Source organism: Anolis carolinensis, chromosome 3, assembly GCF_035594765.1.
Source record: "Anolis carolinensis isolate JA03-04 chromosome 3, rAnoCar3.1.pri, whole genome shotgun sequence".
Lineage (NCBI taxonomy): Eukaryota > Metazoa > Chordata > Lepidosauria > Squamata > Dactyloidae > Anolis > Anolis carolinensis.
In genome coordinates, this window is record NC_085843.1 from 23556338 (window position 1) to 23835534 (window position 279197).

Consider the following 279197-nt stretch of genomic DNA (forward strand, 5'->3'; position numbering starts at 1 on the left):
CCCCAAGAATCGTTGCACCTCTTTTTTGTTGGTTGGCGCCCGCCATTCCAATACTGCTGAAACTTTTGCCGGGTCCATGGAGAGCCCTAGTGGCGAGACGCGGTACCCCAGGAAATCTACCTCCTGTAGATCAAAAGCACATTTTTCCAGCTTGGCATAAAGTCCATGATCCCGCAATCGTTGTAACACCATTCTGACGTGGTTCTCATGTTCTGATTGTGATCTAGAAAACACCAAAAAATCGTCCAGGTAGATGATCAAGAACCGATCTAGATAATCCTGAAAGATGTCATTGACAAAATGCTGGAACGTTGCGGGAGCTCCACATAATCCATAATTCATAACTCGGGACTCGAATAATCCGAATTTAGTCTGGAAGGCGGTCTTCCACTCGTCCCCTTCTCTGATGCGAACTAGATTATATGCTCCCCGAAGATCCAGCTTGGTGTAGACCTTGGCTCCTCGAAGTCGGTCTAGTAGGTCCGAGATTAAGGGCAGGGGATAGCTGTTCCGCTTAGTGATATTGTTCAATGCTCTATAGTCCACCACCAAGCGTAATTCCCCTGACTTCTTTTTCACAAACATCACTGGAGAAGCGGCTGGGGATTGAGAGGGTCTGATGAATCCCTTGCGAAGGTTTGACTCTATGAACTCCCTGAGAGCTTCTTGCTCCGGTTCAGTCAGGGAGTAGAGATGTCCTCGCGGGATCGGGGCCCCCTCCACCAAGTCAATGGCACAGTCATAAGGTCTATGTGGGGGTAATCTCTCGGCCTCTTTTTCATTGAATACATCCCAATATTCTGAGTACTTCTTGGGCAAGGTGATAATGGGTTCAGTGTCTGTGGCATGGCAGATCTTAGCTACAAGGCAATGGTTTTGGCAATATTTTGAAGCAAACTGCAGTTCTCTGTTGGACCAGGAGATGCTTGGGTCGTGAAGTGTCAGCCATGGAATACCCAAAATCACAGGGAAATGGGGAACCTCGGTAACAAAGAAGGAAATCTCTTCCATATGTTCCCTTATCCACATTCTGGTGGGTTCCGACCACTGACTTACGGGACCCGTCTTGAGGGGGCGGCCATCGATGGCTTGCACCACACGGGCATTCTTGAAATCATGATATTGTAATCCCAGAGAGTCGGCATACTCTCTATCAATGAAATTGTTGGTGGCTCCGGAGTCTATCATGGCATGGACCATGACGGGTCCTTTTTTTGCTGACCACAAGGTGACCACTAGAAGAAACAGGACCCCGGTTGGCGGCTCTTGAGTGGGTTTTTTGACCGGGTTGGCGAGCCTCTCTACGCCCGGTCGCTGGCTTCCCCCGCCGGCTGTGCGCCAGCCGCCTCAGACGTCTTCGTCTCCGTGGAGGACGCCGCCGCCAGACGGGCGGCGGGCTTCCCTTTGGCTGGGCATTCTCTGGCGAAGTGGCCCCCGTTTCCGCAGTACCAACAGAGATTTAGGCGTTGGCGGCGGGCCTTCTCGGCGGCATCTAATCTGGGACGCACGTTGCCCAACTGCATCGGCACCTCCTCGCTCCCTCTGGGGTATGGGGCTGGTGGCGGGGGTCTCCATACTGGGCGCGGCTGGACGCCGGTGGGAGCGGGAGGTTTCACCCCAGCTCTACCGCTCTGGCCTCGGACCCATTGTTTTCTGTTGGCAAGCATGACTTCAGCTCGTAAACATTGATCAATGAGTGCTTCAAGAGAGTGGGGAGGATCCACCTTGGAGATTTCTTCCAGCATCTCAATGTTGAGGCCCTCCCGAAATTGTCCTCTAAGGGCTACATCGTTCCATCCAGTGTTGTGGGCCAGCACTCGGAACTCGGCTATGTACTGGGACAAGGGTCTGTCCCCTTGGGAGAGGCGCCGGAGTTTGTGGCCGGCTGCCTCCAAATTGTCCTCGATTCCCCAGGTCTCCTTAAGGTGGTCCAAGAAGTGTTGCGCTGACCTTAGATGTGGGGAGGCTTGGTCGAACAGTGCCGTCGCCCAGTTGGCCGCTGGCCCGTCTAGGAGACTGTAAACCCACGCCACCTTGATGTCTTCTTGGGGAAACTCGGCAGCACGGGCCTCTAGATAAGCCTGGCATTGACGACGGAAAACATGAACCTTAGAAGCTTCTCCAGAAAACTTGGTTGGCAACGCCATGGCCGGGAGACGGATTCCGCGTTCCTTCAAACCCTTTATTTCCCCATCCTGCGCATTGAGCTTATCACGGATCCGGTCCACCTCATCCTTGTCGATGGTGTAGCTGATCGGTTGGCCACCCGGCCCGGCTCCGGTAGACATTCTGGCCTAGGTTAATTGGTGCTTAGGGTGGCGGAGTCAAACTGTCAGGACCCAGGCAGCAGAGCACCAATAACCATACACAGAGGCCAGAATCTATCTAATATCTTTATTAAGGAAATATGTAAAGTTAATAAAAGCAAACGTATGAATTAGTCCAGGAGTAGACCTTTCAGGAAAGGTCAAAATTAGTCCAAAGAAGCAATGTCCAATATGAAATATTAAGGTCCAAAGTTGTAATCCAATAACCGAAACACTCACTTTGCCAGGCAAAGTGAGGGGAGATGACAAGGTCTTTTAGTCCATGAACTTGAACGAGGCTAGGAAGTAACTTGATTCTTGGAAAAACAAGGCTTGGATACAAGGCAGCAAGGAACGAGGAGCAAGGACAAGATCCGTGGTATTTACTTGGCAAAATCCGGGAAACAAGGCAAGGCTGGGTCTTGGAAAGCAAGGCAAAATCCGTGGAAGAACAAGGCTGGAAAACGAAGGCTTGAATCAGGAACAAAGGCTTGGAAGCGGAGTAGCTGTCCACACACACTACTCCAGTTGCTGACGAAATTGACTCCGCAAGATCCCTCCGGGAGCAAGGAACCTAAATAGGCCTTGTTTTCCCCACCAGAGAACACTTCTCTGGGGAACCAGAAACGAAAGTCAATCTCTGTGTCCAGATGTATGACTCCCTAAAATTTCTCATGGGAACAGGCTTTAATCATCTGAATGCTTTGCTGCTATTCTCAAACTCCTGCGATTAGCCTGTTGCACTCCTTTCTGCTGGAGAATGTAATTACGGCGCGAAAAAGGGGGAGAACTCGACTCCGGGCTTGTTTGGGAGATTTCTGGAAGACAAGCCTCCTGCAGGTGCAAAGGCTCAATTTCTGGCTGAAATGGTTCCCTTTCTGGCTGAAATGGAGGAAAACCCAAGTTCTCCTCTTCGTCAGTCACAACAGCACTAGGAATGGGACTACATGGCCCATGAGTCATCACACTTCCTGGGAGCAAGGTCTAATAATAATAATAATAATAATAATAATAATAATAATAATAATAATAATAATAATAAATCCCTTACAATATCCAAGATGGCTCACTGCTACAGAATCTTGGGAGGTTTAGTTTGGTATGGTACCATTATTGGCAGAGAAAGCTAAGCTGTAGGAGTTGAAATCCAATCATTTATCCTCCCTATAGAATCAATTTTATATGCATTTTTAGCTACAGAAAAGCTAAAATCAGGACAGTAAAAGAACAACACCCAGAAAATGGGAATTCCAGACAGGAAACAATCAGGGCCAGCTAATACCTCCCAACAAAGGATTCCCCCAGGTAGGAAGCAGCCAGGCTTTGAAGCTGCAAGCCTATTCAATGCTAATCAAGGTGACCAATTGCAACATTCACACTTGCCTCCCACAGACAAGAGTTCTTTCTCCCACCCTGGACCTTCCACAGATATAAACCCCACTTGCCTAGCTTCGCACAGACGTCAAAACCTCTGAGTATGTCTGCCACAGATGTGGGTGAAACGTCAGGAGAGAATGCTTCTGGCACATGGCCATAGAGCCCGGAATACATACCACAACAGTGTGATCCTGGCCATGAAAGCTTTCGACAACACAACCACAGTATCCATTCAAGTTCATGTAGCGTCGTATGGAGATCTGTATTGGGGGGAGGGAGGGTGCGAATCTGGGCCCCTGGGAGTCGTAGTCCTCCCTCCCTCCCTCCCCGGGAGCAGCCGAGGACGGGCCTGGCCCACACCCCCTCACATCCCGGGTCTCTTCCTCCTCACCGCAGGGCCCCATGCCAGCCTCCATCTCTGCGTGTCTCTGTCTCTCTCGGTCTCTCCATTCCCAGCTCCATCCACCGCCTTCCCGCCTCACAGAGAGACACCAGGCCTGAGCTGAGGCGAGGCGGCGGCGGCGGCCATTTCCCCCCTCCGTCTTCCTCCTCCTCCTCGGCCTCCTTCCCCCTCGCCCCCTCCCATTGGCTGAGCCCGTGACGCCCCTTTTGCTGAGGGGCAAAAGGAAAGGGCCTGAATGGTGGGAGTTAGGAAAAAAAGCTTTTGCAAATCACCCAAACAAAAAAAACGACAACATAACAAAAAACGGCCTCTCGCGGTTCGAAACCGCGATATCCAGACGTGTGGACAATCAAGGCCGTATATTGCTTCAAAACTAACGAAAGTAACAAATTAATAATGGGTAACGGGGAAATCGAATTATTTGAGCAAGCCTACTAGACAAGGGAAAATCACTCTCTACTGTTTTATCTGCATGTTGTTGAAAAACGGCGACAACAACATAAGTCTAGAATCTGGATGAGTTATAATCATTGTTCTAGTAACCTTGTTCACAAGCAATGGAAAGTGCAAGGCAACCTTGTTAGTCTCTAGTTTCTTTTGTGAAGGGCAGCACTGAAAAAGACAGTTGTAGTTCATTTGGGGAAATGAGAAACCAGGTGGTCGATTAGCAATCTGAAAGCTGAGAGCCAAGACATCAGTCACAAGCCAAGGAAACAAAACTGACAGGGTGTATGTGCAGAAGTTTGGATTTAGGCACAGGGCCAAGTTTCTGAACTGGCTTGAATGTCTCTCACAAAGTGGTCAGCTGGCATTTCCAGCAGCCAGAAGTCAGTCCAAGGCATAAATCCAAGACGTACAACAGCAGGGTTCAGTGAGCATAAGATGGACTGAAGTTACTTTAAGTGGCTAGCCAGGAAGATACTGGCCTGCTTTTAATGAGACTCAGCTCAGCCCATGCCCATGCACCTGATAGTATTTAGACAGTGCGACCTACAGCTGTGGGCACATAACTTTTCCCTGCATCTGAGGACCTGTGTCAAATGCTTAATTGACTTTCTTGCATGAGGATTCTGAGGTTTGTCTTCCAGCTTCCCTTCTTGCTGAACTGGAGAGTGACTTGGCTGTTTACTAGCCTCGACTACTTAAGGAGAACTTGGCTGTTGTAAACTTTTATCTTTTGAGAAAGGTGAACACTCTGGGGAGTGAGCATGACAGAAGTGGTCAAAAAACATAAAGCTGGATGAGCCGCAAAGGCATTTAGTCCAATCCCTTGCCTTGTAGGAATACACAATTAAAGCACTCTTGAATGTGCTGGTTTTGACCTATAAAGCCTTAAACGGTTCTGGTCCAACTTACCTGTCCAAATGTATCTCCTGCTATGAGCCATCAACAACCTTAGATCATCTGGGGTGGCCCTGTTCTTGGTCCCACCTGCCTCGCAAGCGCAGCTGGTGGGAACGAGGGACAGGGCCTTCTCAGTGGTGGCTCCTTGTCTGTGGAACAACCTCCCTAGCAGCATTCGGCAGGCCCTGACTCTTCTGGGCTTTAGGAAAAATCTAAAGACATGTCTATGTGTGCAAGCATTCAATGAATAAGCACTATGATTTGACATGGTCTGAACTAAGGTTTATGTACGAGGTTTCCGGACGAATGGATTTAAGTATATGTTTTTAAGTTTTGTATAATCTTTTTTATTAAGTACTGTTAATTGATCTAAACGTGTTGCTTGATTTTATTGAATTTAGTTCTGGGAATTGAATTTTGCCAATTTCTGTAAGCTGCCTTGAGTCTCCTCAGGTGAGAAAGGCGGGGTAGAAATTTTGCAAATAAATAAATGAATAAATAAATGTCCAACCTCTGTTGTTGTTGTTGTTGTTGTTATATTTATTTATATCACGCTTTATCTGCCCCGAAGGTGACTCAAAGCAACTTAACATAAAAATATCAGCATAACCATTTAAAATATACAAATACACAAACATTAAAACAGGATTAAATATAAACCGTATTTTTAAAATCCCAGTTAAAAATCATTAAAACAAATTCAAAGTTAAAAACCACAGCACCTCCTGAATTGATCTTAAGAACCTTCATCTATAAAAACCTGTCTAAATAAAAAGGTTTTAACTGCTGCCAGAAGGACAGCAAGGAAGGGGCCGTTTTGGCTTCTCTGGGCAGGGAGTTCCTGAAAAGGCCCGCTCTCTCGTTCCCACCAATCGTCCTTGAGATGGAGGAGGTACTGAGAGAAGGGCCTCTCCTGAAGATCTCAGGGCACAGACAGGTTCGTACAAGGGGATGTGGTCAGCCAAATAGCCTGGACCTGAATCGTCTATGGCTTTAAAGGTTATAACCAGCACTTTGAATTATGCCCAGAAATAGACTGGCAGTCAGTGGAGCTGCTGAGGCAGGGGCTCCCTGTAGCCAGCCATAGTTAGTAACCTGGCTGCAGCTTTTTGGACCAGCTGAGGTTTCCATGCACTCTTCAGAGGCAGCCCCACATAAAGCGTGTTACAGTACTCCAGACAGGATGTATCTAGGGAATGTACCACCGTGGCCACTGCCAGATCTGGCTTCTGTAGGAATGGGCATAGCTGGAGCACACATTTTAATTGTGTAAAGGCTCTCCTTGCCATTGCCGATACCTGGGCCTTCAGGTTCAATGCTGAGTCCAGGAGGAATCCCAAACTGCGAACCAGTGTCTTCAGGGGGAGTGTAACCCCATCCAATACAGGCTGAATTCCTATTTCCTGGTCTGCCTTCCAAATGACCAGGAGTTTAAGTTTCAATGTGTTTGCCCTCAACCATTAGAATGACCCTCCCCCTCATGCCACCCCCCTCAAAGGGCATCCTCCTTTTATGCCCCAGCCTTTGGAGGCAGCAGGTGTTTCTCCTGGGTCTTGCTTCAGCCAGGCAGTTAGGTCCTGAGTCTGCAAGGAGTCAGTCACCAGGAGCTGATGTCAAAAGCAGCCTGCAGCAAACAAACGTTGCCTCTTCCTTCAAGCTCCCTGTTTAATGACCTCAAAATTAAGACAGACTTATCACCCTCACAGGTAGTCCATTGTAGTTGAAGGGTCCTTCCTCACATTAAAGTAAAAATCTCTTTTCTTGCAGTTAGAGTTTTGTTAGAACTCAGCTTGGAGAGATCATCAGGAGTTTTGGAGTATGGTGTCATTTGTACACAGATGATGTCCAACTCTGTCACTCCTTTCCACCTATCACTAAGGAGGCTGTCCAGGTCCTGAACTGGAGCTTGGCAGCTGTGTTGAACTGGATAAGGGCCAACAAATTGAAATTGAATCCAGACAAGACAGAGGTCCTCCTGGTCAGTCATAAGGCCAAACAGGGTATAGGGTTACAGCCTGTGCTGGATGAGGTCATACTCGCCCTGAAGGCGCAGGGTTGCAGCTTAGGGGTGATCCTAGACTCATTGTTGAGCCTGGAACCCCAAGTCTCAGCAGTGGCTAGGAGAGCCTTTCCACAGTTAAAACTTGTGCGCCAGTTGCACTCATACCTTGGGAAGCCTGACTTGGCCACGGCGGTCCATGCTCTTGTTATATCCCGAATAGATTACTGCAATGCACTCTAAGTGGGGCTGCCTTTGAAGACTGTTTGGAAGCTCCAATTAGTTTAACGGGTGGTAGCCAGGCTGCTAACTGGAGCAGTGTAGAGGGAGCACACCACTCCTCTTTTATGTCAGCTCCACTGGCTGCCAATAGGCTACTGATCACAATTCAAAGTGCTGGCTTTAGTCTATAAAGTGCTAAATGGTTCCGGTCCATTTTACATATCCAAACATATCTCCCACTATGACCCACCACATAGTTTACGATTTTTAGGGGAGGGCCTGCTCTCGATCCAGCCAGCCTCACAAGTGTGGCTGGCAGGAATGAGAGACAGGGCCTTTTCAGTGGTGGCCCCCCATCTATGGCATGCCCTCCCAAATGAGATCAGACAGGCTCCATCTCTCCTATCTTTTCACAAAAAAGTGAAAACTTGGTTGTGGGACCAGGCTTTTGAACAATAGAAGCAGCATCAATTACAACTATAATGAACTTATTATATAGTGACAGACCTGGATTGGACTCGGAATGCGCCTTGAATGTATATTTATGTCACGCCTGTGGCAACGGAGCACCAAGAACCGGACACGGAGGCCAATATCTATCTAATATCTTTATTAAGAAAATATATAAGAATAATAAAAACAAGTAGAGAATATAGTCCAGAAGCAGACCTATCAAATGAGGTCAAATATAGTCCAGAAATATTTTGTCCAATAAATGATATTAGAGTCCAAAGATAAAATCCAATAAACCAAAACACACACTATTGCCAAGCAATAGTGTGGGGAATTGTCCAGGGTCTTTCAAGGTCCAAGGTAAAACCACAAGAAGGCTGGAAACAAAGCTTGAATCTAGGATCAAGGTCCGTGACTAGGAACGAGGCAAGGCAATTCTTGAATACTTGAATAGGCAAGGCAAGGAAACTGGATTTGCAGACTTAGCGAAGTCCACACTACACTGGGAACACGAAATCACTCCTGGAGCTGATCTGTTGTCTCCGCACGGAATCAACCGTGCCAGGTACCTTTAACTGGGTCTCGTTTTCCCGCCAAACAGGTGTCCAGCGTTCTCCTTCCCTAGAGAACAGGAAACGAAACCCAACTTTCCAGATGTGAGACTCCCTGAATTTTCCCAGGGGAAACATGGCTAATCAGTGTCTTGTTTGGCTGCAATTCTCAAACTCCTGCGAACCCGCTCTTTCACTCCCCGGTCTGCAGCAAAGGATTGTCTCCTAGCGAAGGGAGGTGAGAGCTGCTCAAGGTCTGTTTTAATGGGTTCTTGGGCAAGAACATCAACATCAGGCATCTGGAAGGATTCCAGCTGTTGTTGATCCGGAGAAAACCCCATGTTTTCATCCTCATCAGCCACAGTGACACTAGGAGCGGGACTACAAGGCCCATGAGGCATCACAATTTATATGAATATTTTAACCTAATTAATTTAAGTATTACCATTGTTGTTCATAACTGTAATTGTTTTATACATATGTTTTATATTTGTAAGCCGTCCTGAGTCCCCCCTTGGGGATGAGAAGGGCAGGATAGAAATGTTGTAATACATACATACATACATACATACATACATACATACATACATAACATTATTAATAAACAGCCCTATGCCTTTTATCAGTTGCTAAATGACAAAATGGTACATCTACCACCCTTTTAAAAATGGGTTGTAAATATCATTTTTTAAAAAGACAATGAAAGTTTATTTTATTCTTTGTTTGGTTAAATCTGTTCTCCAAACTCTGCTTTCTATTTTACACTATATAGATCATAAATTGCTACCAAGTGAAGTGTCTTAGTGACTGAAAGTAGCTGCTGAGTTTGATATGTGATCCATGGACTCACAGCTGGGCTCTCTAATGGCACACATCTTCTAAGCAGCATGTGTCTCATGGCCAATACGGTAAGTATTTAAGTGGAAGATGGCTGGACCTAAAGTAACTAGATATAAGCTATTTAGCAGTTGCAGGAGTTCAGTCCTTTGCAGCTGGCTACCATTTTTTGGAGTTCAGCTTCATATCCTTTGACATCAATAAAGGAAACCCTTAAGGATTTAGGCACACCTTCCCAGCCTCTGTGTAGAGTGTAATGGCAATTGCCTGCCAATTGCCTCGTAGCAGCTGAGCTTGAAAGTGTTTCTCTTTTAAACCACAATTATCAGATTGTGGGCATGCCAGATGTGAAATTCTGTGAAGCTGTAAACCAAACAAATAATGTTTCCAATCACCGTAGAAGAGCATCTCATAATGGTTTAATCAGTTGGAGCTGTGTGCTCAGTTAAGATCAAATTTGTTTTAGGAGAGTATGATAATAAAGGTTTTGAAATTGTTTGTTACAATGGTCGAACCCAACCACCGACCACCAGTTACATCACGATATAACTTTGGTGCCACCAATCTAATTGTATTGGGCTATGACCACACCATTCACTCTTCCCTGCACCACGAGCCCACCGACCACCAGAGTCAGTTCACAGAGCCACTCAAAAATGAAGGGAAACTCCGATTTTAAGAGTGATGGCTATTATGCAGACAGGCTCCCTTCCTATATCGATGCACAGAAAGACACACTGAAATCTTGTGGTGAAGTATAAACAGATTGTGCAGTTTGATCTAGAACAAGAAGGTTGCTCAGATATTAGGAAAGGTTTGGGCATGTATTAATAATAATTATCAAGCTGTTTCCTTAAAAGAAAATGGTTCCCTAACTTGTCTTACACAGAACTATGTTCATTCACAGGAGAACTAATCAGGCTTTTCAAAACCCTTCAGTCCTCCCTTCCAGAGGCTCCTAATATTAGCCCTCTGTCCCTTAGAGGCTCTCTAAAAATGTAGCACTTCTCCCCTGAAGGCTATTTTTAATTCACCCTCAAAGAGGTTCTTTTCTCTGAGCTCCAAACATTTCCTTTTTTCTCCTCAGACTCCTCTCTACGAAATCCCTCTCTCTCCCTGGTGCCCTCTACCTTCTGTAGCTCGGCTACACTTTCTAACTCCCTTACCACTCAGGCACCACTACTATATAAGGAGTGGGCTTTAGCTTGGATTGGTCCTTTTCTCCCAGGGCCTAGAACTCCTACACACTGGCCTTGCAAGGTAGGCTCATTCCGTTACACTTGCCCACCATTATAATTTGGATGGGAGACTGAGGCCCCTTCTATACTGCCATATAAAATCCAGATTATCTGCTTTGAACTGGATTATATGGAAGTGTAGACTCAGATAATTCAGTTCAAAGATTATAATGTGGATTATTTGCTTTGATAATCTGGATTATATAACAGTGTAGAAGGGGTCTGAGGAGGCAAATGGATCATCTGCTTACAGTCTCCCTAGTATGCTGAAATACACCATACTGCTATTTAAATTATAGTAGTGATTTCCATCTCTCTTCCTCCTTCTCTGGTGTATGAGAGGTCACCCTAGCTGACGTGCAGTGCTATCATATGGGCTCCTGACTTAACAGAAGAATAGAAAACCTCTACAACTAAACTATATTACCTTCCTTGTGGTAGTGTACCACCCACCCCACTGCACTACAGTCTCCCCAACTGAGCTCACTGGGGTGGTCTCAAGCCTGGCGTTGGAGTCCCAATAGCTTATTGTGCTGGGGAACTTCAACATCAATGCCCAGGCAGCCAGGTGGCTCAGGATTTCATGGCAGCCATAACAACCATTGGGATGTCTCAAAGAGTATCTGGCCCCAGCTGGACACACTTTGGACTTAGTTTTCTGTAAGAGATGGGAGGAAGGTGACAGTGTGTGGGAATTGTCTACAGTCCCATTGTCATGGACCGATCGATAACTGATCAGGTTTATACTCATCGCTCCTGACAGCTCTTGGGGATTGTCCTGCCACGGCAATAGATGTGAGAGGTCATCTGGAGTTTTGGAGTTCTGTGCCATCTGTACACAGATGACGCCCAATTCTACTACTCTTTTCCATCAAACGCCAAGGATGCTGTCCTGACCTTGAACCGGTATCTGTCAGCTGTGATGGCCTGGATGAGGATGAACTAATTGAAACTGAATCCTGAGAAGACAGAGGTACTCCTGGTCAGTCGTAGGGCCGATCAGGGTATAGGGTTGCAACCTGTGCTGGATGGGGTCATACACCCCCCGAAGTCACAGGTCCACAGTTTGGGGATCTTCCTGGACTTGGCATTGGAGGCCCAGGTATCAGCAGTGGTCAAGAGGGTCTTTGCACAATTAAAACTAGTGTGCCAACTGTGCCTGTACCTTGAAAAGCCTGATATGATCATTGTGGTACATGTCTTAGTCACATCCAGTCTAGACTACTGTAACGCACTCTACGTGGGACTGCCCCAGAAGAGCATTCAGAAACTTCAACTGGTTCAAAGGTCAGCTGCCAGATTGCTCGCAGGAACTGGGTATAGGGAAAGAAACACTCCTCTACTAAAACAACTGCACTGGCTAACAGTATGTTTCCAAATGCAATTCAAGGTGCTGGATTTAGCCTATAAAGCCCTAAACAGTTTGGGCCCAGCCTACTTATCAGACCACATCTCCTCCTATGAACCCACATGAGCTCTGAGGGCATCAGGAGAGGCTTTTCTCTCGGTCCCATCATCATCACAAGCGCGTTTGGTGGGAATGAGAGAAAGGGCCTTCTCAGTGGTGGCCCTGTGGCTCTGGAACTCCCTCCCTAAAGAGGTTAGAACGACTCCCTCTCTGCTTTCATTTTGGAATCAAGTTAAAACCATCCTTTGGAAGCAGGCCTTTCCTGAAAAAGAACAGGAACCTGTGATGTGCAATGTGTGAACCATATACCAAAACCTTTGGCAATGGCATTGTTTACGGCCTAAAGGAGTGGCTATTACTGACGCTTTACCTGAAAGTCTAATTTATTTTCTGTGTTAGTTGCTTTATGGGTTTTATGGGTGTCGGGTTTTTATTATGTTGTAAGTTGCTAATTTTATGCATCTTGTGCTTTGTGGTTGTGTTTTTATCTTATGCAAGTGCCTTCTGATTTTATATGCTTTATGCGAATAATAATAATAATAATAATAATAATAATAATAATAATAATAGTAATTCCCAGCTTCTTCCCTTTTGCTCTTAGAAAGTGATCACAAGTCTTGGAGAGAATGGAGAAATAATAGAAAAGTTACTTTTGGGGACTACAAGCCCCAATATCCCCCATGCTGATTGGAGTTCTGCGTGATGTAGCATAAAAATGAATTTTTCAAAGCTCTGGGAAGGGAGTGAAGACCATTCAGTTTGGGGATGGACCATCTATTCATCAATAAAGTAATGTGAGAGGTAATATGTAACAGCTACAATAACCTATTAATATCTGGGTATTCTACTTCAAAGCAACACTATAGCTGAGATCCTACGTATGTGTAATCCAATATACAATGTTTTTACACATTGGTTATGTTAAATCAACATTCTGCTGAACACTGATATTATACAATTGGAAACTGATATGATATACTTAATTGCATATAGGTTTGGTGACTGAAAACTAAAGAGAGCCTTTTTACCTTTAAACATGTTGTTAAAGGGAATATCTGCAAGTGTTGTCAAAGGCTTTCATGGCCGGAATCACTGGGTTACTGTGAGTCTTTCAGGTTGTATGGCCATGTTGCAGAAGCTTTCTCTCCTGATGATTCACCCATATTTGTGGCAGGCATCCTCAGAGGTTGTGAGATGCCTGCCACAGATGTGGGCGAACTGTCACCTATGAGGATGCCTGCCACAGATGTGGGTGAAACATCAGGAGAGAAAGCCTCTGGAACATGACCATACAGCCCGAAAGACTCACAGCAACCCTTTGCAAGTGTTGTTTGCCACCTGGTTTTGTGACAAGCAACACCTGCTAAAATTCTTATTATTGTGTGGGGAAGCATTCTCAGGTTCCAGCTTGACCACCTTAATTGTGCATGTTCCAAAAAGCCTACTTATAATACCCTTTTTGTAAATTGAGAATACACTGTGGCTGTTTCTGCAACCAACTGGACTAATTGAAGGCATTGACAAATAGCTGAAGGCAGGTATACTTGCTCTCCATCCATGGCTAGAATCCTGTTGGTTAGTCTTAACTAAAGCAGACTCTGTTTAATCACTCAATGAATTGTGGGCCAATATAGAGGTATATCAAACTGATTCATTGGTTTTACTCTAACTGGGGCTAACAAGAGGATTTAAGCCTATGTGAAATTGTTATACTTCTTGAATAATTTTCCCTTTCTTCCTTTTCTATTGCAACTGTGTGGTTGCAGTGGTCTCACGAGACCTTCCTCTGTTTTGTAGTGTTGGGATTGCAACAGAAGGACATTATCATACGAGGAAGAGTAACAGAAGAATGGGGATTTTTGAAAGCCCTGGGTTTTTTCCCTATCAATTAAAAGAGACTATCCTATCATGATTTAGGCAGAATGTTACTATGGGAGAGACATGACACCATGTGGTTGCAACTGCACTTTATCAGCCTATGTTCTAGGTCACCCTGAAGTGTAACAACCTAAATTAAAGTCAATTTGTATTCCCGTTAGTGCTCTTGTTTGTCCTTAGCTAACAGAAATTGATGGAAAGGGAAAGGCATAAGAATAACTTGGGCTAGAAGACAATCCTTCAAATGAAAGGCTGTCCTCTGCAAGTCAGGATGTATGTCCACCCTAATCCAGATTCTGTGTTGAAGATACACATGTAGAAGGGACAAAATAGAAGAGGCATTAGTAACCCGAGTTTGAGGAAGTATAATATATAAAGAATAGAGAGCAGGCATGTAAAATAAAGTGGCAACTTTAGCTTGATTTTAGGGCAAATGTCAGGAAATAGAACAATTAAAAACAATATTATATCCCAATAGGGACCTAGAAAAATGAGTCATATACTGTGATTTAGACGTCTTATATAACTATAAACGTAAAACTCATTATATCAGAGGAATATTACTTACTCTTCCTTTAATGTGATATATGCCATCCTATGCCAAGGGACCAGTATCTGCAGTTTCATTTATTCTTGTCTGCCAAAATGTCCTCTCTAGGCATTTTAGGTTCTCCAACATGGCCCTATGGAATTGTTGGGCCAGAAGTCTTTCATTTCAAGAGTGTTTAGTATTATCTGTGGTTTCACATATCCACGAAAAGTCTGAATATGAGGTGCACACTAATGTCAAAATGTAATGCAATTTCATTATTTGAAAGAGAGATTAAATATGAGAACCTGGTTATTTGTATCAAGTGACTTTCAAACTTAGAGCTAAGTTTTAAGTGCAGTCAATCTTCCTCTCCTCTCTTTTATTGGGGCCAAATCTGTGACCGTATTTCATTTCCTTTTCTCTTCTATTAGGTGAATTGGACTTCAAGGCTTAGTAAATTGCAAACGCAGATGCTATTCCACAGGCAGAGAGTCTCTTTTAGAGAATGAAGAGGGTCAGCTATTGTATGTTCTCTTGCCTTGTGTCCTCTGAATGACAGAAGTTGTGATGATTGAGTGTATATCTCGTACTGTGATAAATGGCTATAGAGGAAGGATAATGCCAAAGAAGAGCTCTCTTGAAGGTCAGGAGCCCAGATAACCTGAGAATTGACAATGACCAAGAGACAGTAAGTGTGTCACAGAGATGGCGTTGGGGAAAATGTTTTGTTAAATTATAACTCACTTAGACTGGAAACTCTGGGGGTTGTAATTCAAAAATACTATTGCCTGGTGCTGATTAATGATATATTTCTGATAGGCAAGTTCAACCTAGGAATTTAGCTAAATTCATAAATTGTATGCATACAGTTGGAAGGACCAACTAGTTCAACTCCTTGCCATTGCAGGAACATATTTCCAAAGCATCAAATTGGTCATATCACCTTTAAAAAAATTATATGGAAGTATTTATACAAAGGTTGTATGTCCTTCCCTTGGGAGTGCTCTGTTCATGTATCCTTTCATGGCTGGTGGTTGACTTGGATGGCCCTAGTAGTCCTTTCCAGCTCTGTTGTTTTTATTGTTCTATTCCACTGGTGAACAGTGCTTACCACATAAAAACTTAACCTAATGTTTAATCAAAATCCAGTTTGACGTAATTTGAATGGTTGAGTTTTTGTATTATCCTCTGAAGTAGCAGAAAATCATTTTGTTCCATCTTCTATCTGACATGTCTTCAGACTACCTGCCATCCTTCTTCCATGCTCAATATACCAAGCTCCTTCAACTGTTCTTCAGATAGTTTGATTTTTAGATCATTAACCTACACTGGATGCATTCAAGCTTAGGGATATATTTAAATTCTGGTGCCTGGAATGAGACACAATGTTTCAAGTGATGTCTGACCGGAGCAGAACAAAGCAGTGCTATTACATCCTTTAATCTGGCCATTATAGTTCTGTTACAATTCAAATACTTCTTTCCATCTTAATCACCATATTCAAGCCTAAACTACCTCAGGCCTTTCTTTTGTTTCAAATGACTACTGAGATAAGAAAAGATGAAATGCTTCACATACTGTGCTGTGTCATGGAAATACTAACAACCTGTATATACAGGGGATATGTTCCCTGACTTTTCATGGAAACATGAAACCATAGATAATACTGAAGCCTATTGAAATGAAAGACTTCCAGCAAAAGAACATGATAGAATTGTGCTGGAGGACCTAGAAAATGTCTAGAGAGGACATATTTTGTTGGATGTGGATACATGAAACTGCAGATACCGTTCCCATGGAAAAAGGGATTTTACTGTATTCTTAGTTTAGAGGTTAAGATTTGATGGTGTCTAATATGATCTGTATAAACCCTGCCATCTGCACTAAGTCCCCATTCCTATCCTCTGTAATGAAAGGTGATCACACAAAAGGCAACCACCTCCTCTTTGCTCAGGTGATTCCTAGTGTCTCTCTCCATGTGGCTGATAATCCTGAAACTTATTAGTGATAATATTTTGAAGAGCTACAGATAAAAGTCAGAACCCTGTTGCTGTGACACATCTTTGTAAATTCCCTTACACACATTATTTTATTTCTTTGACCTACTTAGGCAATCCCTCGTTGTCTGAGTATGATGACCTTCCAAGTGTAGTATCTTGGCGGTGGATACGTTGGTGACTGTAGAGTCCTATTCCTGACTCACATGTTCTTCCACAGTGAGGACATATGTTTTTAGGTGGAAGGCGGTCCCGATGAGGGTTGGCTTGACGCACCTTCCTCTTGGCACGTTTCTCCCTTTTGTCCTTCGTTTGTGCCTCTTCAAATTCCACTGCACTGCTGGTCACAGCTGACCTCCAGTTCTTAGTGTTTATACCACAGTTTTTAAGGTTATTTATTTATTTATTTATTTAATTTATATACCGCTCTTCTCCCCCAGGGGGACCCAGAGCAGTCTTACATAATGGCAAGATTAATGCCACATATAATACAAAATATAGTAAAACAAACGATCGTAAAAACACACTTAAAAACCAATATCATACCCCATTTAAAACAGTAAAACACTGTGTGACTATTACAACAGGGCCAGTAGCAATGGGCCAAAAGTCAGAGCCAGTCTGTATTCAATTTCACATTAATCCAACAAATACCTCAGATTATATCAACCGTATCTTAGGATGGGCCAAAAGCTTGGTCCCACATCCAGGTCTTCAGCTGCTTCCTAAAAGACATGAGTGAGGGGGCTTCCCTAATCTCCCTTGGCAAGGAGTTCCACAGCCACGGAGCCACCACCGAAAAAGCCCTGTCTCTCGTCCCAGCCAAGGTTGGCTTTAAGGAAATAATCACTTCATAATTGTATAAGTTGAGTTCCACAAATGTAACCATTTCTTATGAGATCAGTCCTATCATTAGTTCCAATTGGAGTAAAACTATTGAAAACATTGGAAATATCTCTAAGTTGACTCATCACGGAACAATGAGTTGAATGGATCCACTCTAATTTGGACTAACCCATGGGATTCCAGCTATGAAGCTGCACATGCTTTGATGGTGCAAAACTATTTGTCAGTGCCTTCCATGTGCACTGGATTTCTTTGGTTTACAGAGACAGTTACTATGCCTTCCCCACAATGGGAAAATAAGCAGGATCATTATGCACTAAGTCCCTATTTCTATAAGTCTCCACTCTATATCTGCCAATGCTGATATTCAGCAGAAAGGTGGTATGCAGTGCAAACAATTTGTAACTAGTGAAGTGTAAATATATCTTCTATATGTGCAATCGGGGTCTGATTACCAAAAAATGAGAATTGTGTGGCCATCCAACCACAGTTGAACTATGGTTGCCAGTAGCGCTAATAAATGTTAAGGAATGTTAAAAATTGCCATTCAAAATGATACGGAAGGCTATCTGATTCCTACCCTGATAATAAGCAATGTCCAAGTCACTCTTTAAAGAAAAACAAAATAATGACTTTGACATTTATATATGTGCAAGCTTCAAAGGTCAAAGTTGGATATTTATTTATTCAATGTGTATTTATTAAATATTAAATATTTATAAAATGATACATATTGATAACATGTTATTTATTAACTATTTATAAAATATTATTTATTTAGTAGTTGAACTGTAATATTTTGCACTGCAAGTTCAGCTTTGATGGTAACCTAATGTACATCCATTTGGGGCCAGGGCTCACAAAACTCAGTGAGACTTACATCTGAGTAAACACAAGCACCTTTACATGTTCTCGGGTGATTTACCAGTACAATGACTAATATCCATCACAAGAATAACAATGTTGTGATAGCATGAAAGTGATTGCTGCTGATTTATGCAGATAATGAACACAGGATATTCAACAAAGGAGTAGAATCACAAAACAAGAAGACTGGTTCTGAACAAACTTTAATTTCCAAGTTACTTTTCAGGTTCAATAGAGTTTTAGCTGTGCATGCATGGTTTATATCCTATTATAACTAGTATATCTACTTTAGTTCTTCCAACTAAAGTAGATATACTGGAGCAGTTGTGGAATGGTTTGTCAACACTTATGTAAATCTTATTGATTTAATAGGTCTTCTCCAGTTGGGACCACCTATACAATTTAGGTCATTGTCCAATGTAATGCATTATACTGTGCAGCCCAGTACAATCCACCCTTGTCAGCAAGCAACCATGCATCATCAATTGGATGAAGACAGCATCTTTCTGATCATTTTATTTCAGCATCAGAAGAAAAGGGAGGGAGGAAAGGATGTCATATTAAAGAGGCAACCAGCTTGTTTTCTGCTCCTCCAGGGATGAGAACATGGTGTGAAGGATTCAAACTATAGAAAAAGAAATTCTACCTAAACATTAGGAAGAAAGTCCTGATGGTAAGACTTGCATGACAGTAGAATATGTTGCTTCAGAATGTGGTAGAGTCCCCATCTTTGGAGGTTTTTATAGCACGCATCTGACAGGGGTGCTTTGAATCATACATGGCAGGTGGGTTGGACTGGGTAGTTATTGAAGTAGCTTCCAACTCTGCTTCGATGGGCCTTTCTATACATGCTGTAAAATCTGGAAATAACCAGGTCAAAAGGGCAGCTAAACGATGTTTAGCCAAAGTGTGGGAGGAATCAGGTTAAGAGGTAAAAACATGTGCACTTTGCCTGGGTTCTATGAATTAGTCTCCAGTGTTAATATTGTATGTTTTATGTTGATTTTAACGATTGTTTTTACTGTAATTGATGTTTTTATTGGATAACTGTTTTATTGCTGTGTTTTGATATTTGATTGTTTTATTGGCAAGGCCCATGTAAGCCATGCCGAGTCCCTTCGGGGAGATGGGGTGGGGTATAAAAATAAAGTTGTTGTTATTATTATTATTATTATTATTATTATTATTATTATTATTATTATTATTATTAAAAAGACGCACTTATAACCCAATTCTGGCTGAAAAAGTGCACTTTTGCATGATTGTATATCTCTACAGTAATGCTAAACACATGCTTTCCTTCCCTCCCCCGTGTAGATTGTTCCAGCACACTTGCGCTTTTAGAAAGGCCAAAACAGCTGGTCAGACTGTCAGACAGACACATAGGTGGTTCAAGGGCAGCACAAAATGGAAAGCAATTAGAACTCTCTGAAACGCTTTCTTTTACACGTTACTAATCTTAAACAGAGGTTGAATTGTTAACAAATGGGGGTAGAGAGAGCTCCGACACAAGTTTTTAAAATTCCCTCCATTATGTGCAGGACCTCATAGACGCACTTATAAACATAAGCACATTTGCATGTGTGCATATACGGTCCAGCGCATAATGGAGGGAATAAAAAAACTTTCACCGGATGTCCTCTGTCGGCCCTCCATCTTGATCCGCTTCAAAAGAAGAATGTGAAAATGGCAGGGGACCATCACTGACAGCTGTGTGTGTGGACCTGCTGCCAATTTTAAACCCACTTTTAAAACACAGATTTTAGCACTGTCTGGAAGTGACCTATGATTCTAAGAAAGGAGACTTTTGACATCTTTAAGACATATTTATTTTAGCATGAACTTCTGTAGATTTTAATCCAATTCTTCAGATACACCAATGGAGTCCAGTATTCAAGACACTAGTATCTGCATACTTCTCATCATAGGAGCAGGGTGAAATGAATCACTGAAATGAGTAACAGAAATGAACATCCCATTTTTCAAAGGGATTTTTAAAATGCTACAGGTCTGCCTAGACATTTTCTTGTTTCTGAAGCATTATGCATTCTGTTCATTGTTGGAAAGTTCATTCTGTTGAAGTTTGAGAATTTTTTGAAAAAGTGTTCTTTTTGTTACATATGCTTGGTATATGCCCAATTTATGGAATTCTTTGTCAGAAAATATGGTGGTGGCTTTGAAAAGAGATGAGATAAATTCATGGAAATTATGGCTATCCATGACTGCTAGTCACAGGGCTGAATGAAGACATGTCGAAGACCCAAAACTTTCTTGATCTTAACAGGCCCCATAACTTGGTTAGATAAATAAGCATTAATCCTTCACAGGGAAGTGTGTCTGACTCTGAATCTAAAATCCTCATAATCTGAGGCTCTCCACTGTAGTGCCTTCAGTTTGAACATAAATTTGTCATAACAATGATATATGGAACATCTAGATGCAACTGAATGCCTATTGTACTCATGTCCTACTTATGGTCTTTCAAGATGCATTTCTTTGAATACCGAAAAAATTAGGATACTGGATTACAAAGACCTTTGATGTGAGTCATCAGGACACTTATAGAGTTTAGAATGTTCCTAATTTGTTGTTTTATTACTCTGAGCTTGTGACAAGTACTCTATTGTCATTGCAGCAAAGAACATGTTAATTTTGTCATTTTTACTGTGTTAACTCAGCATTAAATGCTATATCCCTTCAAATACAATTCTCCTATGGCTGGTGTAGCAAAAACTAACATTATTTATTTTTACCATAAGCCACAAATTATTCATACCGTATCTTCCAACTGTCCTGATTTGTCAGGGATGGCGTAACAAAATGCCTAGTTATAATGTAGAGTTTTAAATATGTTTGTTGATGTTGGGATGTGACCTACCTTATAGGGCTGACGTGTGAGCAGCCATTTTGTGGTTCTCAGGGAGCAGCAGCACCAGGAGAGGAGCTATTTTGCATAGGAGCGACCTGATTGGTTGTATGCAAATGAGCGGGTGCCAAGATTTGAAAGATGAGAGAGTCAAGGATGGCAGTTGAAGAAAAAAAAGAAAGACCCAACTGAACATTCTATGGGAGTTGAAGTCAGTTAGTAAGTGAGGGAGTGAGCTGGAGAGTCATGATAATTTGTTAGTAAATAAGAGTCAGGGAAGACATTAGTGAAAGGCGGTTGGAGAAGTAGTCAGAAGAATAAGTTAAAGATAATCAAAAATCTGTATTTACGTAGTAATATAGCATTCCTTTTTTTATGAAGAAAAAGATTGAAGGAGAGTTGTACTGAAACGGTGTTTCTTAACCACTAAGCATTTATACCAGGGGTCCCCAAACTAAGGCCCGGGGGCCGGATGCGGCCCTCCAAGGTCATTTACCTGGCCCCTGCCCTCAGTTTTATAATATAATATTTTTATATCATTTTAAATAATATAATATATTGTATATACATATAATATTGATAATATTATAATGTTATATAATATAATACTAATAATAATACCATATAATAATATTAATTATATGTTATATATTACATATAATATTACAGTATAGTGGTATAGTTCAATATAGTAATATATAATGCTAATATTGTGCTATGCTAATAATATAATATATTGTATGTACATACAGCTGCTCTGGAGTGAGAAGGTGAGAAGGGCAGGATATAAATGTAATAAATAATGTAGTAAATGAATAAATAAATAATTTTAGACTTAGGCTCGGCCAAAGTCTGAAATGACTTGAAGTCACACAACAACAACAATCCTAATTAACTTGACTATCTCATTGGCCAGAAGGAGGCCCACACTTCCCATTGAAATCCTTATAGGTTTATGTTGTTTACAATTGTTTTCATTTTTAAATATTGTATTGTTCTTTTGTTGTTGTTGTTTTGCACTACAAATAAGACATGTGCAGTGCATACAGGAATTTTTTTGTTTGGTTTTTTTCAAATGATAATTCGGCCCCTCCACAGTCTGAAAGATTGTGGACCGGCCCTCTGCTTTAAAAGTTTGAGGACCCCTGATTTATACCATTGTAACCATTACACATTTGCCACAAGAACGCTATAAATAAACTAAGTTACTGTTACTCTTTAAATAAAGACTCTTTCTTGGTATCATGAATATAATTCAAGAAGTCACAAGAGGTGGAAGATGGATTAAACAGTCATTTACTTCTTTGGTGTTATATTCGCGTAAGCGGATAACGACCTCTTGCTGATTGTTTTATATTTTTGAGGAGATAAATAAGTAAAGGGACTCTTTACTATGCAAGAAGTTGGAAGTACCTCACATATTTACATGTTGGCAACAACATTTAAATGTTGTTCCTCAAACATAGGCCTTTTGCAACTTAGGTCAATCAAAACATATGGGACTTATAGTCATTACAAGTATCTTTGAAAATTCTCTTTTTAAACTCACGTCCCTCTCAGGGTAAGTCTGTGAAACATACTTTATTGCAGCAAACTGGCTAAGAACTCGGTAAAACAAAGGATTCGTGCAATCACATCTGGAAAAATGTGCACATCTGAAAGGAACTCATAGAAACAAATGAAAATATTTCAAGTGCAGTTTAAAGTTGGACAGAGTTCCTTCTCTAGTCCACAAATCATAAGGCATTTGCAGAAAAAAACCCATAAAATCTACATTATACAGCTATTCCAGGCATCACAGCTTTAAGGATCAAATTTGTACAGTTAACTATTTACTGATACGTTTGCTGTAGTTTGAAAAATTACACTTTAAAAGCATTGTGGTTATTTGGTTAATTTCTGTCTTCCATAATGTTGAAATGATTTGCACCAGCTTCAGACTGATGGCAAGCTGGCTGTGGCTTCTAGGAATTGACGTCCAAGACAGCTGAAGGACCAAAGTTTGGGAGTCACTAATCTTTTCCCATGAGTCATGTCATCTCCTGATGTATCCAAAGCAGGGCAGTCTCAGGTTAGTCATCTTTGCTTCTAGTGAAGGTTTGGGCTTGATTTATTCTAAAACCATTAATCTTTTAAGCAGTTTAATGGAACTCATACTCATCGATTATAATTTTGTTTCTTTCCATCTTCAAAAATAAACTAAGGTTTTGCTCCTTTGTTGCCCAAATTGCTAGAAACTACTCTTCTGGACTCTTCTGTGATGTCACCTCTTATCTTATTCAGTTCCTTTTCAAATGATAAATTTCTCATGGAGCCTTTGGCATAAGCTCTTATTTCTGTGCCTTACTGTAATTGTGCTGGAAATGAAGTCTAAGTGCATGTAACTGAAATAATGGCACTTCCTTCCCTGGAGCAAACTTCTCATCTATTTCTTTGTCAGGGTTAGATCCCTCTGGATTAGATTCAGATTTAGTCATATTTAAAAGCAGTCCCAGTGGAATCACCAAGATGTAAATTGGTAATTTATTCCAGTGAGTCTACTGCGACTATGGTTAAGTCTGAATTCAATCTCATCCCATATATTAATTTTTATATTGCGTGTCTCTTGGGGTATGGGAAGCCCATCATTAGGGTAGATGAGAACACCATCTACAGTACACTCTCAGTCCTTTTGCCACCTACAAGCTGCAGAGATCAGAAAGTTATTTTGGGGAGATTCCCTCAGGAAGATACAATTCCTTGACTAGCCCTTTTTGTTGCTTGTCATCCTAAACTTGTGTTGTTCGGCTTGTCCTCATGTGAGCCACCCCGAGCACCTTTGGGGAGATGGAGGTGGGATACAAAAATAAAGTTATTATTATATTATTATTATTGTTATTATAAACAAGCTATAACTGGCATTGTGTGTGCATCCCGCACATTGTAACTGGTTGAAGTAGAACAATGTTGAAAAGTTGTTAAATGCCTGTCTTTTTTGGTTTTTAACCAGGTGCCTTTTCTCAATGTACAATTATCACACTATCATTCCACTGTTACATTCTGTGGAATCCTGAAGTTTGCATTTGGTCATTCATTAAAGCTATTTGGCTACAAATTTTAAACATCCTTCCTTAAACTGCATTGCAGAATGGAATCCTGGCAGTTAAGTTGGAATCAAAATATTACAACAGTATAGTATGATAAGAATCTAGAAATAATAGAATTTTGTAAAGCACTTCCACTTGAGTATTTTCTCTTCTTCCTCTTCTTTCTTGTCTTTATTGGCTGTACTGCTGTTCCTTTTGTTTATAGGAGAAGCAGAGAGACAAATTTATGTACTACATGAGGAAAGTGACAATGGACATTCTTCCTATTCCATAATTATTGGAACTTAGGACCATGCACTAATGCTGAATGGTGGAGTATAGTACAGTCTCGCTTATCCAACATAAAGGAGCCAGCAGAACGTTGGATAAGCGAACATTTTGGATAATAAGGAGAATTTAAGGAAAAGCCTATTAATCGTCAAATTATGTTAAGATTTTACAAATTAAGCACCAAAACATGTTTTACAACAAATCGACAGAAAAAACATAACGTTATGTATTAATTACTGTATTTATGAATTTAACACCAAAACATCGCAATGTATTAAAACATTGACTAGAAAAACATTGACTACTAAAAAGCAGACTGTGTTGGATAATACAGAATGTTGGATGAGCAAAGGTTGGATAAGCGAGACACTACTGTATTTAAGACACATAAAAGGGAGCCCTCTTTACAGATCTCATAGTTAAACTGTACAATTTCCAGTTCCAGAAATAGTGATGCCCATCCAGTCTACCAACCTAGATAGGCATCACAGTAAGGTATGACAAATGCATGGAGAAAAGGCTCAATCCAGTCTCTTACTATGGTGACTTAAGAGCCTGTATCACCATGCTCTTTGATTACTACTCGCTAGTTTTATGTAATGCCCTGTCTAATGATTTCATTTAGGCTTTTGTTGAAACAGAATTCTGGACTACTTATTTGGGCTTTTGGTTTGATTCGGCAACTCTTGACTTCTGTCTGACACCACCCAGTGACTCCTTGCCTGAACATGGGTTTCAATTCCAGTTTAGTAAAAATTAAAGCACCTGGTCCTGGCCAATTTGAATTGATCACACCTTCTCCATCCTTAACTCAATCCTTCACTTAGCCCACTAGTGCAATTGCAGCCTGTGGAGTGAAAAGGGTTCTCCCATCAGTAAAATGGATGTGGATGGAACAGCAGAAACGGAAAGGAACCGGATAAGAATATCTAACAAATGGTGGAGTCTTGCCCTGACCAACAAACATTTCTAATATTAATCTCATAAGGGTCCAATGACTGAAGCAGATGGCATTGTACTCACAGCCTGAATAAACAAGCATTCTTGATTCCTATGTTTTCTCAAGGTTTAACTGAATGATATTATGCCCTGTGGCTGTTGTCTCTGTTGCTGCTCTTAGTCATTATTTGTTTAACTTTCATTATATGCTTTCGGATTGCTTTTAGATTTGTCTATGTGATTTTTTTCTTGGCTAGAATCTTATTCATACTTTCCAAGGAATTTACCCCTTTGAACACATTATGTCTAAGTAAATGTACAAAGTGACAGCTGCTACAATGCAAAGCTATGCATGTCTATACAGAAGTAAATTACCCTGAGTTTCATGGGACTTTTTACAAGCTAAGTGGATTGTAGGTTTGGCTGTTTTTCATAAATTTTTAAACTGCCTTGAAGACAGTGTGGTCGGAAGATGGGATACATATCTATTAAATAAATAATAAAAGATCTGGCACTTTCCTGATCCTGCAAGCTTTGCATCTGAGCTGGCAAATTTATTAAGCTGGTGGATAAGCTTTTAGGGTTTGACATTCAGGATTGAAGATGCTTGACTGGACTTGAAGTCACTTCATCATGAAGCTGGAAGAAAATACTCAAGTCCATGTGGTTGCTTAGGTTTATATTCACCACTCTGTATTTAACGTCAGCTTTAGAGAGTGATATTATTTTCTTGTAATAATGCATTTTTGTTTCTCTTATCTCATTCCTATGAGTTTGGCTTGCAGAGAAAACACAGAAACTGTTGAACATTTGATCTTTAGGTAGCAAATTGAAAACAGCAAAACCAGCCTTCTTCAAAATAATGCCACTACAATCCAATCTACCCTAATCACACTATATTTGATGCTTTCCCTATATTTTGCTTCTGAAAGAGCTCAAAATCAGGGTGGGCCAGAGTTAAATACTTCTCACAGGTCTGAGGTCAGTTACCCCATGATGTTTGGCATCTGACCCCACTACCTGTGCATGCCACTCCAAGAGCATATGGAGCTCTGGAGGTAACCAAATGTTTACACCTAGGTCAGAATTTGTATTGTCAGCCCTCCATAGATTCTGCATCTACAGAGTCAACCAGCTATGACTCAAAAATGCCCCCCCCCCAAAAGATAAAGAAATTATTTTTAAAAGAAAACCTTGATTTTGCTATTTTATATAAGAGACATCATTTTACTACATCAACTATATAAATAAAAATGTAAATGTCAGTTTGTTCAGAACCTCAAATCTCCCAAAATATTTCACAGATTATTTTGAAATTTTGACACAATGTAGCAATCAAACAAATGAATGTTTTATGTTTTCACATAGCTACTATTATATAGATGTCACACCTGTGACAGGTAAAATATGTTTTTCTTCAAAAATAGCGCCATCTGCTGGATGTCCAAGCAACACACACTATACTACATATTTGACGATTCTATTCCAATCTTCCTGATTGAATAATTACTTTGAATTCTTAGAGATTTCAATTTAGTTTCACTTTGATTTAATTGCACTGCAAAACTCCACTGCCTGGAATATCAATATGCCAAGAGAAACACACTGCAGAAATGATGCAGCTCGACACCACTTTCATAATCCAGGCTCAAGGTGGGATTGTGGGAGTTGTAGTTTTTTGCAGCACTCTTTGGCAGAAATGGCTAAAGACCTTGATGAACTACAACAGCTCCCATGACTTCATGCCTATGAGTTGGGGTGGTGTCAAAGTTGCACCAGTTCTCCAGGCAGAGAGCCAAAGGAGGTGGCAGCACCAACTCACCTGCTCCCGACGCAGGGCTCTCTGGGGAGCTCTGACAACAGGGAAAGGCCAGCGGTGGTGGCTCCCAGAACCAGGAGGAATCTGGTCAGTGACCTCATGGTGAAGCAGCGGCGAAGGAAAAGTCATGGGGAGGCACAAGAGGCAGGTGAGGCGGAACTCAAAGCAGCAGGCAGCGGGGCCCGGTGGTGCAGAAAGGCCTGGCACTCTTGGTGCTCCATGTCTCACCTCGCCCCGCCCCTCTCATCAGTTTTACAGAACTAGAGACCTAGGAGCCAGGACTCCCTGAATGGAGCACCCTTTGCTGGGGCTCCAACCTCTTTGGACTTCGACTCCCTGAATTCAATCACACTGGTTTTGGGTGAATTACTGAAAAAAGCAACAGGAAACATTCTCTATATCACAATGGAACAACAAAAATATTGTATACCCACAAGCATTATGAAATTACATATATTAAAAACCAGCTCTTTCTCTTTTCTTTCTTTTCCATTTAATCAGACTGGGCCACAGCAACGCGTGGCCGGGTACAGCTAGTTGTATATAAAACACTAGCTGTGCCCGGCCACGCGTTGCTGTGGCGAAGTCTGGTGGTATGGGAAATAAAGTATTGAGGAATTGGTGGTAGTTAAAGTCAAGGGTAAAGGTTTTCCCCTGACATTAAGTCCAGTCGTGTCTGACTCTGGGGGGTTGATGCTCATCTCCATTTGTAAGCCAAAGAGCCAGCGTTGTCCGTAGACTCCTCCAAGGTCGTGGGATGACTACATGGAGCGGCGTTACCTTCCTGCCGGAGCAGTACCTATTGATGCACTCACATTTGCATGTTTTCGAACTTCTGGGTTGGCAGAAGCTGGGGCTAACAGTGGGGGCTCTCTCCGCTCCCCCAATTCAAACCTGTGGCCTTTCGGTCCAGAAGTTCAACAGCTCAGCGCTTTAACACGCTGCGCCATCAGGGGATATTATTTCCTAAAGGTTGTGAATATAAAATATTTCTGATTGGTTTTTTGTTTTGTTTGTTGGAGGCAAGTATGAATGCTGCAATTAGGAAAAATGATTAGGATGTAATGGCCTTGCAGCTTTAAAGCCTGTCTGTTTCCTCCCTGAGTGAATTTTTTGTTGGGAGGTGTTAGCTGGCCCTGATTGTTTTCTGTCTGGAATTCCCTTGTTTTCAGAGTGGTGTTGTTTGCGATATTTTATGTGCTTCTACTGTCTGTGGCCCTGAGAAAACAGAGGATTTTTCAGACTTTGATGATGGGAATACTTTGTTGGGAGGTGTTAGCTGGCCCTGATTGTTTCCTGTCTGGAATACCCTTGTTTTCAGAGTGGTGTTGTTTGCAATATTTTATGTGCTTCTACTGTCTGTGGCCCTGAGAAAACAGAGGATTTTCCAGACTTTGATGATGGGAATACTTTGTTGGGAGGTGTTAGCTGGCCCTGATTGTTTCCTGTGTGGAATTCCCCTGTTTATTTACTGTCCTGGTTTTAGAGATTATATTGTTCTGCATTATTCTATCCCAGTAATTATTTCATATTGAAGAAGAATCTCACTTATCCAACATTCGCTTATACAATGTTCTGGATTATCCAACGCAGTCTGCCTTTTCATAATCAATGTTTTTGTAGTCAGTGTTTTAAATTAATTGTGATATTTTAGTGGTAAATTTGTAAATACAGTACAGTAGAGTCTCACTTATCCAACATAAACGGGCCGGCAGAACGTTGGATAAGCGAATATGTTGGATAATGAGGAATTAAGGATAACCCTATTAAACGTCAAATTAAGTTATGATTTTACAAATTAAGCACCAAAACATCATGTTAGACAACAAATTTGTCAGAAAAAAGTAGTTCAGTACACAGTAATGCTATATAGTAATTACTGTATTTATGAATTTAGCACCAAAATATCACGATATATTGAAAGCATTGACTACAAAAATGCGTTGGATAATCCAGAACATTGGATAAGCGAGTGTTGGATAAGTGAGACTCTACTGTAAATACTACATAGCATTACTGCGCATGGAACTACTTTTTCTGTCAAATTTGTTGTATAATATGATGTTTTGGTGCTTAATTTGTATAACGATTACCTAATTTGATGTTTAATTGGCTTTTCCTGAATCCCTTCTTATTATCCAACATATTCACTTATCCTGCCGGCCTGTTTACGTTGGATAAGTGAGACTCTACTGTATATTTCTAATCTTATATTATCTGCTCAGAACTGGATTACATGAGGCTCCTTCTTCACAGCTGTATAAAATGCCCACTGAAGTGGATTATATGGCAGTGTGGAGTCAAGATAATCCAATGCAAAGCAGATAATATAAGATTATAAATGGGTTATATAGCTATGTGGAAGGGCCTTGAGTCTACACTGCCATATAATCCAGTGCAAATTAGATAATCTGTGGAAGAAGCCTAAGTGAGGCCTAATTCTGCCTGTCCCCTAACTGAAACCTGGCTGTCCCTTGGTTGCTAGGCAAGATTAGCCCTCTAAACTGGCAGCAATTGGATAAAAAAAATCATTGCTCTCCCTCTAATTAGGACTTTATTTTTCTTTTCTTTTTGTTGTATCAACCTTGAGGCGTGGATGATGGGTTGTGTTGTCAAATTTTGAGGTTGGGGGGCCTGTACTTTTGTTGTTTTGTGAGTCGCCGTGATGCTATCACTCTTTTAAATATATAGATTGGAGCGCTGTATATAAAAATATTAGCATCAAACCCCAGCAGCTATTAAGGGCTTGGTTCTGACACTTTAAGAAAATGATATGAGGTCTTGTTCTCTTGGCTGTATTTATAGGAAGAAATTTAAAAATCACCACCAGAGTAATCTCATTAAGCAAATGGAAATACAGATCACGTTTGCATATTTCATTTTACCTGAATATTGAAGTGTCATAGAGGAGCATCTTTATATCCTAAGGGTGGTTTTGAGTACTTCTGTGATTCAACATGAGCGATTTTCAAATTTGTGTTTTCAGCTTTTGTTTCTCCTGTTAATATTTGCATTCCTCATAATATCACTGCACCCAATAGAGAGCAATTGCACCATTGATTTTAATGGAATTTAGCTTGGTACATACTGTAGCAAACAGACTGTACAAGGAGAGTAATGTGGTTGCTGGTGCATAAAATAACCCAGACCAATATCCTTAGTAATAGTCATTTGCCACAAAACCTTACTCTGCATGGCATTAAAATAGATACATCTTAGTTTCAATAATTTGTTTTCACTACAATGGCTTTTCTTGGTATGGGGGAGAAAAGGAATGGGTTTATTGGCAAACTGATGTTGTGTGTTTGAAGAGCGCTTTGGTATTATCTCTTGCAATGTAAATCTGTCTTCATTGTTGTCATGCCCTCATTCATTTATTCTGCCTATAAGCCCAAGATCAGCTAGTGACTTGTGGAGAAGATCTCTGCTTTTGTGTCAAACTGTGTTCTACACAGTGTGAGATCCTTTCTTTATTTGTCACTATTGTTACTTTATTCTAAGTAGTAAAGAAGTGTTTCCTTAAAAAAAATTTTTTTGTCCCTTCCAGTTTTAAAACCAAAGCAGATGCTGGGGGAGGGTTGAATGCTGACCCTAGTATGGATTGTGACTATGTGTGCTAAATTTAGATAACAAAAAAAGCTATATATGTTATTTGTGAAAGCCAGCATGGTCTAGTGGTGTGAGTGTTGGATCCTGGAGACACACAGCTGGTTGCCATGACTGATTTGAGATTCAAATCTCAACTCAGCCATGGCAACCAGCTGTGTGAACTTGGGCAGGTCACTCCCTCTCAGCCTCTGAGGAAGGTGAAGGCAACCGCACTCTGAGCAAATCTTGCAAAAAAAAACCCCACTGTGATAGGGTTGCCAAAAATTGGAAGCATCTCAGAGACACGCAACAACAACAGCAAATATATGCTACTCAGTGGAGGGAATTATATAGTTCTCCAGATGTTATTGGACTACATCTCCCAGCATTTCTCACCCTTGGCTATGGTGTTGCAGCTTGCCATTCAACAAACTTCTTGGAGGACCACAAATTCCCAACTTCTGGTTTAAGTAACTGTGTAGTCTGAACATTGGTGCTGTTGGTTTCAGGCATGAAGGACCTGTGGCCATCCAGATATTGTTGGGTTCCAATTCACAGCAGCTGCACAACTGAGGATTGTGGTCATTAATGATGGAAATGGTTTTTTAACAACATATGGAAGGGCACAGATTTCCCACTTGGGGTAAAAGGTATAGTAGTTGCAGTTGGAATTAGGAGAATAGTAGTCTGACTTTACCTGTGGGGTGATGGTTTCTTTGGTTTGGAGAAGATGATACTGGGATAGATGGACTAATAATCTGACATGGAATAAAGTTTGTCCTCATGTTCCTTTCATTCCAGGCAGGTTGCCACTAGACATAGATTCCTGGTTTTCACCACAGGACCATATTGATTGAACCGCTTAATGGTACATATTATCCTTATCCTGAAATGTGCTGTCCCTGTCTTGCACTTCAGTGGAAATTATCAGTGGCAGTGTGTCCAATTTGCTTCAGCTACTCAGCATTGGTGTCAATGCTGTTGTTAATGCTACTACTACCAGAAGATAAACCTGGCTCTACAAATGGAAGCCAATATATGGTGCATCTCTAAGATGCTAAAAGAGCCCTTTGCATATTGATATTCCTGACTGTAGCTATACTATGTATATAGGCTCTCCATGTATTAAATGTGAATTCTAGTGGATGAAATCCAACATTAGCAGAATGACAGAATCTACTTAAACTGAATCATAGCCCCTCACCCCCTTCCAAAAATACTAGCTCTAGAAGGCTGGGAAAGCCCCGGAGCCTGTTTTAAGATAGCATATAGATAGTTATAAAGCAGAGGATGGGGAAGGAAGATGCACTGTGACAGCCAGGACAACACTTAACATTCTTCTGTGATTATTTTGTGTGTGTCAGGAGCGACTTGAGAAACTGCAAGTCACTTGTGGTGGAAATAATTGACCATCTGCAAGGACATCGCTCAGGGGACATCCGGATGTGAGCGGATTCTCTCACATCCCTGCATGGGGAGCTGGAGCTGACAGAGGGAGCTCATATGTGCTCTCCCTGGGTTGGATTCGAACCAGCAACCTTCAGGTCAGCAACCCAACCTTCAAGTCATCAGTCCTGCCGGCACAAGGGTTTAACCCACTGTGCCACCAGGGGCTCCTTTCTGTGATTAAAATAACAATTCATACAGAAGTTGCTATGTAGTAATTACTATATTTATAAATTCGGCACCAAAACATTGCACTGTATTGAAAACATAGACTACAAAAAACATTTGACTACTAAAAGGCAAACTGTGTTGTATAATACAGAACGTTGGATAAGCGAAGGTTGGATAAACGAGACTCTACTGTATATGGACTTAGATGCAGTTCTTTTATTAAACATGCTTGTTTACTTTCTCCAGTACTATGCTTTTCACCAAATTATTGACCAAAGATTTGCAAATATATATTGCAAAAGTTGGAGAAGTCCACATTCTGGAGAACAATTTAGTCCAATCTGTATCGGTCTGTGAAGTACCAGTTAAGTCAGTGTGTTTAAAAAATAAAGCTCTTCAAAACCCATCCCTGACATGATGAGGAAGCATAGGATAGCATACTATTAAGCACCCCACCCTACAAAAAACTCTATAAAATCTGGGGGTGGTCAGGTTTATCCTTGATTATAATCAGCTCAAATGTTTCCATCACCCAGCCTTTTTAAAACAGACCAAAACCATTTCTCATGGTTTCTCTAAGATTCCTCCCTCATACTGATACCTTATTGCCCTGATGTTCCTCCTAAAAATTTTAAGATAACTTTTGCATTTTTAAAAAGTCAATTTGTTCCCACTGTCTGTGCAATATTGGCCTTTCGCTCCTATTTCTGGCTGTCTTTTTTCCTCCTTCGTTTCAGTGCACTTTTCATTGGCATCTGTTCCACTCGACTGAACTATATCTGATTCCAGAAGAGAGATGCTGAGCAAGGTCATTCCAATGGCTAGAGGTGCGACCAGAGATTGTAAACTATGTTTTCTGTGTTCACCAGCTGGAAGTAACAAGAAATTGCCCTGTTGCATATCTTCCCACATGCTATTTCTCAGCTTGTTTGCTTATTCCTAATATGGATACCTTGCCCTTCAAAACCCAATTAGCATTCCTGAACCTGCTAATAAAAGAGTATTTTTAGAAGAGCTCTCCCAAAATGTTACAAAAGCATATTTTTTATATAGAGATAGAAATATGATTAGATTGACCCACTGAAAGTTGATAACAATAAAAAACAACTCATTTTATAACTTCGTGATTTTCTTCCCAAATATCTGGCTCGAACTCATTACCTCTCGGTCAGTAGTGATTTATTGCAGCTAGCTAATAACCAGCTGCGCTACAGCCCGGTCCTGGCCTGATTTGCTTTGTTACCCCTTTTTTGAGGTCTTTTTAGCAGTCCATGATATCCACAGAATTCTCCTCCAGCACCACATCTCAAATGAGTCCATATTCTTTCCTATTAGCTTTTCCCACTATCTAGCTTTCACAACTACACATAGAACTTGGAAATATCATGGATCTGACAGCCCTGATTTTGGTACTTAATGATACAGTAGACTTTTAGTTCATTGGAACTTAAGCAATTGCCAAATTTTTTTGAAGAAATAATACAGCATTCACAAAGCTGCTTTTATAATACTGTAAAATATTGTCACATCAATGACCTTATCCCAACCGCATCACACGAAATGTAGTTTTGTCTGTTTCTACAATAATCTACTGCATTTTGAGTTATTACATAGTTGAGTGTAGTCCCTGCCCATTCCACATTCTTCTTTTTTTACAAGTTTCATTTGTCTTAAGTACTTTTACATACTGTATTAAATATTAAGTCAATACAGAGCTTGTGGTATGGTATAGTATGTGATATAGTATTAGACTTATTTTTAATAGTAACTCTTAAGCAGCCAGAAACTACATTATCCGGCATCTACTAATTCCCATTGGTGCTGGTTAACTGAGAGTCTACTGTATAATTTTACATTTGAGGATCTTGCTGAGTTCCTTCAGCATCAGTTATAAAAGGTAAAAGTTTCCCCATGACATTAAATCTAGTCAAGTCCAACTCTGGGGAGTGGTGCTCATCTCTATTTCTAAGTTGAAAAGCCGGCGTTGTCTGTAGACATCTCCTAGGTCATGTGGCCAGCATGACTGCATGGAGTGCCGTTACCTTCCCGCTGAAGCGGTACCTATTGATCTACTCACATTTGCATGTTTTCAAACTGCTAGGTTGGCAGAAGCTAGGGCTAGCAATGGGAGCTCACCCTGTCTGCGGATTTGAACCACCGACCTTCCAGTCATCAAGTTTTGCAGCTTAGCGGTTTAACCCGCTGTGTTACTGAGGTCCCAGCATCACTTATACATACATATAAATGGGATATTAAATCAAATATGAATATTAATTGTTCATGTAATTTACATATAAATCCTATCCTATCTAACAGTGAAGGAGTAAAGTCCACTCCTTTGGGCTTCTCGCAAATCTAGCATTTGCCAAAATATACAAATACATACTAAAAATATAAATAAATAACATAAATGCACAATAGTATATTTCATGTTATTGTTTTTATTCATTTCAATATATCAGATGTGCTCCATCTCTTCCTCATCTTCGGCCTGCAGAGACTTCTGAAAAATGACCCTAAACTTACAAAGTTGCCCGACTCTGCTATAGACACCTATGTGAGTATAAGACCCGCTGAATGCTAACCAGCTTACTTCTGGGCAGCTTTGCCTAGGATTGCACTGTAAACCTCTGTATTTAGACTCCCTTTTCGGTTGGTCACGCTACATTATAGGAAGACAAGTGTGAAAACGCTATTATGGAGAAAGCTGGCAGCTTGTCTCTCATTCAGTGTGTGGCAGCTGGCAATTGCATTGCTGTGAGCTTTCTAAAATATGGGAAATGGTTTCCTTTAGTCTTTGGTGTAATTCATTGTTTACTGAGACTGTTATTCAGTTAACCAGAAACTGATCCTATTTACAAGGACAAATAAAATATTCCAGCTAAGAGCCTTCCGGAAGGCTATTAGTTCAACATTTCTGTATATGGTGGAGTTCTAGTGTGAGAGAAATGTAATTTCCTCTGATATGTATGTTTGTAAATCTTATACAGAATGAAAAAACTAATATTAAAAAAACAGCACTTATTTCACTATTTATTCTTTTTAAAGGCATAGATAGATCTTTCTTATTGTTGGTTTTTTCACAGGTGACATGCTTATTCAGAAGTATATTTCCAACTTTTAAAAAGAGATTGAGGGCTGCTAATAATAATCTATTTTAAGATAAAATATAAAATGTTAAGGTGTTCACCAAATACTCCTTTGAACTTTTACAAAAGCAAGTAAAGGTAAAGATTTTCACCTGACATTAAGTCCAGTCGTGTCCGACTCTGGGGGTTGGTGCTCATCTCAATTTCTAAGCCGAAGAGCCGGCGTTGTCCATAGACGCCTCCAAGGTCATGTGGCCAGCATGACTGCATGGAGTGCTGTTACCTTCCTGCCGGAGTGGTACCTATTGATCTACTCACCTTTGCATGTTTTTGAATTGCTAGGTTGGCAGAAGCTGGGGTTAACAGCAGGAGCTCATCCCAGATTCGAACCGCTGACCTTTCGGTCAGCAAGTTCAGCAGCTCAGCGGTTTAACCATTGCAGGCTCCTTAAAGCAAGTCATTCCTTTAATCAGTAAAGAAAGGCGCACATTATGGATCCCATTGAAATGAATGGAATATCTTGATCTAAAATTTGTTTTTAAAGCAAACACAATCATATTATAGTTTGAACTTTACATCATCACCATCAATTTTATTTGTTATTTGCCTCTCCACACAGTTCAGAGAAGGGTACAACTTGGTTTAAACAGAGAGATAAAATCTAATACTATTAAAATGCACATAACAAAAACTGACACTAATACCAATAAAATACAGGTGAACATTCAGTTTAAAATTGAGCTATCCAAAGTGCTGAACCATATCGCCAAAATATTCAACACTGTGACTAGCTCCATTAAAGTTCGTATTACAACCAAGAGCAGATTTATAATGCTACTGGCATAGAAGTCACCAGCTGCCATAACCACCATCACCACCACCACCACCATTTAAGAGAACACCCAGTACAGGTCTCCTGGCATTTTCCCACCTTTCCAATGATGGGAACATTTCCAGAATTCAAGCTTTCCCCTAGCTCTGGCCTAAACATGATAGTGACGATTTAATATCAGTATGCCAAGTCTTCCTTTGAGTTGTGCTTTCAATTAATATTTTTTGCTGGAGAAAAGAGAAGTGGAAGGGAAAATTTACAAAGGGATTTTTAATTAACCAAATCTTTTAGTCTCAAAGATTTCTGTCGTATACAAAATGTGTTTCTTAGGGAAAGCTAATTTGCTTACCTTTGCTTGTCAAAGATTTAAATTGGGCCCAAGTGCCTTCATTAAAATGGAAGGGGGGATTTAAGAATCCTCCTTACACACAATCTCACAGCATTTATCTTGGCTGAATGACTAAAACATGTAATTGTTGTTCAGAAGTGGTGCAATTGCAGATGAATATGTGTGAGAGAAAGAGACAGAATTCAGTATTTTAGTGTTTTGAGAATATACACTGTCTTGCCTCAACCATGGATATAGCATTTGTTTTAGGGCAGCATGCAAATCCTTTTTTGACCTTTGAAAAGAAATTACTGTAGCTGAAGAAATTGAGCCTTTTTGTGTCGAAGATGTAAAGGTTACCGTGAATGTCATGCATGTGTTTCAAAATAATGGTGTAATTTAAACCCATTCGGTAATTTCTTTTGGGATTTTTGTTGCTGTGTTACTCACACTGTAACTCTAAATGCAGTGTCCTAAATTTGGAAAGGTTATTATTTTTCTTTGGGCTATCGCTTCCAGATGCAACATGTGAGTTTCAAAATAATGGTGTAGATTCTAATACATTGAGTATTACTCTTCCATTTAAAAAGGCCAACTAAAAGAATAATAGAGCCATAGAATCCTGGAGTTGGAAGAGATCACAAGTGCCATCCAGTCCAACCCCATTCTGCCATGCAACAACACAGACTCAAACCAACCCCAACAGATGACTATCTAGCCTTTTCTTAAAGAGCTTCTTCAGATAAGAAGCTTCCACCACATTCTGAGGCAGAGGGTTCCACTGTTGAACAGCTCTCACAGTCAGGAAGTTCTTTCTAATGTTTAGGAGGAATATTTTTTTCTGGAATTTGAATCTATTGCTCCATGCCCTAGACTCCACAGCAGTAGAAAACAAGCTTGCTCACTCCTCAATGTGACATCTTTTCAAATATTTAAACATGGCTATCATATACCCTTTCAGCTTTCTTTTCTCCAGCTCCCTCAGCCATACCTTACATAGTTTGGCTTCCAAAGCTTTGATCACTTTGGTCATCCTTCTCTGGAGACATTCTAGTTTGTCAATATTCTTCTTGAATTGTGGGGTCCACAACTGGGCACAGTATTCCAGGTGATGTCTGACCAAAGTAGAATACAGTGGGGCTATGACTTCTCTTGATCTAGACACTATACTCCTTTTGATGCAGCCCAAAATCCCATTGGCTTTTTAGCTGCTGCAGCAAACTGCTGACTTATGTTCAGCTTGTTGTCTACTAACACTCCTAAATCACTTTCACATGGGTTGTTTTCAAGCCAGGTGTTGCCTTACAATATCTGTGCATTTCATTTGTATTGCCTAAATGTAGTACAGTACATTTCTTCCTATTGAAATCTACTACTTCCCTTTCTGTTGACATATAAGGATCTGCTGGATAATAGTTTGGGGTGGAGGTGGGGTTTGATCTGGAATAAGAAATTGTAGTGGGGCTACGCCATAAAAAAATTCTGATGGTTTCAATATTTATTGTGTCAGGCTTTGTGTTGATGTTTCTTTGATGTTTTAATGGCATAGTTTCCTCTCACTGTGGTTGCTTCCTTCCTGATTCCTTCCAGAGGTGTCTTAACAATTCAGGAATGATATAGTAAAATGAATGTCATTATAATGCAGTGTCCAGTGAATTATTATCTCCTTGGAGGGAACCAGTGTTGAATGCCTGTGATTTCGTGAGCCCATTTTCCATGGGGTGTATCGCAATTGCAATTGCAGAAGGACAAATGTGTTTTTTCTTTGGACTTATTGCATGAAATTGCTCCTTCCACAATGTTCTCTTGGTGGGAAACAGACTGGAAAGCATTTATGTTACAATACAATCTGATAGTGACCTTCTTTTGTAAAGGGAACACCTCCAGTAGGAGTATGGAAGGAAAGGAGCATTGCCATACGATAAGTCCAAGGCAAAGACATTGTTGTTCTGTTGTAATTGTGATTTTTCTGCCCTGTGTGATAAATCCCTAGATTGGTGTTCCCAACTTTTGGTCCTTTAGATTTTTTTTTGGACTTTGTTACCCAGTATAGCAAATGCTCAGGAATTCTGGGAGTTGAAATTCAAAATATTTGGTTAGGAGCTACAGTCCTTGATGATCATGAATTATTCAGGGCTCAGAGTTGGCTAGGACAAATCCTCCAGCATTCCACAGATGAAAACCAGGACATATGTGGTCAAACAATATCAGACTTTAGTTAGGATGGGGAAAGTTATTAATAAGGAAGAAGCTAGGAAAGGTTACATTAACCTGAGCCTACTAAGGAAGGCCAGGATTTTACCTTCTCATCTCTCCAGTTGAACTAATTCAGTGGTTCTCAACCTGTGGGCCCCCAGATGTTTTGGCCTACAACTCCCAGAAATCCCAGCCAGTTCCCCAGTTGTCAGGATTTCTGTGAGTTGAAAGCCAAAACATTTGGGGACCCACAGGTTGAGAACCACTGAACTAACTGAATGCAAAGTACATTTGCATTTTGAACTCAGTTTAAAGCAACTAAAATAAGCTGCAATGAGGAAAAGTGGACTAAGGGCCCTTCTACACAGCCATATAATTTAGGATACAAAGGCAGAAAATCCCACAATATCTGCTTATCTGAGCCCACACTGCCATATATTCCAGTTCAAAGCAGAAAATGTGGGATTTTATTCAGATGTGTAGAAGGGACCTAAGGAAAGAGAAACTGGGACTGAGAAAGGGGAGAAGATAAAGGATTGGGACTATTCCTGCCATTTGGAGCTGTTGGAGGATATGCAGATATGTAACCTTATCACACAGCCCATGAGGGTCATGCTGTTGTGCCAGCAGTCACAGGCAAAAGGGAAAGTACACAGGGTGCCTCGTGGCACCCCATGCACCCTCCCTCCTTAGTCCATCACATGGTGGAGGGTGGGACAGGGTGATCTGTCACTGTCCCCATCAGATGGGAGAAAGAGTGGCAACGTGCGGCAATGTGTGCTGCCCCACCAGCCTTTCCCCTATCATATGGGGAAAAGAGTAGGAGCTACCTGAAAAACACTTTTCTCCCCATGGTGGAGGAGCACCTTCTGGTGCTTCCTATTTACTTTGGGAGAAATGGGGAGGGGGCCTGCTGTGCATCGTCTGATGGCGCTTGGAAAATCCCGTCCAAGCATCAGATAAAAGTGGCAAAACTAAGCTATGAAGACGTCCATAGGAATCACCCTCAAGGGCAACTATTAATTGAGTGTGTTCTTGAGAGCCTTTGCATAAATTTCTACCTACTAGGAAGTGGATAATGCTGGAGGCACAGCAAGATACGCAGCCATTATTTTCAACAAAAGTACATGCTACTGAATATTAACCACCTGCATATCCAGCTGAAGACAAACCTAATGACACATCACTTCTACCCATTAAGTGTCATGCTGAAGGAGAGCAGAGGTGGTGGTGGAGGAGGAGGAGAATGAGAGAAAGGTTGCAAGTTGCCAACTTTGTTTTTTCATTGAGAGTTTGGGAACTGACTGCATATATAAGGAAAGGGGTTTTCATTGTGCTATATTGTCCCTGTCTTTTGCTTTGAAAAAAGGTTCAGCTGATGGTTAAATATTTTAATTTTTTTGCATGCTGTATTTATAATTACTAATTATATCTAATTCCATTTTTAAGCTACTTTGGCACTATTATTCTGCAGCAAAAGGCAGTACTTTCCTATGTTGGTGGGATTGAATGCCCCTGGGAGGCAAAAAGCTATGACAACAGGAGTGCTGCAGGTAGGGTCTTCCATATCAGACAGGTCCACATTCAATTCCCAGCATTTTTAAACCAAAAGTAATAAATAGTGGCAGACCTCCGAGTTCTATGAGACCCCAGGGAGTTACTGCCCATCAAAGTAGAGAATATGGAGCAATAACAAATGAAAGCCTACAATTTGTGACAAGCTTTGCTTATTTATATACAGCTCTTTATTCAACCTTAGGAGTAAAGATGGCTTGTCTTACCATTTTCCATTGTCTCGCCATCGCATTTTTAAATTAAAAGCCTCCAAGAGCCATCAATTCCTTCTTCTGCATAATACTTGATCATCTAGAGCAGTGGTTCTCAACCTGTGGGTCCCCAGGTGTTTTTGGCCTACAACTCCCAGAAATCCCAGCCAGTTTACCAGCTGTTAGGATTTCTGGGATTTGAAGACCAAAACATCTGAGGACCCACAGGTTGAGAACCACTGACTTAGTTAGCCATGGTGCCTGTGATACTGTCTCTGGAAGATCTTTCTCTACCAGTGTTACCCCATACCTGCTGTAATCCAGTAAGTCTTTGGCACATTTAGGGCAGATCTATACTGACCTGTTATTCCAGGGCTGGACCAGCATGGTATATGCTGGATTGGCCCCAAGATGTTTTACTGCAGAGGTGAGGGAGCTTTGACTGTAGATTGGATGCATTGTATAATATAGTCTATCAAGTAATCACAACCACTTGCTTCAAAAGCTACCATTTATTTTTAAGTGAATAGAGAAGACAAATATTGCATGTGCTTACTGTCCAAATGTCAGTCTATAAAAGGCAGCATTTTAGGGATATAACAACAAAAATAACAATCCATATACAAAATTGCACATAAGAAAGCGGGATCTATCATAAAGGAATGCAGTGATTATTATGAAAGCTATTTTCCCAGCTTAGCAGAACGATGTTGAAAATATGTTATTTAAAAATGCTTCAAAATTGTATTTCCCATTATGAAATCAGTACTTGCTTTAGAGAAGTGAAAGAGAGAAGTGATTGCGAAAATCAGAACAGAGACAATACAAGAGACTATCCTGGTGGATTCACATGATTTATGTTCAGAGAAATCATATGGACTTTAATAGACATCGGGATCTTTTTGCTTAAGGTTTTTTGCAACAATATATACCTGTGGGTGAATGGTTCTATGGTTTCTCTTCAAATTTGCCATCTCCGAATGAACCTGTTGTTGCTTTATTGACAGCCACTTGTGTTAACACTTTGGAGAAAGGAGAGAAGTACTGGTAATCAGATGTTGAGCATGCAGCATTTATTATGCTGGTATAACATTTACGAGATCTAAGGTCACTAAGGTGGTGAGGTTAACTATCAGAGGTTGGCCCCCAGGGAACTTTGCATAGTTATGTCTTCCTGCTGTATACCTGGCCAAAATAATAGACTTTTTGAAAATTCCTAATGTCTCCAATTTTAGGTACTCCGACACTCAATACTAGCATATTTTTGGACCTCTTTGGGCCAGTTGAGGCCCAGGAGAGGCCATTTTTACAGGAATAGATTGACTTCCAGGCGAGAATCTTGGTGGGCCACAAAAACAGTCCTGGAGTTGCATATGACCAATGGGCTACAACCCTGTTGCTGATGATGGACAACCCTGTTCTCCATTTCTCCATAGTATTTAACCTTATCCACCGTGTATGAATGTGACATATGGTATTAGCCCTGAGAATCTGTATATGAGCAAAAAAACAGGAGTTGGAAAAAATGAAGCAATGGTGTCAGATGCAGGACTGGTAACACCTCCCCTTTCTTCTTCCTATGCCCTTGCCTACTCTTCTCTCTTGTATGACCCAGCAAGACTCATGACCTAGTTTTTTGTCCTTCCGGATTATAGAGGCCACAGTCCCATCATCAGTGTTGAAATAAGGTTAACCTGACAGTCTACTTAACTTTGGGAAGTTGAGGTTTGATGTATGTCCTATTTGTCCTTTGCATTTGGCAACAAAAATCTTGGGCCTGCCCATCATAGTACATTTCTTGACTATTACATTTGATTATTATTAAGACTGTTTGCAGGTTTATTTCTTGCATCCTATATGGGTATACATACTATATGCCAGTTCAAATGCCTGTCTAACTTTTGTGCTGCAATGCAAAATCAAGCCATAGGCTTTTATGGAGTCCCTCTCATTTTTGAAGAGCCTGTCACTAAGCCCAAGTAGACTATCACACATGTATGACTGATATCCTCATATAACATTGGTCTGTCATAGACACCAAAGTGGGTAGAATATTTACATAGCCCATATTCACACCATGTCAATCATGTCTTTTCCATCAACCCTCAGTCAGGGTTCTACAAATAATCCCACTTCTCCTTTGAAAAAGAAATTAGCCATACTGTGCTTCTCTCCTGAACGTCCAACAGTTGATTCTGTACGTTGTCTCTGGAAGTCATTCGTATAATGGTTAGTTAATTTTCCCCTTTTGGATTGTACAATGAACAGTCAGTGAATGAACTACTTGATTTGCCTGCTCTAAGTGTAGTCTGAGCACCACCGAAACTTCCAAAACTGAGTTGGAAAAGCAGAACAAAATATCTAGTTCACAGTTCAAGTTACCTGTTGCCTGTGTCTTAGTATGGGCAGGATAGAAAGGATGGAAGGTAAAATGGAAATCATCAGAATTACTAAGAGATGTCTGTGCCCGATAAAGAAAACTGAAATGTGCCTAGATCAGTGTTTGAAAAAGTTACTCTTTTGGGCGACACCTTTCAGAGTCCTCCAACCCTCATGGCCAAGGACCATTAAGAATTGTGAGAGATTCAAGGGACTGTAGTTCAAACCAGTAACTTTTTCTCAAATCTAAGATCACTTTCCTACAAGATCAGTTCAGGCCAAATGCTCTACTACTTAGCTATAAACACTTAACTAGCAACAATTACAATAGCTATTTGTTTTTAGTGAAGTGATGAGAAAGTCATAAAGTCAGAACAATCTCTTCTTGTTAAAAGTTGAACAAACATGTCCATCTACCAGTTATTATCTTGCCAATATTTACTGAATGCTCATGGCTGTGAAATTGATTGTAGGATGACCTGGTTCCACATTTAAGAAAAGAGTCAAAATTCAATTTAGTCAAGCTAAATGGAACTAATTTAAATGGAACCAATTAAACACCATGCTGTGGTGTCAATTAGACTAGACTTTAGTAAATAATTTTCATTACACAATATAAATTCATACATTTTATGTGCTAGTTTTCCAGCTTTGGGGTGAGATTCCGGCAAGAATCAGACAAAAACGTGAAAGGTGAATTGTGATTTTTTTTCTCCAACATAGGTTATAAAGGTTGTTTGAATCATTGACTTTAGTACTGTTCTTTCATGATAGAAACATCATGAATTAAGTGCTTTGAAGGTGCAGTTAGAAAAGTGAAAAAATCCACCAATATGAGCAAAGGAGAAAACAAAAGGGACAAATCATGTTTGGATCCATAAATGTTCTGCCAGAAACGGAAATGGAGAATTGCTCATGCACACTAAGTTCGATACTGATATAGAATACATGGAGAATGTAGCACACCCTTTTAAGAAAAGATGCCAATCTAATAAATGGAGATATTAGAATTCTACAACTGATGCAATCATCCAAACAGGAATGGTTTACAATATTCCCTGATAACAATTTTTTGATTAATGATTGAAACCTATGATAAAATCATGTATTTCTTTCTTAAAGACAGGAAGCAAAAAAGCAATGCTTAAAATTGAAATGAAGCTTCGGGCTATTATTAAATATAAGCCTTTGCCTATGAATCTTTCCACCCTATTTTCTCCATTATATTCACAATCAAAATGTCATTTCCCTTTTGGCCATAAGCTGACCTACATTTTGTTGTGGGTAACTTGAAAGATATACATATGTACACACACAAATTGAGACAATCTCTTCCTTGTGCTAACTGAAGGTTGCTCTCATAATAGATTCAAAAACAGAAGAAGCTGGCTATGCTATAGTGTTTCAGTACTCTGTTGTACCAACAGCCAGGTGGTAAATGAAAAATATCTATGTTCTGCAAAAATAATAAACATTTTGAATTGTTTGGCAAGGATTGGGTGAGGTTCAAGGCATTAATGTGTCTTATCAAAATAAAATACAAACTTTTTTTAAAATGTCAAAATTGCCCAAGGAAGCTACTAAAGACAATTAACTAAGACTACTGTATATAGCATAGCATTTTGCATGTGGCTACAAGAATGCTGCTTAAGTCTCCCCTATAAAACTAGAACTCCCTCTTGCTCTTAACATTGGTATGTAGGCAAGAAGAAATAATGTAGTAGCTAAGAGATTGAGCTACAACACAGGAAACCCCTGGTTCAAATTTCAGTTTAGTCTCTTTTTTGTAACATGGATGATAGAAATATTGACTTGCCTAGAAGGATTGCCGTAAGTAAAATAACAGCATGCTAAGCAACTAGACTACTCAAAGGTATTATACAAAATGCTGAGTATCTGTTATAAAAGACATTTGAAAATGATCCAGTCTAACAACAATTAAAGACAGAAGATGAGTGAAAATGGAACTGGAAAAAGGGGTAAAGTTTCCAGATATCCAATGGAATTTCACTCAAACAGGTTAGAAATCAGGGCATTTTTGGGTCATATTGTTTCTTTATTCAAAATGCCTTCTGAGCATTTCATGGTCTTTGTTTATGTTGTAGATCGAGCCATCCCAGACATTTATGCAAAGTCCAGAAGTGTTCCATTCTATGGAAGCTAGGAACCAATCAATTCTTTGGTATATGGTGGCTTCTCACAAAATGTTATACTCAAGGGCCTTCCAGTACTCTGGGATCTTTCTATACAAGACAGAGCAAACTGAAGATTCCAGTATGACCTTCTGAAACTTTAATATGAGTAACAAACTGACATTTATACTACTATTTGGAAAACAGTTTGACTTCTTTCCACACTGAAGATGAGTCTCCCTGTGTCTTAAGAAGTCAGGAGGCACTGAGTCAGTGCACTCCACATGAACAGACTAAAAATATCCTTTGTATAGTTAATTTTATATACATTACGGTGTTTTTGAGCTTGGAACCTGAATGAAAATAGGTCAGGTTTTTTGGGAAGTTCTAAACTAACCTGTAAAAGTATATGAACATGCAGAAGACTATAAGCCAGTCCCAACATCCTCTGGCTTAGATTGCTTAATGTACAGTCTTGCTTAATGTTCAGTCTTGCTCAAATGCATATACAAGTGCATTCCCACTGTTTCCCCCATGCAACACCACAATACTATATGAAGTACACCAGATCCCCAGCTGGAAACCTTTATTCATTTTTGCTTGACTGGGAAATTTGTATATAAATTGGACTGATATTATCTTTATATATATATATGCCCCCATCCCTTATTTACATTTTAAGTGTGCTTAGTTCAATAGGTCTGTATGTAGAGTTGTGTGCAAAGGTATGCGAATATATGCATACATACCCATGTGTAACTTTTGCATCTAGGATTTAGAAAGCCTACTAAGAAAATTCAGCCAAAAAAAAAAAAATCAGTGCCATTGTATAAGTTAGATCTCAGCGGAGACACTGAAGATTTCTCCCCTTAGGTTTCTCTTGTTTTCTAATGCTTAAATCCAGATTTGCATTTATCTATAGAAATCTGTGTTATGAATGGTTAACTGTCATGGCACTTAGGACTATACATCGGAAGGCTGTGGGTCTCTCTACCAGGTACACTCGAGATGTCAGCAAACTTGGCCACTGGGAGAAGCTCTAAGGCTAGCTCCAATTTCTAGAGGAAGAGGTCCATTAATCTGCAAATGGGTTGGTCTACTCTCTTTTTTATCGGGGTGGTCTTGCACTACAGATGCAGTCACAACGCTCATGGTGTTCCAGCTGAATATCAATTAGTGCCATATTGTTCTTGGTTCTGCGCCGCCACCAGGTAGGACTTGCTTCAGGGGTGAATCTCAGCACCTAGAAAAGAAAAGGGGACAGCACACCAGATGCCAATTATAATGGAGCAGGAACTTACTATGTACATTCAATGCCAAAGAAAAGATAAGTGTACAGCCAATAAATGTGATCACACACATTTTCATACAATCATCATACAATACATCATACAATCCATGGTTGATTTGTTGACATCTGGTTTCTTGTGATGCTTGTATGACTTCTGCTAACTAACCCAAGACGCAGAATTTTAAACCACTGGTTTGTTGGTGAATTACAACTTCGGACCTCATGATGCCAAACTCTGCAACCATAATAAGCTGATTGAACTCTCCACCTGCTACTTATGGTTGCACTTACATAGCCTTGTAAAGTGCACAGCTACTGAGAAAAAGACTCACACTGGCATAATAGGGTTTCCGCAGAACTAACAACATTACTGCATATCCTTCAACATTTCACAGGTGAAAACTGGAACACATGTGGCCAAACAACATCATAGTGTTCAAGATGGCAGACGGTCTTAATGGGGAAGAGCACATAAGCCATGAGAGGCTGCATTAGTTTGATTTTTCCCGAGTATCTTGGAAAATGGAGTCCCAAGTAGCACAGCAAGTTATACTGCTGAGCTGCTGAACTTGTTGACCAATAGATCAGTGGTTCAAATCCAGGGAGCGGAGTGAGCTCCCCTATTAGCCCCAGTTTCTGATGACCTAGAAGTTTGAAAACATGCAAATGTGAGTAGATCAATTGGTACCGCTCCGGCAGGAAGATAACAGCACTCCATGCACTCATGCTGGCCACATGACCTTGGAGGTGTCTATGGATAATGCTTAGAAATGGAGATGATGGGTACCAACCTCCAGAGTCAGACATGACTAAACCTTAATATCAGGAGAAAACCTTTACCTTTACCCTTATCTTGGAAAATACAAGACTCTGTCCCCCTTTCCTCTTTCCCCATTAAATTTACTGAGTGAAAACTACTATTGTAATTTGAACTCAGTTTGCAGCAACTAAAGTAAGCTGAAGACAAGAAAGGGTGGGAGTGGGAGGAGAAGAGTAAAGAAAAGATAACCACTTGCATAACAACAATCATGCCAGTGTAAAGCCACAATAGAATTCCAAATATAGCTTTTTTGGGTGAAAAAGCTGGACCTTGCCCAAATTCTTTTTCAGGATCTAATTAATGCAAGTCAACTTTTTAAAATGCAAATACGTTCTTCAGTGAATATGGCATTTTTCCTCCAAATGGAAGCACATGAAGAGGGATGAGAATATGCCCAGTATTTAAGCCAACAGACCTCCTGACAGTTTAGGGATTTTGTCTTTTCTATATTTTCTATTAAGAAACATGAGCACTGTATATGTGCTTTGCAGATAACAGGAGAAGAATGAATTGGCAGGCACTTTCCCATCTGAGACAGCAAAGCAGTGTTTGAATAACGCAAGAACTGGGCAGCTTTTCAAAATGATCAAGGGACTGATATTTAAAGTTCCAATCCTAGCTTCCATGCAATACTCTTATGCTCTGGATTATTCAGAAAACCCAAAATGAAGGGGGAGGCAGGGAAAGCAAGGTCACCTGGCACAGTTACAGCATTTAAAAGAAAAGTCTGCATATTTGAAATAAGGCTGGCATTTACAGATCATGGAGCTGTTGCTATAAATAATATATGAACTGCACTATCAGAGGCTGTAGTGAGAAGGTGCAGTTGGCCCCATGATCTGCTTGTGGGCTCCCTTCTAGATATTGGTTGGCCACTACCAGAATTTGATCTGATTCAGCCAGTGGAGCCTATTACATCTGTATGAAGGTGAATGTGCTTTGTTCTAGCCTGAACTTTAAAGGAACAATCCTAGTTGCCAGGGTCTGTTTCCGAAATGGGTTTGGCCCCTTGGATAGCTCCTTTAAAATGCCATCCAAATTGCAAAGTGGATTTGCCACCCCATCACCAATCCATCCTCCAGGAAATAATGCCCGGCTGTTCACTGGAGGGAAGAATATTAGAGGCAAAGTTGAAGTATTTTGGCCACATCATGAGGAGACAGGAAAGCTTGGAAAAGATCATGATGCTGGGGAAAATGGAAGGAAAAAGGAAGAGAGGCCGACCAAGGGCAAGATGGATGGACGGTATCCTTGAAGTGACTGGCTTGACCTTGAAGGAACTGGGGGTGGTGACAGCTGACAGGGAGCTCTGGTGTGGACTGGTCCATGAGGTCACGAAGAGTCGGAGACAACTAAACGACTGAGCAGCAGCACCAGTACCCTAGAAGGCAGAATCGGAATTCAAAATGACCTTAATAACTTTCTTTTTGTATCACGCCTCTATCTCCCCAAAGGGACTCGGGGTAGCTCATCCACAAGCCCAATCAACAGTTAAAATATACCATAATAAAATTCATTAAACAACATCATAATAGGACAAAACAAAACAACATCCAACATAATACAGTATAAAACACCATTGAACAAACCACCATTGGCCTGAGTAGTAAACAGTTTCTGAGGGGTGGGTAGGGATAGTGCAAGTCAGTTGCAAGGACAGGGCTGATGGATAAAGTGCAGAGGCCAGATGATGAATTTAGGAATGGAAGGAAATATAAAGTAGAGTGCTATATCTCTGGGTAGGGAGCAGTAGTAAAGTGCAAGGATTAGACTTTGGACTATAGCTGGGCCAAAATTATCTGGGGAACTGCCTAATTAAAAGCACATTGGAACATCCACGTTTTTAAATCTTTACAGAAAGTGGACAGGGTGGGTGCCAGTCTAATCTCCCTGGGGAGATAGTTCCAAAGCCAGGGGGCCACCACAGAGAAGGACCTCTCTCTCGTCTCCACCAGCTGTGCTTGTGACGGGGTGGGAGAGAGAGGAGAGCCTCCCCAGACCATCTTGGAGAAAACGCAGGTTCATAGGGGAAGATGCGGTTGTGAAGATAGGCAGGTCCTGAACCATTTAGGGCTTTATAGGTGATAATCTGCACCTTGAATTGAGACCGGAAATTTGTCGGCAGCCAGTGGAGCTGTTTAAATAGGGGAGTTGATCGCTCCCTGTAATTTGCTCCAGTTAACAACCTGGCCACCTGCAATTTCTGAGCTGGTTTCAAAAGTAGCCCCACATAGAGGGCGTTGCAGTAGTCCAACCTGGAGGTAACTAAGGTATGGACCACTATTGTCAAGTAGAGTCACAGCTGGCACACAAGCTTTAATTGCGCAAAGGCCCTCCTGGCCACCGCTGACAACTGAACATCAAGCGTCAATGCTGAGTCCAGAAGAACCCCCAAACTGTGGACCTGTGTCCTCAGGGGAAGTGTAACCCTGTCAAGCACAGGTTGCCATTCTATGTTCCGATTCGCCGAGCAACTGACCTGGAGGACCTCTGTTATGTTAGGATTAAGATTCAGCTTGTTAGCCCTCATCCAGCTCATCACAGCGGCCAGGCACTGGTTCAGGACCAAGGGGCTTCATTGGAATTTGTTGGAAAAGAGTAGAGTTGAGTGTCATCTACCTAGAGATGGCACTGATCTCCAAAACTTCAGATGACCTTGCCCAGCTTGGCAGATTAGAGAGCTGGACCAGAACAGAATGAATTTTAACAGGAATGAAACATATTATATCTTAACAGGAAAAAATGAAATACACAAAAATAAGATGGGTGACATCTGGTTTAAAAGCATTATATGTGAAAATGATCTAGGGGTCTTAGTAGAACACATTTAAATATGTGATGCAGCAGTTAAAAAGGCGAATGCAAATTATGGCTGCAGGAACATATAGTGTTCAGATGGAGATAAATAGCAGTGCCACTCTGTTCTACTTCCACCTGACTTCAACTGGAATACTGTGCCCACTTCTGAGCACTACAGTTCAAGAATGAAAATAACAAGCTGGAAACCGAGCATTATGAAGAATGCTTAAGGGTGCTGCGTGGTTTTAGCTTGAAGAAGAGGAGACTATTTTTAAACAACTGAAGGGATGTCATGTAGAAGATGGAGCAAGTTTGCTTTTTGTTGCTCCATAGATTGGAACATAAAGCAACAAATTCATATTACAAGAAAGACAATTCCACTCAAATACTTTTCGACAGTAGAACATATTGTTTTGGAAGGTGTTGGACTCCACCTTTGGAGGCCTTTAAAAAGAATACTTCTTTAAGCAGTATTCCTTTGTGTTTTCCTTGATGGAAAAATATTGGAGTAAATGGCCCCTGTGACCCCTTTCATTTCCAAGATTATATGTCATTACAGCCACAAGTCGTAATCATATATATCATCCCTCTTTGTATGGATTTAGGCTTGCTCAGAAATAAATGTTTACTAGATCTGCATAAAGTAGAACTTAAGTTATGAAGGCCTTTCTTCCACAGGGAACACAAGTAGGGTTTTCTCCAATATGTTCCTCATACTTTCCATACAACTTTACAACAATCACCCCTAGTCCAAATCCTCCCTTTTGGATATCTAGAAATTTTGCTCCAAAAAAAAAAAATCGTACCTGAATCTGACTTGATTTGCTGCTTGCAGATGGAAACATTCTTCTCCTGCAAGCTCCCAATCAAGCCTGATTCAGGTCTTCCAGCATGGAATTGATTTTTGGAGCTGTTCCAAAAAGAAAACAAGTTATTTCAGAGGAGAGCAGGAGGATAATGTTTTGTTGTCTTTTTGTCTTCACAGAAGTAGGGGGGGGGGGGGGCACCACTATCCAAATACAGCTCAGAGTCAAAGATGAGGATGTTTCTTTCTTTCTTTCTGTCAATTGAAGTTTGCCTTTTCTCTCACTGAGAACTAAACTTCCTGATGATGTCCCTGGAGAAGATTGCATTGATGAGAATGCTATGATCTTTGTCCTTGCTGTGTTTGCTTGAGTGTATGATTTGTGAGGGATCCTTGGTACCCAAGTCTGATTGTGCTCCTGATTTTCAGTAGTGGCTTTTTGTGTGTGTGTGTTGGCCCTTTGGGATCTGTAGGGCTCAATATGGCCCTCCAGTCCATGGGGTCTGATTGTGATTTTTGGCTAGTTGACGAGAGAGGGAGGCTCATGTATCATACGTTATATTTTTAAAAACCACACCATCTTTCAACATGATGCATTAGTGTTGACACTAGCATATTTTCCAGAGCAGAAATCTTCAAAGACTCCCCAGCAAAAATTTCAGAAATCAGAACATGTAATATTTGTTCCCTGTCTAGAAAAATGATGGATGGAGTCGTGCTTAGGAATGCATCACTCCATTCACTCTTTGTGCTTTGAACTCAGTTTTAGGGAGCATTGTCACTATAAGAAGATAATAGCTCTGAAAATGTTATTGTAACTGGACCTACACTTATTTGCTTGTTGTAACCAAAGGCACAAGTAATCTGTTGTTTTGGAGTATAGAAAAAATCCTTAACTGGAAAAGATTATGGAAAGAGTTGTTCCCAAATCAGCTTGTTCTTGATCTCTTTTTCCTTCTTTCTTTGAAGACACTCTGGTTAGTTGTCTGTTTTTAAAACCTTTAGCCTGTAAGTTTATGTAGAGCGTTGCCGCCTGGGATACCTTTTTCCTCAAACCAGTTTTTACAAATAACAAACCCAAAAAGGAGAACAGAAGAAAACCATTACATTATAAATCTGTCTAGATTAAGATGTGTCATCTTGATTTTGTGGAAAGGATAGATACTTAAGTAACCACAAATATTAACTTAAATTATGGTGATTTATGGTTAATGTCAAAAGTTCTGCTGAATGTCAAGACAGCAGATGTCTAAATCAGTTGGTAGGCATGATGTGGAGAGGTGTGCATTTTACCAGAATGACAAAAGATAGAGGAATTAACTCACCAAGTCCACCACACTGTGATTAATTCCTTCTATTATTTTTATCTCAGCAACCAGAATTAATTAAGGACAATGTTTTAGCTTTAGCACTGAATGACCTGGCTTTTGTAAATTTAAATGTAAATGTATCCTTTAGGGATGAATTAGAAGTACAATGAACACAGATTTAAACATTAGCATGAATAGACGCTGCAAAGATAAATCTATATTGGATACATCAAAGACAAGAATGATGTTAGTCCAGTGCATTCTTCCTAGGGAAGATTCTTTAATTTTGCTGTATCCTGAAGCTAGAACTGTTCTTCACTAGCTTTGCTCCACATTTATTTAGCCATTCTTTAAAGCACACACAGCTGTCAGAAGGGAAGGAGCAGGCAATATGGTGAACTCTTTAGTGCTGTCTTTATCTCAAATCAGTAGGAAGGACATGCAGCAAGGGTACAAGGCCTAGTCCTCAAAGGATTGAATAGTGTAGAAGGCATATTGGGTACTGCAGTGCACATCTAAAAGGAGCCCTTTTCCTGAATTATTTTCTTTATATCTCACCTTTCTGCAATTGTGAACTTTATAAACTTGAAAAAGTATTAATAATGAATATCAATTAAAACACAATAAGATAATGAAGCACAACTGAATCCAAATAGTTCTAAAAGCAGGGTTGCTGTGAGTATTTTGGGCTGTATGGCCATGTTCCAAAAGTTTTCTCTCCTGACGTTTCGCCCACATCTGTGGCAGGCATCCTCAGAGGTTGTAAGGTATGTTGAAAGTTAGGCAAGGGAGGTTTATGTATCTGTGTAAGGTCCAGGGTGGGAGAAAGAACTCTAGTCTGTTGGAGGCAGGTGTGGATGTTGTAATTAATCACCTTGATTAGCATTTGACGGCTCTGTGGCCTCAAGGCCTGGCTTCTTACTGTCTGAGGGAATCCTTTGTTTGGAGGTGTTAGTTGTCCCTGATTGTTTCATGTTTGGGATTTCTCTGTTTTCAGAGTGTTGTTCTTTATTTACTGTTCTGATTTTAAAGGTTTTTAAAAACCGGTAGCCAGATTTTGTTAATTTTCATAGTTTCCTCCTTTTTTAAAGGAGGAGGAGTTTTAAAAGCTCATTTTAAAATGAATAGTTTTAAGAGCATAAAACCACAGATATCAATACAATCATTCTGGTTTGAAGGTGTCTCCTTATTTGATATATTGTGCAATCCAGGTCCAGTTTCGGAAGATGTGTAAAACTGACAAGATTGGCTTTATAAAGTGTCCATCTGGACCAGACGTACAGAAAGGGCTTTAAAAATCCCACCCATGCACCCTCAAAATGAAAACCAAAAGTAATGTGACATCACTTCCAGTCATGTGAGGAGTACTGATGAAGAAGTGGAAAACGGCCTCTTCCCTCTTTGCAGTTGCCAATTTTGATATACATTATGTACCTTGGATGGTTATATGACCTGCTTTGCAAAGGACAGACTATATAGATTATGGTTTTGGAGGCAAAGAAGCCTCAATGCCTGTATAAAGTGATTAGTGAGAGTAAACTCTAGAGAACATGGGGCCTTTTTGTTCCTTCAGCCCATTTCTTTCTTTGATCTTTGATTCCTGGTCCCAGAGGCTATTGCCTGCTTCTTTCAAAAGTTAGTTAGTTCTTTGTCTTCCTTTGTCTGGGAAGTGATTGCCCGTGAGTCTCCTGCCTCAGGAAGGATTATATCCACAAATGAGAGCCCAGTTTAGGGGCTCCTCTTCTGATATATAGGTCATCTTATTTCTATCCCAAGATGAATTTACTGGAACAATGAATGTAAGATTTCCTTTACCATCTTACAAGGGCATTTTCTTCAGTTTTTTAAAACTAAAAGCTGATATTGCCCTGGCTCCACTGCACTCTTCTTGATATAGATAGATACCAAATATTTTACAGACAGCTTTCTATTTCAAGATGTTCTCTATTTGAGCTGCCCAACCCCAGTCCAGCAAAAGAGATAATGATAGATGTTGAAACTGCTCATCAAAAACTAGTATCTGAAAATTATTCTACTGTGATGTACTGGTCATTTTGTCTGAAAAATTCTATGAGGAGTTAACATGCTCATCTTTACCACTCAATAATAAATAGGGATGTTGAAAGATTTTTCAAATAAGTATCTGCTTTAGTCTCTTGAAGCACAGAAAGAAGGAAGGGAAGGAAACAGAAAAAAATGACTGCAATTTCACTAGTTCTGTGTCCAAAAAAATACTGTAGGGTTTATATTTGGCAAGGCTAATGCAAAAATAAAAGCCAGTTACTGTAGTCTTCAATGGTTTTTAACACCTATCTTACTTTCCAGCCTGGGGAATTTTGAGAGTGAACCAGCCCACCTGCAAAAACTCACTTTTCTCTTGCGTAATGCCAAGTCAATTAAAAAAAAACTGACATCATCTATGATCTCCTCAAAGATGGAGGGGACTGACCTGGCATCTTTCACCAAAATTGGCTGGCGAATGATAGTGGGCCAACTTAGATTCAGGCCTTCTCAGGTACTGTGTCAATGAGCAGGTGAAGGAAAGTAGGCTGGGAATGTGGGGTAGCTGGGGTCTATAAAGACCATCTTACCCTGATCAGAGTAATGGAGCCCCCAGTGGTGCAGTGGGTTAAACCTCTGAGCTGCTGAACTTGCTGACCGAAAGGTCAGCAGTTCAAATCCGGGGAGTAGGGTGAGCTCCTGCTGTTAGCCTTAGCTTCTGCCAACCTAGCAGTTCGAAAACATGCAAACGTGAGTAGATCAATAGGTACTGCTCTGGCAGGAAGGTAACAGTGTTCCATGAAGTCATGCCGGCCACATGACCTAGGAGGCGTCTATGGACAATGCCGGCTCTTCGGCTTAGAAATGGAGATGAGCACCAACCCGCAGAGTCAGACACAACTAGATTTAATGTCAGCAGAAAACTTTTACCTACGTACCTACCCTGATCAGACTTCATATTAGGCAGCAGAATCACATTGAGTGTGTGTACCTGAGTCTGGAAACAAGGGATAGAGATTCTGAAAGTACACTGGAGATTCTGATAGTACGCAGTCCACCAAGCTCACAGAACTTTTCTTGGAGGTGTTGTTGGAATTGCCCAGACCTTTGCTTCTGGGTGACTTCAACATACCACTGGAGGCCAGTTTGTCAGGTGCAGCTCAGGAGTTCATGGTATTCATGACAAACATGGGCCTATCCCAATTGGTTTCCAGACCTATGTATTTGGCAGGCCATAGATGCAGTTTTCAGCTCAGAATATAAGGATCTGTGGGCAGAGATGAACAATACCTCCAAATTGTCAGTTCAGGGCTAACATCTGATCAGGGCTAATATCACAGCTACAACCTATCCCTGCAAGGGTCGAGAACCAATTAAAATGGTTTGCCTTCGAAGACTAACAGATCCTTTGAGATTCCAGGAATGGCATACCTCAAGGTGCCATTCTATCCCCATTGCCTTTGAACATTTACATGAAATCTCTGGAAGAGATTATCTGGAGACATGGGGCAGGGTGCTATGAGTACATCGATAACACCCAAATATATTTTACTGTTACTTCAAAAACAATTTTAGCTAAGGATAGCATGTCTCCTCCGAATGAATGCCTGGAGAAGGTAATGAGCTAGATGAGGAAAAAGAAATTGAAACCGAATCCAGATAAGACATAGGTGCTTGCCATTATGGGTTCTAATCTAGGGTGGGAGGTATGTCAACAATTCTGGTTGCCAGTGGGCAAAACACAAAGTGTTGGTTTTGATCTTTAAAGCCCTGCATAGTTTAGGTCCAGATTATTTACAGGATCACCTTCTTCTGTACAATTCACCCCAGATATTTAGGTTATCTGTGGGTCATCTACCCAATTCTGCCAGAACCCAACTGGCAACCATCCAACAACTAAATCAGCTGTTGGAATTGAAGAGACAATTGAAAACTTCTTTCTTTCTTTTAACTATGACTTTTAAATCACATTCTATGTTTATTGTGTTTTAATTTTTGTCTCAGGTATTTTAATATGTTATAAAATATATGATTTTATGGCTGCATTTAAATATGTTTTAATATGTGATTTTATAAATGTATTTATGTTGTGCCCTGCCTTGCCCCAAAAGGAGAGGCAGACAATAAACAAAATTTATTATTATTGTTATTATTTACACTCTTTCGTGAGTTCACATCTGGAGTGAGCCACTCTGATGTGTCTTGGCCAAACTAATGTGAAAATAAGAAGATAGATACTGATACTCTTTCAATTTCATTTCCCCCAAATTCTGTGAAGGAGTTTTTTTTTAAAGTCTTAATCAAATACCATGATAAAATGTATATAAAATGATTCTTTTATCATTACATGTGTATGAATAATCATGAAACCTTGCTGCAATATCAATACAGAAACAGATGAGTATGAATATATCTAAAACCAACACTTTTCTAAAAAGTCTCTTAGATATTCTGCTTTAATCATAAACAACAATGCAATTTCATATTTATTACCCAAAACCGGATTCAGTCTCAAATATACTGCATTGTAAAAATCAATTACTCATTTTTAAACACTTCAATCTCCAGTTTCATAATAGTGGAATATTTTTTCATAAGCATAGGAAGAATAAAAAAGTATTGATTGGTAGATAGCCAGGAAATTAATCATCAGTTTTTTAAAAAGCTTTATTTAGGCAGCTCTTTAGAGAATAGTTCATTGTCAAATATTTTCAATCAGCCCAACACATTCCATATCCACCTAAATCTCAAATGACTTCAAGGAAGTCTGATGCATTTTGCCTTAAAAGCTTTTGTCATGGAGGAAGCGTGGCACAAACATGACACTTGCTATCCTCCACTATAGTTACAAGGTGGAAATCTCAGAGAGTGCCATGTTGAAATGTTTCTTTCTCATAGTTTAGGGAGAACTTTTATAATTCTGTTTTAGTCTTTTATATTTTTGTAAACACAGAAACTTGCTCAGCTCGTTTTTATCTAAGTATTGTCAACAGTACTCCATGTGTATACATGTAGTTTGATTTAGTTTCTGAAAAATTAGAGATTGATGGCAGGAATATCTTCTTTTATTTCAACCATTCCAGGTGTCTAGCACAGCTCTTGTACAGTATATCAGGGCATTTTCCAAGTCCTGGCCTATCCAATGATGGATGTGGCCCACCCAATGTAGTGTATATGATGAGCAGTCTTGTCTATTTCATACTAAAAAATGGAAATCAAAGATACAGAATGGGGGACGCCTGGCTTGACAGCAGTGTGTGCGAAAAAGACCTTGGAGTCCTCGTGGACAACAAGTTAAACATGAGCCAACAATGTGATGCAGCAGCTAAAAAAGCCAACGGGATTCTGGCCTGCATCAATAGGGGAATAGCGTCTAGATCCAGGGAAGTTATGCTCCCCCTCTATTCTGCCTTGGTCAGACCACACCTGGAATACTGTGTCCAATTTTGGGCACCACAGTTGAAGGGAGATGTTGACAAGCTGGAAAGCGTCCAGAGGAGGGCGACTAAAATGATTAAGGGTCTGGAGAACAAGCCCTATGAGGAGCGGCTTAAAGAGCTGGGCATGTTTAGCTTGCAGAAGAGAAGGCTGAGAGGAGACATGATAGCCATGTACAAATACGTGAAGGGAAGTCATAGAGAGGAGGGAGCAAGATTGTTTTCTGCTGCCCTGCAGACTAGGACACGGAACAATGGCTTCAAACTACAGGAAAGGAGATTCCACCTGAACATCAGGAAGAACTTCCTCACTGTGAGAGCTGTTCGACAGTGGAACTCTCTCCCCGGGGCCTTGGTGGAGGCTCCTTCTTTGGAGGCTTTTAAGCAGAGGCTGGATGGCCATCTGTCGGGGGTGCTTTGAATGCGATTTCCTGCTTCTTAGCAGGGGGTTGGACTGGATGGCCCATGTGGTCTCTTCCAACTCTACTATTCTATGATTCTATGATTCTATGATTCTACTACACAAAATCAGATAATGTCCTGATCGGAGACTAGGCTCTTCCTCAGCCTTGCTGCTACTGCAAGGAACTTTGGCACTGTGAGGGTCACCTCATGGTGCTTATCCTCCATAAGATATATGACCTTCCCTTGCGGGGCATGGTCAGACAATCAGGTCAGGATTGGGTGTATGAGTTGACCTCGCTGGGCTGAGTAATAGCGGCACTGCAACAAGATGTGTTCTAATGATTCCATTTCATTTCCATCACACTGGCATAATGTCTAGGAGTCGGGGATACCAGATAGTCTGCCATTTAGCAGCTCTGATGGAAGTACATTTAGTCTCACTTTTGTGAAGTGAGGTGATTAGACATTGTGAGACTGTTAAGATAATTACATAACTTAAATGGCATAGTGTTTCTAGTAACAAGACCACGTTAGGAACGCAGTATGGCACGTTTAGCAGGTCTCTTATAAATCTTGCTTGGACTCTATCTCAGTTTATGTACGTTTTTTCCCACCAAACTGCTGCATCGAAGAGAAGTTTCAAAGCAATTTTGGCATTAACATTTTTAATGCTGAGGGGACATGTTGTCTTCCTTTGGTGTAGTAAAATATTAGTATGGCAGCTCAGCTGGCCTTAGCTTTTTGGGTCACAGTTTCTCTGTGTTCTTTCCATTATAGTGTATGGTGGAAGGTGAGTCCCAGGTAATGGAAGCTTTTTACCTGCTCTAAAGTTTGACTAGTTTGACTGACCATCTATATCTTATCCTAGATGCTCTAAAGGAATTTTTCCAGTAGATCATTTGCATTTTGTGTATTTGCATTCAAAAACAAGAACTTCTGATTTGCTAAAATTGATATTTAGCTCATTAGTTTTGCAATAGTCTGTAAATATCTTGAGTTGATGTAGGAGCCCTGGTCTGGATCTGGACAGGATGGCTGTATCATCTGCTTCAAGCAGAATGGGGACTCTCCTTGTGCCCAAGCTGGGAAGGTGTCCTTGTGGATCCATCATGACTTCTAGCTCATTTAGGAATATGTTAAACAAGGTAGGAGCTAAGATACAACCCTGTCTGACACCTCTGATCATTTGAATTGGCTTAGAAATTTGTCCCTGGGGACCACATCAAACTTGTAAGTTGCTGTCTCTATATAGTTCTTTGATGAGGAAGAGTAGTCTACTATTGGTTAGGCACTTTTCTAGCTTAGACCATAATCTGGGTCTGGAGACAGAATCAAATGCTGCTTTTAAATTCATGAAGGCCACAAAAAAATTGCCTGATCCATAGTGGATGAGTTTTTCCTGAACGCCACCTGTGCATCTGAGAAAGTTTTGTTTGCCTCCAATTCCTTCTTCAGTTTCTTGCAAACAAATCATGCGTATAGTTTCCCTGGGATGGAAAGCAGACTGATTGGTCTATAGTTACCAGGCTCTTTTGGAGAGATTTTCTTGTATATTGGAACTGTAATTGCCAGTTTCTAACTCTCTGTGATTTTTCCTGGATTATTTATTTGGATGAAAAGAACAGCTAGTAATGGGGCCCACAACTGAATATTTGCTTTTATAAATTCTGCTGGAATGAAATAATTTCCTGGGGCTTGGCCATTTTTGAGTTGTGAGATGAGTTCAGTCATCTCCTCTGGCGTAACTGCACACCACTTTGGGGCACCTAAGAGTGGGAGCTCTGAGGGGTTGGGGTGATGCAGGGTGGTTGGGTTATTTCCAGACAAGATGCCTCTGAAATAGTTTTCCCAGATCATCGATGGTATCTGCTGACTGGTTGCAAGGGGGCGGGGCTTAAGGGCACCTGAAATGAGGTGCCGGAAAAGTCTGGAGTTTTTTTTGTGATGCTTCGAGCAAGGTGGACCATGCTTTCAATCTACAAAAAAATCTGCTTTTTTGTGAAGCAATAGGGCCTTATATTATGTTTTCTGCCGGCTGTAGTTTATTAGAAGTGGTTCTCACCCATCTTGTCTAAAGGCTATATATTTAGAACTTCTTTTTTTCTTTTGGCATTCTTCATTGAACCAATTTGATGAGACATGCCTAAGACAATTTTTCTCTCTAATTGGCTGTCTGTTCGGGTAAGATAAATCCTCCCTAAGAAGGGCTATCATGGCTTCATATGCCTCAATCACTGATTTGGTGGTGTTTGTCTCAGCAGCTCTGTGTTAGCTGAGTTGATTTTAGTTTGCAGCTGTTCATCTAGTTTGACTGACCATCTAGATGATCTCTCTTCCAACTCAGCAGGTAAGAACTTATGTGTATCTCAAATTTCTTTTTCGGGGAGAGTCAGTTGCAATGCCAGCGGCAGGTGGTTGCTTTCAATTTTGGGTATGGTCCTAAGAGACCTAGCCCAGTTTTTGGTGTTTTTAGTTGTCAGACAGTAATCCACCATGCTGGCTCCCCATTTGTTGTTAAAAGTAAGTTCCCCTCTAGGGTCCTCCTTAAATGTCCCATTTAACACTAGAAGATCCAATCTGTAAACCATTTGTAACATACAAAATTCTGCGTAATTTGATGTCTTGTCATTTGATTCCCTATCTGAAAAGACTCTGCCCTCTTTAAGATCCCTTGGCTTCTATCTTAGAATCGTTGGCTCCTATCCTGGCATTTAGGTCTCCCAATATTAGTATTGGCACTCCAGGGTGACTTATCATTTGGGATAAATTGTTTTCATCTAATCTTAGCCAGGACTCCTCTATTTGGCTTTTTGTCTTAGAGGGTGGGAGACAGGCTGTTATGATTATTATTTTTGTTTGCTTTACCTTTAGCAGGATTCCGTGTGCTATCTAATCCGGATTGTTTAAGGACCTTGCCTCAGCTTGTAGTATGTTAGAGACAGAAATAGCCAGACCACCCCTTGGTGGTCTTGTGGACCTTCCAAGCTTCCACGGTAAAGCTAACAAATCTGTCTAGGGTTACAGGGGTTAAGGTCCAAGATTCTTGGCATAATATTATGTCAAAAGAACTAACGAACTGAAAAAAGGAGTTGTCCCCAAGCTTGTTTGCCCACCCGGCTATGTTCCAGGATCTTATCTTTAGATGGGAGGTCTCATGGATCCCCGTGTGGCTGTGTGGTTTTCATGCTTTTTTTTTGCTTTCAACTCCTTGCCCTCTACTTCAGTGCCCAGGGATGATTCGCATGGACATATGATAAAGAAATTATCAGAGTAAACACAAGGATTAGTAGTTTGGGTTTTCATAATATTGACCTTCGGGGATAGTGGGAAATGTTTGGTGTGGTCATGTCTCTCTCTTCAGGGTATCCCATCTCTAGCCAGTTTGCACTATCTGGGGCCGCTCTCTGCTGCTTGATTGTTTCCTTAAGTCCGTCCTCATTTGAGTATTGGCGTTTTGTGTTAATTTCTTCAAAAGGCAACTTAGCGCCTCCAGCCTTTCTATGATCAGGCTTTGCTGCTTCCCTGGCAGATCTGTGAAAGATGCAATCAGAGACTGTTCCTCAGCACTGAGCAGATATTTCCTAGTAGGAGCAGCAGTAGTAATTATGGTTTGTAATTATCAGACCAAGTTGGAGATAGGCAATGGTATAAATCTCCCAGTTTTGATGGACTTGGCTCTGGGCAAGTTGAGCTACTCCATCAGCTCAACTAGTCGAACAGTAGTTTTCTATTATTTCTATTATTTACAAGGATGGGTTGATTTGGAATTTGAAAAGATTCTCTAGAAGCTTTCTCCTTCTATTTTAGTCATTGTGGTGCCAAGGCTTATTCATCACTTTACTCTACATCCACCTTCTGACTAGAAAAAAGTTGTTGGCCCACGAACCTCAGAGCCTGGGATGATCCAAAACCAGCAACCTGGGTATTAGTAGTAATAATATTTTGCAGCAGCAGTGATAACAAAACTGCAACCTACCTCATGATATTTTTTCACCACTTTCCCTGGGGTGCAGGTACAGGACTTCCAACGTGTGAAGCTACACCCACAGTTTCCTCCACAACGTTGGACAAGAAGGCAGCGTGGAAAGAAAACCACACTGGTCTGCTTCAGCTCCTCTCTTATGTTGACAGAATAGTTCCTTGGTGTGCAGCTGTAGCGTTTCACATCATCATTCAGTTGGTCCAAATCCACTAGAAAAGAAAGGGAGAGTTCCCATTGTTAAATAGCAATTCAACAAGCGGTGGACAAATTCACTTATTTCTGAATTATGCCATACATGTGTGTATGTGTTTTACTACATCTGAGCTGATATTTCTCAGGAGATGTTTCCTGAGAACATTTCTCAAATGTTTCTTTTTGCCACCAAGGTCAGGAAAAAAGCCACTTCATAGATTTTTTTTTTACTTTTCTTTAGTTAATATCCATGATGTTATAGTAATAATATGATGTTGTAGTAGTCATTTTCTCTCCACATAGGATTACCAGTTACAGACCCCCCCCCCCCCCAACCTTGAGTCCTACGGATAGTTGTTAGTGATGTTTGAGCAAGGGAGAAGAGAAGGTTAATTCACTTGGAGAGTCTATAGCAGCCAGATAAGAGGTCCAGGCTCTGATATTCTGAGAACCCTACACTTCAATGGCTCTAGGTCTGTAGCCTTATAGAAAATGTTCAGATAGCATCTGGAAAAAACCTTCTAGGCTACAGCTCTCAGAACCAAACAACAAGCAGGTTGTGGAATATGAGATTTGTAAACTAAAAGGTAATTTTCCCAATCTTTGCTGTTGCTACTGTTTTCATTTTCAGTGGCAGAAATATAAACTTGGAAACTTAACTGTGCAGATGATACTTCTGGTGCAGAATTCATAATATCATGTCCCTACTACCCCATGTTTCTAGAATTGAAAGATCCCATATAGTTTTGAAGTCTTCAGGTGTTTTGCTAAGGATGGTATTCTCAATAAAGAATTAGAGAGCAAACATGAGCTGCTTCTTTAATGTATGAACAATTGCATGAACATGGTTTTCTGAAAAATGAAAATGGATTGAAACATCAGAGTGGAAGAATTGATGGTTAAGGTTGCTGTGTTTGCCCAAATTATCTATGTAACATGGATCTTAAAAGATGGAGGTTTTGCAATTACTGGTGCATGAGGGATAACGAGAACTAGCTGGGTTTATGACACAAAGCATATAGGACATTCGTTTGACAGGTCTATATGTGCTGCATCTCTCTGTAAAGGTTTGCCCTGTTTTCCCCAGAGTGCCAGCATTTCTACAAAGACGTATGTATTGCTTGAGATCTAACCACAAAATCAATGGGAGTTACTGGTGCACTCAAGCACTGAAAGAAAAGTTACCCCAGCGTACATAGCAAAAGGTGAAGAGAATAGAAAATTATTGATTACTAGGGCCTAACAGATGAAATTGTTTGCTCTCTTGTCATTCTTCAAATCTACAGCCTATCAAAAATGCCAATTCAAGTTAATTTGTCTAATAAACAAGAAGGGTTTTGCAAAATGCTTCGCCCACGTCCCTGACCACTAATGGTGTCATCAGAGCCCTTCCCACAAGCCAGCTTTAGCTGCCATCACTAATTAAGTCTGTATGCCATGTGCAAGTTGCACCATTGTTGCTCAAATTTAAACAAACAAAAGGGGGGGGGAGTGTTATTTCTTAGGTATGTATAACACACAGCAAAACTTCTTCAAAAATCACTTAAATTAAAAATGAAAATTAAAGCCCTGAAGCAGCCATCAAAATATAGTCAGCCCTCCACATTCACAATCATGGTGGCTGTGATATATAGAACGGTGGTCTCAGAGTTGTTTCAGTTCCAACAGTGAAGGCCTTTAACGATACGGATCCAGCACTTAGCTCTGAATCTTGGATACTTGACAAGATAAACAGCACAGTTGCCACAAACGTTTGTTGAACAGGATCATATCTATCTACTTGTCAAGTGACATATAGAGTCATTACTGACTAGTTGTAGCTTTTGAATCATAATTAAGGCAGACCCACAAGCAATATATTTTGTTCTAGAAATTATAAATGAATGGATAAGTAAGGCAATATGGCCTCCCCTCCAAATGGGGCGTAGCCTATAAAACAAAGAACACTTTCCTCCTTGAAATCCAATTGTAAATTATTTTCCCTTCTGAGGCCCAGTTGGTGAAAGGCCAACACTGGTATCATTCTCCCACAAACTAAAAACAATTGATTTTTTAAAGTAAAGCCTTTGGTGCATACTCCATTTTATCCTAATCTGAATGTGTGTTATATTGTACTATATTCCTTAAATGATTTCTACTGTCTTCTTTAAATATGTCAATTTCAAAAAACAATTAAAAGCTCACCTTTGCTCTTTAGCATATGGAGAAGAGGAGGACTAGAGGACCATAGACACCTAATATATGGCCATCTGGAATCTGGCTTGTTGGCTAGTTGACTCTGTTACAGCACTGCAACATAATTAATTTTAAGGTAATTACAATTGAACCTTTGGTATTTTTTTTATAAATTAAGGTTCATGTTTTTAGGCTAAACATAATTTACGTTTAATTTTAGGTTATATGTTATTTGGTTTTATATGTGGGTTTAATTTGGTATACGTTGGGTTATTTTGGTATAGGTTGGTTTATTTTGGGTTTTGGGTGGATTAGTATTGTATTTGTATTTTGTATTTGTGTTTTTTGTTTTTTTCAGGCATTGAATGTTTGCCTTTTTGCTGTTGAAATCCACCCTGAGTCCCCTGGGAGAGATAGGGCAGAATGCAAATAAAGTATTTATTATTAATAATAATTTGTTTCATATACTTTTCATCTATTTAAATGACATGCCACACAACATTGCACAGATGAAAACCAGGACATGCAATGTAAAAGTATGATCAAGATGGCAAAAGTTATTGATGAGGATGAAAACAGAAGCTAGGAACTTTTGCTTGAGGCCCCATCTACATTGCCATATACTCCAGTTACTGGCTCCACATTATCTACTTTAAACTGGATTGTACAGCCGTGTAGAATCATATAATCCAGTTAAAAGCAGATAGCCTAGATTTAGAGATTGGAGTATAGGGCAGTGTCGATCCAGCTTAGTTTGCAGCAATTGAAGTAAAGGAAATGTGAAATGAGAAGCTGGGACGTTGAAAAGGCCAATGAAAATGTGGGATGAATGGATATTAATTGGGATTGCCTCCATTCAATCGGGACAGTTGAAGGGTAATCAGATTGTATGTTGGTCCAAGCTGTTCCAGGAAGGATGATTAGTATTCCTTACAGCACTTATTCTGCAAATCACTTTTAACAGCAGCCATATGTTTAACTGAGCAAGAGCTGAAGAGCCAGAGGCATTGGTTCTACCACTGACAGCTTCCCAAACAAGCCGAGGCACAAGTGAAAGGCTCTTTAACTCCCACTTCTCCAAAGCAAACAGCAACCAAAGATTCTGTCAAGCCTTCTGCTTAGGAAGGCAAGCTAACATTTCATACACAACAATGTAGGGACGTTCAATTTCCATAGGATGGTCGGATGTGAAAAGCCCTTTGCTTGTGTTGTGCAGAGAGAAGTCAGATAGTGGCTGAGACACACAGCCACAATCTTGCGGCTACAATCTGTTTCCTCATCTAATCCATGGAACGCACCTTAAAATGCTGGTGCACCGTTGATCCCTGGTGGAAGCAGATGGATGTGTCATTCTTAATGGCCTACATTTTAGGGTGGGTTTCAGGGGCACTTACAATCATGGCCATAGTACCCGGATGGTAAAAATGGTAAAAATGTGAATAGGAGACAGCTATCAAGCTATCAAGGAACCCCGGTGGCTAAGTGTGTTAAAGCACTGAGCTGCTGAACTTGCAGACCGAAAGGTCCCAGGTTCAAATCCCCAGAGCGGGGTGAGCGCCCGCTGTTGCTCCAGCTGCTGCCAACCTAGAAGTTCGAAAACATGCCAATGTGAGTAGATCAATAGGTACCGCTCTGGCGGGAAGGTAACGGCGCTCCATGCAGTCATGCCGGCCACATGACCATGGAGGTGTCTACGGACAATGCCGGCTCTTTGGCTTAGAAATGGAGATGAGCGCCAACCCCCAGAGTCAGACATGACTGGACTTAACGTCAGGGGAAACCTTTACCTTTACCTATCAAGTCATAACCCTAGCTTATAACATTTTAATTGACTAATAGGATGCCAATCTATGTCTTTGTCCTAGCCGATAACAAAAGGCCCAACACTAATTCCATTTTTACTGGCTTCTGTATGCCACAGGGAAAAGTTTCAATTTTTAGAGAACCGGGTTGTGGACTTAAACTGCTGTAGTTTTTTTGCGATATTTGAAACAACCCTTCTCTTGCCTTGTGATTCACAAAAGCTGTCTAATGGATAATTCTGAGTACTACAAATCCCATGGCTCCATAGATGGAATCCCCAGATGAAGTTAAAGTGGTATCAAACTGCTATTTAATACAGATATACTCTGGTTATTTTTCAAGGAAACTTGAACTTACACACTGAGATTGTGTGAGAATTCTTCTCACCCTCAACTGAAACAAATTTAAAGGAATTCAAAGATGTAATCTCCGAAACATTTGCATAACTATGAAGGGGCTGCTAAGAGTAAGTGGTTTCAATTTAATGTACTATTATGCTTTTCTTTGTGTCAGAAGAGGGAACATTTGTTTTCAGCTGCCCTGGGTTCTATGCTAGAAGTAAGGCAGATTCTAAAACAAATAGGTGAGTAAAAACTAATTAGATAAATAAAACTTACGTGCGCACACACCATGTCTGTGGGGTGTCCTTCAGCTGGAATGCCCAGATGTTATCAGACAAAGTATAGTTCTTAGAATTATCACATGCTTCGGGTTTTGCATCAAGCCTGGGCAAGTTAGTTTTTAGACTACAGCTCCCAGAATCTCAGTCAATATGCCTGATGTCCATGCTCTCTGGATGTTGAATTAAGGGGAAAAATCCTTGCTTTTTGGTGGAATTATAGCTGTCCCAGTGAAACAGGGATAGTGGCTCATACAAGCTGGCATACCAATTACCTCCAGAGAGGAAGGTCAAGGAGTCTAAGCAGGAGGAAATTACGGCTGTCATAAAGGGCTGCCTTCTGCTAGAATCAATGGAATTGAGCCAGCCATGAATCTTCACAGAAATCTCATCATATATATTTTTCAGAGAAAGGATTTATGTTGCAGAGATAGCTCAATGTGTGCCAAGCAGGGTGCAGCAACTTAACCCACAGTGACAGGCAAGTATGTGTATGTGTGTGAGTCTCCATCCACGTTGATCTTGTTAGAATGGGGACATCAAGAGGGACAGCTTGCTAATTTGATGAGTAATTTCTCATAAAGCCATTTTGGAGAATTATTGGTTTCTTTTTTCTCTCTTCCCTTCTCCTTTCCTCCCTTATTCCTTCTTATGTGTAGTTAACCAATAAGGAAAAATGTGGTCAAGTTATGCATCATACACGACAACAGCAAAATACAATTGAGAAGCATAGCAAGTAATTAGTAATAGCTGTAAGCTACCACATTTCATTAAAACCCCCAATTTAAGCATACTTTCAATTCCTTCCAACTGGCCCAATTTGGCAGAAAGTGTCACTATTAATCCTCTTTAACCCCTTTTCATCAGCTGTTTCTAGAAATGCCTAATTTTATCTCTCTTCCACACACCTTCCCACAGCTTACTTCAGTTGTTGCAAACTGAGTTTGAAGTGCAAAAGTAGTCTGCACTCAACAAAATCACCAGAGAAGAAAGAAAAGAAGGCCGGGGGGGGGGGGGGATTGCCTTTCCCTATGGAATAAGGCAAAAGCAAACTGCTGCAGCCTTTCCAACTTGTGTTTTCTTCACTATTTACTATTATTTATGACATTTATATAATGCCCTTCTCACGCCAAAGGGTACTTGAAGCAGCTTACATGAGCAGCATTATTCCATGCCCAAACAACAATTAAAACTATCACTAAAAGGTAGCTAATACTACCTTTTGCATCTTAACTACATTGGTGTGTTACTTGGCCACATGTGTCCAGGTTTTCATCTGTGAAATGTTGAAGGGTTCGCATTTCCACTGTAAGAAGATGATATGTGCCTGCAAATCTTACTGTAACTTTCCCTATATCTTAATCCAAGGCTCAGGCAATGCTGACATCCTCAGGATGTTTGGAAGGACAAGCAAAAGCTTGAAGTGGTAGAAAATATAGTATAGTTGCCCAAAACATCCAAGCCTCCAGACTGCCTGCTTCAATAGCAATCTGAAAGCCATTGATTTGACATCATTTTACTTGAGCTGATTCACTTCAGCTTGAATCTTCAGTTGGTTCTCTGGATCCAAAGAGTTTGCATCCGTGGATTCAGCCATCCACAGATTCAAAATATATAAAAAATTGAAAAAGCAAATATTGATTTTCCCATTTTATAGAAGGCACACATTTTTACTATCCAATTGTTTTATAATGCGGACTTGAACATCCATGGATTTTGGTATTCATGGTGTTCTTGGAACCAAATCCTAATGGATACCAAGCTCCTGTCCACTGTGAGTCACTTTCCTGTTCTTTTTGGACATAAGACTGAACAAAACAGATAAATAACTGATTTCCACGAATTTACTGTGAACTATATGAAAAAGATGTACAGATTTTCTTGACCTCAGCAAAAAAGGACTGGGAAAAAAAGACACTTGATCCCCTTGAAAAATGGATCAAAAGCTGCCATATTCCTGAAACAATGATTGAAAAGTGGACAGAAGAGACTCATGGTTTCGATCACTAGGGAGAAAATTTCTGCATTTTTTCTTCTTTCGCATGAGTTATACAATCACAACTTTACATCTCTTTGTGCATACTAATGCATGCACTTAAGAATCACTTGCTACGCACAGGAGTGGCTCAAACAGACACGTTATTATAAGTGTATATAAAGCATGTGAAAACAACTGCCCGAGAGCGATGATTACCACTCACAGAAAGGGGCCTTTTTGGAACTCAGAATATGTATTTGCCAGGAGCAAGCATATGTCAGATGTATATTCAACATTCAAAGCATAGTATTGCTTGCTGGCAGATGGCCCAGAACCCTTCAAGGAGGAGTACATGGAGGATTATGGTTATTTACCAACATCTGCTTGCAAACCCCAGCCACATGAAATACTGTTGCTCTTTTTTGTTTGTTTGTGAAGTATACATTTAAAAATGGTTAGGAATGTTAAGGTCAAAGGGTATTCATATGAAACCTGAATACTCAGTGTGCACCTAGGGGCATTTTTATCGTATGTTGAGAAAATCCCAATAAATTTATCAGGTTTTTTTTCACCTTTTTGACCTATGCACAGTAAAAATAGGTTAGCCCAATGGAGTCAGGAAACTTTTGTGCTGTAAACCTATTATGGTGGGCAGAGATCCCACCGGATTAATTCATCCTTTGCAGCTGTTGCAACCTGTGGCATGAATTTTGCATACCCGGGCATAACAAGATGTACAGAATGGAAGTGTGATCATGAAGGCCAAGGGTATTCCTGTGAGTGCAATTCATATAAAGCTCAGTACTTTTCAATCTCCCTACTGTCAGTGAAAGCTTAATCACTCTGACATCCTCTCGTCTGCACTCATCTTTTCAATTACTATGGGCTGCTTCACACAGACATGCATTTCATCTGATTTCTCATTAGTTATCTCTTCACAAATGGTGATTTCCACCCGACCGTGTCCCACAGAAAGCTCTGCATTTGATGTGATAGAAAAAATCACTGTGGTGTTCAGCTTCATTCACCCATTAGATTTCACATTTTGTGTCTGCTGATTTGCTTGTGCAAGCTCACCCTGTTATCTTTGGAAAGCAGATCCATTCTCAGATTTGATCAGTACAACATAAGGTCATCAGACCAATTTTGGTCCTCATCCTCTCTGCTTGTGACCCTATGGAAAATTCCAGGAACGCATTATTTGTTGGAGAAAAGTTCTGATAATACCATGGACTGCTACAAAATAAAATAAATATGTCCTTGAACAACTCATGCTTGGACTCCTTCTAGAACTCAAGATGATTTAACTGTGGTTATTGTACAACAATGCTAGGTAAAGTGAGGAGCAGTAGGAAAAAAGAAAAACCATATTCTAGATCAGTGGTTATCAACATTTGGATCCCCAGATGTTTTGGCCTTCAACTCCCATAAATCCTAACAGCAGGTAAACTGGTTGGGATTTCTGGGAGTTTTAGGCCAAAACAGGTTGAGAACCACTGTGCTAGATAGATAGACTCACTTAAAGCAGCCATGGCCTTAAGTCTGCAAGATTTTAGCAGATGATAGGGTGACTTGAAGGTTCTCATTCATAAGGCTGACATAAGTCCAAATATATATGAAGGCATTTAGCAGCAACAACAAATTGTTTGTTGGACTATTGAAAACAACAGCAAAGGTGAGAGAGTACTTCTGTCACTAAATCTGCATTGGTCGTCCTTTCCAATGATCAAGAATCAAATTAAGGAAGCAAGATAAACATGTTACGTGACCTGTATTGCATCACCTAACCTACAACTGATATTTTCTTGGAGCCAAAGTGCAGTGTTAAATACATTACTGTATTTACATGTCTTTCAAACAGGAGTTTTCAAAGGATAGCAATGTTAGTCTGTTTTATCCTTAAATGGAAGAAAGAAGAAGAGGCAATGGTTTTTGCGTGTCTGTAGAGAGAATCTAGCAACATCTCTGAGATTAATTGGTTTATGTCATCTTGAAGCTTCATGGACATCAATTCACATCCTCAGATATACTGATGGAATATTATTAAAGCCACATGTACTTAAGCAGAGTTACATAATTGTGGCTGTAGGATAGAATGTAATAAGATACAGTAAGGTGCAGATTGTAACCTAGCCATAAATCTTCAAAGACTTGTGAAGGATGGTGCAGGTAAGTCAAGCAACTGACCTACTAATATTAATGTATGAAAGTAATACAGCTTCTTATGGAAAGTTAGTTTCCTTGAAGTCAAGCCTTCTTTGGATATTTTTGATGCAGTATGTATAGTTGTGAGGATTAATACGTATTAATATGGTGGGCCTTTGAAATTTGGTTTCAGGATCACTGAGGATACCAACACCCATGGATGCTCAAATCCCTATTATGCACAATGCACAGCAAAATAGTGTGCCTCATATAAACTGGCAAAATCAAAGCTAGGGTTTTGGAATTATTTTTTGGCATTTTTTTTCAAGCTGTGAATTGTTGAATGTGTGGCTAGGCTACATAAGGCTGACTGTATATTTAGTGTGTGAAAATCAACTGACTCTGTTCATATTTTTGATAATGAATGTAAATTTGTAAAGGTTGAAATGCTAATGTTGCGTGTGTTTTCATTTATCCTCTTGTTTAGAGATTGTCCAAGATAAAGGCATTGCTGACAGAGGATGGCAGATATCACATTGGAGGATGAGCAAGAGAATGTATGTTTGAAATTGTGGATGACATTATTATGTCTGTATCTTGAAAAGAGAGATTGAAAGCAAGAATATGATCCAGCTCAGGATCACATCACTTTTACAAGGAAGTGTGACTTTTCTCACCACATCTTATCCCAATGAAAATAACATCTCCCAGGCTCTTGTTTACTGCAGAAGCCATTTCCAGGTTTGAATGAGTGTTACATTGAATGCACCAAGAAAAGTTGGCATTTACCTTCCAAAAAGCATTTTTGTTTATACGCATCATTTTTGATCCAGCAAGTGATTTGGGCTTCACATTTGATCCAGATTGCAATAAGTATGAGCATGTGCAAAGTGTCTCACTCAGTAACAAATCTGTCTAAATACAATGAGCAGAAGACCACAACATTTGGTTGTAGTCATAATAATTGGAGAGGCAAATCCTTGCTTGTCTTATTTTTACAAGTGAGAATCAGAAACCACTTGAATACTGTGTGATAAATGCTATAATTGAGGAATTATTCTATGCAAAATTTGCAGGGGGGTTGGCTTGCATAGAAAATGCAAATCAACAACCATATATGAATTTTGCTCACAATAAGTTAGTTCTGAATTGCGAATAGGCTCTGAAAATTGTAGTTTTTAAGGTCTTTCATGCAGCTGTAAGGACATTGCTAAAATTACTCATTGCTTCCTCCATGAACAAAGATAGTGAGGAATTATATCCCTGGCATGGACTTTTAAAAATTAGAAGTGTTGTATGGCTTGCTTCTATCTTTTTAATCAATCAGCTGTCCCTTTTCATTTGGTTGTGTGCATTTAAAAAGGGTAAGGGTGGTAGGAAAGAGACATATTTCTGCAAGTCAAGAAAACTTTGAAAATAGCTCTTTTTTGCAATGGAAGATGAGAAATCTCCTGGGAGTTAATGAGCTCTCAACAAGATGCTCTTGATATATATATATTGAGAACAAGTGAGATTTCGTCACATCAGTCGATGGAACAAACCTGTGATTCAGTGGAAACATTATGGAAATCAAGTTTAACAGCAGATGTTGTACAGCCCTAGCATCAGCTGTAGTCAGCATAGTTCATAGACAAGTTCTAGTCCAGCAACATCTGGAGGGTCATGTATTGGTTCAGCTTTGCTTAACAGAGATCAAACAAAGTTTCTCAGATTCCATAGATGCTCTCATGAAAAAATATTGGCACTTTCTAACAGAAATGTTCTGAAACAGTTCCATGTTGAAATTCCAGCAGACATTGTTTCATTGCTTCTGGCAGATTTCAGTGCTTGTAAAAATGCCATTTGTATTGAAGGTTTGTGCATTTAATAAAAAATAATTGGATTGGAGTGGGACTTGGGCTGAAGAAGTTTTCAACTGCTCAGTGCAGACCACTGCATCTTCAAAAATCTACTTGAGGAGTCTGGAGGCCCTCTAGAAGACTGTGTTAAATTGGTGGTTCTCAACCTATGGGTCCCCAGGTGTTTTGGCCTGCAATTCCCTGAAATCCCAGCCAGTTTACCAGCTGTTAGGATTTCTGGGAGTTGAAAGCCAAAACATCTGGAGACCTACAGGTTGAGAACCACTGTATTAAATGATGCTGAGGGTTTCAGGGGGAAGGTGTAATTGGCAAAATGTCTGTAGCCCACTCTTGGGTGATACTAACTTCCTCCATCAAGAAAACTCATTTTGTTCACAGAGAGCTAACTCTACAGCCCACTCAAATTCTATAGAATTCCAAAGAGGTATCACAAGAAGACACAATCCTCATGCACAAGAATATATTTTAACTTGTGTGTGAATTGTGCAATGTTTTCTCAACCCAATAAGAATTCCAATGTAATATGGTATATGCATATCTCAAATGATTGTTCAAAGTGTTTAGAATTAAGTGTGTTCTACTCAGCCCCCAAAAATATAAAATACAAGGTGAAATAAAAGTGGACGAAAGTAAAAAAAAAACACAAAACCTAAACCAAACAACTTCATGTACTATAGGAATTCCCTGTGACACCAATGTACCCGCTCCCAAATTTTAGGTGTTTCTTTAATGAAGCCAATGTACTGGACATCTTCACATCATGGTGTTATAAAACAATGACATGGAACATGTATTGTCACAAAATCTGTAAACTTGTTGGGACATTGTTGTCCCAAACATGGTAGGAGGTGAGTGAAAAAATGTACTTGTATGTGGTTAAATTTGTTGAAATTTACTTACAGCTATTCAAGTGAGAATGCTAAAAATGAAGGTCTACATTATTCCATCATGTTCTCTATGGATCCTGCAACAACATGTAAACCCAGGGGACTAAAATGTTTCACCATCCTTTTGAAGGTGAACACATATTCCCTGATATCAAGAAAATAATATGTTGGGAAAAAATGAAGACAGCTAACAAAATGTTTCTTTTCTTTTAAATTAAAACAACCCCTGTGTTTGGCCTGGAAATCTTAGTACCTATTGGAGAAGTCTGAATACAGTGCCATTCTTTTTTTGCACAACTAAGATGATTTGGAGGTAAGATATAGTCAAAGCCTGTGTTCATCTGTACATGAGAAGAAAATGTTTCCATCTGTAAGCAAAGTTCAATTACAAGCTGAAGCTGAAAATACAGCTCAGCAGAGAATACTTCTAACATGAAAATATCCTTAGGAGACATGCTTCTAGTTTAAAAATTATAATATTGACTACATTGTGCACTCTTTAAATTTGAATAACAGTTGTAGAAAAGGAGATAATAAACAGCGTTAGAGTGGTGAATCTGCCCTAGGTTTTAAATTTGGAGTTTGATTTTTAATTCCCAGAATAGGTTCAGCATTTTGGATAGCTTCTTTAACATTCAAACTGAAATTTGGCGGAGATCCAACTCCTCACTGATGGAACAGCTCCAAGCCTGCATAGTCATGCTTCTGTTTGGAAATGTCCTACTTAGGGTTCAAAACATTCAATTTCATCCTCCTCCACTATTTTCCCATAACAATCAGTCAGTATTCCATACCTGGAACATACTGAATTTCATTTGGTCTGTTCAATGTGTCAAAAAAGTTCAATGTGTCAAAAAAGAATCACTGCTAGAGCCTTTAAAGAAATGTTGAAAAGCTGCTGTTACCTTGTGTATGGATGGTGCAATTTTGGCTACTTAAAACACCCTGTTGGAGAATATGTTTGGGTTGACTTTAAAGGACGATTAAGATAATTTCATGGAGGTTGGGGCTATCAAAGCCAAACTACTCAAGTTGACTATATTTGACCTACAGCATCAGTTAGATGCAATGCTCCTCTGTTTATAAACCACTCAAAGACACGAGATTGAGGGTACTGAAGTCATACCATGTTTGTAGTTTGTCTATAGGTAAATGATTGATCACTCTGTGGACAATGCAGAACAAGATAAACCTTAACATGGTTATATCAAAATACCATGCCTCTTTTCTAGGCAGAAGTTTAACTATTGGGTATTTGGGGTGGAAAGAATCTGCATTCATTCCCTAATGACATTTTCATTCAGTTCCCAGATTTCATTGCAGTAACTTGGAAGTTTCTGCGATGAAGTTACTACAATGAATTTCGCTCTTCTTGTCTTTATAAAAATTATGTGAAAATGGCAAAATTATGTATTATATTGACTTTTCCAATAATATTTTACATTTAAAAACCATATGTAAAACTAGTATTTTGATTTTGAACCAAACTGAAAACCATGGTTTTCAGTCTCTTTAATATCAAACTGCCCCAATCACTGCAAAAGCATATTTATTGGAAAGTACCTTGCATTAAAACCAGCGTGATTTCCTTCCAGATACATTTATTTTAGATGAAATCCTTACAAATCTGGATTCATTTTTTGTTTTTAGCTCATTTGATAGTGAAGTCTTCAAACTGCAGTAGTAGGGCTGTCAATGTGTTCAAGGTTTGGGGTTGAATAGTTTCTGTCTTTTTCACTTTAACTGATGGATGAAATGGTTATCAAAGCCAACCAGCTGCCTTCTAATGCCATTATGGATAACTCGCCAAATAAAATCTGGACACCTATAATTACTTCTCTAAAGGACAAATAGTTCTTTGGCTTCATTTCCAGTTGAATTCTTGAATATAAGCCATGGGTATCTCATTACCATGGGCATTATCAGTACCAGCTCCACCTCCTCCTGCCCCATCTTAGCTATCCCACTGTATTATAAAAGCTGGATAATCATTTTTATCACTCTATACTTAGAAGAACATCTGGCATCAGCACCTGTCAGAACAGGTGGTTTTTATAGGCTGTGGACATCTTACCAATTTTCATTATGTAGGCTGCGTAGTCAAGCATTTTAATTGTAATTGAAGAAAGTTGTACTTCTGCATCATCAATCCTGCAGTTAAAACTTTACATTAGGAGAGTGATGTTTAGAATGAAAAATAAAAGTCCCCCAATATAGATTTATTAGATTATCAAATTTCTGTAGCAGTCTATAAAATGCTCTTGGCTGTTTACAATTTAATACAAAACAAAAGAGTGGAACAATTGGATCCCATCTTGGGAGAAAGTAAGGATACAAATTCAATAAAAATACAGTTTCAACTTAAGTAGACTCATTTAATAAATTATTTCATGGTGAAGCAGCATACAGGTAAATGCAACTGAGTCAACGGAGTTTACTCTCTTTGGCACCAACAATAGGGTTCAAGCCAAAACCTATAAAACATTCCTTAATTTTTATAATATGAATATACAGATATTACATATATGTAGTATATAAAATTCTTCATGTTTCAAACTGATGTATATCAAAAGACTATTGATACTTCAAGATGAAAATTCTGATCTGTTTTATTTTCAAAAGACAAATGAAGAAAAACATAGAATCTTTCTCCTCTTGTTATATGAAAGATTCCCTCCTTCATCCTGCCCTACTCTTCATGTTATGTTTGTGTTTGGTTTGGGTTTTTTCTAGTATTAGGTTTACACTTTTTTGAGACTGGACTAGTAAAATGTAGTATCATTGGTTGGGATTGGGTATTTTTTTCCAGGAAGACCCTGTATCCACAGTACTCCTATCCATGGAGGACCAAATAAAAGCCTTGTGGGGATATTTCTCTAAGTATCTCCAGGTCCTCTGGTGCAATTCTTTGGTATGCCTTGGCCGGAAGTCATTTCTTTTAATAGCATTCTGAATTATCGTTTTTGGTAACTGTAAACCATCTATGAATGTTCCACCCTTCTCTCAATACAAGAATTTTACCATATTTATCTTTATCATATTTATCATATGATATTATATTTATCATATTTATCATATGAACTACCAGACAGTTGTTTTTTGTTTGCCAATTTTTGTCTGCTTTGCTCACAATGCAAAAAAATTTTGTGTGCAGATTGAAGGAAATGTATCAGAAAGAAACAATGCTGGCCACCAATTGTACCTAACATAAATGTCGGACACATTTGAAGTACCACTTACATGATATGCTGACTTGGTAAATCAGAATGATTGGTTTCAACCAAAATTTCCCTAGCTGGCGGATCTTTTCATTCTCTGTTGTTACTATGATCAATTCTATGATCTCAATAAAAATGACAAATCAATTTTGGAAGAGAGTGTGAATGTGTCGACACCATAGAATTAAGGCATTTTGACACCACTTTAACTGCAATGACTCAGTGTTATGGAATCTTGGAATTTGTAGTTTTGACACTATTTGACAGAGAAGGCTAAAGATTTTATAGACAACATGAAACCTCCAAAATCTATTCCAAAGCAACTTAAATGGAACTGTGGTGGACAACATTTACCCCTAGAAGCCATCACTTGATATTGCTATCATCATGGGATATAAATGAAGAAAGAAAGTTCAATGTGTCAAAAAGGGATACACTGCCTAGAGCCTAACCATTATGTTTTCATTACCAAAAGTTGATTTCACACACTATGAACTCTATTGATGTGCAAACTCATTGGAAATAACACTTAGGTTTATGTGGATCCCAGAGAAGCACCTATTACTTAAGTCAGTCTCGTCAAACCTTTAGTTACCCGAGGGCCAATCAAACTTTAGTATAGGAATGTGAAGGCCAGAGACATTCCAGAAAGAAAACGAATTACATAATATTGAATTACATAATTAAAATATTAATATTTAATTAATTAAAATATTTTTCCAGTAAGAAGGGCAAGGGCCAAGAAAAATGAATTGGTGGGCCACATGCGGTCCACAGATTGCAGGTTGGACCATAAAATTTGCAACTCTCTTCCTACGGGAAATATACAAAATCTACCAGAAGCACCCAGTTTTATTAGTTATGGAATAAATAGCAATACCATCTACCAATTTCCTCTTTTATGTATATTTTAACCAGTGGATTATTTATGCTGCTTTAAGAGCGCATTCTTTTACTACTGCTGCTTATATTCTGCTAATTTTTATCATTTATTTTAATTATTTCTTTCCACTGAAAGCTGCTGCCATGATATGATACAGTAGAGAGCAATGAAAGGCTAAATTCCATTAAACTTCCAAGAAATACATTAACCTAGTAAAATGAAAGCTGTTTAGTGCTTTCATTTCTGTAACTGTTATTCAGGTTTACAGAGTGCAAAAAGGAAGTCAATATCATAATTCTTGAGCTCAGAGCATCTCTCTTGAGGGTGTTCTCTTATTTAAAAGTATTCTCTGTTGATCTGTATTTTCAGCTTCAGGTTGTAACTGAACTCTGTATAGGGATTTAAAAAGTCTTTTCTCGTGTATAGAGCAATACAGGCTTCTGCTATATCTTACCTCCAAGTCCTTTTCTCTTTCTGTACTATAGACGGATCCATTAATTGATTTTGGATGCATTTTTGTGCAAATCTTTCAAATAGACGCATTAGTCGCTGTATTAATGGCACATTTGAGAAATGCAAAGCATTTCTAATAATTTTCCATATATGTGCAAGTTGACTGACTTATTTAATAAAATGCATCTCATGCCCAGAAATACATGGATTTCCAGCTTCAACCTGTGTCCTGTTCCATGTTCAGCTCAGGAGTGTGGAATTAGATAATCCATTTAAAAAAAAACCCTTTTAGCCATTTGAATAACAACATTCCAGTTCTTAGTAAACTCTAGTTCTGTGATGGCTGACCTTAAGAGTCTAGTACAGGGCTCCTTAAACCTTTTCCAGTCATGACCCCTTTCCCCCTGGTAATTTTTATATGACCCCAGGTATATACAATAGAGTCTAGCTTATCCAACATAAGTAAGCCAGGTTGCAGGCAGCTGCTGCTGTGACTCTTCCATTCTTATGGCCACATTTTTCATGACCCCAATAATTTGCGACCCCAAGTTTAAGAAGCTTTGGTCTAGCAGAATATTTTGCAGAGATGCTTAACAGATGTGGTAATGCAAAATCACTTTGTCTCTGGGTGCACTTATACTGTAAAATTAATACAGTTTGATAACTCTTTAGCCACCATCACTCAATACTACCGAATCCTGGGATCTGTAGTTTGACAAGGCATCAGCACTCTTTGGAAGAGAAGGCTAAAGACATTTAAAAACTACAACACCCATGATTCCATTGCTCTTAGTAATTATAGTGACAGTGATGTCAAATCCATTAATCCTACAATAATAGTGACAGTGATGTCAAACTGCATTCATTCTGCAGTATGGAAAGAGTACCCTTAGTCTGCTAGCAATTCATCATTTTTAGTCTACTTTTTATAAGAAAACAAAGCACCAATTCAAGAACTATAAGAATAGTTCCATTGACAAATCTCTTTCTTTTTCTGTGGAACTGATCTACTTTCTTCCCTTTCAAATATCTCAGCCACCAGACAATTGGAGAGTAAAGCAATGTCAATATCAGACAATACTCCCCATGAAATATTTCTTCCTACCTTTTGACTTTCTCTCATAGAAACTTCTTCCTCGAGGTGGCGCAGTTTCTGTGTACAGATTCTTCATATCCTCTTGCCATGTGTCTGGATTAAAATGCCTCAGCAGTTCCTCCACGGTATCAAATTCAGCAATGGTTTGATCCAGAGCTTCTGCCGTTAGAGTAGGATCAGTCACTGATGAAGAATGATGGGAAACGCCCTAAGAATGACATACAGGGCAGTGTATTTTGAAAAACCCAGGGAGAAATTGACAGACATTTCAAATACACATTTTCCTGAGCAATTTTCACAGATTGCATTCATGCAAAGCAGGTGGTGCTAAAAATTGCAGCAATTTTCTCTGTGTGTGTATGAGTGTGTGCTGCAGATCGGGATTATATACCCCTTGAGATGTTTCTAGAATGGACTGTAACTTTCAGCAGGCGTAACCAGCAACAAGTGGTGAACATTTCGGGAAAATACATTCTGAAGATCTGAAGAGTTGCATGATTTCCAATCCTCACTCATTTATACATATTCAGTTCACACCCCTAAATGGTTGATTATTAACAGGGCTTTCAAACTGGGTTTTTTTTTGGACAACAACCCTTTTAAATCACATTATAACCCAACTATAAAGCATATTAACTGGCACATTTTAGCAGTTGCAGTCCAAGAAAGCAATTTTTCTAAGCTCTGATTATGTATGTATGTCAATATGCACTGTATCTGGGCCTGGAAAATATCTTTAAAACAATAAATTCCAGAATGTTTTTGGAGGGAGAGAGTTTCTGGGAGTTGTACTCTAAAAAGCAACTTTTAGAAGACAGATATCTATTCCAAAGGGCTCACTCAACATTCAACAAAGAGGAGACTAGAGGAAGATGAAGCAAAGAAAAAGATGGCACTAACTGGGCTAGACTACCTGAGTATTTCAGTTAAATGAATTTAGTGTGTCAAAGATTATGGGGTTGAACTTCACAGAAAAAGTAATTTTGAAGAAGGATTTGAAGAGGTGGTCTTATGGCATCTCTTGAGATAACAGTTTGAGGCTTAAGGAGCAGCAAGGGAGAAAGGGCATATTTGCTTAGAGAAGCTGGGAGACCTTCAGACTGTTGAGGGTAGAGAATAAGTAGCAGTGAACTTCAGAGTCAGGGATGTCCCAGACTGCAGGACTGGAGAAATAAGAAGAGATAGCAGCACAGAGTTGTGGATGAAAAGCTTTTTCTGGATGTACTAATGGACACTGACGTAAGTCTCTGAAGAGAAGTTTACATCAGAAATAGAATGCTGAAATGTGTTTCTGGACAGTGATGAGGAGACCATGGAGAGACATCAAAATACCTGTGAGAATAACTTTCAGCAGTCTTCAGAGTGAAGACCAATGGTGAAAAAACAAAACCAAACCAAACACTTTCATCTACTGCAACCTTTCCTTGCTATAAAACCTATAAAATCATGGGAGTCAGCAGAAAAGTTTCATGATTTAGCCAACATGTAGAAAAATAAGTTCTCTTGGAAGAAGTTGGAAAATAAGATACAGACACTAAAGTAACACGATGGTATATCTAATGGAACAATTCTTTGAGAAGTAGCATCTGAAGCAAATTGAGCTGCTTCTGTGAAGAGGTGAATATCCAGTTTTAGCAGGGAAAAAAAATCACCAAGTGCACCAAGGACTGATCCAGTGCTTGGAAAAGTTACTTTTCAATCTGCAACTCACAGAACCCCGAGCCATCACTGGCCACACCAAGCTTGAAAACATTACTCCTTGGACTACATATCCCACAACACCCTAGCTGGTATGGTCAGACTGGGATATTCTGGAAGTTGTTGTATAAAATGTAACATTTCCAATCTTCTGCTTTAGCATAAGAGAAAGGAGGACTTATCGTGATAGCACAGGTCTAAAAGTTATTGGCACCTTAAAAATAATGATGCTGAAGTGGTTTAACAAATGGTTTTTACACACTGCCCAATTTTTTCCATGGTTACTTCAAACTGATATGTGGTGGGAGGGAACTGGCTCACTGTCTATATTTGAATAGCAAAAGTAATGCAAAACCTCAGAAGTATGTGTGGGAGAACTGAACAATGCAAGCTTACATAAGCTGTTAATGTCATCTCCTATTTATTAAGTATAAAATTTAGACTCCAGTGCTTGAGCTCCACCAGTAAAAAGAACTTGGAATTAAAACATGTAATACCTCTTTCCAATAAGTAAGGCAGAACTAAATTACATGCTGAGTGAAAAGTGAGAAGAGAAAACGTTTTTCCACTTGTAGTGCATCTAAAACTATTTTTAGGAAGGATGCAAAGGGATCTCACCATTGACAACATTTTAGTGACATTAGTTGTCTCAGCAAAGCAAGACAATATATGAGGAGCCCCTTCTCCCAGACACCTTTGCCAGTCACAGGACATGGAAGGAGGAAGAGGGACTGCCATACATGAGGTAGATGGCCTTGTTATTGCTGTGGCTGGCAGTGGCAGGGAGGGAAAGGTCTGGAAGAGACATCCATCCTGCATCCCTGGGAAGAATGGGATGGTTGTTGGGACACCTGCAGCTGGTTCTGCATAGGAAACAGTTATGGGTGTTTGCATTGTCATATCTCAGGGGAAAGCTCGAATACTGGTACAGGATTTGGGTTTTCCCTGAACTATTTTAACCCCGAGGTGCAGCTACATTAAGTGGCTTTCCCAAGGTTATTACACATCAGCTCATGTGTGTTTTGTGGCTGGCCATGAAATGATCTACCTCCAAACTGACCTAAATGGGCAGTGTAGATGTTCCCCTAGACACTTATGTTGTAACCCAGTGTCCGGACTAGATTAATATGCATTATATAGACACACACCGAGAAAACATATGACATGGAAAATATAATTATAGTTTTGTGTTCTTAGTATCAAACCTAAACCAAACAACATCATATCTACTTTGCATCCAAAATGTTTGAAATTTTTAATTTTTATGGTTGTGCCATAAAAATGTGTGCTCTACCACTCTACCCTAGGCATGCTGCAACATGTTCCCAATGTTGTATCTGGATGAGTTTGTTTCATAAAACAGTGATAGGCATGACTTACCATAACAGGGCTGGTAACTGATTCCCAGTTGGCTACAGATACATCCTGAAGATCATACTAGAACACAAGGAAAGCAGATAGGACAATAAAAAACACTGCTATATAGTTTTCCCTCCACTCACTTACAAACAATGTAATAGTATGATCATTGTGCCAGAAGGTGAGTTCTAGAGAACATGTCTGCTCTTTTGTTTGACCTTTCTGCTTCTTTCTTTGATATATGTACTCAGACGTTTTGGTTTCCTTTCTGCCTGGAGGTCACTTCCCTCTTTTTTCCCTAAAGTTTGCATTTTATGTCCCTTTGTCTAGGAAGGGCACATCCATGAAGCTCCTGCCTCAGGCTGGCTTACCTGCACATGAGAGCAAGCGTTAGGGGCTCTTTACTAAAATATAGCTAAGTCTTCTTTTATCTCTCTCCTTTTCTACCCCAAATAAATTTCTTGAAACAATAAATATAAGTTTTCACTTTTTTGACCTTACAAAAGTACTGTATTTTTCTCCTGGCTTTCTACCACAAACTCATATTACACCAGCTTCACTTCACTCTGTTTGATATCGATACCAGATTACAAGTTGAGTATCCCAAAATGCCTGGGACCAAAAGTATTCCTCATTTGTGATTTTGGAATACTTAAATATCCAGAATGAGATACAAGGCCTGTGCGATCAATGAAATAATGTTTTAATACTCATTACGAAATTAGGGGGAGGAGGAAAAATTGTTTCTAAAATGTTTCCAAAATTGGATGGGGTCTGTATTGTAACTATAATGAGTTAACTACTTTTTAGTTACTTTTAGTTAAGTACTTAATTGGCCCAAGGGGAAACTTCAGGGATGCCTTTCTCCCTCATTGTTAGACATACTGGCATGAAACTTGCAGCAATTATAGAACACATTTTCCACCATTAGCCCATCGAATATCAGAATGTTTTATTCATCCATGGATTTTAGGAGAATTTTAAAAGTTTTTAAAAATAATACTTTAAAAACTACAAGTTATCTCCTTGAATTTTCTATACAATGACACAAGATAACAGGGGATCAATCCCTCCAAGTTTCAGAAATATTCATACATCTACTCATTTTTGGGAAGTTTTTAAAGTTTTGATTTAATTACAGTAGAGTCTCACTTATTCAACATAAATGGACTGGCAGAATGTTGGATAAGCGAAAATGTTGGATAATAAGGAGGGATTAAGGAAAAGCCTATTAAACATCAAATTCTGTTGTGATTTTACAAATTAAGCACCAAAACATCATGTTTTACAACAAATCGACAGAAAAAGCAGTTCAATACACGGTAATGTTATGTGGCAATTACTGTATTTATGAATTTAGTACCAAAACATGGCAATGTATTGAAAACATTGACTACAAAAACATTGGCTACTAACAAATTGACTACAAATAAAGATAGAATTGCATAAAATTAACTTCTAGTAACAACATTTTTGGGAATTAAATCTATAAAAAGTTCAGTCCTTGCTGCCTAGAGAAACAGCTGTGGATCCGGATGGGAGGCAAGCTGCGTTGGATAATCCAGAACGTTAGATAAGCGAATGTTGGATAAGTGAGACTCTACTGTACTAGTATTGAAGTATCAGTGAGTCCTCCTTTTTGCAGATTCAACAACTCTGGCTGCTGCTGGGAGGGAAAAATCTCTCCCCTCTCCCGATTGGAGCTTTCTGATGCTGAGCAGAATTCTGGGAAATGTAGTTTAGGGCAGTGCCTTTTGAATTCTCTGCTATACGTCTTCTTGCCTTCCCAAACTACGTTTCCCAGAATTTTGTGCTTTCTCAGTCCCTTTCACTTAGCTTTGTCCCACCCTGGTGCTTTCATCTACTCATGGTGAGATGAATTTAAAGTAAATTCTTAGCAGGGGGTTGGACTAGATGGCCCATGTGGTCTCTTCCAACTCTACTATTCTATGATTCTATGATTCTATAGGAATGGCAGTCTTTTTGGCTTCACCTCCTACTGAAAATAGTTGGTTCTTTTGACTTGCTCAGAAGTGTATCAAAATGAAACTTGATTTTGATAGGCTTCTGAGTATTACAGAATTCAAATGAAAAAGTATTGGGTAAGATTTGATTCTTTTCATGGGTGCTCCCCCACTCCATGTTTCTTAATATCTGTTCGTATATACAAAACTTACAAATTAGATACGACTTACTAATTAGAAAAAAATTATGCACAGCCTTATGAGATATCTTTGAGAGGGGAACCTAAGCACAAAATTCATTTTATATTTATATACACTTTGTATTCATAGTCTGAAGGTAATTTTATAGACATTATTTTTAAAACTTTGCGTGTGAGACAGACTAAACTGATGTACCCTGGACATCGGAATGCAAAAGTGTCATTATCGCAGGCACCTGTGTAGACAATTTTGGATTTTGAAGCATTTTGAACTTTGGAATTCTGCATAAGGGGTTCTCAATTTGTACTGCCCCATTTGTAGTCCCATTGAATTACATGAAGGTTTTGCTCAAGTTTTGTTATATAGGGTTTTGGCCTTATTGATTACAACAAATAAACCTACAAGTTGTAGATGGGTGAGAAAGTTGAGCCTACTAAACATTTCCTAGTCTGCACAAACGAGGAAACTAGAAATACAATCTTTCATACTCTACAACCTTTCACAGATAAAAACCAGTACATCAGAATGTGGCCAGTATGGCAAATGTTATTAATGAGAAAACAACACCCAAGCTGCAGCAGTTTCCTTTTGCCTGAGCTTACTATCAAGAGGGAAATTCTGTCTCTTATTGTCCTCTCTCCTTTCCTCCCTGCTGAGTAAATTTGAGAAATTTGAACATGGCTCTGCAGCAACTGAAATAAAATGGGAACAAAGAGGAGAGGTGGGAGAAGACAAACTAGGTCATTTTAAAAGTGGCCGAAAAAGAGGTCTGACAGAGGGTTAATTGGGGCTGTCTCTGACAAATCAGTGAGAGAGTATGTTCTTATACCATACAATAAATTGTTATAAGAATCAATTCAAACAATTCAAAACCAAATGCATAAGCATAAAACGAGAAAATGAAAAAGTCTCTTGTAACAAAAACACATTTCATTTCATGTTCTGAATGCCCTTCTCAGCTTTGGTAAATCGACCAGTCCTTTAATGTATTTATATTATAGTTGCACAAGAGAGATTTTGTTTTCTTGAAATCAACATGGGTAATGTTCTCTTTTTCCTCCAGCTGTGCAACAAGAAGTAAAAAGACTGCTTGCTGATAGGGACCCTGAAGGCAGTGGGGAAATATTCATTCAGGTAAGCAAAAAAACAAAAAACAAAAAAAACCTCCATATAAATTGGACAAAAGCCCTATTCAAGCCTTTTTTGCTTCATATGTTTTATATAATTTATACAGGCAGAGCAGGGATGAGGGTGCATCTTCACTGTAGAATTTATGTTGTTTGACACAACTTTGACATGACACAAGGCTATCCTGGAATTTGTAATTTGATCAAACACTATCACACTTTGGCAGAGGAGGCTAAAGACCTTGTAAAACTATGATTGCCGCAATTTCATCACACTGAATCATAGCATTTAAAGTGCTATCAGGCTACATTAATTCTACATTGGAGATGCACCCTAAGTATGCCCCACTGCAATGTCTCAGGGTTTGGAAGAGTTGGCACTTTGGACTTCCATTCCTAGAATCTCTTAGCCATATGCAAAAGGGGGAATAAAAATGAATGAAAATCTTGCTACAACTCTGGCAGCCAATTTGAACTTCCTCTACCCCACCCTCAAGATGGGTACAACTATTTTTAAAACCCTGAATCATCCACTTACTCTAAAGAGGAAAATCAAAACAAGAGTCCATTTAGTTCAGTAGAGAAAGGCAACACCTGTCTAGTATTTCAAGTGGGTGGAAATGGCTAGGTGTTACCACCTGTTCTTGGCTTTTACATCATGCTCATTTTGTCTCAATGATTTTACACTTCCTTTAGGAAAATGCTTCATCCTGTATTCACTTGGAGATGTTTTTGTGTTTCATGATCACTTAGCACAGCTGCAGTCACTTGGAGCCTCTGAAGGGTTTTCCAAAGCAACCCAATCTTCTGTTTATATTACTGGTTCCAATTCTTGCTTACACACTGAAAAAACAACAAAATCATTTCTCATAACCTCTATATCCACACTGCTCATAATAACCATCATATATCTGAATCCATGCCTCCCCTCAGTAGTGTTGCTGGGCTATTTATTGTGCTCAAAGTGGTGCTGTTTTCTCAGTTTTAAAGTTATGCGGCAGAAATGTGTTGGGCCTATGGGTTTTTCCTTTAAAGGTATATTTTTAAAATTAATTCTCTTTACTTTTGCAGTTTACTACACCATCATGGCACAGTGTATGCAGTGTTGAACTAGTGATCCACAAGAGTAAAATATGAATCTTTGCTTGGCCATGGAAATACATTAAATGACCTTGAGCATACTCTCAAAGCTCATCTATCGGACAGATGGCAAGCTATTTAACCTCAGCAGACTGAAAGCCAGAACCAAGGTCACAACAACATCTGTTATAGAACTCCAATATGCTGATGATAATGTGGTCTGTGCTCATTCAGAAGAAGACCTACAAGCCACTCTAAACACCTTTGCAGAAGTATATGAGAAGCTTGGCCTCTCACTGAACATTGGGAAAACAAAAGTGATCTTTCAGCAAGCAACAGCTAATTCCTCTGCAATGCCAGAAATACAGTTTAATGGTGTAACATTTAAAAATGTTGACAATTTCCACTACCTTGGCAGCCACCTCTCCACAAAAGTCAACACCGACACTGAAATACAATACCGTCTGAGTTTGTGAGTGCAGTATTTTTCTGAATGAAGCAGAGAGTGTTTGAGGAATTTGTAGGGAGATAAGTTGCTTGTTTATAAAGCTATTGTCCTCCCAACCCTGTTATATGCTGGCAAAACGTGGACCATCTACAGATGTCACACTGAACTCCTGGAACAATCCCATCAGCGCTGCCTCTGAAAAATCCTGTAAATCTTTTGGGAACACAGGTGGACAAACGTCAGTGCGCTGGAAGAAGCAAAGGCCACCAGCATTGAAGCAATCATCTTACGTCATCAAGTGTGCTGGACTGGCCATGTTGTCTGAATGCCTGATCACTATTTCCCAAAGCAGTTACTCAACTCTCAGCTGAAGAATGGAAACAGAAGGTTGGTGGACAGGAAAAGAGATTTAAAGGTGGGATTAAATCCAACCTTAAAAACAGTGGCATAGACACTAAGAACTGGGAAGCCCTGGCTCTTGAGCATTCTAATTGTAGGTCAGCAACAGTGCTGTGGAATTCAAAGGCACGAATGGAGGGCAAAAGGGAGAAATGAATCAAGAGGAAGGCACATCAAGCCATCCCTGAATGGGACCGCCTTCCACCTGGAAACCAATGTCATCAATACAGGTCAAGAATAGGTCTTCTTCTACAGACCCACCACCAAAGCTCTATGCTTTAGAAAACTACATATTTATTTACTGTGTTTTATATCCCACTCTCTTTCCCCAGTCATGCACATTTTTTGTTTAAATATATTATCCCCAGCTGTGGGCCCCTTCACACTACACAATGATAGCACCATGATTCTAGTTTGATTGTTATGGATCCTATGGAATCCTTGAATTTGTCGTTTTTAGAATTCTCAACTTGAGAGCATTAGTGTCTCATCAAACTCCATATCCAGAGATTCTGTATCCACAGATTCAATCATCCTTGACTTGAAAATATCTGATTTTGCAATTTTATGTAAGAGGCACTATTTTCCTATGCTATTGTATATACTATGGTTTAGGCATCCATGGATTTAGATATCCATGAGGGGTTCTGGAACCAAACTACAGGAGATACCACAGGTCCACTATAATAATGTAGTGTGAAAGGGACTTAAATCCCAAGTTTGAATAGTGTTTGAAAATTGAACAGAAACCCTTGTGTTTTCAGGAAGAACTGAAATTGTTGGTTCTTGCATGTGGGCATAAGATAATTGAAGATTTATATAATGAGTCCAACTGGAGCTTTAAATAGCCAAAACTCAGAAATGGTGAGCTGTTGAAGAGCTTGGCTGCCACTATACATCATTGGCTCTAATTCCATTATTGGTGATGACTATGTTAATAATAGTGTGAAACAATGTAGTGGATGCTTCCTGATTCATTCTGACATAGTCACTTGTTATAATAGAGGAGAGAGCATGATATTCCAAACTCTGTCAAAGAAACATGAAGGTTTTCAGCTGTAATTACAGTCAAGGTCAGTTTGAACTTGATTTTTCTTTTTATGAAAAGCAAAAGGTGTAAAGAGCAAGGAAGATGGTTTTAAATAGGCCTGTTTTATCCAGACTTCTTTCTCCCTCCATATGATAGCATGACGTAAATCATGTGGCCAACTTATGAAACTATGAACAATTGCACAGATAAACAATATCCTAGGGGATATATTTTGAGGGAGGAATTGGCATATGGAGAAGAGAAGAAGCAAGTGCAGCTCCATCATGCCTGGGACCAAACCAGACGAAAGGCTTGCTCTCTATCCCAACTGTCACTGCCTTGGCAAGGAGAAAACAAGGAGCAGGCACATCTCATTATGCCTTAAATAAGGAGCAGGTATAATACATCTCATTATGCCTCAAATAAGAATCCCAACTGCCACTGCCTGTCCATGGAGAGAAATAAGAGGAGGCACAGCTCCCTCGTGTCTAGGCTCAGAAGTAGATGAAAGGCACTCTTTTCATCCCAATTGCCACTGCTCTGGCTATGGATTGAAAGAAGAGCAGGCACAACAAAATCACATCTAGACTCAGAAGCAGATAAAAATCCCTTCCTATATCCCAACTGCCACTTCCCTGGAATGGGAGGGAGATTAATAATAATAATAATAATAATAATAATAATAATAATAATAATAATAATAAACTTTATTTATATACCTCCCTATCTCCCGGATGGGACTCAGGGCAGTTTCCAATCATAAAAACCACACATACATTACATAACATAATAACACATTATTAAGCAAGGTAAAACAATACAATTATATAGCAATAAATAACACTTACACAACCTGATCAAGGGGACGGAAACCATAAACCCAATATATTAAAATGTATCATTGTAGGCTAGATAAATCTTGTGCAATATATTCAGGCCCAGAGATCGGTGGTATTCCAATGTAATTACTCAAAAACCTGCCAACACCACCAGGTCTTCAGTTCCTTATGGAAATTGGATAATGTAGGGGATTGTCTGATCTCTTTTGGCAGTGCATTCCAGAGAAGATAAGAAAAGACAAGCATAGCTCCTATATGTCTAGGCCAAGAAGCACATGAAAGTACATTCCTCCAACCCAATGGCCACTTCGCTGGCCTTGGAGAGAGAGAAGCAGGAACAGCTCCATCATGCCTAGATTCAGAAGCAGATGAAACACCCTCCTTCCATCCCAACTGCCACTGCCCTGGGAGAAAGAGATGAACAGGCAGAACCTGCTGGGCTTAATACCTTTACACACTACCATTCCCCTTTTTCTTGTATCTTATATAGATTGCAAACCTGAGGGCAGGGAACTGTCAAATCAACAATTCTAATCTGTTCTGGGAGCTTTTGTGGCTAAAGAGTAGGGTAAGAGTAAGAGTAACTGCATTGAACTGGATTATATGGCAGTGTAGAATCACAGAAGTCAGTTCAATGAAGTTAAACTACATTCTGAAATTGCTTTACTTGGCAGTGTAAATCAAGCCTGAGCTCAAAGTGCAAAAGTCATTTGCACCCATGTCAGAAGAACTGGAGAAAATGGATTCTTAACCTATTCAGCTGGCAGAGGCAAAAGCACATTTCTGCACATTTCCTAGTTTGTGTGATCTTGTGTAATAACCTTTTCCATGTTGAGCACAAACGGATATTGTTTGGTTGCTGATATTATAGTTTTTATCAGTGAAACAGTGAAACGTATGCTATAAGTAGAATTCAACTTAAAGGGGTGACACAATTGAAGGACCAAGTCTTTATCTTTGTCACCTTTGCCTTATTAAGAGATCTCAGTATGTGAAAAGCTTGCATGTCATTTTAATGCTCTTTAAATAAGCCAATAGGTGTGGACAAAAATTTTGTTGGACAAGGCAGAGCTACTGAAAGTAGTGTTTTTACACCTCTCAAGACTTGCAATGAGAAAATGAAGGCCTTGCCTCAAGAATTCACAGAACTGCAAAGCTTTAGAGGACATGTCTGAGAAATGCAGTTGGCACAAAATTATGTGCATATTTTAAAATGCAAATGGCTAAACTGTGCATAATTGCCCCAAATTCAAAGAAATGCACTTTAATCAAAAAGCAAAAGTGTACAAAAATCAAATCAATTGGATAAATAAACTTGCAAATTAGGGGAAATGTGTTAAACATTTACATAAATGTAAAAAAGTCTTGGAACCAAAAATGGGAAAAGGATAAAATCAAATAATCAGAGGATATATAGAGTAGTCCATAATTTATCAAGTCTTATAATCTGGGAGTGCAAAGATCTACAGCTAAAGCCTTCCTTGTAGATGCCCAGCCCACACAGCCTCAGTTTAAAAGCCTTCAACAAAGGGGAGTCCACCTTCTCAAGCAATCTGTTCCTCTGCCAAACAGGTTGTAGCATCATAAATCTATTCCCAATGGCTAATCAAAGTTTTCTTTCTATTCTTTGGAGCAGTAGATAATAAGCTTGCTCCATTAATAGCATATCAGACACCCCTTCAGACCTTAGACCTTTGAATAGCACCAACTCTGTTTCTTCTTTCCTAAATGTTCAGTGGGTCCTTGGTATCCACTGAGGTTTCATTCCAGGATCTCCCATGGATGTCAAAATATGTGGATGGTCAAGTCCCATTGTACGCAATGGTTCTGTAAAATAGCAAAGTCAAGGTTTGCTTTTTTGATTTTTAAAGAGTATTTTCTTGTTGTGGATTATTAAATCCATGGTTGCAGAATCTGTGGATATACACAAGGTCAGCTGTCTTGAATTTATTTATTAATTACAATATTTATATCCCGCCCTTCTCACCCAACAGGGGACTCAGGGCGGCTTACAATAAAACACATACCCTGTTTCCCCTAAAATAAGACATCCCCAGAAAATAAGACCTAGTAGAGGTTTTGCTGAATTGCTAAGTATAAGGCCTCCCCTGAAAGTAAGACCTAGCAAAGCTTTTGTCTGGAAGCATGCCCGCCAAACAGAACATTACAGCCTGCAGGATCGGTAAACATATGTACTATAGATTGTTGTACATGGGAATAATGGTAGTAACAAGAAATTATTGATAGGACTCACAGTTTGTCTGGTTATGCTGGTTTGTGATGACAGCTACTGTACAGTATATAATAAATGTTCATTTTTTTGTTGAACAATAAATGTGAATTCTTCTTCATGGAAAAATAAGACATCCCCTGAAAATAAGACCTAGTGCATCTTTGGGAGCAAAAATTAATATAATACACTGTCTTATTTTCGGGGAAACACGGTATATAAAAATTGTACAATACACTATAAATCAGTTAAAATTATTACATCAGACATTCATAAACACATTATAAAATACAGATGGGCATGTTCAAGTTTAAAAGACTGAATTGAACCAATTCTGAAAACAAATTCTTCACAAATTCTTCTCCATATCTAGCCTGCAGCTGCTTCACTACAACTCCCAATATCTATTTGATAGAACAAATATTGGGTGGTGTCTCTCAGGAAGTCTATCATTTGTTTGAAGATGTTTCTTTGTTTTAGAGCAGTGTTTCCCAAATGTTTGTCTCCCAGATGTTTTGGATTGTAACTCCCAAAATTCCATACTGCTTTCCAGGCTGGCTGAAGCTATGGGCATTGAAGTCCAAAACAGCTGGAGGAATAACATTTGGGAACCACAGTTTCAGATGTCACTTAAATTTTCCCACCTGAGATGCTTTAAAAGGGAATGCAAAGTCAAGGGTAGTTATTCTAGCTCGAGCTGCCAATGTCCTCCTAGGCTAAATTTCTTTTTAACTGGAAATATTCTTAGAATCTATGATTTTGACCAGAAAATGTCATTAGCTTAGTTTCTTTCTCAAAGACTTTGAGATGGCACAGAGGGTCTTGGGTTGCCAGTCCTCCTTTGAATTTGCATCATCCCAGACAGGACTGATCTTTAGTTTCTCTCAAATCCAATGGGATCAATGAAATGTAACTTCTGACCACTTTATTTAACCAAATTGTGGTATCACCAAATCATAATGTGTTTAAATACACATGTTTTAAAAGTGCCCCTTTTCCTTCTGTTTTTGCCTTGAACAAAAAAAAAAACCAAAAAAAAAAACCTGCCGGGTAATCCTTTCTGATTTATGTGTTCTTATTTATTATGTTTGCCATCTTGACTCTGATGTCATATATCTGATTTTTGTGAAATAAAAACCAGGATATGTAAGATCAGGTGCTATAGGATATATTTCACAGGAATGAATTGGCAAAGCCACATCTGAGGATAACTTGCCCAAGAAAACCCTGTGAAATTCACGAGGTTGCCACAAGTCAATAGGCAACCTGAAGTCACAGACAGATAGAGAAAGGTTCTTCATTTTGCCTAAATCAGTGGTTCTCAACCTGTGGGTCCCCAGGTGTTTTGGCCTCCAACTCCCCGAAATCCCAGCCAGTTTACCAGCTGTTAGCATTTCTGGGATTTGAAGGCCAAAACATCTGGGGACCCACAGGTTGAAAACCACTGGCCTAAATGATAGAGCCAGGCTTATCTTCCCCTACTTGTCACCTTCCTGTGCAAATCACAACCTCCTGGTCCTGCGCTTCACAGGGGAAAACTAATGTGAAGCTGTAACTTTCTGCCTCTTGTATTGCACCCATTCCCAGAAACCCAGCCCCAAATAATTTAATTTCATTTTCCCATTGCAGAATCTAGTGCCCTTGAGAGGACTTTGATGAACTTCTGTCATGCTGACTGACAGTTTTAGGAGTCAGCTTCCTTGGTAATACAAGAAAATGCCTAGAGTGAAATTGCAAAATGAGCAAGCGGATACTTCTGCAGACTCTCCTGCATCCAGCAGAGCAGAAAAAAGCAGCCCTTTTGAATTAACAGGAGGTTAATGACTGTGCGAGAGAGAGGTAAAATGGTCATTCCCCAGTCCTTCCTCCCTTGATGTGAGTGACATTGAGGGGTGACATTTTAAAGCTGCCCTGTAAATAAGGACCACGGCGGATATTTTTCTTTTAAATGCTTCTGAAGCAATATCCAGAGGTGGGAGAGCAAAGAGTATTTCACTGTGAAATGAAAATATATTTCGGTGTTAGAAAACAATACCTCTATAAAATTGAATATATAGATATTATTACCCTAGATATTATATCCTAGATATACAATAAAATAATTATTGCGACCTTTAATTGGGGCAGAAGCAGGTTAGACAGTGTGAAGGATAAAGTTCTTTTCTTTCTTTTTTAGTGTGTGTATGTAAGAGAAATAGAGAAATGATTTTTCACTAGCTTCAATAGGATGTTAGTAGTACCTCCACTTTCATAGTTGTTAGGGGTGCAAGATCCCCATGAAATTAAGAAAGCTCTGGTTGTCTTAATGTGTCTGGCTTTTAATGCTGTTGTCTGTCTTCTGGGTACTATATTAGCTCAAAAGAAGTATCTGCAGTGGATTAATGATGCCCAGGAAAAATGTAGTCCTTTACATTTAGCTTCTAACTCCCATCAGTCCTAGACAGAATAAGCAATATTGAGGAATGCTGGAAGTTGTAGTTCAGCACTAGATAACTCAAAACAGTTGGGAAGGCTGACTTGAATCATGGCAGGGAAATATTGGCTCCACTTTAAAAGCCCATTCACATGCTTGTTCTAAAATTTAGATGTGTTGTCCGAACATACTTGGTTGCAAATGCATTGTGGGGAGAGGGAGCAAAACAGATTGCCATTTAAACTGTCCCATAACTTGCAGCTCCCTCCCAGATGTTTTTGATTGTGCTTTCCATAATTTCCAGCCATATAGCTAATTGGAGATAATGGAAGAAGTAGGACAAAATGTTGATAGGAATCCCTCCCTGGCAGGTCAGAACAAAGTTTGTCCATCCTTAAATGCTGAAATGTAGAAGGCGAATGTGGCACTTTCATTTCAGTGTTGTATGAAAACCCACTGGATGACTTTGGGCAATCACACTCTCTCAGTCTCAGAGGAAGCCAGAGACAAATCTTGCCAAGAAACCCCCATAATAGGTTTGCCTTAGGGTAACCATAAGTTGGAGACACATAGCAACAACAAACCTAATTTCATTTGTAGCCCATTGACTTTTGAGTGGGTTAGATTTAATGGATTCAATTTAATTTTTAAGTAAGCACAGAGTAAAATGGACAACATTGGGGGAATATTTATTTTTTGAAAACACTGCTCTTTTAAAGGATTGTGTGTGTATTTTTTTTAAAAAAAATCTATAAATGTTCTAACATGATAATAACAGTGTCAGATTCTGACAGTTCCCTATGGTCTCTAAAGATTAGAAGGATGGTCTACTGCCAGATTTCTTTGTTTACCAAAGGGATCAAAAGATGCTGATTAAGTATAAGGAGCAAAGAACACTGTGTATTTGGATTCCTTTAACCTGACCTCAGCTTGATGGTTAGCAGAGGAGTGGAGGAGGCAGTTTTCCTCTTTTCCATTGATTCTTTCACATCAATTGCTTATTCGTTTGCAAAAAAAAGGTCTTCAAAGGACAAAAGGATTTTTCCTGTCTCCATTCTTTCTGGGCTTCCCAGGCCAATGCAGGTGCAGACAATATAAAGAGCTATTTAAAACTGTAAGATTTTACGATTATGGGTTCCAAGTTTCCCTTGCAAGAAACAAAACTATTTGAGTATTTGGAGGGAGATTTTGTAAGGATTCAATCCAACACCCAATTATGGGATAGTGATCTTCATTGGACTCAGCAAGACTTCTGAGTAGTCATGTGTCATTAATCTTCAAAGGACTCTCTTGATTTTCCTGCAATGTTGTTGTATACCTTCAAATCATTCATGACTTATGGCATCTGTAATGCAAGCCTGTCACAGGGTTTTCATGGCATTTCATTTGTTCAGAGGGCATTTGCCTTTGCCATCCTATGAGTTTGACTTGCCCAAGGTCATCCCTGTGTTTCCAAACCCTAGGCTCCACAGTAGTTGTACAATCTTCAAATAATCTCATCATGCTGGCTGTTTTCCCTGCAATGCAAACTTTTCTTTTTGTTTTCCCCAATTCTCGCTAAATGATACACCCCAAGTAATGGCCCAAAATTTGCTATGAGCTGGTGATTGCGTTGGCACTCAGAAATAAGCATGAAGAAGTTATCAAGAATGCATGAAAATGAAGATCTGTGGTATAAAAATGTAGCCTCATGAAAAAGACAGGAGTGACAGACTGGACTCAGAGGATTAATGGTGGCTTCCTTGTCAGTGTAATGTCAGTGTAATGGTGAAACGGCTCTAGGCTTCAGATTGAATTTGAAGAGCTATCCAAGGCACAAACCTGCTCCGTAAACACATTCAGAACCTGGGATAGTTCCAGGTTTAGATTTAATTCAAAAGCAGATTTACTATTGTTTACAAGTTCCACTCACTGCACTTTGCCCAGCTCATTTTGTTTTTATTGCTGTGTTTCTCAAGTGTTTTATAATGACTGTGATTTTTAATGCCTTTTAAATTTATTTGTGTGTTTTTGTATTTGATATTATTGTATGTTGGTTTTATATCTGTAAGCCGCCCTGAGTCCCTCTGGGGAGATGGTGGCGGGATACAAAAATAAAATTATTATTATTATTATTATTATTATTATTATTATTATTATTATTATTATTATTATTATATTGTCCTAGCAATGTGACAGTCACCATTGCCATGGCAGATGTTCCAGAAAGGTAGCTGAACTGGGAAGGCCATTGGCAGTCTCATGGAATGGAGTGTCTCATAGCAGTTCCAACTAAAAAGCTATGTCAGGGGTAGAAAATATATTGTACCAAATAAAAACCAGGCAGGCCAGCCCTTTATATCACTTGACTTCTATGGAACCAATAGCTCAAATACTGCTCTGTGGAGCTTTGTGTAATGTCACCACAGAGCAAATCAGCAGTTTCTTTTGCCACCATTTTAGAATCAAACATACAATGTTTGAACCTGGTATCTGAGATTTGAATCTTAGATATGGAAAAATATTCATTGTTGCTCATTTCCCATGTCAGAAAGTGCTTTCTTGTTCTCAGCAAAAAATACCAGGGAGAAAAGAGACTTGGTAAGTATTTGTACACATAAAAATATATTTTGAAAACCATGTCCAGAAAAGAATGTGCAAAAAAGATTAATCTTTCTGAAATGAAATTAATGATCACAAAATGTCATACTTTTCAACTGTCCTGATTTGACAGAGACAATCTTGATTAATCCTTGTGATGCCCCATGGGCCTTGTAGTCCCGCTCCTAGTGTCACTGTGGCAGATGAGGATGAAAACATGGGGTTTTCTCCAGATCAACAACAGCCGGAATCCTTCCAGATGCCTGATGTTGAAGTTCTTGCCCAAGAACCCATTAAAACAGACCTTGAGCAGCTCTCACCTCCCTTCGCTAGGAGACAGTCCTTTGCTGCAGACAGGGGAGTGAAAGAGCGGGTTCGCAGGAGTTTGAGAATTGCAGCCAAACAAGACACTGATTAGCCATGTTTCCCCTGGGAAAATCCAGGGAGTCTCACATCTGGAAAGTTGGGTTTCGTTTCCTGTTCGCTAGGGAAAGAGAGCGCTGGACACCTGTTTGGCGGGAAAATGAGACCCAGTTAAAGGTGCCTGGCACGGTTGATTCCGTGCGGAGACAACAGATCAGCTTCAGGAGTGATTTCGTGTTCCCAGCCTAGTGTGGACTTCGCTAAGTCTGCAAATCCAGTTTCCTTGCATTGCCTATTCAAGTATTCAAGAATTGCCTTGCCTCGTTCCTAGTCACGGACCTTGATCCTAGATTCAAGTTTTGTTTCCAGCCTTCTTGTGGTTTTACCTTGGACCTTGAAAGACCCTGGACAATTCCCCACACTATTGCTTGGCAATAGTGTGTGTTTCGGTTTATTGGATTTTATCTTTGGACTCTAATATCATTTATTGGACAAACTTTCTGGACTATATTTGACCTCATTTGAAAGGTCTGCTTCTGGACTATCTTTTCTACTTGTTTTTATCATTCTTATATATTTCCTTAATAAAGATATTAGATAGTTATTGGCCTCCGTGTATGGTTCTTGGTGCTCCGCTGCCTTGAGCGTGACAATCCTCTACTATCCCAACTTTCCATCTGCTTTTAAAATGTTCTATTTTCTCTTCTCACCTTCCCCTTTGGTCTCCAAAGTGAGTTTAAACTGAAAAAATAATGCAACCAGTTAACCCAGTGAGAAGAAAGGAAGAGTGAAATCTTGCCCTTCCCAGTAGGTTCAGGCAAAAGCAAATAGCTGCAGCCTCTCCTATCCTGTCTTCCCCCACCCAATTAATAAGATTTAGATCATTAGTAGAGCCAGATCCTATGTATGCCTACCTTCATGTTCGGAGAAAAAGTACTGGGCCACTTTCTTTATGTGTGCAAACATATTATTCAGGGGTAGTTGTGTTACCCATGCAGCAAAATACAATAAAATCCCCAATCCACAAAACAACAATACCTCTATTGGGTCAACCAAAATGCACAAAGTAGATCATTTCTTCGTTCTGGATAAGTGAAGTGCTAAATAAGCCTTGGCAGAAGAGGCCAAACAACTATGTATTTAATGGCTTTTGCATAACAGAGCATTGGCCGCATGAATAAACTGTTTCCACATCTTTAATCTCTTTCTAAATGCACCTGGCAAATGTGCCTGAACTAGCTCTGAGAAAGCGTGACAAGCTTCAAGAGCTGTTTGGTTTTGATTTTGCACATTTCTGAAGGAGAGACATCATCCACAAGGATAATGGAAAACCTGATCATCCACTGTCGTACTCCCCTACAATCCATATGGCCAACCCATTGTGCATTCAAAGAGGAAAAGCAGCTCTTGGGAAATGATTGCCAGAGCCTGATTAGTTGGTTGTTGATTCTACTGATTGAAAAATTCCCTTGTTTGAACTGCAATTCTCATTGGACATGCAGGTTAGGGATTGCAGGAGTTGTGGTCCAAAGAAGTAAAGTTTCTAAGCTCTGTTCAGTCCTTGCTTAAGGAAAAATGGGCCAAGGAGCTCCCGGACAGCAATCTATATTGTACATCCATCAGACAGACTCTATTCGAAGGTGTTTCACACTGGGGTGTGGCAGAGCCTATGCTCTACATGGCACAGGGACAGGCAGATTTCACATTTCCCTTATTGCTGGTTCCGACCAACATTTATATCAGTTTGCAAATCTGGAAAAATGTATTAAATAGCATTCAAACACAGCTTACACAATTTTGTGTACAGCTTCTCTCATGTTTATACACTGCCTTTTCCCTAGTATGAACACTTTTTACAACCATTAATCCTCAAATTTACAAACCTTTCAAAGGAATTGTCCCTATACAGTTGGCATTCCACATTTGTAGAATTCACTTTTGATAAAATGTATTCTCTCTAGAAACCCCTGGGTCCTCTAGTATGACTCTATGGTAAGCGTTTGTGGGAAGTTGACCATGCAGTTGTACTGGAAGATGTAGAGAATTTGAGAGAGAACATATCACTAGAAATCTCTAGATCAGTGGTTCTTACCCTGTGGGTCCCCAGATGTTTTGGCCTTCAACTCCGAGAAATCCTAACAGCTGGTAAACTGGCTGGGATTTCTGGGAGTTGTAGGCCAAAACACCTGGGGACCCACAGGTTGAGAACCACTGTTATAGATCCCCCAGTTCTATTCCCTGGTCAGCTTCCAGCTGTAATGAGCTCCGTGGTAAGTGGTTTGCAATTAATAGAATTACGTGTATCAGATCCTTCAGCAATTTTATCCAGGGCTGAGCACAGACTGATCAGATTTCTAGGCAACCAGCAGAAGAATTTCAGAATGGAATGGAAATGAATTTTATTTCATCACTGATTGAACTTGGCTTTTTTAAAAAAAATCTGAATGTCATATGTTGCGCAACAGACAATGCTTATTGTGTTATCATGCTTAATAACATCACCAGGAACCAATCCTCTCTGATGTTATGAGGGATGGTCCTTATGTATTAGGTTTCAGTCTTGATTTCTCGGGGCCTGGAATCCTCCTGACATATCAATGAGTCTGATCTTGAGCACAGGAGGTTCAAATTTCAGCCTTGGGACCCACCATGGGCTAAATCAGCCCCAAGTACCCTAAAGTAAAAACAGAAGTGGCCAGAACTCTATTTCTGGTTTTCTAAATTAAAACTCCTTGGGAGGGTTGAGCAAAAGAAGTTGTAGTAAGTCCCTGAACCTTGCTTTAAGGAAGATCATCACCTCCAGGAACAGAAATAGCCTTTATTTCTGACTGGAAAGATCTGGGTCCATGTGGTCTGTAGGTCAAAGAAGTCCCATCCTAGTTTAGTTGGAACAAAGGTCTAAATCAAAGGTGAGAAATGAGCAACCCTCCCCAGTGTGGTGAACTAGAATTCCTTTCCTATTCTGAATTAGAGTCCAACAATATTTGGAGGGCTGTGCCCTGCTTTAACATATAAACTTAGGACAATGCTTGGTTCTCTGAGATAAGAAAAGATAGACTGAGGAGAGAGAGTATAGATCTTTAGGATGGTGTAAGAGAGAGCTTGAGTAATGTCAGAGTATTAAAGAAAGGAGAAAAATCTTCTTAACAGTGAGATTTTTCTTTGTGATGCTCCCCTAAAGGAGTGATAGAAGATCCATTTGTCTGGTCTTTTCAAACAAGACGACTGGAAGGCCAGAAGAAATATACTACAAGACAGATTTCTGCCTTGAGAGATAGTTTAATGAGATGTCCTAACAGCTTCTTCAGATCTTTAGTCTCAGGGTCTGCATTCCTCCCTAACAACCACAATGGAATAATAAAACAAGAAAAACAGCCGATCTCTGCACTTAGGGAATCTTATAAAACATTGCTATTATTTGATCTAGCCAGGAAAATATGCCCCAGTGGTTACTACCCACACCTCTACAGACTTTGCTGGAGATTTATTGAGTAAATAATTACACATTCTGTACAATGGTGCTTTCTGGTTGTGCAGTAACTTTCTATGGTCAGGAGTCAATGTTGTTTGGATTTGTTTCTGGAAAATAAGGCTGTATTCATTTTATAAGATCATCTTACAATGCCCTTAAATATCCAGTGGACTTTTAACCTGCTTTCTTAGCAACATTTAAGGGAACTCAATAGCCTTGTTCAAAAGAAAATAGAATGAAATAAACACAGGATAAGAAATAAAAGTGATCATGGCCCCTTCCACACAGCTGTATAAAATCCACATTGAACTGGATTATATGGCAGTGTGGACTCAGATAATCCAGTTCAAAGCAGATATTGTGAATTATCTGCCTTGATATTCTGGGTTATATGGCTGTGTGGAAGGGCCCTATGCAACACTCCAAGCTTTGCACTTGAATGTGGTGGTTAATACTACTGAATTTAGTTTAAGGAATCCCAGAATCAAATCCAGACCAAGCTTAACCTACGCTGGCTCTACACTGTGGAATTAATGAAGTTTACTGCCCCTTTAATTACCATGGCTAGATGCTATGGAATCCTAGGATTGCAGTTTGCAAGGCAACAACACTCTGGTATAGAGGGCTAAAAACCTTTTAAAATGCTAGCTCTCATGATTCCAAATCCGTGGTGGTGCAATGAGTTAAACCCTTGTGCTGCTGAACTTCTGATCTGAAGGTTGGCAGTTTGAATTAGCAAGACAGGGTGAGCTCGTGCTGTTAGCCCTAGCTCCTGCCAACCTAGCAGTTCAAAAATATGCAAATGTAAGTAGAGAAATAGGTACCGCTTTGGTGGGCATGGCAAAATGATGCTCCAAGGAGTCTTGCTGGCCACACAACCAGGAGGTGTCTATGGACAACGCAGCATCTTGGTTTGGAAATGGAAAACAGCACCTCCCCCAGAGATGCGCACCACCGCCAGAGCCGGAAATAAAAGGAGAAGACTGTCTTTGTCTGTGTATTTGTGTTTCATTGTATGTCATTGTAACAAGGCACTGAATGTTTGCCTGTGTCATTTATATACTATAATTCACTCTGAGTCTCCTCGGGGAGAAGGGCGAAATATAAATAAAGTGTTGTTATTAATATATTATTAAAGCTTTGAGCCATGTCAATCAAAGTAATGTCAAACTGCATCAAACCTGCAGTAGAGATGCACTTCTACTGAAGGATGCAATATCTTTTCTCATCTTATTCTTTTGTGTGGGCATACACAGAACGAAATGTCTTACATGGCTCTTGGAAGAGGCTTAGTAGATATTGGACTTGAAAATATTTAAAATAAATAGAGTTTCAGGTTTGAGGTTTGACCTCTGAAAGAAATTTTATGCCACTATGATTTCAAATTGATTCTATGATAAAGAGAATATTGCAGTTCAGAGGTAAGTAACCTCATCTTCTCCAGATGTTTTGGGCTGTAACTCTCACCAGCACCAGGAAGCTTGACCAATTAGAATAGATCAAGGCAGTTATACTCCCACCTCGTATCAATTCATGCTACTCAATTACAGTACAACCCATGCACCTGCAGGACTGCTACTGTGGTTTATACATACTGTAATCTGCTCTCAGTCCACAAGGGGAGAAGGGTGGAATATATATAAAGTGTATTATTAGTATTATTATTTCATTTGCCCACATCCATAAAAGTTTTTCTTGAGGCTTCTCTAGGTCCCTCAGTGCAATTCTATGATATATATTCCCTAGGAGTCTTTCATTTCAATTTTCCTTTAGTTTCACATTTCCATCTTAAATCAGAGGAACTTATTCTGCAAGGAATGGGGGTCATACCAGATAGTACTATTATTCAATTTTAACTTCTATGGTTCCATCCTATGGAACCGTGTAGTTTATAGTTTCGTGAGGCACTGAAATACTGTGCTTGAGAACTTTCCTCCTAATTCTAATTAAAGTGGAATACTACTACTACTACTACTTTAATTCTGTAGTGTGAATGACTCCTTGGAGATCCTCAGGTTGCCTATCCTTATTAATTGCTCGCTTGTAATTTCTGTTTGTTCCATTGAGAAATGGGAAGTGGAACACAATGCAAGCAATTAGCTGCCAAGAATGGTATCATCCTAATGCAGACATAAGCTACCAATTGTGATAGGGCTGTGTCTACATTTTCTTGATTAATCCAAGGTAAACTATTCCGGAGTTGGCCTGATGTAGCCTGAGGAAGCTGTAGACAGCCCCTGAGCTCTTTGGGTGTCCAGACCATTGCAGGTATAGAAAGTACTCCTGTGTTGAGAACTCAGCCACATTATCAGGAGCTTAGGTTTCAACAAACAGCAGCCGGAGAAGAGTCCGCTATTAGAAAAGCCCTTATTCAGGAGTCTTGAAAGTCAAGCTGAAATAACAGAAGTACAAACCACAAACAGATAGGGGTGAGCCAATGCCAAGTTCCAAAGTACATGTAAAAAAAGGTTGAGGCAATGAGACAACAGAATCAAGTTAGGAACAAACAAAGGCCAAGGCCTGGAAACAGCAACAAAAAAAAACTACTATATGGCTCAGATATGTGGATGACTCCACCATTTGGAGCCACGGAGAACAAGAATTTAAAAAGTTCCTGGATCACATCAACATCCACCCAAACATCCAATTTACCATGGAAAAAGAAAATGAAGGATAACTATCATTTCTAGATGTTCTAGTCATCCGCAAACAAAACCAACAATTAGGCTACACAGTTTACAGAAAACCTATGGACATGGACAGATACCTAGATTAACCAGGTCCATCACCCAGGTTAAAAAAGAAGCACAACTAAACCCCTGGTAGACCATGCAAAGAGAATCTGAAAACTTCACCTCCTCCTAGGTGAACTAAACCATCTAAACTGGGCTCTATAGGACAATGGGTATTCCATGACAGAAATCAGAAGAGCTGTAAGACCAAGAACAAGGCATGAGAATAAAGCCAAAGATCCACCTAGAGAAGAACAAGGCATGAGAATAAAGCCAAAGATCCACCTAGAGAAAAAGTATTCTTACTATACATCAAGGGAACTAATAATGAAGAAACAGAACCTCCAAACAATTACAGACCCACCAAAAATTCAACAAATGCTACATTCAGCAAAGAATAAGAGGGATCCTTTAGCCATTGCAGGAGTCTACCACATGTCATGCAGATGTGGAAAAGACTACAGAGGGACCACCAAATGCAGCACCCAAACACGAATCAAAGAACATGAAAGGCACTGCAGGTAGCAACAGCTAGGCTTTGCAGCTGCAAGGCTACTCAATGCTAATCAAGCTGGCTAATTGCAACATTCACACTTGCTTCAAACGGACAAGAATTCTTTTTTCCACTCCAGTCATTCCACACACATATATATATACCCCATTTGCCTCATTTCCAATAAATCCCTGAAGAAACCTCTGAGGTTGCCTGCCACGGATGCAGGGAAAATGTCAGGGGAGAATGCTACTGGAACATGGTCATACAGCCTGAAAAACTCACAGCAACCCACTGAAGGCCAAGGTCACAGTCCAGGATTGGAAACATTCGTAGTCCAAAAAGCAGCAGAGTTGAGTTTGAAGACAAGAAACAATGATATTTACACCACATTAAGGCTCAAATCTGAGTGTCTTTGTATCCTATGATCTCAGTTGTTGCTTGGTTAATGCTCATTTTTCTGTTAATCTCTTAGACATGCCATACACTGCTCTCTTTCTCCTATGCTCCAAATGTAGAGGTATGCTTAATCCTTCTCTAACCTGTTTCGATGTACTTGCTTCAACTTGATTAGACTGCTGGGGAGTGATTGCTACTGCTGATGGCTCATCTTCAGCAGTGGCTGAGCTATGGTAAGGGGAGACTATTGGGAACTGCTGACCCATACCTCCTCCACTGCCCCCTCCAGCAACTCCTTGTCCTCACTATTGATGCTGACCATGACAATTGGGCTGAATTCAGCCCAATTCAGCTCCCCACACTTCTGAAACTCCAAGATCAGAACAGAGCTTCCAGGAAGTTCTGGAGTAAATCCTATTTACTGAAGCCCTGAACGGTTTGGGACCCACCTACCTCCGTGACCGTATCTCCTACCATAAACCTGCCCGATCTTTACGATCATCCGGGGAGGCCCTTTTATCACCACTGTCTATATCCCAGGCCCGCCTTGCGAGTACAAGGGAGAGGGCCTTTTCCGCTGTGGCCCCCCGACTATGGAATGCACTGCCCACGGAGATCAGGCAAGCTCCCACTCTGTTAGCTTTTAGGAAAGATTTGAAAACATGGCTCTTCCACTGTGCTTTCGGTGAGTAATTTTGCTATATATGTCTGTGTTACTCCCCCCTCAGTATTTATTTGCTAGACTGCCCTACTTTCTTGTGTCCCTGCCCACAATGGAGTACCCCTTCTGTCCCTCTCACTCCAAGTTTTATCCTTGTGTCCATGCGGCCTGCCCTTGTTTAACTGTTTTTTTTTGGTTTTTGTTTTTTGTTTTTTTTGGATTTCTTGATGTAATGTCTACTATCATCTATTGTATTGCTTTTAATTGTGTTATGATATGTTGTTTTTATATGTTATTATATTGTATTGCTCTGGGCGTGGCCCCATGTTAGCCGCCCCGAGTCCCCGTTGGGGAGATGGTGGCGGGGTATAAATAAAGTTTTATTATTATTATTATTATTATTATTATTATTATTATTATTATTATTTCTCCTTAACTATATTAACGGCTAAATGCAGCACTTCTCCTGCAAATTCAGACTTGTGTCATCTCCATTCCTCATAGCATCTGAGAGATGAGTCCACTTTATTTTGGCTATGTAGACATGGCCCCAGGCACACTCTAGCCTTCCAGCAGAGCCTACTAGTGTTTAAAATCATTGGGGAAAAATATATATTTTTCTGTGATTCCCACCAGCGATGACCCTCACTGACATTAAAATCCACTCTTGGTCAATATCTCACCTCATCAAAACAGGAGGTTTGAGGTGGCTACGTTTTTCAAGCGTCTCTATCTCAAGGGAGAACTTGTATCCCTTTATTTCATTTTTTAAAAATAGTTTTTCACGGTTTTGAAGATTATTTATTTGGCTCATGATGGTATCTGCTCCAGAGGGCTTAGCTGTTTCATAAGAAGATTCATAGATTTTTAAGGATAAAAAACACCCCTACGATCATTTAATCTAATTCCAAGGAAAATTCATAGAAATTGATTTAACACACTCATTTTGATATCAAAAGCACAAGGTGTCGGATAAAACCTGCACTGATTGTTAAACCTGTAAAAGCACAATGCTGGAAACCTCAGGCACTATTTAAAAACACCTTTCTGTGCTCTGTCAAAAATAAAAATTACACTGCAGTACACTATGCCAAATTCTGAATTATGCAAACGTTATTTGATTCTCTGATGCAATAAAATCAAATGTGATTTATTACATAGATTCTACTCAGCATCCAGAAAGTGATGACAGCTTCTCTGAGACAGGCTATCCATACTAGGGTAGGCACTTACTTTATGGTAGTTGCAAGAATGGCAGAAAAGGAAGAAAGGAATGCTGACCAGACTGCTAATTTTGCAACTGTGATGGATATAAGGAAAATTCATTGAGCATTCAAGGCCAGCCCTTCCTTTAGATGATGGGTAGGAATCAATCAGTATTCCCTGGGACCTCAACAAACTACAAACACCAAGTTTCCATGAGGTGCAGGCATGGCAGTTAACAAGAAATCATAAGGTTATAATTGGGTTGTGCAGAAAGGCCCTAGATAATGTTTTTAACTTGGTTTCAATTGATAGTTTGTACCTAATGCTCAATTGAAATTGAAAATCCAGCTTTGCTAATATGAGGATTATCACCTTACTAGAACTAGTGATGCAAGCCCATAGTGGACCCATATATTGCTACTAAAGGCAATAGATAGCTCACTGCATGCCTGCCAGTCATTTGTCGCTCTCTAGGAAGGATGGGGGTCTCCAGATGTTGTCAGACTTCAAATCCCAGCAGCTCTAGCATAGTCAGAAGGCATGTGTAATCCAAAAAATTGGTTCTAAACTGTCTTCAAATGTAGGGGGCGCTGGTGCTTCATTTCTAAAGTCCTTTCCAATTTTGGGGTAAAATTTTTTGGAACTCTAATGAAACTTACGCATCTTCATAAGTACTTTGTTAATGGCGGTTGCAAATGCTCAAGAAAGGCATCACTGCCAGTTGTAAAACTTCAGAGGCTCATATCATTTTTAAAGCTATTGAAGTGAACCTTGCTACAATGGTAGAACACATTTACCACTGTAAGTTCACCAAAGTTTAGAACGTTTGACAAATCCACAGATTTTTGGTGAATTTTTGAAGTTTTATAAAAACATTTTTAATAATAAAGAAAATCTGTTCCTGGTTTGAAAGTGTTATTTCCTGTTTCGTTGTGTGGTCTTTACTTTGAAAGTCATTGTTTTACTCCAGAAACTTTGTTTTTGTCGCAGAAACCGTGTTAAATTGGTGGAGACTCAACAAAGCAAAATGTGCTATATAATATATATAGGACGATGTCCCTTGCACAAAGACAAAGTTTTTGCAGTGTAATAAACTTTTTATGACAGAACCAATTAGGAACTGCCATTTATAACCCAGGAACAGACATCATAGTGCAGACACCATCAAGGGACATCTAGACTGACCCCCTTCTTCTGGGCAGAAAGTCACCACCCAAACTCTCCTGAGATCCAATCAATATGCTTCCCTATTGACACACAACCACATAACGTAGCACAGATTTATACTATTAATTACTGTCCTCTTTGCAGATTCCATAATTTTATATATACAGTATTATAATAAATAGACTGACTCTAAATGCCATGGCTGGCTTCTACAACCCAATGCATTCTGGGAAGTGTAGTTTAACACAGGCATGTGGCTTCTCCTTGCTTCCCATTAAATTACTATAATGGGGAAACTTCGGGGGCTCCTATCTCCCTCATTTTTAAAGATATTGGGGTGAAACTTGCTACAATGGTAGAATACATTTACCACTCTTTACCTATCAAATTTCATAATGCTTCACTCATCCACAAATTTTGGAGAATTTTCAAAGTTTTTTTTTTAAAAAAAATTAAAACTACAAGAGCGATATCTGCCTCCCCCCTCCCTTCTCTGTCAGTCCTGATTGGTCAAAAGGCATGCAAACAGGTTTGGCTTCTCCTCTCAGCAGCGCTTGGTCACAACTACATCCAAGGACACCTGAAACTTAAGAACTGAAGGCTCCTTTTGATTCAAATTCTTAATACTGGGGGGGGGGGGGGCAGTGAGCAGGTATGTCGAAACTCTCTTCGAAAGTGCTAAACTTCCAAATTAGATCCAAATTCAAAGAACCGCACCAAACGCACCACCCTAATAGTCAGAGCATGCCGCCCAATAACACCTGGACATATATATACTTCCCACCCCTCATAAATAAGGATGATTGAGCATGATTTCAGATTCTCCTATCCTTGAGTAATCTGAAACTACTGCATATGAAGCCAGCTCTTGTGACATCAGTCTAACCTCAGACCATGAACCATAACATCTGGCCATAATGATGTCATATCCAGCTTGACAAAAAGTTCACCTTCATCTCTCTCAATTTGTACAGACTGCTAGGAGATTTCACATCCAAGAGTGGACATCCTGTTTAAGTGTGTGTTGGGATTGTTCTCTCTTTCATAAAGAAGGTTGTTCAGGAGGCAGCAAATTCTTTCATGACAAATGATCAGCAACAAGGCTTATCAATTTTCCACCCCGAAAAAGCTGTTCTACTGAAATGCTATATTTTGTTTTTCCTGTGCCCCCAGGGACTCATATTAGCTGCACACAGTTTCTCATAAAGCTGGCTAATTGTAAGAGAGGTCCTCTGGAAATATCACACGCTGTTGCATTGCTTAATTTTTATGCGTTGTGGTACTCCAGGGAAGGCAACATCATAAATTGCTGTTTTGCTAAATTGCCTTCAGATTAAAGGCTTATACAGTATGGTAATTTACTGCACAGGAACAGCATCACTGTATCATTCCAGCAGACATTTAAGCTCAAACCTCCAGACTGCAATAATGCCTAGATGCAGAATTTTCAGCACCACAAAGGAGTCTGACAGGATTACTTTATTTTCTGAAACCCAGCCCCCTTTTTTAGTATCATGGGACACTTAAAGCCACACCCAAGATCCATCAGTTTGAAATGCTCAGGAAATCTTACTCAACATTTATCTCTCTAGCTCGCATAGGCTTACGGCACTTTGGAAGTAGAGAAACCACCAAAGACTAAATGAAAAGTTGCCTTTCTATGTTTACTGAAAAATATGTTTCTCTGAAGGAATATGTACCACTATTTTTTTTCATATTGGCTGTTTTTTTGCTATTTACACTGAAATTCACTAAAGCAGTCTGGTTTTGCATCAGCTGACAGGGAAAGGAACGACTCTACCACCTCTTCTTGTTTTCCCTGTCTACTGAGTTATGGAACAGAAACTATTTTTGTGGTTTGAACTAAGTTTGCAGAAATTGAGGTAAGCTGAAGACAAAGAAATAAAGTAGAAAGAGTAGGATAAAATTGAGAGAGTGGAAGGTTAATCATGACTGTAGTGTCCCTTCTGCAACAAAAAGGTTAACTGACTCTCTCAGCACCCAAAATGGATTTATATTCACAAAAGCCTATGTATTCAAGATTGTGGCCCAATTGCCATAATCAGAAAAGCCTCACACTAGTGCTGGCTATCAGGAAGGTTGCCAGTGATCTTCTTTCCTCTGTTGACCCCACATGGCTGTGCCGTGGGGGCAGAAAAGTGAACCTAGATTTGGGCACAGTGGCTCTAGACGTCACATCTGTTTGAAGTCTTGAGGGTGAGGGATGAGAAACAGGCGTGAGGATGCTTTCTCATGGGTATTACCTGACAATAGAGAAGCCCTGGACTCATTTTTCCCTTTCAAGCCCTCAAATATTATTTCCATTTATACTCAATGTCGATTTGAACCTTGTTTGCTTGAGTTCTAGACAAGAATGTGAGTGCTCTCTCTCAGTCCTCAGTTTACTAAGAATTTTGTATACATTCAGAATTGTTTTTGCCTTAGAAAACCTAGGGGCTGCACTGGATGAAACTTAACACAATCACATCACACAATGGGCATTATTTGAGAGTCTGAAGACTCTTGTCTCTGTTGCATCTCAAAGACAACATGCAAGTTCTTTCACTTTTAACAGAAAGTCTTCCCTGTTTTTACTTTTCCTCTTCTAGTCCTAATGTTTAAAACATTCTACCTGATGAAGAGATCTGAAGATCTTTTCTGTTGGCCTAAGAAAATAATCCAATGGCACCAGATCTTGGAAGCCAAGCAGGGCTAGCCCTGGTTGGTACTTGGATGGGAGACTGCCAGATGCTGTAGGTTACATTTCAGAATACTGAACTGACAGAAATATATTTATTCGCATATCCATGTTGCAGCAATGCATTTATTGTATGTGTGTATAAATGTGTGCATGTGAGCTTTGAAACCACCTGTTGTGACTCCATGGATTTCATAAAGTTTTTTTAGGCAAAGAATAACCAGAGGTGATTCCTCTTCCTTCACAGAATTTCTGAATCTGGTTTGCACTCTACCTTTGTGAGACTCTAAAGCCACCCCAGACCTCCCAGAACTTTTTTGAGGTGCCCCCCTATGTGATAAAATCAGAGGCATTGCTTTCCCATCCTCTCAGAAATTTCTCCATGATCATTCATAGTTGAAACCTAGCCAAAACTGTAGACCAGAAATGATATCACATCACTTTCAACTTGATGCCAAAATGCTGGTTTGGCTGTTAGGGATGAAAATTTGGCTGCTGCCCTATGGCAGTTGCCCTCGCCTGCTCTAAGGGATGAAAATTCCCAACTCTCATCCATATGGTAGGCTTGTACCCACACAATGCCTCCTTTCTTGGAGCAAGGCTACAGAGCTTAAATTAACACCCTGGTGTTCTGTTCTGTCTGCAGCCTTTATTGTATATGACCGGTGTGTGTGTGTCTTGTTTAGATTCATGAGCTATAAACCTTGAAGGGATTTTTCTCCCCTCCCTGACCTCGCATGCAAATCAAGATGGAGCTTTAAAACAGCAACTGTTCCTAATATTATTTTTTGAAGTCTTCGGTGCTGCCCTCAGCCATTCCCTTCAGCCCAGGAAGCGATAACATTTCTGAAAACCCATTATTAAAGTGAATGGTGGTGAGCTTTAGTTTATGGTTCCCCTTTAAGTTCTCATTTAGTAAAAGAACCAGTCATTCTGCTTTGATCTGTGGTTCATATTATCAGAGAGGAAATATTTACGGTCAGTTAATTTTTCTTTGCTTAGAGGCAACTGCTGCTCCATCTGTCCTCAGTTCTCCCCCGGACCCTCCCTGCTGCAATTTCTCTTCTATTCACAGAAGTGGGCAGGTTACTTACCACCAGGGAATAATAAATCTTGAATCCAGGTTTCGCCACTAAGTAATCATCTGATTTGAAGGTGATCTTCAGTTGGTTTGTTTTTGATGTTATTCTTGGAGGAGCTTCTTTGTATCCACACCACCGTCCTCGGATCAGCATGCTGATTTCAGAAATATCTTGCACTTCCACGAAATCGTATCTGGAATCAGGTGAAAGGTCAACAAGCTAAGGTGAGAATGTCTCTTATAAAGTGTTAGGAAGGGCTCAGGCTGAGATGAAAGTTTTAGCCTTAAAATAAGGAGAAAGGTAACATCACTTTTCAAATAGAAGGAAATTTGGAAAGAACTGATGTCATAGTCAAATCAAAGCTAAATCTCAATGGGTACAGAATGCACCTTCCAGTTATGTCCATTGGAGGCACTTATTCAATCCCAATATCTCCTCAAAACTTTACACGGCAGTCCACACTCCCTCCCCTCCCGCGACCAAGATTTTACATCAGGGCTTCATAGTGTTTTCACATGGCAGAATTATAACCTTCTGATTCCACTTTAAATTAAAAACCTTAGTTTTTAAGTGAGCAGCTCTTTCTTGTACTCAATAGCTAGACATTATTCTTGATATTCTTGGTCTTTTGATACCAGTTGAGATGCCAACATGTAGCTTAAGAAGTCTCCCAAAATTAGTTGATACCATTCCAATGGGAGATGGTTCATATTGGACAAATCAGTTTGAACTTCTATAGCACAGCAAGGGGATGGGCTTCAGCACAGCAGGCTAAGCCTCTGTGTTGCAGAAAGATCCTGCTGATCAAAAGGTCAGCAGCTTTAGCCTAGGTTGGGGATGTGCACCCACCATTAGCCCCAGCTCACATGACCACCTAGCAGGTCGAAAGCAGAAATGCAAGTAGATAAATAGGTACCACTTTTAGAGGGGAGATTATAAAGGTGCTATTACGGACCAATTGGGAGGAAGCTCCTCGACATGGAAGATGGAGTGACAGCACCTCCCTGTTTCCAGAGTCGAGTACAGCCTCCAAGATGCTGGAAATAAGATGGGGAAAAACTGCATTTACCTCTTCTGTGTTGTCTGTCCTTGTTAACTGTATAATCGGCATTGAATGTTTGTCATATGTGTGTGCTGTAAAGCTGCTCTGAGTCCCCTTCGGGGTGAGAAGGGCGGGATATAAATATCATAAATAAATAAATAAATAAATAAATAAATAACTGCCTTGGTTACAGCTTATGGAATCTGAGATTAGTAGTTTAGGAAGGGGTAGTCAAACTTTATGCCAAATAGCAATAGTGCCTCACCAAATTACAAACCCAAGGATTCCAGAGGATGCAGCCATCAAAATTGAAGTAGAAGGACAATACAACAATTGTGTAGTCCCTAAGAACCCTAAAGCTCTTCATGAAAGCATTGTATTGATTAGCAACACTGAGCAAGTGAATGCACACCACAGCAAATGCTAGCAAATGCACATACACATCTTATGCACATGAACAATGGCACCATTGATGCAACCTTGAAAGTGAGCATTTCACAATGGACAAACATGTAGGGGGGTTTTCAGGCACATAGGATGGCAATAGGATTCTGGACCTTTTATGCAGTGTACAGTATGTATCCATGAGGGATATACTCAAAGATCTGGAGGACCAGGTATCAGCAGTGCCCAGAAATGCTTTTGCACAATTAAAGCTAGTGCGCCAACTGCACCGATTCCTTGAGAAATCAGATTTGGACATGGTAGTATATGCCTTGCTTGCATCGTGGTTGTACTACTGTAATGCGCTCTACATGGGGCTACCTTTGAAAAGTGCTCAGAAACTTCAGTTGGTCCCAAGAGCAGCAGCCAGACTGCTAAGTGGGGCTGGCTGCAAGGAGTGTACAATTTCTAATGCAACCGTTCCACTATCTGCCAATAAGATTCCAGGCACAATTCAAAGTGCTGGTTTTGACCTACAAAGCCCTGGCTCCAGTCCAGGTTATCCAAAGGATTGTATCTCTTTCCATGAACCTGGTAGACATCTGCAATGAACTGGGGAGGGCCTTCTCTCTGTCTAACCATCTGCCCACACATGTCTGGTGGAAATAAAGGAGAGGACCTTGTCGGTGGCAGACCTTCTTCTGCCAGCAGGCATTTGGGGAAAGATAAGGGACATGCTGGGAAAGAGTGGGTGGGATACTTGGCGGGGGCTGTGAGTTTTAAAGGATATTTTAAGTGTATTTATTATATTTTAATCCGTTTTTAACCATAATATATGATCAAAAGGAGTCCCTGGTGGCTCAGTGGGTTAAACCACTGAGCTGCTGAACTTGCTGATTGAAAGGTCAGTTGTTCGAATCCAGGGAGCTGAGTGAACTTCCGCTGTAATCCCCAGCTTCTGCCAACCTAGCAGTTCAAAAACATGCAAATGTGAGTAGATTAATAGGTACCGCTCTAGCAGGAAGGTAACAGTACTCCATGTAGTCATGCTGGCCACATGACTTTGGAGGTGTCTACAGACAATGCTGGCTCTTCAGCTTAGAAATGGAGATGAGCACCATCCCCCAGAGTCGGACACAATTAGACTTAATGTCTGGGGAAAACCTTTACCTAGCTTTAACCTATGATCAAAGTTTAAAATTGCTAACCATCTTGAGTCCCCACGGAGAGAAAGACAAGTTATAAAGAAAGTAAATAATAACAATAACAATAATAATAATTCACAGCGGAGGATCTGGAGAGACCCACAAACACTTCCAGGAGGAATATTTTTTGGAGCATGGATAATTTTGGATATAAACTCCATTGTTAAGGGCAGAATACTGTAATAAATAAAAAATGATTTTTAATAAAAAGGATATTTCCTGCAAAATACACTGTTTTCTATGCAAAATGTTCTGCACAAAAGCATTTTGGCACAATTCTCTCTCTCTCTCTTTCTCTGTGTATATATATGTATGTATTTAAATGATTTCTATTGCACGAAACGGGTATGAGGTATGAAAAAAATGCACAAGAAGTCCTGCCATCTCATCTAGATGGGAGATAATTTTCAAAAGTAATCTTTGTGCATGTGAAAACACAATAAACAGAGATGTACACTCTTGGGAAAGAGCAATGAGGAGGGGGAGTGCTGATATTTCTTTTCCTGCCTCAAGCAGCAGGAAACCTTAAGCTTTTACAAAAATCGACAGGCCGATAAGGTTTAAGAATATTGCTGTAGGGGGTTGTTTCCGTGTTACCAGCTACCAGACTCTGCCCACTCTTAAAAGGAATATGATAAGGAGACTTGCAGAAGTTGATACTTAAATGTTTGGTTGGCTTTTCTTTGAAAATGCTACAAAAATAACACAGGGACATTTTAAAATATGTCACATGAGGTTCAGGCATGCTTGGATTTCTTCTTGGCAATAGGTTTACTCAAGTCCCTAAAGGGATTTATTCTTTATTTAATAGGGACTAACATTTATCCACATGCTCTACATGCTCTGTGGAAGCACAAGAACTGTTTTGCAGCCAGTGCTGCTAGAATTTAACTCCTCTATGTGCCCAAGTGAATCAACATTTTATCTTTTATGCAAAATAAACATTAAAAAGAACAAACTGTGTAGAGGTAATCGTTCCAGGAACATATCAGATTGTTCCTCACTTGGTCCTTTTTGTTCCGTTCCTGATAAGTCTACAAACTAGAATGCAGATTAGATGGTGTACAAACTAAATGGACATCTGGGTGTCTCATCATCTATTACAGTGCTGACCAGAATATTTCTCTTGAACTTCAAGAACTAGTTTCCTGGGTGAGATTTATGTCAGTATTGGTTTATTACACATAAAGCTAAAACATGTGCAGGGTGAATTATGCTTGATCCTTATACTACTAGGACCAATGCCTTGCTCTCTATTCTCATCATCTATTCCTGAGGTAATGGCCTCGGTCTGCCTTATGGGTAGCTATTGAGGGCGGAGGAATAATTGTCATTGGCTCATCAAAACAAGAATATTCCCTTCCCATGAAACTTTCCTTCAGTCCCCAAATTTCAGAGAGAGAGAAAGAATATAATTAACATCTAGAATTCTTATTTTTATGGTATGTGCATAACTCATCCTGCCACTTTTCCTTGGATGCCTAAATTGTAGTTCTACATGCACAACTGAAGCTTTAAGTTAATGCAGTGCTTGCAATTTGATGACTGAGAATAAAAATAGTGTGGAGGGGTAGAATTATTGAGTCCAAATCTCAATTGTGGCTTAGGTTGCTGCAATGATAGACATTTGGGTTTGAAAGATTGAAAGATTTCCTTTGGGGAACAGAATTCTTCCTCATCTACCCTCCTCCCCATTTCTTCAAATCAAAGTAACATGTTATTTTTAAATCCACTTAAATCAAGAGCAAGTGTGTGGGACAAGATAGCTACCTGAGAATAAGTAAAGTTTTTTGCATATTAGAATGAAAGAAGATATATATTCCAATATGATTTAGATTTTAAAAATTGATAGTTGTAGAGGAGAAAGAATTATCTATATCATCTATAATCAGGATCTAGCAAGTTGGATGTGACATATAAAATCTGTATATTTAGTGTAGTTTTAGATGTAGAACGGAGGAAAGGTATGCACGTTTGATATCCTATGTGGTTGTATGTACTACCGTGATTTTTGTCCCCCCTCCCCTCCCCACCTTCAATGTTTTATGCAGATAAAATGTGTGTATTAATAAATATAATTTTAAAAAGAGAGAAATAAAATATCTGTTGCTCCAAGGTGTTGCACCCCAGGCCGGGAAACCCCTAAGATCACAGCACCAAGCAAGAGTCCAGAATATAAGCAAACAATTTATTGTAGAATATATCAAAAATATAGGAAAAATGCAGGAATAGCGAAAGAAAAGGTATATCCAAAAAGGTTTAGCAATCAGCAATAATCCAATAGGAATCTCAAAGTCTCAAACAGATTCAAAGGTAGTACAGTCCAGGAATAGCCAAAAATCACAAGAACAGCTAATGTCCTCAAGAAAAAAGTAAACTTAGTCAAACATGATCATGAATATAAAACAGGAATTCAGAAACTTCCAAGATACTTGAATCCCAAAATCAAAGGGCTTGACTTGAAACACGAATCAAGAACTCAGGCCTAGCTTCTTACTCCATACACTACGTTGCTGAACAACCTTAAAAGTAAATACCTTGCCAATTAAAAGCGGGCAATGAAAGCAGTCTGCTTCCCTTGAAATCTCCCCCCCCCCCACTTTCCCACTTAACCCATCTGCCCTGCATGCCTATTATCTGCTCTGATCTGTAAATGGAGGTCTGTGTTGATTTCTGTATCTCCAGGTGCTTTTCTCTGGGAGCCTTCTGTATCACTTAATTCCCCACTCACCTCCTCCTTATCTAATGTCTCTGGCTGTTCTGCCTGACTTTGGAAGCCTGCACTTTCACTTTCCCAGTCAACTTTCTCATCATCATTCCCTTGACTGATATCTTCATCACTGCATGCCACAGACAATCCCACAATCCTCTCTAAAACATTAGTAAACACATCAGTTTCAGGGATTGAGACATGAACAAATGGTTTCAAATTACAAAGAAAGAAAGAAAGACAGAAAGAAAGAAAGACAGAAAGATTCTACCTTAACATTGAGAAGTATTGTTAAAATTGTTCAACTATGAAATAGACTGGAGGATGCTGGACTCTCCTTTGGAGGTGTTTAGGGTTTGGGTGGTGCTTTAGCTGTGGATTCCAGCATGGCAGTGGGCTGGAGCAGTGGATCTTTTGGGCAGTTCAAACCATGATGAGTCAGGCATGTGGCTTGTCTAACTCATTGATTTTTTTTACCCCCCTCCTTTTTTTTTGTTTATAAAAGACTCACTTAACATTTTATGAAGACATTTATTCCCCCCAAACTCACCTGCAGATATCATTCTCTGGCTCCTCCAGTCCAAACTGAGGATCAAACACCAGCTGTATCCTTGCATTCTCTGGCGAAAGCAGCTTCCATGTCAACAGCAGATTTCTGGGGTAACTTTGTGGGAAGCGTGGACTGTGGATAGAGCCATGTTCCCAGACGCTGATGGTCTCTTCTTTACGGTACAAGGCTGTGAGGTGATTGCTCTCTGTTAGTAATCACAACTTGTAAAAATTAGTATGTGGTTCAGAACAGAACAGAGAAAATCATTTTAAAAAGTTAAAAAGCAGCATTTTACAATAACTAAACATTACGTTTACAGGTTCTAAAAAGCAATCAAATTTTACTTGTGTTCTTGTTCTTTTCAATTGCTCACTTCACTGTTTTCCAATTCTGCGTAGGATACCATTTTTTAATCCACTTAAAAATTATATTATCTCCCACCAAAATATATCATATTTCAACAACTAATTGTCAACATATATTTTGTGCCCTTTTCCTAATGTTCTCCTTTTGCAAATGTTTTATTCTCATGGAATAAAGTATTCATTTGATGTTTTCCCCAAAATTATAAGTTTCGGGGCCTTCAGTGTCTTGAAAATTTTACACAATTTTCTGTGTACACTTTTTGAAATGCATGCTTACTTTTTTGGGGGCAAACTATGGAAAAGGGAAGAAGCAATTAACACTTTCAGCAATTTTCCTCTTGCTGAGACAAACTTTGAAATATGCACATATTTTAAGACTGTACGTTGGAATTTCAGTGCAAAAATTGCATGTGGTATTTTTAGTGCAGAAAGCAGCACTTTTTTTGTTTCTGGTAGCCTTAAAGTTTTTCAAATGGCTTGAAACCTGAAAAACAGATACCATCATATAAAAGTGACATCTTTCTTTTTCTTCAGTGGGTCCATTAGAAGCCTAACTATAATTAAGGCTGGGATCCGGCACCGATATCGAATATTTCCCATTTTGGATCAGATCATAATCTTCTAGAAAATCCAATTATTCAAACACTGAGTATTATCCATGTAACTAAAAGCGACACTTAAAGATACCTCATTCTTTGCCTTTTTTTAAAAAAAAAAAAAACCTGAAAGGCCCAGGGATGGAATTTGGGAGTTGATTGACTGATTTGATTTGTATTCTGCCTTTCTTATGCACCTGGGACAAGGTAGTTCATTATAAAGTTAAAACTGATACAGAAAAATTACCAACCAAACCAAAAGATTCCGCAGCTACCAATACAAATATATAGAATATGATCACTTTTAAGTATAATTAAACTAATTAAAACATTAATTAATAAAATACATTTTAAATACACATTTTTTTTTACAAAAAAGAAAATACAAAACTATCACAGCTCTTTCTTCAAAGCCAGTCAGTTGTAAAAATCTTGCCAACCATGGGATCTACTTTTCATCTATTGTTCCTCACCATATACACTACACTATATCATCAAAAGACAAACTCTACTTAATGAATATCCCACATTCTTGGGGAGATTCCAGACACTGTCAGGTATGTAGGGATGACTGGTGGCTTCCACATCAGAAATGCAATCATGGCACACTAGCTTTTAATTCAGACTTTAGAAAGGTGGCCAAAAGGAGTAAGGCCTGTTTTAATGACAGGCTATGGCATGTTGCACAGCTCCTTTTAAGTATAGATCTACATCATTGGCCACTTCCCATGAGTTCTAACTTCTGGGCTGATCTTCTTTTGAGACATACAAAAGGTACAGCTCTTTAAATAACGAAACACTGGTCATTAGAAGGAGATGCGGTCTAAGATAGGCTGAATGCTTCAGATCCAACCTGTCTTTGAGACTTCATCTCCTTCTATGAACTGGTGTGGGCATTGAGGTCTGCTGGCGAGGCCATTCTCTTGGTCCCACCACCGTTTCAAATACAGTTGGTGGGGACGAGAAAGTCAGCCTTCTCGGTGGTGGCACCCTGGCTTTGAAATGCCCTCCCTAGAGAAATCAGGCCTAGCCCCTTTGCTTCAAGCCTTCCGATCCAGCTTAAAAACATGGTTCTTTAATCAAGCCTTTGATCTTATGTAGGTTTTAAAGGATTAGTCCGAGGAATTACTGTAGGCATCATGTCAGTACTGGGCTATGTCAATTGAAACAACTTGTTTTTATCCATAGTTATGACTACATTTTATGAATTTTAATGTTTTACATTGTAATTATGCATGTGTGTGGTTGTAATTCTGTGGTTTTTATCATTTCACATTTATTTATTATCTATATACGGCACTTTGCTGTATTTTGTTGGCTGTCCCTTCGAGGTGATAGTGGCGGGGTAGAAATAAAATTTCTTCAGCAACACCCAAAGACATTCCTTTGGAACAAGATATAATCAGCCTATCCCTGATGCTTATTTTCAGCATTGTCCCCAGCATTTTTTCTAAAAACTTTGTGGTGTCATGGAACCCTTGGACCTATTGTTCTTTAAGGCAACTACACTATGAATCACTGTCCTGTTGGCCAAAGTCAACTGAAGTGTGATTCAGATGACATCTGTCTGCTAAGTAACTTCCCATCATTACTTCCCACCTTTGTTCTCAGAGTAATTAGGCACATGTAGCCACAATGTTATTTTTAATTTTGTTCTCATCATGTTCACTAGTCAAAGAAATTATGCTTAGTTTGAGAACTTACATGAAGAATACAACAACAAATCACAAGCAGAGATGATCAAATAACAACTCACATTGCCAGAACACATAAGGTTCTTTTCTATGTCCTACATTATGGTTACAATGCCATAGAAAATAATGTTTGTGGATCTGGACCATAATATTGAGAAGTGCTGCAGTGGTGATGATGGATAATCCCTCCTTGAAACATTGTATTATCTGGATGAGGGAGAGATTTAAGGTCTCCATAAAGGGGGAGCCATTCTAATGAAATAATCTAAAATAATTTCAGAATGGGGCTACTACAGGGTGTTTACTGTGGCTCTGATAGCAACTTGTTTTTTTTTACTCTTTTATTTAAATGTGATGACTGTGGCTAGTATCCTTTCAGAATCCAGTGTTGGGGCAGGAACAAAGGCATGTGAAGTTCTACTTCAACCATGATTACTGCAAGTGTCAGGTTCTCAAGAGGGGGAATATGTATGCATTGGTCTGGTGGGATGATTTCACCAGCAATGTAAAAATTCCTTACGTGCCACCATGTTTTCAAAACCATCTAAATCATATTAAACACTTCATTTATTTACCAGGACATCTTCTCCCCTAGCAAATCATAGTGTCAAATAGGAGCCAGTGTGGCGTAACAGTTTCAGCACTGGATTATGAATCTAGAGTAGTGGTTCTCAACCTGTGGGTCCCCAGATGTTCTGGCCTTCAACTCCCAGAAATCCTAACAGCTGGTAAACTGGCTGGGATTTCTGGGAGTTGTAGGCCAAAACACCTGGGGACCCACAAGTTGAGAACCACTGCTCTAGAAGACTAGGTTTTGAATTTCTATTCAACCATATAAACCCACTGGCTGACACTGAACAAATCACACACTTTTAGCTTCAGATTATCCCATGAAAAGTCTGAAATGACTTCAAGTTATAGGACAACAACAATACCAACACTTTCAAAAAGCTTCATAATTTGACACAGTTCTGATACGTGTATGCGAATGCCCATTTCTGCTGGAACCATCAAGACTATCAATTAGATAATTCCTGTTTTAGTATCTTAAAATAAAGGCTAATTCAAAATATCAAAAGGAATTTTTTCAATAAGCTTGATTACTCTTATCAATACCAAATTTAGGTTCATTATCAGCTCCCGAAATTCAAAAACATTACCTCTCCTCAAATCTCAAGTAGTATTTTTACGACCTTAGATCGATGAAACATTTTGCTTGAGGCAAAAGGCAAAAGTGCACTCATTCTTTCTCAAATGGTATTCTCAGCTTAAAGCAAATGTTCATTCTACAAGGTAATAGTACCCTAAACCCTTTTAAGTTCTATGATCCTGTAAATCTTTTAGCTAGATAAGCTAGAAATGTCTAGTCTTAGGTCAGCTGCAGGTTAATTGTGTGAAGAAGAGACAGAACCTTTATGTCAAAGGCAATATGAATCAATGTCAGAAGGTTGTGACCCAGATCCTCACATCAGAGAGTGCATTGGCATTAACTGTGACCCTCCAATAAATCACTACTAAGATGAGCATAGATAATCTTCCTATTAAACTCTCCCTATCAAGTCAAATAATATATGGTAAGTTCCTCTGGACAGATCTCTGGCTGCATGTACAGTTCGTCCTCTACATTTGGGAGTTTAACTTTTGTGGATTTGATTTCTATGTTCTATCTAGGAATCTCAATGTTCTCCAGTTGGGCCTCCATGGTAAATTTCTGCAGGAAATCCAATATAATTCCATGGTCAACTTTTTGTCATACTAGAAGATTTCTAGAAAGAACGATTCTCTAGGCATTTGTTAGTGTTCCAATGTGACTCTATTGCCAACGCCCAGTGGAAGGACTACTGTAAAACTCTGTGTATGATGTGTGTCGTGTTCAGAGTCAGCTGGTAGTTCTGCCTATTCTGGCTGGAATCCTATTGGTGACATGTATGAACTTAAATCTTGTTTAGCATATATCTCTTTTTGAAGGATTACAAGGTACTATTCTGTAATCCTTTACACAACATTAGCGGGGGGGGGGCAGGGAGGCACTTCAATGGAGGGTACCAGGAGACGTGTGCACCGTGGCAGGTCTACACTGTAAAATTAATACTGTTTGACACTACTTTGACTTTTTAGCTTTTAAAAAGTTTTCTTTGAATCCCTACATATTCCACCACATTTCTGGTGCTAAATTGGTGGTACATGTACACTGTAGAATTAATGGAACTGAATACTGTTTCAACTGCAATGGCTCAATGCTGTGGAATACCAAGATTTTTAGTTTGCTAAGGCACTAGTACTTTTTGTCAGAGACGACTAAAGACTAGTAAAACTACAACTCCCGTTATTCTATAGCCTTGAGCCATGGCAAACTCTATTAATTCTACAGTGTAGAACTACCCCCGTCTCTAAGTGTAGCTCATTTCCTTCCTCAAAACAAAGCAAATGGACTGCTCCTCGTTTGATTAGGTAAAGCTTCCAAAGTATGGATATTTACGCACAAAGAAATCAAATTGAACATTAAAAGTGTGGCATTCTTACTGAAATCCACTTAGAAATAGTAATGTAATCATTTCTTCTCTTCCTTGGGCTGTGTACATTCTGTTGGGTGGGTGGATGTGGATATTACATCCATCAAATAAGGAATGGAAGTATGTCAGTTATTCATCAACCACCTCTCTAGAGAATAACTCTATCTGCAGAAACGGTTTGAAAAATATAGAGAAAGAAGAGCCTGGGCATTTCTAAGAATGCCTTCCTCCTGCCAAATGATGAAGCTGCATCATAACAAAGACATAATCCCCACTACAAATTTCCCAATCTCCCAAAGGAACTTGGCTTTGCTGTAATTATGTGTTAAACAAAAATGTCTTCATACCGTATGTCACTTAAAATCAGTCCAAGGGGTTGGTTCGTATCAATGGAAAATGGGGGCTTTCCCTATCAGTGAGGCAGTGAAATTCACTCTGAATCTAAATTTTAAAGGAGCTTTCCAAATAGGTCCGAAGTTTTGGATAACTCATTTAAATTTCAGAATAAAACCAAGATTGGATTCATGGCCACACTGACATAGAACACACAGATGGCAAAAGCTGTTTATAAAGTGGAATATACTACCTCCAAGATGGTGGAGGTTTTTAAACAGATGTTGTGTGACCATCTGTGAGGAGTGCTTTGATTGTATATGCCTGCATGGCAGGACATTAGACTGGAAGGCCCTTGTAGTCTCTTCCAACTCGAATCATAGAGTTCTTGTTTGACTCTATGATAACGACAACAGATTGAAGAAAAACTACAATATATGAATGGTGCTGACTCAGACTTCAACAAGTGCATAATAGGTCAGTTCTATGTAGATGGAACTACCAGTATAATTTAGGCAACTGGAAGCAAATGGTGAATCATTGGGCTATTCCTGATTTCCTGATAGTTCTTCAATAGCTTCCTTCTACCACCTTTCCGGCCTTTATACCACTTCTGTCATTCTGCTACTATGCACATGTAGTTGCCCCTCATCAAGAAATTCTTATGTCCCATCAAAATACGTTCTTGAGAGCCATCCAAGTGAGCAGAAATCCATCTGTTTGAGAATGTACCATCTCATGTTGCTCCACATTAGTTGCCATGGGACTTTTCAGCTGCCTCTTACTGTTTTAGAATTGTATACAATCATAGAGTTAGAAGAGCCCACATGGGCCATCCAGTTCAACCCCCTGCCATGCAGGAAAAGCACAATCAAAGCACTCCCAATAGATGACATTCCAGCATCTGTTTACAAGCCTTTAAAGGAGCATCCACCAAACTCTGAGGCTGTGAGTTTTACTGTTGAACAGCTCTTACTGTCAGGAAGTTCTTCCTAATGTGCAGGTGGAACCTCTTTTCCTGTAATATGATTCCATTGCTCCACATCCTAGTCTCCAGGGCAGCAGAAAACAAGCCTGTTCCCTCTTTCTTATGACATCCTTTAGAATATTTAAACACGGCTATCATGTTTCCTCTCAGCTTTCACTTCTTCAGATTAAACATATCCATTTCTTTAAGGTGCTCCACATAGGACATGATTTCCAGTCTTTCAGCCATTTTAGTCGCCTTCCTCTGGACACATTTCAGCTTGTCAATATCTCTCTTAAATTGTGGGAGCCAGAACTGGACGCAGTATTTCAGGTGAGGTCTAACCAAAGCAGAATATAGGGGCACCATGACTTACCTTGATCTAGACACTATGCTCCTTTTGATGCAGCCCAAAATCCCTCATTTACTGACTACTATACTACCTCACCTCTTGCTATTTTCACATGCATTGGCAGACTAGGTTTCCCTGGTATTTAAGCTGAAATCTGCCCTTCTTTTTTAAGGTAAGTTTACGCTAGATGTCTCCATAACCTGCTGAGAAGAGACTGCCAGAGGCAATATGGTTTTAACTGAGCTTCATAATGCTCTGGAAAGACAGATGATGTAAGTTCATCCACCTTACTAATCAAGAAAGGCACAATAGCATTCCCTCATCATCCTTTTCGTGACTGAGCCAAGGAAGGTTTGCTTCTGGTTTTTTTGTGCTTTCTTTGCACACCAAGCCTGGGGCAATGCTGAGAATGCAATACCTTGACAAATGCCCCCCAAAACCACCTCTCACTTTTGAATAATTCAAGGTTAGGAAATAAATATGATATATTATGGTGCTGAAAGAAGAAGGGCTTTAGTATTTTCATTTCCAGCCAGATATACCTTCACATTTTTCATTTCTTTTCATTTCCTTCACTGGAACATGTGGGTAATGAAGAGTAATCGATTACGAAGAAGACATTTACAGCAGGGTTGGGAAACATGCTAAAGAAAAGGCCAAAATTGGCCAAAGAGAAATGGATAGATGATGGTCTATTGATATTGGTCTTAATATTGTGAGATGTTTTCTCTCTTCTTTTGATACACAAAAGAAAGTTCAGTTCTTCCAGACATGCCAGAATGTTTAAAATCCTCACTAAGCGAGACATGGAATTGCTGGATCAAATAGTGCATTTTCTCTTTGTGTATATAGTTTTAGTGTCAAATATATCCATTTTTGTTCACAGAACTATGGCAATTGGATGCAAAACACATAAATTGCAAGCATGATGATGGGGCTGGGGATCAGCTGGATCTCCCACTGAAAGCAACGGACACTCATGATTTAAAACTTTTTAACCTCCATGAAGATCCTCCATGATGTATGACTGTAGGTGTTTCATGCTACTTGAAATTTGATTATTCTGATCAGTTGAAAGAGGAATATTTGCATGATAGCCAACCAAGTTACGTGAAATAGGAAACTGGCTATATTGTCCTGTGAAAAGCAATAGAAAATGAATGAGAATAATGAAGATGAATGAAATTGTTTGCAATGTATTATGAAAATATAAGGAATGAACAAGTATAAAGTAATTAAAAAGTCAATTTGAATAAGATGAAAAACAAAACTTTTAATAACAAAAGGAACAATCAAATGATTCGCTTTTGGTATATTCCCAACTTGATAATGAGATCAACTATTGCACACAATGCCAAAGACTGATGATTAAAAGCAAGAAAGTAAGACCTAAGAGATGTAAATACAAACACAGGCATAAACCTAAATAAATTACAAATGAAAATCAAGCAATAATGATCTGTTGGTAACATTGGGGACCGTTCTCTTGCTTTTAAAGGTTTAGAGACAAATACAAATTTGGAGAGTAGCAGTCACAATGGAAATAGCTGGAAGATTATGAATATAAAGTTGTTCTGTGTCATTGAGTGCCAACCAACTAATGTGCCAGTTCTGATATTATCAATCTTATTTTAGTGGTTGGCTGACACAGAAATCCAAATACATGGACTTATTCCAGGTTTTTCAAAAGGTTCAACAATGCACACCACAGAAAGGAAATTTTGATGAGTCGCATCCACAGAAATCTGTCCTACACCAAACACATACACAAAATTGTAAGCAGTAAATAAATTTGTTCTTTGGCCCGATTACTTAAAAGTCTGACAGAGTAACAAAAGTGGATGAATAAAGAGATGAAAATATTCAGCCAAAAACTGTAGGTCACATAAGGACGCTGGAAATCATTTTTGAATGCTTCCATATTCAGACTTCACAGAAAGGAATATCATATTTGGACTGCTTTTTAGGTACAGGAAACAAACTCTGAACTGATGTAAAGGTAAGGCTGGTGTAGCATTGTAATTCTCAGAGCTATATTCAAAAGAACAAAAAGGGGAGGAAAAAGAAGGAGATGATAATTTCCAGTATTAAAATAGCAATGGACCTATCTGTTGACTTTGCATTCCCTTCATGTGAAACCCCCCACCCAACTATTTCTTTCACAATAGACAAACATGGACCTCTGACATCACTTTAACTGCTTCTGTAGAACCCTGGGATCTGTAGTTTTGTGAAGTATTTAGGATTTTCTGCTAAAGCATTCCAGTGCCCCATCAACCTACAAATCTCAGGAATCTATAGGATGGAGCCATGGCAGTTTTAGTAGTATCGATGTGCTATAAATGTACATTGTGAAAGACACCCATAACCATAGTTGTTAAGCATGAAGAAAATATTAAATAAGATGAAACACAATTTACCACCAGAAAGATAGTTGAATATGTAGGGATTCAAAGTGAGACCTTTTGGAGCAAAGAAATCAAGACCCTCTTTCTGAATGGAGAAGTTAGTCAGTTTCACTTTTCTCTATGTTTTATTTTTTCCTCATAGTTAGGTTCTTTAACTGCTTTTTGTTAGAAATAAAAAAAATACCAATTTTGGCAAGTTCTTCTAAAAATAATATCAAAATCCCCACCCAAATGTTAAATAGATTATTTGCTGGACGTCTATGCTGAGATGATGCTTTTTGAGATGGGAAGCAGAAAAATATGACTCATTCTAAAAACATCAATGGCCAAGATAAGGATAACCACCAACAGACAGAAATAAAACAGACCATTTGTGGTAGCTGGTTATTAATAACAACAGAAACAATGGTTGGAATTTTCCCTAATTGGTCTGGATCAGGTAGGAGAAGTCCAAATTCAACATTGGTTTTTTAAAGTATACAAAATACTGAAATGTTTTCTTCATTAAACAAAAGTGGGGAACACGAGCCCTTCCAGGCATTTTTCAGATGGTGAAACTCCCTGTCTGATGACATGATTGTTTGGGAGTCTCCAGGTTTTTGTGCAGTCTCCCTCTCCCATTCTATAAAGGGTTTGGCACCTCTCTGAGAGCTCATTTACACTGCCAGAAAATGTAATGTAAATGTCACATTAGCCTGGGGTGTCCAAATAGCACATCCAGGCTAATGCGAATTAACCAGAAGTACAACTTTGGAGAGTGATGGGGGGCTGCCCTCTCCAGTCTCTGTCACATCATCACTGCATAAGGAAACAGGAAGCCTCTGGGAACAGTTACGAGCTTTTCTACAGTTTTTTTTTTTGGGGGGGGGGGAAATGTGTGTGTGTGTGTGGGGGGGGGAAGGTGTCACTGGTCATGGACAGTCATACCAGTTAGGTGTTGACACAGCTGGGCTCAAACCATAATTTTTTATGCTGGATCATTTTGCATTTTGTACTATATAGAAGTGTCCCTAATGTTCAGTAAATAACAACAGCAACTTTAAGCTAAAATGCCCTGAATTTCTCACCATTCCCTTGTCATTGGCTTCATTCACCCCAACGTCACTGTGAACTCTGAAAAATGAATTTAGTTCTCCGGGTTTAAAAAAGGCTCATTGCACTTGCAGTATAATTACTTGTTATTTTATTCATTTATATCCTGATTTTCTCCCAATAATCAAACCAGCTTGTGCCTTATTTAAAACAATATAAATGAAAAATATGAAAGTCAGAATAAAAGTATAAATATAAAGTTTTACAAAAATAATGTAATAATGTAGAAGTTAAAACATCAAACATTATAAAAACAACAACAACATCAGTATTTATTATGGTCCATAGACCCATCAGTAAATGAACAGTCATTTTGAATTCTCCCATCTCAGGAGTTCATTGTACATGGTTTCAAGTAATACCCCTATCAGAGGTTAGTTGCTTGCTCAGCCTTGCTGCCACTGCAAGGAATTTTGCCACTATGAGAGTCACCCTGTGGCATATTAAAAATATTAAAATTCATACAAAGACTACAGACGGCCCTCTTTATCTATGGATGCTATATCCACAGAGTCTACCACCCAAGGGTTGAAAAAAATGAACATTTAAAAAAAATCCCAAAAGCAGACACCTGTAAGGATGGTAACTGGAGTGATGAAGTTTTGTGAGAGATGGAGGGGCAAAGGAGGAATTGCTCCTGCCTCTCCCCCATTGGCAATCACTTTGTCACTTCGGCTATTGTCATCACAGAAACCAAGTGATGATCACCTCCATATTTGTGCTTAGTGGTCCTCTGTAATGCCCAAAATGATGGAGGCAAGAGAAGAGAAATGCCATCCCCTGTACCTAGGCTGCTTTTGCCCAGGGAAAGTGAGACGGTTGTCTGAACAGCCATAGTTCCTTCCAAATATGAAGCTGCCCCCCATTTACACTGGTCCAAAATGTGGATGACCTCCAGAACTTCAGGGAAGCTTCAGCGTATCCCCAACTTTTGAAAATGCATTAAGGTCCACTCACCTTAATGCATCTTCAAAAGTCGGGGATAATTCATGTGGACACCTCATATACCATTCATCCTTGAACCAACTCATATGGCCTATGTATGTAGACTCTACATATCCCCAGAAACACCATGGCTCAATGCTATGGAATCAAAGGAATTGTAGTTTTATATGATCTAAAGTCTAAAGACTAAAATGATCAAAGGTCTGGAGAACAAGCCCTATGAGGAGAGGCTTAAAGAACTGGACATGTTTAGCCTGCAGAAGAGAAGGCTGAGAGGAGACATGATAGCCATGTACAAATATGTGAGGGGAAGTCATAGGGAGGAGGGAACAAGTTTGTTTTCTGCTGCCCTGCAGACTAGGACACGGAACAATGGCTTCAAACTACAGGAAAGGAGATTCCACCTGAACATTAGGAAGAACTTCCTCACTGTGAGGGCTGTTCGGCAGTGGAACTCTCTCCCCCGGGCCGTGGTGGAGGCTCCTTCTTTGGAGGCTTTTAAGCAGAGACTGGATGGCCATCTGTCGGGGGTGCTATGAATGCGATTTCCTGCTTCTTGGCAGGGGGTTGGACTGGATGGCCCATGAGGTCTCTTCCAACTCTATTCTATTCTATGATTCTATCTTTAATCTTCTCTGCCAAAGTGTCCTGGTGCCTTTCTAAACTACAAATCCTAGAATTCCACACCACTGGTAGTTAAACCAGTGTGAGTGCAAATTCGTTTGTCATTTAAGGAATGCAGATTTACACAATGTAGTATCTCTGCCACTGCATATTTCTACTCTCTCTAAAAACAGTTTAATAAGATTTGTTAAAATAGTAGCAATAAATAGAAACTGGAAACTCGTAGCAGAAAAAAGAGGGAAAGGTTATAAATAAATTCAGAACAAAAATGTTGGGCTTTGAAAAGATGTTAGTTCAAATGGTATAAAACTACAGGGTTGTTATTAAGCAAATATGCATTTTGCACTGTTATATAATGCTTAATAAAAAGTCGCACTGTATTTCAAGAGAAAAAAAACTGGAGCCTTATCATGCAAGCAAGCAAGGAGCAGTTTTCCAATTGATACGGTAGCAGTTTAATAAGTCTATAAGATATTGGACAGTAATCAATACCATTAATAAAAACTCGAAATCAGCTTACTTTCACAATGTGCATTGTGTCTTGAAAAATGTCAGCACTGGCTTTGATCCAGACTTGGTGAGGCTCAAAGTAGACAGATCAATATCAAAGTCCCAATGATCTCTGTGTTTCCACTCTATAAAATAACTAGGGTTTGATCCAAACCAATATCATTACTAAAGTTATAGCAACCAATTTTATTTTCAGTAAAAAAAATTCTGAAATCCAATTCCTAGTATCAGATGTAGCAGAATAGTAAATCACCCCCTGAATGGTAAGTCAGCAACTTGAATCTATTGATGTCCCAGCTGGCACAGACCTATTGAGCCAATTGTTAAGTGGTGAGTCAACACATATTGTATATATTAATGTGTAATTCTAGAAATTTCAATCAAAAAATCAACCCCTCAAAACTGGGCCAAATGATCAATGGGTTAAGTACTGTATTTTAACTCCTATCAAAAATGAATAATCTCCTTTCCTGAGAAGCATGCTGAAAGGTGGGAGATTAGTCAACTCCAAGAGAACTTAAAAGAAGCAAACCTCTCCTCTAATGTCTCTAATGTGGCACAATTTCTGGTATTTTTGAATGCTTGGGTGGGAAAAGGGCAGTGGTGGCAGCCAGGGAGTTTAGCCTACTAAGGTGGTACTGGCCTGCTAAAATGGTATTGGTGGTGGCTAAGGTGTTATTCCATTCTATGATTCTCATCATATCCACAGGTCACATCAAAATACATGAATATATATGGGAAAGAGGTAGGCAGCTGGAATAAGGGATATTTATCACATTGAGAAATTTCCCAGTCATAGGACATTTCAGTCTCTTTTCAAGCATGGAGAGGCATGGAGCTCATCACATGTTCCAGGATTGAAAAGAGGCAGAAATGTCTTAAAAGGAGGAAACTCTGTACACGGATCAGCAATCGTGTTCAGAACTCCGACCTCTTATCGTACTTTACTCCCATGTTTACAACTGAAAAACAGGTATGATGGGAACCATTAAAAGTTTCCCATCCTGTTTCATTGCCCAGCCATCAGCAGTCTCTTGTATCCTATGGGGTTTGATGTAGAACCATAGGATTCCATGGAAATAAATGCTTTTAACCTGGATCACTGTCTCTTGTATCATAGGGGCTTTGATGCAGAGCCATAGAATCTCATGGAAAGAAATGGTTTTAAACTAGTCTCTGTCTCCTTTAATGTAAGGGACTTTGGGCAGAGCAAGGGATCTCTTGGTTTTTGGATATTGTTGTTTCTCCTGATTAAAAACGAAAAGTAATACTGACCTTATGACTATATAAGAGGAGCGATTCTCTACTCTTAAAGAGACGGTCAACCATGCTCTCCCCTCTCAAGGTAGTTAATAAAGTGTATTTGGCTTTGGCTTGTGACTCTGGACACCAAGGTTCAATTCTCTTAGTTGACCCAATCTCAGAAAAACCCATGATAGATTGCCATAAGGTTGTCATAAGTCAGAAATGACTTGAAGGCACACAACAACAAACACTTGCAACTACAGTAGAGTCTCATTTATCCAAGCCTCGCTTATCCAAGCTTCTGGATTATCCAAGCCATTTTTGAAGTTAATGTTTTCAATATATCGTGATATTTTTGTGCTAAATTAGTAAATACAGTAAGTACAACATAACATTACTGCATATTGAACTACTTTTTCTGTCAAATTTGTTGTTAAACATGATGTTTTGGTGCTTAATTTGTAAAATCATAACCTAATTTGATGTTTAATAGGCTTTTTCTTAATTCCTCCTTATTATCCAAGATATTCACTTATCCAAGCTTCTGCCGGCCCGTTTAGCTTGGATAAGTGAGACTCTACTGTAGTTAAAAAGTGGATAACAAGGAGAGTGGTGTCTGAGTCCTGGTGCTACAAAGACTGGGAAGGAAGGAGAAATTAAATAAGTAGCTAGACCAATTAGTTAAACATTGCAAAGTATGGCAAGCCACTCCTTTAATAGCTATGGGTATTTGAACACGGCCTTTCCCTCCTGCCTGAAGCTGAGCCCTCCAAAACTGGAGAATTTTCATCCACAAAAACCGGAGACTCAGTGGATATCTAGAAATCTTATCTGACTTATTTTTGCACTATTCCTATATCTATTTTATTTTTCTAGCACTTCTGTTTCTCTCACACACATACACCTGCCAGTGTTTTGTCACCATCTATTCCCACATCAGATTAATTGTGTGTCGGCTTTGAAGACAAGTATTTTTCATTTCCTTTGGCTAGGCAGCTAGCAAGAGGGAGCCAGTGGAATTCGTAGAGTTTCAAGTAAAGAGGAGAAAAGCATATCTGAATCCAAGCCAAAGAACAGTTCATCTGCAGGTCGAGACATGCAAAATAAACCAAAATTGTACAGCTAGTTCTGTGGCTCCCTCTCTCTCCCTCTTGCCCTATTTCTTCATAGTAAGCGGAATTTTTAATTTGCTCTGCTTTGGATCACTCATAAATCAGAAGGAAAGTTGAGAGATCATATGAAGGGAGAAAAAACTTCATGGTCTACACAGCAAATTACGTCACTGGTGGCAGCCTTTGGGAAATGGGAAGAGAATTCAGATGGCAGAACTATTCCTCTTGGGAGAAAAAAAAATACTATATGTAACACTTTTTCCTTCCTATGGGTGTATGCCACTCTAGACAATGACATCAATCATAGCCAATGAAAACTGCATGACATCATGATTCTTTTCTGAGGAAAAGGATACTGCCCCCGCCATGGTACTATGACTCTAATCTTTTATGTCCTTCTATTCATTTAATTTATATCCTGGCTTTGGATTTTCAAGGCAGAAAGCAGTTGACAAGGGAAGTTAAAAGGAAATACAGTTAAGCCAAGGGAAATACAATTTTTTTTAAAAAAATTGAATAATCAGTTGTATTGAAAACATTAATTTGCAACCATTTAAAAAGCAATTGAAACATGCACACTCCATTAGAAGTCCCTTTTATTCACAGCCAAGTCACAAATAAAGGCTGACAGAAAGAGGACATCACCCTAGTTTTATGAAGGAGAAAATTGCACAGCCTGGCAGTAGCTAGTGTTAAAACTCAGTGGACAGGGTAGGGCCCATTCTACATAGCTGTTAGGCTTGAGCGATCCACGAAAAAATTGATTCTAAACTCGTTTCAAAAGTAGAGGGGGGTAGCGTTTCGTTTCTGAAGTCATTTCCAAATTTCGCCCCCCCCAAAATTCGAAATTAACGAAAATTCGTTATTTTCTAAATTAATTCGTTAATGGCGGACACGCATGCGCAGTGGCCCAAAAACAGCCCAAGAGGGGGGGGAGTTAGGGGGCTCTCCTGCACTCATTTTTTCAGCTATACTGATCAAATTTGGTACAGTGGGAGAACACAATCCACCCTGCTTGCTCGCTAAATTGCAGAGCGTTTGCCCTTTCCTAAGATTTATTGCGCAATTTCATAGTTCATATAAAAAAACTGTATTTACCAATTGCAAAAAATCTGTTCCTGCTTTTGAATTGTTATTTCCTGTTCAATAGGGGTTCCTTCACTGTGAAAGTCCTTCTTCTACTTGTGTAACATTGTTTCAGTGCCCGTAAATCTGTCAAAATGTTAGGGCATTGGGGGCCATTGGCCAAGAGACACATTGTGCTGCCTGCCACAATGCGCAATGACTTTCCCCAGGCATCCATATTGGAGGCCATTATACCACAGTGGTCAAGCCCCTCCCCCTCCCAAGAAATGTAAGATTTGTGCGACGTTGGTTTGATTTATCGCCTGATGGCAAAATGGGGGCTTGGATCCCCTGGGGAGCCGGCCACCGTGGGCCAGCTCCCACCCCCGCCCCTTTCCCCAAAGCAGCAGGGCGTGGGCTTAAACTACGGAAATAGACATGGGGGCATGGATCCCACACCCCTGACCCTTTCCCTAAAGCAGTAGGGCGGGGGCTTAGCTGCAGAGATACACATGAGGGTTTGGATCCATTAAAAGCACTGGCAGGGGGAGTGGGAAAAATTGCAGCAAAAAGAAAGAAAAAATCAATGTGGTGATCCGAACCACAATGGCCAAGATGGAGAAAAAAGCAGAAAGAAAAAATCCCCGTGGGGATCCGAACCCCAATGTCTATCTCAGCAGCAAAGACCCCACCCTGCGCCGGCCACAGTTGGCCGGCATGCATCCCCTAGAGAGAGAGAGAGAGAGAAAAAACAGAGGACCCCGCCCCAAAGGAAGGATCTGGGCAAAATTGCCCAAAAATGTGCGGAGGGACAGCTGCGCGAGAAGAGAGATGCGATGCATCGTGGGAAACTAGACCACGTAGGCCGAGAGGCAGCAAAAAGAAAAGAAAGAAAAAAGCCGCAGGCAGCAAAGACCACACCCTGAGCCGGCCACAGTTGGCCGGCATGCATCCCCTAGAGAGAGAGAGAGAGAGAAAAACAGAGGACCCCGCCCCAAAGGAAGGATCTGGGAAAAATTGCCCAAAAATGTGCGGAGGGACAGCTGCGAGAGAAGAGAGATGCGATGCATTGTGGGAAACTCGACCACGTAGGCCGAGAGGCAGCAAAAAGAAAAGAAAGAAAAAAGCCGCAGGCAGCAAAGACCCCACCCTGAGCCGGCCACAGTTGGCCGGCATGCATCCCCTAGAGAGAGAGAGAGAGAGAGAGAGAGAGAGAGAAAACAGAGGACCCCGCCCCAAAGGAAGGATCTGGGCAAAATAGCTCAAACGTGTGCGGAAGGACAGCTGCGAGAAAAGAGAGATGCGGTGCATTGTGGGAAAGTCGACCACGTAGGCCGAGAGGCAGCAAAAAGAAAAGAAAGAAAAAAGCCGCAGGCAGCAAAGACCCCACCCTGAGCCGGCCACAGTTGGCCGGCATGCATCCCTGAGAGATCGGCCCGGCCCTCCCACAAAGTTTTCTGCTTTAGCGACCTTAGCCTCTACCCACGCCAACACCCCACCACCCAAGGGGAAGGGCGTGTTTTCTTTACGTCTGCTATTGAAATGTGGGCCCAAGCCCCTCTGACCAGGGGGGCCGGCCACCGTTGGCCGGCCCCACGCCAACACCCCACCACCCAAGGAGAAGGGCGTGTTTTCTTTACGTCTGCTATTTAAATGTGGGCCCAAGCCCCTCTGACCAGGGGGGCCGGCCACCGTTGGCCGGCCCCACGCCAACACCCCACCACCCAAGGGGAAGGGCGTGTTTTCTTTACGTCTGCTATTGAAATGTGGGCCCAAGCCCCTCTGACCAGGGGGCCGGCCACCGTTGGCCGGCCCCACGCCCACACCCCACCACCCATGAGATCTCACCCTGCACTGCCCATTTCTGCCAAGAAGCAGGAATTTCCTTCTTGATTGTCTCTCTCATACCACGGTGTTTGTCACATTACCCTGGCCGATCACAAACAAGATCCAAGTCTTCCGGTTGCCTGGGCACCACACTCGCATCAAACGATGAAAAACTTGTTGAGGCCTTCAGGAAGACCAGTTTCTCAACTGTTTGAGGGTCCAGCAAGCTGCGGTGGGGCGTGACTACATCTCCCGCTAGGCTGAAGACCCTTTCGCTCTGCACGCTGGTGGGCGGACAGCTGAGAAACTGGCGGGCTACGTGCGACAGATCCGGCCACATGTGATCACGTGAAGCCCAATAGACCAATGGATCACAAGAAATTATCTCAGGAGGCTCCTCAAAGTACCTGTTGACCGAGCATTCGGCCGAGTCTACCTTTTGCGTAGAAGCCAGCAAAGAGGAATCTTCCGAGCAGGCTAGTATGGCCACCGTCTCTGCAAAGAAAGCGTTTCCTGGTCGCGGCTGGAGATCCGTAACCCTATGGCAACCCCCTGCCGGCTCCCCGGGACTATCACTCTCGCCACTAGCGCTAGTGCTGGGGGTGGCAGGCATTTCCGGTAGAGGGGCCACTGTGCCCGTTTCCCCCACCCTTGCAGCAAAGACCTCCCTCACGAGGTTAACTAGTTGGGCCTTCCATACGGTAAAGTCTTTTGGGCAGACATTGTACTTTAGCCGTGGATCACACAAGGCCGCCAGCATATGGACCTTGCTGGAAAGAAGTGGCTCTAGGCGTTTCCGTACAGCAAAGGACAACCTCCTCACCACCTCCTGGACCGGCGGTGTCAGCGGTCCAGCCAGGGAGTCCAGTGTTCGACCGGCCCCAAGCCTTTCTAGGTGCCTCCTTAGCCCCAAGACCATGGGCACTGCCTGGCTAAGAAGGGCTTTTGATTCCGAAAGGGTCTCTGTGGCATGTTTGAATGGCTTTAGGACGTCTACCAGCTGGGAGATGGTGTCCCACTCTTGCTTGGTTGGAACAAGCTTGCTAACAGGCGCAACCAATGTAAGGGAGATGCCGTGTACCGCCTTCTGCTGCTCGACCATGCGTTCGAGCATCTTATAGGTTGAATTCCACCGGGTAGAGACGTCCTGGAGCAGCTTGTGCTGCGGGAGGCCTTCAAGGCTCTGCCTGTCTCTCAGCTGCCGGGCTGCCTTGATGCTCTTGTGGAAGTAGCCCGCGATCTTTCTACAGCGCTCGATCAGCAGGGCGATGTTTGCGGTGCTGGCCGGCTGCTCTTCCGGGCTCTTTAAACCTTCCTTGACGGTATTGTGAAGCAAGTGGGCCATGCAGGTGACATTCAAAAACCCTGCACTTTCAACCGCTTTGATCATATTTTTACCAGCGTCAGTCACCATGAAGCCCCTCCTCATTTCTTCTGGCCTGCACCGCATCCACTCCCCCATCATGTTTCCCAGATAGCTGCAGATGGTCTCTGCCTTGTGATCACGATCAACTACCTCCAAAGCGAGGAGTGCCCAACGATGGGATGTATCCATACTGCCTTCCTTCTCCCACCAATGTGCCGTGAGAGAGAGGTAGGAATGGCCTCCTCCCAAGCTTGACCAAATATCAGAGGTAAAATGGATGTGTCCTCCCATGGCGCTCTGCAACATCTGGATAATGCGTTCCTTGCAGCCCTCGTACAATCCGGGAATAACTTTTCTGGAAAAAGTGTGACGGGAGGGGATTTTGTAGCGGGGGCACAGGCGTTTCATAAGGCGGACGAAGCCTTCTTGTTCAACCAGGCGGAAGGGATGGTGATCAAGGGCCATCATCTCTCCAACACTTTGGGTTATCTGCTGGGGTGTGGGTAATGTTTTCCCCGTTCTCTTCCTGGCTAAAGGCATGCCCCAATCCTCCAAGGTGGACTGTGTCTGCCTTCCACCATCTACACCAGGAGAACTTTGTGTGCTAATGCTGCCACTGCAAGGGCTTGCAGCTCTCCCTCCTACCGATATCGAGGGATGGTGTCGCTTCATGTGAGAGCTCAACCCCGAGGTCGCAAGATGTCTCAGGTCTCTGCCTCTGCTGATATTTTCCCCACAGTGTCTACAAACTGCCAAAGTGGCACGCTGAGTGTGGACATGGAAATGGTCCCAAATATATGACCTTGGCCTCCCCACAGCCACTGTGCCAACGCCCAGGGAGATAGGAGTCGTGGGCACCCTTTCAGCAGCATGAGAAAGTCTATGATTTGATGGTACTACCTCCTCTACCTCCTCCTCACTGTCAGTAGCGGGTGGAGGGGTGGGGTTATCAAGATCCTCACTATCCGCCACATGTAGTTCCAGGACGGCAACACCTGCATGTTCCATTGATCGTCCACTTGTCTCAGCTCCAACCGACAACTGGCTCTGGGTGGAGGGCTGTGAACTTTCAGCAGTCGAACAGCCAGCTTCTTCATCAAGTCCACCCACTCCCATCGTTCCGCGTTCCAGACGGATGGGACCCACCCTAACTTTTTTGGCCCCCCACAGTGTCTGGGCTGTTGCTTGACCACTAGCAGGACTTGCTCCACCAGACCCGCGTTCAGCTGAACGCTTCATGATAACGGGAGTGTTTTGAGGTTACAGAAGGGAGGAAGGTATTGTGTTACTGGGGGGAAAGATGTGTTGTTTCTTGATTGGCAATGTGTTCTGGGTCAAACTGCCGCAAACCCTTCTATTACAGTTGTTCTTGTTGTTATATGTTAAAAAGGGGATACCTGTATTTTCCAGACCTTGATAGGGTTAATATAGGAGAAAGATATTTGCAGTAAGCCCTACTTGAGCAGCTGAGAAGAAAGAAAAGAGGGGGAACCAAAATCAGGCTCCCTTTTTTCCCAAAGGAGGTGGGATGCAACGCAGGATAATGGGATGTGCAACCCTTTGGCCAGACTTTGTGCAATGGAATCACTGTTGGAGTGGCTGCCCTGGCACTGACCGCAAGGCCTATAGAGCAGTAGCACAGCAGCAGGAAGCAAAAACAGGCTCCCTTTTTTCCCAAAGGAGGTGGGATGCTACGCAGGATAATGGGATGTGCAACCCTTTGGCCAGACTTTGCGCAATGGAATCACTGTTGGAGTGGCTGCCCTGGCACTGACCGCAAGGCCTATAGAGCAGCAGCACAGCAGCAGGAAGCAAAAACAGGCTCCCTTTTTTCACAAAGGAGGTGGGATGCAACGCAGGATAATGGGATGTGCAACCCTTTGGCCAGACTTTGCGCAATGGAATCACTGTTGGAGTGGCTGCCCTGGCACTGACCGCAAGGCCTATAGAGCAGCAGCACAGCAGCAGGAAGCAAAAACAGGCTCCCTTTTTTCCCAAAGGAGATGGGATGCAACGCAGGATAATGGGATGTGCAACCCTTTGGCCAGACTTTGCGCAATGGAATCACTGTTGGAGTGGCTGCCCTGGCACTGACCGCAAGGCCTATAGAGCAGCAGCACAGCAGCAGGAAGCAAAAACAGGCTCCCTTTTTTCCCAAAGGAGGTGGGATGCTACGCAGGATAATGGGATGTGCAACCCTTTGGCCAGACTTTGCGCTATGGAATCACTGTTGGAGTGGCTGCCCTGGCACTGACCGCAAGGCCTATAGAGCAGCAGCACAGCAGCAGGAAGCAAAAACAGGCTCCCTTTTTTCCCAAAGGAGGTGGGATGCAACGCAGGATAATGGGATGTGCAACCCTTTGGCCAGACTTTGCTACTAGCGTTGAAAAAAAGAGAAGTTTCCTAATAAAAACGAAAGCCCACCCCGCCCGCACCAGCAGGCAATATGGCGCAGCAGAAAAATTGCAGGGCTGGTGGGCAAAAGCAAACGCCAAGCTTGTGGGGGGAAAAAGGCCACAGGCTCTTTGGAAAAACACCCTGCAGAAACACCCAACAGTTTCCCACCCCACCTCACCCACCCACCCTTTTCTCCCGGTCTTATAATCTGTAGCTCAGCCAAGGAAGCTGTGACGCAGCAATCTTGCCTGCCTGCAGTGCCTGGAATCTCACTAGCATTGAAAAAAAGAGAAGTTTCCTAATAAAAACGAAAGCCCACCCCGCCCGCAGCAGCAGGCAATATGGCGCAGCAGAAAAATTGCAGGGCTGGTGGCAAACGCCAAGCCACAGGCCCTTTGGGGAAAAAAAAATTCTGAAACACCCAACACTTTTCCACCCCACCTCACCCACCCAACCTTTTCTCCCGGTCTTCTAATCTGTAGCTCTAGCTCAGCCAAGGAAGCTGTGACGCAGCAATCTTGCCTGCCTGCGGAATCTCACTCCCAACCCACCCTCTCTCTGCAGATCCCGAAATGAGCCACGAGGCGCCCGTGCACGCTCTTTTCATTCAGGACGTACTACCAGCCCCTCCCCTGGGTTAAACGTGCTCTCTGATTGGCCACAAGGTGGAAAGAACACTCTAGGTTGCCCCAGTGCACTTAAACAAGTTTGGGTGATTTGCAAAACCTTTTTTTCCCAACGAAAAAAAACGACAAAATAAGAAAAACGGCCTGTCGCGGTTCGAAACCGCGATATCCAGACGTGTGGACAATCAAGGTCGTATATTGCTTCACAAGTTACAAAAGTAACGAATTAGTAACGAGTAACGGGGAAATCGAATTATTTGAGCATGCCTAATAGCTGTATATAATCCAGATTATCTGCTTTGAACTGGATTACATGGCAGAGCAGACTCAGATAATTCAGTTCAATGTAGATTATCTGACTTGATATTCTGGATTATATGACAGTGTAGAAGGGCCCTAAGGCAAGAATAATCCTAACTTTCGTATTCAATGATATATAATATATTTTGAAACTCCAGGATCTTTTTCTAGTTCCTTCATAGATGTCCTTCTAAGGCCGCTTCTATACTGCCATATAAAATCCAGTTATCTAGTTTGAACAGGATGATATGGCAGTGTAGAATCATATAATCCAGTTCAAAGCAGATAATGTGGATTACCTGATTTGATAATATGGATTATATAGCAGTGTAGAAGGGGCCTTAGTCCTAGTCTTATTAATGGCTTCCACTTTGATTTTCTCTATTCCATGCAAAGAAAAAAAATAGATAAGTCTGATTTTTATGCTTATTTTGGATGACGTTATACTTCCCTTTGCTGGTTGGGTTCAACTTTGCTTTTTGTAAGAAAAGGGTCCAACATGCTGGAGCTGGACCCAGGGAAGGTTCTGTGAGGAACAACATAATGGGAGATGAGATGGAGAAAATTCACAAGGCTGCATCTGGCTGCCTCAAAGCTGTTTTTCTGATCCCCGATTCTTCCAGACCACGGACCAGACTCTCTGGCTAGAGAGAACTAAGGAGAGAAGGACAATGAACGGCTTGTTCTGGAAGTCTTCAGGATCAGCAATCTACCTTATAAATAGGTTAAAGCTGTCCCTCCCATCCACTGTTTAATATGTTAAAAGAATATTATTTTTTCCAGATCAGAAGTGGACTTTTGTTTGCTTCTATCTTTTTAATGGGGGGTGCTTTAGTCATTTTGGGTTTCCCCAAAGGAGCCCCAGGGTAGAAAATTGCCCCCTAGAATTACCATAGTTGCCTATTTCCCCATATAAAAATAACGAATTTCCTTTCACAATACGGTTAGCAATACACTTTTCTCCTACTGGGAGATCAACCCTATTATTATGTGCATTTTGAAAAACGTCCTCCAACACAGCACCACAGCAGAGGGAATGGCACTTTGCTGACACATGCACACCTACACACAAACATGCTCTCATAAGACAGTGAATCTGTTTTGACTTTCAAGACTGCATGAAGGACCAAAGACTGCCTATCACTGTTATTGTGTTGCTGTATTGTGATTGTCAGTGAGTCAAGGATCACTACTGTTCATCCGTCTTCAATTACAGTGGAAACAACTCTTTTCTTTTCTTTCTTCAAATTGAGGTTAATTGGGAGCTATAGCTGCATGCTGCTTCCATGGCAAATGTTATTTGGCGACTTTGCTTGTCTTCTGGATATAGCTTTGGCTTCTGAATGACATTTCTAAGTGATTAAATATATATATATATTTCTCCATGGCTATGGGCCAGCACCTGTAACACAATACTCCATTTCCACACAAAAGGGGTGAGAAGTTTCCAATCTCTCTTCTTGCAGTATATCTTCTCACCCCTTGACTGGTGTGCTGGAAAAACTCCTGCTGTGGAGTCTCCATATACTGCTTGTGATTTGGGGGTACGATTGGCACTCCTTATCCACGGATTCTGCATTCATGGATTCAGCTGTTCACAGTTTGGAAATATTAAAAACAAATCCAAAAGGCAAATCCTGATTTTTCCATTTTATATAAGGGACACAATTTTACAATGCCAATGTATATAATGGGACTTGAACATCCACAGATTTTGGTATCCATATATGTGTGTGTGTTCTGGAACCAAACTCTAGGGCAATGGTTCCCAACCTGTGGGCCACAGCCCATAGGTGGGCCGCAAGATCTAAAATAAAGTCCACGAGACATGTGAGGGAAATCAGCTCTAGATTATTAAATACGGTTTTCTGTGGCCAAGCAAATGGCAACTACTGGATGGCATATATTCTGTATTAGAAACTAGAGCTGATGTGGTCTATCCAACACAATTTTCTGAATCAATACCCCAAATAACCAAACCGAATCTAAAGTTGACCAAAACCTGATTCATAACCATTTTGGTAATAATGTTGTAGAGTGGTCCCTGGTCAAAAAAGGTTGGGACCACTGCTCTAGGGGATAGCATGGACCCGCTGTATATTGACACCAATTTCACTTGGAATATTTACCAAGCCTGTTGGAACTCCTTGCTGACTTGCAGGAACTGAAGAAGAACTCTACTAAAAACCAATATCCTACTATGTGCCTCATCACACTAGAGCATTAATCTACTTTAAATCCAGTTTCTGCCTCCTCAGAATTCTGGGGTTTATAGCTTGGTGAGGCCCAGGACTTGTTTGGCTGAGCTTTTTAAGGATGCCTCCCTAAAGTGGATTTAAAGTGGATCCAAGCTCTAGTGTGATGAGGTCCTATGTCTGAAATTTCAGAAGAAGATTGATAACAATCTGGACCATTCATCTACAAATAATGATACTATCAAGAAAGACAAAAATGTATGCAACATATTTGAGCTCTCTTCTGGACCTCCAAGCTTCAGTAATTTGAACAAATCCCCTCCCCTTATTGGCCCTGGCCCCAGGCAGCACATAGAATCATAGAATAATAGAGTTGGAAGAGACCTCAGGAGCCATCCAGTCCAACCCCCTGCCAAGAAGCAGGAAATCACATTCAAAGCACCACCGACAGATGGCCATCCAGCCTCTGCTTAAAAGCCTCCAAAGAAGGAGCCTCCACCACACTCTGAGGCAGAGAGTTCCACTGCTGAACAGCTCTCACAGTGAGGAAGTTCTTCCTAATGTTCAGGTGGAATCTCCTTTCCTGTAGTTTGAAGCCATTGTTCCACATGCTGGGGAACAGAGAATGGCAGAAAGATGCTGAAGGACTGTGTACAACCTTGTATGGTATCAGGATTGGAAGAAAATTCAGAAGAAATTAAGAGACACTCAATGAGACTGAGATTGACAGATTTTAAATCCACAATGGATAATTCCCTTGTGGGACTATATGTGCGTGTGCCTTCAAGGTCCCTGTCAACTTATGGTGATTGCATGAATTTTACAGTGTTTTCTCATGCAAGGAATATCCAGCGGTGGTTTTTGACAATTCCTACCTCTAAAATATAACCTACAGCACCTAATATTCATTGGCAGTTTCCCATCCATATACTAACAGTGCAGACCCTGCTGAGTTTCCAAAATCATATAGAATCTGCTGTATTTAGGACCATTCTACTTCATTTCAATCTCACCTCTTCTAGTCTAATCTCACCTCTTCTGAGCTTGAAGAAGTAGACAATAACCTTGCAGAAGGCTACTTATTCTAGTTTTGCAACAGCCTTTTGGAAAATTAGCTCCATTTCCTTGAGCCGGTTATTCCCCTGCAACTGATGAATGAACGACTTGGTACTGTTTATCTTAGCTTTGCTTGTCTGTATCTCAGGGTAATTTTTAGAAAACAGCAGTTTAGCATTTAGTCAAGAGAAATTCTTGACACAACACACAGATGTGAAATAGCATCTTTTACTCGAAGCTTGTGTGCATGTCCAAGTGGGAAAAAACAAAATAAGTTTGATTTAAAAAGGAAAAAAATGTAATTGCCTAGGGAAGTCGATCAGCTCAAACCAAAGTATGTAAGACTCTGTGAATCTAAGTCCCCTCGGCAAACAAACAAATAAGCAAGCAAAAAAACAGCTTTTTCAGCTTTGCATCCTAGTAGGAAGACAACCAAAATATATTTTCTCATTTCAAACTAAAGATGTCAGAGATATCTAGACTGGAGTTTGGGAATGCTGATTTTTTTTTGGACTACAACACTCAGAATATCACAGCCAGTGAATGAAAGCTCACACACTTTCCCTTTCTTCAAAGGGTTTTTTTTTTTTCCAAATTTGACAGTTTTGAAAGCTTTCAGTTCATATTATGAGAAATGAACCCTTAAGGAGGCTATAGCTATAGGCACTAGACTACACTGGGACTACAAACGCTGTTGAGAAGTCAATAAGCATTGAAATAGCTTCTCTATCTTCTATAATGGAATTTATGAATTTAAACATTTTGAGGTAATATATATTTTTAGAATAATCTCTGCCCATGTCTATTGGCCCTTCTCTGTTCTCTCACCATGAAATATTTCAAATATAGCAATGCCCACCCACTAGACATTTGTTGCTCTCAGGCCCCTTCTACACTGCCATATAATCCAGATTATCAAAGCAGATGATCCACATTGTCTGCTTTGAACTGGATTATATGAGTCTACACTGCCATAGAATCCAGTTCAAAGCAGATTATCTGGATTTTATATGGCAGTGTCCTCCCAAGACAGGTCTCCTGAAATCATCATGGAAGACCCTCAGCTAAATAGCAAGGTAAGATACCCCTTGCTCAATCATAATCCTCTTCCTCATCCTCCCATCATTTCAATATTTGGGACTCAAGGCTGCTTAAAGCAATTAAAACACAGTTAAAATGAACTGTATGCTAAACTTGAAAAGCAAATCAGACATCATACAATCTGAAACCAGTTAAAACAAATTAAAGTAATGTTTTTGTTATGTTCCGCTAATTAATTTCTAATGTATGACAACCCTAAGACAATATATCATAGGATTTCCTAAGACCACTCAGTGGGTTTTCATGGTTGAGCAACGGATTCAAACCCTGGTCTCCATAGTCCAACACTTCAACCACGACACCATACTGGCTCCATTGCCCACATTACACAAGGCCTGTGACATATTCCAGTACATTACACAAGGCTTGTTTTCCCTGAAAAATAAATTCTCAAAGATCTGCAGAAATAAAAAAAAATTATATGCTTTGAACTGGATTATATGAAAGTGTCGACTCAGGCCCATTCTACAATGCCATACAATCCAGATTATCAAAGCAGATAATCCACATTATCTGCTTTGAACCAGATGATATGAATCTACACTGCCATATAATCCATTTCAAAGCAGATAATGTGGATTTTATATGGCAGTGTAGAAGGGGAATCAAATAATTCAGTTCAAAGCAGATAGTTTGGATTATTTGCTTTGATAATCTAGATCAGTGGTTCTCAACCTGGGGTCCCCAATTGTTTTTGGCCTACAACTCCCAGAAATCCCAGCCAGTTTACCAGTTGTTAGGATTTCTGGGAGTCGAAGGCCAAAAACATCTGGGGACCCCAGGTTGAGAACCACTGATCTAGATTATATGGCAGTGTAGAAGGGGCCCCAGTTAACCACCTGGCTGCAGATCTTTGTGTGAGTGGAAACGTTCAAACACGATTCAAAGGAAGCCCTACATAGAACATGTTACAGAAACATAAATGTGATGTAACTAAAGCATCCATTATTGGAAGGAACATATATTTCATGATGTTTCTGTTTAGAGAAATATCCTTCTTGGCTAGCAAGAATTTTTCAGCCCCTTTCTTTTCTTTTAGCATTTTCTGTGCTTTTAAGAACCATTATGATCTAGCTCCAGAGTCTTTGAAAGAAGAATAAATCAAATAGTTTAATCAATGAATGAATACGTACACAGACACATATTTCTTGACAGCCAAAAATCAAGGAAGCATTGCATAGGAGGAGATGGTAGTGTGTGCAGAAGAATACTCATTCTTTTTTTTTTCCAGTACGGTGCTAGAAACAATATCATACGAAAGCTGACTGGCACAACCTGGGGATCATACCAAGATACAGTGAAGACATCTACCCTTGCGCTTTGCTACTCTGCTACTAAGTACGCATGCCCAGAGTGAAACACATTTCACCACATTAAAACAGTGGATGTGGCTCTTAATGAGACATGCTACATTTTCACAGGATTTCTACACCCTACACCACTGGAGAAATTATACTGTTTAGCCGGTATTGAACCACCTGACATCCACCAGGAAGTAGCATCCAATAATGAAAGGAACAAGGCAGTGAAATCTCTGGCTCATCCCCTGTTCAGATATCAGCCAGCAGGCCAACACCTTAAATCAAGAAATAGTTTTCTAAGATCTACAGAGATACTCACAGGAACACCTCAGCAAGCAAGAGTCCAAAAGTGGCAGGCTAAAACCTGGAACCTCAAGCCATGGCTGATAACAATGGGAGAGTCCCTCCTGGGCACACATAGGTCTGGATGACTTGGAAAGGGCTGAGTAGACTGTGCTCTGACACAACGAGCCAACCTTAAGAAATGGGGCCACATAGTGGAGTCCACAATATGCGAGAGTGGAGAAGAGCAAACCACAGACCACCTATTGCAATGCAGTCTGAGCCCTGCCACATGCACAATGGAGGACCTTCTTGTAGAAACACCAGAGGCACTCCAAATAGCCAGCTACTGGTCAAAGGACATTTAGTACAATGCCAAGTTTTTAACTTTGCTTGTGTTTTTAATTATATTACAACTGTACTCTCGGTTTGCTTATGATACAATAACTAAATAAATACTGGATGTTGGGAATAAAGAAGAGTTGTCTTATTACTGGGGTTTCAACTACGCAGTGAACACTTTTTTTAATGCCACTCAGAAAGGACCAGCTCCTGCCAGCTTTGGAGAGTTACACACAGGCAATTTGAGCCAGCAAGGCTCTCTGGAATAGCCATGGAGACCTTCCTGGTTTTAAATTTGGGGGCAACTTTCACCATCCTCAGCTTTGCTATCTGTAGATAAGTGCATCATTTAACCTTGTGGGAGAACTAGGATTGAACCTTGCTTGAGAGGCCTTTGCTTTGTGTGGTTTACCTGGACCAAGGGTTTCTGGATGGTGCTGCCATGAATCTGGAACAACCTCCTCAGATAAGCTGTTCAAAGCAGCCTTCCAGAGCATCTCACTCATTGCTCTGAAACATCTTGTATTCTTAAAAAAAATTGCTGCAGGATAGCATCACCATCACCACCATGGCTAATATTTTGTAATGTTCTCATTCCTTCATTGCTCAGGTTCTCCATTAAAACACAGAAAATAAGATTTGCAGTACCAGTCTAAACCTTAATTTACAGAACTCTATAAGAGCAAAGGCATACATACATTTCAATATGCAACTGTTTTAGACCTCATAATACTTATAGCAATAAACAGCCTTTTTTCATAAGCAAAAAGTTTTATGCCTTTGACATAGACAGGTTTTGACAAACATAAAGGCTTTATGCCTTTGACAATGACATAGACGTGCCAAAGATAAATCCAGTTAATTACAAGTGGAGAGATTTAACTATGTGCTTAGCTATCCACTGTGATCAGTAGAATTAAGGGTGTTTAATCTGGGCTGTAAAGTTCTTCTAGTGTGGCGTACATCTCCATAATACCTATATGCATCATGCCTCTCTATAATACAAGTCAGAAATTAGATAGACAAGGCTTCGTGACATGCTGTATCTGAAAAGAAGATCAGGAGGTAACCAAAGGAAAAAGCCTGTGCTAATTAGACATACATTCAACCCTATCTAAAAAGTTGTTTTAATACAGGTGAAATCTCCCTTATCTGTAAATCTGAAAATATCCAAAATTTGAACCTTTTTGCTGCCAGCTGCCAGCTTCATCCTTTGAAGGCTGCAGCACTCTTGTTTTTTTCCAATATACCTCACAACCTCTGAGGATGCCTGCCATAGATGTGGGCGAAATGTCAGGAGATAATATTTATAGAACATGACCATACAGCCTGGAAAACATACAACAACCATGCAATGATAGTTGAGTGTCTATTACTATATTACACTCTCACCTGGATACCTCAGTGGTTTTATTCACCATCACAAGAACACTGAGAATTTTGGTTAGGAGGTGATATAATATTCTCAGTACTAGATTATTTCTGAGGGCCAGTAAAGTTACAAAGGGCGATCCTAAATAAGAAGGGCATGAACAACCTTGGGTGTATTGAGACTGTGGCATTAATACATTTTGACTCCACTTTAACTGCCATGGCACAATACTATGGAATCATGGGATGTGTAGTTTGGTGAGGCACCCATACTATTTAGCAAAGAAGGCTAAAGACCTTGTAAAAACACAGCTCCCATGTTTCTATAACATTGAGCCATGGCAGTTAACATGGTGTCAGGCTGCATGACTGCTACCATGTATATATGCACTCTCATAATCTCATCAGATGGGCTTAATTGCCCATCATACAACAGGCCTACTTCATTTGTGCCACAGAGCCCACCAACTCCCATCCTATGATGTCAAACTACTTCTGGCGAGACTCTGTGACACAAGTGAAGTAGGAATGTTGTACAATATGGCTGCGGCAACACGGGACACTTCACCGTGTTGCATTAGAATCAACAGGAGGAAGCCGGGCTGTGGATGCTTCCACCTGTGGGATGGGGTAAGGGGGAAGCCAGATAAAGTGGAGTGTTGGGTTTCCCCTTCTCACCAGATCTTGAAAGAGTCGCCATGACGCATGGTGAATCCCATAGGTAATGTGATAGGTCGTTAGATACTTAGATGAAAACCACATTGTAATTTAATTGTATAATCCTTGTCTTGAGTACAATCTTTTGGGTTTCTTTTATAAATAGCCAATATAGGCTGCCAATGGTTGGAAATGACACACATCACCAACAAATTGACCTTATTGATCCCAATTCAACAGCATAAGCACCAACATAATTGCCCCTTTGCCAGCAGTTGAACCTTTTTGCATGTTTTGCCAAGGTTATGTCCTGATTATGGTGCACAAGCAGAATTCTATCCAGTGGTTTTGCTTCGTACGGTGTTGTGTAAGAGTTTCTCCAGCATACATTCATTAGGATGCAAACAATCATTGCAGAAATGGGGCACACAATGGTTCCATTCAATAATGTGACATACCACACTTATTACACAGCTACTTTAGCATAACTTTAAGCAACCCCTGTATTAAGTCTTGGACAATGTGTCACCTGAAATTAGCAGTTTTCGTATTTACTGCTGGTCATCTATAGATGACCTCAAAACCCCTGAGGCACCAGAGAACTGTCTGATCTTGGAAGCTAAGCAGGTACTGATAACCCAGAAGAGCCAGTACTGATGGAGACCCTGGGTAAACCTACCTTTATTGTAATTCTAAATTTTCCCAAATTTAGGTTACACTGATTTGTAAAAGTAGAAATTACTAGAGTAAGAAAAGAGAATGAGGAAGAGGAGGCAACCAGCATTTTGAGTACTTCTTGATTTTGGAATGGACACCCCAGTTTCCAGTTGACACTCTAACATGTCTACTGAAGAAAATAAAGTGACAGAAGACAGTTCTTAAGTTTTCCATGGGATATTATATTCTATTTTGATATTGTAGGCTATAATTATAAAAGGAACCACTGCAGTGTCCTTGAATACCTTCTGGCATAAACTATAATTAACAGGCCTCTATGCTAAATGACTACTCTGCAGTAGGATATTGAAGTTGTGTTTATTTACACATCTCTGCACAAGGTTGCAGCCCATTGATTTTTTGATTCAAGATAGTCCTTCTTAGCATTTGCACATCCTTTCTCTTTGCCAAACGTGACCCACTTTTTTCAACCTTTCATTTTTCTTTTATTTGTGGTTTCATCAAGCCTAGTATATCACTGAAATCTTATTTGCTCATAATCCAGCTAAATGACATCTTTGATTGCTCCCAGGATTAAAAAAACAAACCAAATCAAAACACCTTGCAAAAAAAACCTAGCAACCAAAATTGGAGCCCTTCTTGGTTGTTTGATACTGATCATGTTCACAGCATGGAAACAGAACTGGACTTCTCTCTTGTGGACAAAAACATCCAAGAATCGTTTGGATGCTCTGACTGGGGATTGGGGATCTTCCTTTCTACTCCTCTCTCCCCAGGCCCATTTTCTTTGCATTTCATTTTCTATAGAATTGTGATCATACCAGCATTTCCAGCCATGTGTCCAAGTTTCCAGTCACTATGTATACAATAAAATATGGTCAGAGTTGCTTGTTGAAATGTACACATTGTGAGGCCCCCATATACAAGATTAACATATTAAAAAATGGAAACGAGTTCCACACATAATAATATCATTCAACATTTGTTGTTGTGTTCAACTTCATTTTATTCAAACACTTTCAATTGGCCTCTCAACAAGACTTATACATAGGGGATTTGCCACTACTTTTCTCTTGGATTTACTGGAACTGCATTCACCCTCTTTCCTTCTTTCTCTATCCAAATTTTTATCCATCATCTCTGAACCGTGTCCCCTTTCCAGTCTTCCCTTTATAAGTAGATACAAGATTGATAGCCTTTGCCAAGACTCACTGATTTCAGACTGATGCTGCTGAAATCATTGTTATCCCCTGCAGCTGTAAGAACATCATTAGAGCTAGCTGCAAAAACAGCATTGTTCTCTCTGATTATACAAATGGTTGTCCAAGTTCTGAATTTTTTAAATATCTTGGAAGTGTATGCACCCATTGCAAGCATTCACAGAGATTGAAAAACAAATATAAAGCTCATTTCCTTTCTAGTATTCTATTTAGGAAAGTGTCTCTTGGCTGCTATTGTAACTCTACTGGAACATTATAGTTTGTTCCAGAAGCTCCTGCAATTTTGTTTAGAGATGCCAAGATCATGAGGTTTGTGCTAAACTCTAAGACCTAGGGGTAGACTCTGGCTGTGTCAAGAAGTATTATGTCTTACCTACCAGCCACTGTTGTTCATAGTTTGTCTTACTTCTCCAGAGCTTTCTGGATATAATAGGTTATCTAGATGAGTGGTTCCCAAATGTTGGCCCTCCACACGTTTTGGACTTCCAGAAGCCACAGTTAACTTGGTCCACTGTCAGGAATTTTGGGTTTCGAAGTACAAAACATCTGATATTTGGAAACAACTGATTTAGATCTACTTCAGTCTGTTTCCAGGCATGGTTATGGGATGAAAACAATTTGGTAGCCTTGGTGGCAGGCAACTGGACAGGTGGTGGTGCTATGTTCTTATTGGTTCTGCTGTACTTCCCAGCAGCCTTTGATACCATCAACCATTATATTCTTTTGTGATACTTTGCTGAGTTAAGAATTGGAGTCACTGTTCTACAGGAGCTCCATTCTTATCTGGAGGGGCAAACCCAGACAAAGGGTTTAGGATAAGCCTGTTCAAGCTCCTGTGTGATCAGTTAATGCAAGACAGAAGCAGCAGAGGTGGAAGCAAAGGGAATGTGTAGCTGATCTCAGGTAAAGAACAGGAACTGGGTCAAGGTCTGGGCAGTGCTTTTATGCTCTGGAGAATTCAGCTCCAACCAGGATCCATAGCTTTATAGCCATGGAGATTTCAGATTCCCCTCCCCCAATTCTCCCTGTCTCAGTATGCATGTATGGAGCACTAAAGTGCCAATTCCTCAACTGGGTTTTCTATACAATGTGGTTTAAACCTATGTCTGATGATGCACATTATGGTCTCTATCTTGGAGCATCCTCTGATTTTGATTATCATGATTTAAAGCTTTTAATTCACATTGCTGCTCACATTCATGCCACACGTCATTTAAACACTGTGCTTTTAAGTTGCTATCAATCCACATTAAGTGGTTCGTGTAGATGTGCCCTAGGTTATGGAATTCCACTGAGTAACCTTAGGCCAGATGCTTTTTCAGCCTAAGAGGAAGGCAATAGCAAGTGTCCTGTGAAGAAATCTTCTAAAAAAAAAAAAAAACCCTAGGAAAGGATCAACCTCAGCAAGAGTTGACTTGAAGTGATATCACAAATGAAAGGTAAAGGTTTTCCCCTGACGTTAAGTCCAGTCATGTCAGACTCTGGGTGTTGGTGCTCATCTCCCTTTGTAAGCCAAAGAGCTGCTGTTGTCCGTAGACACTTCCAAGGTCATGTGGCCGGCATGACTGCATAGAGCGCCGGAGCGGTACCTATTGATCTACTCACATTGGCATGTTTTCGAACTGCTAGGTTGGCAGGAGCTGGAGCCAGCAGCGGCCACTCGCGCCGCTCCCAGGGTTTGAACCTGGGACCTTTCAGTCTGCAAGTTCAGCAGCTCAGTACTTTAACACACTTCACCACCGGGGCTCCACAAACTTTTATATATGAGGATATATATATAGCTTCAGCTATCAGATATACAGCTCTAGCTATCAGAGGTCAAGTTTCCTATGTGTTTTCTATAAGGCAAGCTTTTTCCCACAGCATATTGCTCCCTCCTTTCCGGACCTGAGACAAACAGCTCCCTCACTCTGCCTGATGGTGAGGCTGGCCCTGACAATCTCTGAAAAGAAGGCTACAACCCCAGAATTATAGAATGACAGTTTTGCAAACTGCCAGCCTTAAGTACCATCAAGGGTCCTTTGGCATTTACATCTCTGACACTATGATTGTATGACAAGCCCAGACTGAATCTTCAGGTTGAAAATATGTGTGGGAAGAGAGGAATGGAAGGAGACCAGAATGAAATTGTACCGTTTTTTCAATAGCACTATTGAATGCTTCCATGATGTCTCTATCAGTCTGCACCACTCATTATTTGTTAATGTTGCCTGGTGTTTTATAGCCACTTATTTTAAGTCTGAACAAGAAGATAAGTGAGAGCTTTAAAACTGGAGCATTCTGAGGGTTTTTTAAAAAACACATTAAACTGAATCTGACAGTAATTGCGTATTTCTTTTTCTTTATTCTGCCTTCTTTGAAACCAACCACACTGGCAAAAATGCTTTCTGATGTGAAATGCCATGTTCTGAAGCAAAATATGTACCAGTATTGAGTCCAATTATAGAGAACTTTTGTCTTTTGAGCTGTTGGTTTGCTTGTGTTTATACATTCTTAAGGTTATACCATACTGTACTTTTTTCTAACAAAGGAGATGGATAAGAAAAGCAAGCATCCTCAGATACATACAGGACACCAGGCACATTCCGGATTTGTTTATTCCAGGCCAACAGACTCAACAAGTCAGAAATAAAATCTCCTATTTTAGTATGTCCCTCATATCCACAGGGGTTACATTTCTGGAATTTGTGTGGATACACAAAACCTTAGATAATAAAGACCCCTATGGAAATGAAGGACTCCTGCACAAGCATACTATAGAGTCCCACTGGAGGAACCAGAAAATGCCTAGAAAGGACATGTTTCGTCAAGATGTGCATTAAGGAAAACGTAGATACTGGTCTCGTGGATACAGGAGTAATATCATATGTAAATAGCATCAGGAACTGCTTGTTTTTTCTTACTCCTGATGACTGGACTCAAACTAATGGCAATGGCAAAGGAGATGCCAGTTAACATCAGGAAAAAAGTCCTTTATGTTAAGTTCTGTTTGGCACTAGAATAGCTTGTTTCAGAAAGGTATGGGTTGTCCTTTGTTGGAAGATTTTAAACAGATGTTTATGGCTATGTCTCGTGGGTGCCTTAGCAATAGATTCCTGCAAGGTGGAAATATGGCCTAGAAAAACTCTTGGGATTCCCTTTGACTCTGTAATTTTGTGATTTCAATAAAACCCAGAAGTGTGACCCAAATATTGCTAATCAGAACTAGCCTACACGTCAACTCAGAAGTAAGTTATATTTTGTATAATGCTATTTGTCCAAGTTGATATAAGACTATGTCCTAAACATTACAAGAAGTAGCCTTTAGGAATAATAACTCAAATATTCTGGCCCTACCCAAAAAGCACAGAGAAATGCACAGCTATGTAAAACAAAGTACACATGTATCCACCTCCTAAAGAAAGCAACATAACTTCAATACATTTGTAACACAGATAATTATATTCCTACCAAAAGCAAACAAATAACCTGATATAATAGATATGGTCCGATATATAAGATATATAAGAGCCCCCGATGGTGCAGCAGATTAAACTGCTGAGCTGCTGAACTTGCTGACTGAAAGGTCAGTGGTTCAAATACATGGAGCAGGGTGAGCTCCCGCTGGTAGCCCCAGCTCCTGCCAATCTAGTTGTTCGAAAACATGTAAATGTGAGTAGATCAATACATACTGCTTCGGTGGGAAGATAACGGCACTCCATGCAGTCATGCCATCCTTGGAGGCATCTATAACACCAACTCTTTGGTTTAGAAATGGAGGTGATCACCAACCCCCAGAATCGGACACGACTAGACTTAATGTCAGGGGAAAACCTTTACCTTTACCTATAAGATACATGTTTCTGTATTGAGGCAGACAAAAACACACCTATCTATATATATAAAAGGGTAATGAAATTTCGGCCTAGGACAAAACAACAAAACTACACATCCCAGAAACACTAAACTTGGCAGCACAATCCCTCATACATGCCTCTATGTTCATACAACAAAAAGAAAAGAAAAATAAAGTACTAATTAGAGGGAGAAGAATAATTGTTTTTATCCAATTGCTGCCATTTAGAAGGCTAAGCTCCACCCACTTGGTCTCCTAGCAACCCACTCAGCCCAGGGCTACTTCAATCAGGCCTCTTCCACACTGCCTATAAAATACAGATTATCTGATTTCAACTGGATTATATGGCAGTGTAGACTAAAGATGACCACCAACCCCCAGAGTCAGACACGACTGGACTTAATGTCAGGGGAAAACCCTTAACTACCACCAGTTCCTCAATACTTTATTTCCCATACCACCATACTTCGCCACAGCAACGCGTGGCCGGGCACAGCTAGTAAACTATATATAGCACTTTCTGTTTCTATTCTATCAAACCTGTAGATGCCTTGAAAATGAAAAATATAGTAACAATATAATGTAATATAATATAATTAAATGACACTACATCTGATCCGATCTAATTATAGTCTTTTTCAGACAGTTAGGCAACATAACCACAGGAACACTAGCATTATGCTTGATGCGACTGTTACCAAATTCAATCTGAAGTTTGCCTAGAATTGAAAGATGTACCAGTTCTATAGGCATAGTCTCTTTCTCTAACTAGAAGGGGTGAATAATTTAAAATGTCCAAGCCTGCAATTGTAACAGATTCACCAAACTACAACTCCCAGGATTCCATAGCATTGAGCCATGGCAGTTAAACTGGTGTCAAACTGCATTCATTCTACTGTGTTGATGTACTCTAGAACAGTAAAAAAGAGCCCTCTTTGTACTTTGAAATTGTAACTAATTCCTTGTTAAGAGTAGCTTTCTAAGCTGTGCTTTATCAGCCTCTGGCTTCGAGAAACATTAATTCAGCATGCATCTTTCTTCTCTAGGACTTGTACTTAATGCCTCTTTAAACTCTCAGCATTAAAATGAGAAACAAGTCACTCTGGTGCTGGGGGATATGTGTGTGTGAGTGTATGTGTGTGTGGTGTGTATAAGCACATGTTACAGTGATGGCAGTGTATTGTAATTATGCCAGACTAATGGCATCACATTGCTTCTGAGGGGTACCTAGAGACTTCAAAATAAATACAGAGCCCCCCCCATAAGACTTCTCATCCTAAAAGCCCATTTCATTGAGCAGAATTATTAGGTCTCATTACGGAGTAAACAACTGTCTAACTTTACAATGCAAAGGCAGGTAATTGCCGATTGAGAAATGATTTCTTGTTTATAAGAACAGGCAGTACAATGGGTCGCAAACAAAACACTAGACATGCATTAAATCACTTGGCCGTCACTAAACACACGCAAAACAAGCACGTGGACCAAGAGATATCTCCATAAAAGGAAACTCTGGCAGGGAGAGGGCATGACCTTGAGTTTGCAGGGATTAATTGTACTTAAAGGTAGGTTTGTAGAGGCTCATGCGGGAGGAATGAGAAACAGACTAGAGGTATTGAATAAGGACAAAGGTAGGCAGTCCACGACCCACTCCTAATAGCATTAGCCTTTAGGTGGTTTTAGAATAATAAATTTAAACCTGCCCATTGCCCCGCTTTTTAGGACTCCTGAAGGGACAGAGTTTCAGACTGGTTTCAAGCCACAAGCTGAGTTTCCTGTTTACCCACAACACAAACAGACGATCAGATGAGTCACAAGTTTTTTTGTGCTGAAGGCTGATCACTAACAGTTCTCTGAAAAACAAGTACCAGTTATTTATTTGACACTGAAATCCTGCATTCCAGGTTGCACTTCCATAGGACTAAGTCCCACTTATCATGCTGGAGCTAACATATGTGTAAACATCATGCAATTCAAGTTGACACACAGTTCCAGAAGCATCTTAGGTGAACATCCACTTAGGCGAACATCTGTATAATAAATCCCATTAGGGCCACATCTACACTGGGCAAGTTACTTTAGTGCAAATCTGGCCTAAACTACCAGATTCCAGTAAGTGCATGCTGAATCCAGCACAAAATGAGGCAAAGTCTGATTATTAAATGCCCCCAAACCAGAATAATCACTGCAAATTGCTATATATCATAGTGATAGGCAGCAGTAACTCTGGGTTTTTGGCTAATGTAGACCCAGCGCTTGAACAGATGCTCATTTTGTATAAGGCAAGAAAGGCTGTTGCCCTAACATCCATACTGGTGAGATACTCAAAGTTCAATCATCATGGACTTTGCACTTTGAATAGGCCATGATGATATAGGGTTGAACATCATTTATCTGGAATGCCACAATTCAAAATACTTCAAAATCATAAATGGTCTAAGATTCTGTGATTTGGTTTAATTGCCATCCATCTAGCTACTAGCGACAAACACTGCTGCAAGTGCAAACACATACTTCTGGTTATTCTAGCATAAGCAAAGGTACTCAACATCATCATAAAGATGCTATCAAGTCAGCTCCATTTGTAAACCTAACAGGGCTGTCAAAAGTGTTGCTAAGGAAATCTGTGTAGGTAACAACTACTGAATGATTCACCACAGAGCATATGCTTTGCAGATGTTCCCTGAGAAAACAACAAAAAACGAGAGATTATATCTACAATTCAAATCACACATACATAAGAACGTCTTGCCACAAGTATTCCTAAGTGTTGAACTCTTTCCTGATTTGCTTGTAGACATTACTTGGAGAACTGGGAAAGGTTCAAAGTGAGATTGAAAGTGCACATAGATATAGATAAGTAATTGGAATCAAACTGTCAGCCCAGGTAGCATGGACACTAACTATGTTGACACAGTGCACACCTAGAATTGGAATCCAAAACAGTAAGTTTTCTAAACTATGGGTGAAAAATTATATATATCAGTTTACTTCAGGTAGAAAAATATTCCCATTAGGTACAATGTTCATCCTTGCTTAAGTTTGAAATATTTTATGACTGCGTTGTAATCAGTGATCACTGGTTTGGGGAATCTGCTCCAACCTTTAAGCAACATACCCAAAGCGCAGAATCTATTTGGTTGATTCAGTTCAGGACCCTGGAGAGCTCTCTTAAAGTTTAGGCCAGAGATGGGCAAAGCTTAGCCTGCAGATTAGATATGGCTGTTGTGACCTCTCTGCCTGGCCCCTGGATCCCCAGACACATCTGTCTGTCTGTCTGTCCGTCCGTCCGTCCGTCCATCCATCCTTCCATCCATGTGGACAGAACACTTCTCTAGGCATTTATAGGTCCACCAGCATGATTGTAGACTCAATATCCCATGGTTTTTCCACTTTCATGTGAATTTTGAATTTCTAACCCCTGTGAAAGTGGAGGGGATACCATAATACATGGTAGAAACAGCACTTTAGAGACTATCTATCTATCTATCTATCTATCTATCTATCTATCTATCTATCTATCCATCCAGGTGGGCTTTCCCCCTTGAAAAACATCAGACAAGTATACACACTGTACAGAATTGCTGTGGAATCCTCCACAGACTGAAGCAGTTCAGTACATGTCTGAGAGTCTTAATATGCCTGTAAAGCCAGGAATTCTTCAGCTTTCTTTTTGTAGACAAGTAAAGACTTTTCTGTTTCAAAAGGGATGTGATGAATGACTATATAAGGCCTGTCTCACCTAAACAATGTGCTGGATCTTGCTAACTGTTGTACATGAGTGCAAACAAATGTATGTGTCCATGCTTAATAATGTATCTTCTAATCTGGGGTTGTTTTTTCTGATTGTTTAGCCTCATTTAGGCTTTTGTATCTTGTGAATCTTTAACAATCTGTTATATAAACTTGTTGCAAGTCACATTTGAACTGGTAAAAGGAATTGATGGGTCAGAGATAAATAAATATGAAAGGGAGGAGGAGGAGGAAGAGAAGGCAACCCCCCCCCCCTTTTATTGCTCCCTAGAGCAAAAATTATATATTAACAGCGACAGATAATTGGCAAGCAATTGTCAGATAAAGTTTCTGAAAAAAATGTTGCAGCTTTGTAAATAAATCAAAGGGAGAAGTACAATCAGCTTTTTACATTCACTTGGATTAGGGTCACAGGACACCTATGAAAGTGAAAAACTTTAAATAAAGAGATGCTAATTTTTATCTGAAAGAACACTTTATTAAAAATTTCTAGGTCTTCCAGCTGAGTTCTGCTGGAGGTCTTCAGCATGACCAGAGGAAGTTGACTATAGAGTCACACTGAAATACCTAGATATTCCTAGAGACAACATGTCTAATCAAATCCGCAAAAGTCAAAAGTGCAAATGTGGAGCAATTACTGTAATCCATTGTGAAATGAAGGTTGCAATCTCATGCATGCTTGCCTGAGAATAAGACCATGGACATTAATTGAGTTCACTTCTGGGCAGACATGCTATAGGGTTAACATAAGTTGGAAATAACTTGAAAGCACACAACACAATAAAGAGAATATATTATGGATTTCAAGATACCTTACAGACAAAACAATTAGAATATTACGATTCCACTCAAACTGCTATGATAACATTCCAGTGCTTCATCAAACTACAAATCTCAGTATCCCAGAAGTTGTTGCTATGATTGCTGAACTGGAGTAACTTGTGTGGTACAAAAGTATACCAAGTCAGGTCTACCACTTATTCACTTTCCCATCAGGATGAATTCTTCTTTATCTTGTCTGAAGAAGATGCTGTTATGTTTATATATGGTGAGGTTCATCCAGATCAGCTCTGGAATGAATCAGTGGTAACTTTTCAAGAGCCCTTTAACTGTCTGAAAAAAAAAAATAGCTTATGGTAACGTGAAAACTGTCAGGAAACTCTATCCAGTCTATTGTGGACAGACTGGAACCAACATTTGGAATTGTAATCCAATATAGATCCAAACACAGTGAAGCTAGACTCCCCAAGTCTGAATTTTGCTGAACCAATGTTAATATAACATTCTAGTTATGTCATACAACATGAATCTGAGAAGAAAATTGCAAAGACACAGTTTATTTGCAATGGTAGTTCAACATCATCTGCTTGTTCTGTTCTCACACTGTTACAGTTACAGCAACCATGAGTCCAGCATCTGTTGACCATCACTGCCTAGTGATGGTCCAAACGATCAGGTATCTGAAATGCATATAACAGAAGGGAAAACTCTGGTAGGGCATTGCAAAGGGAAATTAGAAAATGAGATCCTTGGCACAATAAGAGAAAGGGAGAGCAGAGCAATGGAATGAGAAGCTTGTTCCCCAATTTGCACTTTATTGTGCCTATGAAGAGCATGTTATAGCAATATAACACTCTAAGAGGACAAATTGCAGTTACAAAGGGCAAGGGAAACCTTGTGGCATGCTGGTCTTTGGAGCTACAATATATTGTGTCATGGTTAGAGTACAAGAACAAACATGTTAGAAATGGAAAGGAATAGCCACTAAAACTAGCTCACCTAAGGCAGGTTAATACTACGACTACTAGTAACAACAGCAGCAGCAGGAGCAACAACAACAACAATTGTAATAATAATAATGAAGTGTGGATCATCGATGTTGCAATCCCAGGCAACAGCAAGATTGAAGAGAAGCAACTGGAAAAGCTGACATGATACGAGGATTTAAAGATCGAACTGCAAAGACTCTGGCACAAGCCAGTAAAGGTGGTCCCAGTGGTGATCGGCACACTGGATGCAGTGCCTAAAGACCTTGGCCTGCACTTAAACACAATTGGCACTGACAAAATTACCATCTGTCAACTGTAAAATGCCAACCTACTCAGATCTGCATGCATTATTCGCCAATACATGACACAGTCCTAGACACCTGGGAAGTGTCCAACGTGTGATCCAATATAACAGCCAGCATAGCGATCTTGTTTGCTGTGTACTAATCTTGTGTATCAACTAACTAACTAACTAACAACAACAACAACAACAACGAATTTATTACCCTCCTCTCCCTGTGGCTGAAGGCACAACACAATATAATTAAAACAAGAACTATTATGTATGTGTAAAAGACATACAAGATACACAGGGTTAAAATACAAGTCAAAATCCACTGATAAAATGCAGATTAAAATTCACAGCTCTAGAAATAACTCCTAGTTCTTATTCTAAGCAGTTTAAGAAAGCGAATCTATGCTTTATTTCTAAAATAAGTAAGTAAAAAAGTGAGTATAAGGATATATAAATATATATATACACACACACAAATCTCTCTTCCTCTCTCCTTCCCCTGCCTCTCTATAATTTCCATGTCTCCTTCTAGGAGCCCCTGATGGTGTAATGGACTAAAGCCTCATGACTTGAAGGTTGGGTTGCTGACCTGAAGGCTGCCAGGTTCGAATCCCACCCAGGGAGAGCACGGATGAGCTCCCTCTATCAGCTCCAGTTCCATGTGGGGACATGAGAGAAGCCTCCCACAAGGATGGTAAAAACAGCAAAAAACATTCGGGCGTCCCCTGGGCAACGTCCTTGCAGACGGCCAATTCTCTCACTCCAGAAGCGATTCAAGTTGCTCCTGACATACACAAATAAATGTCTCCTTCTACAAGGGTAAAGCCATCTACTGGGAGGTTAGAATCGTTGGGCCTTCATAAACATATGGATCAGAGATATATATGGCATTTAATCCTATAGTTGATACAGAGGATCACTATTGGCTTTGCTAGTAGTCAAACAACAACTTGCTGGTAATAGATCTTCATATAGATCCAGTTCTTGGCTATAGCTTGAAAAAGTTATATTTTTGGACTACACATTTAAGAATCCCCAGTCAGCATGAAGATTTCACTGTCCCACCTGAAGATTTCAGATGTTGTCATCTGAAGCAGGATGGAACCTATTAATATTTAAATAGAAGACTACTAGAAAATGATTCTCTTTGAAATCTGCTACCCATCACTATTAATAATATTCGGGCTAGCTGGACTAATTATGTAGCTCACTGCAACTTTCTATGTGTCTATGTTACAGTACAGTTATACTCACTGGGTGAGTCATAGAGTTGAAGTACAAACACTTTGCAAAGAAAGTTCTGCAAGGAAAAGAAGAAGCTGAGATAGAGCTGCAAGTCAAATACAGGATGAAGAGTAGGATACATATAATGCCATTTTATCCAAATTGAAGCTAACTGTTTGGTTGGAGAAACTCCAAAATCATTAGGCAGTGGTCTTTCCTAAGTCTCCCGATACATCATTTAAAACTATGGATGCCAAGAACTGAATTTTGAATTTCCTGCATATGACGCATGTGTTCTGTTACATGAACCCTAGGATAATGTCCAGCTGGTATTTTCATCATCATATTAAATAGAAGGGATGGACTTGATTATTTTTTGTGTGTGTCAGGAGCGATTTGAGAAACTGCAAGTCGCTTCTGAAGTGACTTGATGTTCTATCATCTCCTAGAAAATGCAGTCGACCCCATACATTTGCTGGTTTAACTTTTGAGGATTTCAGTATTTTTGAATTTAATTAATATGGTATCTCTAGGACTATCTAGGTCCCCACTGTGACTCTATAGTTAACTTTTGACAGAAATTGAAAATAGAGTCCCACTGGAGGACCTAGAGATTTCTAGAGGGGTGTTCTCTTAGGTTAAAAAAGGGGGTCTCTCCACTTGTATGGAGGTCCTGCACTCCAATGAATGCGAAGGGACAACTATAAAAGAACAGTTTGTTTATTTATTTATTTACTTTTTTATATCCTGCTCTATCTCCCTCATCAAGGGACTCAGAGTGGTTAACATACAGCAACTTATGGCAACAATTCAGTGCCATTACATATAAATACATATAAATAAAACATATAAAAATTTATATGCTAATCTAAGTACAATAATACATTTTGATGTCCTTCACTTGGCAGTGTTGTGTACACTTCAGCCAATATGAACTAAGTAATGGACAAGTGAGGCTGTTATGAAAATGTCATTTTAAAAAAGAAGCATATCAATGAATCACAATGTAAGAGTAGAGACTGTGTTGAAGGCATACCAAATCAACACTAATTGGCTTCTCTGTGTCGTCTGACATGGTGGTTGCTAGAGTGGTCCAGCATTTCTGTCTTCTCAAATAACATACTGTGTCCAGGTTTGTTTATCAAGTGCTCTGCTATGGCTGACTTCTTTGGTTGAGTTAGTCTGCAGTGTCTTTCATGTTCCTTGATTGGTGTTTGGGACCACCAAACGCAACACCCAAACTGTACTGCAGTTTGAGTGATGTCAAGGAAGACACAGAGAGAACTGTATTTCGAGATTGTAAGCACCTCCATAGAGATATGTTATGGGAGTTGTGGATCTGGACCTCTGTGGGAGTGTTTTAATTCTACCTTTCTATAGTCAAGTTGGATATTTGCAAATAAGAACAAATACTACAAAATACAGATGGGAAGATTTACAAAAACAACATTCAGGAAACTCCTTCCATGAGAAACCAAACCTGGGTAAGTCTCATAGCTTGTCAGAGCTCTGAGAGCTAAAATGAGCTTGGAAATGTTACCTAATTTTGGACTATAGCTCCCAGAATTCTCCAGCAAGCATGACCAGTGACCATGGGGGTTGGGAGTGCATGGGGGCATTTGTAAATTGTATCCAATTTCTAGGGAAGAATATGCTGCCAAAATTTGCAGTTGACAGCTCACATTTTGTCCTGATGGTGTAGCATCCTTTCCTAAAATATACATGTCCCAGCAGTGTGAAACTACAATCACAAATGCTTTGCTTGGGCCTAGTGTACAACTGCTCGCACGTACACTTCAAATCCATCCCATAACCCGATGTCTTAATTGAAAGCTCCAGCCATCTCTGCATCTGACCCTGTCCCTGTCTCGCATTGCCACAGTTCTGTCGGCAATCTGTTGGGTGAGAACATCACCTCTGCCGCAAAGGCAGCCTTTGCTTGCAAGAAGCGATGGAAAGGGGATTAGCTCCCTATCAGGTTTGCCCACACAGCAGCTGATATGCTATCTGCCTAGCCATCACCTTCAACTCATCATCTGTGCTCCCGTTCAGCAGAAAGAGAGAGGCTTGCCTTATATTGCAGTTGTCATTTCAGTTGGCAGCTGTGGTATAGGAGCAAAGAAATGCTTGTGAGAAGCCTGCATCTTTTTTAACTAGTAGAAGCAGAACCTTAGACAGTCTCCCATGATACAGACACCCTGCCGCAAACAAATATTTGCCCTTGCTGGTGAAACAGTTGCTCATTCTTCAGACTGTTTCAATAGGGAAATACTCAGTGCTTATTTCTCAGACATCCATGTGACAGAGGCAAACCTATAATCAAATCCACAAATACCCACCTTTCCTTCCTCCCTTCGGATTTAATGCCAGCTTTCATTTTGCTGGAAGATCTCGGCCTGATGGGCATGGTAAAGACAAAGCACAAAGTGATCTTCAGTCCCATTTGCACAAAACGCAAGCAGCCATTACAGCAGCTGTGACTGTGCTTTCTTTGTTCATCAAGCTCCTCCAATCCTTGGGCATTGTACAGCAGGATGTATCCCTGTATTTGTTTGTGTTTGCAAAGAAGGGCATTCAAAGAGAATAAATGAGACTGCAAGGGTATGGTTTACTCTCATTCCTCCCACCCACCTCTCTCTGTCTCTCTGCCTGCTACCATTTGGTGATGCTGTGGGACTACAGCACACACAAGCTGTGTTCCAAGGGGTGCAGCTTCAGGAGAAGAGGTAAAGTAAGGCACTGCAGCTCCAAAGAAGAATTCCCCTTCCTAAATGACATTTTCCTACAATCTCTACATTTTGAGCATTGTAAATTATTCCTACCCAAAACTGTGTTGCTCTCTTGTATGCTACTTTTATATGGATGTGTAAACTGGATTTCCAAATACCTAACTGAAATCTTAAGTTGCTACGCAATTAGAAATGGTTTGACGGAGGGAAAATGTCATGGGCGAGAGATTTTTTTAAACTTAGGTAGCCATGCTATCATTCCTTTCCCAAAGCTATATATCTTCTAACATGACAAAAATGAAAACTGGGACACACGTGGCTATGTTGTAGGGACATGTGGCTAAGATGCAACCATCTTTAATAAGGAAGAAGAAACAAACTAGAGGTCTGCAGCAATTTGCTTTTGCCAGAGCCCACTCCAGAGATATTGGTGCTGTTGTAGTAATTCAATTAATTTAAGTAATTTAATATCTGGTAATGTAACTAGATTCTGTTTTGATCCTGCCTGCTCTCAATGAAGCAGGGAATGGCAGTGCAATAGTGGCTTCAGAAGTTGTTCAGGAAATCAGTGGCTACTTGAAACCATGGATAATACAAACTTTATATTTTGACTACACTTGGGATGTTTTCCCACCAGCATTATAGAATGGAGGCTATTGTCTATCAATCATCTGAGTTGCTCCTCTGGAATTCTTGGAAATGCAGTACAGGGCAGAGCCTTTGGAATTCTCATCTAGAGAGGTCCTTGGTTTCCCTAAATTTCAATTTAATTTCAAAACGGGTCATGGCAAAGCTTAAATGACAACCAACTATTTCAAACATGTTACTTATGCTGTGGAATGAAGTCCTAAAACAGGAATAAATAAACCAGGTCTCATTCATGTCATAAGTGTTCAGGAAAAATCTGATTCCTCCTATCTGGCATCTACAACTCCAGAACACATCTTTCGCAAGCTAAATGGAAGGTGGCCTATGTGGTACTTGTGCTGGATTCTCAGTTACCAGAAGAATCCTGCTTCTGGTTAAGATTGTCCTAAGGAAAATTTCAGTTGAACATGAGGTGTGACGGCGCGAGTGGCGCCATTTATATGTCAAACTATAAGTTTCAAGATTTGAATTGCTGTATCATGCCTGATTTTGCCCTTACCCTGTAAATGTAGTTGGATTGGTTATTTATATCTGTCAATCAATGTTGTTTGTACCTGTTACATTGCTCACTCAGCAAAACTGTTTGGCTCCACCTCTTCCTGGAGTAGGACTGTGTTTCCTCCTTTTCATTCCACTCTATTGGATGGACGTGAAAGAGAGGCTTGGCTCTGAAAGCCCTTCAAAAGTTACCTCTCAGCACCAATTCTGAGGTTCTTACCCTTGGGACTCACACTTCATGTTCAGGGCCAACCTGAACAACGTTGAGGAGTCTCAAGCGCCTTCACATCAGTCCTTTGGCAACAGAGGAAGACTCTTGTCTTCAGATATAGGTCATTGGACTGAGGCTGAGTTTGCTCCGGCATTCACAGCCAGAGAAAGAGGGATCTGGACAAGCTTCATGGACTTAAACAATCAAAGACTGTAATGTATATTTTCTTTTACCCCCTTTGTGAAGAATAAACCCAGTTTTTGAGTTAACTACAGTGTTTTGGTCCTTGGGAGTTCCAGTTTCCCTAAAGGAGGGCAAGAAGCAATCCCCTGGGGAAAGATGTCACGTCCATGCCTCTTTCACTAAGAGTTTACAGCCCCAGGCGCGACGGCACATGAGGTGATAAGCTTCCTTCCCATCCCAGTCACTATGTAGAGAATTCAAGATATTTGGATCCAAAAGAATACCATTAATTTCTCTATGTGGTAAGAATAGAGCTCAGAAAAAAAATATTTGGACTTCAGCTGATATAAATCTCATCTACTCGGGCTGTGGCGCAGGCTGGAGAGCAGCTGCAATGAATCACTGCAATGAATCACTCTGACCCGGAGGTCATGAGTTCGAGGCCAGCTCGGAGCCCCGTGTTTGTCTTGTCTTTGTTCTATGTTAAAAGGCATTGAATGTTTGCCTATATGTGTAATGTGATCCGCCCTGAGTCCCCTTCGGGGTGAGAAGGGCAGAATATAAATGCTGTAAATAAATAAATAAATAAATAGAAAGACCATCAGTGAACATGGTGACTCTGGGAATTGCAGTGTGAGAAAGTATGTTTTCTAAGTTCTAGATGTGACAAACAAGGGAAAACAAATAGATTATATATGGAGATCTGAGGCTTATTTCTTTCTTGCCAATGATATTATCTTTGAGGACTACATGGTAGTGGTATGCTCTCAGGTCTTTTCCAATTTACAGTGAGCCTTTTCAGAGGAGCCTTTTCTTTGCCTTCCCTCTGAAACAGAGAGTGTAACTTGCCCACAGGTCATCCAGTGAGTTTCCATGATAGACTGAAGATTCACACCCTGGTCTCCAGAGTCATGGTCCAATGCTCAAACCACTTTAACATGCTGGCTTTACAAGGTATTTTGATAATCCACATAAACTAAATGCACAAATAATATTTCTACGTTTTACATCTTCTTCCTGGGAAGTCCTATTGATGAAATGTATAAGTCAAAAGGGCCGTGTATGGATAAAACATTGCTTTTAACAGTATTGACTGAGACCTCATTTGGCCTGCTTAAAAATGGCATTCTCTGAATTTTACAACTACTGGAGATCTAAACCAGAGTTTTGGAAAAGTTAAAAGAACCAGATGGACATACTTCTCCTTTATGCTTGGAAGGTTATAGAAACTTAATCATATTATGACAAAGTCCAGAGTTCAGAATTAACTGTGGCTTTTCAAATACCACATTAATTACATAAAGAGAGCAATGAGAAGACTGTTATATTTTTTAAAAATTAATTATGAATTAATAGTGCTAGAAAAAAGAATGCTTTTCTAATTAAAATAGTTCGTAGTTTTTCACTCACTCCATTAAAGAGTAGCCATTGGATTACACAATGGATCTGATTTAGTGACTTCTAGATAAGAAGGTGGTGTGCGTGTGTGTGTGTGTGTGTGTGTAGGGGGGAGAGATCAGCAAGCCTATACAGCCTTCAAACATTGGGGAAATAACCCATGCATACTTGAAAAACAGTGGAACAAATATCCAGTGTTCTCTCATGGCCCCTTCAGATGGGTCAATAATTTTGGAATTTGTCAGGTTATTCTGTTTCTGGATTTCACACCTTGTAATGGTTGTCCTTGCATACAGTCATGGCCCAAATATATTTGGGTTTCATCCACTCTTTGTTTTTTTTGCTTGAGGCTTGAATAACTGTGGTTTGGGCAAAGTCTCCTTCTCTCCTCATCATCCTTACATGAACTCAATACCTTTCCCTCCCCATGCTTTCCCCTGGTATCCCAGTTTCTACTCTAACATTTTTAGTTATATTTGAGTAAAGTCATAGTATTATGGCGCTGAAGTATTATACCAAACTAAAAGAAAGGAGGAGAGGAAATGTTCAGCCTGGTAAATGGAAATCTAAGGAAGGAAGGAAGACCAAGGAAAACATCATAGGAAAAAGTCACATTCTCATTCAACACATCATTAGTGGGATCTCTCAGAAGTACAGTTGAACTCAGACATGGAAATTTCTAGGGGCGGGGGAACCTCATGTCCCGTAATTCAAAAGTTGTGACTAGTCCCGAAAATCCATGACAAAGGACAGAGGGTACATCATATACATACTCTAAAAAACCAGGATAACTACAGATATAATTCCTGTCAAATCCCTAGGCTTCTGGTGAGTCTGAAGCAGCCCTCAGTGTTTTTTTTTTTTTGTTAAATCCCACAAAACTTTGAAAAAAATAGGAGGCAAATGGTGTAAGAAAGAAAAGACAGTGAATTCTTTCCACATATTAGTCTTCCTGGACATTTCATTTTAGACCTCAGAATAGCTGTCCTTGAATAACCGCAAAATTACAAAGGATTGAAAAGAGATTGGCTGAAATGGAATACAGGCAGTCCACAAGTTATGAACAAGATAGGGTCTATAGGTCTGTTCTTAAGTTGAATTTGCATGTAAGTCAGAACAGGTATGTTTTAAAAGTGTAAATCCAAATAGATAGATAGATAGGTAGATAGATCGCTTTGGATAGCATAGGAAGGGTTAACACCGCTGTGGTGTTTGTTTTGTTGCCTGTGCACCCACTTAGATTTCACCTCACTGCCTGTCTCTGGGAATATTTGGATTCTGAAAAATTTAGCTTCTTGTAGAAACAAGGATTGGTGATAAAGCTTCAGTGGAAACATCTTTTTTCCCATGATAACTCTTTCAGCAGCAAATTTGGCTTCCTAGGGGTAGATTTTGCTCACTTCCTATTGTCTCATCCCCATTCTTAACTATGAGCCATTTGTAAGTCAGATATTTGTATCTTGAGGACTGTCTGTATATCCACAAACCTGAACCTATTAACTGGCTGAAAGAGACAGTTGTTTCTTATAACACGTCATACATGTTAACACTAATTAACATCTCAGACACAAGTAACCTCTCATTCCCAATGTATTGCATCTCTCTTCTGGCCCCAAACCAGTATCATACAACATTCCAAGAACTCCTTTCACTATTCATGTAGTTAATGTTATCTATTCAGCTTGGCTTTAGGCAAAATTCTTTCAGATACATCCCCCGCTTTGCCTCCTAGCTACCTTTTACAACCATAGTTAAAACTAAACTTGTCATTCCATCACCCTCGCCACAGGTTTCACATTTCTAGTACTATTCACACACTCCCACACATGCATTAGCATAAATGTCTGTGCATAGGCATGTCACTCCATGCTTCTGATAAGAGTCCCAGACTATGAAAGCTTATGTGACAAACATCTTTAATGTCTCAAGGTGCTACGATCCCTTTGCATACTGATACACTAACACAGCTATTTGTTTGAGTATCCCTTCCAAAGTAGTTCATCTTCTGCCTCTTTTTCTGAAAAAGGCATTGTATCCAGCTCCTGCTTGTAGGCTCCCAACAAGCAACTATGTGGAATGTGATAACAGAAAGGCTTGTTTAACCGGACTATCAGACTTACATAGAGAGCCAGTGTGGTTATACTAGTTTGAGTGTTAGACTATGATTGTGGAGACAACGAGTTTCGTTCCCTACTCTGGTATGGAAAGCTCACCGGATGAGCTTTTATATGTTACACACCCTAAGCCCCAGAAAACTACACAATAGGTTCACTTTGGCATTATCACAGATCAAAAGGCTCACAACAACACCAAGACAACTAATCAGAACTACGTAGGCCAGATCCAAGATATGTCTTCTTGCATTCTTGTGCTCAAAAGTAATCACCTTTGTCATTATAGGGTTCCAGATCGTAATAATGCATGATTCATGAATCATGTGTGGGAAAAAACTATTTTGAACAAAGAATGCTTCTGGTTAAAAGGGTTAAGCATTGCTTCATCCTCCATTCGTGGTATTCCTCTGCTAAAAACCACAGATTTCCAAAGCAACTTATCATTAAAAACAACTGCCCTATTAGAATTTAATTATGTGTACTCCAACATAAGATGTAGTTAGTTTCAAAATAACAGTTGCATCCAGTGACATTAATAAGGTTTTCAAATAATTCTATATGGATTGTTTGAATTTGCACATATTTCTACATGCTTATGAAAGTCTACTCTTTATAAACAAGAAGCTTGTAATGCACAGAGTTTGGGCTTTTCTTTTGTCACTGTTTTTCTCATATGAAATGCAGTCTGAATGAAGAACAATAAACCTCACATAAATGATTACTCTCAGATGATACATGTGCCACTTTGACTGACTGGATGAAGCACCATGACCTCTATTGATTCTAGGGATGGATAATTCTGTCAAGACTGTTTATGCAGACTCTTTCATTTATTTTTTTACTTCCAAGACCTGTTTTGTTTTTGTTTTTTTACATTTTTGGTCTATTTTAAAAATTTACAGTGTTCTTACCTGTATTTTTAAAATGCGTGAATGCATCTTCCCATTGAATAAAGAATGTGTATGTGCATTGTTAAATGTAGAGAGAGTGCTGTTCTACTGTGCAAATGTGTTTTTCTTGTTCCGTGGAACAAGTCCCAAAATATGCAGCTGCCTGAATGCATGGTACACTTAGCTAGTGTTTATTTCTAGATGGTGTCGACTGTGTAATGAAATCTTCAAATGAACCTAGCAGAGCAGATCTCTAATTGATACAGTGTTTGACTATCCAGGTCATGTCGCTCTGGTACAATATGGCCAAGTAGAGATATTTTACATTAGTCGCAGTATGGAAAACATGGTGCCCATGCACTGATTGCTATACTGTGATTCAGAGTCTGGAAAAAGGTTATTTATTTGGACTTCAACTGCAAGAATTCCCTCAACCAACATGATCCATGTTGATTAAGAGAACTGCAGTTCAGGAAACTGCAGTCTACATTTTCCTCTAACCTCCAAATTGCAATAAACCTGGATGGAGTCCAAACTTTTGGCTGCACTGTACAGGTTATAATGCTCTATATGGCTTAGGCCATCTGACAGACCATGTATTCCCATATGATCCTGGCCACACCCTGAGATCCATAGGACAGGCACTTCTCTCAGTCCCACTACCTTCACAGGTATGGCTGGTTGAAGGCAAGAAAATAATAATAATAACAACAGTAGTAATAATAGCAACAACTTTATTTGTATCCTGCTACTATCTTCTCGAAGAGAAGTTGAACTTGAGAGCGGCTTACATGGGGACAAGCACGATCAACATCGTTAAAATAACACACAGTACAATTCATAAGACAATGTCATAAAATTCATAAAACAACATCATAAAACATGATAAAGCAATCATTGAACAAGCGACCAACAGCCTGACATAGCAAACAAATATTAAACTTTAAATATGAGAAAGACATATTTTCTCATTAACCACCCTTAGTCTTTGGAAATCCCACCTTAGGGAAACTAGAATGACCACTTTCTTGCTGTCCCTCTGTCAATAGGTGAATATTTTTTAAAATTCAAATAGGCTTTTAGAATTGAATGCTTTTAATGAAAGCTCCATATGGCAGGCTTATCTATATCTTGACATCACTTTAGTTGTACTCAGCAACAGTTGGTGGTTTTCTTGTCAGCAAGGGTACAGATTTGTGAATTTTAGGAGCACAAAATTGCCCTGAGTCCCTCTGGGGAGAGAGGGTAGCTAGAAATAAAATTTATTAAATCCAAAGTTTGAATCCAGGCTTTGAAGGCTTTGAAAAAAGCTATCCAAGATGGTGTCTCAAAAACAGTTCCTTTGGGTTCTTTTAAAATTCAGATTACAGATAGTCTTCCACGTTTGCAGGTTCTCTCTAAGACACTCTGAGTCATCAAGTACAATGCATGATTTATCATCTCATGGAAAAAATACCAATTTCTAAGTGTTTCTAGGCACAGGGAGACGAATTGAGCCAATTCCAGATGATCTTTCAAATCCGCCCATTTCTACACACTGCAAAGACAGAGTCCTATAGGTAACCCAAGGAATGCACTGTGATATTTGATGGGATCTGTGAGATTTTATTTTTGAACCATGTAGAAACAGAGAGCACATTTTGTGTGATGAGGTCCTAAGTCCTCTGGAGAAAGTTGCTCATAGAGTAGTGCTGGAAAAATATCTTGGAAGATATTATCTCGAGTAAAGAAAAAGCATCTTTCATTCACGTTGTTTCACTTTCACGGGGGTCTTGGCCCCTATCCCCAGTTAATGTGAGGGCTGACATTAAAAGTCTAAGTAGCATCTATAAATAGAAGCAAAAGAGGCTGCTATGCTGTCCTTTGCCTCAAGTGAGTTACTTATCTTGGCCTAGTTCTTTACCATGGGTTTCTCAATGTAAAGGACCCTTGGGGTGTCATGCACCATGCTGCTAGGGACATAACACACACTTTCCTATTCCATCTTCATGGTTCTTGCAATCTGCAGCCCCTCCTTTTTGCAGCCATCCTGTCTTTAACAAAAGACAGACTGTCTGGCTAGTATGTTTAATTCATTTGAAGAAATGTTGGAACACCAAAGGTATGATGTCTGCCTTGCCAAATAGAAAAAGAATACATGTCTGAACCTTCAAGCACATCAGAAAAATCTTCAGTCTCTGAGCTTTTATAGTTTAGAAGGTCTATCATTTTTTTAAAAGAAGGTATTTTGCCTTGAAGATCACACCCTAACAAAAGTATGGGAGACATAACATCTCAGAAAACCCTTGATGAAACGTTCAGTAAAACCCCCAAGATCAATAAAATCTTTGAAGTGCTGCTCTGAAGTACAACTGGTCTCATTTTCTCATCTTGCTAGGAAAATTGATTTCTAAGCAATGTTTCATGGAAAGGAAATGGGAAGAAATTGCCCTATTAGAAATGGAGACCATCAGATGTTCAGTTCAAGTGCTCTTCGACTTCTGAATCCATCAGCAAATGCTTTTGAAATATAATTTTCTCTACTTTTAAAAAAATGTTAAGTACACCAAAGAAAAGTTCCTCTGTCTTTTTTTCTTTAACAAGCATCTCTCTTTCTTTAATGTGAAGAGGTGTGTGCATCTCACAAAATGTTGCATGGTATAATTGGGGAGACCTGTGAAAAATTAATTGGGTTCCCTTTTAGCTAAAAGTTGCTAGGAAACAAATGGCATAGATTCTTCCACAACAGAAGAAAAATATGTTCAGTTCTTATGCCTGAACAGAGACATGGGTGTGAAACTTTGGTTTGACCAGATTGTCTTCATGCCTGATCTCCCCAACATTCATGTCCTAATCAACCTATACAGAATCAGAAAGCTCTGAAAACGGATCCTACATGTGCTTGGCTGAGGGTGGGTGGAAAGGAAGACTGCATTTTTCTGATTGTGGATAATTTTCTATGTGCTTTCATCTAAAGTCACATAAAAGAACCCCTCTCAGACTTTTCTTCCTCAAAATGAGGATGGTGAGCCTGGGATATAAACTCCTGTCTCTACCTCCAGGTTCACAAGTATTGCACTCTAGCACTGGAACACCCTTTTCACCCAGCACCACATCAGAGTCCAATATTCCAATAAAAGAATGTTTATTAAAGAAAGGATATAAAAAAGGAAAACGGCAAAATACAAAAGATTCAGTAAAGATACAAAATGTATTTTTCAAAAGATGCCAGAGTTCAGTAACAATAATCCAAAAATGCCAGGTTAGAACACAAAACCAAGGAATCCAAAAGCATAACATTAATCCAAAGGTATATCCATAAACATGAAGACAGGAATTTCTCCAAACTAATTTCTCCAAAGATACATATACACAAAAGGTAATATGAAATGGGAACATGAGATATGAACCTTGACAATACCATTAACAGACCGATCGCCTTTATCAACGTTGTCTCCTCTGAAAGGCTTGAAAGCAAACCACTTAATTTAAGCCCTTCAAGACACCCATGACATCCTGCCTAACACATCTGGACCTCAAGGTTTTATCTCGAATCCTCTGAGAATATCTAGTTTGCCGGTTTTTCGTACCCTGCGTTCTCAGGTCTAATCTGTTCTCCCTTGAAAATCCCTCATCTTCTCAAGGCCTTTTCTCAAGGGAAATTGTATTTTCTTTCCCCTCTGTTGCCTGGGAATGAGCTGAAGAATCCAAAACATCAGCCTCGTCTGTCTGCAATTCCCTCTGATCACTCGCAGACTTCTCATTTTGGAACCCATCACCCTCTCATCCTCTGAACATTCAGAAAAATCCTCTGATGCTTGCCAGACTACATCAATAAGCTTATTCTGAACTTTTGGACTTTAGCTCCCAGAAATCATGACAATTGGCCATGTTGTCTGGTTATTCTGGGAGCTGAAGAACAAATATCTGGTGGGCCTAAAGTTAAGTACAAATGTCGCACACAATTTGGAATTCCTTGTTAAGCCATACACAAATCACAGAATCATATAAGCATAGAATAATAGAGTTGGAGCCCCAGTGGCGAAGTGTGTTAAAGCACTGAGCTGCTGAACTTGCAGACTGAAAAGTCCCAGGTTCAAACCCCGGGAGCCGCATGAGCGGCCACTGTTAGCTCCAGCTTCTGCCAACCTAGCAGTTCGAAAACATGCCAATGTGAGTAGATCAATAGTTACCGCTCCGGCAGGAAGGTAACGGCGCTCCATGCAGTCATGCTGGCCACATGACCTTGGAGGTGTCTACGGACAACGCCGGCTCTTCGGCTTAGAAATGGAGATGAGTACCAACCCCAGAGTCAGACACCTTTACCTAATAGAGTTGGAAGAGACCTCATGGGCCATCCAGTCCAACCCCCTGCTAAGAAGCAGGAAATCGCATTCAGAGCACCCCCGACAAATGGCCATCCATCCTCTGCTTAAAAGCTATTGTAAATGGGAGTCACGTGTTTAGAGTAAAATCTAGATACAGTCAACAAAAAAAACTGTCATTTCCACAATTAATGTCCCCACTGTTGTTGGTGGAAGTGAGAATTATCTGTTGCCAGGTAAAGAATGGCTATATCCTCGGCTGTAACCTCAGGAAGTCTCAGAAGGATCTCAGTGGATAATCACTCTGCTTCTGACTACAGGAAAATAGCCAGATAATTCACTGATTTCCCCCATGCTCTCCTCTACACATAGAATGGCTTTGTGGCATCTCAACAGTGAATGTGGGGCTTGTTGAACAGACAGCTGCAACATAATTTCACACAAGAAACTAGTATGCTACACTATGTAATGCAGGATCTTGGCTACTATGTGTAGGTCATGAATTATGTAAGTCGTGCTTTTCTAACGACTGGACTTAACGTCAGGGGAAACATTTACTTTTACTATAGGATTACCATGTGAGTTATTGCTATATGTACTGGGCTATAGCAAAATTATATTAATCAGCAATGTATGCACACATGTGTTGTACTATATGCTTTCCATACACAATGACCACCATGTACTGTATCTATATATATAAAAGGGTAATAGAATCACAGCACCGGACAAAACAACTAAACTAAACGCCCCACAACCTTGAAAATTGACAGCACAACCTCTCATCCACGCCTCTACGTTCATACAACAAAAAAAAAAGTAAAATTAAGTCCTAGCCACAGCAATGCATGGCCGGGCACAGCTAGTTACTCTATAAATTATGTGTGTTTGTATCTTTATGAAATGCATCCTTGTTATATAAATTATTGTTGTATACCACATGCATATATGCATATACATAAATATTCACCTGCAAAATCTGAAAATGACTGTCTACTAGTTCCCAGGTGGTGTAAATGTGATATATTTCCAAAATAATGCACTTGGAAAACCTAGCTTTCATGCCCTAACTGGATCTCAAGTGACCATTTGAAGATGAAATTTTGGGGTGATATATATTTTGTAACCAGTTCTGAATTTCAGGACATTCTGCGTGACAAAATGAAATACAGTAATAGGGATGCCGATTTCAGCTTTTTGTTCTTACATGCAGAAATGAATAGTTTCATGTTTTCTTCCCCATTGGGTGAATTATGAGATGGAGCCTTTTTTTGTTTTTTTGCTACTCCAGAGACCAGAACATAGAAGAATTGATTCAAACGACAGGAAAAGATTCCACCTAAATGGGAAAAAGGGGTTTCTGATATTTGTTGCAAAATCAAAATCATTTATGAAAATATTTCATTTTCAGAAAAAATCCTGAAATGTTTCATAGTAGTTAACTATTTTCTTTTTGATGTGTTAACACACTCTTTCCCATTGAGAAAAAGAAAAATTGTGAGAATTTATGTTCCTGACAGCAACAGTGGGATCACTTTTCTACTCTGAATAAAGATAATTATGACATCAATAATGGATGAACTGTATCCACATTTTGGAGATTCCTGTTCATCAGACACTCTCCTTACCCCAATAAAATCTGGTTACATACACTAGAGCAAATTCAAATTATATTTGATGATTCCCTGTATGTTTTATGTTGTTTTGAGTAAGGCTATTAGCAGTCCCATTGTTTCCCACCTAAACAACCTCAGTTTTAGTTGCAGCAGCCCTGTCAAATTGCATAACACAATGCACTCAGGATTCTGTCATTTTAAATCATGCTCTAGAACCCTTTTGATTGACACTGAGTCATATTTTGAGAAAACATGCACATCTAAGTGTGATTAATCTAAGGCACACTTTAATTGCAAGCAGAGAGAGAAGAAACAGATGGGCAGACAGTAAAAATAAAAGCAAAGATATTTGCTGTTCAAGATTGATGCCAACTGCTGTCGCTCTGTCTCCAAACTGGTTATTGACAGTGATGCCTCATTGACATTCTGTAAGATGTAGAACTTTATGAAGCCATATGTCAACATATCTGTTATGATGGCATTGTTACGCAAAGCTTCCCAGTTTAACATGCCAGCTTCTTCATTAATACTCCTAAGTATTAAGAGCACTAGATTTATTCTGCCTAGGTCAAATCACAAATGTTCATTTCAGATAATCTTACAACCTCTATGCTATAATTAATTATGCATCATATCTCCTATAGCTTACTGGGTGGCTCATGGAAGCATATTTATGTGAATATTGTCTATGTGGTGAAATGACTTGGATTCACATCCTCCATTGTGTTTCCCATTCATAGGATCATCCTAAATCAAGGCCTGTTTGATGGCAAAATAGAGTGATGCAGATATTAGATAGCAAGAGTGAGGTACTGATAAGAAGGAAGCTGGAAGCATTCCTCCCCTTGGCTTAGACAGCAGGAAAACTTGGGATACCACTTCAAACCAGAGGTATTTGAATAATCCAATCAATGCAGGTGTCAGATGCCATTTTGGATTGATGACATCCCCACACTGAAAAACAAACAACGAACACATTAGTAAATGAAGTAGTAAGGTTCTAGTTCAGCCCTAGTATCTGTTCAGCTCTCCATATTGCCACAGACCACATAAATACTAAACTATGATCTTGATCTTAGAATATAAATAAATCACTTTGTTTTTTTCCATCAACTCATTCACACTTGAGTATGCTATGCATTTATATCAGGTCAGAGTTCAACTTCCTTCTCTTGATTGTTATGAGGATAAAATGGGGTGAGACCCATGCACACTTGCCCTTGAGATTCTTGAATAAAGGTTAGCATATTTAGTTCTTAATTGAATTTCTCAGGTCATTAGGACACAACATGAAATGCAGTCCAGAATGGTGAGCGAATTGATTAACAAATTTACCGAGCCATAGGCAATTATTTTTCAAATGTCATGGGGGAAATGTCTCCTGGAAACACAAAACAAGAAATATAATATTGTTTTAGAAAAGCAGACATTGCCATAAACTATGTCCAACCCACCTTCAAGTTGGTTACAATAGTTTGAATACAGATTCAGCAAAAATGATTTATTTCATGACATCAGAATGCTCAGTGCTCAGTGTGCAAAAATTAACTTTACTCTGTTTCCCCCAAAATAAGACAGGGTCTTATATTATTTTTTGCTCCAAAAGATGCATTAGGGCTTGTTTTCAGGGGCAGTCTTATTTTTCCAAATTGACTTTTTAAATGAACTATATCTAGGGCTTGTTGTTGAAATAGGGATTATATTTTGAGCATCCTCAGAAATGCTGAAAAATCATGATAGGTCTTATTTTCAGGGTAGGTTTTATTTTGGGGAAAACAGAGTAACACTTACGATCACATTTACATAGATCTCTCCTTGAGTTGAGAACTGAACTTGGGCAGAGGACATGTCTAACCTATTGCTTGGGCAGGTTCTAATCTGAACTCACATTGGTACCATTTGATGTTTGGTGTTTCTGATAGTAAAAGGCAAATAATATTTTAAATGAATTGCTGGCAATTCAAGTTCAATCCCTACATCCTAGCTTGAATTTCTGTTTGTTGAAGCCATGCAGAATGTAGGCTCATACTTTATAACTACACAATGTGAATAGGCATGTGTGGAACCATCTTTAATATTCACATCCTGATTGAAAAAGGAATGATGATGATGATGATGATGATCATAATAGTTTTATTTCTTACCCGCCTCTCCTTGTGGCTCGAGGCGGGTTGGAGAATAATTAATACACATACATATTGTAAAATAGATCTTTAGATGGTTTTTAAATTCCAACACCTCATTTAGCTCTTCCGGCAGGTTATTCCACAGTCTTGGATCTTCTGACACTTGAGATATGGTGCTTTGAGAACAGCCCAGATAGTTTTCACACTTCAAGACTTTGCTCAGAAAATTCATGCACAAATACTATTTAGTTTTACAGAGAGTGTGTTAAGTGTATTTGGATGAAATCACACAGTTGAGCAAAAATATCACTTTTCAACAAGAAATGTATTTCCTGGAAATTCCAGTGGAATTTGACTGCAGAATTGCACTGGAGAATGTAGATTCCTAGAGAGATGTTCTCTCAGGTAAAAAAGTAGAGTTTTTAAATTTGTGTTTTTCCCCATTTTTGCAGAAGTCTTATACTTTTAATTTCCGTGAAAACGGAGGGCCTACTGCAGTCTCCATAAATTGTGCCATTCTTTTCTCCCTGCTTCTTTCCTAGAACCTTTTCATACTCCATAGTCATAGCACTTTAACTGCAATGGCTGCAATCTATGGTTTATAGTTTGGTGAGGCTCTAGAGCTTTCTGGCTGAGAATTTTAAGAAACTCTCCATAAACTTCCAACCTCAATCATCCTTAGAATGCTGCCAAGGAAATTATAGTGGAACGATTGTGCTATAATTGTGTTGTAGGAAAAGGTCCTTATTTCCCTTTCCTCCAGGAAAGTACATAGATCCAGAGGCATGCCTTTTCCCATTTGGAGTTTAATTTTTCCCTCTTTATTTTTCACAAAACAGTGTTTTATCCATCTCTGCAAACCACAGGGTTCCTCTGAGCCTGCCAATAACCTCCTTCTTGTGAGTATGAGATGCTGTTTTGCTTACATAACTGTTGGCACAGTTCCAAACCATTGCTAAGTGAGGAAGCAATAGTTCCAGATGGGGAGACAGAAGTAATGGAAAATTATTCACCCTTCTACATTCACATAGACATGAGAGAAGTACACTCGCATTGGGTAAAAGCCAAAGCATGGAAGTATAGTTGAGTCTCTATACTGAAGGATTCTGCACCCACGGATTCAACCACTTACAACATCCAAAAAGCAAACTTTGATTTTCTCATTTTATATAAGGGACACCATTTTGCTATGTCAATGTCTATAATGGGACTTGAGCATCAGTGGATTTTGGTATCCACTCAGGGTTCTCAAACTAAACCCCAGCAGATACCAAGGACCTCCTGTAATGAGTTAATGTAGTGATGTTAATTATGATTAACTACTATGGAGGTAATAAAAAGGTAACCAAGTTGCATTTTAAATGCAATGAACAAAACCACAGTTACAGTATATACCCGAGTAAAGACCAAGTTTTCCAGCCATTTTTTAAGGCTGAAAAAGTGCCCCTCAGCTTATACTTGGGTGAGGGTCCTGGCAGGAAAGTGTGGAGCTTAAAGACCAAGACCCTCACCTCGAGAGAGGAGGAGATGAAGGCCTCTTCTTTCTTCTGGGCACAACAGTCATGCGCTGCCCTTCTCCTCCCTCGTGCACCGCCCTTCTCCTCCTCCCTTGCCCTTCCCTTCCCCTCCGTGGAGGGAGGGGAGCGAAGGCATGCTCCATGGAGGCTGAGTTTGCTCCCTTCCCTTCCCCCCTTCCGTTCCCCTCTGTGGCTGTTCTGCTGCTTGTCTTCCTTGCCTGCCTGCAAAAGAGAAATCTGAGGCAAGTCTGCTGAGCTCTTTCACTGCCTTTTTTCTCCTTCCTTCTTCCTTTTCCTCTTCACTTCCTCTTCACTTTTCCTCCTTCTCTTCCTCTCCTGTGTTGTCCCTGGACCAAGGCATGCTCCAGGGAGGCTGCATTTGCTTCCTCCGCCTCGCCTCCTTCCCTTCCCCTCCGTTCTCCTGTGTTGTCCCTGCCATACAGAGCCGGCCCAACATAGAGGCCAATGTAAGTGCCCACTTGTGGCGCATTGTCCCCAGGGGCGCCGTTGAGGCACCCCTGAGGTGGCGGCGGCGGGGACCATCAGCTCCCTCCTCGCCAAATGCGAAAGGCCTCAATTGAGGCCTTCCGCGTTTGGTGAGGAGGGAGCCGATGGTCCCCGCCACCGCTGCCGAAGATATGTGCAGGGCCTTGGGGGGGGTGTAATTTCGGGGGGCATGGCTACTAGGTTCGCCTACAAGGCAAAATTACCTAGGGCCGTCTCTGCTGCCATACTGGGTGAGAGTCAGGAGGGAAGGGGTGGGGAGCGAGGGGAGTGAAGGCATGCTCCGGGTTGTCTGTGTTTGCTCCCTCCTCCTCCTCCTCCTCCTCCTCCTCCTCCCCCCTCTTTGCTTCTCCCCCCGGTTCAAGGCCTGGCTTTTTTCTGCCTGGGGGAATCCTTTATTGGGAGGTGTTAGCTAACATCTCCCAACAAAGGATTCCCTCAGATAGAAAAAAGCCCGGCCTTGACGCTGTAAGCCCATTCAATGCTAATCAAGGTGGCCAATTGCAACATTCACACTTACCTCAAGCAGACAAGAGTTCTTTCCCCACCCTGAACATTCCACAGATATATAAGCCCCACTTACTGATTGATTCTTGCCTGGAATTCCCCTGCTTTTTGAGTCTTGCTCTTTATTTACTGTTCTGATTGTAGAGTTTTTTTAAAAATACTGGTAGCCAGATTTTGTTCATTTTCAAGGTTTCCTCCTTTCTGTTGAAATTGTCCACATGCTTGTGGATTTCAAAAGAAGGCATGCTCCACGGAGTTAAGAATAGAGTAGGAAGAGACTCCCAAAGGACATGCAGTCCAACCCTCTCCTGCTCCCATGCAGGAAAAGCACCATAAAAGCTCCCAAAAGTCCAGCCTATAATGATGATGATGATGATGATGATGATATAGAAAGAGACCCCCAAAGGCCATGTAGTCCAACCCCCTCCTGCTTTCATGCAGAAACACCACAATAAAAGCCCCAAAAAGTGGCAACCCAGCCTCTAATAATGCACTTCATTTTTTCTGCCTAAGTGGAGTATCTTGCATTTGTCCCTTTTGAACTTCCTTTTGTTGGTTTTGACCCATCTCTCTAATCTGTTAAGATCATGTTGATGATAATGTCTTCTAACTCTTCATCTAAGTAAAGAAAAATAAAGATGTTGTACAGAACCGGGTCCAGGATGAATAAAGAGGAAGCAAAGCAGGCACTCAGGAAGGAAGGAAAGAGGCAGAGACTATTTTTAATTTTGAAATTTACCAGTAGCTGCTGCATTTCCCACCCCCGGCTTTCCCAGTTTTTTTGTGGTAAAATTAGGTGCCTTGACTTATATGTGGGTCGGCTTATACTCGAGTATATAGGGTACTTTATTTGTATTTGTATTAGTAAGTAAGCAATTCTCGTTATTTTCAAAGGTTAATTAGTATTGCATGTTGGGAAGGATTTTGACAGGATATTTTCAAATGTTATGCCTTTCTCTCATCAATCCTAAGGGTATTTTTTTTTACTCTTAGAAAAGAAACAGAAAATAATGGAAAAAGAATAAGCTGCACAACAAGCACTGTAACTAATTAAGCTTGCCATCATTGTAATTAGTATCTGGGATGGAATACTTTAAAAAAAATTGTGATGAGTAAAAATGACATTTATGGAGATTTAGATTCCCTACTAATAAGAATCATGGCTGGGAGAAATGGGATAGGATTGGCAAAAATGTACGTAAATCATAATATATACATGTGTATATATATGTACAGAAAACCATGCCAACTTTTGACACAACATTTATGTGCAGGAAATTATTACTAACCAATACAGGAATGAGATATGGGGGGGGGGGGGGAAGGCACAACAAACCAGCAGACATGCCCATCCCTTCTCAGAGGAATAATGGCTTTCAATGAAGGCATACTGCCCACATGACTGGCATTTTAAACACTCTGCTTCCTCCAAAACCCAGATCCCAGGCTTTTATCACTTCCAAAATGTGAGTGCTTAGAAAGCATGACAACCCAGCAGTGGCCAGTCGAGTTGGTGGTACTAGACTAGGGCACTGTTTGGTATCTATTGATCATTTTGGGAAAGGCCATTAACCACAGAAATACATGATACTTTTTTCTGAGACAGCATCAGAAAAAGTAGGTATTTGTTTTTTCTTATTTATATCCCACTTTTAAATCGAGAATGAGACTCAAAGTGGCCATGGGACTCAAAATAACATTATAATAGTTTTTAGTTAATGTTAACATAATCTTAAAACAAATCACCAAGATGATGATGGCAAGATGATTGAATATGGTTTTTGTGTAATTGCATGGATGAGGTTGATAGAGTGCAATTATAGAAGAATGAAAGTGACTTTGGATGTAATTTACTGCATGATGTTGTGTTTCTCCTGTAGTTCCATTGCACTTGAATTGTTATTGCAGTGGTTCTCAACCTGGGATCCCCAGATGTTTTTGGCCTTCAACTCCCAGAAATCATAACAGCTGGTAAACTGGCTGGGATTTCTGGGAGTTGTAGGCCAAAATCATCTGGGAACCCAAGGTTGAGAATCACTGTGTTATTGGATTGCTTCTTGTCACTGATGGGCAAAACCTGTCAATGAGTCTATACTGCAGTTTTTCTGTCACTGTTCCTTGTGCGATAACATCCAAACCTCTGCAGTTCCAATATTGCAAAGTGAAGGAAGGTCTCACAAGAATGCTGAAACTGTGCTACTGTGCAGTTGTGGCGAAAGAGAGGAGGAAAGGGGGAGAAAAAAAAACCCTGTTATACTCATTCACTGGGTAGGGAAAACACAGATAGAAAGTGAGCCTTTGAAAGGACTATCATGAGAATTCAGTGATCATTCCAAAAATGGTATGTTTCCATTTGCTTAGAGACCCTGATTGCGACAAGACAACAGACTAGTGCACGAGTCCCCAAACTAAGGCCCAGGGGCCGGATGTGGCCCATCGAAGCCATTTATCCGGCCCCCAAGGCACAAGGGCATAAGGGGGTTGGGCTAAATGACCCAAGGGGTCTCTTCTTCTCTTACAACCATTATTATTATTATTATTATTATTATTATTATTATTATTATTATTATTATTATTATTAAGGCTGGGAGGCCATCTCTCAGGGGTGATTTTCATGTGCAGAAGGGGGTTGGACTCAATGGCCCAAGAGGTCTCTTCCAACCCTCTATTATTATTATTATTATTATTATTATTATTATTATTATTATTATTATTATTATTAACATTGAGGCTGGGTGGCCATCTGTCAGGGGTGCTTTGCTTGTGCTTTTGGTGCCAGAGGCAGAAGGGGATTGGACTCAATGGCCCAAGGAGTCTCTTCCAACCCTCTTTATTATTATTATTATTATTATTATTATTATTATTATTATTATCATTATCATTGAGGCTGGGTAGCCATCTGTCAGGGGTGCTTTGCTTGTGCTTTCGGTACACAAAAGCAGAAGGGGATTAGACTCAATGGCCCAAGGGGTCTCTTCCAATCCTCTTTATTATTATTATTGCTGTTATTATTATTATTGTTATTATTATTATTTATGCTTGGTGGCCAACTATAGTCTGGCCCTCCAATGGTCTGAAGAATTGTGAACTGGCCCCCCGTTTAAAAAGTTTGGGGACCCCTGGACTAGTGTAATGAAGTCCTATGTATCTTAATGGAAGCCTATATTTATACCTTTTATATTAGCATCTCTTGTCAGTTTCTAAATATGTGCATCATGATGCCTGTACGTTGCGACAACAGTACCTTCATGAACTACAGTCAGAATAGTTATTGTTCAAGAGTACACATGCATCTCAAGGGAAGAAAAAGCCAGACTCTTTCTTTTAAAAGAACATAACAAGCAAACTTGTGAGGAAATTCTCACGTTGCTAGGGTGGCATCAGAATTTATAGATGCTTTATGCCAGCGCATAAACAGAGAAACATACTTCTGTCCTTCAAAGCAAAGGGGGTGTTTTGTTTTTCTCTCTCTGTGGCGTTGAAATGATATTTTTATCCCTTGCCAAATGTCAAGATGTTGATTCCCTCCGCCCCGACCCACATTTTGAAACATCAAAAACAGTGGCCTTTTATGATGACTATTTACGACAGCCAGTGCCTAGCGAACAGATGTAGGACCGGGAATGTAGAGGAAAGTTCACTGAATCAGCTTTATTTGTGACATTAAATATGGAATGCTGTTATGTTTCCAAGGCCTGCTAGGTTAGTACATACTATATTTAAAATGACAAAGAGAAGTTTATCTCATGTCTCACGGATTGGCTGAAATAAATGGTGATTTCATCACAATCCTAAATTGCCTGGTCCCCAAATTAACATGGTTGCCCCCTTCCAATGCCAGAAATGGGAATGCAGATAAAAATGGGATCATTTTGTATCCTATCTGTTTGATCTGTAACCTTGTAGACAATGTTGAGCAGGCATGGGATAGTGATTAGAGTGTAGACTAAGACTCCCAGGAGACCAAGGATAAAATTCTTATTTAGTCCCGGGAACTTACAGGGTGACCTCAAATAAGTTACACGCTTTCAGCCTCAGATAAAAGCAATGCCAGACCTCTTCAATATAAAATGTACCAATGGAATCTTATGATATAGACAGCATACACTGGTGTCAACTTAACAACACATTACAAGAACATCAATCAATACCAGAGTTGGTTGATTGATGGGAACACATGATCATAATTGGAAGGGATCCCATTAGTCCAACTCACTGCTCAATGAAGGGTATCCAGTTAGAGCTTCCTTAGCAGGTAGCTGTCCAGACTCTTTTTGAAAATGTTAATTAAAAGAGACTCCATAACCTATCAGGGGCCACATCTATATGGGCCAAATACCCTGGAGCTGATCCAGATCTATGCTACTGTGGTGGTGGGAGGGAGTCCATACTGTCCAGCAGGAACAAATATGGTTTGACCCCACAGAACAGCCACCTTACTGTCATTATGTTGTTGCCATTATAGTGATGGTCACAGAATTCAAAACAGCTTTTGGTCATCGCTCTTTGTCTTTGAGAACACTTGAAAAAGCACCGAAATACCTTGGAAAGTGGAAAAGAGGGATTACCACCTCTTCTCCCCACCCCCTTTCCTTTCGGACTTGTGCTGGTACTTTTGCAAGCACTGGCAAAGACGATGAGCTCATCTGAACTCTGTTTTCACTACCGTGATGGTGATAAGACAACGGCAGCAAGGACCTCTGTCCCCAGGCCATGGAGTGGGATGGCTGTGTGAACAGTGCTGGCCAGTTCTTCATCAAATCCAGTTCAACTTTTAACACTGCCCTAAAGTGTGGGAAAGCTCTGGAATGTCAGGGAAGCCTCAGGGCATTTCCAGACTTTGTCTAATGTGTGGCAAGACCATGTTAAATGACCTTACCCAACATTGTGGGAGAATTGCCTCTGTGCATTATGCGGATGCCACAGGGCTAATTCTTGTCTGACCTGGGTAATATGGCCGTGTAGATGCTCTGCCATGTAGCATTGTTATCAATCATGTTGGCTGTGCATTCTGGGAGTTCTAACTGGAAAAAAAGGTTATTTTTGTAGCTTTGTGGGAGCTTTAAGATTGCATTAAACTGGTTTCTCTTCAGATTGTATAAATCTTTCGCCTTTAATATTGCATTTTATTCACATGTGTATCTTGAAATGTTTTTTTGAGTACACTTTCTCTCAAAAATACATGTTTTAATGGCAGCTTGAGATATTTTTGGATTTTAGAAGTACCTAACAACCTTCACAGGATCTGAACGAGTTTCTCTCAAAGTATGCATTATAACTGCACCTTGGTGCTTTTTTGGTTTCAAAATTCAGAGTATGTTCTAGTGGATACATCTGTATTTTTTTTCACTTTGCAGAGGTGGTAACTGAAGAAGGCTATAGGGCTGTGCTGGGATAAGGGGCTGCACCTCACTGCAAAAAATAAAGCAAAACAAAAGAAGATGAAAAACAAAAAATGTTTTTCCTCCAAATGTCTCCCAGTGTTATCTAGAGTCTGTTGATGGTCATCTTCATCAAGTGTTTAACCCCTCCCTAAGCCCTTTTTTCAAAGTAGGAAATAACTGGGAGTAATTTCTGACATGTGGGGTGAAAGTGACCCTAGAGGGTATATTGGACCCATATTTTTAACTTTGAGGAACCCAGGGGGCTGAATGTAGCCTATTAGCCACACTTTACCTGCTCTCGCATTATTGAACCAAGACAATTCATCCCAAGAATCCAGGAATTCTTTTAAGCATGTCTTGCTAAGGACCACATGAACTAAATATTGGCAATGCCTCCTTGTGACATAAGAAATGGAAAGGCCAATGGCCTTATGTTTTTTGATTGGAGTTATCCAAACATATTCATTTTGAGATTGTGTGTGTGTATGTATGCACATATATTTTTACATTATATACCTGAAATTGGTCTGATTGTATCTCGCTTGCTCTTACCATAACTAAAAGGGTCACACTTGAAAGCTCGCAAGACAAACATTCCTGTGGTCATTTGTTATTTGTGAGCAATTCAGTTTTGATTTATGGTGGCTTTATAAATTAGTCTTTGATAAGCCCTGGTCATCACTAGTCCTGTTCAGGTCTTGAAAACCTGAGTCCATGATTCATTTGATTTCTTTTTCCTCCTCCTGAATTCCATTTGTTTAGTGTTATCATCTTTTTTCAATGACTCTTGCCAAATATAATCAACAATCTAAGTTCTTAATCTTTTAGCCTCAAAGTAAATTGATTCTTAACACATAAACTTGAATATTATTGTTACATTTCATCTAGAGGAGACCCACTTGAATCAGACCCATTTATCTATGTATTGACTTGATAGGCAATGGCTGATTGAATTGTTCTACTGTAGTTGGGCCTGATAGAATTCAACTATGATCTGTTTATCTTAACGTATATGCCTAGCACGTGTTGAACATCTAATGTATTTCTCCCCCCTTTCTCCTCTTTCTTCTTCTTTCTGCTTTTTAAGATCCCATAAAAAAAGAAGGAAAGCATTTCTAGACAGAGAATGGAAGTTTGGGGATTACTTTGACCCTATTCATTTATGTATTTTTATGCATTTACCTGCTAAGTATTTTTGTAAATAGTTGAACTATGAGCCTAACAACAGATATAATTTCCCCTTGCAGTCTCCAGTTTTCCATAATCTGTGAGAACAGAACTTAAGCTGCTAGCTTTCGATAAAAATCACAAGGAGAATCAATGCTGGCAGACAAGCACAGAGCTCCTTAGACTGCACTTACATGCCAACACCAAAGGGAAATACCAAATCCAGCCCCATTTTTCACAAGTGGCATTAATACTAAAAGAAAAGAAAAAGGCAGGAGATGGAGAAACCAACACATTACTTTAAATTTCCCATTAAAATCATTCTACATATGGCAATCCTTATGTCTGGATTAATTTTTTAAAAACCGAATGTTTTCTGGCATCCATTATATTCAGAATTTATTGTTAGTTGCCACAGCTATGCCAGTGGAAAAACAATATAAATTCAACTCCTACTAAACATATAAGTACAGAAAGGAGACGGTGCATAGGTTTGGAGCATGTGATTTTCATGTAAAGGTTTCTAAATTCAGTTCCTAGCACGCACGCACACGCACACGCACACACGCACACACACACACACACACAGTTATAATAACATTATTAATAATAACTTCATTCTTATACCCCACCCCATCTCCCCGAAGGGACTCGGGGTGGCTTACATGGGGCCTTGCCCGGACACAACAGTATAAAATCAGAGCAAAAACAACAAAGCAAATCAACCAACAATAAAACATCAACATCAATAAAAACAGTCATAAAAGGTCAACATACAAAATAAAATGTTAAAATCATGAGTTGGATCCAAAGATCTGGGCCAAGGTGCAAAAAATGTTGAGTCTTCGGGGAGGGGTAATTACCCAGCTGGCGTGGTCATTAAAGTGCTAAATGTAATACTGAGAAGGCATACCTGAGGGTTATAAGATAATAGAACTCATGAAGAACTCAGAGCAGATAATAATTGGTTAGATGGACAAATATTTGATTTTGTTGGGACATTAACCTCGAGCAATCAAATGCAGTCATTGAAAGCTGGGCATTCAAACTCCGGGCTGGACCAAAAAGTTCACCCAATTGAGAGTCATTGTATTCAAATAGACTACCACCTCCATCTAGTATAGGTTAAATTTCTCTGAGATGTCATTGATGTGGTGAATCCATTCAAGGTTTTAGTCTAAATTTTAAGGTAGCTATCCAAAGTGCTGAATATATTTGGTGGATGGGGGTCATTACTTTGCATGATGTATTTAAAGCTCAAAGTAAAGCTTACAATAGACTAATTGCCTCACTGACCTAGAAGCCAGTGACTACTACTAGATTGAATCTCTGTCCCCACATTTGCCTTGTCACTGTCCAGAAGCATTCTTGCTGTGCCTGCATTAATGTTGTGACTCAGCTGGAGTCTCAGAGTGACTCTGATGGGGATTGTGGGATTCAGGTTCCAGATGTTCAAGATGGCGGGATTCAGGTTCAAGATGACTCTGATGGGAATTATGGGATTCAGATTCAGAGTGTCCCTGTTGTGAGAGATGAGGAGCAGGGAGGCATTTCCATGGCAGGGAATGGTGTTGATGATACCGAAGCTAGCCAGGTGCAAAGGGAGGATAACGCCCAGTTAGATAGCATGCAGACAGAGGCTGCTGCTAATGAGCTGTTTGGCCTTGACGAAATGACATCTCTGGATTGAGCTGGCCATTTAGAATTTCGGGTTCACAGGAGTGTCAGAATAGCAAACAAAAAAGAGAAAGAGGCCAGAGGGCAAAGAAATGCATTCATGCTGTGCAGAGAATATTAAAGGGTGTGCTGAGAGAGAAGGCTTTGTCAAAAGCAACGTCTCGTTTGAGTTAGAAGCAGCTCTTGGTTTCTTGGATTATCCTGCAGCTTTGTGTATTCAAGTTCATGGGACTATGTCTTGCATTAATGGAATCTTGTTTGATGCCTAAGGTTTTCTTGGATTATTCTTTATAGCCTTGGTTTTGCAACAATCCTTTGGATCTTTACTTTTGCTTTTTAAGAACTACTTATTTCCTATTTCCTAATAAACTACAAAAGTCTTCAACCTGGGTACAGCCTGGTGTGTTCAGCAAGGTGAAACTAACTTGAGGTGCGACAATTAAGCTCCACTTTGCTTGGCCAATCTGTTATTGACATCCAACCTTGATTAAGCAAGAATGCTTATGGACAGTGACAAGGCAAATGTGGGGACAGAGATTGAAAGAACATTTGCAAACAAGGAGGGTTCCCAAGTATTACAAAACCGTTATGATGAGAATTTTGGATAGATGAGAATCTCCAGGATTTAGTCTGCTTGAAAAAACAAATGTGCTTTTGGGGAATATAAATAAGAGTTGAAAATATTCAAAAAATGTCAAAAACATATTTTTGAGTGTTGAGAAACTCTGATGGGAAGAATTCTGTAGGTTCATCATAAGAAGACAATATGAGAGAACACATCAATAATATTGCAACATCAAAGCTCTAACACTTTGAGGATTCTTCAACTCACTTGAAGAATGAGACCCTGATGGTAAACGTTTTTGGATCAAAGTTTTTGCCATTAGAGGAAATTGCACAAAACTCCCATCTTCATACAAAACTAATGTCTTTGTATCTTTGCGAAAGAAAGCAAACACAAAGAAATAATAATAATCTATCACAAAGGCACAAATAACCCAACCAGTGCTACTGCCTTTATTATGTGGTAATCATTTTCTAGCACTACACATTTTATTAAAATGTATAAAAACCACTTGGGAAAATGCGCACATTTTCTTTAAGAAAAAGAAGAGCAGTGTCTTGTGCTCGCTCAAATACAGCACTTAAAAATCTTTACCACACAGGAATGGGTTAAGATTTAATTTGTACTTCTCATTATGACATCAATTGCTGAAATAAAAATCCCCTGTCTGAGGTCACCTCAAGAGATTTTGTTCCCAATTGGAACAGGGCTGTCTTAACAGCATTATAGGCCCTTGGGGCAAAGCAATGCATTGAGCTCTGCCTACACAAAAACTCACAGGAATAAAAATGTAAATTATCAATAAAATAATTTTATATTCATTGGTACATCATTTTTGCTTTCTCTTCTGGAATTTATTTCCTCTTTTGTACTCTACTCAAAACATTATGCTTTATTTCTCCTCAAAGAGCTATGTACGAACTATACTAATACATAGTAAGTCTACAGTTTCATTTCACTTTCTTACACTTCCTCTAACCATTCACCACACAAACAGAATACTGGAACACAAACAGCTAAAGCTCTGCTTCTGATAATGAAAATGTGCTCTCTCAGCAAATTGTTCCCAGCCATTAATTGCTTGTCACGATTACGTTACAATTCTCTGCCTCCATTATACTGCATGCAATAAAAACAATAAAATTTATCTCGTGAAGGTATACAAGTCAACTCTCTACTAGAAGTAGTAATTTTTCTCATTCTATTAAGTTACTGGGAGATTTGAATGTTGAGGTAGGTGGTTGGAAAATCAATGTTAAATTTTGGTCAGCATATAAATTAGCATGGGGCCTCTATCCCCATGGGCCCCCTGGGCAACTGCCCAGCATGCCCATGAATTAAGACGGCACTAAATTGGAATCCACATCACCCATTTCATGTAATATTGGCAGCAGAATAGCTCAAAAGATATTTTATTTATTTATTTATTCATTACATCACTTCTACCCTGACCTTCTCACCCATCAGGGGACTCAGGGCGGCTTACAATATAAACATACACATCAAAAAACAGGCCATGCCTCATTTATTTATTTAATTTAATTTTATCCAACCCTTTTCCTAACATAGGGACTCAAGGCACACCATCATTTAATTCCTCGAAGTATCAGCCACCTGGGAGAGCTGCTATATTCTGCCAAATATTACAGTGAGTGTTGTACTGACCATACAAAGGAATCACATTTGTATACTAATCATGAGTCAACATGTAATGCGGCAGTAAAAAAAAAGCCAATGGTATTTATGAGTGCTTCAAGAAGAATAAAAGTCCAGATTGATGCATAAGTAGGCTGTCCTTTCTGCTTTGGCCAGTCCTTACCTGGTATGCTATACCTAGTTCTGGGCAACCCAGATCAAGGAGGTTATTGGTAAGCTTGAATAATAATAATAATAATAATAATAATAATAATAATAATAATAATAATAATAATTTATTCTTGTACCCCGCCCCATCTCCCCGAAGGGACTCGGGGCGGCTCACATGGGGCCTTGCCCAACATCACAATATAAAATCAAAACAAAAACACAAATTTACAACAATAAATCAACAATATCGGTAAAACAATTGAAAAGGACAATCTTACAAGATAAAATGTTAAAACAGGTATATCAAACACAAGTCTGGATATGTCCAAACAAAGCTGATTGAGATGATCAAAGGTCTGGAAACCAAGCCCTATCAGGAATAACTTCAACATCTGAACATGTTTAGTTCAGAAAAGACTGAAGGGCAATATGATAACCAGTTATAAATATTTGAAAGAATACCATGCAGAAGATGGAGCAAGTTTGTTTTCTGTTGCTCCAGAAATTAGAACATGAAGCTGGAAAAGCTATTTGACAATGGAATAGAGTGCGTTGGAGGGTGGTAGACTCTCTCTTTTAAAGGATCAAACATCTTACATCATACGTGAATAAAGCACAGAGATGCTGCTACATATTGCAGCATCCATGGTATAGTACTGCAACAATTTTTTTCTTCATTAGATAAGCAATATCTATTTAAGAGAAGAGTTTCTTGCTGAGTCTTGCATACCTGGCAGAACAACATCAGTAGCTTAGAAGCTGTCAAAGACTGCAGGGTTTGCCTTGTTGTAGGGGAGGGTATTTCATGCTATTCTTGCCTCCTCCTTGGCCTTAACTCCACCTATCAGAGATGAATCTAACGTAAACCAAAGAATATCAACAACAATCTTTCTCTCTAAGGGGAAGTGACGTTTACATGAGAGCACTTAAGGGGCCTATTGCCAGAGAGTATCACTATCTACTCTTATACCAACTGTTCACCAATAGATGATTTCATCAAAATGTATAAGCCATCAGCCTGTTGACAGATGATTGCATTAACAATATTGTACCCATGAAGTACACCCTTTTTGATTTTGCTATAGCGCTGTCATTTGTTTAATATTTATATATCAGACCATTTGCTCCTTATCTTCTTTGCTTTACGTTTGATGGCTTCATGCCCAGAAATATCTGGTAAATCATTGTTGCTCTCACAGAGACTTCAAACATTTGGCTTCTTACTTGACATAGAAACATTTCTTTTATTACCTGGATTTTAGAGACTTCAAGTTATCAATCATTAGTCCGCAGCCTCTAACACATAGGCTTGTCAGTTGATCCAGTAAGATAACTATCAGATTATTTTTGTCATCTGTGCTTGGGAAGCAGCCATTTTATATGTACACCAATGCCCAAAAACAACCCAATACCACATACCACTCTCAGAACAATAAAACAGTTTGCTAAACTTAGCCATGTGGGGATGAGACTCAAAATGTCAATTGCTCAGATCACCAGTAATCATCACCTTTTGTGGTATTGGTACTTTAGGAGAAGCCTGAGGGTGCCAGACCTTGATACTAGCCCTACTTCTATATTAAGAAAAGGCTATCTATACAACAGTCCACAGGGGATGAATAATTGGAATTAACACAGAATGAGCGGCAACAACTCTACCATTGTCTTTCTGAACATATATATATACTACCAAGAGTTGTTCAGCCAATGCTACTTTGGAGTGTGGTGAAATTTCCTTACCTGGAAGTTTTTAAACAGAAGATAGTTGGCCATCTGTTGAGAGTGCTTTGATTATGCATTCTTGCATGGCAGGGGATTGGGCGGCCCTGTAGTATCTTCCAACTCTATAATTCTGTGCTTCTAAGGCATCATAAAATATTCACACGCCTTCAAACTAAGCCTGGTCATCTCTAATAGCTCTTTAAAGAGACCAGTGAAATGAGGACAATGTATCTCAATGATAAATGGCAGCTAAACAAGCCCATGAAAAATATTAGAAGCAATCTTCTCTTATAAAATAGGGGAGATGGCAATTACTACAGAAAGGTTCATTAACATGTTATTGTTGAAATATGATGAGAGAAATTTTGTTAGCCAACGCATAGACATGCTTTTTAGTGGTGAAACAATAAAAGGAAATGCTTTTTTAAATTACTTCTTTCGCTCCCTTCATTCTTTTGTTCAAGGCTGACCATTCAACTCTGATTTTCTGTTCCCTGGCATCCCCATTCCATGTCTGGTAGAAAGTGGGGGATGGATGGGATGGCAGAAGCCTTTGGCTATATCCTGCACCAGATGCAAAAGGATTATATCATATGCTGACATCCATCAAGGTCCTCCAAAGCAAGATGCTTATCTGATGCTCGTCCCACTCTGCACTGAATACAAATTGCTGGGATGGGGGTGTCTATTACACTCCTCAGTAAGTCCAGTGTGAGGTGACTTTTGCAGCAGAGAAAGAAGAAGAATCCCAACCTCTGTATCAACCAAAAATAAATCTACATAGATGTAAACTTAACATATACCTGCATGTGCCACTAATGAAACCAAGCATAATACAGTGATCTGAGAATTGGACTATGACTCAGGAGACCTGGACTGAATTCTCTGCCCAGTCATGGAAACCCACTAGGTTAGCAGTTCCCAACCTTTTTTTTTACTCACAACTCCATTTTATGGAGCCAAAGTAACCCACAACCCTGATACATTAAAAACTGAAATGAAAGCATATTAAAATAAAGTTTTCAGTTTAATATAATTCCAAATAACTTTAATTTACAATATGTTTCATGTGGTGATTAAAATTGTAACTTGTTAGCAAGCTTAAAAAATCATGGTTGAGTTTTCGTTAATGCCAACCTCATGTCATTCTCAACATTTAATTTGTTTCTTCTTTTGCTTTTCAATTGCAGAAGCATTGAAAATCTGCTCTCACAGAGAAATGTAGAAACAAAGGGGAGACAAACTCAAAATGCAAGCATGGTGACATCTGGATATGAGCAATACATAGCAAAACAGATTTGAGTCAGCAGTTTTTCATCAAATAAGGTTCATGCTGAGGAATCGTCCTCCAAATCCAAGAATTCATCTTGTACTTCATCCTGGATGCTAGCAACATCAAGGGAAGCAGCTTTCGTACCAGCACAGCTTCTTCTGTCAGCTCAGGAAAATAATGCTGGAGTTCATCTTTAAGAGATTTGAGATGCCCAGTAATCTCTTCTTTCAAATTGCCATTTATTTCACCTTCAGATTCATATACCACAGTGCACAGTTTCTCAAACATGGCAATGTTTCCTAGATTTACGTTTCTTCACCAGTTCTGATGTTTGAATATATATGCCCTGAGATTATCTTGAAATTTAATAATAGTTGTTTCTTTTCCTTGGGAGTTTCAGGTTAAGCCAATTTTGGTGTTCTGATATGTCTGCTAGGTGAGCAGTTCTTCTCAGGCCTCAAGTTCATGCTTCCCTTGTACTTCCAGGAAAAACGTGGGGTTTTCTGATTTAGTTAAGTTGCATAGTATGGAACTTTTGGCACTGCTACATTGATGACTATGGAGTCTAAAACTTACAGCACTGCTCAGCTCATGGTTGATTGCTCTTGGCTGGCTGCTTGCCTGGCCAAGGAAGAGAAATTGTGCAATGTGCTGGGCATCAGATTCCTGGAAGTAGGATCATTCGATTTGTGTTGACATACGATTTATATTTCACAGAATGTGCTGGTATCAAAGAAAAACTTTGTTGCCCACAAGAAACAAAGCTAGGCACCCAACATGCATGTGTCACTAAGAATTGACCAATCACAAGCCAAGTAGCACCCTCATTCTGAAAAACCAATAATCAAACTGTGCATGAACCTGGACCTCACAACAAACTAACCCGAAGAACGAAAGATCACTACAAATTTACACAAAGAAATCTCTGTGCAGAACACAATAAAAATGTTTATAGTTCACCACTGCTCAGCAACCCCACAGAAAACCCTTCACAACCCCATGGGTTGGGAACCACTACACTCAGTGATCTTGGCTGATTGACACTCTTAGCCCCAGAAAACTATGTGATAAGTTCTTCTTAGGTCATCATAAGTTGGAAACGACTTAAAGGCACACATCAACAATGCCAACAGATTCATGCCATTACCTGTATTCAATTTTGCTTGAAAAATTGCATTGTAAATCTAAGGATACCTATGTTCTAATATTTGCACAAAACTGCAATTTAAAATAAAGACCAAAAAATGTTTTATCAATTCTGTCTCATCAACATAGGGCAGGTGCCTTGCTTGTTATTCACCAGTATGATGGTTAGTCAATAATGCCATGTTTCTTTTCAGCAGAACCCATCTTCAAACTCTTTTTGGAAGTTTTGTATATGTAGCCAGGAAAACATAAATTAACACTTCTGCTTTATGCATGTTACTTCATATATATGGTAACATGACCACTAGTTTAGTATATTTATTTATTTTCTAGGCTCTATGCAGACATTTTTAAATAAAAAACCCTTTACTCTGTTACCAAAGTATGGCAGACCCTATAAAACTGCCCTTTCAACAAAAATTCATTACAGATTCATTCCAACTGAGCTGGCACATTCTGGTATGCTAATCAAAATATAATTGTGCATGTTACTTAACATTTTATAACACTTTCATATATTTCAGCAATCCAATAATAATTATGTAATATTGGGACAATAGTATTTTCCTTGAATTGCAATTAGCAACTAATCCTCCAAAACGAAGGTCAACTCATGAGTTTACCATTTCAGGATATCATCTGTAATATGATCTGAGAATTGTCATGTCTCATAGTTCTTGCTTACTATATTACAGATACTCAGGCAGGCAGTTATGGAAAAGACCCCCCCCCCCCCCCCAAATGAAGACAAAGTACAGTACTAGAAAATGATTACAGCTCTCAACATTTGGTGCCCTTTGGCTATACTAACTCTGGGTTTCTGGGAGTTGTAATCCAAAAAACTAACTTCTCAAACTCTTCTAGGAAAAGCGATTAATGTAGAACATTCCCCCGCTGTGGACTATGAAGGCATTTCACTGTAGCTATTATTACATCTATTCTGTGATGAGACAAACCCTTTAAGGGAGAAGAGAAAATAGTGTATTTAATTGTAGTTCATTCATACTCTCCCACCACCCCACTTTGGGAGGAACAGTTCCAATTAATCCTACATCATCCCATTTAAAACGTCTTGGTTTCTCCCTTCTCCTCTTCCTTTGTCCTTTATTTGCACCCACTGGTGTAAATTGAGTGCAAAATGTCAAAGGTGCTTGCACTCATTTTACTCAGCAGGAGGGAAAATAGAGGAGTTGCAGAATCTTGCCCTTCTCTGTAGACTCAAGGAAAGGCAAACCACTGCAACCTCTCCCAGCTTGTCTACTCTTTTTTATTAATAATTTTCACCATCTTCCCCACACTCCGATGTTTCTTAGCTACATATGTCTTGATTTTCATCTGTGCACATTAATCTGATACATGCTTGCTGTGAAGGGTATTTGCAAATGATCTGATTGAAAACTTAAAAATGCTCCAGGGCTTTATAAAGCATTTAGTATGAAGGCTTGTAAAAAAAAAAAAGATATTTGCCTGCACAGGTGTGCTGTGTTGTTACTGTCTCGTCCTTCCCTGCTCTGAACACAGAAATTTACCCAAAGCAGGGGTGGAGCAGGTAGATTTCTATTTCCCCATAGAAACGTTTATTTTATACCTCCCAAGGCTGTCAATAGAAGGAAATGCACCTTGCCTCAGAAATCTATAAAAGGGTTGAGATATGTTTACAAAACAAAAACAATACAGCTTGTACTTGAAAAATGTGAATAACTAAAAATGCAGGTATATAGAGAAGATGCATTAGAAATATGAGCACAGTACAACTACATGTGTGTTGAAGAAATATGAATGAAATCATGAAAACATTTTTTATGCAGGAAGAAAAAGAAGAAACTATGTCAACTCAGATAGAATAGTATCACAATGAAATTCTGAGAAACACATTTAAAAAACGAGGAACAAAATCTACCTTATCTTGCTCTCACATACAAGAAGAAAATTAATGTTTGTCTCCTTATTTGTGGGATAGTGATTTTTCCTGACTTTATGACCATCTGCACAACATATTTTGTCCTTAGCAAACTTACAATAGTTGCTTGTCAATTGCATGAAATTAATATTTTGGATGGATGAGGAAGGCTGCATTTTTAGTCAATTCCGTAGTTTTTCTGTGCTTATTGCTTGTGAACTTATCTTCACAAAGGGAAAAGATAGTCATTTTGCAAAGACATATGTGCTCACAACCTGGAGAACTCAATGAATTTTACTGACTTCTGTCAAGGCAGTTTTGAATTTTAGTCCAACATTCAAACCAATACACCATTTACTTCTTTATTTATACAACATGCAGCAGAGATGACAGAAGTGTGTCAGTTACTACAAATGTCAGTTACTACAGTTGTTGCTTATGCTGCTTTTATCTCAAACAACTTGAAGGCCGTTTTGTCACAGCTCTACTACTATTTTGGGGACTTACTTTTTAACAGAGGAAGCTTTGTATTAATTTGTTTCAATTGTCAAGATAGAAGTTAAGATGAAAACACTTAGCATTTTAAATTCATAGCACTTGTATAAAGGGAGGAGAAGGAAGCTGACAGATTCACTATTATAAATAGTTCTTGGTAGCTGGCGCCACTAAACTGGAACATAGACATCTTAGAGTTTTACTTATTTCTACACAGTTGTTACTGAGTATATAATAATAATAATAATAATAATAATAATAATAATAATAATAATAATAATAATAATTGTATTTCTTTTCTGCCTCTCCTCATGGCTCAAGGCGGGTTACAAGATTGTTAAAATACACAATCAAAACACATGATTATTTAAAAATGCTTTGTCAAATACACATATTAAAACATATTTACATACAATACATATTAAAATTCACAACAAAAAATTAGACATATAATTGAAGTTTAAAATTTGTCATTAAAACTAACTGGGTAGGTCTGCCAGGAGAGACAGGTCTTTCCTTGAGTGTTAAATTCCAACAACTGATCTAGCTGTTGGAGCTCAACTGGCAGGTTGTTTCACAATCTTGGGACGGCTGATGAAAAAGTGTTCCGGGTGATGGTTGCCTGTCTGGTTTTGGCAGGGTGGAGCAGACGACTCCCAAAGGACCTCATTGTTTGGGGTGGATTATACAGAAGAAGGCAATCCTGTAGGTAACCTGAATCCAAGCCACGTAGGACTTTAAATATAAAAACCAACACCTTGTACTTTGCCTGGAAACTAATTGGCAGCCAGTGTGATGACTCATGGGCCTTGTAGTCCCACTCCCAGTGTCCCTGTGGCAGATGAGGATGAAAACATGGGATTTTCTCCGGATCAACAACAGCCGGAATCCTTCCAGATGCCTGATGTTGATGTTCTTGCCCAAGAACCAATTAAAACAGACCTTGAGCAGCTCTCACCTCCCTTCGCTAGGAGACAGTCCTTTGCTGCAGACAGGGGAGTGAAAGAGCGGGTTCGCAGGAGTTTGAGAATTGCAGCCAAACAAGACACTGATTAGCCATGTTTCCTCTGGGAAAATCCAGGGAGTCTCACATCTGGAAAGTTGGGTTTTGTTTCCTGTTCTCTGTTTGGCGAGAAAATGAGACCCAGTTAAAGGTGCCTGGCACGGTTGATTCTGTGCGGAGACAACAGAGCAGCTTCAGGAGTGATTTCGTGTTTCCAGCCTTGTGTGAACTTCGCAAAGTCCGCAAATCCAGTTTCCTTGCCTTGCTTATTCAAGTATTCAAGAATTGCCTTGCCTCGTTCCTAGTCACGGACCTTGTTCCTAGAATCAAATTTTGTTTCCAGCCTTGTTGTGGACTTTACCTTGGACCTTGAAAGACCCTGGACGATTCCCCTCACTATTGCTTGGCAATAGTGTGTGTTTCGGTTTATTGGATTTTATCTTTGGACTCTAATATCATTTATTGGGCAAAATCTTTCTGGACTATATTTGACCTTATTTGAAAGGTCTGCTTCTGGACTATATTTTCTACTTGTTTTTATTATTCTTATATATTTTCTTAATAAAGATATTAGATAGTTTATTGGCCTCCGTGTATGGTTCTTGGTGCTCCGCTGCCTTGAGCGTGACAGCCAATGGAGTGACCTTACAATAGCTGTGATATGTTCACTTCTGGATGTTTCTGTAACCAAACTGGCTGCTATATTTTGAACCAACTGGTTTCTGAACTTGGCACAAAGGTAGCCCAATGTAAAGGGCATTGCAGAAATCCAAGCTTGAGGTTGCCAGCATGTGCACTACCATCTTCAGGACCTCCAAATTTAGGAAGGGGAGCAGATGTGACGCTTGACTGTCACATCTACCTGGGCTGACATTTGGAGAGACTGATCCAGTAGTATTCCCAAGCGGTGGACATAGTCTTTCAGGGGGAGTGTAACCCCATCCAGAACTGGTTGACACACCTTCATCCCCAGATTAGGAACCTTGATGGCAAGCACTTCTGTTTTGTCTGAATTCAGTTTCAATTTTTTTTCCTTATTCAGCACATTACCTCCTTCTAGGCATTCATTCAGAGGAGACACATTATCCTTAGCTGTAGCTGTTTTGGAAGGCATGGAGAAATCTATTTGGGTGTCATAAGCATACTGATAACACCTTGCCCCATGCCTATGGATGATCTCTCCCAGCGATTTCATGTAAATATTAAAGAGCATTGGGGATAGAATGGCACCTTGTGGGGCACCACATAACAGCTCCTTTTTTGAGGAGCAGCTATCCCAAAGCAGCACCATCTGGAACCTGCCTAAAAAGCATGACCGGAACCACTGCAGCATAGTGCCTCTGATTCTCACCTCCCCCCCCTCCGGCGTTCCAGAAGGATACCATGGTCAATGGTATGGAAGGCCGCTGAGAGGTCTAGAAGCACCAACAGGGACACATTCCCTCTGTCGGTGTTGACATGGAGATCATCCACTAAGGCTACCATAGCAGTGTCAACTCCATATCTTGCTCTGAAATGAATCAAGAAAATGTGTGTCATTCAAGACCACCTGGAGTTAGAGGGCAACTGGAGGTTGGATACTGGTCTGTAATTACTAAGGTCCAGGGGATCCAGGGAGGGCTTCTTCAGAAGTGGTCTAACTACTGATTCTTTTAAAAAGGGTGGAAAAATTGTGTGAATCTGGAGACGCAATGTGTGCAGAGAACACTTTCTTGGTTGCGCATATGGCCAATTTATAGGAGTGAAGGTGCCCTCTATACCATGTCTTCTTGTATAAAAGTCGAGTTTTCCAACATCTGCACTCTAGTCGTCCTTCCCATTTCATTTTCCTGATATCTGTATACCAGGGAGCCTGTTCTATCATAGGCCAGAGAAGATGTTTGGGAGCATTTGTGTCCATAGCCCTGGTTAGACTTTGATTATTTACTGACCAGGGATTCAACAGGATCATTTATGATACCAGCCAGAGAACCCTCTAAGGCCTCCTGGAATCTCAAAGGATCTATTAGCCTTCTAGGGCAGACCAATTATATCTTGATAATCTGAGAGATACATTAGCATCTGCTTTATTAGTTTCCTGCCTGATATCATCAGATACTTTGCCCTGAAGTTAAAAATTATTGGACCTAGCCCCATCTCAACAGAAACTGTTAAATACTGCATAGTTGTTAAACAAATAAATTAATATTTGTGGAACAAACAATTCCTGCTCTCCAGATGAGATGCAGGAATGGATTACAAAAACAGATTTTGTTCCCTCTAATAAAAGGTTAGACTTTAATATCACTAGTTAACACTGTGGTGCCTCTTAGTTCATGAGATAAATATCAAGAAAGTAATGTTCTCTTAGTCTTTGAGGAACGCAATGACAAACCTCTCTGAACAAGTCTTACCAAGACAGAATCTGAAAGGCTGAACTCCAGAATACATTTTTGATTGTATCTTATAGGGAAGTAACAAAAAATCCTGTTGGTATACTGCAGGACAGCTGATGTTTCTGGAAATCTTTCAGAAATTACATAAGGATATACATATACATATACATATACAAAGGGCATTATTCGTATAATCCAAATGTGACTGCAGTTTATGTCACCATGACATGTGTCACCCAAAAGACCAGTATCAGCTGCAAAGCTGTAGAGAATGTATTCCATAGCAGCAAATAGCATGGACTTGTGTAATATTTGCCATAGAGTGGTCAATAACTCATGGATTATCAGGTTTTGCTGAATATTCAACAACTTCCACACCATGTGACCCAATTAGGATTCCACATTTTTTGCTTGTTTTGGAGATGAAGAATTCTGTGTCAATTCTCACCTCTAGCCAAATATTACTGTATTTTCCTACCAGAAGCCTGTTGTGACTTGCACTTTTTTCTGTCTTCATTTATCTAGTATCAATAAGAGACCAAAAAGTGGGGGGAAATGCTGCTTTTAATTGCCAAAAAAGTTGAAAAAAATACCCATCCCTGCACGCTGTTTCTTACCTTCTCCTCTGAATGGTTCTGTAAGGCCAAGATTGTTTCCATCTGTTGGAAGAAAGCCTTCAATCCTTGTGTGGCATGATGCCTTTCAAGCACACGCTCCAGCACTGCCAGCCTAGCAGCTTGGAAACGTGGTGGAGGTGGAGAGGTCAGAACTTTGCAGAGTCATTAGGTCTGTGCAATTAGCAGCCTCATGGCTAAGCAAACCTGACAGCAATGTTTTGGCAGTAATTGCTTGCTTTGGAAAGAACGGGTCCTCCACAGCCAGATGGAAGAAATGCAAAGAAGCCTGCTTAATGACTGAGTTAAGAGAGAAATAATATGTAACATCCCACTGGAACAAAATGCCCTACCCAAATTGGTTATATTTAGTTTGAATGTTCTCATCTTGGATGAAAAGAATCTGAAGGATATGTAACACATGTCATTGCATCGCACCCCTTTTTAACCTTTCCTGTTTTCTTCCCCTTTCCATTCCTTTGGTGTCTCTGTAGCTGTCAAAATTACAATATGAAAAGAAATGTTTCTGCAGTTGTTTCTTGTCTCTGAAAGTTGCAATCTACAAGAACCATTTCCCAAAGCCTTTTACATCACTTTCAAAGGTGAGATATACTGTAGGAGGTTATCAAACAACGCAAGCAAACCAGCATTGTTACTAGCGCCTATTGATCGACTGCCAGTCTGCCTCCTCCCTGTGATTATCCCATCTCTAACTATTGATAGGTAAAATCTGTCAACAGCTCCCAATCCCACAATGTTTCCATTATCTACCTTTGTGTGATGGGTCCCCTCTGCTTCTGTGCTCATAAGCCAGCAGTAAATTGATACCATGGGGGAAGCTTCTGGTGGAGAGAGTATTGGAACATTGTGTGATCCTGGAAAAAGTACTGGGATATAGTGTGATGCTGGTTGGGAACCAGAAAGGGGAAATTGAAATTTGAACACTTATCTGGAAGTTCCCAACTCAGAGGTTGAGAGGATTCCTGCCACAGATGTGGGTGAAACGTCAGGAGAGAATGCTTCTGGAACATGGCCTTACAGCCCGGAAAATTCACAACAACTCAGTGATTCTGGCCAAGAAAGCCTTCAACAACAATTTGGTGAATGTTTATGAAAGTGTGGGAGTAGAGAAGGGAACTTGCAAAAAAGGAGGAATAAGCAAAACTCACGTTTTTCACTGTTTGGTGATAAAGCATTTACTGTATCAAAGATTATTGCATCAACAGATTATTATGTTTTTGTTTTTAGCCCTGGAGTTTTGAGGAGGATTTTTTTTTGTTCATACTTTCGTGTGTTTCACACTTAGTCTGACTCCATGGGCACTATACAATTTCATACAATTTTGATACCATATGATTAATATTTCATATGCTAATGTTAAGTAGCTATACATTTCCAAAAGGGACAAATAGATATGTTTAGTCAACATAACAGTAGAGTGGAATGAATGAAAATTTAAAGCATCTCCCTGTGGACCTGTCAATAACTAAGAACGAAGAAGGCACTAGACATGCTGCCTCATCACAATAGAGTATGAATCCACTTTAAATCCAGTTTCTGCCTTCTGCAGAATTCTGGAGTTTGTAGTTTAGTGAGGGCCAGGACTTGTCTGGTTGAGCTGTTTAAAGCCCTCCTCTCTAAAGTGGATTTAAAGTGGACCCAAGCTCTAGTGTGATGAGGTCCATGGTGAAGGCTCCTAGAAACAAAGTCCAAATGTAAATGGTTGTAAGAGATGGGTACATAAAGAAAAGAAGATCAAAGAGAAGCAAGATTTGTTGTCGTGTACCTTCAAATTGTTTCCAAGTTATAGAGATCCTAGGTGAAGTTGTCACTGGGTTTTCTTGACAAGATTTGTTAGAGTGGATTTTCCTTTGTCTTCCTCTGAGGCTGCAAATATGATTTGCCCAAGGTTACCCAGTGGGTTTCCATGGCTGAACATGGATTTGAACCCTTGTCTTTAGTGTTATATTCCAAAGCACAAACCCCCGTACTATAATGGCTGAGGAACACAGTGTCCTTCAAATTTCTGAAAGTCTTTCAAGCAGATGATGGAAGAGAGTTGCTCTGTTTTCAGCACGAAGTACTAGAGTGAAAACTGCAAAAATGCAGATTTTGGTGATGCAGCGTTATGATTCTATTTTTAATCCACCTAAACATAAACCCAGCAGGCCTTTCATTCTGCAAGAGCTTGGAAATATATTTTTAAAAGAAATACTTTAAAAAAAAAAACAAGCAATTAACACGGATTTATTTTTAAAGGAGAAAAGGCAAAATGTTAGCTTCATATATTTTTGGCTATGTGCACAAAGTAAATTTAAAAACAAAAGCTCCATAATTTCTTTATTACTTCTTATAGCCAACAGGATATTACTTTGGACAGAAGGAAGAAAGCTTTTTTTAAATTGCCCAATGATGCTGTCTTTCTTTCTTTTTTCTCACTTAAAAAACTTATGTTCTGCTGTGTTTCTGCACAAGAGAGATAAAGTATCATCACTGGGGAAGCTTGCTATGCTGTGATGTAGCAGAGAGCCTTGGGGTGTATATTCTGAAACCGATCCCACATTTCATTGACTTGTCCAATGTGTCTCTGAGATACTGTACACTGTAATTCTGTGTTGAAAATATAAGCTAACATGCTGGGTTTAACAAGTGATCAGAGGACACAAAGGCTGAAGGTGTCCTTCATTACTGGAGGTAGCTTGGGCTGAATGATTTGAAACATTAAATCCTACAATACTAGTACTACCGGGTGAGTGTCATTTTAAAAATCAACTCTAACAGCAGTTCGTCAAGCTATTTACAAATTGCAAAAGGAGTTTTTATATTAAAACAAAAGCTTATTTTTTACAGTGGATAGGAGCTGGAAGACCTGGGGTCCCAAAATATATCACAGGAATAGTTTTAGGTCATCAGGACAAGAATGTATTTCACACTCCCCAGTTCTATGATTCCATTTTAATATTCATGGTGATGTCCTAAGGAATCCTGGGATTTGTAGTTTGCTGAAGCATCAGAATTGTATGGCAAACAATTCTAAATAACTCACCATAAGATGCAAATACCCTGTTCCCCCAAAATAAGACCTACCTCCGAAATAAGGATTTTTGAGGATGCATAAAATATAAGCCCTACTTCAAAAATAAGCCCTAGTTACAGTTCATTAAAAAGTCAATTTAAATGGTGTCCAGGAAGCTATACATAAGCCCTAACACATCTTGGAGCAAAACTTAAAATAAGATCCTGTCTTATTTTCAGGGAAACGCCAGTATGATATAAGGTAAAGTGTAGTTGTGTCCGACTCTGGGGGTTGGTGCTCATCTCCATTTCTAAGCTGAAGAGCCGGCATTGTCCGTAGACACCTTCAAGGTCATGTGGTCAGCATGACTGCATGGAGTGCCGTTACCTTCCCGCAGAAGCAGTACCTATTGATCTAATCACATTTGTGGTCTTGCCCCGAAGCACTTTATAACCATACTATTGCACTTTAGTTTAAATGGCCCCTCCATGCTATCCCACTCCACCAAATTGGTGGTCCATCTTATTTTATTATATAGTTACTCATTTTATGTTTTAAATGAGCTTTTATGGATTGATGTATTGTTCTACATAATGTCATTGTATTGTGCTTTTACTCTTTGTAATGTTTTAATTGTTGTACTTTGGTTATTGTTTTCAGGCCTTTGTCCCATGTTAGCTGCCCTGAGTCCCAGCCGGGAAATGGTGGTGGGATAGAAAAATAAAGTTACTTACTTACTTACTTACTTTTTGAACTGCTAGGTTAGCAGAAGCTGAGGCTAGCAGTGGGAGCTCACCCCACTCCCCAGATTCGATCTGTTGATCTTTTGGCCAGCAAGTTCCATGGTTTAAAGGTTTAATCTGCTGTGCCACCGGGGGCTCCCAAGTATGATATAGTAGTTTGAATATTGGGCTATGACTCTAGATGCCAGGGTTCTAATCCCTGCTAGACCATTAAATGCACTGTGTGGCTTTGGCAAAGTCGCATTCTCTCAGCATCAGAGGAAGGCAAACATCTTCTGAACATATCTTGCCAAGGCATATCACTGATAGATTCACCTTTGACTCACCAGTGATTGGAATTGATGGTGAACCTAGGAGTGATAATATTGTACCAATGTTAAAATCACTGCAACAGCTGTTTGTTAATTTCTGGAGACAGTACAAACATGTTGGTTGTGAAGCCCTATGTGGTTTGAGTCCAGGTTACCTGTAGCATTACCTTTTCCTGTTCAATCTGTGTCTTGATGCAGATCTTCTAGGAAACATTTACTCCAGTGAGCCAGAACTATGCTAGCAGCAGTTAACCAGATGACTTTGTCTTCAGCTGCCCTCAAATATTGGAACTTTCATTATTCTTGGATATAAGTAGACAATTGTTTATAGTAGGCAATAACACTTTGTCAGAATGATAAAGAAAATAATTAACTAGACCAAGAACTTGTGTGGCCTCTCCCACTTCACATTTTTAGGTGCCAAGAAAAGTGAAATGCTCTAAATAGCTAGGAGTGCATCATTTATTACAATTACCCATATTAGATATTTTAATTATAATTTATAATTATGTCAGCATACATAATCATTTTATATCAGAAATAAGCAATTAGCCTTGCATAGCATTGCTAGGGCTTTTAGCCAGTGATATTTGTTTAAAAGGTTCCTCTTAATTCTGTCTGCTGGGAAGACATGCACAGAAAGCAATACAACCTCAGGCGCTTTTTAAAAGATCTTCGCAATCTTGATAAGATATAGAGTTATGCAGTTATATTATCGTCATCATTCATTATCTTATTTACTGAAGCACCGTGGAGTACATGAATCCCTTGCACACAGGTTTAAACAAGTTCATATAAATCAAGTGTGACCAAGATGACAAAATTTATTAATGAGGAAGAACAAAAGTCTAAGAGAGGTTGCAGTAATCTTCTTTTGCCTGACTCAATAAGTGAAAGACAAGACCTCCTCTTTTCTTTTCCTATAAACATTGCTGAGTTTACTGTGTTACTTTCTGAACTACTTTTGTTTTTTTTGACTCCAGTTTGTATCAATTGTAATAAGAATAGGATGAGTGGGAAAATGGGAAGTAGATAGAACCCACCCCCCAATTTTGTTGAACAAGTATCTGCAATTTCATTTATCCCCATATGTCTTTTCTGGGCATTTTCTTGGTCCTCTGGAGTGTGGTATTATTGGGTCAGAGATCCTTTGTTTCCATAAGGTTTGGTGTTATTCATGGGTTCATGTGTCCATTCAAAGTAGAAACCGGGGTTATACCGCATTTTAAAGCAACTGAAATGATGAGATGTCAGAGGATTATTTGGGACGGTCCTTGCCAAATCAGGACAGCTGGAGGGCATGATTCTGCCTGTGTCTCCAAATATGAACCTACCTGACTCTGATTTTCAGAAGAAAGACTTTCTCTCTATCCCATTATCTTCCTAGACTTATCTCACTTTTCTGACAAGAATATGAGAAAAAACTTTCTCAGTGGTTCCTTCTAGGCCAGTGGTTCTCAACCTCGGGTCCCCAGATGTTTTGGCCTTCAACTCCTAGAAATCCTAACAGATGGTAAACTGGCTGAGATTTCTGGGAGTTGTAGGCCAAAACACCTGGGAACCCACAGGTTGAGAACCACTGTTCTAGGCTATGGAAATCCCTTCTAATGAAGTAGTGGGTGGACATCCCTCTACTCTCCTTTCAACAGCAGGCAAAGATCTTCTTATTTAAACAGGCCTTCAGAGTTTAACTGGTTCAATAGCATTGGGTTTTTCCCCCAATATGTGTTTCATCTTTTTGTTTGAATTGGATTGATTGTTTAATTGGGTTGTTGTGTGTTTTCCGGGCTGTATGGCCATGTTCCACAAGCATTCTCTCCTGAAGTTTCGCCCACATCCTTCTCCCACTCTGGACCTTCCATAGATATATAAATCTTCCTTGCTTAGTTTTTTCCAGTATACTTCACAAGCACAGAGGACAGATGTAGGTGAAACGTCAGGAGAGAATGTTTCTGGATTATGGCCATACAGCCTGGAAAACACATATCAACCCTGTGATGCAGGCCATGAAAGCCTTCAACAGCACATTGATTATTTAATGTTTTTTTGAACTTTTGTACTACAAGTTGGAGTGGGAGCTTTTTTGTCATTTCATTTTAACCTACATAGTAAGCCACTTTGGGTCCCCTCATTGAGAGAAAGGCAGGATATGAACAAAATAAAATAAAATAACCCTATCTTTAGATGTTTTTGGGAAACCTATCTTTTTAAGATTTCTGAGAAGAATTTAATACCAGTCCAGTTGACTTCTGTAATGGGAAGGAAGATATATCATCTTGTCCATTGTCTCAGGCAGTAAAATATTTTGGGTTGGCTTTGTGTGTGTGTGTTTTTTAGCATATATGTATTTAATCACTAACCTGCCTCCCAACCTGTGTAGAAGATATGAATATCACTTTGTGAGATGTAGACAGATTTTTAGTAAGAGGTAGGCCTGTCACTCACTGAACAATTTCTAATATGTTTCTGTGGCTGCTTCTCAGCTTGACTTATTTGACCTGATTTGCAGAGTGCAGTAGCCTCAACTGACAGATGGATAGAAGCAGAAAATGATGATATAGATTTTCCTAACCCCTCCCAATGTTTCTTAAATTAGCTCTGAATAAACAAATCCCACAATGCTGAGTTCTGAAGGATTTATTGACGCTATCTCTCACCTTCCCATCTGCCAGTCTTGCCTATGAAATATGTTTCAAATGCAGTACCTAGAATAATAAAAATAGCACAAATATAACATATCATGCGGAGATTTTTTTTATGAGTTAAAGAAATAATTGGAAAGTACAGCTGTGGAGTAACAGCTAAGCGTACCCAAACTCCAGACCAGTAACAGGAACTATCCAAGGTGTTGAATCATATCCCCAAAGTGGCTTCAGCACCGTAGATAGCTACGTTTCAGTTTAAACTTGAAACAGATGTACTGCCCCACACATATGGAAATCACCAGGTGCCCGTACTTCAAACTCCAACTTCTTCTCAAACTTTTATTATCTGATTTATTTTATCCCTGTTGTATAGCCACAGAATCAGTTATCTGGTCTCAAATTGGTTCTAACATGATTTTCAGTCATCTTGTGATAATAGATTTCTCACATTGTGGATATTATGAAGGTCAAACTAATTGTTTAAACAACAAATAATGGCCAAGAACAGACTGTCAACATGGCTAGAGAGGATTTTAGAGGAGGGGACACGTACAAATATTTTTTTCTATTTTTACAGTGTTTACTTTCGAGTTAGCCTGTGGTTATCATCAACTGATTCCTGAGATGGAGGATATTTTTCTCAAAGATGAAGGAAGGGAAACAGGTCTAACAAATATGTTAGTTCAATATCCGTGTTCTCCTTCTGATGCCACAGCAGAAGCAAACAGGAGTATAAGGCACCTTCCTATTTTTGGTTTGGAAAAAATCATGTAAAAAGAATTTAGGCATCTCATTAATCATATATATTGAATATTAGCCAGCCATATGCTGTGTTTTCCAAAAAGGCTAATGCAATCTTTGTTCAGATCACAAAGAAGCTATAATTTTGCTTTATTGTTTATTTAGGCTGTGTATAGAGTATTGTTTCTAGTTTTAGGAAATACATTTTAAGAAGGAAAGTGAGAAATAGGAGCATGTCAGGAACAGGGTGGTGAAGGGCAGGGAATCCAAGCCCTTCAGAATAGCTGAAAGAGCCAGAAAGAGGAAAGAATCAAGGCAGACAGAGCAATAGTTTTCAAATTTCTGAGATACTGTCACATAAAAGAAGAAACTACAATGGGTACAAGCTTTCCTTACCTACAAATCAGGGCAGGAGAACATATGGTCCCATACACTGCTGGACCTATAGGCTGTGCTTTCAGTTCTTTGGAGCCTTCATAAACTTATTCATTTCCCCCTGTTTGTCCCTTTCTCAAATACTTGGGGAAAATGCCGCTAACAAGGAAAAAGGAGTGAACGAAATGGTAAATGGAAATAGCCAGACAGTGGTGGACTTTCACTGCCTATATTTGCTAGGAAATGGGAAAAAGTAGACCATCTCCTGACATACAGCCTCCCAGATGGGCTTTGGAAAACACAGTTTGAAATTCTCTGAATCCCACTCATATCATCAGATGCCCCCACCTCCCACTCAGATTTCAAAATTATAGCAATTTGACACTGCTCCATCCTATGAAATATTGGGATTTGTAGTTTGTACAAGAACACTTCGGTAAAGAAGGGTAAATATCTCACAAAACTTCAAGCCCCAGAATTTCATATCATTGAACCATGGCAATTATTGTGTTATAATTCTATAGTTTGGATACAACCAGAGAAGCAGGAAATAATTTCTTAGCCTTTTCAAACTAGTCCAACCTGGATTATTTAATTTATTTATTTATTTACAACATTTATACCCCGCCCTTCTCACCCGAGGAGACTCAGGGTGGTTTACAAAAATTGGCAAAATTTAATGCCCAAATTGTAATCATAAAAACAAAACAATATAAACAGATCTGTTAATAACATTGTTAAAACACATTATAAAAACCTTAAAAACACATATATAATTAATTCCATTCATCCAAGATCCTCATGCTTCATCCTTAAATCAGGCCATTCCTTACCTACAAAATTCTGTTTACTTTATCATCTTGCAAGGAAGCCTTCCTGATTATCAGTTTGGTGAAACTGATCTCAACCAGTAAGTATAACATTTCCCTGCTAAAATCCATTTTAATTTAATTTAGGTTGAATATTTCTTACCATGAAATGTGAAATATTCCAAAACCTGAAACTAGGTGGCTGAGATAGTGACACCTTTGCTTTTTGATGGTGCAGTGTTCACAAACTTTGTGTCAAAATGGGTTAAACTTTTGTGCCGGCAGGACTGCTGACCAACAGGTCACCGGTTCAAATCCAAGGAGAGCAGGTGAGCTCTCTCTGTCAGCTTCAGCTCCCTATGTAGGGGCATGAGAGAAGCCTCCCATAAGGATGATAAAACAACAAACATTTGCGCGTTCCTTGGCCAATGTCCTTGCAGATGGCCAATTCTCTCACACCAGAAGCGACTTGTAGTTTCTCAAGTCGGTCCTGACATGAAAAAACGCACATTTTTTAAATTACTGTATATAAAATTACTTTCATGCTATGCATATATGATGTGTAAGAAACATTGATGAATTTCATGTTTAGACTTTGGGTCCCATCTCCAGGATGTCTCATTACACAAATGCAAATATTCCAAAATCTCAATGACAAAAACATCCAAAATCCAAAACATTTTTGGTCCCAAGCATTTTGGATAAGAGATACCCAACCTGTACCTTTCTTAGGCCAATTTAAAGGCCAGAATCCTCTTGGGGCTTTATCCTGGTGTAATGGGTACTATCATTCTTGTATTTTCCAAAAGATTCCCTTGTACAGTAGTTTTGCTTGGTAGTTCAACAACACTTAACCTGAACAGCAACTGATTGACTGTGGGGCTGCATGGGGAACACTTCCATAGCCAGATTGGTCACCTTTATCCTCTCTCCAGTTCTGGGTTTCTGCCTAAATATTCTGTCAGAGTTTAACATTCTGCTAGATTTAAACAAGATTTTGGCCACAGTTCACTGTATACATTTATAAAACACATCCTCAGTATAATGATTTATAAAAAAAACCATGATACAATGGTGTGTTAACAAAGTCATTGGACATGTCAATGATCAACAGTTTGGAGTGATGATAGATATGATGATAGCTGATTATTTAAAACTTGAACATAGATCTCAAACAAACCCAAACAGACAAAATACAGCCAGGCCATTGTAGACTGATTGCCTGATTCACTGTAGTATCCAGATTTGACAAATTATGTTGGCATTCCCAGGCCTTCTTCTAATGCTTCCAGATGGGATGCTGCCACCAAAATTTGGAAACCCTGGAGAGGAAAACTGCCAGACTGGTACCTCTGTGGTTTTTCAATCTGGATGCTTTTGGCAAAGATGAACTTTGTTTAGTGACTGAACAATTTATAATATGCTCTTTCATATATCTTATTCTAACATGAGTGGTTGGTGGGTCTGGAAGAACTATTTTGAAATGTGGTAAATTGCACGCCTGCTGAAAATGACAAATGTTGCTTAGGGCCAACTTCTATTTGTTTATAATTAAATATGAGTGAGATAGGAGTACCAAGACAATATCTTTCTCTGGTACATTAAGACTGCATTATCATGCCCTGGTCATAAGCTAGAGTCATATACAGTAGAGTCTCACTTATCCAACACTAACTTATCCAATGTTCCGGATTATCCAATGCATTTTTGTAGTCAATGTTTTCAATACATCGTGATATTTTGGTGCTAAATTCGTAAATACAGTAATTACTACATAGCATTACTGCGTATTGAACTACTTTTTCTGTCAACTTTGTTGTACAAAATGATGTTCTGGTGCTTAATTTGTAAAATCATAACCTAATGTGATGTTTAATAGGCTTTTCCTTAATCCCTCCTTATTATCCAACATATTCGCTTATCTAACGTTCTGTTGGCCCGTTTGTGTTGGATAAGTGAGATTCTACTGTAACTTGAAGCAAGCTGACTTGCCCATTGAGAGAGATCCTCTACCTCAAAATCCCCTAAGGCTTCAAATGCTATTTTCATTTAGATTCTGGTCTGGAATATTTTTTAAAAAGAACTGTTTTTGCTATAAAGATGTCTCTGCTGTTCACCAGCACTGTCTACTGATCTTTTTTCCATACTACCTTGTTGTTGTGACATACACTCCTTGGTTCAATATTCCACAATCCCCATATCCTCAAATTCTGTGATTTTAGGCTGAATCAATAGAGGTATAGTGTCTAGAACAAGGTCCCCAGACTTTTAAAGCTGAGGACCAGTTCACGGTCCCTCGGACTGTTGTGGGGGCCAGACTATAGTCTGAAAAAAGCCTGAACAAACTCCTATGCAAACTGCACATATCTTATTTGTGGTGCTAAAAATAATAATGGAAGAACAATACAATATTTTAAGTGAAAAACTATGTTAACCAATAAAAACTGATCACAGGGCAATAGATTCCATTTAAACATCAGGAAGAACTTCCTGACGGTAAGAGCTATTTGGCAGTGGAATATCTGCCTCACACAGTGGTGGAGTATCTTTATCTGGAAGGATCTGATCCCTGATTATCTGCTTGCTTATGCCATTTTATATGGCAGTGTAGAGTAGGCCACTTCCACACAGTTGAATAAAATCCCGCATTATCTGCTTTGAACTGGGATATATGGCAGTGTGGACTCAGGTAACTCAGTTCAAAGCAGATATTGTGAGATTTTCTGCCTTGATATTCTGGGTTACATGGCTGTGTGGAAGGGCCCTCATATAATCTAGTTCAAAGCAGATAATCTGGGATCAGATCCTGGGATACAGGGCAAGTGTAGATCCAGCCTTAGTCACTTAAAGTTGTAAATTGCTTCTTTATTCTTATTAAAAGATGTGTGATTTCTGCAGATTTCAATGCCTCTTTACTAGTTCATGCATGTCTTTATTAAGATATTTACATGCTGTTATGGTTTGAAAAATCTCAAAGCAAAAGACCATAAGATACAATAAAATCAAATAATAAAACAGTAGAAGAATGACAAAGCTATAAAACACTAACAAACCATCTATGTTTGTTTTGTCAGAGTTCTGATTCTAATTATTTTGAGTAGGATTATAGACAACTGATTTATGTGATGACAGGCACATCTTTCAAATCAGTGAGAATGATAAATGGTTGCCCGCATTTGTCTACAAACTGACTTTTTAATACACAGGAGTGAGAAATCACATCATTCTACCTTTCCTGGCCAGACTTTGGCCTGGTAGCCAGACAGCTGATTGAGAGCCCTGTGCCATTTACTGGAAGTGGAAAGATTTGTTATGTCTAAATAGATAAAGCATCAGATATGCATAATGCCAGAACATTTCCCCCCATTTTTCTTTAGCTCCTGGTCTTATCACTACACCATCTGCTGGAATGTATTTTGAGCTGTATTAAAAAAAAGAAGAAGAACCAAAATGAAATCACAAGATTTGTTGCCAGGATATAATAAAGCATGTGTGAGAGGCATGATCATATATCTGGACAGTTTGCAGGAAATGCCATCTCCTTTTTCCAGCTGGCTCCCTCAGGTGTGATCGATAAGTTGAACAGGACCAAAACAGAACATATTTATTAACTTATTGTACATCTCATCTTTCTCCCAAAATTGAGAGTCAAGTCAACTAAGATTGTTAGTTCAGCTTTACCTCAGGCAACGAGGTTATTGGGCCAAGGCTGGGAAATAGTATTAAATGTTATGGGATAAGTTTGTGTGTGTGTGTCAGGAGCAACTTGAGAAGCTGGAAGTCGCTTCTGGTGTGAGAGAATTGGCTGTCTGCAAGGACATTGCCCAGGGGGACACCCAGATGTTTTGTTTTACAATCCTTTTGGGAGGCTTCTCTCATGTCCCCACATGGGGAGCTGGAGCTGACAGAGGGAGCTCATCCACACTCTCCCTGGGTTGGATTCGAACCGTCAAACTTCAGGTCAGCAGCCCAACCTTCAAGTTATCAGTCCTGTCGGCACAAGGGTTTAATCCACTGCGCCACTGGGGGCTCCATGTGATAAGTACCAAACACTGTGGCTCACAGCTTGTAATTCAAGCATGTACACACAGAGAGAACATATTTTCATATCTGAAAATGAAGAGAGAAATCTTAGCTAAAGGGGTTCTCCCTAAATCAAGGTTATTATGGAATTGGGGAGATAGATAAGGAGCATTCATTTAGCCTACATACTTTGAGCCAGAAGGTAGATGCAGAGGAGTGTGCAGGGTGAGTGTGCAGGGTGCCACAATGACTGGGAGGAAAGGAGGAAGTTAGCAAATTCAATATATAGACGTACACACACACACCCACACACACACCAAAGAGTGTGCAACTTTCTTCAATAAAGCAATTAATTCTTCATGAATGTCGTAAACTGATGATCTACTAGCTGTGTTGGAGATTTTCACAGTTCTTTCATTTTTCTTAGGGCTGAGCTCCCCAAAAATGGGGAGCTCAACAAATCAGGAAATTCTGTGTCAGGCCCTGAAATTTGGCAACGCTATTCACACCACAGTTTTAAATCAAATACAAATAAAAATAGACAATGTTAAAAGGGGACCCCCATTGGCGCAATGGGTTAAACCTGTGAGCTGCTGAACTTGCTGATCAAAAGGTCAGTGGTTCGAATCCAGGGAGTGGGGTGAGCTCCCGCTGTTAGCCCCAGTTTCTGACAAAACAGCAGTTCAAAAACATGCAATGTGAGTAGATCAATAGGTACCACTCCAATGAGAAGGTAACGACGCTCCATGCAGTTATGCTGGCCATGTGACCTAGGAGGTGTCCTGGACCACACCGGCTCTTCAGCTTAGAAATGGAGATCAGCACCAACCCCCAGAGTCAGACACGACTAGGGGAAAATCTATACTTTTACCTAATGTTAAACAAATGACTGGATCTTATTGGTAACAAGTGTACCTAACTCAGCTGTGTGGGTGTGTATTTTGATATTTTGCAAGAAAGCATTTATGCTCCTATCTGTCCTGCCTTCATTATTATTATTTATTATTTACAGTATTTATATTCTGCCCTTCTCAACCCGAAGGGGACTCAGGGCAGATCACATTGCACACATATAAGGCAAACATTCAATGCCATAACATAGAACAGAGACAGAGGCAGACGCAGGCACGGGCTGGCCTCAAACTCACGACCTCTTGGTCAGAGTGATTTGTTGCAGCTGGCCACTATCCAGCCTGCGCCACAGCCTGGCCACAGCCACAGCTTTCAAGGTAAAAGGGTATTGATACAGCTATTTATTCACTGGGAGAGTGAGAAGAAAGGCAACCAGGTGCAGTTATGTAGCTGGGAGAAGATTGTGGTGGCCATTCTTCCACATCTCGAGGAAATCACTGGAGATGCAGCAAAGCAGCCTCTTCCCTGGATGAAAAACTGTGGGTCAGAGTTGCCTGGTGACCTCCCTCTTGCCCCAGTGAGTTAATATGGCTATGACACTACCCCAGGGCTTGAAAGTGGCTTCCAAGAGTAGAAGCAACATGGGATAGCATATGTGTAGCCATACACTCTCCCAACCCTGATGTAGGTTCAAGGTCAATGTGTCTTTCTTTAATCCTAGGCACACAGCTAAATAAGTGGAAGATGACTTTGGGTGAGATGATCTCATTCTTCAGGGATGTTCACCCTTTTGTAATGCTTCATTATAAATAAGATATTTTCTGTTTTTCATCTCTTCTGGCACTACACAGAAATGAAACTGATGGGCTTGAAACTGAAATCAATAACACATGCTAATGTTTTCCAGGGCTTGCAGAAAGAGAAATACCGTAGACTACACCAAGGACATTATCCCAAAAGTATGGCATGCCATCAGTGAAAATTATTATATTCTACAGGCACAAAAATACCCTTTCCACAAAGTGGAGAAATTTGTGTAATAAGAGAAAATGACTGGTGAAATATATCCTTGTCAGCTAAGCAAATGCTAGCAGTTGAGGTATTTTCGGTTCTCACAGATGTTAATAACTGAACTGACATTACAGAAATATTTTTTCACCAATAAGAATGCTATAAGTGGCAATTATTAAGTTTGCGACAGAAATGTACAAAACAGCATAACACAGTGATAAAATATTGTTCTCCTGAAAATTTCAGTCCTCATACAAAAAATGTTGATACCTATGCTGAAAATCCCACCACATTGTTATGGAAACAGCTTGGCTGAATCACACTTGCATTAAGTGAGCATTACATATGTTCATGAGATCTGAATTCTAGTGCTATTTCAGCAGTTGGCATGCATTTTCTTGAATTCTTTTCTAGTGTTTTGTACTCAAGGATGTATACAAAACATACATCCTTGAAAACAATTGTTGATCCAGCATAAAGGAGACTGAAAATCACAAACATACATACTTGGAAACATTGGGGACCTTTCATTGAAATAAATCCATGTGATTATTGAAAAAATGATACCACAGATGGAACCAAATGGAATGAAAATATGGTAGATGATGTGGGTTTGAGAGACAGCAGATGGATGGAGATGCACGTGCGTGCAGGGAGGGGAGGATAGGAAGAAGCAGCCAAATATAGAGAAGATATCACAGTAACAGAACTAAGGAAAATGCAAGAAATGCTAAAACACCATCTGACTAGGTGAGGAGGACAAAGATCAATGTTATGGGTTTGGGGGAGAGTTTTGGTGATATCTCTGTGATTTGGTGATAGGTTCACTTTAAGGTTGTCATAAGTTGGAAATGACTTGAAGGCACATTACAGCAACTAATCATAGAATTGAGGAGGCAGGCTTCATTAGATCATGAGAATGGGCTTGTAAAATACATTGACACTATTAATCATTTACCAATATGCACAAAGCTGTTACTACCAAGCTTTGCTACTCTAGTATAAAACCAATTTGGAGAAAAGCATCAGCACCAGAACAATTTGTCATATTTTTCTTAGTTCAGTTTAGATCAAGTGAGAAGTTTACTGTTCCACTGAGAGAGTTAATATTATTCAAAGCCAAAGAATAATTGCCACTGTGTTTGCTGATGCATATCACATTATCTTCAGCACATTGTACACAACTACCGTTTGTTTTTTAAGCTTAATTCAAATATAGTGGACAGAGACTTCAAGAGACATTAATTATTAGTAGTGTCGGGTTTTGTTAGTAAAATAAGAAGCGCTGGCTCAATTTGCTATACCATTTTGTTCACTGTTTTTCTTTTGCCACAATGCTTCTTTCAATGAGTTTTTTAAATGCATGGAGATATATTTGCACTATTGTAAGTTTTCAAGAAACTCAATTTACTACTATAATTACTACTATGACACAACAATCCAAGATAATTACAATCTTGGACTGTAAGTCTGTTGGTAACCTATATATGCATAAGTGGAATCATACCTCCAGGAATTAGAATACAAGAGTTTTATAGTATCCATATTCAGAAAAGGACTGCTATTGTGTTGCTACATAGGGAAGTTAGCAAAGCAACTGATGTGCATTAGGATTGGTCCCATTCAGAGATGGAAAGTTTGTTCAACAAGACATGGAAAATGATAAAAGTTTGCGTGTTGAGATGCCTTGATGAATAAACTCTTGAACTGCTGAGAATGTTTGCAGTTCGGGACTTGTTCAGCACACAATTTGCATGTGGTTATTTCATGCAGAAAACAGATTTTACTACATAGAAAATATTTAAATGCAGAAAATTTCCCTGTGCAGAAAAGTGTCTTGTTCATTGTTAACTCATCTTCATAGTTCACTAAGAGGGTTTCTACTTCGTAGCTAAGTATGCAGAAAGCTGAGTAAAATTTAATTTAATGCAGTTCAAAGCTAGCTTCAAAATTAGACAGCCAGAAAACAAACTCCCACAAAAAAGCATGAAAGAAAGCCCTTAATGTGCATCAGAGCTCTATGGTTTGTGTCATCAACATCCAGGCTTCTAACTGGTTCCAGGATTTCTATATAATCATCTGCACAGCAAAACCACTTTCTTTAATACCAGATAGTGTATATGGGGCCACAGGCTGTGATAGAGAATTCTAATTTTAATAAAAATGAGCAAATAAGCATTAAATACAATAGCCCAGATTAGGGGAGGAGCAAGTATGGCCAATGGATTATATGCAGATCCTCAATGTCACTTTTCTGACCTAGAAAGCTCCCACTTGGTCCGAAGTAATTTTCACTTATATAATGCCAGTTGACCCTGGCTAGCAGTGATCCATGAAATGGTGCCACTTTATGGCTTTTGGTTTATATAAAGTTTCCATGAAAGACTGAGGGTGCATCTACACTGAGGGTGCAATGCAATTTTCTTAGCATGATTTGTTCAGAGAGGAATTCCTTTGCCTTGCTTAGAGGCTGAGAGATTGTGGCCTTCCCAAAATCTTTCAAAAGGTTTCCATGTCTGAGCAGGATTCAAAACCTGGTCTCCAGAGTCATGATCAAGTGCTCGAAGTACTACATCATACTGACTCACATATTATAGCTACATCACACTACATCATATACACAAAAACCTGTGTTAGGACAGTGACTATCCAATGTGCTATTTTATTCTTCCCTCTTTCCCATGCAGGTTTTTGTTTTGAACCTGAGGAGAAGGTAAAAGCTCCATGAATTATTGAAAGTCCCATTTCTCATCCACCCTGTTTGGATCTTAGGAGAGAAGAAAACAGCTACATAAATTATTGAGAATTCCATTGCTCATTTACTCAGTGAAAAGGAATGAACAAAGTCTAAAAGAAATACATTCACACAGGAAAGATGCAGGCAGCTAAAATTTCTTAGGTGGCATGAAAGAGAACACAATTGATAACAAAGCTAGGCTACTAGTCTGGTCCTCTAACCACCAACATATATAAAAACCCAATAATGAGGATTGTAAAGTCAGGATTTCAGCAAATCTTACTGCACTTCAGAACCAACCAGCATCCTCAACTACACTGATTACCCCACTTTCCTATTGTTGCTGTTGTGTGCCTTCAAACCATTTCCAACCTAATGATGACCCTGAGGAACCTATCACTAGATTTCCTGGTAAGATTTGTTCAGAGGGGTTGTCTTTGTTTTATTCAGAAGCTGAGAGAGAATGACTTGCCCAAAGTCATCCACTGGATTTCCATGGCTGAATGAGGATTCAAACTCAGTTCTCCAGAATCACAGCCCAAAGCTCAAATGACTACACCACACTGGCTTGGGTCTCCTGTTAATACAGGTTTAGCATCCCTTATTTGTATTTCTGATTTTTTCAGGTCTTGGAATACCTGATCAAAAACAGATGAGGAAGTCTGAATTGGAAGAGAAGAAAGGAAGAACATTGGATAGTATGGGAAAACATGACTACCAGCTTTGACATAGAATGACAAGAGTGTGTTCTTTACTGTTACAGAGGATATATGGAACTTTCAAAGCTTTAGATGATGTGTATAATAGTAACTGAACTGAAGATAAAGATGTAATAATTATAACAAATATAAGGTTTCTCTTCCCCCTCAATCCCTTTCCTTTCTTGTTTATTTATTTATTTACAGTATTTATATTCCACCCTTCTAACCCCGAAGGGGACTCAGGTCAGATCACAATGTACATATATATGGCAAACATTTAATGCCATTAGACAAACAACACACAGGCAGACAGACACAGAGGCTATTTAACTCCCCAGCTTTCTGGCTTTGTGAGGGTATGCTCGATTCTGGCCACAGGAGGAGCTGCTGCTTCATCATCCAATGTGACAACGAGTCCTTTTTTGTGTACTTCCTCATCCGGTGTTGTAAATCAGTTAAATTAGCTTCCCTGCATAAGCGGTCCCTAAATTTTCCTACTTGACAGATGCAACTGTCTTTCAGGTTGCTTAGGTCAACAACGAGCAGGTCTATTTTTAATTTTAATTGTCAGGTGCTTACTCCAACATGGGCTGGCCTCAAACTCATGACCAACCTGCACCACGGCCCCTTGGTGACATAGTAGACATTTATATAGATCTAATTTACTAAGCAGATATGTTGAATATTTTTTGAAATGCATAATAAAAGTTCAGACTAAAAAAAAAAGTCCAGGAAGTCTAATGGATATGCTCAGAAAACACTAAGAAGTAGTCAAGAATGGGCCAAGTATTTCTACAAACGAAGGAGATGCTCAAGCAACATGTTGCAAGCTTTCTCTTCCATTTCCTTCTTTCCCCTTGTTCATGTTGTATGTAGCCCATCAAGATGCTTCAGTAAACAATAAGAAGGGGAAAGAATATAGCAAACAAAACCACTATTCTCCATATTGTTTCTGAACAAATGACACATATTTATTCTAAACAGAGTTGGGAAAAAGGTAATTTACACCCTGAGTTATTTTAAAAAAATACAAGTGTAATTAACCTAATTAATATCAATGGTTTCAATCCCTGGCCTTCCACTGTTGCATTTTACACTAGTAGCTAACAGGCAAGGTATATTTTCCCCAGAAGATACTATTTAAAGAAGACAAACAAAAACCTGTCTGTAATGATGGCACCACATGATGCACCGTAATTACCTATTCCCAACAAAGATGTCTTTTAAAATAATAGTCATTCATTCAGCCTAGTGAGCAAATTAGATGCTAATTAAAACCATATGAATACCTGGACCTTTTGGAGCTCAAAGCTGTAAAATAAATTAGCATTTTGTTTACTGGTCATTAACATGAGGTGAGTGGCAGCTGATATCACATCGCTTTTCATAAAGTCCCAATGTCCATAAATTACTTTTAAACAAATCGGCTGCTGTGGCGCAGAAGATAAGCATTATGGACTTGACAAGAAGACAGGAGGAGAGGAGAGGGACCTTTCTACTGATATTGCTTGTCACATTCTGTGACAGCCGGGGCAGACATGGGTCATAGCAACCAAACCTTCATGAGATAATTGTGAAGGCAAGTATGGTCACCTACTATTCCTTGAAATAAGTTTCTGCTTTAACATATTGTAAAAAATAAGCATATACTTAAATACTTAAGCATAGTCAACCATACTATTAAGACAAAATGAGGCAATTAGGTGGTAGATGCTGGAAGCCTAAGATATAACCTCCCACCTATTCATGCCTTGTTTCTTGATCGATGCCCTTTCTTGGAAAGCAAAACTGTAACTGTTATATACCCCATCCTGCATTCTAAGTTGCTTCTCTCTGCCTTCAGGTGAAGTGAGGTGGGTTGTGGCTGGCATCCAGTTGGCAGCACACACAGGCATAAGTTAACTTTACACCTACATACTGTTGGTCCTTCACGTTGCAGGTTTGACTTTTGAAGATCTGATTATTTGTGGATGTTCTACCTAGGAATCTTTAGGTCCTACAGTGCAATTCTATGGGTAACCTCTGCCAGAAGTTGACCATAGGTCATGCAGGATGATCTAGAGCAGTGGTTCTCAAACTGTGCTCCTCCAGATGTTTTGGACTTCAGCTCCCGCAATTCCTAACAGCTGGTAGGCTAGCTGGAATTTCTGGGACCTGAAGTCCAAAACACCTGGAGGAACAGAGTCTGAGAAACACTGATCTAGAACTTCTAAAGAGGTTTTCTCTCAAGTTAAAAAAAAGGGGTTTTGGTACTGTTTCATTATCTGGGTGGACTCCAAATGGGGACCTAGACAAAGAAGGAGCGTCCATTTTATTGGGGGGGGGATTGAAGGAGGAAAACCATTATCCCCATTTTCACTGGTTATTCCCAACCCCCTTTCCCACATCACAAACTATGGTTGTTTTACAACAAAGACATGTGTGGGGGCAAAACGGGGAAATGGTATAACTCCTTTAATCTACCCTCTACCCCCATAAAACAAACTAGTCTTCTTTCACTAGTGCCTCTTGTGGCCTCCATCCAGATAATAAAAGAGTACCAGTTTTTTACCCTCCCCTCACATTATTGTGTGGGTCCTGCATTGCTAACCCCAATGGGGTTAGGGCTGACCATATATCTTTGTTCAGTTAATGCTGAGGTTGGTATTATCTTCTTTCCTTCACACTAACCAATTCACCCAGATCTACCCCAGAATCATGGCAGCTACTCCCACACTTGGTGGAGAATTGGAAGAAGTTGTGGAGAAATCATAGTTATTGTGTTTAATGTTGGAGTATGTATTTGTGTTTAGTTGACAGTAGCTGAAACAGAAGCCATCTTGTTTCAATCCATAGTAGTGTGGTTACCAAGGAGACGAAGCTGGCTAGCTCATCAGAGGGAGAAGTGGGCACAGCCAAGAAAAGGAAAAAAGGGGAGTTTTAAAAAGAGAAGCCAGAGAGTGGGAGAGCGTGTGTGCGTGGCTGGAGGCTTTTCAGTCAAGGAGGGCTGAGGAGACAGGCCTGGCCAAAAATCTTTAGTCAGGGCAGACTAAAGGGAGCCTAGTCAAGACCTCTGATTGAGAAAGACTAGTGATCAGGAATTTGATCGGTATTAGATCAAATTAAAAGCTTTTATTGTAGTTGGGACATTGTTCACTAAGGAGCTCAGCTGAGGTTAGAGTTCGCTACAAATTATATCATCAGTAGGAGAGTGAGAGTGGATTTACGCCAGAGACTACTGTTGTGGTGGTTATAAGTTATTTAACCACTTGTTTATTTAAAGATCCATAAGTAAATCAATCAACCTGCAACCATAAGCTTTGTACGCAATAAACTTGTTGTTCTTTGTTAACAACTGACTCATTTCATCTCATCTGTGTCGGTGGAGCCAAATTTCCTCGGTGATAATTCAAAAGCCTCACGTTGGTGGCAGTTACCTTAATAAATCACCTAATTGGGGAAGAATAATAGTCACAGTTACCTCAGAAAGGGAACCACAACACAGATATCCCTATCTACAGAGACAGAGGCTGGGATCTTGGAATAAAGATCACCCCCTGTAATCCTTCCCCTCATATAAAGGTGATTATATATATATATATATATATATATATATATATATATATATATATATATATATATATATAATTTAGAGGGATTAAAAGACTCAAAAATCCCCTCAGCAGTGGAAACAGCATTTACAATTGGCTTTAGCACCAACATCATCCATCACAATTTGGCGGCAAAGGTGGGATCAAAAAGATTCCTCCCTGTCACATCACAATCACAAACATCACACAATTAATCAACATTCACAAAGGGTTTAGAGAGAAATCTGGCTCCATTCTCACAGCCAAGTGTAAAATGATGATATCATCCAATGAGACCTCTAAAAGACTTCAGCAGACGTATGCTTAGGATGTGATCATTTTATATCAAATTACAGGGACTCAGCTAGACATTTATCCAATCCTCATTGCTTTCACCAGGCACATCATAGCTATGGGGTAGGTCTGGAGTTGGGTGGATGACCTACTGTACCCTACTCCACTGCGATACTACCATGCTATGCTGGACCTTATAGGATTGTGGCTATTGTTAAAACTTAAAATAAGGCTTGTGTTGCCAGTCAAGTTAGCCTCTGTCTATGAAATGATGAAGATGCCATCTTGTTTTGTTGCCTCTGGCAGTAAAATGGTCAGACCTGTGCTGAAACAATGCTGTACTGGGTTATTCTGTATTGGATGAGGTCCCTGCTAGTTAACTATCATGGGCCATAGTTCTTCTGTGTGTCCTATGCACAAAGAAGCTAATGGACTTTACCCCTTCCCCTAATTTCTTTAGATGCTAAACAGCTATTTTATTTCTACTTGATAAGGACCTTGATTTAATATTTGCTTGAGAGGTTTGAGAGGCCTTCAAATCGTCTATTGACATATGGTGACCCCATGATTTCCGAGGGGTTTTATTTAGCGAATTATACTAAAAAAAAGTGGCTTGCCAGATCCTTTCTTCTGAAATATAGTCCATAGCATCTGGTATTAAGTGACTGGTCTCCATCCAAGTAGTAACCACAGCTAATTCTGCTTAGTTTCCAAGATCAGATGGGATCTGGTGCAGCCTATATGGTATTTAGGCCCCCTTTTTTGAGAGGCAGGGATGGGGAAAATCTGACAGTTTTATTTTTTCTCATATTCTGCTTTTTAAATCAGTTTCTTTCCATCCTAAATATGAAAGACTTTGTGAATATTTGCAAATTCACATCCAAAACAAACTGCAATGCAAGATTATCAACAATCTCATATTTGTTTGTTCACAATTGTTTGTTATCCACACAGTGCCTTGATTTGTAATTAATTGCAACACCTAAAGGTTTTTCATAACAGAGGATTATTTCATGAAAGCCTCAATTTAATCAACTACTTGTTATTTTTTTTTTAAAAAAAATAGACAGCTTTATTAATTTCAAAGACACTGTGTATAAGTTTAAATTTAATTGATGGTTCTGAAATACTAGGGATTCACCTTGTTTCAGTCCTCTCATGAGCTGGATTTTTTTCACCTTCAGAAGATTTTCAATACTGGCAGAGACAAGAGAGATGCACAGCTTCTTCACGGATTCAGAAGTGTTGAACAGGTATTTCACAAGGCAGTGGCATAGCTAGCACTCCCTGGGTTTTCTTGGCCTCAACTCCATTTCCAACAAAGATATTTTCTTACATAGCAAGATACTGTTTTATTTTATTGAATCCATTCTAGTCATACAACAACATTGTGTCATGTGTGTGTGATTTATTTTGTAAAAAAAAAGTTATGTGAGTTGTAAGTAGGAACTTAATGTCAGCAGGGTTGACATTGACAGACATTTTGGCCTCTAGGACAGTGGTAGCAAACCTATGATATGCATGAAAGAAAAGGGCATGCAGCACCCAGTTTCCTGGCACTCATGCCCCTGCTTGACGTCCCACCCCTGCTCACTTGCCCGTTTGCTTGTCTCCCTTGCTTGCTTGCAACTTGCCCACTGGCCTCTTGGTTAATGGCCCACCCCAACCCCTCCACCCCGCTTTGGGCACTCCATCTCTATAAGGTTCTGCATCACTGCTCTAGGACAACATTGACATGATCAATGTGAAATTTCACTATACACTTAGGGCCCTTCCACACAGCCATATAACCCAGAATATCAAGGCAGATAATCCACAATAGCTGCTTTGAACTGGATTATCTGAGTCCACACTGCCATATAATCCAGTTCAATATGGATTTTATACAGCTGTGTGGATGGGGCCTTATTTAGGGTGTGAGACTGACTTCACACCGAGATCACTCTGCACAGCTTTACTCCTATGCATATTCCAGCTAATGTTGAAGAGTGCTATAGGATTGCCAAATTCTTGTTTTCCAAATCTGGGCAGCATAATTTGCATATTTTGCAAATTGGAATCATATGCAAGCTAAATATATTGTACACATGTTAATATTATTCAAATGAATCACATTAAGTGTTGCATTGTTTTGTTTTTTGGGTGCAGGCTGTTTCAAGGAAAATATCTCCCAATATGAACCGTTATAGCTCTAAGATTTTAAAGAGAAGTCCAACTATGATCTCAGTTGTGTTTGGTGGGTCAACAGGAGAGGGCCCTCTCGATAGCTGCTCCTAGAATTTGAAACTCTTCCTCTTAGGAGATTAGGATGGCTCCCTGCTTGCTATTCTTCTGCTGGCAAGTAAAGACATTCTTATCCCTTCAAATTGTCAGAAACTGGCTGCAATGAGTTTCTAATGGTATGCTGCCTTATTTTGTTGATTTTATAAGGTGTGTGTGTGTGTGTATGTGTATATATATATATATTGGGAAAATGGAGAAAAAGTGAGGGAAATAGCAGGAATCAAGATTGGCAAGTGGTGGGGTAGGCAGGATATAGCAGAGGACAGCAGAACGTTTTTATGCACCTTCAAGGGTCCTGTCAACATATGACAACCCCATTAATTTCAAAGGATTTTCTTAGGCAAGGAATACTGAGAGGTGGTTTTGTAAGTTACTTTCCCTGAAGGCTAGTCAACAGCACCAGGTATTCATATCATTCAAGAACTAGCCACGTTTGAATCTGATTAGCTTCCAAGATCAGATAGAATCTTGTGCCTTTAGGGTATTTAGGCATAAACAACCTCACATGGAATTACTTTCCCTTCATAGAAAACATCATGCTGTAGCTGCTTGCCATATTTGTTAGATGTTAAACGTTAGAAGAGTCAGAAACTGAGAGAGAGGAACCTTCATTCGGCACTACAAATAACTTCTGAAATATTAAAACCAAAGCCTCAGACAGTCCATTTTGGCTTCTCCTGTATGTGTTTATTCTTAAAGAAGAATCTCCATTTCTTTTGATCTCAAATATGAAGAACATTTTCAAATTCTGGCAAATTCTTATCAAACGCAAACCAAAATGATGAGCCTCCAGTGGCACAGTGGGTTAAACTGCTGAGTTGCTGAACTTGCTGACCGAATGGTTGGTGGTTCGAATCTGAGGAGCGGAGTGAGCTCTCACTGTTAGCCCCAGCTTCTGCCAACCTAACAGTTCGAAAACATGCAAATTGGAGTAGATCAAGGCAGGAAGGTAAAAGTGCTCCATGTAGTCATGTCAGCCACATGACCTAGGGAGGTGTCTACAGCCAATGTGGCTCTTTGGCCTAGAAATGGAGATGAGCACCAATCCCCAGAGTCGGACACAACTAGACTTAATGTCAGGGGAAAACTTTTATCTTTACCTTAAAATGAAATTCCCTTCCCTGCCAGCCTCCTATACATCCTGTGACAGATCCCTCTGAATTTATCCCAAGGCACTGCAAAATCCTAGCAAGGATCATAATGTTATTCTGCCAAATCTTTTACAAACTATTTAATATGTCAAATTCTTGCAATCCAGGAGAAAGAGCAGGGCTCCGAAGAGCTAATGAATCTGGCAACTATTACCAAAGTATTTTAACGATGCATTTTTATAGGCAAAACAGAGTGCCAAGGAATAGACTTACCAATCTCTTTGGGAAATTAATAGCAATTGCTGGAGCATGTAGTCTTAAATAGAGAGAAAGCTATGTCAAAGCCTGTAGTAATAAGAAACATGGAACTTCACTATAATGTTATAGCTGACTAGGAAGATATGTAGACAATGTAAAAAATGTGGGCAGGGGTTAGGCAGGGTAAAGACAGGAAAAGAGTTTGATATTCACACATACCACAGGAGATATAAAAGCAATAGAAGAAAAATGAATTTGAATTATCTTGGTGCAACGAGTTGCTATTGAGAAAAGCTGAAAAAGCAAGTATTGAGTTTTTTCACAAAATCCACTTAAAGGAAACTATATAGAAATGTGTTGTTGTTTAACCAGTGTACTAAAACATACGCAGACACTTTTTTTCTGAATTAAACCTGTGTTCTACATTTTGACTAACCTCCTCCATAAAATCAAGTAAGATGACTACATAAGACCAGGTAAAATTTCCTAGGTTTGGACTACTCTCGTTTCAGTGCTAGCATTTTGAAGTCAAGAGCTTTATATTCTGTTACTAATCCAGGTAGTTCATAGATGCAGAGTCTTTCAGAACCTAAGAACAATTAGACCTATGTTGTTTCACTCCTCTAAGGAAGTGTCATTCTGAAGTTATAGCATAAGCCAGAGAGAGTGGGGAGAGAATGTGAAAGAGAATGTAAGAGTATATGAGACAGGGAACATAGTTCAATAGAAAATAGATGTTTGCTATTTCATCCGAATAATCCTACCTTGCTGCACTTTTTCACCCTTGCTGGCACTCAGGAAATAGAGACATGAGGGGGGAAAGGTAAAAAATGAAGCTGGACATACACTGAAGATATCCTCACTATTAATTCCATGAACTTCTGCATAAACTTTTCCTCTGCCTGGTTCCTTTCCATTCTCATCTTCCCATGGGCAAGCGTTGTTAGAGTACAGTTGGCCCTCAGTATTCACAGATTTTTCATCCATGGATTCAACTATCCACATCTTGAAAATATCCTTACCCCCCAAAAAATCCCAAAAGGAGAATTCAACTATGGCATTTTGTATAAGGAATACCATCCAGAGTTAACATGTTTCTTACTTTCCACTATTTAAAGGCGCCCTCAGTTTGAATGGCTGGCTCACGTCTGGTTGAAAGATAACAAATCATAAGAAAGGAAGCAGAAGCTTTGAAATTGCTCAGTGCACCTTTAGACAGAAGACTCAGGGCCTACCACACAGCCATATAACCAGAATATCAGGGCATATAATCCACAATATGTGGATTTTATATAGCTGTGTGGAAGGGGCCTCTGTAGACACATAAGGCACCTAGTCACATCAGCCCCTTCAATAGCGATATGCACAGCAAGGCCTCTACATTCACTGAGGTGAAGGGTGCAGGACCACCATAAAGGTCTTTGAGTGTGTTCTTGTCAGGGAGGGATGAAATTATGAATACAGTACCACTATTTTTTTTAACATGAGAGAGAGAACACTTCTCAAGTAATCTCTAGTAGTCATGTGCCCAAAATTTGACTCATTTGTTTCATCCATGTTTTTGTTTCGTGCTGTTCATTCACTTGACACGATATGGGAGACCCCTCACCAAGCGGAAAAAAGCAGTGAAACAAAAGGAAAGTGGGAACGGTAACTGTTTGGTCACCTGATTTTCACGCCAAGAGGAGCACAGAGTTCTTCTTACTAGACACTCAATGCTCAGCACTCGGCTGCAAGCCCTGGCAGTCGTGGGCTCTTTGGGCCTGGAGGCCATACACACACTTTCTTAAAGAGAGTTTCTTATATTCCAAGTTCCTGTATGTTAAAAAGTACAGGGTGGCCTTGCTACCCATTTAAAAAGATAAAGGAGCTTGAAGAAGAGCCAAGAGTTGCAAAAACAGCATCAATAAGCCACAGACTGCATTTTGCCTATCCAGATTCAAAGACACCAACCCCAACAATTCAAATGAATGCTGGAAAAAGCCTGAGGATCAGTGAAACTGTGAGACCCTCCAGCCCTAAAACTGAGGGAAGGGGAGAGTGGGAAGCTCTCCCATATTGGCCAATGGGGCAAAGGTTTTTGTTCATTTGGACAAAAGAACAAAACAGCTCATTCAGAAAGGCCCAATTTTTGGAAGCAGCACTCGAAAATGAAAATGGGGCCATACAAATGAAACAAACAGAAACTGATAGCGATTCTATACAAAAGCACAAGACTAATCTCTAGGTCCTCCATCAGAAGCTGACTATGGAATCACACTTGAAGATCTACAGATGTCTAGAGAAATATTCTCTCTACAAATTTCTGGTAAAAGTTGACCATAGAGTCTCACTGGAAGACCTAGACATTCTTTGGTGGAACATATTAATCAAATATGTGAATAATTAATTTTGCACAAGTGAAACGTGCAAATATGCAGGCCCAATTGCACTGAATTTCCATTTAAATAATTGTACTACATTTTACATATGTGTCTCTGTGTTAAACAAGTGTGTTCAAATCTTTGTGCTCTGTTGACTTCTTTTGGATGACACATTTCCTCTTTTAAGACATTGCATAAAAGGTCACCCTTTGAAAATAATATTTGACTGCTAACCTCTGAATGTGGCTACTGTGAAAGCTGTTAACATCCCCTGGGTAATTATAAATAAGATGCTAGAATCATATGAAGAACTGGTATGGTATTTATAGGCAATGCAAGCTTTATGGCTTCAGGAATTTTTTGGTTGGCTGCAAATCAGACATAATATCTCCAAAGGTCTCTTCATGGTACTTTAAAATGAACCTTCTCTGACTTACAATTCAACACTGTGCACTTGTGTGAAAAATAAATAACATTTCCTGTCATGATGATGTGGTCACCAAATGATGTGAAAAACTTAGGTCAGACATCTTCCACCAACATGAATGGAAACAATACACAGTGGAACACTGTATGATCCCTTGGTGCTCCTTCTCATGTTGCCACCTGAATGACACAGGCCAATATTAAAGCAGATGATATTACGGACTATCACTACTTTATGGATTTATCCTCTTCATCAGAATGGGCAATCTAAATGTATGTAATACCATGTACTGCAAAAACGTCTCTTGTTCTGAGTAGCAAACTGCAGTATGCAGACAACAAGACAGCCACCACTCCCACTGATACTGACTGGGAACCCTGCCATATTATTATTTCAGTGGAAAGGAGCAAGGTCAAGCTCATTGTATTTTCAACTTTCTGTGATGTTTCTCATGGAGTTCAATCTCGTATCATCCTAAATACACAGCAGGACTATTGGAGGCTAGCAGGAAGTCTGTTCTGCAAGCAATGTTTGTTCTATTGCACCGTTGCCAATGTGCCAAGCACTCAGACTGCTGGATTACAAATGAAGGAAGCTGCCTTTTAAAGTGCAGGACAAAGATCAGCACTGAAGAATGAGACCAGAAGTTACTCGGATTCAATAGGAAGCTTGACATCACATAGAATTTATGACTTTCTAGAAGAGCAGAGACATGTAATGCTCCAAAAAGAGAAAGAGAGAATGTTTGCTTATTTGGGCCACCATTCTTTGAAATGTCACTGAAATATTTATTAACATGGAAATGGCAAACATAAAGTTGAGGCAACATCATCGTGGCCCATGCTGTGTTCAGACAGTGTGTTTGTTCATCCAAAATAATTTTATGCTACTTTATGCCGCAGTGGCACTTAAAACACAATTACAGCAAATAAAAAGGACCTACATCTCCAAGTAGCAATGAAAGCAAATTAAAATAGTGTCAGCCACAATGTACAGCATAGAGACCACATAACCATAATTTGAGTTTTAAAAGTGTACCCAGGGTTCACCATCACTAGTAAACTTTAGTAAAGAAGTAAAGTCTTCACATGGTGCCTAGATGTTAGTTGATTCAACAACAAGTGGATTTCATTTGGTGAAATTATATTTAGATGAGTAACTATGCAAGGCTTTTGTGACAGGTTTCCCCTGAGCATTCCAGTGTGGTACATACAAGCCCAAACATTTTTATTTGGCCATATCCCAGACAAAATGGCAACCCAAAAAGATGATGCATCACTTTCAGGTGTCATTCTAGCTGGAATATGGCTGAGTGAGGTTTTGGATGATCAGCATTTCTGAAAGCTTGTGGGGTTGTGACTGCCTTTTGACGTGGGCTGCAGATAGATTTGGCTCAGTTTTCTGCTGATTTTTAAAAATAAAAAGTGGAGGTTGTGGAGGGCACTGGGGCCCTCAAAAATAAAGTTGGGAACATACTTTCCTCACCCTCAAGCTACACAGTTGAGGAGTGGACATTGGGAAAGCTCTCTCATTGTTCTGGGAATTTCATTTAAGTTTGCTTTTGATTACAATTTCCTCTCCCCAACCCATTTTTCTTTTTTGGAGAAGCCAAAAGTTTATGCACTTGCCCATTCCATAACAGTGAGTGAAACTTTCATCTGCATTCATTTTTAGTCTGAAATTATAAACATTTTAATGTGGGGGAAAAATTAAACTGGTAGATTTACCCATCCTTAGTTTGAAGTAGATAGAGCCATGTTTTCAGCATATTCCAAAGTCCAAATTACGATGTAGTGTTTGCTTTTAAAAGGTATTTATGACTGCATTAATTGTATTTGATGTCAATGTGGTATACAAAATAAGGAAAGCTAAATCAATGATTCCATCTGAATTGGGTTGTTCAGGCTGTGAGGTTTTTAGAAATCAACACACAATATGTGAGAACATTCACCTCAGGACAGAAAAGCCAGCCATATGGCTGAAGGGGAGCCTTTGAATCGTGGAGAACAGTTTTCTGGTGTGGTCGCCAGCCTGCAGCAGGGAGGGGCTTAAGGAAGCCTCCTTCAGTTAGCCCCTCCCCACTGCATTTGGCCTCAGTTCAATATGAGTTAATACTGGGCTGGGTTAATACTGGGTTAATACACTAGGGCTGGGTAGGATTTTTTTCCCTCCTGAAAGAGATTTTTTTTTTGCCTATCTCGTATTGAAACTGTTTGGAATGAGGAATTTCAAGGGGTGGGACTGTCATAACTAGATGTCACTGGTAAGAAGTGTGTGTGTGGGGGGGGAGAGAACATGAATTGGTGAGCACCTTGGGGTTGAAGGGGGACTTTCAGGTAGACCTCTATAGGTTCTGTGGTTTAAGGGGTTCCCCAAAATATCTCCTTTGGGGTTTAACTGGGGGGTTTACCACTCTTTTATTGGTTTCTGTGGCTCAGGATGGATGGCCTTCCAGCAATGACCAGCCGGGATAGCAAACCACCACTGTGGAATGCTCCTGGGATCAGATGCTTCACCCAGTGGTTGGCTTGGCAGGTAGAGAATGATACCTGGCCTCATGCCATTGCTCATGTCACAGTGCTCCCCCCACAAATAGTTAGTTGGTTCAATTACCAGTTTTTAATAGGCCAATAAATGGCCCATTATTTTTCCATATCTCTGTGTCTGGTGTCTTATTTCACAGTGTGGGTTCAAAGGCCTATGTCTCATGAGAGATGGAGTCTCTGGTTAGATACCAGGGCTCTTGTGTGACCCCCAAAACTTATGCAATCCCAACACCTGCAAAATTTCATTAAAAACCCCAAATCCATGGAATTTTGTGATGTCAGTTGTCATGAGCTACTCAGTATCAGCTTAGACAAATCAGGAGGACCAACAAGCGTGGCATCCCAGCCACAATCCCAGAAAACAGACCTCTTGCATTTGATCTGTAAGGCTAGATCTCTCCTCTATTTATTTATTACTACAAAAATAAAGGACTGTGGTTTTTTTTCTGGTAGACCTTGTGGGTGGTCACAGGACATGGGCCTTACTCTGTCTGTGAAATTGATATTATTATCATACATATTTCCTGACAGGATTTTTGCAGAAGGTGGCAGCACTTAGCTCATTCTAAGGGTGCTTCACAGACAGTGGCCAGAAGAGAAGCCTCACAAGAGGGTCACACAGAAGAGTTTCTGGGACAAGCATTGGTCCCACACAGTAGTGATGGCAGGTAGAAGAAATAAAGCTTGATTGGACATTTGGTAGTATCAGGTTGGATGAGCTAAAGATCTACTTCACAGGATGATGCAATGAATAACATGGGATCCTAGAGTTAGAAAGGATTCTCCCATGGAGGTCACCTAGCATAACCTTCTCTTGAATGTAGGATGCAACCATAGAATGAATGGTAGCTCGTTGGTCCCATGTCAGTAAGGCAGTGTATCTAATCCAAGCTTTCAATGATCTATCCAAGATGCTACTAAAATAACTTCAGCATCTTATATTACTTTGTTGAAAACTATCCTGAAGCTAGAGTGGATTGCCCATCTTGCTGATAATTGGAACTACCAGCCATCATTGTATAGCATCTTTGCGAGATGGCCATCCAACTACTACTTGCATGCCAGCAAATGAAACCCCCACAAAGTAGGGTTGTTGTGTGTTTTCCGGGCTGTATAGCCATGTTCCAGAAGCATTCTCTCCTCACGTTTTGTCCACATCTATAGCAGGCATCCTCAAAGGTTGTGAGGTATAGTGGAAAACAATTAAGCAAGGAAGGTTTATATATTTGTGGAAGGTCCAGGGTGGCTATACAGCCCAGAATATATAAACCTACCTTGCTTAGTTTTTTCCAATATACCTCACAATCTCTGAGGATGCCTGCCATAGATGTGGGCAAAACATCGGAAGAGAATGCTTCTGGAACATGGTCATACAACCTGGAAAACATCCAACAACCCTGTAATTCAGGCCATGAAAGCCTTCGACAACACACCCCACAAAGTAGATGATTCCAATGCTGAGTGATCCTTATTGTTTGGACAATTCTCTGAATAATTAACTGAAATCACTGTCATGACATGTCCACCTACGGATTATGAAAAAAAACCCATGAATATTAGCACAATACTGACTGTGCATATGAATTCCATTTGACAAGGGAACATGAACTCTTGGCACTATTTGTTTCAATTGCAGAGTGGATAATTGTGCAGATTTCCCATTGCTGATGTCCTCGAAACCCATTGTTTCATGACTCCTTGTCTCTTTAGGTAATGCTTTCACCTCACACACTACATGAAATTTGAGGTGAGTAGGGAATAAATGAAGTGAACCAGAGTTTAATTCAACAGAATAACACAGCTATTAGTCATTTCAGAAACACCAAAACAGTAATATTTAAAGACTTGAGATGAAATGGATGTGGATTACATCTTTGTCTGTTCAAGGTTGTGGGAATTGTTGAGGTGACTGGAAAGGGTTTTTCTTCATCTCTTTGTAGAGTTAATTCCTACTGTCTGTCTGCTATCTTTGGTCTGCACTCCTTTCAGAAACAGAAGAATGAAATTCTATTTCTATGAACTATAGCAACCTTGCGATAAAAAGTGCGTGACAGAAGTATTTTAATGGGTTCTTAAAGGTTGGTACTGATAATACCGTTCAGCTGCTTAAAAGTAACCGTAACTCTCAGACTGACTGGGGAGTTTATAATTGAAATATCTGCCCTAGTGTGATATACATCTATCTGATAAAGTGAGACAGAGACTGCCAGGTCCTTTGTGGGACTCCATTGTATTGATTACAGCTGATTCAGATTCGTAATTTCCCTAGTCACTTTAATTCTTAAGAGACAACAGTGTTGCTAAGAGCTAGTGCTGCACCATGATTCTGAGCAAATACTGTCACTGATAGATCCTGTGTTAGGATTAGAGATATGTAGAAGATTTGCTATGATGCATTTTCTTTTATGGATTTGCCAACTTCTATGTCTTCCTGGGTGCCCCCAGTGGTGCAGCAGATTAAACCGTTGAGCTGCTGAATTTGCTGACTGAAAGGTTAGCTGTTGAAATCCAAAGAGTGGGGTGAGCTTCTGCTGTTAGTCCCAGTTTCTGACAACCTAGTAGTTCAAAATCCTGCAAATGTGAGTAGATCTATAGGTACCGCTCCAGCTGGAAGGTAATGGCACTGCATGCAGTCATGCCAGCCACATGACCTTGAAGGTGTCTATGGAAAACACTGGCTCTTCGGCAAAGGGGCCAGAATAGTTTGTTTATGGTGGGAAGACATTTTGATAGGGTCTAGAAAACATTATTTGTTTCACTGCTAAAATGGAACATTCTTCCTAACTGCTTACCTTTGAAAGGGAAATTCATTCCACCATCATTCCGCCTCTGTGTGTGTCTCTCAGTCTCTGTTTGATGTGTTTATGGGCATTGAATGTTTGCCCTTTGTGTGTTATAATGTGATCCGCCCTGAGTCCCCTTCGGGGTGAGAAGGGCGGAATATAAATACTGTAAATAAATAAATAAATAAATCATTAAGAATCCTCCCTTGGCTCCATAAGAGGTAATTTTTTTGTGTGTGATGTTTTTGTAGATTATCTATTCAGTTAATCCCCCGTACCCTACACACATCTTGTGTTTGCCAGCTAGACTTTTGCCTTTGGAATCAAAAACCACCACAAACCAGCTTGACTCCAAGGTACTACAACACTTGCCTTTGTATATACTTGGCTTGGTACAGGAAAAGTCTGCTTTGAGTGAAAAGATACATGGAATTGACTTATCCAAAGTATTCAATTATTTAAACAAGCGCATTGTGTCCAAAGGCTACTGGCAACTTTAATCCAAATAGTTATTTTCCATTTAATGAAAGAACCTTGTTTTGTTCAAGAACTCCAACCTCTAATTCCGGTATTCTGTAGTCCTGGATCCCCTCAAGATGTTTTTTTCCCCCTTCCTAAAGCTGAAAGTTAAGGTTGTTGAAATCTGGACATGAGCCCAGAGTATTTTACTGAATTAAGTTTTGTCCTCGCATTGCAATTAAAGTAGCAATGTTGGAACATGCTCAGTACAGAACCTTCTCCCCCTCCTCAATAAAAAAGGAAATTAAAAATGTTGAGAGCAGGCTTTATAAGGGGAGAAAATTCTATCTGTTCTATCCCAGCAATTCCCAAGCAGTGGTTAAGACACAGAACAGAATGTCACAAAAGCAGTGTTGGTGTTGCTACTTTCCAGCAAGTACAGGTGGTGTGAGGCACGTAGATATGAAACAACAAGCGGCTACAGAAAAGGATAGACTATTTTTGCAAGTAGTTTCCATTGCTCATAACAGAAATCCAGCTGTGGACATCACGGTGAGCATATTGGATGGCATCCTGTTAGTGATTTAAGCAGTGTACGTGCAGCCTATGCAGGTGTATGTCTCATTTTGAAAGGGACACAGAGAACCTTTCTCCTTCCCTTGTCTTCTGTCCACAAAAGATCCCATGGCCCATCAGCTCCCAAGGCCTGGGAGGTCCCCATGCTGCTGCCATTTTCCAGTGGGTAGGGGAGGCATGGAGAGAGGGATTCAGACCATGAAGATCTAGCTACTCTGGGATCCCAAAGGAAAAAGCAGATGCACTCCATTCAAGACCCTACCCTCATTTCTTTGCCCAAGTGAGCTGAGACTGCTCCCTCTCAAGCAATAGCAGCAGGGCTCCTTTCTCAAGCGTCACAGCTGCCGGGCAGTGGGACATTTGGAGTTGTGTGTGTAGGATATGGACCATTATTTATAACAGTAAGACCCCTGTAAACATGGAGCGGGTATTTGTAGTTTCACTTACCCTTACCCAGGGGAAATGCTCTCTCTAGGCATTTTATAGGCCCTCCAGGCAATTTTATGGTATGATTTCCTGAGAAGTTGCAATAGAGTTAGGCTGGAAAACCTAGCAAATTCCCAAAGAGAGTATCTCTAGGAATCTCCAGGTCCTACAAATACAACTCCAGAATCCCAGTTAGTGTATACCAGCTGGCCTCATGTGAGGAGAGGAAGAAAAAAATTGAGCATGACTTTAACATTGTTCTCAGGTCTAATGCTTTGTTTGTTACATTTGTATGAGGATCAAGGTAGCATGTATCTCCCTCTGCCTCTTTTATGTAAACTAATAAATCTTGTTGATAGGTTAGGCTAGGAGACAGTGACTGATCACCTAGCTAGATAATAATCCACATCTCTCCATTTTCAGCCTGGAGATTAGTTCTAGTCTGGGGACCATCTCATCCCACTGGGTTTTTAATTTTCCCTGTATGGATTGTGCAAGTCTTGTTTATAAGCCTCCCAGAGGTACCTGGGCACTGGTGGCTTCCATGTATGGGGTACAAATAACCTCCTTTGGGTTTTATTCAATTCTTTAAATTATCTATCTAAGAAACTTACCCCGCCAAACAGATTCAGCACCTTGGATAGCTCTTGTAAAGTCTAGAATAACACCAAAGGTTCATGATGTTCCTAACTGGAATCTACTTAGATGCTGGACTGGATGGACTTGAGTTTGATTTATGGATATGAAAGATACTTGCACATGTTCTCATTTTTGTCAAGGATGGATTTCACAACATTCTGAGGACAATAAAGTCTAATATTGGGAGACCAGCATAGTTCCTAGCCATACTTTAAAGAATGGTGGAGAAAAAGTAGTGTTGTTTTGCTTTCTTTCTTAAGCTCTGAACAAGAACATGACAAACTCATGAAGATGGGATTCTGTATAACTACCTGGAACTCAGTACACACTAGGCCTTAAAGACATTGCGCCTTAATTGTATTAGCATTTGTTCCTTTTTCTAAAATGAGCCTGCACTCTCTTTGCACACAATGTTTGCCAAAGTGAATGTATTATAGGGATGCAGTAAGACAAATGCACATCCAAATACTAGGGTATACATAGAGGAGAGGACTCGTTGACCAAGGGAAGTGACTCCATCCAAGGGATAGTAGGCCTATTGCCTTTAAGTGCTACTATTCCTTCAAGGGCTTCCCTCAGTAAACATCTGCTGGGGAGAAGTATTGAATTCCAGCTGCTTTGCAGCTGTAAATCCTTGAATGCCTAATATTTACACAGTAGGAGGGAAGTGATGGTGTTCATTGCTGTATCCCTTCTGCATTCCTTTCTCCATTTGACCCCCCTGCTGCTGCCCATAAAGAAACAAAACAAGGCAATTCATTCAGGAAAACTAAAAACAATGTGCTCAAGATAATGAGAAGTCCAACAATACCACAAAATCACAGCTGCAAGATTCTCAGCAAAACTATACAAGGCTCGAGAATGGTGGGGGGCAAGAGGGAGGAAGACATAAAGCTGGTTATTAAACTTTTGGCATCTGAATGTTTTGTCTTGTTTTGTTGAGAGGGTCGGCAGGATGAGGCAGGCTAGCAGAGGGGGCGGCATATGACTGATGAGTCATTCTATCATCTTCTCACACCAGAAGCAACTTGCAGTTTCTCAAATTGCTCCTGATACGGGGGGAAAAACCATCTTAAAATTGCTGGCACATAAACATGTCAAGTCAGCAAAAGCACATGCCATTATTCTTGTGATAACTACAGTCGGCCCTCAATATTTGCAAGTTTGATGTTGTGGATTTGATTATTTCCAGATTTGATTAAAATACTCTCTCTAGGAATCTCTAGGTCCTCTGGCATGGCTCTATAACAGGCATGGGCAAACTTTGGCCCTCCAGGTGTTTTGGACTTCAACTTCCACAATTCCTAACAGCCAGTAAGCTGGTTGATATTTGCGGTACAGTAGAGTCTCGCTTATCCAACCCTCCCTTATCCAACATTCTGTATTATTCAACACAGTCTGCCTTCCACCCAATCCACAGCTGTTTCTCTAGGCAGCAATGCACAGCAGGCCAATATGCCCAACAACAACACAAGTACAGCCACACTCCCAAACAAGTAGCAGACTTGTTGTAAAATATGATGTTTTGGTGCTTAATTTGTAAAATCATAACGTAAATTGACATTTAATAGACTTTTCTTTAATCCCTCTTAATTATCCAGTATTTTTGCTTATCCAACATTCTGCTGGTCCATTTTTGTTGAATAAGTGAGACTCTACTATAGTTGAAATCCAAAACACCAGGAGGGCCAAAGTTTGCCCATGCCTGTTCTATAATCAACTTCCGCTACAAGCTGACCATAAAGTCACATAGAAGGACCAAGAGTTTCCTGGAGAGATGTTACCTCAGGTTATAAATTTTCATCTTTGCATCTCATCTCATGCATATCAGTGGAGGTCTGACTGTATTTTTGTTTTCTGCTTGAAGCTTCACATACTAGTAGCTTGACCCTACCTTGAGGAAGAATGGGTCAACTGCTTCAGATGGCAGATCATGGGGGATGGCAGCAATGGCAACTCCACTTGGATAGTCCCCTTTGTCAGCAGATGGGACTGTCACATAAACTTCATAAACTAAAGCAAGGATTGGCAACTGCAGAAAGTTTGGAGACCATTGGGACAATTTTCTGCTAAATCATTTCAATATCCTTGCGAGTCTTGTTGTGGTTTTCAGCTATTTGAGGGGCTAGATTGGAACATAAGAATTACCATGTGGAGCTCTGGGGGTCCAAATCTGAATGCAGCCTATGGGCTGTACTTTCCTGGCTCTACTATGATGCTCTTAAGAACAAGGAAATGTACTCTTCTTTTACTAGTGCTGAACTGAATTAAATAGAGTTAGTAGTACTACTGTGTGTAGAATGTTTTGCAGGGAGGCACCATTGCACGAGGCATCAAAATATCTTGGGCTAGAATTGACAGTATTTCTCTGTGTCCGAGCTCCTGCCATATGGTAGTTACTTAGTGGTCGTGTTACATCCCACTTTTGCTGAATACTAACATTGTACAATCCACTGTGCACCTGCCAATGTGTCTTTTTATTGTCCCATTGTGCAGTGGGTAACATGCAGAGGTTGTTTCTCCAGTCTGACTAATGAAAGTGGTACATTGAAGGCAATGACAAAGAGTTACATGCCATCCAACTGCATGGCTGTAATCTTGTTGGTCAATCCCACCTAAATGAATTGATGGTTGAATGGCAAGGCAACACACACTAAACTTTAGTTTATTCAAATTGCTCTACTCGAATTGAAATTAAAATATACCATGCTCACATTGAAAATTGAAAACATTACTTTCCTCCTCTTCCTAGTTGTCATTAAGTAAAATTATTCTGATATGCCAAAATCCATTGCCTATTTGAGGTTAAGGCTGTATTCAAGCGATGGCACTAGGCCATAGCCCCAGAAAAGTAGGAAATGTAAGGATTTCCTCCACTGAATATCCTAATACATCTAGACCTAGGGACCATATGAACCAATAAGCTTACACTGTAAACTTACAGTGCACACACACACCTCTGCTCTCTAGTCAACATGCATAGCTATCATATATTGGCACCTGAAGAATCTGCTTCCATAAGCACATCTTCCTTTCTCAGGCAGGTGAAATGCAATGGTAAGAAACAAAATAACCAAGAACATGCTGCCCTATAATGACACTGCAGTCTGAGGCACCTGCTTCATGAAAGAGCCAGTTCTGCCCTATCTATTCCACTACTAACCACTTTAAATGAAAGCAGCTTTGTACACTTTCCCCAGGCTACTCAGACTACACAACTGTAGCACCATTATTCAACTTTATTTGCCCCTGTCCCATTCTATGTAATCCTGGGGCTTGCAATTTGATGAGGCTCTGAAGCAAAAATTGCCAATCTCAGGATTCCATAAAATGAAACAATAGCAGTTAAAGTGGGATCATAGCACTATACTTCTGTAGTGTGAAAGAGCCCATTATATTCTCTATACGTATTTAACCATACATCTGGAAGAGTGATTCTCAACCTGAGTTCCCCAGATGTTTTTGGCCTACAACTCCCTGAAATCCCAGCACATTTGCCAACTGTTAGGATTTCTTGGAGTTGAAGGCCAAAAACATCTGAGGACCCCAGGTTGAGAACCACTGATCTGGAGGTAACTATTTGGAGTAGGTTACTATTGAATTTTAGGCAAAAATCTTCCCCAACCTTGTTACTACAGATCGTGCAGTTTAAATGTCAACAACTGAACCACTGGGATTTTGCAAAAGCAACACAAGTGGAATATAGACAGATCTGGTCCCTCATTGGTCAAATCTTCTAGATCAAAGAATCAAACTTTTGGGACACTGTAATGACCCAACCCTTACCTGGTCAACCCATCCCTCTGCCATTTGAACCATACCAGATGGAATCTCACAGGATGAACACAAATATATATCTGTATATGGTATGGATTATTTCATAAACCCATGTGTTCCCAGATGTCCTCCTCTCCATTAAGTGTATCACCATGGTTTCAAAAATAATGTGGGATACACAGCACTTTTTGCCAGGGTACATGCCGTATGCATGAACATACCTTTTCTACATCCAGTTCTTCAACTTCTATTTGTCCAAGAACATGCCCTATTGAGAGCATGTTTTCTTTTGTCTTTGGCATGGATTTTGGTAGTTTGAATCAGCATATAGTTTAACTATATTGCTAAAATAGCCTTGCATGTTAATATTTAAAGTGCTTTTTTCCATGTATTTAGTCCTTCTGTAAGCTACTTTGAGTCCAGGTTGGGGTAGAAAGGTGTGCTATACATGAATAAATCTATAAACATAATAAATGTGAAAATATGTATGTGTGTATGTGACTGGGGTGTCCACTTACACAGACAGGCTCCCACTTCCACAAATAGCTACAGCTCCCACTATGCAGGAGACACCAATGGTCCTCCCTCCAATGACATTGCAGGTTATAGCGAGCACCATGAACCTGTACAACCCCTGCCAGTGTCTACCACAGACACAAGAGTGCCCACCATCCAAGTGAATGCTTTCATACGGGGACAATTTCACCTTACATGTTTTGTGTTTCCTCCACCACAGACACCCCAGTGCTTCTTAGTCTCTTCATTGGTGTGGAATTTCCATGATCTCGCCCATTGCCTCTCCCATAACCCTTTCCTACTCTTTCCTATGGTGCATGGCAAACAGAGCAGAATTGATTGGCAACTGAACACACTGGAAGGGTTTGGGTGATTGACTCAACTTGATGGAAATTGTCATTCATCCTGCATCAAGACAGAGCACTGTGAGCCCCACCAGCAATGGACTTGGACCAAATTTAGTACACAGAACTCCATGACCAATGAAAAATACTCGAGAGTTGTAGCTCACATCCAGAGAGCACTGTGAACCCAAAGAACAAAGGATCTGGACCAAACTTGGCACACATACTCAATATACCCAAATTTGAATACTGGTAAGTTTTGGGGGGAATTGCCCTTGACATTTGGGATTGAAAGTTCACCTGCAATCAAAAAGAACTCTGAACCAAAAATACTGGAGGGCTTTGGGGGAATGCACCTTGATTTAGGGGAGTTTTGGTTCACCTACACCCAGAGAGCACCATGAACTCAAACGACAGTGTGGGCATGCCTGATACACCCAAATGTGAATACTGGAGGGGTTTGGGAGGGACAGATCTTGAATTCTGGGAGTTGTAGTTCACCTACAACCAGAGAAATTGCGAAGCCCACCGACGATGGACCTGGATCAAACTTGTAACATAGAACCACCATGACCAACTGATTATACTGGAGGAGTTTGGGGAGAATTGACCTTCATTTCTGGGAGTTGTAGTTCACTGACATCCAGGGACACTGTGACCACCACTGATGATGGATCTGGACCAAACTTGGCACACAGAACTCCCATGACCGAAGAACCTACTGGAGGGAATTGAGGGGGACCGATGCACCATGGTGGGGGCTGTAATTCATCCCGCTGCCAGAGAGCACACTGAACTCCACCAATGATGCAACTAGAACAAACTTTCCCAACATGACAAACTTTAACTACTGACAGAGTTTCAGGGGGCTAACCCAGCATGATGTGAGTTGTACTTCACCCACAACCTTATGCATTTTTCTAATAATCCAGGAAATGCTGGGTACTTAGGCTAGGTAAAGTTTTCCCCCTGATATTAATTCTAGTCATCTTCCACTCTGGGGGTTGGTGCTCATCTTTATTTCTAAGCTGAAGAGCCAGTGATGTCTGTAGACACCTCCAAGGTCATGTGGCTTGCATGGCTGCATGGAGCGCCATTACCTTCCCGCCGGAGGGGTACCTATTGATCTACTCACATTTGTATGTTTTTGAACTGCTAGGTTGTCAGAAGCTGGAGCTAAAATCAGGAGCTCACCCCACTCCCTGGATTCGAACTACTGACCTTTCGGTCAGTAAATTCAGCAACTCAGTGGTTTAACCCGCTGTGCTACTGGGGCTCCATGTACTCAGGCTAGCAATACATAAATAAACAATGACTTCTCAGCAGAAGGAAGTCCCACCTAATGGGCAGAGTTTCTGGTAAGTGTGCATATGAGTGTGACTCAAAGCTAAGTCTGACAGACTTTTGACACTGAATGGATCCCAATTTCACCAGTTGCACATTGTCAGAACAGAAACCACCTCCACAGATAGGTGGCAAGAGAGACCTGAATCCATAAACAAATGTGAATCAGTCCCATGTGGATGTCCTATAAAAGATGGAGAAGCAAAACTCTACTTTCCAAAAGGTTATCAGGAAAGGATAAGGGGAAGAGGGACAGAGAAGAATGCCCAAGTTCCTTTGGGGAGGACTACAACTCCCAGAATCCCCCTCCCCTCAGCTGAGCTTGGCCAGGAGATGTGGGGAGCTGTAGGTTTAAAAAAAAGTTACTTTCAATCTCACATCTTTTCGGTGAGCTGAGCCCGCTCTTTCCTTTGCGCAAGGGAGTCTTCCAAGGACCGCCAGGCTTTGACCTCCTGGCTTCTGGCCCCCTTTCCCTTCAATCCCCAAAGAACCGGAGAGCCCAAAACACACTCACCATCTCTCCGCAGGTTGGACGCCCGCAAGGCTCGGATAGATCCGCTGGGGGCGGCCGGGTCCCCAAAGTTGGCCAAGGCTCCCAAGTGGAGGAGGACGAAGGCGAGGCGGTGCATCGGGACGGGGCAGGGGGGCTGCTCGGCGCAAAGTCTCTTTATTGCAGGCACAGACGAGGGAGGGAGGCAGGAAGGAAGGGAAGAAGGCCACCTTTCTTGCCGCCCGGTCCGCAGGACTCTGAGAGCCCGGGGAGGGAAGGAGAGTTCCTCTCCCGGCTTTGCGCGTCCCTCTCCAAACTCTCCAAGGGGCATGAACTTTTGGCGAAGCGGCCGCAGGGCGCCGGAGGGGAAGGCGAAGGAGGAGAGCGCTGCCGCTGCCAAGGGAAGGGGGGGGGGCGAGGAGACGGGTCGCCCTGGGGCACTTTCTCCGCAATGGCCCCTGGCCCACCCGCCTCGGGAAGAGAAGGGAGGGAGGCTCCAAGGGGCTCCACACTCACTCCGGAACGGGGCTCGATGGAGAAAGGGGAGAGAAAGCTCGGAGGGGAGGAGGTTTGGCAAGTCGGAAGGAGTTGCAACGCCCCCCGCGCCGCTTAGGAAGGTGCCGGAGAGCTGCCAGATCCCTTGAAGTGATCGGGATCTGCTGCCCACTTCAGTCTTTTTAACCTTTTGGTTAGGTTGGCAGGACGCTCTGGAAGTGGAGAGAGTGGAGGAAGAAGCTTTTTGAGGAGGGTCATTATAGAGTTGGCAGAGACCCCAAGGGCCATCGGGTCCAACCCCATTCTGCCATGCAAAAACACTGCAACCAGGCCTGTAGCGAGTGGGGGGGGGTTCAACCCCCCCCCCCGAAATTTTTCAGGTTATAAAAAAAACCCCTGGTTTACTCATGAAGTTTAACTGGTTAACCAAATCCCCATGCTAAATCTATGAGACGCAAAACATTAAGAGTCCCTCCAGGCACTATCTCAAGCAGATATTGACAGATTTGTAGCTGGGGTGGGGGGTGCTAAGGGTTCAACCCCCCCGAAATTTTCAACCCCCCCCCCCCCCCGAAATTTTTTTCTGGCTACGGCCCTGACTGCAGCAAAGCTGTTGGAAATAGCAACCTCCCAAGCCTTTCACTATTTATTTGTTTATGTATTTGCTAACCTGTATTCTGTGTGTGGCCCACATGGCACAGTGGGTTAAACCGCTGAGCTGCTGAACTTGCTGACCGAAAGGTCCCAGGTTCAAATCCCGGAGGTGGAATGAGCGCCCGCTGTTAGCCGCAGCTCCTGCCAACCTAGTAGTTCAAAAACATGCCAATGTGAGTAGATCAATAGGTACCGCTCCAGCGGGAAGGTAACAGCGCTCCATGCAGTCATGCTGTCCACATGACCTAGAGATGTCTATGGACAACGCTGGCTCTTCGGCTTAGAAATGGAGATGAGCACCAACCCCCCAGAGTCGGTCACGACTGGACTAAACGTCAGGGGAAACCTTACCTTTACTTCTTAGAGACCCCAAGGGCCATCAGGTCCAACCCCATTCTGCCATGCAAAAACACTGCAGCAAAGCTGTTGGAAATAGCAACCTCTCAAGCCTTTCACTATTTATTTGTTAATGTATATATTTGCTAACCTGTATTCTTTGTGTGGCCCACATGGCACAGTAGGTTAAACCGCTGAGCTGCTGAACTTGCTGACTGAAAGGTCAGGGGTTCAAATCTGGTTAGCAGGATGAGCTCGTGCTATTAGCCCCAGCTTCTGCCAACCTAGCAGTTTGAAAACATGCAAATGTGAGTACATCAATAGGTACCACTCTAGTGGGAAGGTAAGGGCACTCCATGCAGTCATGCCAGCCACATGACCTTGGAGGTGTCTATGGAAGACGCTGACTCTTCGGCTTAGAAATGGAGATGAGCACCAACCCCCAGAGTCGAACACGACTAGACTTGACGTCAAGGGAAACCTTTACCTTTACCTATTCTATGTGTATGTTGATTTGCCAGTTTGACTGACCTCTTTGGTGTGTGAGGGGTTATAGACATGTGATTGTACTGAGCATGTTCAGACTCAAGACTCCATTTTGTCTTCAGTATGTGTTACACCTTAGTGGAAGTGGATGCATGTTTCCATCAGACCTCAGTGTAGGTGGATGTATGTTGCTGTTTGGACTTCAGTAGAGAAATATGACTTATGGACTTCAGTGAGTGCAGTTATACCTAAAGACTATGGACTATTAATTAAGAATGATACCTTGTGTACTCAACACAGAGAGAAACTATCTATACCTATCTATAACTGAATTTTAATAAGAAATGTGCCTGGTTGGTGAATTAATACAAGAGGTTTGTGAGTAAACAAGATATGTTTTTTTTCAAAGAAGACTTTGTTTTTTAAAAAAATAATCTCTGAGTGCATATTTTAAACTAAAAGGTTTTAAGGGACTGTATATGTTTTGGGCAACTGCAATTACAATTGCAACTTCAACTAAGAAACAACCATCCTCTGCTAATCCAATATATTTTTGTAGTGAATACATGGTTCTTCAGTTTAACAGCTGAGTTACCAATGTGTCATTACATGAATGCTTGTGAATATCAATTATTCAAAGGGTTGATTTCTAAAAAGGTCATGCTTTTCTTGACCAGTGGTCTTCAAAAGGTGGTCTCCGCATGTTCAAGGAGATTCACATTTGCCAAACGGATATGACATCATTTTTCCTTTTCAATAAGGTTATGATTGCTATTTATTTCCAAAAGGATATGTGCCCAGAGACTGGGTGCAGTTATTTCCAATATGTTCTACAATTGCTCCCTGTCCCAGTCTCTAGAGCAGCAGAAAGCAAGCTTGCCCCTTCCTCAATGTGAGAACCCTTCAAATCTTATTTAAACATGGCTATCATGTCCCCATCCAACTCTGTTTTTTCCCAGCTCAAAATGCCCAGCTCCCTCAGTCACTCCTCAGAGGGCTTGGCTTCCAAACCTTTGATCATTTTGCTTACTATTCCCTGGACATGTTCTAACTTGTCAACATCCTTCTTGAATTGTTCCCAGAATTGGATCCAGTATTCCAAATGAGGTCTGGCCAAAGCAGAACAGAGTGGGACTATGACTTCTCTTGCTCTAGACATTTTACTGTATTGATGCAGTCTAGAATTGCATTGGCCTTTTTAGGTGCCACATTACACTGTTGACTCATGTTCAGCTTGTGGTCTACTAAGACCTCTAGATCTGTTTTCAAACCAGATGTCACCCATCTTATGTCTGTGCTTAAGTTTTGACACATTTTGAGCTCTGATTGGGGAGATGAGCCCCACGGCATCCTAGTCTCCTGTGCATTTATCCTCAAAAATCATATACACCTTTTAACAGATAATAGTGCAATGATTTAAGCGCCAAAGAAATACACTAGTGCTGAAGAAGAAGTGTCCTCATAATGATTTAATCAGAGTTATGATTTCTTTCTTAAATTACAGTTTTCTTGAAGGTGTTCCAATTGTTATTCCTCTGCAGCAAAATGTACATCGCACATTGTTGAAGCACAGATTTTCAAAGCTTTCTTCCAAGTTTTTCTATTATTGGAATATTTAATCCTGTTAAGGTTATACTGGTATATGGGTACACCTACACTGTACATATACACAAAAATATATAAACATGCACATAAGTATGTATATTATATGTACTTGTTTCTGTTTGTGTATATGTCAGATATGTGTATATGTATAAACACATTTGCATACATGTTCAGCAGCCCATATCCAGAACTGTGAAATCCAAATTACTCCAAAATCCAAAATTGTTCACTTGAGAGAGTGATACTTTTACTCTCTGATAGTTTGGTGTACACAAACTTTGTTACATGCACAAACTTATTAAAAGATTCAGGCTATGTGTATAAGATGTATATAGAACACAAAATGAACTTCGTGTTCATATTTGGACCGCATCTCTAAGATACTTCAGGATGCACTTTTATTCAAATAGATACATGTTAACAAATGTTAATAAATTCCAAACAATTCTGTTCTCAAGCATTTTGGAGGGATACTCAACGACGGTATCATTGTGCACACAATAATGTGCACAATATGTGTGTGACATTTTCCCTTTCGGAAGGAAAGAGTGCCGGCGTCAGACAGTTCCCCTGGGAGGAAAGGCAAGGGCGAAGGCGGAGGCTCTTTGGGCAGTGACAAGGGAGGCCTTGGAGAGGATTAGAAGGAGCAGAGTCGGGATGGGGAAGACAGGGTCTAAAAATCTGGAAAAGTGTTTGTGGTTGTTGTTATTGCTGTTTTGCACTGCAACCTAGGAAGCATTTCAACAGCCAGACAAAACAATGGTGGCCACATCTGTTGAATCAAAAAAGGGATGTCATTCAAAGTGCAAAGTTGGGCACACTGTATAATCAATGCAATTTGATATCACTTGAACTGCCATAGCTGAATGCTATGGAATCCTGCAATTTAGAGAAGGATAAAGCACCCAGGACAGCACCAGAGAAAGTTACTTTGGGAACTTTTTATTGTTGTTGTGCTTTTCCAAATTATGGCGGCGCTAACCCTATCACTGGGTTTTCTTGGCAACATTTGTTCATAGATATGTGTGTACGTATGGGAGGTTGACTTTGCCTTTCTCAAAGTCCAAGAGAATGTGACTTGCCCAAGGTCACCCAGAGGGTATCCATTGCCAAATGGGGATTTGATCCCTGGTCTCTAGAGGCAAGCCAAGCCACAGCTCTCTACTTTGGGGACTACATCACATATAATAGGCATCACAACTTTCAAAACTTAATTTTGAGACAGTAAGGGGAACATGGATGATGGTTTGGGACTACATCACCCATATTCCCCCAACCCTCAAAATGTAACTATTCCAAGCTCTGATAACACCTACTATAAATAGTAGAGCTCACATTTCCCAACAAAAACAAACCTATACATTGATGGGACACCGGCTATTGAATCTGCCCTTTAACCAACATGTTATTCATTAGATATGTGTGATCCAGAAAAAAAAATACTAAACTCTGTTCGAAAGTAGGGGGTGTTGGCACTTCATTTCTAAAGTCATTTCCAAATTTTGAATACAAAAAGTTCAAAACTTTCCAAAACTTTCAAAATTTCGTATGTACCTCGTTAATGGCAGATGTGCATGCTTATGAAGGAAAACATTACTGTCAATGGGAAAACTTGAGGGGCTTCCCTCTCTGTCATTTTTTGAGCTATTCTGATTAAACTTGCTACAATGATAAAACACGTTTACCATTGATAGCTCACTAAATTTCAGAATGTTTGACTTATCCTCAGATTTTTGGTGAATTTCAAAGTTTTTTAAAACAACATTTTCCCCCCTCCTCCGTCAGCCCTGATTGGCTGAGAGGCATGCCAACATGTTTGGCTTCACCTCTTTGCAGAGCTTGGTCACAGCTACATTTGAAAACATCCGAGACATAAGAAACAAAGGCTCCTTTTGATTCAAATTCTTAATATTGGGAAGGCAGTGAGCAGGTGGGTCAGAACTTGCTTCAAAAGTGCTTTAGATCCGAATTAGATCCTAATTTTAACAAGCATACAAACAAAAGCACAAGCCTATTATTCATCATAGGGATTGTGTGGAAATCACCATGTGGACTTGGAATTTCCAGCTTTCCTTGCCATTGGCTATGCTGTGTAGAATTGCTGGGAATGCCAGTCTGACAAGTCTGGAACTCCCCTCAGTGACTGCTCACTCATTTCGTAATAATAATAATAATAATAATAATAATAATAATAATAATAATAATAATAAGTTTTATTTATACCCTACCTCCTCACCCTGAAGGGACACAGGGTGGCTTACAGCATATATAAGGTAATACTCTATTACTATTTTTTATTCAAATAGCCCACTGAGAGTCAGCATAGTGTACTGAGTATTGGATTAAAATTTGTGAGTAAACCAGGTTTCGAGGGGGGGGGGGGTTGAACCCTTTCAGGGGGTGGTGGTTTGAACCCTTACCCCCCCCCCCCCCCCCACTACGTTTCTGCCAGTGTAGTAGAGTGATTTGAGTGTTGGACTATGATTCAGGAGACCATGTTTAAATCCATGCTCAACCATTAAAATCCACTGCATGATCTTTAGACCTCTTGAGGCCTCAATCCTAGAGGAAGGCACTGGAAAATGTCTTCTGAACAGATCTTACCAAGATAACCATGTGATAGTTTCACCTTAGGATAACCATAGGTTGGAAATTGGTTGAAGGCACACAAAACAGCAGCAGCAGCAATAAAGCAAACCTTCCCACCCTGGAATTGGCTAGGTTCAGGAGCTGACACAAAGTCCAAACAAAGGATTCTAATATTTAGGAGAGATGGATAAAGCTTCTCCTCATTGTCTTTGCATTATGCCTCATTTTGTTCAGCTCTGTAACATTCTACTTTATTTGCACTTCTTCCAAGCTGGAGTGTTCCAGTGTTTGCAATCTATCCTCATAGAGAAAGTGCTTGTACCACAATTTTTTACAATATTATGTTTTTATGGAGGTTTTTTTTATTTTTGACCAGAGCCAGTGAGTTAAATGTTGGACTGAGACAATGGGAGAACAGGGTTCTGATGCTTCCTCAGCAGTGGAAACCCAATCACAGTCTCTCAGCTTCAAGGGAAGACCATGACAAATCTGCTCTGAATAAATCTTGCAATAATAATAATAATAATAATAATAATAATAATAATAATAATAATAATAATGATAATAATAATAATAATTCCCTAAGATAGGATTGCCATGAATCCCAATCCAGTTTAAGGCACAAGAATAATATTGCTAATGACTAATTTGACATGAGTCAGGAAAGATTCTGCAGAGGCCGAATGCTCCCTGCCCACAAAAGCTAAAACTGGCTTTAAATGGGACATGGAGGTGAAGTTCAGGAGCTGACACAAAGCCCAGAGAAGATAGTGCTTTTTGCAGAAATTCTCCTGCCTCTCTCACACAGAACAAAATAGATTGCCTGGGAAGATAGTTGACTCTTCTTTTTAAGACTTTTCTTAAACAGAGGTTGGATGTGCATCTTTTATGAATGCTTTAGTTGTGTATTCCTCCCTAGTAGGGGGTTGGAGTAGATAGCAGTTGCAGCCTGTTTTGTTTTCTCCAATAATGAAAAGCCAAATAGTCTTACCGGGTGACTCATGCTTACAGAGCATCATACCAACGGATCAGCAAGGAATTTAGTTATATTGGTTTGTGATTGTGCCTGTTTTTCCATTTGTTTGTGTTCTCCTTGTTGTGCATGCCTTGCCATGCTTTGTGTCTCAACTTGCCTTCTTGAGTCATTAAGAGACCAAATAGACCAGACTAAATAGACAAGGAGAAGGAATAGCATTATATGTCAAGAATGTTTACACCCGTGAGGGGATCTAGAACTTAAATCCTGTAAGCCAGGTTAAGAAAATCTGGGTAAAAGGTTGGGGAAGAAACAACAGGGATGTCATTGTGGGCGGTCTACTACTGACCTCCAAGACAGATTAAGGACTTTGATGATGCCTTCCCAGAACAGATGGCCTTGGCCGCATATTCACAAAGAAGAGATGCCATAGCAATGGGAGTTTTCAACTATTTTGATATTTACTGGACATCAAACTCTATCGAGCATATCAGGCCCAACATATTCCTCACTTTTATATTGATGATGGAGCAGGCTTGTTTTCTGTTGCTCTGGTATTTGGACATAGAACAACGGATTCAAATTGTAGGAAAATAGATTCAATCTTGATATTAGGAAGAACTTCCTGATGGTTAGACCTTTTTGACAATAGAATATGCTCCTCAGAGTTGGTGGAGCCATCTTCTTTGAAGGCTTTTAAACTAAGACTGGATGGCCATCTGTCAGGAGAGCTTTCATTGTGTGTTCCTGTATGGGAAGGGGTTAGTCCAGATGGCCCTTATGGTCTCTTCCATCTCCGTGTTTCTATGATTTAGAAAGCTTCTGTTTTCTGGCAAACTGTTTGTAATTTTTTTCTGTCTGTTCAGCTATCTATGCCTGGTGTGAGATGCTCTGATCCTTTATTTCTGGTTGCCAACTTGCTTCCAAGTCCAAAGTCTTGGTCTTAAGCTTTGCTGGTCTTTTAATGTAAAATGGTCTCACACTCGCCCATTAAAAATGGAAGATCTTGCATTCAGCTCTCAGTATTCGAAATATACCGTAGGGGGATATAAGAGAAATATTGGATATTTAGGATACTCTACTTTGGTGCCGAACCTGTTTCTTTTGAAAGAGCAGGATTCCCTTGGGAGTTGGCTACAAAAGGGGGAACAATTCCTATGCTTTATTGTTTCTAGAACTCTATTCAACTGTGGGACAGCTGAAAAATCCTAATTCAGTTTACAAAATCCCCTTGAGCAGACTTTTAAGACCGTGGGTGTGCTTACAGACCTCATGGAGACATGCTGCTGTCTCTTTCTAAGACAAAGAAAGACTAACAATAAACTCTTGGAGAAAAAGCAGGAAGGAAGTAAAGACTAAGAATAGCAATCTACATTTGAAGAGGCAATTTTTCAGAAAGACAGGAAAGGAGAAACTGTATTGAGGTCTCTTGATCTCTCTGTCGCCTCCTACTGATGCAAAGTATTAGTCATGAGTATTAGGAGTGCATCTACATTATAGAATAAGTGCAATTTTACACCACTTTAACTAGGGAGTTGTTTTCTTCTGCTTGGTTAGATTTATGACTCTTAACCTATGTTCTAAAACATATTCCCCCAGGAAGTAGTCTAGGTTCTCCTGTGTGACTCTATAGTGTGCTTCCAGCCCAAGTATATTCAACATTCTGTCGAGGGTTCACTATTATTCACAAATGTAGTTATCCATATGGGGTCCTGGAAAGTATCCCCAGTGGATATGATGAACAACAAAATTTATTTTGCTGACTAGGTTTTCAAGATGAAATAATAATCCTGTTATTACCCTGCTTAAGTTGCAGAATTGTATAGAAGATGCTGGTATCACATCAGTTGTTCCATATTTTCTATCCAGTGCTTCTATATTTTTGGTCTTGATAGAAAATATCAATTGTGCTCCAAAAAAGGCAAAATATCTGCATAACTCTTTTTAAATTAATGACATCTCAAACCACTATTCCTAGTATTTTCCCTTTGGGACTTAGGATATTAATATTTCAGTGAGTAAGTATTAATTTATGCAAGGGCAACCTGTGAATAAGGTGCAGGTAGAGCTTGAAAAATTAGTTTTAAAAGTCATTATTTAAAGTTCAAGACCTAACCAATAATTCATTACATTTATAAATCTGTTTTTAAAAGCTGTTTACCTTCCTGTTTCTTAAAATTAATTGGAACAAATACTTTTAACTACCTTTCTAAAAATGTGGAAGGCTACAAGCTTCTGCAAGTAACATACTACAAGGATCTTGTTTCTCTGGCATCAATGATGGAGAACAAAGAGACAACACAAAGCAGAGCTGCACCAGTTGATAGTCCTCTTTCTCTGCTTATTTAGGCCGAAGTTCTGTAGGGCAGCATTGCAAAATGAGGGTGAAAATGTCCTATACTGTGGTTACACCTTTGTTTTTTGGAAAAAGAAACTAATTACAAGTAACTAACTATTTGCAACTGGCTACTTCCAAGCTCTGGATAAAGCCATTTCCCCTTCCATGAAATGATATGATAAACATAGGGGCAGAAACCCAATTACCGGTACTAGTCCCAGTCAAAGCAGATACACTGAATCTGTGGAGTTTTCATAGGGTGCATGTACATTGTAGAATTAATTCATTGACACCATTTAATCATGGCTCAATGCTATGGAATAATAGGGTTTAACAACTTTAACTTTCTCTTTCAAAGAACTACAAATTGTAGAATTCCATAGCTTAAGGCAGTGTGGCATGCGGCCCACCAATTCATTTTTGTTGGCCCTTGTCTAAATACCCTATAACTCACATTAGTGGCATACACATGAGTAAATTGCACAACAGATATAGTCTGTTGACAGGCACAGAATCAGAGTTGCATGTACAATAATGTATAACAATACAGTTGTGCATTGCGCATTGCACAACAGTAGTCTGTCTTTAATGTGTGTTGCATGATATTGCTATTCTGCATAGAGATTGTGTAGTTTCGATGTAGTATATCTCCACATTTTACACAACGCTGGAGGGACATTGGATGGTAAAGGAGTTATCCATGGTGCTGAACCCTGGTCCTCTAAGTATGTTTAGGAGTCAAAGAGTACTAGAGTTGGAAGAGACTCCAGGAGCCATCCAGTTCAATCTTCTGTCACACAGAAACACACAATCAAAGTATCCCTGACAGATGGGATAGCTTCTTTAAATTTCAGTCTGAAACCTAAAGTAGTTTTGCTATTCTACCAACTGGGTACGCATCTACCATCATTGTATGCAATGCAAGTGAAATACTGTACCACTGAAAGGATTGTGGTATGAACATGCTTTAAAAGCCCTCTACAACTAATTCTTTATGTTTAATTTGAATAAAGATGAATGAGAATGCCATCTAGATTTTATTTCTAAAAAGTTACGAATTTCCTAAAAATCAAGGGATGCCCCAAATGTTATGAAACTTGTGGACCCAACAGTGGTTGATGTGTCCTCCAAGTGTGGCCATTTTTATCCCGATAGCTCTAAAAATGATGGGAAGGATATCCTGGGAAGTCCCCCCCCCCCCATTGCTGCCAATGGGCCAGATTTTTCTGCATTTTTCAGATGTGGACTCGAAAATGGTTTATGGACACTGGCCACTTTTGGGAGGCTTGCAAATACGGATCCGCAGTCCACTGAAATTTGGATACCAACGGATTGCGGTTCAGCCAAATTACACAACCCTACTGCACAGCACACTTAATAGTAGTTTTATAGCACTTTAAATATCATGACTACATCCACACTGAGATTTTCTGTTTGATGAGGTGCCTAGAATTGTGTCCTGAACAGTTCTTGCATTGCCACACAAAAGAGTGCACTAGAGCTCTCTGTTAGACCTAAGTACAACACCAAAATACAAATATCATAATCCTGTATGAGTACTGATAAAGGGTTATCAAATGGATAATACTAGGTGATGCGGCTACTCACTTTTGTCTCATTCAGTCAAAGTAGAAATGTTATATGACAACTCTCTAAATTTTGACAAAGCATTAGTCTTTTCTACTATAACTCCCATTACCCCTAGTAATTAAGTATGTTGGAGGGCTGATCAGAGAGACAATCCAAAATGTACAGTGCCACGAGTTGTCTATTCCTGTACTAGCCAAAGATGCAAAAACTTTCTGTCAAAAATGAGTGGTGATATACTGAAAAGGAAGTGGTCTGCGAACACTTAGAAACAAATGCGGTCATTGCTAATAGTCAACACGGATTTACCAAAAACAAGTCATGCCAGACTAATCTGATCTCTTTTTTCGATAGAGTTACGAGTTGGGTCGATACAGGGAATGCTGTGGATGTAGCGTACCTGGATTTCAGTAAGGCCTTCGACAAAGTCCCCCACGACCTTCTGGCAAACAAACTAGTAAAATGTGGGCTAGACAAAACTACGGTTAGGTGGATCTGTAATTGGCTAAGCGAACGAACCCAAAGGGTGCTCACCAATGCGTCGTCTTCATCATGGAAAGAAGTGACAAGTGGAGTGCCGCAGGGCTCCGTCCTGGGCCCGGTTCTGTTCAACATCTTTATTAACGACTTAGACGAAGGGTTAGAAGGCACGATCATCAAGTTTGCAGACGACACAAAATTGGGAGGGATAGCTAACACTCCAGAAGACAGGAGCAGAATTCAAAACGATCTTGACAGACTAGAGAGATGGGCCAAAACTAACAAAATGAAGTTCAACAGGGATAAATGCAAGATACTTCACTTCGGCAGAAAAAATGGAAATCAAAGATACAGAATGGGGGACGCCTGGCTTGACAGCAGTGTGTGTGAAAAAGACCTTGGAGTCCTCGTGGACAACAAGTTAAACATGAGCCAACAATGTGATGCGGCTGCTAAAAAAGCCAATGGGATTCTGGCCTGCATCAATAGGGGAATAGCGTCTAGATCCAGGGAAGTTATGCTCCCCCTCTATTCTGCCTTGGTCAGACCACACCTGGAATACTGTGTCCAATTTTGGGCACCACAGTTGAAGGGAGATGTTGACAAGCTGGAAAGCGTCCAGAGGAGGGTGACTAAAATGATTAAGGGTCTGGAGAACAAGCCCTATGAGGAGCGGCTTAAAGAGCTGGGCATGTTTAGCCTGCAGAAGAGAAGGCTGAGAGGAGACATGATAGCCATGTACAAATATGTGAAGGGAAGTCATAGGGAAGAGGGAGCAAGCTTGTTTTCTGCTGCCCTGCAGACTAGGATACGGAACAATGGCTTCAAACTACAGGAAAGAAGATTCCACCTGAACATCAGGAAGAACTTCCTCACTGTGAGAGCTGTTCGACAGTGGAACTCTCTCCCCGGGGCCGTGGTGGAGGCTCCTTCCTTGGAGGCTTTTAAGCAGAGGCTGGATGGCCATCTGTCGGGGGTGCTTTGAATGCGATTTCCTGCTTCTTAGCAGGGGGTTGGACTAGATGGCCCATGTGGTCTCTTCCAACTCTACTATTCTATGATTCTATGATTCTATGAAAACAGTTCAATATAAATATAAAACTGCTCTCTCTCTCTCTCTCTCTCTCTCTGTGTGTGTGTGTGTGTATAAAATGCTGAGACCAGAGAACAAAATGCTTAGTTAGAAGACCATATTTTTTGATATTTGTTTATTTAATCAACCACCTAACAGTCCAGCCAAGATAAAGAGAATCCTTACAGATTGTTTCTTTTAATCTTAATGGTTGAGTTTAAGTCCAATGATCTAATCTCGGGAGAGTTGGTGTTGTGGCTGAGAGTGTAAGTTACAAGCTGGAAATCCCCTAGTAATGTCTGCTTAAGCAAGCTGTGGTTTCAGCCCCAACAGTGACATAATTTCCAATATTTCACAGATGAAACCGGGAAAATGTATGGCCCAACAATATCAGAGTGTGATCGAGATGGCAAATGAAGACAAATACACTGCAGCTGTTTGCTTTTGTCCGAGGCTGGGTTCACAGAGGTCAAATTACTTTTGCTCACTGCTGAGGATTGAAAATGGAGGAAAAAAGAAATTGGGACATTTTAAATGGCAGAGGATTGATCAGAGATCTCCCTGCTAAATTGGGACAGTTAGGGGGTATGCTCTACATCAAAAAATGTATGTTGTGCATTTACATCTATAATAATAAAAGATAATATTTGTCTGTGGCAACTATGACTCAGCAGAAAACTGTGGTAAGCACTTTGAAATCTTATGCAGGAGTTTTAGTTGTCATTGAATTTTTTTAAATCATGTCAGGAGCGACTTGAGAACATACTGCAAGTCGCTTCTGGTGTGAGAGAATTGGCTCACTATAGAAACGTTCCCCAGGGGACAGCCGGATATGTTGTTACCATCCAGTTGGGAGGCTTCTCTCATGTCCTTGCAAACTAGAGCTGATAGATGGGGGCTCATTCCATCTTGCGGATTCGAGCGGGTCAGCAAATCAACCTTCAGGTCAGCAGTGCAGCCAGCACAAGAGTTTAACCCAGTGGTTCTCAACCTGTGGGTCCCCAGGTGTTTTGGCCTACAAACCACAGAAATCCCAGCCAGTTTACCAGCTGTTAGGATTTTTGGGAGTTGAAGGCCAAAACATCTGGGGCCCGCTGGTTGAGAACCAGAGGTTTATAACCCATTGTGCTACCACAGCTCTAGTGAAATGATAGTGTCGAGTTTCAAGCTGAGAAGCTGAAATACCAAAGTATAAATTTTCTTGGAACTAAGGAAGGATCATATCATGATTTCTTGCGGCATTGTGGTAGATACCTCATAAAATTTGGGATGATAGATATGGACAGTACCTTAATCACAAAGAAAAAAATGACATAAGGGCATGATATTATGGTAGTCTGAGAAGTGTAATGTTATTGTTGAACTGATGATGGTGCTACACCTAATGTGAGTCTACCTAAAAGGATGAGAACCAGCATATTGGATATTAGAAGAATTTCTCAATTTTCATTAGTAATCTTTGTTAAGAATAAAATGCATTTCCTTTGCATATTTTTTTCATGCAAATCCCCCAGCTCTTCAGCTCATATGAGACACCTGGGATAAAAAATATATTACTTACTAACAGATTGTGAGGAACTTATATTGTTGTTTGTCTAATTGTGCTCTATCTGTAGATAGTCATTTTTGGAGCAGACCTCTTGAAAAAAAAAATGAGACTTAAATTCACGATGACTGTTGGATTCCATGAAATGTCTGTTCATCCCCAATTCCAAGAATTTCCAATTTAATCAAAACAGTAAGTGTTCTTAAAGCATGAGATACAAAAATGAAGGAACATACTGGCAATAAATATGGATTACGTATAATAAAATGATACTCTGGACATATAACACAGTTATAGCACCCCAATTCCACTTTGAATGCTATGGTTCCTATGGAATCATAGATTTGGGAGAGAACCACCAGGGCCATACAGTCCAAATCCCTGCCATGCAGGAAAGCACAATCAAAGCATTCCTGACAGATGACCATCCAGCCTCTGTTTAAAAACCCTCCACCCTTTGGGCAGCACTTTCCAGTGTCAAATAGCTCTTACCATCAGGAAGGTCCTCCTAATATTCAGGTAGAATCTAATTTCCTGTAATTTGAATCAATTGCTCCATGACCACATCTCTAGAGCAACAAAAAAACAAACTTGCTGTGCCTTCAATAGGATTCATGAACCATGTGGTCTGTACTGAAATCCACTAGAGCTATCTGGCTGAGAATTCTAATCTTGCTGATGTTAACTATCTTCAAGTCAATGTTAAGTTATGGTAACTCTATCTTAGACTTATTCAAAGAAAAATTGTCACTGCCATCCTGTAAGTCCGATTAGTGTGATTTACCCAGTGTCACCCAGGAGTTTTCCATGGCTGAAGGAGGAAATGAACTGTCATTTCTAGGGGTACTTGCCCAACACTCAAATTACTACACCATATCAATTCTCAATTTCTAAACAACCCTTTCTAAATTACAAATTCCAAGTATTATAATGCTATACAATGCAGCTTGAAGAATAGCCTGAAGGTTGTATATTTCTACCATGACCTACAGTCATGCCTCACCAATCTGTCTAATCCACTTGTCCACTGCAACAACAACAGCTTGAAAATGGAGGAGAAGCTTTCACTGGAGTTTGGGAGCTTTTAAGAACAAGGAATATAATGACAGATTGAAGCCATCCGTAACAGAGTGATAGTACTAGGAATCATGGAGCATTACCCTTCCATTTGATAGCTTGTGTTCAATTAATGCCAATATTGCTTGCCTACCAGAAAGTCTATTTAGGAATGTAGTCTTAAAATGTATCATTTCCTCAATGAATTAACTCCCAAATCTCCAAACGTCATATATGTGTAGATAGATAGATATAAGAGAATTCCATAGGGCCATCTACTTGTATTATACACAGGCATAATGTTGATTTATATTTGTATATTCCAGTAACATGCTGCTAGTAATTATCAGTCACATATTTCATATGTAGTTGTGAGTTCAAGTGCGTAACTATTTGTCCATGTCTTCGATCTACTGTTTGATTCACTGGAATTGTAGAAACAGCCATTGTTTATTCCCCATTGCACAAAGGGGAAATAAGCAGGCAGAATAGCAAATATGTGGTTGGTTGCACTACACTGATATTCAGCATAAAGATGGTGTAGCACAGTCCCTGCATAAGAGTATGAATATTGATTCTTCTATGCTAGAAGAATTTAAGATTGTAGCCATTGTTTATTAATATTATCTCTTGAATGGAAGCAACTAATCAAGATGCAAATATTTACTGACAAGCAAAAGATAAGTCATCAGAAGAATAGGCTGCTTAGGTACTTGGATATTATAAAATATTTCCCATTTTTTCCTCCAACCCCTCCCCACATCCCTGATTATAGTACAGGCAAGTGAAAGGAAAGAACAGGATTCACTGGCTAAGAATGCCAAGTATCCCAAATACCACAAGACCAAAGGGATAAAGTGAACTGAAAGGATGACAGCTGTTGGATGGAAGCCAGTCACATAAAGATATCGGCCACAAATACCAGAAGCGACTGGCGTACTTCCCAAATCAATTACGGAAGATTACTGCCGCATAGGCAATATACTTTTCTCCGCCAGCAGAAAATGTAGATAACAAAGCTAAAGAGGAAATGAAGAGAAATGTTAACTAATGAAATCAAGCAAAGAAACCTGTGGATATTTGAATTGCAAAATTAGTTAGGGCATCACTGTTATTGTTTTAATTATTACAATCACAGAGGGAAATGTAGCCTGATGATTTTAATATGATGGTAAGACTTGAAATTCTCATGTAATTTGTGTACAGCTGTGACCTTGAGGGCCTAGATACACATGGGGTGGGATGTGACAACTGAACCAGCTAGATTTACAGTACCGTCCACTTGCCTCCTTGTATTCTTCTTTGTAGATATTGAAACAGGGGAAAGGTATTCTGTTGTTCCTAGGGTGAAGACCAAGCTCAGAAAAAGAATTTTGCTTCCACAATTACTCATTGACAATGCTGGGTGTAGAAATTCCAGGAGGCTAAAGTTCAGTTCAATAGACTACAGTTTGCCCTCTACATTTGTGGATTTCCCTTTTGAAGATTTTTTCCAAATAAGTTTTATTAAACGTTTACTAGGAAAGGGAGGAATGGGATGAGGGAAGGAAAAGGAAAAATATGGAGACAATAGATTAATTATTGGTTTGTTGTAAGTTTTCTAGGCTGCATGGCCATGTTCCAGAAACATTCTCTCCTGATGTTTCACCCACATCTATGGCAGGCATCCTTAGAGGTTGTGAGGTCAGTTGGAAACTAGGCAAGTAGGGTTTATATATCTGTGGAAAGTCCAGGGTGGGAGAAAGAACTCTTGTCTGTCTGAGGCAAGTGTGAATGGTGCAATTGGCCACCTTGATTAGCATTAAATGACCTTGCAGCTTCACAGTCTGCCTGCTTTTTGACTGGGGGAATCCTTTGTTGGGAGGTCCTGATTGTTTCATGTCTGAAATTCTCCTGTTTACTGAGTGTCAAGAGTCAGATGCCAATTAACAAACAAAACAGACTTTATTCAGGAGATAGGCCAAAAAGTAAACATAAACACAGAAGATAGCCTTAAACACTTAACTATCAGTATTTAAAAAACAGTCCAAACAAAAATATATATCAAAAGTATGTTTTAGCAAGCCAACTGGATTATCCACGCAAGTATTTAGATAAAACTAAAAAGATGCTTCAATTCAGCTTCAAAAACAATTGAGTTGGCTTATAAAAATAGACAAAACAAACAAGGACTTGGAACCTTCCAAAAACCTTCCAAGAGCTACAATTAGTAGCTAAAATCCAGAACAGGAAAATAAAGCCAAGGAAAAACAAACTTAGAGCCGGTGCAAAAGGCACTTTGGGTCCAAGCCCTTACTGTTGCAGCCAGCCGGCTCTGTGGAATTAAAGAGACAGTTCTCAAAAGAATCACCAAACTGGTCTGAGAACAAATAAACTAGAACTGCAGCAAACTGCTTCTACGATGGAGATAATGCCAGGAGCTCCAAAGGAAAGGCGAAGAGGCGTCGTCAGGGTGATCCAGGGTCAGGGCAGGAGACAGCAGCAGGGTCAGGAGGGCAAGCCAGTGGTCAAGAGCCATGAGTAGTCATCCATCAAAGGGCGAAGACAGAAGCAAGGTCGTGTTACAGTCCAGGGTCCAAAAGGGTGCAGTCATCAAAACCAGGTCCACGAAATGGCACAAAGAGCCAAGGCAACGATGGTTACAGCAGATCAGAAGCAAAGTCCCAGTCCAGTCTTCTTGAATGAACAGAAATCCCAATGGCGCCTCAGCAACACCTTGCCACACACAAAGTGAAGTGACCAAACATGCCCAATTTATTCCCCTTCCTCTTGGGTGACCAAACACTCACACCCAAACAACAGGTGTCCCAGATCTTACTCAGAATCAGAACTCCACACAGCTAGAGCTCGTGGATCAGGCGTGCCTTATTGCTCGTCTGAGTTCCAATCATCCTGCCCATACTCACCCCCATGCACACTTAAAGAACCATCCTCCCTTCTCCAAGCAGCCCAAGTGGGATCTGCTCCTGAAGATACCCCAGGTTCAGTAGTATCCATAGGCCCCAATTCCCCAGACATCTCCGGTGGCTGTGCCCATTCAGTGCCCACTTCCCCAGCCACCACCTGCTCACCAGCATCCATTTCTTCCTCAAACTCCCCATCTGAATCTTCCTCAGAAGATTCCCCATTGAGCTCTCTAATCCGTTTCCTGTGCAACTCCTCCAATGAGCCCTCCTCGTGAGGGTTTTTCCTTCCTCTTTTAATCCCACCACCATCATCCATAATCCCCGAAGGCGCAGTCACAACACTGAGTGTTTATCTTTATTTACTGTCCTGATTTTAGAGGCTTTTTTTTAGTACTGGTAGCCAGATATATATTTTTTTTATTTTCATGGTTTCCTTCTTTCCATTGAAATTGTCTACATGCTTGTGGATTTCAATGGCTTCTCTGTGTAGTCTGACATGGTGGTTGTTAGAGTAGACTACTTGCCTAGTTTCCAACAGACCTCACAACCTCTGAGAATGCCTGCCATAGATGTGGGCATAGATGTAGGTGACCTCAATGTGATGAGGTTCTGGAACTTTACTGAACTCTCAGTGAAGTTGTTTTATTTTATGAGTATCTTACCTTTCTCCCAAGATGGGATCCAAGCTGGGATAGTACTATCCCCCTCCCATTCTCAGAGTGGCCAGCGGGTGTGACATGGCTAGTGTTGGTTACTTATAGCATGGAGTGACAGGAATTAGGGTATTCACTCCCCTTCCTAATTTGGTGCCATATACAAATTTGCTAAGTATGCCCTCTATTCCATTGTCCAAGTCATTGCTAGAGATGTTGAATAGCACTGGATGAAGGAAAAACACTATTTACTATATTCTCAACTGGCCTAGAACCAACACCCTACACTAGAGGTCTGAGATGGTGAAACTATTCCTTCTGTCCAGCTGCACAAGGACAACTAGAAGGAATCAGCACACTAGCCCATACCCACCATTGTTTGACTGTGGTAGTGGTTCTTGCAACTTCTAACTACCATTCATTGCACAGCCTGGAGGGAAAGTTTTTCACAAAGAAATACCAGATATCTCCTTTGCACAATATCTGAAAATAAACTAACAATACAAATGTGTTTTATATTTAAGTCTAGCTATTTATACCCATAATTTGTCTTAGTAAAGAGCCTGGTTCCACTGCCTGCTGTGAATACTGCAGATTTTGAAAGTTTCCCAATTTCCCCTCATTCCTTCAATAATACATCACTGTTTATAATACCAACTTGGTTACTATTCTTTAGGGACCATAGTAAAGCAGTAGGCTGGTCCTACTTTCCTTGTCCATTTCCATTTCCATCACTGATTGCTCTTCCCAGTGTTATTTCTTCAGAGAAGACATAATCTCAACCCCACAGGGAGCAAACAAATTGATGATTTTTTTTTATAAAGAAAATTGTGAGTCTGTTTGGAGAAAACTGCCATTCTGTTGCTGTGTGAGCACAGCAGTAATTATTCCCAGAATGAACCAAATCTTCTGTGGACCAAATCAATATGTCAGTAATCGGTGGTTAAAATCTGCAAGTAAATAGGAAAGCAGTGTGTTGATCTGGAACACAATCTAATAAATAGCAATCAGTATCGTTTGCTGCCCTTCAGCCCCCAGAAGTGGCTTTCCTTCCTTAAACCTTTAGGTGAGATTATTATAATGAGAAAAACAAAAAAGGCATTTTTTTTATCCCAGAGAAAAATCTGGGCCAAGTGACAGTCTATTCTTGCCAGCTACTAGGTTTGGGTTCAGAAGTACAAAGAGTTACTTTTGGAACTACAGTTCCCAGAATGCTCTAGTTAAGCATGGTCAAGGTTTGCAGAAAAGACTCTTGCATGTGAAAAGGTTATGGAAATTTTTGGATTTTTCCTGTTTTTCCATTGGTCTTTGTAAAGTACAGAAAATGGCCACAAACTCTCAGATAAAAGTATTCAATAAGAAGTGAAGATCATAATTGTTTTTGTGTGCTTTCAAATTGTTTCTCACTTATGGTGTTCATGGAATGTAACTATTATAGAGTTGTCTGGGGCTGAGAGTAGATGAATAGTCTGGGGGTCACCCAATAGGATTTCAAGATTAAGTGTGGATTTGAACCATATATTGAGGGGAGGTGTAATATTAATGGCAGGTTAATATTTATTGAGTTGTGCTGATGGAAGAGATGAATGCTGGCTGACTGGTATAGCAAAAGGAGGGAGCAGTGAAGGTACAAGACCACTGCTAGTAATATCTCCTCACCTTCATTCAGTTTATGAAAGTTAGCTGGCTTGGCTGTCATTCATTTGTCTTTTTCACAGTTGTAGTATCTCCACACTGAATCATAGAATCATAGAATTATAGAGTTGGAAGAGACATCATGGGCCATCCAGTCCAACCTCCTGCCAAGACATAGGAAATCACAGTAATTAATAAGATGTAGACATGTTATAGGACTGCTTTTAAATCCTACATTAGTAATTTAAACTAGGGATTGAATTTGTTGATTGGAAGAGTGGAGCAAACATTATAAGACACAGAGAAAGAAAATGCAAAACTTCTTAAAAGAGTGCCCATGGGAATTATATCTTGTCTAGACACTGAACATATTGGATAAATGAACAAATGCTTGTGAGTCAAACACCTCACACTGTGATCTTACACTGGGAGTTGGCTTGTACTTATGAAATATAATTAGTGAGATACTGACCAAATAACTTTGCCATTCTGTAAAAAAAAAAAAAAAAAAAAAAAGCATCTTGGAAGGCTGGAAGGTTGGGGACACAGCATTACAGGTCACTTCTGACCAAAGCTGTGAAATCTCCTATTAAGTTCATGAAAGAAATAACTGGTCAAATAATTTCTTGTACAAAACATTGTGTGTGTGTGTGTGTGTGTGTGTGTGTGTGTGTGTGTCTATCTTAATGTCCTTAAATTCATAAATTCGTAAATTCATGTAGTTCATCTACATCTTTTTGAATAACAACTCCAATCAGGCCTAGTGAGTTCCATGAGTGGTGAGGGTTGATGGGATATTCAGTTGGAGAGCCACATAAACTATTTTGAATTCTATGTTCAAAGCTACCAATTAAAAGGAGAAAGGGGGCCATTCTGAGAATAGTACAGTCTTAGATGGTTGGTGTCATGTCACCTTTTAATTATAACTGGTGTGAAGTAGTAAAGTGTTGATAAAACTGTTTGTTAGAACTGCAATACCTTTGGATATCCCTTCTATAAGATTAAAGACTCAGTCCTCTCTCAAATGGCACATTTTCAGAGATACTTAAGAGATCAAAGCAGTATTTATGCACAATGCATCCGTCATACTAACATGGGTATCCAAATCCCCCAAGATGAAAGCATTCTTGGGAGAAATGTGCCAGGGGAACTCAATTTACGAACAATTGTAATAGGATAGGGGGAAGAGATGAAACTTTGCTCCTCAGCTTTAAACTTGAAAGCAGCCGATGTTTCAAGTCAGAACAGCTCACAGAAGAATATCTGGATCTTACCTGATCTCTATTTGTGGTGCTAAACTCTGCAGATTTGCAAATATGCAATTTCCTGCTTACATAAGGCACCTGCAAGACTAAAGCTGCAGGCTCTGGTTTTTTTATAATATATTTTGCCTCTAGAACAGCTTTTGACCAGGTCACCTATACAATCTTATTTCCTGCCTCTTGTATCCTCCTCCAAAACACATAGAATTATAGCCCTTGTGGAGACTTCCAAAGCCATTTATTTTACCCTCTTGGTATGCATGAAACCACAACTAAAGCATTTCTGAAAGATGGCCATTCAAGCTTGGTTTCAGGATCTCCAGTGAAACCAAGCCTACCATGCCTTGAGACAATCTATTCTGCAATCAAACAGCTCTTTCTGTCAGGAAATTCTTCTAAATGTTTAGATAGTTTCTTTCCTTGTAATATCTATCCATTAATTTGTGTACAGTCTCTAGAGCAGAAGAAAACAAGGCTTCTACAATGACATTCATTCAGATATAAAAATGGCCATCATGTCAATTCTCTATCCTTTCTTCTCCAATCATTTTTCTATCTCTTTCTTCTCCAAGCAAAATTGATCCATCTTCCTAAGGAGTTTCCCATAGTTGTTTTCCACACCTTTAACCATCTTGGTCATAAACTGTGCCAATTTACTCATTTTCAGATCTTCACCTTATCAGAAGATAAGCACATCACGCATCCAACTTTTTGGATTGTTCTCCCTGTTCTAGTGTACATGTTGTTTATACACACTTGGTGCTGAATTTACATTAGGAAGATTAAATTATGCACACATCTTTGAAATTCTAAAACAAACTATATGTAGTACGAAAAAAACAAAAACAAAAAGCAACTCACGAACCAATGAAGTTCAAAGAAACAATTCACCTTGTTTTTAAACCTAGCTTGATTCCTTTGTGCAAATCAATAAAAATGGAGTTTCAGAGATTTGGGACCACATCACATGGCAAAAAGGGGAGGAAAGGGTGGGTAGCACCTTTCAGCACTTCTCCTTTGGGATGAATGTGGGTGGGATCTGCCGTGCATCGTGTGATGGCACACAGTAAGCCCCATCCTTGCCACACATAAAAGCAGCAAAACGGGGTGAAAATGCCCCGTGTGAAGAGGTCCTTGAGATGACCACCAAAATGGTGGTGTCCCTTTTATATAAAATCTAACAAAAGTTAATTGCATGGAAACACATACTGGGTGGATTCATCCATTGCTAGTGAAATGTTTTTAAGTGTTTTATAATGAAATGAGAAATATAAGAGTCTCACTTATCCAACATTCGCTTATCCAACATTCTGGATTATCCAACACAGGCAGCAAGGACTGAACGTTTTACGGATTTAATTTCTGACAATGTTGTTACTGTAAGTTAATATTATGCAATTCTATCTTTATTTGTAGTTAATTTGTTAGTAGCCAATGTTTTTCTAGTCAATGTTTTCAATACATTGTGATGTTTTGGTGCTAAATTAGTAAATTCAGTAAATATTTCATAATGTTACTGTGTATTGAACTGCTTTTTCTGTCGATTTGTTGTAAAACATGATTCTTTGGTGCTTAATTTGTAAAATTATAATGTTATTTGACGTTTAATAGGCTTTTCCTTAATCTCTCCTTATTATCCAACATTTTTGCTTATCCAATGTTCTGCCGGCCCATTTATGTTGGATAAGTGAGACTCTACTGTATAAGTACATTTATAAACATTGTATATATGCACACTTGTGATGCCTCTCTTTTTGTGATGTGAAAGTGGCCAGTAAAGTTTGGAACCGCATTCTTACTACTGTCTACTCTCACAGCTCATCTCAGAGAAGAAAACAGAGTCAGGAAAGCCTACAGTATCATATGCAGCTATGCCTGGCATAAGAAGGGTGCTATTATCTCTCCTTCTTGATAAGACAGTGATAAATGGAATATTATGGATGGGAGAAGCCTGCTGCAGGCACAGAACTTGCAAGAATTATTGTTTTTAAAATAATTCTACACTCTTTCCCTTTCACGATTTGGTAGGAACAGACCTGATGATTAATCGCCAATCATTCCACTTTTTCAACTGCTTTCTTTCTCCTCTTCCCAGTTACTCCTTTTGTCCTTAAGTTGCTTCAGTTGTGGCAAACTAAGGTCTATGAGCAAATGCAGTTTGCACTCAAGTAGTAGCAGGACATAAAAGACAAGGGGAAGCAGAATCTATCCCTTTCCAGTAGGCTCAGACAAAAGCAAACAGCTGCACTTTCTCCTTGTTTGTCCATTGTCATCTTGACCAAACTCTAATATTGCATGGGTACACATGTCCCAGTTTTAATTTGAAAAGTTTGGAGGTTGTATAACTCCCAGAATGCTCCAGCTAATTTGGCTAGGATCCAGACTAATTGGGGGATTCTTATTATTAATTGCTATCAAATACAATCTCAGTTAATGAGCATTCAAGCCACAGGAACTCTCAAACAGCTGGTAAAATATTGAAGAAATAATATTTTGAATAATGATTAAAATCATTTTTCTAATACAGTAAAATCTGATTTTATAACACAGTAAAATAGTGTTACATTAATTTGTTTGCCATTATTTGCCTTAATTTGCTTTTAATTACTGTATTTAAATATTAATATCAAATCAATACAGAGTTTATGATATAGTGACCTTAAGGTTTGTTCAAAGGGGGTTTGCCATGTACTTACTATATTAGCTTTAAAAATGGTTTGAATGTTAAAATTAGCTATTTAGGATTCTACTTGGAAAGGTAATCTAAAAATGCTTGTGATGCTTCCACTTTACTGGAAGAACAATCAAGAGATATCACATTGTCCTCAGCTTTCCTAAACATCCAAAGAAGAGGACAAAACACTCCACCCAAGCAGCATTTTGTTACTGTGGCCTACACAATATAATGTATACAGCCTTTTTTCATATCATTAAGTCTTTACAAGCTTAGGAACATGATGAACATGGGGACTAAATAATGTCCAACCTTTCAAATAAGACAGTCAGAAAATAAGCTAGCGAGGCAAGTGGACAACAGAATGGATTATGTCATCCAAACGTTAACATTGGCTGGCAGGAAAGTTCCTGCTGGAATCAAAGCATCTTAACTGGAACAGTAGTCGTGATAAACATGTATAAATTAGAAATATTCTTGTTCCACTTCAGTGCGTAGTTATCTAACACTTTGCCAGGCCAAGCTGTATGGGAACTGACCTCCGAAGCTTTGCACAACCATAGCACTGGGTCTATACTTGTCAACATTTCACAGATGAAAACCATGTAACAAAGCAGCATCAGAGTGTGATCAAGGTGGAAAATGCTGTTAATGAAGAAGGGCAACACATAAGCTATGAAAAACTGTAGTTTGCTTTTGGCTGAGCCTCCTGGGAAAAAAAGAGTTTACCCCATACCTGGCTGTGTTAATTTAGAGAAAAGTAATTTGTATTTAAACTCCATTTCTAGCAATAGAAATAATCTGATGATAAAGCAAAAAAGTGCAAGAAGAAGAAATAAACCAGGACATTTCAAAAGCAACTGAATAAGTTAGATGGCAGATGATTAATCAGGACTGCCAAATGTGGACAGCTGGACATTATGAGACCACACTTTCCACACTCCTGTTGTAAGGGGCAAAAAAGTCTACTGTATATCTGATACAGTAAAGACCCATTCACACTTGGAAGTAATCAGAATGCTGCAGCCATTAAGTGAAGGATGTGATAAGATCTGCAAAATCCCCTTTAAAACAGGTGTTAGGCCAGGTCTATGCTGCCACTTCAATGGAAACATGACCTTGCAATAATTTGCTCAAAAGTCATTTACTTTTTGACATATTTTTTTTAAAAGCAACTCAACTAAGAAATAAATCTGATCGAATGACATCTGATGGAAAGATCTAAGTCTTAGGACATAAAAATGTCAAAGCTGGAATAACTAATGGCCTCATCTAGGATATGCTGTGACAGTTAATGAATGTATCCATTTGGGCAGCAATTTCTACCAAATCACTTTTTCCAACGAGTGTTATTGAGGGAGTTTTCATCTTCCTTCTCCTGAAATCTGAGTAATGCTTCTGTTTAATTTCTCTGTCCCTTTTTGCTGCAAAAGTTTACAGAGCGTCTGAGACAACCAAGATCAACTGCAATTCCTCAGCTTGTTGCTATCCTTTGCTTAAACCAAGCTGGGGGCAGGGAGGACTGATAGTGGAAGTGAAGTGGATGTGTGTGTGTGTATTGTTTCACGGAAACCATGTTCATTGACCTTTCAAGAGCCTACTCAATACATATTGGTGTTCAGGAGACATTTCAAGCCGAGTAAGAGCTTATTAAGAGCCATCCAGTCTTTAACATTTAACCTTTTCCTCCACTTCTAGATGGAACTAAACAAAAGTAATAATTCAGAAATTTGCCTATATTAGAGTGTATCCCATCAGTAGGTTGCAAATATCATTCTGAGGCCAATTACTAGTCATGGCGCATCTCCCAAACTGCTTGGCTGATTTGCACAGACGAGACATCATTTGAAAGCAATACGTGTGTGGTTTGTTTTAACAAAAATTGCTTGATGAAATGGAGCACTGTAGCTCCTTTCTTTTACTCCAATCTACTATTTTTCCTTGCCATATCATAAAGTTCCTACACACAATATTTCATGGGCAAAACATGAGGCTAGTGGAAAGTGTTTGCTGATGTCATGGAGACAGGGTTTAGTATTATGATTAATTGCGATACATTAAGCATCACCGACAGTTGTTCAGATCATACCATTCAGTTCAAAAAAGATTACCAATGAAACAAAGGATGGAAAAGAGCAAACATGGGCATCTGAAACAAAATCTCACCCAACTCAAAACTTCCCCCACAGTTTTCAGGCTTCCATAGAATGCATTATAACTTATGACCTCATCACATGGATTTTTGGCTCTATCCTAGGATGCTTCCACTATGGAGCCAAGACAGAGTCTGATAGAGCCCTTCACACAATGCAGGGCTACTTCCAGCAAGGCTCCATCATGGAAGCATCCTAGGATGGAGCCCTGAGAAAATTGGGCCAGCACAGGGGTAAGCTGCGCAGTGACATTTCCCCCCATGTGTTGGGGAAGGTGGAGATGCAGGGACGGGATGACAATTTACCCCGCTACCCCACAGATTTGCCACGCTGCCTGGTGAATCCCCCTGTTATCATCCATGTTGGGGACCTCGATGTGATAAAGTCCATAATCTAGTCCATGGTTGAGATGCTTTCTTTGTTGCCTTGTTTAGCAATCCCTCATAGCCCAAGGATGATGGCCCTCCAAGTGTAGTGTCTTGGTGGTGGATGCATAGGTGGCTGTGGAGACCTATTCTTGACTCGCATGTTCTTCTACAGTGAGGATATCAGGGTTGTCTTGATGCACCTTCCTCTTGGCACGTTTCTCCTTTAAGCCTTCCATTCAGCAGCACTGCTGATCATAGCTGACCTCCAGTTAGAGTGCTCAAGGGTCAGGGATCGGGCATTCAGACAATATGGCCAGTCCAGTGGAGTTGATGGAGTAGGAGCATCACTTCAGTGCTGGTGGTCTTTGCTTCTACCAGCATGCTGATATTTGTCCATCTGTCTTCCCAAGAGATTTGCAGGATTTTTCGGAGGCAACGCTGATGGAATCGTTCCAGGAGTTGAGTGTGAAATCTGTAGACCATGTTTTGCAGGTGTATAGCAGGGTTGGAAGGACAATAGCTTTATAAACAAGCACTTTGGTATCCTTACGGATGTCCTGATCCTCAAACACTCTAGCTCAGGTGATGTTGTATTTCAGCGACAATGTTGACTTTTGTGGAGAGGTGGCTGCCAAGGTAGTGGAAATGGTCAACATTTTCTAATGTTACACCATTATGCTGTATTTCTGGCATTGCAGAAGGATTGGCTAGTGACTGCTGGAAGAGCACTTTTGTTTTCTTGATGTTCAATGGGAGGCTGAGCTTCTCGTATGCTTCTGCAAAGGTGTTTAGAGTGGCTTGTAAGTCTTCTTCTGAATGCACACAGACTATCATCAGCATATTAGAGTTATAAAAGAGATGTTGTTGTGACCTTGGTTTTAGCTTTCAGTCTGCTGAGGTTAAATAGCTTGCCATCAGTCCGATAGATGATTTCCACTCCTGTAGGAAGCTTCCCATCAAGAAGATGAAGTATCATAGTGATGAAGATGGAAAATAAAGTGGGGCAATAACACGTCCCTGTTTAACATTGAGATGCTATATCATACCTGAATGATGTAAATATACTTTCATTCGAGTAAGTTAATGGTATTCTCAATTTCTACTGAAAATCAGCATTGTAGAACTGATTGTATATCTGCAAATGTGCCTGCTTATTTTCCCATTGGAAAATGAGAAGTGACAATGACATTTTATGTGCCGTCCGCCGGACAATAAAAAACTATAAAACTGAAACGTGCTGTCCTTTATCCGGGCGAACTGCAAATCCCTATAAGCTGTCCTATAGATATTGAACGACTGAGTCTGGATAACTTCAAAAAAGGATGTTTATTCATACAAGGTTGTAAACCTGGCACAGATCTTAAAGTTGCAGAAAATGAAACAAATTTCCATAGGTTTTAGTTGCAGAATTATCCCTGGTTCCAGAAGGCAAAAGTGATTATAAAACCACTATACCCTAATCACGCTGCCTATATTAGAAGGAGAAACTCTTTCCTTCCCTATCTTTACAGCAAAGATTAGTTCTAGAAGCGACAGAATAACCCTGCTCCTCCAACTAGATTTCCTATTCCAGATCAATATAATTCAATACTTATCTAATTTGGATAGGCTTAGATTGGCCTGGTTTTGAGGATGATTTGTCCCAGTTAGCCTTGCACAGCTCCAGCACGTTGGAAGACAATAGCCAGAATGAAGCTCCAAAATGGAGACTAGACCCTGGTAAAAAGGGCGGTCCTAAGATGTTGCACTCTTTGACCAATCACTGCAAAGAAAACTGCAGCCAGCTATTGCAGATTCCAAGCCACTTTTCCTAGGCTTTTGCAGCCAGAGGCTCAAACAAAATGCAAAGGAGGGAAAACAAACAAACGACCAATAGGTAAGGCAAACCATCGTCCTGGGGGACGGAACACTCCCCGCTAAATTCCCAGGATGTGGGAATTTACCAATCAAAAACATACAAACACCTTTGTATACACAACAATACAAACACTAGAACTTTAAACATCTCCAATAAGCAACACGAGGTCACTAATTGGTCTGTCCAGGACAGACATTTTGTCCTTACTATGAGTCTTTACTTGAACTTTTCTAACCTTACCGTCAGGGCAAGGAAAGGTCTTTAGTATAATGCCCATAGGCCAGGCATAGCGGGGCAAGTCTTTGTCCTTTGGCAACACAAGGTTTCCCACCTTGGCATTGTCCTTTGGGTTTGCCAGAGTCTTCTGGTTGGAAGCTGGCTTAAGTATTCGGCCTTCCACCTCTTCCAGAAGTGGTTGGCTAAGGTCTGCACATGCAAAATTGGTGCCACAGTCCGACCAAATTAACTTAATTGGCCCTCTGAGGGCTATGAACCTTTTCAATGCATTTATGAATGATGAAGTGTCCATTCCCTCTGCAACCTCTATATGGACAGCTCGTACTGACAAACAAGTAAGCAAAACCGCACATCTTTTGTTATTTACAACACCACCCCTGGTTTTCCTAGTGACAACCTCCCAAGGACCAAACACATCGATTCCCACATGGGAAAAGGGGGGGTCTGTCAAAGTCCTGTCCTGAGGTAACTCAGCCATCAGCTGACTCTGAGTCGCCGACATTTGACACACTTAAAAATAACACTGCTGACCAAACTTTTAGCATTTACCACCCACAGGCCTTCATTTCTAAGGGTCGCCTCAGTCAGAGTTCTACCTTGATGATGGATTTTCTCATGGTAATGCCGAACGAGCAGCAATGCAGTGTGACTATTAGGGGGTATGATGATGGGGTTTTTTATGCACGCCTTGAGTTTAGCTTTGGCTAACCTTCCTCCAACTCTCAAAATACCCTCCTTGTCTAAAAATGGGTTTAACTCATTTAGAAGACTTTGATTAGGGATGTTGAGCCCTTGCTCTAGCCTAGCTATTTCCTGCTTGAAAGCAGATCTCTGTACTGACTTGAATATGACGCTCTTAGCCTTTATCATATCCTGGACCTGTAAAGGCTCACTATCTTTGCAAGCTAAACGATGTATAAGCCTAGCAACTGCTCTAAGAAGACTGTGCCACTCCGAAAAACGTTCAAAACGGTGTGGTTCCAGGCAAGATCTTTGGCCCATCTTGATTTCTGTGGTTGATTTGCAGGCTTTCACCTCTGCACTTCGTGAGACTTGAGCATTCATAATGTCCGAAAACCTTTGCTCATCTTTCGAGAGCGCTGTGGCTTCGTCTCTCTCAGAGACTTTGAAGATGGAGGAATACTCTGGAGTTATTGCTTGGCAGTAGACTGAGATGTGACTTAGGCAACTGCGCACAAGTGTAGGACGTCCACCTTTAAGCACCTGTGCTTGATTGGAGTCCAACGACGATGGTGGGTGCATCTTGTTTATGCACACTGGGCCTGTAACTGTCCAGCCTAGTGGTAGCAGCTGAGCAATGGGCGCCCCTGGAGGTCCCTTAACTTGGTCGTTCACATAGAACAAGTTCGGACAGTCCGCACCAAGCAAAAGGGCAATGTCCACATCTGGCTGAAAGGCTGGTATGGCATTCTTTAACCGTCGCAAATGTGGATGAGCCTCCACAACTTCTCTAGTTACAATTTGTTTTTTGTTCCGAGGGATGGAGGAACACTCAATCAGGTCTGGCAACTTGAACTGTCTCTTCTGGTCGCAAGAGGAGACAACAAAGCCAGATGCTATGCGACCCTGCAACTTCTTTTTTCCTGCACATGTAGTCATGGTGTAATCGACCATCTTGGTTTTAAGGTCAAACATGCGGAAGAACTCTGGAGTAGCTAGGGAGGCATCGCTCTGTGAATCTAGGGCCACATAGAGTCTCTTTTTAAGCCAAGGGCTCTTGGATGGATATACATCCGCTAGGCAGATAGGATGACAGACTCTGAACTGGTGCGAGTCAGAGCATAGTTCTGTGCAGGCGACTGCTGAAACCTCCACCTGCATCTCTGGTACGGCTGGCTTGTCGGTGTCTTCGACTGCTGACTTTTCTTTTGGTGAAGCGTTCTCTTTGGGGTGGGAGATGATATTGGAGTTGTGCATTGCGGTGCAATGCTTGAGGCTGTTGCATTTCTCACACTTGATGTTTTCTTTGCAGTTGGATGCAAAGTGTGGAGTTGCTCCACAGCATCTAAAGCAGATTCCCTGCTTTTGAACTAGCTGTTGCCTTTCTTTGTATGTCTTTCTACTAAACTCCCTGCAGTTGGCCAAGCTGTGAGGCTTTTGGTGAATAGGGCAAAGCAACTCTTTTACCTCCGACCTGGGTTCGTCAGTCTTGTGTTGAGTTTCGACTGCCTTTACGCTGACAGGTCTATTGGCCTCTCTAGGTGGTTTCTTGTCCACTTCAGGTGCCTTCTCTGGCTGGGTCCCTTGGTATAAGGTGGGGAGGCCCGTCTGTGGATCATTCCTTTCTCTGGCTGCCCTGGTGATGAACTGGACCAAATGAGAAAATGGAGGGTATGCCTGGGAGTGGGCCTCCTTGTAGTTGAAGACCTCCTGTCCCCAGCGTTCTTGCAAAGTGAAGGGCAGCTTGGTCAAGATCTGCCTCTGGGACAGGTGCTGATCGAGGCACTTCAAACCGGGCAGTTCTGGATTCTCCTTGGCCGACTCTAATTCCGCAAGGAGATCGCTGAGGTCCCACAAGAGTTTGAAGTCTTTGAGTTTTAAAGCTGGGAACCTTTGGAGCTTGTCCATAAGAGATGCTTCAATCTCTGTGCTGGCCCCATACCTCTGCTGCAACCTGGCCCAGGCCTTTTCCAGGGCTTTGTCGGGATCGGCTACGTGGGCTGCGTAGATCTTCTTAACTTGTGAGGATGAGGCTGGGCCCAACCATGCAGCCAGAAGAGTCAGTTCTTCCTCAGGCAATAACTTTAAGTCTCTGATTGCTCTCTGGAAGGTGGCCTTCCAGAGAAGAAATTCCTCAGGCTTGTCCGAAAACTTTTCGACACCCTTGTCCTTAAGATCTCTTCTGGGGCTTCTGATGATGGAGACAAGCTGGGACTCTGGCGTCGAAGGGAACAATTGAGGAGTTTGCTGTTGTGGAGTGGACTCCCACCGTGCACCTTGCGTCAACCTTTGGCCTCTTGGAGGGATGACATCGACCACTGACGAATCGATGGCTCCCTGTGCAGCTGTCTGTAGGGGCCAACTAGCACTCGGCCTTGAGGCCCTGATTGACTGACCTAGGGTTTTAGCAGGAGGCACAGGTAGCTCGAGCAAGGGTGAGCTCCCCGCTATGACGCTCTGCTCTGCAGGAAACTCAAAAGTGACTTTGGGGCCCTGCTCTGGGTAAGGAGAGAAGTCTTCCTGTTCCTCATCCGAAAACTGGCTGTTCATGCTGCCAAGGTGCGCAAACACTTTGGCAGAAGGATCCTGTATTGGTAACTGGCTTACATTTTCTTCTGTGAGTGGCTCAATTAGGGCTTTGGCCAAAGTCTCAGCCCTTACCCTTTTGGCTGCGGCATCCATCTTTATTCTAAGCATCTCTATACGAGCCTGTTCTATTTGCATTTCGCTTTGTCTATGGGCCTGTTCTATTTGCATTTCGCTTCGTCTATGGGCCTGTTCTATTTGCAGTCGTTGCTCTTCTTCTTTAAAGGGAAGGGTGAGATCAGCTGCCTTAGCATCAGCCTCCGCCCCCGCCACTTTACTCTGCAGCTCCAGACGTGCAGCCTCCTTAATGTGCAAGGCAGCTAGGGAAGAGATGGCACTCCCAGCAGCAGAAGACTTGCTAGAGTGGCTGTGTTTAGACGATGCACGCTCCCTTAGTTTAGATACCTGACTAGAGCGGTTGGACTTAAGACTAAGTGCCACAGCAGGTGATTTTAAAAGATTGGTCTCATGGCTGCATAAGGAAGCTAGGATTGCCCTCACCCTATTTTCTTTCTCATTAGTGTCAGCTAAAACACTCACTATTTCTAACTCTGAATCCTTGGCGTTAATGCGCTCGAGGACCTGGACTATCTTAGACACCAAACCCCTCCAAAGACCGAAGGTCTCTTCAAGGTCTGTCTGTAATATGGATGGCACCCTTGTAATACCCAAGCTCTCTATTCTGCCCATTAATGTTACAATTCGCTCCCATGCCGAACCTAACCTCACATGGAGGAGCTCCTTTTCATCTATTAGATGGGCTAGCATCTTGGCTGAAGGGTGCTTTATCCTTTGGGGCCTTTCATTCCTACTTTCAGCCTCAGAAGGAGGTATACCATCTGTATCATCTTGAAATTGCATAGACATTATGTATTCTTAATAGCAAGTAAATTTACAACAAAGGCAAATGCAATATACCTGCAAGTAAATTTACAATAAAAGCAAATTCAATATATAATACAATTCACAGCACTTAACCATAGCAATATATATCACTAAGTAACTATACTTTACAAAGATTGTGACCTTTGGCGCCAGACTTTGGTGGGCAAGCTGCAAAATGTCAACTGACAGCAACTTGCCACTTGATACCTCCCTTGCCCGAGTGACGTAAACTGCCAAAATGGCGACTTCGCCAAATTTTCAAGCACCTCGTGCTCTGCGGCTCGAGGCCTGCCGCCGAAGGAGCACCGAGGCTGGCTTTGGAAAGGAGGAGAGAAGAGACGCCTCCTCCCCGCTGTGAAGGGAGGTCACCACCGCAGGTCGATGAAGCAGGTCACCACCGCAGGACGATGAGGCAGGTCACCACCGCAGGACGATGAGGCAGGTCACCACCGCAGGACGATGAGGCAGGTCACCGCCGCAGGTCAATGAGGCAGGTCACCACCGCAGGACGATGAGGCAGGTCACCACCGCCGGACCATGAGGCAGGTCAAAGCCAGCCGAGTGCTCCGGCCGAACTCCTGATGAAGAGGCTGTCAAAGCCGGTTGAGTGCTCCGGCCGAACTCGCAGCAGCGTTGCCAGGCCTGTCCAGGTTCTAGCCTGGTTCTGGTGGGCTCCACGCCTCAGAGCCAGCCAAAGAACTGTCGCTGGTGCTCCGCGGCTCGAGGTCTACCGCCGAGGGAGCCCTGGACGTTGCTGGGAACTGCACAGCCTGTGCAAACCCAGAAAGCCACTGGGCTACGTGCGCACACGCGAGCCAAATAGCAAGGAAATAGAGCCCCACTATTTGACTCCTTCAGGTCTGAGAGCGGGCTCCACTGCCTCAGACGCTGGTAGAGTCTTTAGGTATGCAGACTGAGCTCAGGCGGAAAAGCCGCAGCCTATACTAAAACTTCCTAAACTATAAAAAACTATAAAGCCGTGCAAGCTAGCTGAAGCGGAAAAACCGCTGATCGACCTCAAAACTGTGCCGTCCGCCGGACAATAAAAAACTATAAAACTGAAACGTGCTGTCCTTTATCCGGGCGAACTGCAAATCCCTATAAGCTGTCCTATAGATATTGAACGACTGAGTCTGGATAACTTCAAAAAAGGATGTTTATTCATACAAGGTTGTAAACCTGGCACAGATCTTAAAGTTGCAGAAAATGAAACAAATTTCCATAGGTTTTAGTTGCAGAATTATCCCTGGTTCCAGAAGGCAAAAGTGATTATAAAACCACTATACCCTAATCACGCTGCCTATATTAGAAGGAGAAACTCTTTCCTTCCCTATCTTTACAGCAAAGATTAGTTCTAGAAGCGACAGAATAACCCTGCTCCTCCAACTAGATTTCCTATTCCAGATCAATATAATTCAATACTTATCTAATTTGGATAGGCTTAGATTGGCCTGGTTTTGAGGATGATTTGTCCCAGTTAGCCTTGCACAGCTCCAGCACGTTGGAAGACAATAGCCAGAATGAAGCTCCAAAATGGAGACTAGACCCTGGTAAAAAGGGCGGTCCTAAGATGTTGCACTCTTTGACCAATCACTGCAAAGAAAACTGCAGCCAGCTATTGCAGATTCCAAGCCACTTTTCCTAGGCTTTTGCAGCCAGAGGCTCAAACAAAATGCAAAGGAGGGAAAACAAACAAACGACCAATAGGTAAGGCAAACCATCGTCCTGGGGGACGGAACATTTTATCAAATTCAAGTAAATCATATGATACACTGATACCACACAATCAAAAAAAGTGCAGTGCTGGAACTAAACTAAAGTAAGTCCATTGGATCAACTGTTGTATTTTGAATCAATATGTAGGAAAATCAAACTGAATCAATAAGTGTATTCTATTTAGGACTAACAACAGGATTCATGTCAGCATTTACAACTGCTGGAACAATGCATTGAATCATAATACAACATCACGTCTAAGGAAATTTACAAAGGGAGATGACGGGAACAGGAATCCAATCTGCATGTAGCTGAAACACAAATGGCAGAGTTCAGATCCTTTTTATTGAGAAGAAGGCACTGCAAGAAACCCAGCACTGCAATGCTATGATTGAATATAATGAAAATTGCTCTAAAAACATCATTTCCAAGCTAGCCACCAGGCATGCTTTATTAGTGCCTCATTGCCTGACCTTTGTGGCACAGCTGAATTGATTTATAAGCTTTCCCTGTCTGTGTGACACATTTTATTTGTCAACCCTGTCATTGGCCTGGTTTGTTCCCGATTAATTTATCATGGCATCATTCAATGCAGAACTGATTTGGTAGAAAATTGATTATTGCCTTTGATGAGATGGCACGTTTGTCTCTGCCCTGCGCCAAAAGTGGTGAGTCATCTTTCTCTGTCAGTGAAACAGCTGTAACAGAATTAGAAATGTGTGCATGACACTGTTAGCATCAGTGAACAGCATGGGTTTGTTTTCTGTTCCATGAACATCTTTTGCAGACAGAAGAGATATATTTACAATGACAGGTGGCAGCTATTATTTCTAAAGGTATTTGGAAGAGCAAAATGGAATTTTGAATAATGATTTGATACCAGTTTTCTCATTTCTAATGACATAAACTTCTCTTTGAGCAGTGCAAAGGGGAACAACTGTTAATTGAGATAAAATGGGGGGGGGGAGTTCTAGACTCAGGTATGCATATCTCCAAAACTTGAATATTCTTACTTCTATTTGGCCACCTAGTTGAGGTAACGTTCTTCAGAATCATATGTAAATGAATACATTTTTGGCAGTCGTGGAACAAGATTATTAAATTCATGATCATTTAAACTGTGGTCAACAGTATAACAATTTCACAAGAATCTAAATTTATTGTTAATCCCAATGAGAGAGATCTGGTATGTTAGTGTGTCACCTGTTATGTGTAGGTGTGTCATGCAAAAAATGTTGGGAGACGTTTTTTTGGTGGGGGCAAACCATGTTCTCCCCAAATATTCTCCTCTCACTGCTGGGAACAAAGGCTACTTAGCAAGACATGTGCTGTCTAAACAACAACAGTCGGTCTTTCTCTCTTGGATCAACCTGGCAGCTGCTTGGATTGGCTGTCAGGCCGATCCAAAGGAGAAAGGCTGGCCCTCATTAGGACAGCGACTGGTTCGCCAGAGCAGCGCAGGTTCTGGAACACCATTGGTTGCTATAGGTCAGTGATCAGGGGGTCTTGTATCAGCAACATTTAAAGTTTGGGAAGTTCTACTCTAGGATATTGATGTATAAGTCACCAAC

The 279197-nt window shown here is 40.2% G+C and overlaps 1 protein-coding gene and 1 long non-coding RNA gene across 2 annotated transcripts in view; one reads left to right on the forward strand and one right to left on the reverse strand.

Annotated features, from left to right (window-relative positions):
* Nucleotides 1-41151: 41151 nt before the first annotated feature.
* pdgfd (platelet derived growth factor D) lies at nucleotides 41152-243572 on the reverse strand. The gene is made up of 7 exons (XM_008108043.3): nucleotides 242817-243572; nucleotides 116856-117060; nucleotides 110977-111157; nucleotides 82402-82458; nucleotides 79333-79531; nucleotides 62010-62224; nucleotides 41152-46408 (listed from the first exon to the last, which is right to left on the reverse strand). Exons 1-7 carry the CDS (start codon nucleotides 243121-243123, stop codon nucleotides 46274-46276), a joined length of 1299 nt encoding a protein of 432 aa, XP_008106250.1. The 5' UTR covers nucleotides 243124-243572; the 3' UTR covers nucleotides 41152-46273.
* A 34392-nt stretch (nucleotides 243573-277964) lies between these two features.
* The window catches only part of LOC134297347 (uncharacterized), a 33538-nt gene continuing 32305 nt past the window's right edge, over nucleotides 277965-279197 (forward strand). Inside the window, exon 1 of the long non-coding RNA XR_010004057.1 lies at nucleotides 277965-278294. This is a non-coding gene — a long non-coding RNA (uncharacterized LOC134297347). The remainder of the gene's footprint in view (nucleotides 278295-279197) is intronic.

Coding starts and splice junctions, on each gene's coding strand:
- pdgfd (XM_008108043.3), bottom strand. CDS start 243,123: ATGCCCCTTGGAGAGTTTGGAGAGGGACGCGCAAAGCCGGGAGAGGAA. Junction 111,158..116,855: donor CCAGAGAATGATATCTGCAG/GTGAGTTTGGGG, acceptor ACCTGATTCCAG/ATACGATTTCGTGGAAGTGC. Junction 82,459..110,976: donor AGATTTATTATTCCCTGGTG/GTAAGTAACCTG, acceptor CTTGTGTTCTAG/TATGATCTTCAGGATGTATC.